Genomic DNA, 288,358 nt, shown 5'->3' with positions numbered 1-288,358 from the left:
GAAGGTGCTCTGGGGTCACTGGCCAGTTCTCTTGGCCTAACTCCTGCTCAGTGCAGCTAGTTACTACTCATTACTTAACTTTGTCTCTTTGTGGATGGTGTCAACATTCCCAACTCTCTAAGGTAAAAGGTGTCATTTCTACCAGACAGATCACTGACACTGTCCTCATCCCATTAGTTCATCCTCTTGTCCCTTTGCCTTGCTACATTATTTTAATGTACAAAGATGTTCTTGGGTAGAGGCTTTAGTCAAAACAGTAGAAATTAATCAAAGTATGGGGCAGCTAGATGGCGCAGTGGATAGAGCACCGGCCCTGGAATCAGGAGTACCTGAGTTCAAATCCGGCCTCAGACACTTAACACTTAACTAGCTGTGTGACCCTGGGCAAGTCACTTAACCCCAATTGCCTCACTAAAAAAAAAAAAAAGAAAAAAAAGAAATTAATCAAAGTAAATTAATATCACTGCACCCAGCATAAACACTCAGCAGCTTTCAATTCTCATGAAGTCCTCACACTAAGCCCCTAACAGCAGACTGACCAAAATCCTGAAAATTCACCTTTCTTCATTGCTCCAAATGAGCATTTACAGAAGCTTTCCACATAGTAGATTGGAGACTGATGTGACACAGGAACTCCAAACACTCTGTTCCTCCATCCCAAAGATGGCATGGCCTATGGGAACAGGATGGTATCTGGCAAGGATTTACTTTTGGGCAGCCATTCCCCAGTTCTTTGCTATCAGATATATAGATTTAATTGATGGCTCTGACCCTTTAGAACTAGGGAGGTATGTTTGCTTGCAATAAGACATACACTAATCAAGTCCCAGGGAGCCCACTTACTAGCTGTGTGACCCTGGGCAAGTCATTTAACCCTGTTTGCCTCAGTTTCCTCATCTATAAAAAGAGTTGGAGAAGGAAATGGCAAACCACTCCAATATCTTCGCCAAGAAACAACTGAAACAACAATTCCTACCAAGACAGGCAGAGAAAGAAAAGGCACTAGCTTTTGCAAACAGCCCTCTATTTTCTCATTATCACTTCTTATATTTCCATCCATTCCTTTTAAGTTCCCCTTCTTTCACCTTCCTCTGTCAATCAAATGGCCAGGCAAGTTCCCTGGTCATATTCACCCCTGAATCTTGAAGGAGAGAGCAGATAATATATCCTCCTCCAAGTGAACTATTTGCAAGCACTGCAAATTATGTCAGTACATTTTAACATCTGTGAGCATACATCATAGACCTCATAACTCAGTGTAAAATATAGTCACAGGTAATCATTCCAACCACACAGTATGATGACCATTCAAGTGTGTAATATGTAGTATTCATATTAGGATGGCATGCGGCTAGCATCAGTACATGTGGAAAACATAACATAGTACACCATCAAGAGTGCACATGAAAATAGTGAGTAGATTAGACCAAGGATGCAAAATTCTTATAACATTTATACATGGCATTACATACCATGTGTGACCAAATACATAGGTTGTGTGAAGAAGTAGGGTAGTAATTATAAAAATAGCAGACATTAACTAAGTATGTTAAGTCCTGCAAAGCATTTTTTTTTGGTGGGGCAATTGGGGTTAAGTGACTTGCCCAGGATCACACAGCTAGTAAGTGTTAAGTGTCTGAGGTCGGATTTGAACTCAGGTCCTCCTGAATCCAGGGCCAGTGCTCTATCCATTGCACCACCTAGCTGCCCCCTGCAAAGCATTTTATATCCATTATTTCATTTGGTGCATTAATCAATGAGTAAATATTAAGTGCCCATTAAGTGGCAGGCATTTTGCTAGGTGTTTAGGATTCAAAAACAAAAAAGAAGTCATGCTTGACCTTGAGACTTTCTATATCAGTAGAGATATGTATATATGTAAGTAGACACAAAATATGTAAAAAATTGTTGTTGTTATTACTCAGTTGTCTTTCAGTCATGTCTGACTCTTCATGAACCCATTTGGGGTTTTCTTGGCAAAGACCCTGCAGTGGTTTGCTATCTCCTTCTCCAGCTCATTTTACAGATGAGGAAACTGAGGTAAATGGAGTTAAGTGAATTGCCCAGAGTCACAAAGCTAGTAAGTGTCTGAGGCTAGATTTGAGCATAAAAAGATATGTCTTCCTAACTCCAGGCCTGATACTCTATTCACTGTGCCACCAAATATATAAATACAATTTAATTTGGGGGCAGGGAAGCATTAGCAGTTGAATGGAGGAGGATGGTAATCAAGAAAAACCTTGTGTAAAAGGTGATGCTTTGAAGGCAACTAGGGATTCCTTGCATGATGATGCATACCAGGATGGTGTCAAAAAAGGATAACAAGGAAAGTAGATTGCATAGTAATTGGTCATATATAGCATATTATAACACACATGGCAGTTACATACAAAGCATCTATTTATTACATGCATCCCACCAATGAGCATCATCTGACTACGTGGATATATCTATTTCTTCCAATTCTTCTCAAGTACTATAAGCTATTTTGGTCACTACTGTAACCTTCTGGGCCTATAGATGGCCCAAGATTACTCTTTCCAGGCTCTATAAATACCTTCTATTCCCTCAGTGTCTCCCCAGCTGAATTATTAGACAGAAAAGTAGCTTCTTCCGGGTTTAACTCTTCTTCTCTGTTTGAACACAAGCCCCTCTGGGGCTGAGATGAATTCCATTGATTTCTATGATCCTGTAGTTGATATCAATGCTCAATACCTTTCTCATCTGAATTACTGTCTCCTGAGCCATTATTTAGCATTGACAGTCTCTCTGCAACTGTTTTGTTTCTTCTCAGAGTCTATTTGACTGTCTCTCCATTGCTCCTTTCCCTCTGCTCACCAAGGGATCTAATTCCCCAAAAGGCAATAGTTTGCTGCAATGAATCATCTTGGTAGGACTCCCTGGGGCTATCTTACAGATGACAAGTTGCCCATTCTTTCAACTACTTAGTATGAGATGGCTTTCCAATAGTCTTCTATCTTTTGTGTTCTTTATACACCAAGGTTTTTTTTTAGCAGAACTATCTCCTTGCTGCAGATTTTGACAATGAACTCAAGCATCATACCATTGCTTGTTTGTATCAGAACATTTTGGAGTGGAAGCAATAGCTAAGCAATATGCCTTCTTCAGTTGATCTCTCAGATGAGAGACATACTGGTTCTGTCTCCATACATTTTCCCTCATTCATTTATTCATTCATTCACTGAATGAATTTATTAAGTGATTACTATATGATAAGCATTGGGGATACAGGGAAATGAAAAAACAGTCCCTGTCCTCAAGGAGCAAAGACTAGTGGAGGGGAAGTATAAATTATTATGCACATATAGGACACATAAAGAGTAGATGGAAGATAACCTTAGAGGAGAGTATTCTAGTAGCTGAGGATACTGGGAAAGGCCTCCTACAGAAGGTGGCATTTAAGCTGAGTCTTGAAGAAAGCCAGGGACCCTAAGAGGCAGAGATGAGGACAGAGCATTCCAGGTCTGGGGGACGTCTGGTGCAAAGGCATAGGGACAGGAGATGGAATGTCACTCGGGAGGCCAATCTGATTGGATCATAGAGTACACAGAGGAAAGTCTGACATGGCCGCCACCCAGGTGCAGGCTTGCATCTCCTCCCATCTGGGCTTCTGCAGGATATGCTGGTTGGTCTGGCTGCCACGAATCTCTCCCCTCCCCAGTTCATCCTCCACTCAGCCACCAAAGTGATTTTCTTAAAACAGAGGTCTCCCTCCTACTCCATAAATGCCAGAGGCTCCCAATCATTTCAGGATCAAAGATAAAATCCTCTGTTCGGCATTCAGAGCCCTTCATAATCTAGCCCCATACCCAAATCTTTTCAGTCGTCTTGTACCTTACACTCCATCCACCACTTTCATGTACACTTCAATCCCCTGACACTGACCTCCTTACTGTTCCCTGAACAAGACACTCCATCTATTAGCTCCTGGCATTTCATTTCTTTAAAAAAAAAAAAAAGCAATTAAAAAAAATTTCTCCCACCCAGTGGCCTTTTTTTTGGATGAGGCAATGAGGGTTAAGTGACTTGCCCAGGGTCACACAGCTAGTAAGTGTCAAGTGTCTGAGGCAGGATTTGAACTCAGGTCTTCCTGAATCCAGGGCCAGTGCTTTACCCACTGCACCACCTAGCTGCCCCAAAAGAGCAATTAATTAATTAATTAACTAAATAATTTATTATCTGTTTATTTTACTTTTTCTCAATTATACATAAAACCAATTTTTTAACATTAATTTTTTTAAACATTTTTTTTGGGCGGGGCAATGAGGGTTAAGTGACTTGCCCAGGGTCACACAGCTAGTAAGTGTCAAGTGTCTGAGGTCGGATTTGAACTCAGGTCCTCCTGAATCCAGGGCCAGTGCTTTATCCACTGCGCCACCTAGCTGCCCCTAACATTCATTTTTAAAATGGTGTGTTTTTTTTTTTTTTCCAAATTCTACCCCTGCTCCTTGAGAAGGCAGCTTCTGACATTTCTACTGGCTGTCTCTCATATCTGGAATGCTTTCCCTCCTCAACTCTGCCTCCTGGCTTTCTTTAAGTCCTAGCTAAAATCCCCTGTTACAGGAAGCCTTCCCCAATCCCTCTTAATTCCAGGGCTTTCTCACTGTCAATTGTTTCCTACTTATCCTGCATATATTCTGTTCATATATAGTCATTTATGTGTGGTCCTCCTGATTAGACTGTCAGCTCCTTGAGGTCTGGGACTGTCTGTTCGCCTTTCTTTTTATCCCTGGTGTTTTGTAGCTTGGAACATGGCAGACACTCGATAAATGTTTACTGACTGACTGAAGAAAGTGTAAGAAGCCTGGAAAGGAAGGAAAGGGCCAAGCTCTGAAGAGCTTCAAAGGCCAAACAAAGACCTGCAATTCCATCTTGGAGGTAGTAGGGGTTCACTGGAGAAGGGTATAAGGTCAGACCTCAGCTTTAGGAAAATCACCTCTGAGTGGGGGATGGGTTGGAGTGAGGAGAGACTTTAAATAGCAAAATCAATGCAAAGGCTTTTGTTATAATCTGGGTGAGGTGTGACTGTGTAAGGGGAGAGAAGGGGAAGTAGAGGAGAGAAGTAGTTAATGTCAAAATGACAAGATGTGGCAACTGACTGAATAAGCGGGTGAATAAGAGGGAGGCTCCAATGCATAAACCAAGAGGGAAACTTAGCACTCACCCAAACTTCACATGGGGCAAAAAGCTGGGACATCTTTCATGGTAGCATTATACACTGGAAATAACACCTGCTAATTTCACAGAGCCATTTGTTCAGACCTCAGGGTCCCCAACACATTCAGCAGTGTACAACTAAAATGTTCAGGCTGTGAATGAAGCTGCCTGAAGGTGGTGAGGTGTAGCTCAAGACTTCCGGACTCCTGCCAAAACCAACACTTGAGTAGTTTGCTTTTTATATCTTACTATAGCCTGGGTATCCTAGCAGGAAAAACTTACTGGACATAATAGATCTCCTTTAACACTTTTTTTTTTTTTTTTAGTGAGACAATTGGGGTTAAGTGACTTGCCCAGTGTCACACAGCTTAGTAAGTGTTAAGTGTCTGAGGCTGGATTTGAACTCAGGTACTCCTGACTCCAGGGCCAGTGCTCTATCCACTGTGCCACCTAGCTGCCCCTCCTTTAACACTTCTATGGATAGATAGTACCATAGCTTCAGACTCATGTGGTTTCCAAGGCAGAGCATCTGCATCCACATTCATCTTCCCTGGCTGATAGTGCTTGCTGAACTCATAGTTGGCTGGTGCCAATGCTCTTCTCTGATGGGCAGTGTCCAATTTAACACTGGTTGAAATGTATTGATGGATTGTTGTCTGTCCATACTTACTAGCTCTTTCAATTTCAAGAACTCTAATTTGTTTTCTTTTCATTTTAGCTGAGTTTTGTTTTTTAATTAACAACAATCTATTTTCTATCCCTCTAATCTCCCTCCTCTCATTGGAAAAAAGGAAAATCAACATCCTCATAACAAATATGTTTAGTCAAGCAAAACAAATTCTCACCTTGGTCACATCCAACCAAGAACTATATTTTGTGTAGGAGATGATAAATCTCTCCTTACAAGTCCTCTATTGGTGAATGAAATGGGTTTCTTATGTCTTCTCATCATAAGTTCCTTTCTTGGTACAAGACTGTTTCCAAGTCTTCTGAACTAGCATGAATGTGCAACACAAAAAGGCTTGCCAAGGTTTGCAAGATTCAACACTAGTGCACACATGAAGCAGTCCATCAAATCTTAAAAAGCCTATTCACATTTCATATCCCAACAATCTCCACACAGTTGTGAAGAGGTAGGGTTAAGTCAAGCCAAGTGGAGAAGTATTTACTAAGTGCTTACAGTGCCAGGTACTGTGCTAAGTACTGGGGTTACAAAGAAAGGCAAAATAGTCCCTGCCCTCAAGGAGCTCACAGTCTAAAGGAGGATATAACATGCAAACAACTTTGTGCAAACAAGATACAGATAGGATAAATTCCCTCAAGAGAGGGAAAGCACTAGCATTAAGGGGGATTGGAAAAAACTTGTAGACAGTAGGATTTTAGTTGAGACTTGAAGGAAGTCAGGAGGCAGCGATGGAAAGGGAGAGAATTTCAAGTATGGGAGAATGGTCAATGAAAATGTTTGTCCAGAGTCAGATTGATCTTTCTTGTACTTCTGTTTTCAGTTGTCAACCAAAATTCCAGAGAGACAGAGACACACACAGAGAGTCAGACAGAGAGTGACAGAGACAGAGACAGAGTTCATCATGCTTAGCTAGTTATAATTAGAAAAGGCTTTAGTTCTCAAAGCTTCTCTGAACCTGTTCAGCTGATAAGTGATTCTTCCTTCCCTGGGTTTGTAATCAAAGCTTGTTGAGATACTATGTGGCTCAAATACTTGACAGAAACTCTGCAACACTTTCAAATAACAACTTAAGAGCAACACCTTCCAGCTGATCTGACACTGTCATCAATGCTTTTCCATGCCTTTGCAATGTCTTCCCAAGGGCAATGAGGTCATATAAGTATATTAACACATCCAAGTTGTTTCTCTCTTCAATCACCTTCTTAAGTCTTTGAAAAATGGTGGATGGTACAAGGGAGTGCTTGGGGCATATGTTCAAACAGTTAAATCATAGTATTGGCCAAATGAGAGCTATTTTCTCATTGTCTTCCTGTGCTTTAGGAATTTGATGGTATTCACTCTGCAGGTCCAGTGAAAACCACTGGCTTGAATTCATGGCATATCATGCTGGTTCACCTCCATTCTTTTTATGTGAAGTTGTCTACACACATCAAGATCTCCCCATTCCTCCTCCTCCTTCTTCTACTTTGGATAATGCACATGCAGTTTAGGGCTCCATATGGATGCCTCTAGCAGATCTTTTGGATAGATTCTGATGCCTTCTATCTCTGAGACTACATTATTTAGACTTTGCCCTTAAAGAAGATGCAAATCATTAAGGTGTATTCTGTCCTTTGTTCTTTGAGCATACCTTACATCCCACTCATTCTGTGAGAATGCACCAGTCTTCATGGTGAACTTTCCCTTCAAATGGTCCTGTCATTCCTTAGGCACTGGAGAGTGATCAAAGTTAAACTCCTCTGGCTCTATTCCCCAAGAGGAGGAGTCAGTGGTCTTTTAATGATCTCTGTCATTTTTGGCTTCTGTATTTCTTTGGCCTCTCACACCAGAGGCTTGAATTATCAGGGTGTCCAAGTGTTAAGTTGCTGATCAGTGCCTGCAATATTCTACTAATATTTTGACGGGACTAGATTCAGTTCCAATCAATGCTGACACATCAGAGACACTAGGTCTGGACATGCCAGACCTATGGTGTTCACCTTCCACCTGACCCCCACAATTTACTTAGTGAATCCCAAGTTCATAGGAATATAGCCCAAATAGGGATGGTCCTCATGTCATCCACAGAAAAAAGGAAGGTCCTCTCTTCCTCTATTATCCCAGGCCTATTTTTATCCCTCTCTCAGTTCAATTCTTGGTGCCTGGTTTGGGGGTGAACTATGTGTGATCTTTACCCTTTGAGTAAAGAGGAAAGAGCATGCAGGAAAAAGAAAGACTGTCTCAATCTGACAGTTTTCAAAGATGCAGCCTGTTCCTTGAATGTACACTAGTAATTCACCATTTTTATCACTATCTATTGTTAGCCTCACATGCATCTCATGGCATCTGCAGACTGTACTTCTATTTTCAGGAAAGCCTTGAGTTTTCTTGTGTTTATCTCATCATCAGTAGGAAGAAGTTTAGTGACATTTCTATAAATCTCTTCAAATATGATTTTTCCAGGAATGCTAGAAAATACCACTGCTTTTGCCAATTGATAGCCTATCCACAAGATTTTGTTTGCATCCTTGTACCATTCTCAACATCCCTGCCCCAGTAAAAGGAGGTATTCTTACCATCAAAAATACCTTCATTTGGATTCAATTCTAGCACACATTGCTTCAGAGATTTAACAGATTTAACCACTGAGTTTTCAGAAATGCCTAAGTAAAAGTAATAAGCAAGACTATATCATTTTAGCATAAAATTAAAGGCAAAATGAAGCACAGGATTTCTGTTCAAAGGAGACACTCTGGCAGAAACAACAAAACCCATTTTTTTTTTTTTAGTGAGGCAATTGGGGTTAAGTGACTTGCCCAGGGTCACACAGCTAGTAAGTGTTAAGTGTCTGAGGCCAGATTTGAACTCAGGTACTCCTGAATCCAAGGCCGGTGCTCTATCCACTGCGCCACCTAGCTTCCCCCAATTTTTTTTGACTGATCAAAAACTTCCAGTCATAAGAAATACCTAAACTGCTTTAAATAGACTTTTAAAAAATCCACACTTAGAAAAAAATTATCCTATAGGAACTCTGACATATGCTGCCATGTTGGACATTGTGGTAATGTCTGATCCTATTCAGCAATTGACGATATTTTTTTAGCAGTCAATCAAGTTCTCAGCCCTACTTATGATGCAGGCACTACCCCTCCCCAAAAGAGGGTACCATGGTGATAGCTACAGAGTCAAATGAGCCTCAAATGTGTGGGGCTCCCAAAAGGAATGAAGCACTTCTGGCTGATTGGAATCTGCCCCTCAAAAACCAAGCGAACTAGCCTTAAGAACTAGTTGGTTAAGACCACAGGAGCTGGAATCCTTCCCCACTTTCTGTTCTATATCCAGACATTGAAGTTTTATGTGTTGGGTTCAGCACAGAGGAGGCTGCCTCTACCTGAAGGGAGCTCCTTTTTTCTTATACACATCAACTCTTTAATAAAGTCCCATACTAGAATTTCAGGGACAATTTTTTTTAAACCAGAGCCTGGTTTATTTTTTTTTTAATTAATAAAGTATTTTATTTTTTCTCCATTACATGTAAAGATAGTTCTCAACTTTTGTTTATACAGGCTTTCCAATTTCAGATTTTTCTCCCTCCCTCCCCTCCCCCCTCCCCTAGACAGCAGGTAATCTGATATAGATTATATATATAATATATATATATATACACACACACACACATAATAACATTAATCCTATTTCTGCATTAGTCATGTTATAAGAGAAGAATCAGAGCAATGATGAAAAACCTCAAAATAGAAAAAACAACAGCACCAAAAACAAAAGAAATAGTATGGTTCATTCAGCATCTATACTCCATAGTTCTTTTTTTTTCTTGGATTTGGAGATCCTCTCCTATCATGAGTTCCCTGGAACTCTTCTGTACCATTGCATTGGTGAGAAGAATATAGTCCATCACAGTAGATCAACACTCAATGTTGATGATACTCTGTACAATGTTCTTCTGGTTCTGCTCATCTCACTCATCATCAGCCCATGCAAGATCCTCCAGGTTTCTCTGAACTCCTCCTGCTCATCATTTCTTACAGAACAATAGTATTCCATTGTATTCATATACCACAACTTGTCCAGCCATTCCCCAATTGATGGGCATACCCTCAACTTCCAATTCCTTGCCACCACATAAAGAGCAGCTATAAATATTTTTGTACACGTGGGTCCCTTTCCCCTTTCCAGGGACAAATTTTACTTGTGGTTCACAAGTCTTGGGCCTTTCTCAAAAATGGAAGAAGTAAAAGAAGTACCCAATGTACAGTAGGCATCAGGTATGGGACAGGTAGTTTATTTCTGTATAGAAGATGAATGCTAAACATAGAGTCACAGTATGCATGAACAGAATTAACAGGATTAACAAATTGAGTAACTTAACTTATTACCACTTTTATGATCTGAAAGGTTACTATTTAAAACTCATAAAGCATAAAGAAGTTTTGCATTTCATTTACATTTCACCTTGACACCACACTGTCCAACCAGGCTATGTTTGTGCCGTGGCCCAGCTTAAGTCTACTAATAACCATCCTCTTCACTGTAGGGATTCTCCTCCAGTCAACACCCCACTCTACACCCTGGGAAGCCAATGAAATAACAGGCTTCCCAGGAGTCTCATTCATTAAATATGCATCTATTTGTACACCTATTATCTTTATTGGAATGTCAGATCCTTGAGGGCAGGGACTGTTTTTATTTTTATTTTTGTTTCTTTACTTTTTCTTTGTTTTCCCAGCATGGTCCTAGACACTTGGTAGGTGCTTAATAAATGCTTGTTAAGTGGTTGATTTAGTACTTCAAGGTTAATAAGGTTACTTCACAGTAACCCTGGGAGCTAGGTAGTAGTGCAAATATGATGATTATTCTCCATTTTACAGATGAAGAAATTGAGAACTATGGAGGTGTAGTTTTCCCCAAATTCGCATAGCCACCAAGGGTCCCAAATTCAATTCCAGCACTCTTTCCACTATACCACACTAGCTCAAGATCATTGAAATAGGACTCAGGAGACCCACGTTCTAGTGCTAACTCTTCCATTTACTTACTGTATAACTGTGGCTAGTTCATTTCCCTTTCTGGAAAGAATAGAATAGACTCTTAGGATCTGGAATAGGAGCAACCTTCGATGTTTCCTAATCCAACTTCCTTCTTTTATTAAGCTAAGTTATTTTATTTAGTAAAATAAAGAAGTTAAGTAAATTGGCCAAGGTTACACAACTCAACAGTGGCAGAATTTGGATTTGGATCCAATGCTCTTTCCAGTATATGAGACTATTCTGCCCTGCTCTGCCCCCTCCCTCCCAGCTCTCTCAATTTTACTTCTCTATCTAGTGATTCTCAAACTTTTTTTGCCTCAGGTCCCCTTTACACTATTAAAAATTAGTGAGGACCCTGCAAAGAGGTTTTATGTGGTTTATATAGAGAGATATTTACTATATTAGAAATTAAACATTGTAGTATTATTATTTTTTTTAAGTGAGGCAATTGGGGTTAAGTGACTTGCCCAGGGTCACAGAGCTAGTAAGTGTTAAGTGTCTGAGGCTGGATTTTAACTCAAGTACTCCTGACTCCAGGGCCGGTGCTCTATCCACTGCACCACCTAGCTGCCCTGTAGTATTATTATTAAAATAATTTTGACCACGTGGACTCCCTAAAAGGATCTTGGAGACCCCTGGAATCCCTGAACCACACTTTGAGAACCACAACTCCATACAATGAAACAGTTGTATGAAATGGTTTCTAAGGACCCTTTTAACTCTGACATACAGTGTGTATGGTAGTGGTGATCAATAGAAGCATTATCACTGAAAATAGAATTATCAATAATCCATATTTTGCTCTGGATCCTGAAAGAGTTGTTATTTTTCACACTATTTGTCAATATATTTCCATAACTGAAATATATGAGATATCTTCCCTATAGTAGAGACTAATGGTCACTGACTATAGGACCCTTCCACTTCTGAAAAGAAATTACAAATGGCCAGAATGGGCAGTAATGATTGTTCTGCGGTTTGTTGTGCTTGCTTCCTTTTATCTGAAGGAAAGGCTCACCACATTGATAAGATCGAGACTACAAAGCTGACCAGACCCATAGATAGCAGTGTGGTTGGGGAAGGTAGTGGTTGGTTCAGTCTTCCTCTCCTCCCCAACTTCTACTTTGTACTAGGGCTCTGCTACTAACCCAGCCTTGCATACTGGATGCTTTCCCATGTCCCTCAGCCTCCTCTCCCCTCTTATTGGAGGACTGGAGGATGGAACACTGAACTACTCCCAAAGCTTCCCTTTATAGAGAGCAGAAATTGGACTTAATACTCACTCCACCTTCCATCTTCAGCTCTGCTTGGTTTTAACTCTACAGATCCAGATGTTTCCAAGTCAGTAAGTATCCCATTGTTATCCTCTCCTTCCCCACTCCCTCCAAGTTTCTTTTTGTGTGTTACCTTCCTCCATCGGATTATAAACTCCTTGAGAGCAAATGTTATTTTTCTTTTTCATATATATCCCCAGAACTTGTATCGAGCACATACTAAACACTTAATTAACATTTATTGAATTGCATTGAATTCAACATATACATTTGATACTCTCAAATACTCTAGCCTCATAGTTATTCAACTTACTCATTTAATATGATCTACTTCTCAACCCTACCACAGATACATGCAAAGATGGTCATAGCCTTGATCTTGTCATCACCCATAAATTTACCACTTCTATGATCACAAACTATCATTCTATCTGTCCCTCTGCCTTGCAACCCCAAACTGTTCATTCTCCTTATCATGAACCTTTGACCCCTCAGTTCTTTCTCATGCCTTTACTGCTAAATTAGTTACACTTCTCCCTTCACCATCTTGACCCTTCATTGAACCAGGGCAACTCTATACTGTCCCCTTCTTTAGAATCCCTTGCCCCCTTATTGTATCAAAGACCTTGCTAGGTTAAATCTTAGCCTTCGATTACTCCTATTATTTGCTTTCTTTGCTTCTAGCCTTGCTCTGCTGAACAAAGTAGGAGAAAATCACAAAACTATGCAGACTGGGTTCACTACAGGTTTATGTTACACAATCTGAATTAGAACCTCATTCTGGCTAAGCAATCCTTTTATATCTCCTTAATTAACTCACTATCTCAGTCACAGCATTGGATTTTCTCAAACTTTTCACCTGTCCTCAAACCACCTTTTTCATGATCAAGGCAAACTTCTCTACATACAAAAGTGATCCCATTCCATCCCTTCTGCATATAGCCTCTATCATCCCCACCCTCTCATTTATCTTCTATATTTCTCTGTCTACTGACTGTACTTCATGTGCTAAACTGCTAATTCCCTTTCCAGTTCTTCAATAGTTCTCATTTCTTTTCTAGTTTTCCTCTAGCATTCTCATTGCATTGACAAAAACAGTTTTTATTTCGTCTTCTTTTTCTTTTTTCTTTTTAACTCTTCTTCATCTCTTCCAGGAATTCTAGTTGAATTTGTGCCCAAGACATGTTTTTCTTTGAGGCTTTTCTTGTAGACATTTTAGAGTCATTCTCTTCTGGGTTTATGTATTGAACATCCCAATCACCATAATAGATTTTTATGGTGGGATTAATTTGTTTGTTTGCTCATTCTTCCATCCTACTTCCTGACATCAGAACTGAAGTTAGGGCCAGGCTCTCTGCTCTTCTGTATAGTATGTCAGGACTGGTCCTTTTTTCTGGCTTCTTGAAGTATTGAGTATTGTTTCAGGAGCTCAGGTATAGCTCAGGCTCTTTCAGTATTCCCAAAGTGATTTAATCAAGGTCAAAATCTTATTGCTGCATTTCTGGTCTGAATTCTGAAATTTTCTAACCTGGGTTTGGGTGTGAACAACAATACTATTGCTGGACTCAGCCACTGTCAGCCAGCTGGGAGGCTTTGCTAATCAGAGATACTAAACTATAGGTTCCCTTTTGGTGGAGGATTCTGTAGACTTCAGACTTGGCTGGAGGCTGGCACTGATACACTACATTGCTTCTGGGACTTTGAGCCACACTGCTGCTGTTGCTCATTGTTTCTGAACTTGCTTCTTTGCAAGTATACTTACTATCTAGGACCTGAGACCAGATCTGTGACCCAGAACTGAACAGTGGGCAACAAAACATTTGATGACCACCTCTCCCTATGGTTCACAGACTCCCATGGTACTAGTGTGTTCCATGCACTATTTGCTTCCCAATAGGTCTTGTCCCCAGTGTCCACAGACTTCTCTATTTGTCTCCCTATGCCAATCTGGGCTAGAAAAATAACTCACTGTGACTTCTTGGATTTCCCCAACAGGATACAGTCTGGTGCATTTTCTAGATCTATTTGGTGGAGAGTTTTTTGTTTTAGTGGTGGTGTGGAAGTTCCTCACTATCCTGCAACCTGCTGTTTCACCTTCTTGGCCCCATCCTTCTTCCAGGAATTCTGATTAGACTTGTGCCCAAGATGCATTTTTCCTTGAAACTTTGATTATAGATGTTTTGGATTCATTCTATTCTTCTACATTTGTTTCTTGAGCATCCCCATTATCATAATTGCTCTTCTGTCCCTCCCACCAGTGAGAAGTAATCCCGGAACATTAACCATCCCCTTAGAGGCATCTAGATGGTACAGTAGATAGAGCGCTGGGCCTGGAGTAAGGAAGATCTGAGTTCAAACCTGGGCTCAGACTCTTTCTATCTATGTGATCCTGGGCAAGTCACTTAACCTCTGTCTGCCTCAGCTTCCTCAACAGTAATGGGGAAAATAGTATCACCTACATCCCAAGGTAGTTGTGAAGATTGACTAAGATAATAGTTGTAAAGCACTTAGCACAGTTCCTGTTACATAGTAAACATTTAATAGATGCTTGTCCTTTTCCTCTTCACTTCCTAAGGTGGCAACAGGTAGAACTTCCCAGGCAGAGCCTGGGTCAGTGAGATCAATGACTTCTGGGGCACAGTCTGTTATGGAATCCTAAAATCTCAGAGTTTGAAAGCATCTTCTGGAGCATCTTGTCCAAATTCTCATCCAATGTAGAAATCCCTTTGATAACACCTCCAATAGACAGACAGTCAGGCTCTGCTTAAGTACTTGTTAGCTCTATGACCTCAGCTTCCCAGGGTATCACTTCCTACATCTGTAAGATACGAGAATTGTACGAGATGGTCTCTAAGATCCATTCCAACCCTAATGTTATATGATTTTGATCACAGTGATGAGGAACTCACCATCTATTAGAGTAGCTCATTCCTGTTGGATAGCTTTGATGATTAGAAAGTCACTTGTACTCTCTCTTTCTCTCTCCTTTTTTGCCCATTGCCTTCATAGAGCTTCTCATTACAAAGCACATGAACTATTGTAAAAGCTTCGTAATTTGCCCACGTCCACTCTCTGCCTGCACCAATTCAACCTGCATCCTACTGCCAGAATAATTTTTCTCATGAATAAAGATTTTTCTTGTCATGCCTCCACTTAAAACTGTTTAATTGTTCTCTTTTGCCTACTGAATAAAGTTCAGATTCCCTTCCCTGGCATCCAAGGTTGGTGAAATCTCATAAAACCTTACCTTTCTGGCCTCATCTCATAATAGTTCCCCCTCTAAACATGAAACATTCCAGCCAGTTCTCTGAACATGCCTTTCCACCATTCACTGTTCTTTATTCATGGGATGTCTACAGCTCCCTCCATTTCACCTGTTGAATTCCTCCCTGAACTTTAAAACCCACCTCAAAGGCCACTTCCTTCACAAAGCCTGCACTTGTGCCTTCTGTTAGTAATGTACATTCCTCCCCCCATTTTTTTTCGGGGCAATGAGGGTTAAGTGACTTTCCCAGGGACACACAGTTAGTAAGTGTCAAGTGTCTAAAGCTGAATTTAAACTCACATTCTCCTGACTCCAGGACCAGTACTCTATCCACTGCACCACCTAGAAGACAGTTTTATAGTACTTTGGACATAGTTCCAAATTACTCTCCAGAATGGTTGGGTCAGTTCACAACTCCACCAACAATGCATTAGTATTCCAATTTTTCCACAGCTTCTCCAACATTTATTATTTCCCTTTTTTTGTCATATTAGTCAATGATGGGGGTGAGGTGGTACCTCAAAGTTGTTTTAATTTACATTTCTCTAATCAATAGTGATTTAGAGCATTTTTTTCATATGGCAATAGTTTTGATTTTTTTTATCTGAAAACTACTTTATGACTCTTTTTTTTTTGCAGGGCAATGGGGGTTAAGTGACTTGCCCAGGGTCACACAGCCAGTAAGTGTCAAGTGTCTGAGGCCTTTATGACTCTTAAAAATATTTTTCATTAAGTATTTCCCAGTTACATACAAAATGATTTTTAATAATAATTTTTCTCATTTTTTTTTTTGGTGAGGCAGTTTGTGGTTAAATGACTTTCCCAGGGTCACACAACTAGTAAGTGTCAAGTGTCTGAGGCCAGATTTGAACTCAGGTCCTCCTGACTCCAGGGCCGGTGCTTTATCCACTGTACCACCTAGTTATCCCTATTTTTCTAAAATTTGAGTTCCAAATTCTCTCCTTCCTTTCTGTTTCTTCCCCCTCCTTGAGAAAGTGAGCAATTTGATATTGATTATACATGTGAAGTCATGCAAAACATATTTTCTTATTAGCCATGTTGCAAAAGAAAACACAGACAAAAAACCCCAAGAAAAATAAAGTTTTTAAAAAAGGGATGTTTCAGCCTGCTTTCAAAGTTCATCAGTTCTCTCTCTGGAGGCTCTTTGGAATTGTCTTGGATCATTATCTTGATCAGAGTAGCCAAGTCTTTCACAGTTGATCATGCTTACAATATTGATGTTGCTGTGTATAATCTTCTTCTGATTCTGCTCACTTCACTTTGCATCAATTCGTGTAAGTCTTCCCAGGTTTTTCTGAAACCATCCTGCTTCATTTCTTACAGCACAATATTATTCCATCACAACCATATACTGCTTTGTGACTTCTTTGACTGACTCCTCCACAATGTCCCAGAGTTAGGTACTTCCTCCTCCTCCTCCTCCCTCCTCCTCCTCTTCCCTATTTCCTCCTTCTTTTATGTGCTACCTATTCTAAGTCCCTTGAGGACAGAAACCATCTTTCTTTTTTTTTTCATATTTGTAACACCAATGTTTAGCATAGTGTCTATCACATAATAGGTGCTTAATAAATGTTTATTGACTATTGACTATATTTGCTTTATTCCCCTATTAAACTAAATTCCATGAGGTAAAGGACCATGTCCTATCAGTTTTCATATCTCCTTCCATGCCCAGCATGCATCAAAAGTCAGAGGAAATAAAATATGCTCTATATTAGATTTAGACACAACAGAAACCTAATAAATGTTTGTTGAATTGAATTATATTGAACCAGAAGCTGCTTCCCGACAATTTCTACCTGTTGTTCTAAATTTTTTCTTAGGGGAACAGACACTTTCTTCTTAAGGTATTTGTTAGGTTATCCAATAGCCTCCTTTCTTCCCCACCCTCAGACAGAAGAGCCAAGGGATGGAAGAGGAGGAAAATACATATGAAAGCTTTGACATTCTAAATGAAATAATGGAATCATCTTTCATACTATTAAGAACTCACATTTTCATTACAGGTTTAGAAAATACTTTCCTCATAACAACTTTATGATGTAGGTAGTACAGGTATTATGGACCCCAACATACCAATGAGGAAAACTAGACACAGAGAGGTCTTCCTAAAGTCACACAGCCGGTAAATACCAGAGCTGCCATTCAAACTAGTTCCTCTGACTCCAAGTCCAGGGGATGGGGGTTTCCTGTCTATATCATACTATCTATCCATTTCAACTGACCTCCACCAAGCCCCCTGTGTGTCTACCTTTGTTCTGAGTTATACCATGTAGGATCAAGGAGGAAGAGAGGTTGTGATTGTTCCTTTGGAGTTCATAGATTCAAAGAAAGAAGATATATGTATTTGAAATAGCCAGAGAACAGTTAGAAGGGGGAAGAGAATAAACACTGTGCTAAGCACTTTACAAACATTATCTCATCTGATCCTCACAACAACCCCTTGAGGTAGGTGCTGTCATTACCATTTTACAGTTGAGGAAACTGAGGCAAATGGGTTAAGTGGCTTGCCAAAGGTCACACAGCTGGTAAGTGTCTAAGGCCACAGTTGAACTCAGGTTTTTCTGACTTCAGCCTCAGCACTGTATCTACTGTGCCACCTAGATGCCTGAGGACAGTATACAATCTAGTACTAAATAGCAACCCATGGGTAATTGCTAGAGGGATTCAGAGATGGGAGATATCTTTGTGTGGTACAATTAGTCATGAAAGACTGCTGGAGGGTGGTTGTTCTTGAGCTGGTCACTGAAGGATGGGTAGGGCATGGTTTGGCAGAGAAGATGAACTAAAAAGCTGACCATTTTTGAATGCATTGACCAATCAATTCATCAGTTAGCTGGATTTTTTCCTACTGATTTGATTAAATCAATTGACTATTTTGGCATCACAAAGACATACAACCTTAGTGAAAACTTATCTTGTTAATTGATTGCTATTCATTTGGTGCTTACATAAGAGCAGAAGAAAAACAACCTTCTAGGATATGAGAGTTCATAGATTACACACCCAATGTAAAGATCGTATCTTTTATAAAACCAAAGCTTGAACAGTTTTATTGGGAATATATTTCAATCACAAATGTGAATTTTTATCTGGGCTTAGTCCTGAACCATAGTCAGTAACATATAGGCTCTAAGCTGAATGCCAGCAGTGGGGGGCAGGGAGCATTAAGGCATTCCCACTCTCTTACTAAGGGTCTCTCAAGAACAACAGCATTTGCATAATGACTGGAGGGGTAAAAGCTTTGGGCTGGGTTTGGGGGACACCACTTGTGACTGGGATGGAAGTTGGTTTTTTTTTCCTTTGCTCAAATCACTGGCCATGCAGAAATCTAACTCATGACTTCATAATTACCACGACCTTAAAAAACTGGCAAAGAAATAAATTATTGTGTCCATTGTATTCTACCTTCTTCAGATCACATCTGGAGTATTTTGGGTACATTTTTTGGATAGCACATTTTAAGCTCAAGATAATCAACAAATTATCTTAAAGTATCCAAATGGTGAAGGGTCTTAAGATCATACTATCGATTGAAGGAAGGAGGGATATTTAGCTTAGAAAAGAGAAGGCTTAAGTGTGGGAAGGTGAGATAAGAGCTGCCTTCAAATACTTAAATGATCGGGGCAGCTGGGTGGAACAGTGGATAAAGCACCAGCCCTGGATTCAGGAGGACCTGAGTTCAAATCCAGCCTCAGACACTTGACACTTACTAGCTGTGTAACCCTGGACAAGTCACTTAACCCTCATTGCCCCACACACAAAAAAAAAAGAAAAAGAAAGAAAGAAAAAGTACTTAAAAGATGTATTGTATGGAAAAGGAATTTGACAAGTTCTGCTTAACCCTAGGGGATAGAACTAAGAGCAACGAGTGGAAGTTTCAAAGAGTCAATTTAGATATGATTTAAAGGAAAGTTTCCTAACAATTAAAGCTATACTAAAGTGTGATGGTCTGCCTGGTGAGGTAGTGGGTTTCTCCTCACTGAAGGTCTTCAAGCAAAAGCTATATCATGGGGGCAGCTAGGTGGCACAGTGGATAAAGCACTGGCCCTAGATTCAGGAGGACCTGAGTTCAAATCCGACCTCAGACTCTTGACACTTAATAGCTGTGTCACCCTGGGCAAGTCACTTAACCTTTATTGCCCCGCCCCCAAAAAATGCTATATGATCACTTAGAGAGGATCTCAATTAAGATGCAGGATGAAATAGGTCTTTGAGATCCTTTTAATAGCATATATAGAGGGTATGGCTCCCAATATGTCAGCTACACTGCCTTTTCTCTCTCTGGGCTAGCTCATTTATTCCAATTCAAAGTTACACATTTGGGGGTGTTTTTTAGAGGATAGATTTGCCATGGGCGACTATGATGCTATAATTCACTCTCTAGACTCAAGGGTGTGTGTGTGTGTGTGTGTGTGTGTGTGTGTATGTGTGTGTATAGGGGAAAGAGTCACACATCTACTCTAAAAACTGTATATCATGGTGTTCTTTTCATTTATGCAAATCAGTCACAATTACACCATCAACTATTTTTTTAAAAATTTATTATTATTATTTTTTAGTGAGGCAATTGGGGTTAAGTGACTTGCCAAGGGTCACACAGCTAGTAAGTGTTAAGTGTCTGAGGCCGGATTTGAACTCAGGTACTCCTGACTCCAGGGCTGGTGCTCTATCCACTGTGCCACCTAGCTGCCCCCATCAACTCTTAAATATGAAATATTAGCTAAACAAGAAAGAAAAACCAAGAATAATTGCAATATAACACATATTATGTGGAAGGTAAAAGTAGAAATACTCAAAACATATCAGTCTACCCCTAACCCTAGATTACACTCTTCCACCAGTTTGCACAGTTTCTTTGGGGACACCAATTTATAGAAACATAGCAGTGAGCTAAATGAGTAGGGAGATCCATGTGCCCAGGGTAACTCATCACTCTGGACTTCAGGCATGGGTGTCTCTAGTTTCTTTAGAACACTGTATATGCCATCCATCATCTGCTGGGTAAGACTAATCCTTTTTTGAACCTCTTCTCTCTCTTGCTGGATGAAGCTGCTTCTCTGCTATTCTCAGCTTTTAGCTAAAGGCAGCCTGAAGCCTGAGGTACACAGAGCTTCCACGATCTATTCTTTTAGTTAGGTACTGAGGCAGTTCCCTTTAATATTGGAATCTAAAAAAAAACACAAGCTTTGCCTTCCATAGACTTGGAAGAGTTTTCTCTTCTCAGACCAGAGACAGCAATAAAAAGCAATAATGAGAAACCTTTGGGGAGTTTCCCTTATTTTGAGATGTTGGTGGTTCTACAGAGCAAGGTAGTCTTTGCACATTCCTGCTCTACATCCATAGCAAGTCATTGTCCCTTCCTTGAATAAGCTCTTTCAAATAGCAGGGCTTTCCTCCAATCAGATCAGCTTGCCCCATCAACAGCAGAGCCTGTAATCAGGAATTCTCAGCTTCTGTCAATTCCTTAGTTCTAGGGAACCCCGAAGGGCTGTTTTCTGTCCTCCGTCTTGGCATCTGCAAGCATATTCTCTCATTGATTTCATTGACTTTTATCTCTCTCCTACACTTGCAACTTTTTCCTGATTTGGCTTTTAATGCCTAAAACAGGAATTCTTATGTGCAATAATCCATCTAACTTAGGTTGTGAAATCTCAAATCTAAATTTTTGTTATGTATGACAGAAATAGTTATTATAAATAGTCCTACAGACCCCAAATAATAACAGCCATTTATAGAGTGCTTTAAATTTTGCAAAGCACTTTACATATATCATTTTATCTGAGCCTCACAACAATTCTTTAAAGTAGATGCTATTATGAGACCGAGGGAGGTTAAGTTACTTCTCTAGGGCTGCACAGCTAGGAATTATCTAAGGCAGGATTTGCACTCATGTCTCCCTGACCGAATCCCCCCAGTCAAGCTCTCTATCCACTATGTCATATAGTTGCCAAAACAAGTCTTTGATTTTCTTAGCAATAACTGCCAAAATCCTGAAGACAGTCATATTTAACTAGGCTTCTGGGAAATAATACAGGGCAGCTCTCTCCAACATGAGTCAGAACTTTGGCCTGTGAGACTGTCTTCACAAATCCTTTCAGAACTTTCACCTGAAAGGCTGCTTTTCTCTGAGGTTCTGTCAGCACAGGCTGTATTTATCTCCATGCTGGTTTTGTCTGTATTTCAGTCTTTTCTTGCCTCTTTCAATAAGTAAAATGTCCACATAGGAGTACAAAAAATGTGGCTAATGGGGGAATTTGTTTTGCTTGACTATACATATTTATAACAGGAGTTTTATTGATCTTTCTCAATTGGGAAGGTGGGAGAGGAAGAATACTCTGTGTGTGTGTGTGTGTGTGTGTGTGTGTGTGTGTGTGTGTGTGATAGAGAGAGAAAGAGAGAATATTTTCTTTGATTGAAAACAATTTTTAAAATGTCCACACAAGAAAGGAGCAATACTTTACATTTCTGACATTTCTGATTCTGAGATTCTATATGGAAAGGGAGGGGGAGGGCTACCAAAGGGCAGAAAAGCCCAGCAACAGCCGAGACCAAGGTCACAGACCAAGAATGGCAGTTCATTGTACTCCATTCATAAGGCTTGATTCATTGCATGGGAAGGAGGCCTAGGACAAGGACCAAACAAGTGGGTGAGGGTGTTCTATCTCCCTCTCCCACAATCCAATCACCTGCCAAGTCCTATCACTTTCATATCCACAATATCTCTCATGTGCGGCTCCTCCTTTCTCCTCCCGCTGAAACCACACTAATTTAAACCCTCCTCTCTTTGGTTTTTGTCTTTGCAACTCAATTATTATCCTAAGTAGTCTCTTTGCCTCCAGTATAACCCTTGTCTAATCCCTCTTCCACAATACTTCCCAAATAATCTTCCTAATCTGCCCCTCTGTGTCAATCACTCTACACAAATTCCTGCAGTAGTTCTCCATTGCCCCTTAAGTAAAGTATAAACTCCTCACCCTCCACAATCTGACTCCAACATTGGTGGAACCTCATAAAATCCCACTCTCTGCCCTGTATTCCATGTTCCAGACAAACTGGACTATCCTCCATTTCTCTGTTCTTAAAAACATCATGGATTTTCCCAATTGGAATGGATGTCAAAGACCATCTTGCCCAACTAATATCTGAATGGGAATCAGCTCTATGAGACTCGAGATGAATAGTCATTCAGACTTTACTTGAAGATATGTTTTAAGGAGGAACTCACTAGGGCAGCTAGGTGGTGCAGAGGACTTGGAATCAGAGTTTGATCTAGCCTTCGACACTTACTAGCTCTCTAACCCTATGCAAGTCACTTAACCCTGTTTGCCTCCATCCCTCATCTATAAAATGGGCTGAAAAAGGAAATGGCAAATCATTCCAGCACACTTGTCAAAAAAATCCGAAACAGGGTCATAGGAAATAAGCATTTATTAAGTACCTACAATGTGCCAGTCACTTGTCTAAGGGCCTTATGAATATTATTTCATTTGATCCTCACATCAACCCTATGGGGATAGATACTATTATTATCACCCCCACTTTATAGAAGAGGAAACTGAGGTAGGTAGAGGTTAAGTGACTTGCCCAGGGTAACCCAGATAGTGTGTCCGGATTTGAATTTATGTCTTTCTGACTCCAGCACTGCACCACCTAGCGGCCTAGCTGGTCCAAAGCCAACCAGTACCCTGAATAGAAGGATTATAAGCCAGTGTGAGGTCTAGTAATCAACGTACTGAAATCAGATCCCAGCCATGGTTTATCAGAATAAGAGCAGAGGAAAGAACCAGACCCCATAAGTTACTACTGCACAGGGAAACTGGACCTACTTGATATCTCAAAAGAGAGCACCTCCACAACTACAAGCAGGGCCTTATAGAAAAAGAAAATGGAGGGCAGCTAGGTGGCTCAGTGGATAAAACACTGGCCCTGAATTCAGGAGGATCTGAGTTCAAATCCAGCCCCAGACACTTGATACTTATTAGCTGTGTGACCCTGGGCAAGTCACTTAACCCTTATTGCCACCCCCCCAAAAAAAAAACCCAAGAAAATGGATTGGCCACAAGGATTACAAGAATGGGTAGAAGAAATGAAGCAAGAATTTTAAAAATGAAATGAGTTTAGGGGAAAATAAATGGAAAGGAGAATAAATAATTTAGAATGCAAGGTGGAAAACTTACATAGAAGACTCTTAAAGAAGTAGGATAAAGCAAATTGAATTCAGTGACTATGAAACAAGAAATATTATAATGAAATAAATAGAAGAAAATTAGGAAAAAAAATCTCCTATCAAAAACTGACCTTGAAAACAGGTCCAGAAGAAATAATGACCATGACCAAGCAAAAAAAAAATGGTTGACCAATTTCCAGAAATCAAAAGAAGACTGCCCAGATATATTAGAACCAAATAACAAAGTGAAACTAGAAAAAAATATAGGGACAGCTAGGTGGCAAAGTGTATAGAGCACCGGCCCTGGAGTCAGGAGGACCTGAGTTCAGATCCGGCCTCAGACACTTGACACTGTGGAAGTCACTTAACCCCAATTGCCTCACCAAAAAAAAGAAAGAAAGAAAGAAAGAAAGAAAGAAAGAAAGAAAGATATAATATATATATTTGGAAGAAACTCCAAATTGAAAACACCCAGGAATGTGATAGCCAGAATGCAAAACTTCCAGTTCAAAGAAAAAATATAACAGCCCAAAAGAAAGAATTCAAGTACTAAAGAACCAGAGTCAGGCTCTTAAAAACAGTAGGAATTGCTGTGTAGGAAAGAAAATATTGAAATACAATATTTCAAAAGGTTACGGATTTTTTTTAAAAGCTTATAGTCAAGAGATACTTACCATCCAAAACTGAATGTAATCCTCTAAGGGAAAAAAAATGAAGCTTTTTAATAAAATAGAGGTCATTCAAGCATTCCTGATGAAAAGACCAAACTGAGGAGCAATCATGAAATGAAAACACAGGAGTCCAAAGAAATCTAAAAAGGTAAATACATTTAAGAGATTAGAAGGGGATAAATGAGCATGAAGTATTTACATTCTAGTAGAGGGAGAAGAGACAAATGTATTGTCAGAATCCTAATATTTTTCTAAGGTCACAGAGTTAGATAAAACAAACATAGGTTCTGGATGTGGTTTTATTCTGTTTTGTTTATTTAAAGAAAAACCAGAAAAGGGGGGTGGGAAGGAATATGTTAGGGAAGAAATGGGATAGAAGTGGAGGAATTACTTTTTCCCAAAAATGGGGTAGACGAGAATGGTATAAAAGCTTTGGGAAGCAGGCATCTGATAATCTCACTTTTATTTGAACTAGGTAAAGGAGAGTTGAATGTATGTATACGTACACACATACACCAAAGGGTTTGGGAGATATATATAGATATAGATAGATAGATAGATAGATAGATAGATAGATAGATAGATAGATAGATAGATAGATGTAAGAGGCAATAGTACCTTGACAATAGTACTACCAGCTTCAGTAGTTAAATTGACTGAGTCTTCCAAGTACCAGGTAGTTGGCAACCCTATTAGTGACCTTGGAATTGGGACAAAAGCTTTCTAAATTTTGTAGGATATGGGATTCTCAAAAATTAATTTTTAAATTAAAGATATTTGATATTGACATAGTAGTATTTGACAACAAACTCCCTGATTCCCAATCATTAGTTAGATATTTTATTTACAACTTTTTATTATCATAATGCTTCCTTGACCTTTTTTTTTTTTGACATATGGGAGTTTTCTCAATATCAATGACTTCCTTTGGGTAGAGCCCACTAGTAAAATCTTTGGGTCAAAAGATATGAATAATTTAGTAAATTTTTATAGATAGTTCCAAATCATTTTCCAGAACAGTCAGGTTAATTTTTTCTTTAATACGGTGCCAGTTAGTTTTTTTAATTACTGCATTGAAATATTTTGAATAGTTTGAAATCTCATAACACCAATAATTTCTGCCTTTTAAAAATGTCACTTTATATTCTTGACCTTTTATTCCCCCAAATGAATTATCTTATAATTTTGTCTAATTCTATAAAGCATTGCTTCACGTAAGCTCCTTGTGAGTAGAGATTATTGCATTCTTTGTCCTTGTATCCCCCAGACCCAGCACAGTGACTGACGCATAGTAGGTGCTTTATAAATGCTTGTTGATTGGATTGATATAGTGCTGAATACATAAAGTAGTTATGGTATTATAATCATTTTTACTATATTTTCAGGGTGGTTGTAAGGTTTCAAACAGGTTTGGGGTTTTTTTCCTTTGTTTTTTCCCCCAACCCTCTCAGATTTCTTGGTGTTTTTTTGGCTAGAGGGTGAGGACTGGGAAGAGAGGGAAAACAGAACCAATGCTCCAGGGACATACATACCACTGTTTCTAAACTGGCTGAACCAATTCCTCCAATGGAGGTACATCAATCACAGGATCTAAGGATTCTGTCTGTGTCTCTCTTTGAATCAAATAAGCCACTCAATTGTCTCAGTTGTTTCCTTTGTCAAGTTTAAACAATTTTTCCTGAAATTCATGGTTTTCCATAATCTGGCACCACTCTCTCTTTCCAAACTTGTTGCAAATATATACATAGAATAATATGCATACATAGATACCCACATACTTGTACATAATACATACACATGGAATCAAAAGAAATCAAACATGTGCGTACATGCATACATATCAATACACACACACACACACACACACACATATATATATACATACAGGAGCAGCTAGGTGGTCCAGTGAATACAGTGCCAGGCCTGGAGTCAGGAAGACTCATCTTCCTGAGTTCAAATTAGAACGGTGTGACCTCGGGCAAGTCTTTTAATACTGTTTGCCTTGATTTCCTTATCTGTAAAATGAACCAGAAAAGGAAGTGGCAAAGCACTCCAGCATCTTTGTTGAGAAAACCTCAAATAGGTCACAAAGAGTTGGCCATGACTGAAATGACTGAACAACACCAACAAATACACACACACGTTACACATATAGGAAAAGCATTATGCTATATTAATACATTCTGTGATAAAGTCAAACTGAGTTACTCTCTGAATCCTGAAGGCATCTTAAGCTCTCAAATTTCCCAGTATTTTCACAACCTCATTTCCCTTTTTTCTTTGTATGCCCGTGATGTAGCATAATGCCTTGCACATAGTAGGCTCATAATACATGTCTATGGAGCAGGACAAGAACCTGTAGATAATTTAGCGCAGCCTTCTCACTTACAGATGAAGAAACCAAATGGCAGAGAGGCTGTGACCTCCCCTAGATCATCGAGGTAGTATCAGAGTTAGGATTTGAACCCAGGTCATGTGGCAGCAAGTCCAGTTCTCTTCCCACTGTATTCTACTGCCTTCCCTAAGTCTCTTCTATGCACCTCTCTTTTCTTTCAAAGAACTACAGAGGTTCTGGGGAACAGTTTGAAACTCACCAACTTCCAACAAATATGCAGCATAATTTAACTTCAGGAGTAAAAACTGCCCCACTACTTCAAACTCTGAAGCCTGCCTGCCTGGTTCATCCCTCCCTTCTCTCCTCCACCCTGAAGCACTCTAGTTAATATCTTTCTCATAAAGAGTTTTAAATTATAAGCCTAAATGAGGCCTATAAATTAGACTTCATCAAATTCCATGCGCATCATTTTCGAGCAGAAAAGGCACCATAAGAAATATTTTCCATGCGACCCCCTCAGTTCCCCTCCCTTTGCAATATAACATTTATTCTAATATTAAAATGGCAGCTGTTCTATAAATCGTGAATCATTAGCACTCTTCATCGATTTTTCCCGCAGCCTCCAGCCCTGGGCAGAAACCATGTGTGAATATCAGTCTATTCGATTGAGATTCATATCCTATTTGGGGGTCAGAGATCGGGACCTCGTGAGCTTGAACTTCTATCAGCCCAAAACTGATCAATACTTGGAGATATATTTGGGCCTGGCTGCTCACACAGATTAAGTGGCCATAAATACAAGGGGAAAGAAACAGGAGACCACTCCAATAAGTGGCTGAAGCCGGGAGGAGGGAGACAGGCTATGAACTTGGTGACAAGAGGCGGAGACTGTGACTGCCTAGAGGGACCTGGAGATGCTGGATTTTCTTAACAGCTGACAAGGTTTGGGATTCTTGAAAGAGGATATTGAAAGAGTGATGATGACCCAAGGCTGCTATTTCGGCCTGGGTTGGGTCAAGGGGTGGGGAAGGAGAGGTCAGAGGAAGATTGGTGCTTATTGTCCACAGACTGGGAGCTCAGGGACGCTGAATTCTTTTAAAATTAAAATGTGGCTTGTGTTCCTTATTCGCTAATATTGGATTCTAGCTTACATTTCTATAGTGCTCCAAGTGCTAAAGGCTTGCTTTGGAATATCCCTGTAAGGTAGCAAGCTTTATTGTGCTTTTTAAAAAAATGAGGAAGGTCATAGGCATTTAGCTAGAGTGGGTTGGAACAGGGGCTTGAAACCAGGTTTGCATCCCAGACCTCAGTGCTGATTCTTCTGAGCCTTAAGAAGACCCAAGATGCCAAATTTGCTTTTGGCAAGGTCTTTGGGGAGAAGGCAGCAAAGGAACTCCCTAGAAAAATAGGTGAACAAATGCTTCCCTGAATCAAATGCTACTTTGGCATCTCTCCCACTTAACAAAAAGATATCACAAACTATGATATGAAAAACATTCTTCCTCTGATTATGAAAGTAGCACGAGCTATTATTGTGTCATCTAGCACCAAGCTTAGTCAGTGATAAGGAGAAGGCCCTTTGTCAGTTGTCTTGTTAAAGAAGGGTAATCCACATACCTTTGAGGAAAATTTAAAAATCAAATCATATGAAATCATCCAAAAGAGATGCCACTGTGTTGTCAACAATACGGAGGGAAGAGAAAGTTCCCTAGGAAATTATCTGCCCAGGTTTACCTCCACGCTCCCCATTTTAACCTTCCATGGAACCTTAAACTCTGTTTTACCCTGGATCTTTCGTGAATAGGCAAGCTGGTCCTTTTAAGTTAGTCCTTCCCCAGGTCTCCACGGGCAGTGGGGCAGGGGGATTCTGCACAGACCTCCTGCTGATAACCCTCCCCCCCCCACCCCTTAGCCAGTGTGGCGCTTCCCTCGGTCTGTCCTTGGGGTGCCCTTGCTGTGGCTGCATCATTACCATAAAGAATGTGTTCCTCCGTCTCTACACAAGTACCACTTATTATCATCTCATATATTTCCCCACACAGCCACAGGGTCTCTCTGGTTGTGTTGCAAGGTCACTGACACATAATATATTCAATCTATTAAGTTATTAGGGAGATAAATAATTTGGGTGCACATTGCACTCTAACCTTTTACCTTTTCCCCCGGTAGGTGGGACCTTCCTCCCCTCATACCCCAGACCCCCATCCCCCAAACTAATCTTGCCCGATCTTGAATAGTAATTCCATCAGGGGCACGGACTACAGCTGTACCAATGCAGGAATCTCAAACATAATTTCTTTATGGAGACGGGCAATGGGAATATGAAAATTTAAGCCAAAGCGGATGTAATTTAACTCTGCATTATTTATTATGGACACAAATCCTTTCTAATATTGGAAGATAAGGAACGGACAAAAGCAGCATCGCATAAACAATCCGTAAAAGGCAAACGTAGTTCTCCATCTAATGCAATTGCTTTTATACCTTCCCCAGCCTATAAAAATGTTTAGTTTAAATGGTCAGGATGCAGGTCTGTGAGCTTGGGTTTGGAGGTTCCCAAGTGCCTGTTCATACGAAATGAAGATAAAAAGGGAATGGGGAAAAATTGAGAAGTTACCAGACTTTGGAAAATTCAGCCCAGTGAAATTGCAGAATGATTCTCTCCCTCCCCCTCCCCTGCTTCCAGTGGTGATTCAGAAGTCATTGAATGGCCGGTACATGGACTAAGGGACAAAACGCGGACTTCAGAGTCAGGATGACCTGAATCCAGATCCCGCCTCAGGCTTTTACTAGCTGTGTGACCTTGGACAAGTTACTTAACCTCCCTGAAGTCATTTTTTTTTTTATCTGTAAGATGGAGATATTAAAAGCATCTGCCTTAGGTCAATGTTTTGTTTCCAACTGGAAGGAAGCAGATGTCTTTAGGGAGTGTGCTACATAGGAAAGAACGCTGACTCCGGAGATGGAGGACTAAGAGCTCAATACCCACCTCAAGTGCTCACAGCCAGAGCAACTTACCCTCAAGTAAAAGTACTTAATTTCTATACAATGAAAGGGTTGGACTCAGTGACCCCTGAGGGCCACTCTAAGGCTAGAGCTATGATCTAGCCTCTCCTGGTTGTTGTTAGGATCAGATGAAATAATTTATGTCGATTGCTTCACAAGCCTTAAAGTGCTGTAGAAATGTAGTTATTAGCCTTTTATTCCCAGTGAGGTAGCTGTACTAAGCCAGGAAAAGGAGACTTTGGTAAATAGCTTGATCACGTGGGGACGTGGAAACGAATAAGCATTTATAGAGCACCTACTGTACCAGGCGCTATGCCATGTTTTTGGTTTTATTTTGTTTTGGTTTGCAGGGCAATGAGGGTTAAGTGACTTGCCCAGGGTCACACAGCTAGTAAGTGTCAAGTGTCTGAGGCTAGAGTTGAACTGAGGTCCTCCTGAATCCAGGGCCAGTGCTTTATCCACTGTGCCACCTAGCTGCCCTGCCATGTACTTTTTCTTTCTTTTTTTTTTTTTGCCAGCATTACCTCATTTGATGGGGAAAAGGGATGGTGGGGCCTGCAAAACTTGAGTATCTGTGGAAATTACAATCTCTGTGGGCTGATTTTTCAAGAGCCCCCAGTGTTGGAAACCAGATCCAACTAATTCCGAGAAAAATGGAGCTGGTTGCAGGGGAATGATGGCCGATAATGACGATAGAGTCATTTATGTGCTTTGAGGCTTACAAAGTACTTTATATATGTTATCTCATTTGCTCGGTAGATGTGGAATTTAGTGCTAATAAAAATATTCAAAGACCGATAATGAAGTAGCAAGTATAGTAAACTCTATTATTCATATCGGCTTCTCTTTTGATCTTTTTGACTATTTCTGGGATAATTTCCTGCCAGTCCATCCTGTCCCTGGGATACCCAGGGATAACCTGCTGCTTTCATATTCTGTGTTTTTTCACTGGGAACCTTTTCTTTCCTTGGATGACACTCACTAGACCCACAACCTCCTTTCTGTGGCCACTGTTTTCTGGGTATCTTGGTGAGCAGAACAAAACAGAGGAAAAAGCTCCAATTATTTTCAGGAATTCTTGAAGGGATCCTGGAGACTTTGGAGGAATAGCTCTTGAGTATTCCCTATGAGTCTGGGGAAGGAAAGAGGCTAGGGCTTTCATAAGAAGCTGCTATGGGTCAGGGATCAGAGCAGCCCAGTGTTCTTAAGAAGGATGGGAGAGGGGGGAGGGGTTTGACAAATAGCACACCAGTGGCAACAGGAGGCCATTCCAGGAAAGCAAAGCAGGAGGCTGACCTGACTTGGACCCCTCGGGAACCTCCCCAAGCACTGCTGGGGTGGTGAGCCACAGCCCAGACAAAGGGCCAGATGGGAAGACAGACCCATGGCCAGATGCCCCCCTCTGAGGAGGGGAAAAAGGCACAGCCCTGGCTTTGGCACCCATACCCAGATTGTGGGGCAAGTTGTTGCATCTGGCCCTTGTATTGGGAACTAGATTATGAGGGCTAGATGAGGGAATAATACCATATATATACATTTAGGAGGAATAGCATTTTTCAATATTCTGAAGCTCAAATAAAAAGATCTCCACTCCAGGATCATGTGTTTTTTGTTTTCCATTTTGTTTTGTTTTGTTTTGTTTTTGGCAGAGGAAGACATAAGGAAAAGCCCTGTGACCTGGCAGCCCATACATAGTCCTAGCCCTAGTTTGTCTCAGCTTAACTTAATGAAAGAAGTGGAAATTAGAAGCTTCATAGAGTATCTAAGCCCCTTCATTTTGCGAGACTCTAAGAGGGAAAGGGACTTGCCCAAGATAACACATGTAGTAACAGAGACAAGCATCCAAATGCGGGTCCGCTGATTTCAAATCCTGTAAGGTCTCTTTCTACTATATCACACTGCCCTACTTGGTCCCACCTTTTGATTCTGTTTTCCCCTTTCCCTTCTCTTACCTCCAAATTGACTTTTTTTTTTTTTTTTTGGTGAGGCAATTGGGGTTAAGTGACTTGCCCAGGGTCACACAGCTAGTAGGTGTCAAGGGTCTGAGGCTGGATTTGAACTCAGGTCCTCCTGAATCCAGGGCCAGTACTCTATCCACTGCGCCATCTAGCTGCCCCTCTTATCTCCAAATTGAGAAGAGAGTCATTGAATTATTTATAAGGAGAAATAGTTGTAGCAGGGAAATAAAGAGAATCATTGAATGTCACAACTGGAAGTGACTCTAAGAAATCATCTTATTCAACCTCTTCATTTTACAGATGAGGAAAGTGAGGCCTAGTGATTGGAAGGGATTTGCTCATTATTCAACTGTTCGTGGCAAAGCCCAGACTAGAACTGAAGGGCTTGCAAGTGATGGGTGGAGGATGTTTTGGCAGGGGGCTAACCAGGGAAGCCTGATCAGTTATGGGGGGCAGAGTATAGAAATCAAGTCTTTAATTTGATTTTCACCCACTACCTGAAGCCATGTTTCAGAGTGGCAAAACTAAGTGCCCTCAACCTCCATTCACCTTTTTTTTTTTTTAAATATTTATTTATTTATTTTTAGTGAGGCAATTGGGGTTAAGTGACTTGCCCAGGGTCACACAGCTAGTAAGTGTTAAGTGTCTGAGGCCAGATTTGAACTCAGGTACTCCTGACTCCAGGGCCGGTGCTCTATCCACTGCGCCACCTAGCTGCCCCCCCATTCACCTTTGATTACAGAAATTGAGCTCTCTCTTTCTCTCTCTCTCTCTCTCTCTCTCTCTCTCTCTCTCTCTCTCTCTCGTCTATTTTAACATGGGACAAAAATAGTTTGGTGGGGAACCATAGCACAGAGGATTATCTGACCATGAGAAGAGTCACATCAGGGGATGAGAAGTTCCAACCTTCATGCCTATGTGGGGCAGGGGCAGAGGGGATAGTTGAAGGTGGGTCCAGAGGGGAACACCATAGCAATATGCTCCTGGTCATGAGTTATGCTGTTTGGTGGTTCCTGTAGAAGATTGCCTGGGAGCAGTGATCACGTCAGAGAGGAAATAAGCTTTTCGGAAAAGGAAGCACACCCTCCAGAGGGGAAAAAAAAAAGTATTCCCATCTTCTTCCCCTTCTGCCTGCCTCCCCTACCCCACCTTTGGCCCCTGCACCTAATAAAGGATAGCAGTGCCCTGAGTCAAAGTCTCCTTCTCCCTGGCCTAGTTATACCTCTGCCTATCCATTCCAAGAGCTCAGAACATCAAAGTCATATTCTCATTTTTGCTCATAGGTCTCTTTTCCTAGGAGTGATGAGACACCTATTGCCCTGGAGTTTGGAGTATTAAGCATGCTAAAGTATCAATCACGTGGTTGATGGTTTTAGTCATGAAGGTTGTATAACTTGCTGTTGATGACAACTTCCCATAAGATTTCCACCTCTGACATCTGATGTCAGATGGATGATTTGGAGGAGGCTCGTGTGAGGGAGACCTAAGGAATTAGCCAACTTTAGAACAAGCTGTTTCTAAGGGGAGGTTCCCAGTAAAGAGATGTGCCATAAAACTTCCTTCTAGGGTTATTAATTTCCTTATTGCAAATAGCCATATATTCAAATACCACCCCACCCCCTGCCTTATTTTAGCTAATAGGACACTCAATTTAATGAGCAGAGTTTGCATAAGAGGAGGCTGCTAATTAAATTTTAAGCCTTGTCACTTTAAGGATTTGTTCCTGGTGGGGTGGGTGACTCTGAACCCTGGCATCTGTCAGAGAGTAATGGCACAGCCTCATGGATGCACCTACCTTTCCTGTCTCAAAGGTCTCCTCTTCCTGGCTTTTGAGACATTCTATCATCCAGCCCCTTACTCATTCTGCCTCCCCTTCTGTCCTGGTCTTCAGGCTTCCCTCCAACACCCAATGCCCTTTTGTCTTCCTTCTTTCTCTTGCATCATTGCTCACTCTCTCCTTTCCAACCTGGAATGTCCTCCCCCACTTATCTTCCTACCTGGATTCTGCTCATCCCTCAAATCCCAGCTCATATTTCACCTTCTTGGGTGATATGTCTCCTGATGACTCTAGTCCATGTTGTCATTTCCTTCCACTGACTTGAATTGCCCTTACCATCTGCACACATGGCTTAGCACTGGATGATATCATGTTGTGCTCAGTTTAAGGTAGACTGACTTCATCTTTCCAATTAGACCATCTTTGAAGAGGGGAACTATGAATCTTCTTCCCTTTGAACCACTGAAAACATTGGGGAGAAGGAGAGAGAAGACATGCAGAGTATCAGGAGGATTTGTTCTATCTCTTTAAGAAGTAGCCAGGGAAGGCATTTCTTTCCCTTTTACACAAAGCATTTGTTAAACACTTACTATGTGCCAGGAAGCAAGTTAAATGCTGGGAATACAAATACAAGGAAAAATAAACAATTCCACAAAGTTAGAGAAACGTGGAAGGACTTATATGAACTGATGCTGACTGAGAGGAGCAGAACTAGGAGAACATTGTACACAGTAACAGCAACATTGTGTGATGAACAATGGGGATGGTCTTGGCTCTTTTTAGCAATACAATGGTCCAAAACAATTAATTTCAAAGAACTTCATAATAGAAAATGTTCTCAACATCCAGAAAAAAGAACTGTGATATATGAATGCAGATTGAACCATACTGTTTCTACTTTTGGATTGGGTTTTTTTCCTTCTTTTTTGAGGTTTTTCCCTTGTGCTCTGACTCTTCTTTCACAATATGACTAATTCAGAAATATGTTTAATGTGATTGCACACATATAATATATATTAGATTGCTTTCTGACTTGGGGAGGAGGGAGGGAATAGAGGGTGGGAAAAAATTTGGAACTAAAAATCCTATGAAAACAAATGTTGAAAACTATCCTTATATGTAACTAGAAAATAATAAAATACTAAACAAACAAAAAAAAGAGACAGTTCCTGCCTTCAAGGTATAATATGCTGTATGTATCAAGTTTAAATTTGTTCTATGTGAGTTATATTTTGAAGAGCTCTCACTGTTTAATTTGATTATTGACAATGCTATACTAAAGATTAGTGGAAATCCATCAGTTCAACAGCTAACGAAGTAAAAGTATCCAGAGACAACCAGAATCCGGAACAGAATCCAATCCCCTGATGGCATCTTAGCACTCAATAAAGACAAGATTTCAAGGACTTTAAATGAACATTTTTGTGGGTTTTTTTCTTTCTGTTACTATATGCATCATCTGTAATATATATTTTCTGCAGAGGCTTTCCCTCTGTAGACATTGTCAAAGCGTGAGTCCATGAGGGACTGCCCCTCTGGACAAAATTTTCCCTTTCTTACTTTCCTATATTGTTATTAGTATATTGTTTGTTAGCATAGGTTATGATATTCTGTTATTTTTTATTTTTTTGCTTATTATTTGTTTCATCAAGGAAACACCACAGGTTTTTTTTTTTTTACAAAACAAAGGGGAAAATATAAAGAATTAATTGTGATTTGAGGTTTCTATGACCCTATCTTTGGCTAAAATTGGAGGCCAGTGAGGCTACCTCCGTGCCAGCATGGTGCTCCACCTACTGGCTATAGCCATCACCATTCCTCTGCAGATCACGTCATCACCACGCACTGATGCCTGCATGGGCCTGGCCAAATTATAATGACTGGAAGCCCAGTGAGGGCAGTCATGTGGCTGTCAATCAGGGCTGCCAGCCAATTAGCTTGGGGCCGTGTGTGAACAGCCCAGGGTTTTCTGGGAAGGAGAAGGGAGGAGATTCTCCATTCTGGCATATGAGAGGGAGAGAGATGGGGTGCAGCCATTTCGCTCTTTGGAAACAGCTGAGTCCTGTTGGTGTGATTCAGGTCATATTATTTTCCTTCCCCCATTCCCTTTTTCCCTTGTCCCTAATTCTACTAATCTTACTTGTGTTTTAAATTTGTTCTTGTTATATATTAAACAAGAATAAAGACGTTTTTGTTGTATCATCAAAAAAAAATTTGTTCTTGTTAATAAACCCTGTTTTGTTTTGGAAAGAGGCTGTTAATCTCCTTCCTTACCCCAATATTATGGTGAACCACCTAACTAACACTCCCCAATTAAAATTTGGCCCTTACAAAGGAGTTTACATTCTTTTGGAGACTTTGTCGTCGTTGTCATCGTCTTCATTGTTTTTCAGTTGTTTCAGTTGTGGTCAACTCTTTGTGACCCCATTTGGGATTTTCTTGGCAAAGATACTGGAGTGGTTTGCCATTTTCTTCTCTGGCTCATTTTACAGATGAGGAAACTGAGGCAAATGGGGCTAAGCAACTTGCCCAGGGTCACACAGGTAATAAGCATTTGAGGCCAGATTTGAACTTGGGTCTTCATGACTCCAGGCCTGGCACTCTATCCACTAGGCTACCTTCCTGCTGTTCTGGGGATTCAACAATACATAAAAGGGAGTAAAAAAGATGGGGTAGGGAGGGCAAGGTGAAATCCTGAAAGTCAAGAATAGCTTGAAGAGGAGTGAAGAAGTCAGCATGGCTGGCTTAGGTATTTCTTCAAAGGGAGATTCCAGAGAGGAAGGAAGACCAGAAGGAAGAGAGAGTCAGAAGACGGGAGGAGTCTTCCAGGATGAGAAGTTTGCTGGGGCAGTGGCAAAGTCCAGAGAGTCAGGTTTGGAGCTAGGAGAAGGTGAAGCACACTGGAAGCCAGAGATTTAGACTCAGTAGTTTGAAGAAAATAATAAATGCACATTGCAAAGCTCAAACTCCACAGGAGCCAAGAAGCTATTCTATTTCAACATCATTTCTTCCAGGCTGCCACTTTTCTCTTCGCTTTTGCCTTTATGCTAGAAATCCAGAGCATCCCCTCTCAGACCCATGTATCAATATCTCGGGCAATAGAGATAGGTCACACTGAGCCATGCATGCTCCCTAATCAGGATAAGCAGGACTTTCCACCTTTCCTCTGAGCTTGCCATATCTCTGATACTCCAGGGAAGGTAATTAGGTCCCAGGCATTATTTAAATAGACGGGGAGGACACTATCTTAGGACTCTTTGTAAAATAAATTTTTGGAGTGTGTGAGGTTTGATTAGATGACTCTATGTTCCCTTTCACCGCCGAAGTTGAGCTTTCTAAGTGTTTCGGCTCAAAACGCCTTTGCTTCCAGCTCTTGCTAGCTAGGAGGCTGAATATTAGAATAAGAATAAATACAAAAGGAAAGTACCAAAAGGAATTAAAATCAAGATTTTCTAGGGATCACTCTCGCTGCGGACCAGTCACAGTCTGACCTGTACAATAATATATCTGCTGGCACTCACATTTCTTGTATCTAAATAAATTCCATAACAGATTATCTTAAGGAAGAACCATAACTATCATAGTTAATGGTATGTTTGTGCTTTGAAGATGTCACTCATACTGACTCCACGGGTCATCTGCTCAGACCAATATATCCAGCAATGGAGATGGATTGCACTGAACCATCCCCATTCCCTAATTAGGTCTAATTATTTGGGAGAGTATGCACTGTCTATGAGGCCAAAGTTATGAGTCCCACTTCAGTGATGATTAGTTACCTCTGAAGAGGGAAAAATGACCTTTTTTTTTTTCTCTAACCATGGCCCCAAGCTAATAACCCACTGACACAGGCAGTCAACTCACAAAGTAGACCAAAAGAGAGTGTGGATGGCTGTGTCACCCATCCCTACTACTGGAGACATAGGTCTGAGCAGATGGCCCAGGGGGTCAGTGTCAATGATGTCTTCAAAACATGAATATCTCACTTGCTGCAGCCTCTACTGCCCTCCCTCCCTGATCCTTCTTTGTCATTCCTCCCTCTGTTTCCAGCTCAACATCAGAGGACCATGGGGGGTGGGGGAAAGGAACACATGAGGGCACTTGTGAACATGACAAGCATCTCTTAGAGTCACAAATAAAACATCCCAGGCCTCGACCCCTTGACCTTTCTAAAGCCAGAACAAGGCAGGTGGTCTGGGAGGGGCGGAAGACTTTGTCCCTTTACAATGGCCAAGTAACAGATTATGTGGGAACCTCTCAATGAGGGACAGGATGGAGAGTCCCTTTATAAATGGACTGGAGGACAATCAGTCATTTGGACCGAAATCAGAGTTTTCCTAACACTGCAGGGTATCTCTTCATGCCGTGATTCAATTTCATGCCAGTTCCGTGCTCCAATTCCACCAAATTAACTCAGAATTATATTTGCCCCCTTGATTTTAAGCACCTGGCATAATTACTGCCCCGATCCAGGGAGATGTGTTTGGGGAACATGAAAATTGTCAATATGCATTTTTAGTCATTAGCATGCAGATGAATTTCACCATAACAAGTTGTAATCAGATGGTGTTCCTCCAGCTGGGATATTTAAGAGAAGTGTAATATATCCTCTTTCACAAATGGATTCTTCCCTTTAGCTTCTCATAACCTGGCAGAAATATGGTACCAAGACTTTCCCCACTAGGGCCATCTCATCCCTGGGAGAGAACCCAGATTTGTTATTGCAGGATTACTGCTCAGAAACACCAATAACGAAGTATTTCAGAAAAGAATTTAAGGGTTTGAGTTGAGAGTTGGTAAGTGAATTATGAAATCACTGCATGTGTGGTGGGGGGCAGGGAGGAGAAGGGTTCATCTCGACAGGAAATGAAGTTTTGACATGTAGACGTGGCATGTTGGGGGCAAAGGAGACGCTTCCTTCTCTTCCCATGCAATCCCCATTACCTAAACTTCAGATTTTCCATTTCTAAAAGGATGGGGAGGGGTTGCCTCACACAGTAAGGGAGCACTGGGGTACAATGGAAAGAGCCCAGACTCTGAGGTCAGAGGACCTGTGTTCAAATCCTGACCAATGCATTTTCCTATTCTTTTTAGGTTTTAGTTCCCTAATATGTAAAAGAAGGGGTTGGATTAGATGGTCTGAGTGTCCTTCCAAATTGAGATCTATGATAATTAAGGAATCTTCCAACTCTGACCTTCTATGAATCTTCCACATTCCAGGACAGATTTTCAAAAAAGATCACTTCCCAGTGTATGGCTATACAAAAATTCAATGGCATTTCTTTTAAGTTGCTAAGGACTTTAAATGCTTCTTTGGCAACCTAGTTTTTCACAAGTCTCAAATTTACGAAGTCCTAGCTGTCTCATTGAAACATCTACTGCTGTTCCACCACCATTTCCCTGCTCTAGACTTTGTGACTCCCTTCATGTCCAGGAAGACCTGCACTGCTCATCACACATGAAATCTGGACTCCTTCTCAGGGAGCAGCACATACAAAAGTACATCCTTCCTCCCCAGGGCCCTCAGTGCTAACGCAAGAGCTCTCACAGACGTCAAGATCTCTGCTGTATTCCTGCTGCCATCACTGTGGCATCGGTCCTCATGATCAACCTCCTTAACGACTGCAATCGCCTTTTCACTTCTCCCCTATATCCACTCCAAATCAACCTTCATGCCACTACCAGACTAATCTTTCTTATGCATAGAACGAATCAGGTTGCTCCTCTGCTCAAAAACCTTCAATAGCTCTCTAATACTCCCGAGTAAAGTTCAGATTTTTTTTTTTGGCCTGCCCTGTAAGACTCTCCATAGTCAGGCAATCCTCTCTCTGCCTTTCCAGCTTTACCTTATACTCTGTGTCTCAGCTAAAAGGGACTTTTCTCTGCCCACTGAAAACATGGTGGAATTTTCCACCCCCATTATTATGTTTGTGATGTTCTCTCTGAACAGAATGTCCAAGCTCCCGTTCTGTGCCTGAAGAATTCCTCTTCTTAATACTCAACCCAGGCATCACCTCTTTCACAAAGCTTTCCTTAATGATCCAAGCAGTGACAATTTACCCCTGGGGCCTCTCACTAAGAGGTACAAAATATAGTGTGCTAAATAAATTTGTTATGTAAAAATCACGTATGTTTTGCTGATCTGTGTTTGTGCTCTATTCTCCTCTTAGACTATAAGGTCCAAGAGGGCAGAGACCAGGTCTTATGGAAATTTCGTATCTCTCCAAAGTTTAGCTCAGTTCTCTTCATACAAGACTATGGCCACTTGATAAATGTTTGGTGAATGCATAAATTATTATTATTATTAATAGTCTGCAGACTGTTGCAAAATTGATTTGTTCCTTTAAATGTCACCATCTTCCAAGAAGCGAGATTCCTTTTTTTTGGCGGGGCTGTGAGGGTTAAATGATTTGCCCAGGTTCACACAGCTAGTAAGTGTCAAGTGTCTGAGGCTGGATTTGAACTCAGGTCCTCCTGAATCCAGGGCTGGTGCTTTATCCACTGCTCTGCCTAGTTGCCCCCCTGGTGAATAAGATTCTATTTTAAAGAGATGGGATTTATACAGCAACTTTCTGGAATGCAGCTGTTGTTTTAAGTGAGTTTTACCTGAGTTGACAAGACCCTACTTGGACCCAATTTCTTGAGGCAGGTAGAACTCCCTAGAAGACAGCTAGGCATTTTTTATTTGTCCAGTGAGGGAAGGCAGGTAGGTGGACAGAGTAGAGACTAGAGTCAGGAAATCTGAATTGAAATCCAACCTCAGACATTTTACTAGTTGTGTAAAGACCCCGGGCAAGTCACTTAACCTCTGTCTGACAGTTTCCTCAATTGTAAAATGGGGCTCAGAATAGCACCAACTTCACAGGTTTGCTATGAGTATCCCATGAGCTAATATTTGTCAAGTGCTTAGCATGGTGCCTGGCACACAGTAGGCACTTAATAAATACCTCTTCTTTTCTTGTTCCTTTCCCTTATCTCTTCCTTTTCCCTCCTCTCCAAGTCCTCCCCTCATTTCCAGTGACCCATAGTATGATCTGGAGCCAATGTGGAGTCAGAGGATCTGGATTTAAATCCCAGTTTTGCTCCTTGCCTCCTTCCTGTGTTACCTTGAACAAGTCACTCACTTACCTGTGCATGTCAAATGAGGGGTTGGCTGTTCTGAGGTCCCTTGCAGTACTCAATCTATGACCTCATGGTATCCTAGAAGATGAGGAGACCTGGACTCTGGTCTCCACTCTGTCACTGAGCCACCTTGTGAGCTTGGGGAAATTACTTTTTTCTGGGCCTTGGTTTCCCCTCATATAAATGGGGATATTTCCTGCTGGACCTGGCTCACAGAGAAGGTGGTGAGGCTCAAGGGGGATCCTCACAATGACTGCTTGTAAATGTGAGGAGTTCCTTTTCCAGGGACTAGCTGAAGCCTAAACCAAAAGATGTTACAGCTTCATGGCCTGTAAAGCAGTCACATCTCTTAGTCTTTTCAGTGTTACCTAAGGGACCTCTGTTATCATCATTAGGATAGTAATGATGATCTTCAAGTACTCCCCACCTGCCCGCTGAGAAGGGCCCCTCCCTCGGCCCAGTGCCTGCCACACTCCTGCCTTAAATCATCCCACCATCCACTGCCCTCAGAGGCTCTGACAGGCCAGAATTGACGACATCCTGGACGCCCCTGCCCCCAAGAGGCCAGAGCATCCATCCTGCCCTCCCCTCCCACCAGCTGCTGGCAGAAGGAACGTCCTGGCATATGGAGGGGGCCACCCTAATCCCTGCAAGGTCATTAACAAGCATGAGAGGTAGACAGAGAAACCCTGCACATACCAGCAGCTGGGATATCTTGCCTCCTCACTAGCTTCAGAGGCGACCCTGTACCCCAGGAAAGCTTTAAGGAAGAAAAGGTTAAGTACTTTATTGAGAGATCAGACCACTGGAAGTGATGGATATAAAGAATTCAGGGACACATGGGAAGATTTGTATGAAATAATGTTGAGGGAAATGTAAAGAATCAAAATAACAGACACAACAATCGTTCAGTCATTTTTCAATCGTGTCAGACTCTTTGTGACTGCATATGGGGTTTTCTTGGCAAAGATACTGGAGTGGTTTACCATTTCTTTCTTCAGTTCATTTTACAGATAAGGAAACCGAGGCAAACAGGGTTAAATGACTTGCCCAGGGTCACACAGCTAGTAAGTGTCTGAGGCCCTGTTTGAACTCAGGTCTTCCTGACTTGGGGCCTGGCACTCTATCTACTGTGCCACATAAAAATTACATCAATGTAAATCAAAAGATTTATGAGGAAGCAGAGCTATGGGTAACTGAAAAACCAATAATGCTCCTGGAGAACTGATAATGAAACATTTTCCTCATTATGACAAAGAGGTGGGGAACTACTAGGTAGGAAGGGTATATGCACTATTGAATTGTTTTGCTTAATTGTTTTTCTTTGTCAATCTGGATGGGGCTGGTAGGCTAAATAATTACAGTAGTGACTATAGTGTAAACAAAGGGCATCTACTTAAAAAACACAAAGGGCGAGAGGTACTATGGAGTATAGTTTTTGCATTGGCCTAATTTTCATTTTATTGCTGTCTGCAGGCAAGAGATAGGATGACCACTTATCAAGGGCGATATTACTTTTGTTTGTTTGTTTTTTTGTTTTTGCAGGGCAATGAAGGTTAAGTGACTTGCCCAGGGTCACACAGCTAGTAAGTGTCAAGTGTCTGAGACTGGATTTGAACTCAGGTACTCCTGAATCCAGGGCCAGTGCTTTATCCACCTAGCTGCCCCCTTGGGTTTTTGTTGTTGTTGTTTTTCTGTAAGGGTGATATTAAGAGGATTCCTATTCGAGTATGGTGAGTAGGAGCAGGATCCAGATGTGGGGGTGAAGGGCACCTGAGGGGTACATCACATAGGAGGATGGAAGCCCAGATGCAGAGCTGAAAGGGACCTTAGAAATCATGGAGTCCAACTCTTTTGTTTTGCAAATAAAGAAACTGAGGCTTAATGTCATGAAGTGCCCAGGGTCACCCAACTAGTGATGTCTGAAGTGGGATTGAAACCCAGTTTTTTCCTGACTCTGAGTCCAGGTTTCTAGTCATTTCTCCATCTGAGTTCTTCCAATGAGAGATTCTATGACTCTGACTCTGTGATCTGTGGGGAGATCCTAGGACCTTAGAGACCATATAGTCCACCGCCATAATTTTATAGATGAGGACAATGAGACTCAGAGTCCAAGGTGACACAGGTAGAACAGAGCTGTACCAGAACTCAGGGTTCCTGACTCCCCAGACTGGTACATATAAGCCTCTGCACCACACTGCTGCAGCACAGCGTTGGTCTGGGAATCCGGAAGATCTGAGTTTCAGCCCCAATTCCATGACCATATGTGTGACTTCCAGCAAGTGACCCCACCTCTCAGGGCCTCAATTTACTGATCTGCAAGAGAACATCATAAAGTCTGCCTCACCTCCCACCTAGAACTGCTGTGGGGACTGAGAAGATCTATGTGAAGGTACTTTGGCAAGGGAGATGTCTTACATAAACGTGAAACATCATGATGTGTACGTGTGCACATTTATGTGTGTGTAGGGGGGCATGTGTACACACACATCTTTTTTTACCTGCACCCACACACTCGCTGAGATGTTTATGTGACATATACAAACACACAGAAGGCCATGCAGTCTGACATTTTCATAGCCCATATTTTTCTCTCACCTTGTGATTTTTTTCTCTGGCTTTACCCTTGGCTAACACATGGAAAGAACCAAATGTGACAGCCTGCCCCCACATCCCCACCTGCTTTAAAATGCAAAGTAGGAGACTCAGATGGTCAGGATGGAATATTTTTATGATAAAAAATAACCCTACATTACATTAGCCCCTGGGAATGGGGGTGTGAGGGGGAGATGGTGTCACCCCGCAGATTACGGAGGCAAACTGATGAAAATTCCGTTTATGAAGTCGCTGCTCTATCATTAATTAGAGACCCCTCTGGTGGGGGGGGAGGTGGGGGGAGGAAAGAGGAATTGGAAAAGTGCTGCATTTCCTATCTCCTCTGCCACACCGTGAAAGCCTTGTCAACATTTTTCCACGGAAGAATGAAAATGTAAATAACTTTCAGATTCTTCAACGTCACTGCAGTATGGAAAAAGGTCATATTGCTGGAGACCATTTATCTCGTTGTGGATTTAAAGAGCTTTTTTCTATTAAATTTTTCCAAATTAATGTTTTATGTTGCCCAGAGTAATTTGAACAATTATGGGTTTAAAGGATTGATCATTACATCTGCTGGGATTTAGATAGCCAGACTGATTTCTTTGAAAACCCCTTGATTTATGGGTGTTCTACTGAGGTAAATGGTTTAAATGTCTGATCTGGAAGACCAACCAGCTTCAGAGCTGAGTGGGTACCATTACAGTCCCTAACATCATGATCAAGGAGCACCATGTGCAGGGCTGGGTACTGACTGGCTGGAGGGTCAAACCTCATGAACCTGATGGAGACTCAAAACAGAGCCACACAAATGACTTGAGGGGACAAAGCTACATAATAGGAAGATTGACCATAAGAAGACAGGAAAGCAAGGTGGCTTCAGTCTGGAGATATTCAAACTGGGAAAGTATGTGGTTACAAACCTACACTTTCTGGTAAGGGATAGAGGGTTGGCGGAGGTGGGGAGGTAGACAGACAGGAGGTATTTCCCCAAAACTGAGATACTAGAAACAAGGAAGCCCCATGGAGTTTTAAAGAGGCAGATTTAGGATCAGTCATAGGCTATACTACTTGGCACAGTAGAAAGTGGATTTGTAGGTAGAGAATTGGGGTTCAGATTCAATTTTTGCCACATGCAGACTATGTGACATTGGACAAGTCACTTCTTTCTGGGTCTTAGTTTCTTGATATATAAAATAAAGAAGTTGGGCCTAGTTTCTTAAACTATGAGCCGTGACCCCATGTGGGGTTGTGTAACTGAATGTGGGGGTCACAGAAAATTTGGCAACAGTAAAAGGTTATGTATTCCTATTTTATATATCTATATACCCCAGGACACGTGAAAATTTCTCAGGTGAGAAGGGGTCATGAGTGGAAAAAGTTTAAGAAGCCTTGGACTAGATAACTTCTACCATCCTTTCCAATTTTAAATCCTATGATGTTAAGGTCCCTGACTTTTAGGGGCTTATAGTTTACTATTTTATACATATATAATGCTTGCAATTAGAAGGACCTGAGTTCAAATCCCACCTCTGATACAAACTGTGATGATGGGCAAGTCATTTCATTTGTTTTTGGAGGCAGTTGGGGTTAAATGACTTGCCCAGGGTCACACAGCTGGTAAGTGTCCGAGGTCTCCATAATGCCAGGGCTGGTACTTTATCCACTGTGCCACCTAGCTTCCCCAAGTGATTTCATTCTGAGCCTCAATTCCTCATCTGTAAAATAGAGATTATAATACCTGAATTATCTACTTGGCAGAATTATTTTGAAATAGCAAGTGAAGTACTTTGCAAACTTTAAAGCATTGCATAAATTTCAGTTACTATTAATTCACTTTATCTAGTGGGGATTAAATATATAGAACTTATTCCACAAAAAGGCATAGGCTAGATAAAAATGTGTTTTGGAAGGTTTTTGATAAATTAGTAATCATGGGAAAAGTCACAACTTTTCTGAGCTTCAGTTTCCTCATCTGAAAATGGGGATTTTTAATAATGATCTTACCTCACAGGGCTATTAAAAGGAATAAATGAGATAATCAAGGTGAAGTATTTTTCAAACCTTAAAGCCCTATATAAATTTTGGTTACTATTAGTGATAAATATCACATGTTATTAAGAAAAGCTAGGGGTGTTTAGAGGCAACTGGTGGCTCAGTGGATAGAGCACTGGGCCTAGAGTCAGGAAGACTAAAGATCAAATCCAGCTTCACACATTTTCTGACTGTGTGACCTTGGGCAAGTCATTTAACCTTTAATCGAATGGATCCACTGGAAAAGAAATGGCAAACTACTCCAGTATCTTTGCCAAGAAAATCCCAGATTGGGTCACAAAGGGTTGGACATGACAAACAACATAAATGGTGTTTAGAGACATCCCTGACCTTTAAGATTATATCAGGGAGGATACTTATTCCCCTGAGTCATCTTTTGTGGTCTCATCAGAGACAGGATACTGGGCCAGAGGTATTGACTGTAGTACTGCCATCGAGCACCCTTTCTCACATAACTTATCCTAATGCTAATCAGTTTGAGTGGACTCTCTTTTGGGGGAAATGTTTGACCTATAATCACCTATCCCAGTATCAAGCTGATCAACAGAGGGGATGGAGCCACCTGGCAGTTTCCAGGGACCCTATGCCCATGAAGAGAATTGACAGTTGGCTCAGGAATGGCAAGCATTGAAATCCTTGGACCATGATCAACAACCTGCCTCTTCATCCAAGGCCAGATCAATTGGCTTGTGGTTCTGTTCCAGAAAAATACCTGGGGGACCAATTTGGAATTTCCAAACATGCCAGCAGAATGATAAGATTAGCACAAATTAAAACCATGGTCCAAAAGGCCCTTTGTGGTCTGTTCTCAGGCAGAGTCAAGTCTGGATATTCTGGGGGAATGACTTAAGAAGAGAGAGAGGCCAATCACAAGGGTTCTTGCTATCCCTCCTCCAAAAAGAAGCCTGTAAATTGGTGACTTTACAATAAATCTACATTCCGAAGCAACTTTAAAACTCAATGGCCAGCAAGCAAAGTGCAGTTGAACAACAATAGCCTATTTTTATAATACTTTTTCCCTGATACAAATGCTAGAAGGAAAGCAGTTTAAGTAATATGTTACCCATTTTACAAATAAGGAAATTAAGCTTCAGAAAGGTTAAATGGCTTAATGGGAACAGAACAAAGCAATCCCCACAAAATTACTCCTAAGCCACCTACTAGGGTCCTATGATCTCTGACAAAGAATATCCCAGAGAATGAGGAAGAATTCAGATAGTAAAGACTCAAGACAGAGTTATGATAGTCATCAATTCATTACAGCAAACATTAAGTGCCTACTCTAGGTGATTTCCCATGCTAAGGAAATAACCCCTGCCCTTAAGAAATTCACATTCTGGGAAGGAAGGAAGGAAACAAACACTTATTAAATGCTTCTATGTGTTGGGCACTGTGCTAAGTGCTTTACAAATACAAAATTAGTTTATACTCACAACAACCTGGGAGGTAGATGCTATTATTATCACCCTCATTTTACAGATGAGAAAACTGAGGCAGAGGTTAAGGGATTTGCCCGGGTCACACAGAGCTAGTTAAGTTTCTGAGGCCAGATTTGACTCAGGACTTCCTGACTTCTATTGACTACATCACCTAGCTGCCTCTGTAGGAAGAGAGTCTTATAATGTTCTTATCCATAAGCATAGTACAAATAAAATTGATTAGGGAGAAAGAATTGAGAGGAATCAAGAAATGCTGAATAGAGAAGGTAGCACCTGAGTGTTAAGGACAGGAGAGCTTAAATCTTCCCCATTAAAAAAAACACAAACTTTCCTTAGACCCTACAATCCCCTGTAAGTTATCTTCTTAGACCTCTCTTCCATTTCTCAAACTCCTTGAAAAAAAATCAAGTTAAGTGACTTGCCCAGAGTCACATAGCCAGAAAGTTTCCAAGTCTAGATTTGAACTCCAGTTTTCCTGACTCTAGGCCCACTGCTCTATCCACTGAGCCACCAGTTGCCTCTAAACTCCCCTTGTTTTTCTTAATAACATGAAATATTTATCACTAATAATAATAACCAAAATTTATGTGTAGGGATAAGTGACATGATATTTGTAGTCCTTGCAAACCTTAAAGTGCTGTGTAAATACTAACTATAATTATTATTCTGACATCATCACTGAATCCAATCTACTTTCTCCAAAGAGACCATTTTAAGGCCTTTTCTCAATCATCATCTTTTTTTGTTGTTGTTTGTTTGTTTTTTAGTGAGGCAATTGGGGTTAAGTGACTTGCCCAGGGTCACACAGCTAGTAAGTATTAAGTGTTAAGTGTCTGAGGCCAGATTTGAACTCAGGTCCTCCTGACTCCAGGGCCCATGCTCTATCCACTGCGCCACCTAGCTGCCCCATCCTCACCTTTTTTATCTCCCTACAACCTTTGACAGCACCTAGGTGGCACAGTGGATAGAGCACTGGGCCTGGAGGCAGGAAGACTCACCTTCCTGAGTCCAAATCTGGCCTCAGACACTGTGTGACCCTGAGAAAACCCAGTTTTCCTTAATTTCCTCATCTACAAAATGAACTGGAGAAGGAAATGGCAAACCACTCCAGTATCTTTGCCAAGAAAACTCCAAATGAGATCATGAAGAGTCGGACATGGCTAAAAAATGACTGACACTATGATTTGACACTATTGACCATCCTCTCTTTCTGTATATTATCTGTTCTATGGGTTTTTGTAACACTTTTCTTGTTTCTCTCCTTTTTAGTCTTTTCACCTCTAACCTGGTCTATTCTAATAGCGTCCTCTCTAAACTAGCCTTTATGCAGTTTCCAACTGATTTTCCTAAAGCACAAATCTGACCATATCATTCCCTATTCAGTAAATGCTGGTGGCTCTCTCTTATTGGTAATATCAGATATAAACCCCTCTGTTTGATATTTAAATCCTTCACAACCTAGCTTCACCCTACTTCATTCAGTCTTTTTTTTTTTTTGGTGAGGCAATTGGGGTTAAGTGACTTGCCCAGGGTCACACATCTAGTAAGTGTTAAGTGTCTGAAGCCGGATTTGAACTCAGATCCTCCTGACTCCAGGGCCGGTGCTCTATCCACTGCGCCACCTAGCTGCCCAGTCTTACTGCACATTATTCCCCTCCACACACAATCAGATTATCTGGACTTTTTACTTTCCTGATACATGGCACTTCACTTCCCACCGCTGAACTTTTTCACAAGAGACCCTCCATGCCTGAAGGGCTCTCCCTTTTGAGCTCCATCTTCCAGAATCCCTTGCTTCTTTTTTATTTATTTATTTATTTATTTTTTTAGTGAGGCAACTGGGATTAAGTGACTTGCCCAAGGTCACACAGCTAGTAAGTGTCAAGTGTCTGAGACCGGATTTGAACTCAGGTACTCCTGACTCCAGGGCCGGTGCTCTATCCACTGTGCCACCTAGCTGCCCCAATCCCTTGCTTCTTACAAGACTCAGTTTCAAGCACCAAATTCTATACAATCTCCTCATCATGTAAATCACCCAAATTACCTTGTATCTATTTTGTGAATCCCTGTCTCACTAAGAGATACTTATTGCTTCATGTTTTATTGTTACTAGCAATCCCTTTCTGCATCAAAGTGAACCTATCACCTAGGCTACCTCTCAGTCTATTTGGCAAACAGCCCTTTGTTGGCCCCTCATAGGAAAAATTCAGTAAAAATAGTGTCAAGGGCTCTGTCTTATTCTTTGGGTCCTCCCACATCTCCAGTATTTTCCACTTTATTGAAGGTCAAAGCCATAACCCTCTGAGATAGAGATCTGCATTCAGACTATATCAGTACTTTCCCTGGATGTGGATAGCATTTTCCATCACTAGTCCTTTGGAATTGTCTTGGATCATTGTATTGCTGAGGCAAGCTAAGTTATTCATAGTTGATCATTGTACAATGTTGCTGTTACTGTGTACAATGTTCTCCTGGTTCTGCCCACTTCATTTTGCATCAGTTCATATAGGTCTTTCCAGGTTTTTCTGAAATCTGCTGGCTTGTCATTTCATATAGCACAATGGTATTCCATTTACTTAATTGCCTTTTGCCTTGGTTACTTTATCTATAAAATGAGGCTGTTGGACTAGATATTAAGAATTAAGAGGTCATTATTAACCTTGGAAAGAGCAATGTCAGTTGAATAGTGGGACCAGAAGTCAGATCGAAAGGGATGGAAAACTGTCAGGTCTCACACAGTAGTTCATGTGTATGATTCTTTTTGTGTGATTGTTGATGAAAAGGATAAATTATTTGGGAGGCTGTGGCCTCAACTGATTTTTTTCTGGGTAATTTAATCATTTTATTAATAGGCCAGTAGGTTATTAATAAAAGGATGGGCTATTGGCCATCTCTTTCAGATCAAAGACCCCTAATGGAGGTGGGGGGGTCACAGTTTATATATCCTTCTAATTGTAGGAGGTCCATCACATAGCGATCCAATCTAATTGGTTGACATGATTTGGAGGTTTTATATTAAATTTTTTTTAAAGTCTTGGGATATGTGATCTAGGTCACTCAACCCTTGGTTAAGATGACATCAGAGGGGCAGCTAGGTGGTGCAGTGGACAAAGCACCGGCCCTGGATTCAGGAGGACCCAAGTTCAAATCCAGCCTCAGACACCTGCCACCCACTAGCTGTGTGACCCTGGGTAAGCCCTCAACTGATTTTAAGGACAGAATAGAATTAATCATGTTTGTAGGCAGCAGGAAAAGTGGCAGTAGAGAAGCAGACTGAAGATTATAATAATAGCTAACATTTACATAGTACATTAAGGTTTCCAAGTGATTTATAGTTGTTATCTCATTTGGTCCTCAATACAATCCTGTGAAATAGGTGTTATTTTTATTGCCATTTCAGAGATGAGGAAACTGAAGCTAAGAGAGATTGTGTCACCTAGGGTCACACAACTAGTAAGTGTCTAAGGTAAGATTCAAACCCAGACTTCTTACTCCCAATCCAAGGATATATACAATGGACCATAAAAGCTATACCATATAGTATGCCATATCAAGATGAGAGACAGAGACAGAGAAAGACATAGAGAAACTCCTCATGGCGGAGCTTTCCTCTAACAATCTTCATTGTCTCTGAAGGAGAATTGGGGAAAGTAGATAGTAAAGGTGGGGGACAAGATGGAGGATTGGCCAACAGTAAATGGAGATGAGAAAAATTTGGAGCAAAGGAGTTACAGCATAGGGCAGTGGAAGTTTGAACTGTTTGCCTATAGAGTGAAGACCTTGCAGAGATGAAGGTGTGGCCATATTGGGGAAGAAGACTGAGAACAGGAGGGATGTGATAATTAAAGGTTGTGATGACTTCAAAGAATAGGACAATGATGGGACATCTGGGAAAGCAGAATAGGATCCGAGGGGACTTTTTGAATTCAAAATGGTGACACAGATATGGCTGGTGGTGAGATCTAGGGTATAGACATCTCTTGGGGTAGCTAAAAAAGAGTGAAGCTCTTGGAACTTCACCGCCATAGCTCTTCACCTAAGAATCGAGTCACAGAAGTTGGAAAATGCTTATCATGTATATGTATACTACATGCTGTATATACATATAATACATACATGTGCATATATGTTATGTGTGACAAGCCTTTTTAATTGTTTGTTTTGTGAGGCAATTGGGGTTAAGTGACTTGCCCGGGGTCACACAGCTAGTAAGTGTGTAAAGTGTCTGAGGTCAGATTTGAACTCAGGTCCTCCTGAATCCAGGGCCAGTGCTCTATCCACTGTGCCACCTAGCTGCCCTGACAAGCCTTTTTTAAAGTAGATATAGACACACTTGGGTACCTTTAACCTGGGATAACTTTTCTGGGGCCCTAATGGCAAGACAAGGGTGTCCAGATACCACAATTATATTCAATTATAACTTATTTCTCTGTAACTTCTCATTTCTCTAAGTTCTGCCCATTGGGGCCAACCAGAATGTCTAATTCCTCTTCCATATGCTAGCACTATCACAAACTTCTCAGTCTTCTCTGGGATAAATTATCTCAGTCCCTTTAATAAATCCTCATGGCATGAATTTCAGTCCCTTTCTCATCTTGGTCACCTCCTCTGAACACACTCCAGCTTGTCAATGTGCTCCTTAGGATGTGAAGAAGGAACAAGCATTTATTAAGTGCCTACTATGTGTCAATCACTGTGCTAAGTGCTTTACAAATATTATTTCATTTGATCCTTTCACAACACTGTGAGGAACTCTCCCTGTTATCCCTGTGATATTATTATCCCTATTTTATAGTGAAAGAAACTGAGGCAGAAAGAGATCAAGTGACTTGCCCAAGATCACACAGCTAGTAAATGTCTGAGAGCAGATCTGAACTCAGGTCTTCCTGACTCCAGGTACAACACTTTCTCTATCACTCCACCTAGAACTGAATGTAGCCCTCCACATGTGGTCTGATCAGGGCTAACTATTAGCTTTTGTTCTCCCCAATTTCTTTCTCTCCTCTGAACTCCCATAGTTCTTATCTTTGCTTTTTTTGGGGGGTGCTGATCACATACTTGCTTTGTGAAATTCTGTGACTCCATGAACTGTTTTAGCAATTCCTCTTTCTGCCTTGACCATGAGCTATGGGAGGGGAGTAACTATGTCTCCTTTAATTTCTCCTCCCCGCCCCCGACAGTGACTAGTGCAGGTCTGGGCACACAGGAGGTATTGGTAAACACTAGTTGAATCAAATTTCCCTTGAAACTCAGTTAAGCCTGGTAGGATTCTGGGTGGCCCCACATAGGGGTACATTCCTGAGTTGATTTGATCATGATGGGATTGGCCGTCTCCAGGTGCCCCTTATTTACCTGCCAGACTTCCGGAAGGAAGAAGAGGTCAATCCACTTCAAGAGAGAATTAAACTATGCAACACTCATGAATTAGTTGGTAGTGATGGGGAGGAGGGGTGCAGAATAGGGGGCCTCTGCTGCCTGGGAAACTTAATTAGATTGAAAATCACCCTGTCTATAACTGCACACATGTTCTTATCGAAGGCTTGGCTCTGTCAGGAGAAAAGTAATCGCTGAAACCTTTGCATTTCTGAGTCATCAACTGCAACATGATGGCCTTGATATTGTGAGCTGAATTCAAACCCCCCAAAATAAATTGTTTCATTTTCCTAAATAAATCCTCTTTATTCTCCCTCATACAGAAAACTGAGAGATGATGGCTTCACCCTGCTATGAGGTGCTGGCTCAGCATTACTAGAACACTGCAGACATTCAGGGGGGTGGAGGGTGGAGAAGGATTTTCCCCAAGAATTCTCAATTCATTGTTCTGGTTCAGATGCCCATAGCTCTCAGGGAAAACTTGATGATGTCCCTTGATCCAGTCTGGTCTGCGTGACACTATCACTTAGATCTTCCCACAATGCTTCTGCCTGGCTCAGAATGTGGCCCCCAAAGCCCAACAGGTCAAGCCCAGACTTCATTCGAGGTCCCTTCCTGCTCTGCATGAACTCTCTTCAAACTAGACTGGTCTCATCACCATCCTCCAAACAAACCCTGCTTACATTCCCCACCTCTGCCCCACCCCCACCTAGAACACCCCCTCTCCAAACATCTTTATTTCTCCATCCTGCTTATATTTCAGATTGTCTCCATATTCTAATAAACATTTCCTAACTAATCCCAACCCACAGTGATCTCTCTTTTACTTTCCATTCCCATACCATTGAGGTGCACAGTTTCATTGTATTAACCTGTCCTTTTCATATGTTCTTGGGTAACAAGTTGCTCCTAACAATTTCGATGCTGGCGATTTAATAAAAGTTCACACTTTACAAAGCTCTTCTCTAATAATGACCATTACTAATATCCGTCCTGATGAACATTATTAACATCCCTATTTTTCAGATTGAAGAAACAGAGACTCATAGAAGTGAAATGATGTGCCCCGAGTCACATAGCTAGAAAGTGAAAGGTCCAGTGTTTTAAACCTGGTCTCCTAAATCCTAAATCCAGAGTTCTTTTCACTATTCCATGTAGCCCTTTCCACTTGTGTATGCCTTGCCTGTCACTTAGACCACAAATTCCCCTCGTATGAACTTTGTCTTTCTCTTCCTCAATAAATACCTGCTGAATGTCACTTCACTTCAAGTGCCACCTTCTGCTGGAAGCCTTTTCTGGTTTCCCCACTCCCCAGTTGCTGGTGCTGTCCTCTCTAAGTCCATCTTCAACATACTCTGTATATATCTTGTCAGCATCTATATTTCTTAGTACTGTCTCCTCCTCTCTTATTGTTCCATTTTTGTCTGCTTCTGTTTTTGTATTCCCAGCACCTTGCACCTAGTAGGAACTTGAATAACATTTGTTGATTGGAGGACAGCTAAAAAGATCTTAACTTTCTAAACAGTGAAGCATAGGTAGGGGGAAATGACCTCTTATTATCTCAAGCAGTTAATTGGGAATTTGGGACTCTCTCCAGCACAAACCCTCAGAATCACAGAATCCCTGAGGGAAAAGGTAGCAGTGTTCATCATATTGCTACCAGGGGCAATGGTCATCATAATTAGCATTTACATAGTGCTTTAAGGTTTGCAAAGTGCTTACAAATATCATCTCACTTTATCCTCACAACCACCTTGGGAGGTGGGTGCTATCATTAATGCCCCTGTTTTACAGATGAGAAAACTGAGGTGGAAGTTGTGACTTGCTGAGGATTACAAACTGGTTGTGACTTGCTGAAGCTCACAGGCTGGATTTGAACCCTGGTCTTCCTGACTCCAGATGCAGTGCTCTTTCCATCACAACACCACATATACCAGCTGCCTTACTCCAGACATCATTTCAACAGAAATCCTCTCTAGGACATACTCAATGAGTGGTCCAACCACCTTTAATCAAAAACCTCTGGAGAGGAGGAATCCATTGCTTCCAGATATAGCCCATCCTCCTTGTGCACAGCTCTCATTATTGGAGAGTTTTCATAATATCAAGTTGAAATCTGCCTCTTTGCAACCCCTCTTGACCACCTTGCCCACTGGGTCAAACAGATACAATCTCTCTTCAACTTGACAGCCCTTCAAATGCTTGAAGGAAACTCTTCTGTCTCCTAAATTCCTAAATCTTTTCTTCTCCACGCTAAACACAAATCAGTCAATAAACATTTATTAAGCACCTACTATGTGCCAGGCACTGTGCTGAATGTCCCCCAAGGTTCCTTGAACTAATCCTCCCAGTTCTTTGTTCTTCTGTGGCCTTCCTTGGAATGCTCTCTACTTCTTCAAGGGCCCTTCGAGCTCAAAATCTATGGTCTTTCCTAAAACATAATATTCAAAACTGCTCATAAGATCTGAGATGTGGTCTAGCCAGAGTCAATCCCAGCAGAACGGTACAGAACTGGTTAAGGCAATTCCCTAAGTCTTGCACCTAGCTCTCTCAACTGTTGTAGGACTTTGAGATTATGACAGCCTCTGTGTGCCTTACCCTTACTAGCTGTAAAATGAGTCTGTGATTGTCTTTGTCTATACCTCAGTAGCTGTTCCGTGTATCCCAGCTGCTGATCCATCCAGCCTTTCTGTGCTTTTCTCATTCTAATATGCATGAGGATATTCCCATAAACATACACTGCACAGAGTTTCTGCTACTTCTTTCTCTTAGATCTCTGTAGTGGAGGGGGAACGATGATGGAGTCTAATTTCTTGCTGGTTGGACTCCCAGAGGCAGGGAAAACAGAGCACCAACCTTGCATCCAAGAAAAAAAAAAAAACAGAATAGTGAATGTTGCCACACAAGGTATTGGAAAGGGTTCCAGAGTCAGAGGAACTAAGGTTCCAATTCTGACTCTGCCAATTACTTCCTGTGTGACCTGGGACAAATCAATGCCTTTCTCTGGGCCTAAATCTTATTTTTGCAATGGGTAGAGACTAGATGGCTTCTAAGGTTCCTTTGAGCTCTAACTAGTTGATTCTATGAACTTTTTTACCCTTGCAAAACTTGTGAACATAGATTGTATGTCAAGTCATGCTTCCTCAGGGGTGAAAATGGGTAGTTCCCAACTCCCCTACTCCCTGAAATTCTACTTTTAGAAAGCAATTTCTTTGGGTTCTTATGGCTTCCAGAGTCCTCTGGGATGATATAACATGTAGGTCATTATTTTGTGATCCCTAAACAGAGATCAAGGTAGCTAGGTGGTGCCGTAGATAGAGTGCTGAGCTTGGAGTCAGGAAGACCTGAGTTCAAATTTGGCCTCAGATACTTACTAGTTATATGACCCAGGGCAAGTCACTTCACCCCATTTGCCTCAATTTCCTTATCTGTAAAATGAGATGGAGAAGGAAGTAACAAACCACTTCAGAATCTTTGCCAAGAAAACCCCAAGTGGGGTCACAATGAGTCAGATACAACTGAACAACAGCAACAAGTGAAATTAAGTTGAAAGTCAATAGAGAATGAAGAGGCAGGAATTCAATCCAGGGAAAATGCCTAAAGCAATAGCCATTATTTACATATCCCTCTATATATGGTATGCAAACACCTTTCCATTTTACTGAAGAAGAAACTGAGAGGAAATGATTAGACCAAGGTCACATGGCTAGTAACCAGCGGATCTGGGATTCCAACCCAGACCTCCTGGGTGTTTACTGTTCTTTCCACTATGGAAAGTTGAAGCTATCTACCAGGAAAAGGGAGACAGATGCCAAATGGAGCCACAATTTTTCTAAGGATCACAATGCATAGGATGGTGTCAGTCCAAATGGCTATAGGGTGATCCACTCTCACATGGCTTCAGGAGCTGAAGCCATTATCTCTACCCAGTCTTTGGTGGCCCAATCTATTGTCTCGAATCCCCAGCCTTTCTACTGGGGAGAGGGGGAGGGGAAGCTGGAGGGAGTTGCTGAGGGACGGAGCTACAGAAGCAGTTCCTGAATTAATTTAGATTTCTGCTGCCAGCTGGGGAGAGCAAGCTTGATGTTATCTGTAAACAGTCTGAGGGTCCCACTGGGACAGTTAGCACTTTATAAACCTGTCCTGCCTTAAAGGGCCAGAACTGGTGTCTAAGCAAAGGAAATCCTCCGAGATAGGTTACTGGACTCATTGGCCTAGAGAAGACGAGGGCCCTGAGCCACAGGATGCTACAATTTTGTTTGAGAGTCTGTGGGTGGGGAGGAAAGAACAGCCGCACAATTTATTCATAAGCATTCGAGCCGCCCCAGGCTGAGCACTTTGCTAGCTAACAGATGGGGACACCCAGAAAGCAGAGGGCTTGGAGGGCCTGTCTCAGATGCACCAGCCTAGTGTATTCAGTCTGTGGACAAAGCCCCATTTCATCTCAGGCACCTTGCCCAGATCAGTTCTTGGTAGACTCTCTAAGGAGCCATTTCCAAACAGTATAGGTGGACCCTATTCTTCTACACATTTGGGTCTTCACATTAATCCTCAAAACTAGGTAATGTAGTCATTATTATACCTGTTTCACAGATAAGGACACTGAGCTTCAGAGAGCTGACATGAAGTGAGTTGTCCACGGTCACGTAGGAAACTGGTACCAGAGTCAGAACTCAAATTCAGGTCTTCGGACTCTTCTACTATACCACAGGGTTGATGTCCATAAGCCAGATGAAAAATAAGGCTTGTTCTTTTATAATTTTCCCAGATTCAATAAAATTCATTTTTGAGGCATTGTTAGAGGGGTCCCCTGATGTAAGGGAATGAATGAATGCATGAGCACCAATTCAGTTCTTACTAAGTGCCAAGCCCACTGCTAAGAACTGGAGATACAAATAAGGAACAGTGCCTGCTCTCAAGATGCTCTCACTCTAACTGAGGGACATAACACATATGGGAGGGAAAGGTCCAGAAGTCCTGAGGTCCAGCAGTAGGTCAGCTGGATGTGCCCAGAGGTCTGGATAGCATAGGGGCAAAATAGATGGCAAGGTCTGGTATCTTTCATTTTGTCCAGAGGGTTGTAGTTGGTGACTTGATGCACATCCAAGTTGTGTGAGCAATGATATCTGCTCCCCAAGGCTAGGGGCTGGGAGGGAATCACCCCTGATCCACTGGGAAAGAGGGAGTGTAACTGAAGATCTGAGTGGAGGGAAGATTCTGGATTCCTTTGAGGTGGAGGATAGGGATATCCACATGCATCCAGAATCGAGGGAAGGATTAGAAGGGATTGGCAGGACCACTGGAAGAAAAGAGCACACCTTGATACTTTCCCAGATGGGTTTTGGGTGGCCTGAAATGGGAAAAGGTGGAAAGCCAGGACTTCTGCATGGGTCCCACGTGCCAAATAGGCTGAGGAAGCACTGGCCTTGGAGTGATAAAAACTTAGACTCAGGTCCTGAGACAGATATTAGCTGTGTGACCACAGGCAAGTCACTTGGCTCTCAGTGCCTCAGAAAACTCTCTAAATTAAATCAATAAATTATGCTTGAATTACTGATCTGTAAATCTGGAATTTCTATTTAGGTAATATTACATATTACTGGACCAAAATATTGGAATTCACATCCAAAATCCCAGTCCAACCAATTTCATGTGTTCTTATCAGGAAAGTATTTTGTAACCTTCAAGTGCTGTATAAATTTGAGGTATTATTTTTCATTTGAACACTTATTCTCTGGAGGTCTTATTCTGTTGTGGAAATGACCCTGAATTCTTGATGCTATGTCAGTAGTGCAAACTCTGGCAGAAGCTATCAAGCTGGAAAGACTTTAAATCTGATAAACCATGTGTGTTTGTTGTCTAAGTACCAGTCCAAGTACAGAAAAGTTCAGCACCACATTTGATGAAATTTTTTCAGTCACTACAATTCATAAAGGCTGTCAAAGCGTGAAAGTATTGCATTCTCTGCCAGTGCAGGGAGTGCCCACACCCACCACATGGATATTAGAAATATTGATGTAAGTATACCCAAGGCCAATGGGGTGTAGCTGAAGGACTCCCTCAGAGAACGAGGGGTCAGAGATGTGGACGCACATCTATCCACACAATTGACCATAGAATTCACCTGGATGAGAATCCTGTTTCTTTTTGCTGTTTCCAACAAGTCATTCTGTTACTGGGCTCCCGATGATTCCCTTTCTTTAGGTCCCCTTTGGGGATTGGCAGGGCCCAGCCGGCAAAGTCAAGCCTGCCATGCAGCCTGTTCATTAGAAGCTAAATTGTTACATGAATTCTAACTGCTGTGTGGCACTGAAGCTGTCAGCTGTGATTAACTCCTCTCAGGCTGACTGGGGACTTGTACAAGATCCCTACACAAGAGCCAGGCCAAAGGGGAGGAAGGGGATAATAGTGAGAAGAGACATATCACTCCTATTAGCCTGTGAAGAGATCTGGAACAATAAGAAGCATTCCTGTGAGATGACTGTACCCCCAGTTACCCAGAGAAAAGTAGCTTACAGAGAGGAAGTTGGTTCTAAGGGGCATGCCCCAGGATCACAACTGGAGACTGCATGGTGTTAAGGATACTATTGGATGTTTTCACCTGTTCCATGTCAAATCCACTGTTGGGATCCAATTAGGTAGCCAGTCCACTCCTACATCATTATTGTCTCCCTTGACAATGCACTATATTACCACCTTCCCATAGATCTTTTTGTCTTTTCTTTCCTCTTCCTCCCTCCTCCTCCTCTCCTGCCTTTATTTTCCTCTGCTTATCCATTCTTTTTTTTTCTTCTGTCACTCTCCCCACCTACCTCTTCAGATGGCAAACAACTATATAACACTTCCTCTGTGTCCAACCAGTGGGTAAAAATCAACCAAGTCTTTTTTTTTTTATAGGGCAATGAGGGTTAAGTGACTTGCCAGGGTCACACAGCTAGTAAGTGTCAAGTGTCTGAGGCCGGTTTTGAACTCAGGTACTCCTGAATCCAGGGCTGGTGCTCTATCTACTGCGCCACCTAGCTGTCCCAACCAAGTCTTTTTAAAGCACCTATTGTATATGTGGAACTGGGTCCTTTTCTGTGAAGAACCCCAGCATTGGAAGGTTGGGGATCATCCAACTTTCCTATCCAAGAAGGATATTTATTATCATTCATCATCCAGACTCTATTTAGACCTATACAGTCCTCCCCAGTGATGGAAAGTTCATGAGACAGTCCATTCCTTTGGCAGAACTTTGAGAGAGGCCAACACCTGAGTCAACACTAGTGTCTCTTGCTTCTTAGCTGATCCTGGCCCAAGGATGCCAGAACTATCCTGAACCTCTCTGTGTCAACTCTGATTGTATTAAACAGAACTTATTCCCAGGGATGAGGTGATAGGAGCACTCCTGTCCTTCTTCCTCCTATTCTATCATTTCTACAATATTTTACTTTCCAGTGTCAAAGAGAGTATAAGACAAACACTTCAAAATCAGGACTTAAGCTTCAGCTTAGCTCATTGGTGCAGTAGATAGAGCACTGGAATCAAGAATCAGGAACTCATCTTCATGAATTCTAATACAGCTTCAGACACTTATTAGCTCTGTGAACCTGGGCAAGTCACTTTACTCTATTTGCCTCAGTTTCTTCATCTGAAAAATGAGCTGGAGAAAGAAACTACTCCAGGATATTTGCCAAGAAACCCCCAAATGGGATCGCTAGGAGTCAGGCACAACTAAAAAAATAACTGAACACACAAAAATAAACTCATTTACTAATCATAATCTCAGAGAAGTCACTTGATGTCTCTGGGCCTCAGTTCTCTTGTTCATAAAGTAGAGATAATCATGGAATCACAGTTGGAAGGAACCTCAGAAGACATCTTATCCAACTCCTACCTAAACACAACATCCCTTCTACAACATAACTATAGGGTCATCTATCTCTGCTCCTCATCTCTCTGGGTGGTTGTGAAAATCAGATGAGATAGTGTGTGTGAAAGTGCTCTGTAGGGGGCAGCTAGGTGGCGCAGTGGATAGAGCACCCGCCCTGGAGTCAGGAGTACCTGAGTTCAAATCCTGCCTCAGACACTTAACACTTACTAGCTGTGTGACCCTGGGCAAGTCACTTAACCCCAATTACCTCACTAAAAAAAAAAAAGTGCTCTGTAAATTCTGAAGCACCTTATGGGTAAGACAAGATTGTTAATATTAATCAATAAACAGCCCGTGTGCCCTGAATTCTTTACCAAGCTAACCACAGAGAGCATCAGTCCACCTGCTTGGGCATACTCATTTAGAATTGACGTGTATTAAATACTGACTAGCTTCATTTCCTTTTGTTGAAGTTTTCATTGGCTCTATGCATCTTGTGAATACAGTGATACTAATGCTGCCACTTCCCGCCCCCCCCCCCCCAGTATCCAGCAAGCCTCTTTAGCTGGAAAGATTGTACTGATGTGGATGGTTCTGGGAGAGAGTGTAATCTATTAAAACTACTCCTGAATATACTTTAAATGACCACTGTCCCTTTAAGTGGGACTGCTCAGGCTTTGTATACACTTTCCTGCCCAAAAGACTCAGTCTCTTATCTGACTAAAGTATCGGTTTGTAGTATCAGCAGATCCAGTAGAGCATCTCTACAGCTTTCCACTTAGACAATGGCTTTCTTGGACCAGAAAAAGACTCTGACCTTGACAAAACTAAACAGCTGGAATCTTGAGTTGGAGCAGGTTCACTGCACAGACACTATACAAAATAATGTACCAACCGAGCATGTAAGACCTAAGGGCACATGGCAGAGGAGGGATCAGACAGGTGGGGTCAACAAGACTTCCTAGAAGCAGGAAAGGAAGGTCACGGGTAAGCGGAGAGGTGAGTCACCAGCTGGCAATTGACCTTCCCTTCTCTAGAGAGCTGATTGCTATTGGCTTGAATAGCTGAGAGCTTGGTTTAATCTTGTGCTCCACGTCTCTAACCTCACCACCCTGTCTCCATTCCTACTGCCTTTAACTTTCTAGATCTGGAGATGGCAGCCATGCAGCTCCAAATGAGAAAACATAAAATGCTGAGTCTGGAAAGGCTCTTATAGATCACCCGGCTGTACCCCTCATCTTACACAGGAGGAAACTGAGACTCCAAGAAGTGAAGTGATTTACAACTTATTAGGATACATCACACAGCAAGTTAGTGGTTTACCAGGACTAAGATCCAGGTCTCTTGACTTCCCCTGCCTCTACCCTGTCTAAAAGTGCTTACCAATTTTTACATCAAGGACAAATCATGGGGAACTTTGTCTTTGGTCTCCATTCTTCATAGTCTTCCCCAAAGCATCTAGTTTCCTTCACATGATATTTTCCCCACCTCCAACCTCGTGCGTGATACTGTATCCAAGCAACATCACAGGATCTTATCTAAAAGCAAAATGATAATCCTTCACAAGGTTATTGTGAGGAATGAATCTTGTCAACTTCAAATAGCACTGAGAGGCATCAATGGCATGGTGGATAGAGGGTTGGCATTGGGGTGGCTTTGGTCTTGGGTCCCAGCTCTCCTTGGATTCAAGTTCTGATTCTGACATGTGCAAGTGTGTCCATGGGCAAGCGACTTTTTTCTCTCAGTGTCCTAGGCAATTCTATAAGTTACAAGTTTAGTCTTAGAAATGACAGACATAAGGGGCAGCTAGATGGCACAATGGATAGAGCACTGGCCCTGGAGTCAGGAGTACCTGAGTTCAAATCCGGCCTCAGACACTTAACACTTACTAGCTGTGTGACCCTGGGCAAGTCACTTAACCCCAATTGCCTCACTAAAAAAAAAAGAAAAAAAGAAATGACAGACATAATCAGACTCTAGTTACAGACAGGTTCTAGGATGATGAATTTCAGAGAGATGATTTACTGGTCTGCATTTGTAGAGAAGGGGTTTCCACACCAAAAAGCTCCATACATTGATGAAATTACAGGCCCAGGTCTCCCACAAATGTTCTGTGTAAATGAGAGTTCATACTACTACCCATGCTAAAATACCCTTTATTATATTAAATAAATAAAACTTTATCCATGCTAAAATTAAAATGTAAAAAAACCCCACTGTAACAAGCCCCATTTCTGCAACTAACTTGGATCAGTCACTTTCTTTTTAAACTCCAACTTCCTTATCTATACAATGAAGTGGTTGGCCAACATGATCATGAAGGTCCCTCCAAGCAATAAGATTCTTGGATCCTGTGACTCCTGAAAACTTTGTGATCAAGATGTCATCCACAAGAATAAGTTGCTTATAGACCCACAAGGTTTTCAGCTAAGAATAACTATAGTCATTTCTTGAAATCTAATCATACTGATGAGAAGAAATCAAAGAAGCCCCTGAAGCATTGCATTTAAGCCAACTATATGTAAGTCCAGTAGGTATCCCTAGATAACCATCATAGATTAGGGCTCTAAGACTGGCCAATGTAAACATCCCACTTGGGTCAAAGCCAGTGTCTCATTTCATGAAGCTTTCATTGTAAGTCCCCAATAACTTCCCAAATGGGCTTCCCACCTGGTCTTGCCTCTTATGCACTGTCAGGCTCCATGGGGCTTATGATCAGGCCTCCCTCTGAAACCTCCTCCTTGCACGCACACAGCCCTTCCCTGCCCCAACTTCTCCCTCCCATAGGGAGAGATATCAGAAGCATCCCCTGACTTCAAAGAGAGAAATGCCACACAAGTATTTCAAGCCAAATCCCAGCAGTGCATGGAACATGCCAAAAGACTTCAGAGAATTGCAAATGCTCAAACTACCTCTGCCATTAGTAGATTTAAAGATTTAAGTCTTCTAGTGCAGCCTCCTAAACTTATGAATGATTGAAGTAAGACTCTAAAAGGTAAAATGGTTTTGGTCAAGGTCACAAAGGTAGCCAACAATGGAATTAGGATTTGTACCCAGGTCCTTTGACACCAAATTATTTACACATAGTAAGTGTTTCATAAATGCTTTATTCATTCATTCAACTTCAGCACTCATTGCACTATACTATGCTGCCTCTCTGAATCCTCTTAGAGTTGCGCCCAATCTTCAAACTACCCAGACACTCAGAACTCTCTCCATAAATTCTCAGACATGGATGAACTCCCATACCCAAGCACATTGTTCATAATGAAAATACTTGTAGTTGTTTACTTAAAATGACCTACATGCTGTTCCTTACACACACTCCATCTCTCATCTCCACATCTTTGCACTGGCTGTCCATGATGACTGGAATGTAATCTCTCCTCATTCCTACCTCTTAGAATCCTTACCTCAGTTCAAAGCTAAGTCCAAACACTACCTCCAACACAAAGCTTTTCCTCATCACCACCTAATTTCTAGGGCCTCCCTGACTCTAAAATTACCTGGTATTTACTTTGTTTGTATTTCTTTTACTTTGTATGTATTTTGCATGTAACTATATCCATATACATGTGTTATTTCCCAGATAGAAACATAATCTTCTTGAGGGCAGAGATTTTTTTCTGCTTTGTTTTTGTATTCTCAGGGATTTCAACCATTCCTGGAATAGAGTATATGCTTAATAAATACTTGTTGATGAATTGACTAATCCCTAATCCATAGGGAGAAAGTACATACCACTTTGCCTTCTCCATCTATCCAACCTAAGACAGAATAAATGATTTGATTTCAAATTCCCTTTCCTATGGCACTAAATACATGAAAATTGATGGCATGTATACAATTTATTTAGAGCTAAAGAGACTTCAGAAGCCCGTTAGTCTAACCTGTACCTGAACAAAAATACCTCCTTCACTAAATCAGCATAGCTCTTCTCATATTCCAAATCCAAAGAAACATGGCCAAAATAAAAGCACAAATGGGAAAGAATATTCAAACAAAATGCAAATACTTCCATGCTGCTTACTTCTATGCCATGATGAATGTGCAGCTCTTTAAACAAAATGTTTCATTATTTTCAAAAAGGGGCTTTGGCTGTCCAGACTAGGCATCCTTTGTACAAAGCTAGTAAAAGACGTTTAAAAATAAATGGACTTTAACTGACAAATTTATTGAAGTCTTGAAATATTTGATCATCAGAGAATAAATAAAAGACACTGGACGCTCACATAATCTACAGTTAGTTCAATATTCAGCTTTACAGGTAACAACATACATGTGATTTTTGTCTTTTTGTTCTCATTTTTCACAATCAGCTCTCCCTGGGCCTGGAAGGATTTCCTGAAATACAGATGCCTCCTCTGGTGACAAGTGGTCAATGGCAAACAAAACTGAGTCATTGTGAGACAGACTCCCTGTCCTTGGGGAAGCTGTATCAAAGCCCAGATCCAAATACAACATAGGGACAAAAGCAAGGGAGTGTTGGCAACAGACATTAAGTGCAGCTCAAACCATTTGGGGTTTTGCCTGTCTTAGAAGAAAATAGCAAAAGGGGAACCCCATGTGTTTACAAACTTAAACCCATCTTGGCAGGGAAAACAATCCCTTGGAAAGGATTTGCTGGAACAGAGGAGGAGGAGCTGTCTGCCATATTCATTAGACAGTTTGATGTGGATGGAAGGAAGAAAATAACAGAGGCAGCCCCAACCAAATAGAGGTCTTTCTTAACCAAGAGGTTGGAGCTGGGGGTAGGGTGCAATAGGGAGATGTCAATGAGTAAGTGGTGATCTAGGGTGATCTCACTTATTCAAGACAAACAAGGATTTGTATATGTATGGAGTGGGGTTGGGGTGGTGGTTGGAGCAGAGAGGCTGCCTGAATTGGTGAAAGACCCACAAAGCAAAGGTTTTACACATTGTCATTATGAAGAAAGGTACTAAGGGACTCTTGTAAATGGAATTATGTTAGCCAGTGAAACACTGCACCAGATATCCAACCAGCCAGTGTTCTGGAAGCCTGTGAGAGCAGCACTGAAGGTTCAGGTCCTGATGCTGTCCATGCTGAGCTATTGACTCAATGAGAGTCAGTAATGCCATGTGGAAAGTAAAACATATTATGAATTAATGGGGCTCCAAATAAAGAAAGCTTTTTTTTACTAGTCACTGACATTTGATGTGTAAACAGTAAATGCAAATAATAATAATAACTAACAATCATAAAAATCCAAAATGTCAGCTGTGTTGGACCAAGGTTGGGAGGCGCAGCCAGAGAAGGATGATTGGAAAAGGGATTGGCTGTAAATGAAGCAACATTTCTCCTCTAGCAGTACAGACATGTTCTGTTAAGGAATGAAACAGAAGATTATTTTTTTAAAAAATAAAACAAATACCAGCCTTCTTAGCTGGAGACTGCTAATGAGGCCCAGTCCATGCTCATGTACAAGAATGAGCTGAGTCAGAAAGAAAAAAAGGGGTTCTTCAAACCTGAAAAGTCTCCATCTGGGGATTCAGTCTTGTCCTGAAAGAACCTGGGGGGGGGTCCCCTGACATTCTTTCCCTGCATCCAAAGTCTTCAAGGTGGCCCATGACCTGGTTGGATGTTCAGCATATGAAGAGGGTGGGAGGGCAGGGGCCCATTCTTCTGTCCCTTTACCCCTTCCTCCCCATAGATGTAGCCTGGAGTCCTGCTGTTCTCAGATACCCAGCCTGTGGCTTCAGGCTCCATTAGGGCTGGGGATGCATCCTGTATCAAAACTGGGCATGGTCAACCTCGTCCAACCAGGAGGCAGGGCTTGCTGGGAAGTCAGGGTAGCCCCCACTGCTCCCTGTTGACAGGTCAGAACTGGGTCCATTCCCCCCCATCACCCGCATGGGCTGGGGCACACCGGGTCCACCTGGAGCCACAATACCTAGGCCAGGGTCAGGGTAAACCAAGCTGGAGATTAATGGCTGGTGACCAGGCAAGGTCTGCAAGGAGGCTGGAGACTGGGGGATGCCATAGGGGCTACTAGATCGAAGATCATGATACTGGTCCTGAGCAGGAAGGCCACTGTGCTCCATCGGGAAGCTACCATTGGTGCCCACTGGCCTTCCCATTGCTGGTGAAGCCTCATTCAAATTGTTGTAAATCCCATTGGAGTGACTCATCTCTGACATGGCTGGTTCATCTAGAGTAGAAACAGAGAAAAAGTTCTATGAAAACCACTGGATGGCCTGATTTTTTTTGGGTCAATCCATTCATGGGGTTAAAACCCAGAATATTCGGGTAGCTCATCTAAAGAAATATATCCCAAGGCTACAGACTGAGCCCTAACCACAACCACCAATTGAGCACTAATTTGGATCAAAGACTAAGCCACTCAAGGTTGACTCCTGATCGAGTCTAACCCCAGTTACCTTGCTAACAGACTGAGTCCTAACCCTAGACAAAAGACAGAGCACAAGCCCAGTTCAGCCATCTCACAAATATGAATTAGTGGCTAAGGAACAAAGCATAAAAATTCAGATCAAACCTCCTAGGAAAAATTACTCAAAGAATATTCACTCCTGGTGGTCAACAGGTACATTACTTACACAAAAGGATATAGGGAAGGACAATGTAGACATAAAACTGAGGTTGATGGAGGGATTTTTTTGTTTTGGTTTTTTGGTTTTTTGGTGGGGCAAAGAGGGTTAAGTGACTTGCCCAGAGTCACATAGCTAGGAAGTGTCAAGTGGATGGAGGAATCTTTAAGACCTTAGTTTTGAGATTTCTCTTCCCTCATCTTTTTCACAATTGCTTCTTTGTGGTCTTCCAGTTAAAATCCGAAATATTGTTTTCCTGTGATTCTTCCTAATCCAGGAGAAGGTGAGGAGGTGAAGGGAAGGGAACAAGCATTTATTAAGTGCCAGGCACTGTGCTAAGTGCTTTAGAAATATTATCTCATTTGATTCTCACAACCTTGGGTAGGACATTATTATGACCTCCATTTTACTATTGAAGAAACTGAGGCAGACTGAAGCTGTGACTTGCCGGGGATCACACAGCAAGTAAATTTCTGAGGCTGGATTTGAACTCAGGTTTTCCTGACTCCAGGCCCAATACTCTATCCATTCTGATAAGGCAAAGGATGATGGTCCCTAACAAAAGATTTGTCTGATTTCCTAAATCAAATTTCTACATGATGGGCAAACAATGGAGAGAACTCTGCCCCTACTTATTCATCTCCTGCTTTTGTTAATTCAGGAGAGTATGAGAAGGCAAGGGTTATAGTTGTGTTCTGTCCACCTCATACACACATAAGAGGCTGGCAGATAATGAAGATTAATCATAATAATCACCCCACACATTTGTGGGGGACTTAAAACTCTACAAAATGCTTTAACTGACACCACCTGGCAATACAGGGAGGTTAACTGGAGATGTTATTGCCATCCAGATTTTACAGATAAGGAAACTGAGGTCCAGAGTTGTCCAGTGACTTGCCTAAGTATTCACAGCTAATTAGAGACAGAACAAAGATCAGGGCCCAACTCTGAATTAAAGTTCTTTCCATCCACTCTCGGAGAGAGGCCTTTTGTAATACAAATAACACCTAGATTACATATGGAGAGATGTACTATCCATAATTTCTGAGGTCGATTTTAACTCCAATAGGCCTGGGTTTGTGGAGTTTTTGTTTTTGTTTCGTTTTTTTGGTTTGGTTGGTTTTTGGGGTTTTTTTGGTGAGACAGTTGGGGTTAAGTGACTTGCCCAGGGTCACACAGCTAGTAAATGTTAAGTGTCTGAGGCTGGATTTGAACTCAGGTCCTCCTGAATCCAGGGCCGGTCCTCTATCCACTGTGCCACCTAGCTGACCCCATGTTTTTTTTTAACCATTAATAAAAAATTTCGCAGTGAATCCTACTACAACGCCCCTCCAAGAGTACTAAAATAGTCAAGCCCAGATTTCAATTAAAAGTTTGGTCAACAGAAGGGAAAGAGGCCAGGCAATTATCCAGTTCAGTTGATGAGTGTAGATAACCAATGCATTTAATCCAGCCACAAAGGTGGATTTTTAAAAAATCATCTGTCCATCTTCATTGTCTAAATTAACTAACAATTGCTGGTTGGGGGGTGGGGAGAAGGGTCCAATAGAAAATCTGGAGAAAGGGAGGGAAGCAGTATATAACTGCAAAGTCTATTTTGTTGTCATCCAAGAATAAAAGAAATCTTTCCCGCTTTCCCCCAGGCTCCCAGTAATATTCTTTCCTTCTCCCTAAGCCAAAGAGGGTATAGCTTCCCTGGCGAGTAGCAGTTTGCAAGTCTGGATCAGAGACTGGAGAAATGACCGGGAAAGGGGAGGAGAGGCATCCGCTTCCCCTGCCCCTGCTCACCTGTGAAGGAGACCTCAGCATCGCTGTCCGGCCCCTCCTCCTGGATGCTGTCCTTATCGGATTTAGAGTTGCCCCGAGAGCGCTTCATGTTGCGGAAGTACTGACCCCAGCGCTGCCTGCCCGCATCCTTCTTTAGTCGTTTCTCCTTTGCTCGTCGGTTCTGGAACCAAACCTGTTGGGGCAACGAAGGACGGGAGAAAGGGGAGGGGAAGAAAGGAGGGGAAGACATTGCCAGGTGAACTGACAAGGCCAAGCCTTGACTCCTGCTTTCGGTCGATTGAGGGCTTGGGGATCCGTCTTTACTTGCGTTTGTCTATCTTTAACTAGGGGGAAAGAATGAGGCAGGATATGAGTTAATGAGCTCGGACAAGAAAGCAGAACTTTGCCTGCCTTCAGTTAAGCACTTAGAGGTCGATTGTTTTTTTCTGTTTATCTAAGTCGGGAGTTTTTAATCTGGGGCCCATTAACTTTAAATATATCATTCATATTTATAGCGGTATTTCAATATAATTGGTTTCCTCTGCAATCTTGTTTTATTTTAGGAATTTAAACATTTTCCGAGAAGAGGTCCATCGAATTCCCCAGCCTGTCAAAAGGGTTCATGATACCAAAACCAAAACAAAACAAAACAAAAGGTTATGATCCCCTGGATTAGGTTGTGACTGGGAAGAGGTAGGGAGAATAAAAATGATTCCAGTTAACGCTGAGTCCCCACTCGGCCCTCTCTACTGACACCGAATCCTGCCCAGCAGGGTTGGGTTCGGCGGGTTTGAGTCTCCAGACAGGGCACTGGCCCTGGGGCCCGGGTAATTGAGGTTCTCCTAGGTGGGGCGGGGCAAGGGGCTGCGGCAGTCCCTGACCTGAACCACACGCATGTCGAGGCCAGTCTCAGAAGAAAGCTGCTCCCGGACGTGGCGCGCAGGCTTGGGAGAGTTGTTGTAGGCATTTTTCAGAGTCTCCAGTTGCTTCGCCGTAATTGTGGTTCGAGGACGCTTGGCTGTAGATTCCGCTTCTGCAACGAGAGGAGCGCTCCGCTGACACCTTTCCGCAGGGACACCCTGCCCTGGTCCCTGAAGCTCTGGAAATCCAGAAGAGCTAGGAACCATAAAATGAGGGGAGGGGTGCAGGGCCAGGCGATTTCGAAGTATTTTATGTTCTCCGGACTTTCCCGGCTCTTTTCCATTTTTTAAAAAATTATTCTCGGATCCCGGGGTTTGAAACTTCTCTAATTCTGTGGTTCTAAGTTCATAGGAATCTATGAGCTCGTGGTGAGAAGGCAGGCCCTTCTCTTAAAGGGGAGAAGATGATATAAATTGTTAGATCCATTATATGATTTAATAAGAATAACAAGAAAATAATTGGTTTTGGATTCATATATATGGCTTGTTATAATTTTCAAATTCTACTCCCTCCTATTTCCTTTCCTCTTAAATTAGTAGAGCCTCTTTCTTCACCTCATTCTCGTGTTGTTGGCTTAGTTCACGGCCAGAATTGAGGAATTTATTCAGAAAATTAACTCCACCCTTAACCTATGGCTGAATTATTCGGATAATTTTTCCTCTTAGCCAACGAAAAGCAACTGGGCAAATCTAACTTCCTTTTCCAGGGAGAGTAAGAACTAACGTGATTGTCATTTTTTTTTTGAGAGGGGTGTGCCTCCAGGAAGAACTACAGGATTTCCCCAGGAAGAGACAGGAGACCATTGTAAATTGCCTCTTATTCCCAATAACGCCCTCTCCACCCAGAGCTGCAGCGGCCTTACCCCGCTGCTTGGCAGTCTCATAGTCAGCTTTGCAGACCAGCCGGCTGTCCTCCATGAGATAGAACTCGTCGCCTGTAGCTAGCTGCCGCTTGCAAACCACACAGGAGAAACAGTGTAGGTGGTAGACGAAATCTTGAGCCCTCCGAACCACCTGAGTAGGCGGGATGCCCTGCTGGCACGCTGCGCATTTGGTCCCGAACCTCCTGCAACACCAAGGCCAAAGACTCAGAGCTTGGGAAGTGGTAAGGGGTAGAAGCAGAGCAGTAGAGGGGACACCGATGATAGATACTAATTAAAATCTTGCTGGTGCAGAAAGATCCCTGGTCATGGAGTCAACCGACCTGGGTTCTGGTCCAAGCTCTGCTACTTAGCTGTATGATCCTAAACATTCACATCACCTTCGGAGGCCCTCAGTTTTCTTATCTGTAAAATGGCTCCGATAATCCCTGTTTTGTCTCTCTCATGGGATTGCGAGAATCGAATGAGATCATAGATGAGAAAGAGATTTATCTATACAAATAGGACTATAATACAACCTAATCTTAATGCGTAATATCCAGTTAATTATGATAAATGTCTAGCCCATGTGCTTTAACTTTTCCAATAAACAATTCTTTGTAGAGTTCTATTCCGAGGGGGGATAACCTGAAGGCCTTCCCTCTAGTCAGAGAAACCTGGTTGTCCCTTCTGCATGATAAGATTATCTGGAAAGATTCGGCCAAAGCCATGGACAGAGAGCTTCAACACAGCGGTCTAGCCCACCAACGGGCTCTCCTCTCTCCCGGAGGGAGGGAAACTGCCCTGGCCGGGTTTCGTTATATGTAGCTCCTCTCTACACTGCAGATCACAGAGAAGTTGCCCCGAGCTCTCCGTGAGTCTCGTTCGATTAGAAAATAAACACAAGTTACCAACTAGTGCTCGATAGGGATAAGGATTTCCTGGGGAGTTTTTGTTTGTAAGAAACAGAAGATGCCAGCTTCTCTGACACCTCCACCCTATTCCAAAATCTTGCACCCCAGTTTGTCTTATATGGGCCGGATGCCCTTTAACTCCAGAGTGGAAACAGATAACGGTGCCTGCAGGTCTGCCTTTCGGAGGACTAATCTGAAGTCTTTAGCCCTGCCCCAGTGTCCCATTTTCCCCCGCCGCCCCACTCACTTGAAGAAGTCCTCCTTGCAATAGACACCGTCCCCACGGCTGAAACACTTCTCGGCCAGCGGTGTCTGACAGTCGCTGCACTTGAGACACTTACTGTGCCAGTGCCGGTCCAGTACCTTGAGGATGAACCTGTCCACGATGTGCTGGTTGCAGCCGGCGCACAAGGGAATCTCTGCGTGGAAGGGGAAAGGGGGAAGAGAGGCTCACTTGGACTGAGAGCTCAGCTCGTGCCCGCTTTTCCTGGGACCCATCTCCGGGTATCTCAGACAGAAGGAAGAAGAATCTCTTCCTACAATTCTCTGTCCTAATGCTTTGCCACAGAGCTAGGAGGATTCCTGTTGCCTATCCTGGTTTCCCACTCCGGCCCTAGGGATTCCATATTCCCTGAGATTGACACCAAAATCATCTGCGTCACTTCGGTACACATAGAACCCTTGTATGTCTATAATATGCAATGTGGATTGGTGGGTGTAGAGGGTCATTTCTCATAAAGAAACTCGGGGTTTGTGAGTCATCTACATATTTGTATGAGTATGTGATGGAAACGGGAAAATATTTAGACAGGCGGTACACAGGAGCAAACGCATAGATCTCCCTTAGATCTGTTGTATGCAGATTGTCCCCGAAGCAACTGCTTATCCAGATATATTATGTAGCATTTGTTTGAAAATTTTGTAGTTGGACTTGAATCAGATCACACAAAATATTGAATTGTTCGTTCACAAACACGCACATAGAAATATACTACTAGTCGGGCACACTGTGTATATATTTATCGGCTACACCGTGGATGTCTTCATTAGTATGCAACATTTGTGACTGCTTTCGAATTTATATTCCCACATTCACAGGCGCACACACATTTGGATGCACTCAGCGTCCATGAGGGCTGTTTGCACACACACGTGGACACTCTCCCTCTCCTTCCAAGTTTGTTCTCTGGGTCTGTTTGTTTTTCCCCTAATTGCTCACCACACCAGTGCAACTGATCCCAGGACCATTTCCCCCCTGTTCACCCAATTCGGCAAGAGTTGGTTAACAAGTCCACTCAGGCTGCAGCCAGTGGCGGAACCAAAATTGAACTCTCGGGAGCTTGGAGTTGGACAACAGATGCTGGAACTACTATTTCGCTGGAATGGAGGATAAGAGGTGGGGGTTTCCCCAGGATAAGAGGGTTTCCTTTTATCCCCAAAGGCACATGTGGAGTGAAGGATTACTCCCCCACTCCAAATGTACACAAAAGATAGAAATGATACCTATGTAGAAACAGGACCAGTATTAGTTAGTCATCCAGCCCCTATCCCTAGCTCCTTCAGGAGGAATGGGGAGGGGAGCAGATTCTGGGGAGGTAAGAATGGAGTACATTCTTCTGTATCTTTCCCCTGATCCCCTCACTAGTCAGTCAGTCCACCGTCATGACGGCAGAATTCAAAGCCATGGAAGGTCAGACCAAGAAGGGAAAAAGGAAATTATTTCTGTAGTCCCCAAACTCAGTTTCGGGATGTTCTGACAGTTCCGAAATGGAAAACCAAGGGTCCCACGCCCTCCTCTCCTCACTCAAGACAATGTCTCAGTGGCCCCGTAAGGCAGAGGTCACAGAATTCCTCACACTTGGGTCCTAGACTACACACAAGTAGGTTTCTCCCGGTTTGGGGGAAAGTATTCTGAGGAGTAGTGGAAGTCCAATCCTACCCATTCCGGTTCCAAGAAACTCACAATCCAGAGAAAGAGATTTCTTTTGATCAGTGTCCATGGAAGTACAGCTGAGACGGGGTCCCTGGGTTAACATCTAACAATACTATCTCCAAAATTCAGCCAACAAAACAGGGATCGCGCCCACACACAGCTCCCCTATCCGCTGAAGACGACAAGCTAGGTCCCGAAGAGGAATAAAGGACAGGGTGGCAATAGTCCACGGAAGTTGAGCGGACAAATAAACGACGCGGCAGCCTGAACTCTTTAGTAAAGGTTTGCTCAGATTTTCAGCACCCCAAACCACGGACAGCTCCTCAAACAGATGCAGAAGGTGGCTGAAGATTTCAGAAGCTAGATCCAGTGATCACTTCTGCGGCTCAAAGCCCCATAAAATTGAACTCGGGGTACTACTGTTGACAGCTGATCCCCTTACCAAAACCCCTTCCCTCCATTCCCTATTCCGCTCCCGAAAAATACCTCCTAACCTCCTACTCCATTCCCATCCATCCTCAAGGATATTTCTTACGTTGCATCGTGGCTTCAGACAGATCGCGCTCTGCTAGATAATGTTCTGGAGTGCTTAGAGACGTTTCCCCTTCTATTTACTCGCTAATTCGCTCTCTCCAGGAGCAGGTCTTGCTGGACGCTCTAACTCCCTTTCTTCCCACTCCACCCCTTTCCCCTCAGTCTCTTAGGCCAACCCCTTCCTTGGAACCTCCGTTAAAAAATAAATTAGCAAAGCAGGTTGAATCAAAACCCGAACCCTAGATCTGACCCTCCTCTCCTCCCCCACCCCTCAGGATTATTCCCTCTTTCTCACCGATGGGAATCACTTCAGTTCAGTTTCTCTGGGCTTGAATCAGGATACCTAAGTTCCAGTCTTGGGTCAGACACTTTGTGATAATGAGCAAATCATTTAACCTCAAACCTCAGTTTCCTTTTCTGCAAAATGGGGCTAACCATATGAGCATTACCTAACGCTTCAGCTTGTTACAAGGAAAATTATTTGCAAACCTTGGAGTAATATGCGTGTATGTATACACACATATGTATATATTTACATATGTAATTTGTAATATATGTGTGAGCTGTTATGACTGTGTGACCTGAAAAGACTAAGGTTTATCTGGGGATTAACTGGGAGGTAGTGTCCCATCAAAGCTTTCTATATGTATCTTCATGTGTTCACATACCTGGGGGTGGGTTCCAGGTGGAGAGAACAGACCACATCAGGTCTGGTCCTGATCTATATGTCAGGACATTTTGTCAGTATAGAACCGGCCTGAATAGGGTGTCAATTTCCTCACCAACAAAGTCAGGAGTTAACTCCAAGTTAAAAAGGTGCTGAGGCCTAAGAAGGCTCATATGGAGGGAAAACCCCATGGCCTGTGCCTTTAGCACTGTTCAGAGCCTCTTGCCTTGGGGGAAAAATTTTATGTAGGGTTCTGTGACCTACCGGGAAAATGCTTTAAAGTTTGGAGCCAAGAAGTATTGACCAGCAAGCAGGCTCTGGTCTGAGGAAACTATGAGGTGGATGTTTGAGGTCTGGGCCAAAAATTCCTCTGTAGTCAGATGTTACAGAGGTGGAGGGTCTTTGAGGGAAAGGAGAGTGGGGGCCTGCTTTGAGTAGGGAATAAAAATAATGTGTGTAGGAGCTATAGGATTAAAGAATCCCAGGAACTGAATCTCACAGATCCTTCTGAGAATGGGACCACCATTTCCAGGAAGAGTTTCTCTTGCTCTGAAGATCTGCACCCCGCTGAGGAGCCTCTTTTCTTTACTCAGCCCTGCACTGCCTCTTTGCTTTGAACTATGCCCTCTTTTTTTTCTCCTGCACTTTGGCATATATACGCCTAGCTTGGACAGGTCTCCCTCTTGTTGGCTCTATCAGGGGAGAAATCATCCTCAGGACACAGAAGCTGTTTCCCACACAGAAGGCCTGAGACTTAGAGCCTGAGTCCTAGGGAGTCATACTTCAGGGTGAAAGCTGAACACCCATATTAACCCAATAGATTCCAGAACAAACCTATAGGATACACATTAACTCAACACAACATAACATATTTTAACAGCACTGGGCAGAACATACCAACAAAACATCCTCACCCAATCCAACACACACTAAACTAACATCATAGACTAGATATACCCAAACATCATAGAGACAAATCCTAGAGAGAGATACAGGACATATGCATAAACCACACACATGACACAATTGCACAAATACACACTTCCATGTAAACAACACCAACGAATTTAACACAATGCTAACATTTAAAAACAGACACACAAATGCAACCAAGATTCAACTTCAAGGGAAAGAACTAGTTCCCTTAAAACACGTGGATTTACACGCATACCCACAAACCCCAAACACCTAAAATGAAATGTACATGTAGACTCAAAACACATGTTCACAACTCTACACAAATAGGAAACGAAGCTCTCCACATAGAGGCAGCGCCAACAAACACAACCCCCTACAGCAATTTATATACGATAAACGCCGGATTTTCAAAATATGGACAAAGCCTGCCCAGGGACTGTGGCTCAACCGGTCGGATCCCGTTTGGTGATGATACCGAGATTCTTCATTTGCTTAAACAAGATAGGATCCGTAGGTCTTGTCCTGAGCCCTGCAGGGCCTGCACTCACCCGCGTTCTCCAGGAAAGGAACCCGGGAAGTCACAGTAGCCAGGTTTGTCTCCTGCTCAGAGATAGGAAAGGGCGAGGAGACTGAGGCCTGACTGAGCCCATGGAGAAGTTGCCCCAGGCACAGAAAGCGCTCAGTTTTCTCTGGTCAGGGAGGGAGTGGAATAGCCCAATGATAGGTACACTCTCTTCCGCTGGTGTTTCTCTTTACCCCAGCACTGGCCTCTCGCCCCAAGTTCCGGGGATCCTCCTCAAGCGGGCTTTGGCGCCCCAGCTTTGCTCCCTGGGTCAGGGGGTTGACCCTGAACTCGAAGCAGCAGAGACGTGACCCAAGAAATCCCTACCCAAAGAATCTTTCCGAAACAGGGGGATGTGGGCAGGTACTCTAAGGTTTCCCTCCCCTCTTCTCTGCGCCTCTCTGGGCGTGAGAGATCCCAGCTTAGGCCTTTGTACCCCTACCTTTGCGCAGGTCCTCGTTCCGTGCTAGCAGCGCCAGCAGCATGTCTGTCCCGGCGGAGTCTTTTGCCGACCCCAGTTCTTTAAGAGCGTCCATCTTGCATTGCCCGCCGCCTACTCCCCTGGCTTCTGGAGCTGGGGGAATCCCCGGTGGACTCCTCGGGAAATAAACTTTAGGACTCTCGAAAACGCAGGGCCAGACCCAGCCCAGACAACCCTCTATCGGCTTCCCCGATCGCTGGATTCGCGCTCCGGACTAGGTTTGGATACCGAACCTCCCTTCCTTCCTCTTCTCCCCACGCCCCCTCTCGCTCCCACCTTCAGTGCCCCCGCCCCCCTTCGGGAGTGCTCGGTGAGCTCCTGGCGTATACAGGAGAGCTCAGAGGCCTCCTGCACTAGCAAACCAGGGGACATAGGAGTGGGGGAGCTGCAGCCCGGCAGACGCGCTGGAGCGCACAGGGGCGCAGAGTGACTGGTTCCTGCTGTACCCTGAGACAAGACTAATTAACAGCCACAGCACCCAGAGGCACGGGGCTCTGCTAGCCTCTCGGGGCCTGGGAGAGGCGGGGCAGTTGGAGAGTGAGATGTCGTGTTTATGGGTGGGGGATGGGGGGAGGACGCAGGGAACCGTTTTGGTTTGATCGCCACCGGCAGTGTGCTCGAAATTCCCGTAACGTTTTTGCCCCCATCCCGAGCTATGCGTCCCAAGGGAACACGACAAAGACAAGAAGGGTGCTTGGAGACCAGTCTGCATAATTCACGTGCAGAATGCACGTTTGAATTTGGGGAACATTCATAAGAAACTCAAGCCCAAGCCCTCGAGAAGACGACCCTCATCACTCCTCCCTCTCAATCCCGGGGGAAAAAAGCAAAACCAAAAACAACAACAACAAAAAAAAAACGCAGCCACAAAACTAAGCTTCTACGGATAGTTTCCGGGAGAAACTCCGCTTTGTCCGGGCTGCTAACTACTCTGACCGCGGGAGATCCCAGCCCCGGGAGTAAGAGTAGATGATTCCAGAGGTCCTGTTGGCGGAGCGCTTATTATGAATCCTGTCCCCCTCCTTCTAGGCTCGCCTCTGGAGAGCTATAGAAGGGCCACAGGTGTCCAGAGGTCCAGGGAACATCAGCCTTCTCTGCCCCGCCTCCAATTCCCAAGCTGAGACCGGGCTAAAACTGACAGTAAGCGTTCAGAAGGCTCCCGTCAGTGTGGGGAAATAGATTCTTTTTTTGGGAAAGGGATCGTATGGAAGCTGAATTCTTCCAAGACTGTAGCCCATAGGATAACTGGCCCCAAATAATCCTCTTCGAGTTGTGGGGAGCCAGACCTGTGCTGGGCTGTTTGAATACCCACCTCTCCAGGCCCCAATTCTTAGCGTCCCAGGGTTGGGGAGATCAAGAAAGGCCGGTAATTGTTCAGTGATTGAAAAGAGGGATCCAGGAGATGGTAGTTCCTTGTTAGGATCCCTCATTGTGTCTGGGATCCCTCAGTCCTGCTCTCGCGCACATTTCAGCCCTTGAGAAAGGAATTGTCTTTTCTGCAGCGCCTTAGGGAAATCAGTCGGAGTGCCGTTTACTGGGGTGGTCATAATAGAAATAAACTACTACAGCTTTTTTCTTCCAAGACCCAAAGCCCATTCGAGACGAAAGGCCGGGGGCCACGCTGCCTTAGAGAAGACTTGGGCTGGGGGAAGGAGGGCGTTTTAAAAGTTATTTGACAAATCCGGAGCCGCACCCAAGTCCCGAGAATTTTGATTTGGTGGATTCTCCTCCTCTTTCCTAATGATTTAGAATAGAATAGGGTTTGAGGAGCATAAGCGAACCAAGTGGACTGAAGCGATATTTGCCTTGGATCCTCCCACCCCTACTGAAAGCTATTTCCTGGGCCCTTGAGCTTCCTTTTCTTTTTTTAATCTCTCCTTGTTTTCCTCTTGTACAAAAGATTTTTTCCCCGTTGGGTTCGGCTCTTCTGCCTTGCTACCCATTTTTGCACTCCCCACCCTTCTGACCTGGGCAGGAGGTAGCTTAAAATTTGCTGGCGCCTTGTTTTTTGCCATAGGCTAAACTGGCCTCTTCCTCACACCTGTTCCCTAGAACCCCGCCTCTAGAGATTCAGGGCTGGCCTCTCTCCTCTCTCATCTCAGGGATCCTAGGAAGTGATATCTAGGATCTGGGTGGGAGGGAACAGGGGGAAAGTGGGGGAAGGCAAAACTCCAGTGACACACATACACAGTAACATACACTTTCCTTCAGTATGCAAGGCTAAATAATCTGGGGGTTATTCTGCTTGCTCTTCGTTCACCCTTCAGTTCCTGGACTCAGGATAGGCAAAGGAAGGTATACTTGAATCATCCACATCTGCAGCACTGGGGATGAGAGACATTGTGGAACCGAATCTCGAAGCCCTTCCCTCTCCAGTCCCCACCCCAGGGCAGGGAAGTAAACTAAACAATTGGATTCGAGGGTGTGAGTAGGGATGGATTCTACTACTTTTCACTGATGTTGGAGAGGCAGGGAGCTCAGATCATCGAGAGTAGGAGCCACTCAAAGAGAAAGACAGAAACAAAACTACAGATACGCTAATGGCAGACATACAGCCTGGTGGGGAAATGAGAGGGAATATAGGACAGCAGAGAAAGGGAAGAGAGGTGAGAGAAGCAGAACTAGGGCTAGCCTTAAGAAAGGGGGGCAGTTGTTGGTTTAGAATCCAGCAACCTCCTCGCACCTCCCCACTTTTGTTCTACATCATGTTTTAATTCTGTCGCTGTTTCTATCTTTCTATGGGATCTAGGAATGGAGGGAAAAGGGGAGGGGAGAGAGAGAGAGAGAGAGAGAGAGAGAGAGAGAGAGAGAGAGAGAGAGAGAGAGAGAGAGAGAGAGAATTGCAAATGCAAACAAGAGAACACCACTTTCTTCCAGGATTTTTCTGATTTTCCCAGCTTTTCTCTCCCCACCCCCACCCCATCCTATGCACACGCAAATACACAGATTGTGGTCAAGTTGGGCCAGAGAGGGTATGGAAAGGGGCACAGTCTGTCCCTAAGTATCACAGTGTGTGACGCTTCGTCCCAACCCGGGCAGTGCCGGAGGAGAGGGGGCGGACCGGCCTGTCCAGCTGAGTGATGGGTTGGGGGCGGGTCCCCCACGCGCTCGGCATCTGGCCAGGGTGGTACCAACAATCGCCCTCATTATTCAGCCAACGACCTGGAGAACTAACGCGGAGGTGGGGGACGGTGAAAAGTCTTGTGGAGAAAGCACCATAGGCCTGGAGACAACCCCCCCCCCCAACCCCTTCACGTGAGATTCCCTACCTAGACTCACAGAAAGGTCGTAGGAGTTATAGGTGTGTGTTGGGGGGGGGGTGTCTTCTAAAGAGCTGCGTTAAGAGAAGTCTCCTGAGGAATGCCCCCAGACAGCCCCACACATCTAGTGGATGTGGAGGGCCTCTCGGGAAGCCGAGGGCCCAGGAGCAGGGTTTATCATCCCATATACGCACATAGACAGGATCATACTTTTAGGGGTCACAGACACACTATACTACCAGTATTCACTTAGGCTCCCACATTTATTACCCTCATTCACTTAGACCCCCACACTTTACTACCCTCACTCACTCCCACATTTACTACCTTCACTCACTTACACTCTCACTTTATTACTCTCAAATGCACACATTTATCTGACTCCTACACACATTCACACACTCATACACTGTATATCCCGGGACTTACGGGAAGTAAATTAATTCAGGCCTTTTAGCGGGCTCAGAGCTTTTACCTTGGGTCTCCCCGAAGGCGCAGACAGCTGCGGCTGCAGGAACTCCAGGCCTCTCCCTGTCCCGCTCGGGGTCCGGCTCCAGCAGCATCTCTGATACCCTGTCGGGGTTCTGGTTTCCGGAGGCTGACTTGGAAGGACAAGAGGAGACTTCTCACCCAGCCCCGTTCTGTAGCTACCTAGAGGCTCAGCGTGCGCTCTGCCGGGGCGAGGGGCTAAACTGGGAGGGCGGGCAGTAGGACGGGGGCCAGTGCGCGGGGGTGGGAGTTGGGAGGGGAATAAGGGCAAGCGTCGGAGACGCCCCTCGTCCTCCCCAGGGGCCAACTCGGTTGATGCACTCAGCTTAACAAAACCGCAGGCCCAAAGGCTCTGGGAGGGGAGCTGTCCAGCGTGCTAGAGGGAGGCACCCACGCGGCCTTGCTCTCCGCCCCTAGCTCTGCCCCCGCCCAATGCTCCGCCCTGGTCCTGGCTCTCGGGGTGCCGAAGTACTGCCAGTCCCCAGCCCTCTCTTTTTAAGACTCAATCTAGCCATACAAAGCCTGCCACAGAGGCCCGGCAAGCCGAAGAACGGAGCGCCAGGTTTCTGACTTTATTCGAGTATGGAACCTTGTGTGAATGGCCCCAGATACTACGCATTCTTCAACATATGCGGATTCCCACCCCGTAGGACTGGGTCACGAACTTGTGGGATAAGGGCTTCCCAACTTTGCTTTGGGCCACTCCCCAGCCCCGCTCCTGTATCCTCCTGCTCTCTTTATTCTGGGGCACAAACTTCCTAAGAAGCAGGTAGCCTTATGGGGGATGGCGGGATTAACACAGGCGTAGCCTCCATTAGTTTCACCTCAGACACTTATTTGCTGTGTGAACCTGGGCAAGTCATTTAACCTCTTTCAATCTGTTTCCTCATCTGAAAAATGGCCGCGATCTCACGGGGTTATAATAGCACCGATAATAATAACACGTATCTTAAAGGATTGTTGTTTGTAAATTTTTACAAACCTTAAATCGCTGCATTTATGCTAGCTATTTATAATCATCATTATCATGTTGCCTAATCCTTTTATTTTAGATAATATGCTCGCTTTCACTGAGCGGCAGAACAAGCTCGGGCCGCCCCTGCTGTAGACGAAGAAATCATCCCCAAGCATCATAGGATGTTTTGAAGATAAAGAGACATCAAACTATATTCCGAGCTGGCTACGAGCGAAGTAGAGAGCCTCCCAGCTCACTTCCCCGAGCGCTGTAGGATCCAAGGCGTGGTCATTTTGTGCTAGGTTCAGTCTTTTTGATCAGTCGAAAAAGGAAACATCTCTCTTTTTCACCTCTGGACCTCGCACCCTCCCAAGAGTCTCTCCTCATTTGTCAGTTTAGCCTTCCAGTGGCTTAAAGAGCCGCCACTGCTATACTGAGAAGTGCGCTCCTAACCTCACTCCCCGACCAACTGGATGGAGACCTTCCCTGACTCTAGAGGCCCCAGCGCTAACAAAGATCACCACTCTCCATGGGTTTGGCAAACCCCCAGTACTTCCAATGGGACATAGAGAAGCCATCACCACCTCCAGGTCTGGAGCCTAAACTGTTTCACAATGCTGAATCCTTCCTTATAAAGTGTAAAGGTTAAGGAAGCCCTGACCGCTCCATTACTTTAATAGTTGCTTTTCCCTCTCCTTCGACGTGAACTAATGAAAATGTCTGGAATACACAGAGTGACCCACATATAATGCTGTTTCGGCGGACCTTGAGAGAGATTAAAAACCAGACTGCCGACAGGCTTAGATGGGGGTTAATAGATCCTTATTCAGAAAATTCCTCCTCCTCTTTCTTTTTTCTCTTTTTCCTCTCCCTTCTTTCTCTCTCTCCCTGTCTCCCTCTTTCATTTTCTCTCCCTCTCCGCTCTTACCCCCCTCACCGACTCTCCACCCCTCAACCTTCCAAGAGTTTTTCCTACTAAAACCTGCTGGGGCTGTGCAATCCAATGGAGGGGTTTTTTTTGGTTTGTTTTTTGTTTTTTTGCGGGGCAATGAGGGTTAAGTGACTTGCCCAGGGTCACACAACTAGTGTCAAGTATCTGAGGCCGAATTTGAACTCAGGTCCTCCTGAATCTAGGGCCGGTGCTTTATCCACTGCGCCATCTAGCTGCTCCCTCTAATGGAGTTTTATATGACGATTAAGTCATAGTCAAGTCCTGTGCTCAAGGAGCAGTAAAACAGCAACTCACATAACTATAAAAGAAAGTGAAAGCAAAGAACACTAGTGAGCAGATGTACATTTGCTGAAGGCACTGCAAACCTTTCTGAAATCCCTCCCTTCTCACTTGTAACTTCACAGTAACACATACAACTTTACACATCACCAGATAAATGCCTTGTTGTTTGTTGTTCAGTCGTGCCTGGCTCTTCGTGACCCCATTTGCACTTTTCTTGGCAAAGATACTCGAGTGATTTGCCATTTCCTTCTCCAGCTCATTTTACAGATGAGGAAATTTAGGCAAACAGGGTTAAGTGATTTGCCCAGGGTCACATAGCTAGTGTCTGAGGCCAGATTTGAACTCGTGTCTTTCTGACTCCAGGCCCTACATTCTATCAGCTGTTCTGCCTAACTGCCCAGATAAATGCTATGGGGCCAAAATAGTGGAATTTTCCAGTATGAAACATATATTTATATATTTTAAAAAACTAACAAGTTTAAAATGTCCCTAGAATGCTGGATATCATAATAATAGATTATATTCATATAAGTTTAAAGCACTTTCATCACAAACTCCATGAGGAAGGTAACAAAAACATCATCCTTATTTCATAGGTAATGAAATGATAGCACAGAAAGGGAAAAGGGAAAAGGTTCACAGATGGAGAGCTGAAAGGAATCTAAGAGGCATCTTGTTTAAAAACCTCATTTTGAGGATAAGGAAACAACTGCCACATAAAGTAACTTGTCCAGGGTCTCAAAGCTAGCACATTTGAGGAAGAATTTGAACCCAGGTCTCCCTGAATGTAACCTATCCACCAAGCCATGCTGCTTCCTGCAAAGTCAGTTGTCCATGACTGCAGAGCTACTTTGGTATCACAGACAGAATTTGAACTCAGGATTCTCAACTCATGCCTAACTCCAACTTTCCACTAAATTATATTTGGTCATCTACACCTAGTTGCAGCCCTTTCTGTAAGAAATCATAGGATTCATCCAAGACAACTCTGAAGGACTTATGAAAAATGCAGTCCATCTCCAGAGAAAGAACTGATGGTGTCTGAATACAGATAGATGAAAGCATAATTTGTTTTTAGTTCCTTTTTCTTAATTTTTTGTCTGTTTTCTTTCACAATCTGACTAATGTGGAAATGTTTTGCATGATTACACATGTATAACTTAGATTGAATTGCTTTCTTTCTTAAGGGGACATGGGGAGGGAGGGAGAAAGAATTTGGAACACAAAGTTTTAAAAAATTGACATTAAAAATTGTTTTTACATGTAATTTTGGAAAAATTCTAAATAAATGGAAAAAAAGAAAAAAGGAAAACAAGAGAAATCATAGGATCATAAATTTAGAGCTGAAAGTGATCTTTGAAAGAGTTGAATCCAGGGCAGCGGATAAAGCACTGGCCCTGGATCCAGGTCTTCCTAACTCCAAGCAATCCAAAGCAAAAGCAAAAACATACCTAATTAAAAAGAGATAATCATGGAAACTACATTTGACCAAAAGGTACCAATAAACAATGAAATAAAAAATTTTACATCGTTTCCCTGACAAAGGACTCATTTCTCAAATACATAGGGAACTGAGCCAAATTTATAAAAATAAGACACATTGCCCAATTGAGAAATGAACAAAGGATACGAACAGTCAGTTTTCAGAAGTAATAAAGCTATCTATAGTCATATGAAAAAATGCTCTAGTGATTTAATAGTGATTTACTATTGATTAGAGAAATGCAAATTAAAACAAATCTGAGGTACCACCTCATCCCTATCACATTGGCTAATATTACAGAAAGGGAAAATGTTAAATATTGGAGGGGATATGGGAAAATAGGTACACTAATGCACTGCTGGTGGGGTTGTGAACTGGTCCAACCATTCTGGAATTATAACAAGCAGGATGGTTTCAGAAAAAAAGAAACAAACAACAACAACCAGGAAGATTTATATAAACTAATGCAGAGTGAAGTGAGCAGAAACAAGAAATCACTGTACACAGTAACAGCAATGTTATAATGATGATCAGCTGTGAAAGACTTAGCTATTCTAACCAATAAAATGATCCAAGACAATTCTAAAGGATTCATGGTTGTTGTTGTTGTTGTTTTTAAAAATGCTATCCACTTCTAGAGAACAAATTGATGGAACTCTGAGTGCAATTGAACCACATGTATTTTTGTTTGTTTGTTTTTACTTTTTCTTGCTTTTTCCCCCAATATGGCTAATATCGAAATGTTTTGCATGATTTCACATGCATAATAGATATCAGATTGCCTGGCTTCCATTGGGCAGGGGTGGGACTGTAGGGAGAGAGAGAATTTAGAACTAAAAATTAAAGCGAGTTCTCAAACAAGGCTATCTCATATAGTTCAAGAAGTATTGAATGACTTTCATGTATGCACAGAAATTAACTTGTTGGGAGAGACTGTTTTGCTCTAATCATTTTTTTAAATAATCAACAAACAAAAAAATAGTTCAGGAAGGATTTACATAAATCTCACATCAGGTTACAATATCTGGGGAAATAAAGAATTCCTTTAACCTATAAGAGGGAACCATAACTATCTCAAATAGTCCATCCATTTTCTCCAAAGGCAGGATTCTGGAATGTATAATACTGGGAATTATTCACATGTGGTATTCATACCATGATAGTGGTTAGATTTCCCTGCCCTCAAAAACATACTACTGTCCTCCTTAGGGGTTAACAAAACACTTTACAATGCATTAATTCATCTGACCAGAACAAGCCAGTAAACTAAATATTACAAGCATTATTATTCCAGTTTTGTTATTGTTGTTCAGTCATGTTAGACTCTTTGAGACCCCATTCAAGGATTTCTTGGCAAAGATGCTGGGATGGTTTGCCATTTTCTTCTCCAGTCCATTTTACAGAAGAAGAAACTGAGGCAAACAGGGTTAGATGACCTGCTCCAGATCACATAACTAAGGACAAATCTGAACTCGGGTCTTCCTGACTCCAGGCCCAACACTATCCACGATGCCACCTAGCGACCCTATTCCAATTTTACCAATGTGAAAACCAGTTGCAAGGTACTGTTCATGGTCAAACATCAACTAAATGATGGAGGTGGAGCTTGAACCTAGGCCTCTTCTATGTCAATAGCTTTTTCCACTTACCATCTGCACATGTTTCCTCTTAGCTAGCACATTATTCTCCCACCCACAGACATTATTTCTCCTGTAGAAAGAAAGCTTTCTGTTATCTTTGCAAGAGTCCTGTGCTGCACAGGGCTCAGACTATCATCATTTTCAAGTTCAGAATCGTAATGTTCTGTTGTTAGCACTGAGAGGCAGCATAGTATAGTGGATGACTTTGGTTCTAGTCTCACTCCAAATACTGTGTGACACTGGGTAAGACACAACCCCATATCAACCCAGGAAGCTTTAAGCTGCATTGAAGGTGCCAATCTACACTGGTAGAGGAAACTGCTTGCCAAGTTTCCTGTACTGTCATAGGTCCAGTCTCTATTACGTTGGTACTCCCTGAAAGATGCCAACCTTACAATTTTTTTTGCGGGAATTTCCCTGTTCATCTTCTCTCACCCTCATTTCCACTTTCATTTTCCTTTGCCCCTTTAGATTTAGAACAGGAAAGGATTTTGGAGATATCTAAGGCCTTGGCTATTGTTATTTATTCAAGGTCTGGTAGGTAGTAAAAGTAGAAGAGTCAGGATTTGTACTCTGGTCATTTGACTGTAAAGCCAGTGCTTTTCCACTACACCATTATGCCTTTGTTAGTCAGGCTACAATTACCATAAATAGTTCACTGATGAAAAATATTGAATCCCTTCTAATATCATCATTCTTTCAGTCTGTTTCACCACTACTATTCCACACAAGGCAAATGTATTTTAATACTAGCTTCTTTAAACATGAGACAAAAAGTAACTCCATGGAGTAAAGTGATAGAACACATTCCAAAACCAAAATTTGGATTATTCAACCCTACATTAGCAAAAATTCCAACTTCATGTGCAATTTACAGAATATTTAAAGATTCAATTCAAACATTAATATGCAAGGCACCATACAAAGTGCAAATAATTTTTTTCCAAGTGACAGTGTCTGCCCTAAAGGAGCTTACATTCTATTATGTTATATCTAACAAGCAGAAGAGAAAATCTGCCTCTCTTGTACAGGCTTTGGACTTTATCCAAAACTTGTTGGATGGAATTGGATCTGCTTGGTCATTACTGTATTAGGGGTAGGGAAATCTGAGACTAGTCTTACATACAGAGTATGCCTCACTTTAGGAAAATCCAACACATTTTTAAAAATTCAAAAGTATTAATTTTTTTTTTGGTGAGGCAATTGGGGTTAAGTGACTTGCCCAGGGTCACACAGCTAATAAGTGTCAAGGGTCTGAGGCCTGATTTGAACTCAGGTCCTCCTGAATCCAGGGCCAGTGCTCTATCCACTTCACCACCTAGCTGCCCCAAAACTATTAATTTTTGTGAGATGTGGGTGCAAATTTTTCACATTAAAAAGGGATCAATCATAAGTTTCCTTTAAACAGCAAGTCTCTTAGTGCAATTAAAATAAAATTCAATTTAAAATAAACTTCTAAGAAAACAAATAGTGTATAAAATGAGGTACCATTGCATTGCATTGTTTTTATTTTTATTTTTTTGCAGGGCAATGAGGGTTAAGTCACTTGCCCAGGGACACACAGGTAGCAAGTGTCAAGTGTCTGAGGCCGGATTTGAATTTAGATCCTTCTGAAAAAAGCACCAGGGCTGGTGCTTTATCTACTGTGCCACTTAGCTGCCCCCAGGTAATATTGCATTGCATTGTAACTCAAAAGAGCTAAGTCTCAAGCAAATAAAATCCAGTTTTAATCTGATACCCAAAGAGTTTAAAAAAAAAAAAAGGCAGATCTTCAAATGACATACTTCCAGGAACATTCAGGATGAAGGAGAATGAATTTCAGAATTTAGGATGCCTGCTGGCCGAAAGGGTGTTTGGAAGGCAGGTTTAAAATAAGAATAACAATTATGTACTCATTATTAGAGCTTCACTTTGTAAAATATCAGTAACAACCCTCTAAAATGTCAGATTTCTTTATTTCAAAAATGTACACAGTAGAGTTAGCCGATTCAATACAAAAGGGGCCTTTTCTGTGTTATGAGACAAATGACAATACTTTATCAATTGGCTTTTCATCAGAATCCATCCATTAAAAATAAATAAGCATTTAAATTAATGAAATATATTTATTAGTTTTCAACAACTTTGTATGCTATCTCTAGACTTAGAAAATATACCTCAGAAATTCCTAAAAAAATACTAATATCAATTTCAACCATGAACATTATCTGGAGTATATACCATTTGTAGTTTAAAATGAATTGAGGAAATATTTTTGGTTCCCTTGGCACAGAAGTTCCTTCCATCACAGACATTAGAGAAGAGAAATAATTTGGCTCCCTGGTCCCTTCCCTGAATGTGAATTTCATATTTATTGTTCTGTGGTGAAACTTTTATCATTACTTCCCAGGAGGACACAAATCTATCCCCAAAACCACTGTAACTTTACAATATGATGTTATGAAATTTAAATGCCCGTCGAATCCTAAAGGCTTTTAGAGAAATAACAAAAAAATTATTGGGAGGCATATCATATTTAATTAATATCACTTAAAAGGAAGCTACTTTAAGGAAAGGGAATTCAAGCATGAACCAGAAAATATTTTTGCATTAAGAATATTTGACTTTGTACATTTTATGTTAATCCATTTCTTCCCTCTCCAAACTTAACACTTGACCCTTTCATGCTCCAATAATTTGGAATCTCCCATTATGGTACTGGGAGACATAACAATTGGAAGACCAAATCTGATATGCGACAGAAATAAATTAAGATCACTGAAAGCCACTAACAGTGGAATGGATGAAATTCTGATTATACCCTCTAATAAGAGAAGTGAAGGTCTTCGGGTTCTTGCTTTCTTTTTCAAATATGGTAAAAAAAAACCATAAAGCAAAAGTTGGTAATATTTATGCAAAGAAATAAACATCTTTGTTGAGGTTTTGTTTTGTTTTTTTCTAAAACGCTAACCACTCCCTTGAAGTTTTAACAATGAAATCAATAACAAAATGGTCTTGTAAACATTGAAAGACTCTCCTTTAGCCAGTTATCATATAAAAAAATAACAAAAGTGTGTGGGGGGGAACCCAAAATAATTTTTAAAATCCTATACATATGTCTCCAGATAAAGCTTTTGTGACAAATCAAAAGCTACAACGGTCTTCTAAAGCCACTCCTGAAACTTTCCTTTGGGTACCTGTTCCCCACTTTTGAGAAAACATTAGTTTTCCCCAAGAATGCCGCTCTGCTCCATTTTCAAAATCCTAACCCTTTATCCCTGTTGAAAATAAAACACCAAAAGTTAAAAATAGGCAGAATTTTGGCAAAGGTGGGCATAGGGGTATTATGAAATCAGGCATTTATTTAAATGGAGCTTAATTTATGATTTAGTTTAAGTTTAAATTCAAAAAAGATAAAAACTTCAAACTTTTAAATATACAAAGATTTGAATAATTATTATATGCCATAGTTTAAAGAATCTTAAAACTGAAAGAGACCATAGAGATCTTCTGGTCCACCCCCTTTCCACATTATTTTTCAGCACCCTATCTATGCCTTCTGAAAATATCATTCTTTTGAAATTTTTTTCCTCTGACTCAACACTAAAGAAAGGTAAGTGCTAACAGAAAAAATGTCTCTGTGAGGCCAGGGAATTACTTTAATCTCATAATCCCAAAGTCTCTGCCCCAATGGTTTTCTTCCTTCTTTCTGTCTTCCACTATCACCAGCCCAATCCTAAACTTTAAGGTCTAACTGATGGTCTTTTGCCACTAGCAAGCTTCCCTTCCCTTAATCCAAGTGAGAAAACAGTGACGTTAGAAATAATTACTACCAAATTAAAAGGCAATAACATTAAAAATAATATAAGACTTAATGTAGTCATGTTTCTAACGATTTAGAGATGGTCTTCTATTTTTTGTATCTAGAGTCTAATTTCTATTCCTTATCCATCTCTTTTGGAAGTCCGTAGCCTAGCATACTCCCTAAACATATATAAGGCTGTTTCTCTCCTTTGAAGTGAAACTCAGTGCATTTACTATGATCACCTCAGCCTAACATAGGCCCTAAGAGTCCACAGGCTCTAAATGGCTATACCATTAAAAAATCTTAGAGTCCAACCCTTAGCATAATTTTATCTCCAGCATTCAGAACAGACTGGCTTGTCTTTTTGAACTTCAGAATGAGGTTTCCCCTTGAATTCTCATCAAGTTCTGGCAACAAAGGGTGTCCTATAAGAATGATCTGCTCTCTCCTGGTCTATTTAAAGTGCAGCAAAGACTGGCAGCCAATAATATCCAATGAACATATCTCACCTTTCCAGACCTAACTACTAGTTCTATGTTCACTATATTCTCAAAGTAAAGAATAATATTAAAATTATTGCTTCTTGGCCTTTTGGCCAGGATCAATAATATTTAAATGAGTTCCCACTCCTCCCCACTAGAGAAGGCCCTTTCTAGAAGTCTATATACTGTGCTACAATATTCCAGCACTTTACAGACACAATGATAAAACAGGAAATTTCTACCCCAAATAAAAGAAAGGTCATTTCATCACAGTGCTTAATAAGATGTTAGACAGTAAGAGTAACATCTAATAAAAGCTAATTTAATAATTTAATGCTGGTATACACAAGTAGATTTTTAAATTTAATTATTAAAAGATAGATATGGCAACTTGCCTGTTTTCCATCTCCCTGGCAAAGATCTGGTCTTCTAACTTGTATTTTAAAGTACACTTCTGTCAAGTCACCTGGCTCTACCCTGATTCTGTAACAGAAACACCGCAATGGTCCAAATCACAGTGACACTGTAATAATAACTCTTTATTCCATTAACATTATTACTGAACATGAGCAGAATCCCGGCAAGACTCGAATCCACTCACACAAAGAGGACAATCACAGGATGGAGAGACCTTAAAAGCATTCACTTGCTCACATATTTCTTATGAACAGGTTAAAAAAAAACACCCTACCCAGAGTCATGCCTTTAAAGATCTATTTCTTCTGAACCCAAATAATTTAACCTCAAAGAATGAAGTAAGGAATGGCTTTGTTTTTTCACAAAACAAATTTGTTAGGCATGTATTTACTTGAAATTCATTACATAAAAAAATTGCCACCAACTCAGATGACTTAGAGAAAATTGCTACCTGCAACCATCAAAGCATGGAAATAACTGAGGACTTTTTCTTCTGCTTCCCCAGGAATCACTGGCTCTGAGGCATTATCACTATAATTCAAGCATGATCTTGTTTGTTTTTCAGATTTTATGCTCAATCCCTAATGAAAGTTCCTTCTACTTTATGTGGGAACAGCCCATAAGGTAAAAATCACAAAGTATAATTGGATTACTCAAAACTTCAAGAAAATATCATCTTAGAAGATGATTTTCAGGATCCAGAAAGATGAACATTTTACCCTGAAAGCCTTCTCCTTCTAAGATGCAGCCTGTACCATACAATGGACCAAAAGTGCTCAACTGTGATCCTTGAAAATATCAATATATGCTTCTCCAAATATAAAAACAAAGTCTTGGCAAACGAGCAGCAGACAAACATACTGTTTAGAAAATTTAGGATGTAAAAACCTTAGTGGGAAATATTTTTAACATGTGGGATAGCACTCAATTTTTTCTTTCTAAAACATGGAAGAGTGAATGAAGAATAATATTTCTTTATGCTATAGATCCATAAAAGATGCAAATAATGAATGCTATGAAATGTACAAGTGATGCCAGGGAAAGGCCCAATACTTTTTCTTTGCAAGACAGGACAATCATATAATGAGTGATTGAATATAGAATGAGGAAAATGTAGTTTGAAACCCAATTCTACTGTGGCATAAAATCCCTGATCATAAATATAAAAGCTGCATCTGGTCCTGACAACTTGCCATTTACAAAGAAACTCTGTCTCTGATTTATCAACAATAATAATAATTTTTAAAAATGTTTTATACCGGTGAACGATAATACTTTACTTTCCACCATTTGGACCTCATTCTGGAAAAAAAATACATTATCATTAAAAAGACGGATGATGCAACATATAGCAGAACACACAGGCTCATGTCAATGTTGGAAAAGCCAGTCCCTAAGAAAGACCCAGACTGTTTGGTTTCTATATGAATCTTAGATTCATATGGATGTTCAATTTTATCTCTGTCAGGTCTATTATTTAATTTATCTGAAATATGAGATTTGGGATCCAAAACATTTGGCAGATCCAGGTTCAGCTCTTCTTTTTCATTTGATTTCTCCGGGATAGCATCTCCTTTTAATTCCTGTTTGGCCTCTAATAAAATTTCATTAGTCTCATCTTCAGCATACTTATTTAAGATATTTTCGATGCCGTAATGATGCTTCAAGAATGTCAGCACTTGTACTTCATTCCAGCTGTCCAGGCCCTTAATTTCCTCATGGCAGCCTGGGCAGAGATCTGGTGTTGGCCACTGAACTTTTGGAAATTTGGGATCTTCACTTGGCTGGCCTACAAAGTAGGAACAAAAAGGGGAACAAAACAGACAGAAGACATCAAATCAAGTCTATCCTTTTGTTTTGTTTTGTTTTGTTTTTTTTAGTGAGGCAGTTGGGGTTAAGTGACTTGCCCAGGGTCACACAGCTAGTAAGTGTTAAGTGTCTGAGGCCGGATTTGAACTCAGGTACTCCTGACTCCAGGGCCGGTGCTCTATCCACTGCGCCATCTAGCTGCCCCTATCCTTTTCTTTTACAAAAAAGAAATCATGTAGCACTTTAAAAACATGTGCTAGACACAAGTCTACAAATGCTACAATGCTTTGCACATAAAAGGTGCTCAATAAACATCTATTAAAACATCGATCCATTATTTGCCGCTAAATTACAAAGTAGGTTTTCATTAGATATTGTTATTAGATCAGTTATTCTTTGCCCTTTTCTATTGCTATTTATTGCTGCTTATCTAATTTCATGGACATCCTGACATATCTTATCACAGTGCTGATGTACAGCGATTTACCTTTTTCTTTTTCTTTTTTTTTTGTGGGGCAATGGGTTTTAAGTGACTTGCCCAGGGTCACACAGCTAGTAAGTGTCAAGTGTCTGAAGCCGGATTTGAACTCCGATACTCCTGAATCCAGGGCCGGTGCTTTATCTACTGTGCCACCTAGCCACCCCCAGCGATTTACTTTTTTTTAGAAAGTGAGTTAAATTTATTTTTTCCTTGAGAACTTTTCGGTACTCCCTGAAATCAGTGAAGACAGTGAAGACAAGTATTGGAAAAACAGAGTCAGGAATAACTGTTAGAGTCACAGGGATAGCTTCTTCAAACTGCCACTAATAGTGAACAAAACTGTATTACATATGTAAATTGTAACTAATGCTATATACCCTGATCCAGGTATTAAGTGCAAACAGAAATCAATTTTCTTTAGTGCTTTACTTATGTTTTTGTAATACAATGGATTAAATAAAAGCCTGTATCTTAGTATTGTTTTCCATCCATCTTCTATGAAGATTTATTTGCCAGTGGAATTATTTTAAATCTAATTTTAATCAAGTATTGATTTAGAAGTAGTTTAAATGTTAACTTTAATAATATGCATCCTGTTCAATTAGTAATACTTTTTGAACACCACTGTTTTAGTGGGCTCTATGTATGAAAAAAGACTTTAATATGATCTTAATGAAAATTATTCGTACTCTGAATTAGCTTCATATTTGCTCAGAGATATATTTGGCTACCAGAGAAGACACTATCTACCAGAGGATCTATTCTTACTTACTTTTGGACAAAGTTAGTGACGCATCTCTGATGAATGCATTCCCAAGTTGTTTCTCCCTAAAGTTAGCATTGCTGCTGTTGTCTGAGAGCAATTCGGACATGGCACCAAACAGAGAACCAAGCTTCCATTTCTAAGAATAATGTCTGGTTTGGTCAGAAATTAAAAACCTCTCTTCTAGAAGCCCACACTGAAGACATCTTGTTCTGTGTCTTAGTATGAATAAAGTTTACTTTATTGTGCTATCCATCCTAGATGAGGAAGGATAGCAGAACCCCACTATCAATAGAATGTATATTTTAACCCAGGTTTCTATTAGTGGAGATGAACTACCTTGGGTTAACAATAATCTCCTGCATGGTCTCCCTTTGTGACCAGGGACTTCTATTTAGGAGAAGGCTTGATAGGATTAAAGGTGGCATCTAGGATTTCAGAACAGAAGCTTTCCTTCCATGGAGCCAAATAGCCCACATGGGTTCTGAAATTGCAAACCAAGTTTCATTAGCTTCATATTTTAACAAATGATCCTATGATTTCTAACTTTTTCACTAAATGACAAAGCTGAAGGGCTCTCAGTCAAATAAAAATCACTTCAAATAATTCTACTCTGGATACATTCAACTTGTGCATATTTAAAGAATCACAGAATTTCAGAGTTGAAATGGATCTTAGAGATCACCTGGAATTCAACCTCCTCATTTGGCAGATGAAGAAAGGAAGACCCAAAGACAAGTAACTCACCCACGTTTGCATAGTCAATTATCCTAGTGCAGCCAGCCAGGATAAAAACCCAGATCTCCTTACTTGAAGACTAGGCCTCTTTCATTTGCCCCAAAACAATTGATTTGAAAAGTTTAAGTCATCCTATTTTTTTCATTCTATTCCTATTATGCTTCTCAGTTTGTTTATGCCAACTTATTTCCTGGAAGCTGTACCAGTAAAATAATGTGGGACTGGGACCCAAGATGGCAGAGTAGCAGAGGAGGCTGTGAATCACAGCGAGAAGGGGTCCCAGACCCATATGGGGCAATCTCAGACCCATACCAGGGTCCCATGAGACAACAAGAGATATTAAAACAAAGTCAAATGGCTGAGAAAAATAGAAGAAAACATAATGCATCTCATAACAAACACAACTAACTGGAAAATTAAACAAGAAAAAAATTATAAGGATCATTGGACTACCTGAATGTCATGACCAAAACCTAGCCATCTTATTCCAAGAAATACTAAAAGGAAACCTCCAGATTTCTTAGAACCAGAAAGCAAAGTGGAAATAGAAGAAATCTATTAATTATCTCCTGAAAGAAACTTCAAAATGAAAAATCTCAGGAACATAATAGTCAAAATTCAGAGCTTCCAGGTCAAAGAAAAAAATCTGTTAGTAGTTAGAAAGAAAGAATTCAAATATTGGATAGTCACATTCAGGATCACACATGATTTACCAGTCATCATTAAAAAGGGGAGGAGAGCTTGGAATACCATATTCCAGAAGGCAAAGGATATAAGCTACACTTAAGGATTACCCAGCAAAAGTGAATATAATCCTACAGGTGGGAAAATGGACCTTTCATAAAACAGCTTATTTCCAAGCATTCTTGGTGAAAAGACTAGAGTTATGATGGGGACAGGGGTAAACTGGCAGGTTTGATGTACACTAACTTCTTCTGACTCATAGATATGAGGTATGCTAATAAGGGGACCTGTGCCCACTCCCATTAATGCCCCTAACCCCAGTAGTCCCAGGCCCTAAGTAGTGTGAGTAAAGAGAAATAAGTTCAGAAGAAAGCAATAGCAGTGTGACTCAGACCCCAGGAGCAAAGCAGGAGTATCAGTTCCAGATTTGGATCCAGTCTGAAGCCTGCAGAAGAATAACCAGGACAAGAATCCCTAACTAAAGAGGAGCCTGCAGTTCTGTCCCTCTAAACCAGTAGAGCTTCCCTGCTTCCTGGATTAGAGAGGTTGAGTCCAACTGCAGTCTACTGTTGCTCAGACCCAGACCCAGGTCAGGAGCTTGAAAAGCTCAGACTGGAGGAAGCAGCATTCAGACTTTGCTCTGGGTTAGACCACTAAGGATATGCAGAAATATTGACAACTCTTTTTGAGGTAGCAAAGTATGGGGATCTGAGGGGGTAGCAATAAAGAGGGGAAAGGCTGAACAAATGATGGTATGTAAATGTGATGGAATACTATTGTGCTGTAAGAAATGATGAAGGGGATGTTTCAGAGAAACCTGGGAAGATTTATATGAATGGACAGAGACTGAAGTGAACAGAAACAGGAGAGAACAATTTATACACTCTGGTGATATCTTTGAAAACAACTTTGAAATAATTAAGAACTCATTTCAGAGGACTAATAACAAAATATGCTATCACCTCTAGATAGGTGAAAAAAATGAAACTTTTTTGGGGCGTGGCCAATATGTTTTGGGTTTTTTTTGCTCGGGGCAATGGGGGTTAAGTGACTTGCCCAGGGTCACACAGCTAGTAAGTGTCAAGTGTCTGAGGCCAGATCTGAACCCAGGTACTCCTGAATCCAGGGCCGGTGCTCTATCCACTGCGCCACCTAGCTGCCCCTGCCAATCTGTTTTGCTTGACTATACATGTGTATAACAAGAATTTTGTTTTTTCCTTTGATCACAATGGTGGAAAGCAGGGAACAGGGCTGGAAGAGGGGAGAGGAAAAGGTGGATTTTTTTGCTAATTTAGGAATGTGTCCTTTGCTACCCCATGATGACATCTTTGGGGTAAAATTGAGGAGGGAGAGGAATATACTGGGGGAGGGGATAGGGAGTGGCAGAATGGGGTGAAATCTCACATGAAAGAAACAGGAAAGGGCATATGGAGTGGGGAGAGAGATGGGGGAAGTGTAGGGAAGTGAAGGAGCCTAATATACATCAGAATTAGCTCAAAAACCTTAATGTCATCAGAGTTGACTCAAGAAGGGAATAACATACACACCCAATTGGGTGGAGTAATCTATCTAACCCCGCAGGAAAGTAGGAGAGGAAGGGGATAAGGAGGGAAGGTACAGGGTAGAGTGGGGGAGGGGGCAGTCAGAAGCAAAACACTTTTGAGGAGGAATAGGGTAAAAGAAGATAGAAAATAGACTAAATATCATGGGAAGGGAATAGGATGGAGGGAAACAGTTATGATGATTGATTATAATGGCAAAACGTATGGTACTTATTTTGCTGGGCTATTGTGAAGAAAATTCTTTGTCAAGTTTAAGGTACTATATAAAAGTTATGACGAACAGGATGCTATCAGAAAAACCTGGAAAGACCTACATGAACTGAAGCAGAGTGAAATGTACTGTATAGAAAATAACAGCAATAGTGGGGGATGATCTGCTGGGAAGCATGTGGTTATTTTCAGCAATGCAATGATCCAATATAACTCTGAAGGACTTATGAAAATTGCAATTCATCTACAGAGAAAGAACTGATAGTATCTGAAAACAGATTAAAGCATAATTTTTTTGATATTTCCTTAATCTGAAATTTTGTTTTTCTCTGTTTTCTCTCACAACCTGGCTAATGTGGAGATATTTTGCATGACTATTCATGTATAACATATTAAATTGCTTGAGTTCTTGGGGATGGGGGAGAGGGAGGGGAAAAAGAGAAGTTGGAACACAAAGTTTTAAAAAATTGATGTCAAAATTTGTTTTTACATGTAATGTGGAAAATAAAATTCTAAACAGAAAAAAAAAAGAATGTGTCCTTTATTATTGGGTATTGTGAAGCACGCTGAGAGGAAGTTCTGTATGTGACAACGGTGGCACTAGATCATAGATCAAAGAATCAAAATTCCATCTAGTCACCAAGTCATTTACAAAGTTGGCTGTTACAGGGTGAGTAAAAGACACTCTTGTTTAACTTCTCGCCTCTGGCTACAGTAGGTGGGTAGCCCTGGTCTACAAAGGGTCAGAAGGTTTTTAGTAAGTGTCGCTTCTGTCATACCTGCCAGCCTGTTATTCACTACGTTGTGTGTCTTCCACAGCCAGAGGACTGCTTCATCCAGAGTTTTCACTGAGTCCATGGATTCTTTAGCCATTTCTTCAAAATGCTCAGCACATTCTCTACATCCAAAAAATGTCTCAAGGTACCGTCTCATAATCTGCAAAACAACTTGGGGATCATCTTCAAAACCTGCAAGAACAATACTGGCTTGACTACCTGCACAACACATAAGCCATCCTAAATAAATACTTGTTGGCTGGTTCATCCAGAAGGGCTAGTCATGCAGAAAACAACATTTTCAGTAAAACCAGCACACTTTGCTAGAATTTCAAAGCCAAATCACTCATTTTATTTTGTAGTATATATGTGATATGTAACTGATAAAACCTGTATGTCGGTAAAAACATATGTGCTTTTAAAATCTATTACACAAACTTTTTTTTGTTTTGGTGTGGGGCAATGAGGGTTAAGTGACTTGCCCAAGATCACACAGCTAGTAAGTGTCTAGTGTCTGAGGCCGGATTTGAACTTAGGTCCTTCTGAATCCAGGGCCAGTGCTTTATCCACTGTGCCACCTAGCTGCCCCTCCAAACATTTTTATAGAAACATGAAAATAGAATTTTCTGAGTGTCGAATGCCCTCTGGAAGGCCCCTTTATGCTTTTAGGATAGTAGAATACTATTAAGCATATTGCACAGAAAGGGGTAACACATTTCCTTAAAAGTCTGATTTTACCAGTCAATGCCTTGGGAACTAGGGAGAAGAGCCATGGCATTTAAATGTCATTGTCTGACTTGGTCCTTTTAAATTATAGTTTCTCACATTTTAATTAGAATTATGGTTTCATTTGTTCATAATGCTTATGCTTTAGTACTACCCTAGTTATTTATCACTGTTCATCAAATATTTACCTTGGTATAAGCATGTTATTCACCTCAAAGCTTATAAGGTTTCTCTGGAGGCCACCCAAACTAAACACGAATGACTTAGGTCTTCCTGATTCATGGTTTTCCCTTTTAAATTTGTGTGTGTGTGAGGCAATTGGGATTAAGTGACTTGCCTAAGGTCACTAAATTATTTTAAAATATAATGTGAATGGGTTTGGAATGGCACTCAAAGTCTTCAAAAACAACTTGAGTTTTATGGTCACTCTTCTTTTGATTGCTATTTATTATATGAATGATGAAAAAGCAATTTACATTTCTTTAGCTACCCACATATTTTCGTGGGGGAGAACACTTTTGTGCTAATGATTATCAAGCTGGCAAAAGGCATGAAACTATTTACAAAGCTATATATTTTTGACTCAGAAAAAAAATTCCAACTTCATATAAACAAAAAAGTATATTTGCCAAGGATTACATAAAAAAACAAATGGGTATGCAGTGATAGGTGATCTTTTGCATAATTACGCACAAAACTAGGCCTCCACATCATTTTCTGGTTACTACCAACTTCAGTTGTAGCTCCTCTTTATACATTATCTTTCTCTAATAAAACATAAGCTCTTTGAGGTTAAGGACTGCCGTGTTTGCTTGTATTTGTATTCCCAGTACTTAGCACAGTGTTAGGCATAAAAGAAGCACTTAATAAATGTCCTCTCCATCTTTTTCTCCTTCTTTCTAATGTAACAACCAAAAAGATATGCAGTTAAGCTCTAAGAAAACAAAGTCAAAAAGGAAATAATTAACATTATTCTGGAGTCAAAAACATAAAAAGCAAAAGAGAATCAATACTATATTGAACACAGAAATCTCCATTCAAACATCTAATATCAGAGATTGAACAAAAATGTACAAAGGACCCGTGAAATCAAAGCAGATTAAGTGTTAGTATTAAAAGAAATGCCACATACCCTTTGACCCAGCAATCCCACTTTTAGGTCTTTTGCCCAAAGAAATCATGGAAGGGGGAAAGGGACCCACATGTACAAAAATATTTATAGCTGCTCTTTACGTGGTAGCAAGGAATTGGAAGCTGAGGGGGTGCCCATCAATTGGGGAATGGCTGGACAAGTTGTGGTATATGAATACAATGGAATACTATTGTGCTGTAAGAAATGATGAGCAGGAAGAGTTCAGAGAAACCTGGAGGGTCTTACGTGAGCTGATGATGAGTGAGATGAGCAGAACCAGAAGAACATTGTACACAGTATCATCAACATTGAGTGTTGACCTACTGTGATGGACTATATTCTTCTCACCAATGCAATGGTACAGACGAGTTCCAGGGAACTCATGACAGAAGAGGATCTCCAAATCCAAGAAAAAAAAAGAAAGAAAGAACTGTGGAGTATAGATGCTGATTGAACCATATTATTTCTTTTGTTTTGGGTGCTGTTGGTTTTTTTTTTTCTTTCTATTTTGAGGTTTTGCATCACTGCTCTGATTCTTTCTCTTGTAACAGGATTAATGCAGAAATAGGATTAATGTTATTATGTGTATATATATGTGTGTGTGTATATATATATGTATATCTATATGTATATGTATAGAGATATATAGATATAACCTATATCAGATTACCTGCTGTCTAGGGGAGGGGGGAGGGAGGGGTGGGAGGGAGAAAAATCTGAAATTGTAAAGCATGTATAAACAAAAGTTGAGAACTAAAAAAAATAAATAAATAAAATAAAAAAAAAAGAAATGCCACACAATAATTTCAAAACAATTTTTCTTAATCCATGTCATGAATTTGAAGTTAATGAAATACACTAATAAGCAACATTTAAAGGGTTATCTATGTATGATGTTTATTTGTGGGGGTTGAGAAGAATTCTTAAAGTTTATAAATAATTTTACTACTTCTAAAGGGATGACAGGTTACATAAAGATGCTTGTTACTAATGTTCATATTTGTTACTTTACTTAATTTAAGACAAACAGGGGGCGGCTAGGTGGCGCAGTGGATAGAGCACCGGCCCTGGTTTCAGGAGGACCTGAGTTCAAATCTGACCTCAGACACTTAAATTAGCTGTGTGACCCTGGGCAAGTCACTTAACCCCAATTGCCTCATCAAAAAAATAAAATAAAATTAAAAAAAAGACAAGCAGGGGTGGGGTGGGGTGGAGAAATAAAGAGTATGTGGTAGACTTTTTGAGAAATTCTTCCAAATTTAGTGATTGAAATGGCAACATTTGTTAAGTTACAAACTCTTTCATTTCCATATGTACTCTATATATGTGTATATAAATACATGTTTTTAAGAGTATTTTATTTTTTCCAATTATATGCAGACAATTTTTAACATTCATTTTTTTAAAAATTTCGGGGAGTTCTAAATTATCTCCCTCGATCTCCTCACCACCCTCACCCTAAAATAGTTAGTAATTTGATGTAGGTTATGTGTGTGTGCAATCATATAAAGCATATTTCCATATTAGTCATGTTTGCACACATGTATTTTAAAAGGCATTGGAGGAAGAAATTTTTTTTTAATTCAATAACAAGCTTCCATTTTAATATGAAACTGCTCCAACCAAGAAAAATGTCCTTGGTGTTTTTTTTTTTCTTTCTATAAACACAAAATGGCTCATTTTTTTTCTCTTTTAGGCTGAGAGCTGGATCTTCTACTAACATCTGCCATGTATCACTGTGTAATCTCCTCTTTTCTCTCTCCCACGAACTAGTGCAAATTTAGGGTAACTCTAATCTTTAAAATGGACAAGAACCATAAAACCCTACCTGTGGTGGGGAGGATTAGAGAATGAATGCATCATGCTTTTTAGTAGATGGGATTTAAACATGCAATAAGGAGAGGAAAAACCTTCCAAGACATAATCCGGCTGTCTCAGACTGACCCAATTCTTTGGGTATAAGATACACTCATCACATATCTGCTCTAATTTTTTACTAAGTTAATGTACACTGAGGATTCTTTAGAATGTTACTTTAAAATTTTCTCTTTCTTCAATATTAGAAGTCTTGAGCAATTTTTGTAGTGATATAACACCAAATGAAAATAAGATGCCAAATGGTTTTAATTTTTAAAGTATTTTTTTATGGCATATGGAAGGAAATAAACCTTAATTAAGTAAATATTATGTGCCAGACGCTGTGCCACATTCTTTACAAACATTATTGCATTTGATCCTTACAACAACCCTGGGAGGTAGGTTCTATTAGTACCCTCATTTTACAGATGAAGAAATTGAGGCAGACTGAAGTTAAGTGGCTTGCCCAGATCACTCATCTCCTAAGTGTCTGAGGCTGGATTTAAATTCAGATCTTCCTGCCTTTAGGTCCAGTGCTCTATTCACTATGATTCAAGGGATATTTTTTTTTAAAGGAGGGGGTGGCTTATACTGTCAGTATAGTATCTTTCCATGAGACCCATGCCAATATAAACAACTGTACTGTTCTCTAGCCCCTGTTCTTGGTTCTCTTATCTCATACTATTTATTCTCATATTCTCTCTCTCTCTCTCTCTCTCTCTCTCTCTCTCACTCACTCACACACACACACACACACACACACACACACCCCTTCTAAAAAAAAACCTCTGGTGCCTACTCAGCAGAAGGTTATTTATCTCTGCTAGTTTTTTGGTTTTGCATGAGAAATGTTTTACTAGTTGAATTTCTATTATGATTAGCCATATTTCTAGCTAGGACAGCATAAATATTTTTGCTTCCAGGGAACTTTAGATCCAAAGTGAAGTGTTTATGTACAAACAGCCTTTTCATGGAAAGAACTTAATTGTAAAACAAACATGTGGCTTTGATTGAAATTGAGTTCCACTGTGGCTCTAGGAATAATACCCAGAGCTCCCTTGAAATGTGCCAGCCTAAATATTTTGTGGCATTTTGACTCAATCTCTCCTTTGCATTTATCATATTCATGCCTGCATCTGAATGATTAGTATATGTTTTGCCATCAAGGATGTGATCAAAGGATCACAGGGAAAGATAATCTAGTCCAATCTCTTTATTTAAAAAGTAAGAAAACAGAGGGACACCTGGTTGAAGCAGGGGTAGGGATGGGATGGAATGAGTAACAAGTTCACTCTGGTAAATAAATGGAAGTATCTAACTTTGGGCCATTCTTCCAACATTTATCATTTTCCTTTTTTTTTTTGTCATATTAGTCAATCTGATAGGTGTGAGATGATACCTTAGAGTTTTAAAATTTGCATTTCTCTAACCAATAGTGATTTAAACCATTTTTTCATGTAACTATAGGTAGCTTTAATTTCCTCATCTGAAAACTGCCTGTTCATATGCTTTGACCATGTTGGAGAAGATGTGGGAAAACTGGAACACTAATATATTATTGGTGGAGTTGTGAATTAATCCAACCATTCTGGAGAGCAATTTGGAAATATGCCCAAAGGGCTATAAAACTGTGCATATCATACCCTTTGACCCAGCAATACCACTACTAGGTCTATTTCCTAAAGACATCATCAAAAAGGGAAAAGGACCCACATGTATAAAAATATTTATACCAACTCTTTGTGGTAGCAAAGAATTGGAAATTGAGGGGATGCCCATCAATTGGGGAATGGCTGAACAAACTGTGGTGTATGAATGTAATGGAATACTACTGTGTTATAAGAAATGATAAGCAGACAGATTTCAGAAAAACCTAAAAAGATTTACATGAACTAATGTTGAGTGAAGTGAGCAGAACCAGGAGAATATTGTACACAGTAACAGCAACATTGTGAGATGATCAACTGTGATAGACTTAACTCTTCTCAGCAATACAATGATCCAAGACAAGTCCAAAAAGACTCATGATGGAAAATACCCTCCACATCCAGAAAAAGAACTATAGAGGGGGGCAGCTAGGTGGCACAGTGGATAAAGCACCAGCCTTGGATTCAGGAGGACCTGAGTTCAAATCCAGCCTCAGACACTTGACACTAGCTGTGTGACCCTGTGCAAGTCACTTAACCCTCATTGCCCTTGCAAAAAGACAAAAAAAAAAGAAAAAGAACTATAGAGTCTGAATGCAGATCAAAGCATACTTCTTTCACTTTTTGTTGCTGTTGGGGTTTTTTGTTTTTTCTTTCTTGTGGTTTTCCCCCTTTGTTCTGATTCTTCTTTCCCAACATGACTAATGTGGAAATATGTTTAACATGATGTACATATATATATATTTTTTTGTGAGGCAATGAGGGTTAAGTGACTTGCCCAGGGTCACACGGCTAGTAAGTGTCAAGTGTCTGAGGTCACATTTGAACTCAGGTCCTCCTGAATCCAGGGCTGGTGCTTTATCCACTGCACCACCTAGCTACCCCATGATGTACATATATAACCTGTATCAGATTGCTGGCTGTCTTGGAGAAGGAAACGAGGGAAGGAAAGAGAAAAATTTGGAACTCAAAAAATTACAAAAATAAATGTTAAAAACTATCTTTACATACAATTGGAAAAAATAAAATACTGTTTAAAAGAAGGACCTTTTTTGGAGGAAGTATGAACCCCACAGGGTCTCACCTGGAAGATTCAACTCTTTCTTCTACATGATTCTTCTTGAATCAAGTCTTATTAAAAAAATAAAAAACTCTGTCTTTATATGAGGCAGAATGTTTAGATTAATGGACCTGAGTCCTAGAGAGCTATGTCCAAGAAAGGAACTGTTCCTTTATCTGTCAAAAATTACTATAAACTGAGAAGTTTACAGAATAAAACCCCATATCCATGAAATCCAGAACTTTCTTCAATGAATGGATCAACATATAATCTATCAATAAATCATCTACAACAATTTATTAGACATCCTGGCATTTACGTTAAAGTGTATGCCCTCCAAGAGTTTATTATATTCTACTAGGGGAGGCAACATGTACACATATATACTATATAGATACTATATACTATGTACTATATAGTGTATAAATACTATATAGTATATATGTACTATATAGATAGGCACACACATAATACATACAAGGTGATGGGGGCAGGGAGGTTGGAATGGGATGGGAAACAAGGTGGCACCAGCAGCTAGCTGCTTCTTTTGGAAGGTAGTGCTTGAACTGAGTCTGGAAAGACATTAGGAATTAAAGAGGTGGAAGTGAGGTGGGAATACATTCCAGGCACTTGGGATAGTCAGTGCAAAGACATTTCAATGGGAAAAGGAGTGCTGTGTCTAAGGAACAGTCAGCCAGTTCCTTTAACTGGAATGTAGAAGAGATGAAGGAGAATAGCATGTAATAAGGCTAGAAAAGCAGCGTGTTTATACTGCACCCTCAATTTCATGGGAACTACTAGTGTTTATTGAGCAGGGTAGTATCATGGTCAGATCTGAACTTGAGCAACTTTAGGAAAATCATTTTGGCAGCTATTTGGAGGATGGACTGGACCAAAACTTGAGGTAGGAAGACCAATCAGGAGATATAAAATAGCAAGTCACTTTACTTCCCTGGGCCTCAGTTTCCTCAGCTATAAAATGGGAATAATAATATTTCTACTACTCACTTCATAAAGTTACTTGAAGCTCAACTGAGATAAAGCATACAAAGTGCTTTGCAAACTATGAATGTCAGTTGTTACTATGTAAGAATTGGTTGGCTCTTTCCTAAAAATATCATTGTTCAAACTGGCTTTGCGACTTTATATTTTTCCTAGTTTTAGTGACCCTTCAGAATATGTCACTTAAAAAGAGGCACAGACAAGTCACCCCAATTCTCTGTCATCCTTCTTTATAACTTCTGTCTCCCAGGCTTATCAAGTTCCCGCTGGCATTGGATGGAAGAAGAAATTCAATTCATTCCAGACTCCTAAGTCCTGAATTTTCATTTTGCCCAAAGAACCTATGAATTACTATTATCCATCGTAGCTAACCTTGGAACAAAAGAATTATGCCTAATTTTCTGATGTCCTTTTAGTCAAATGAATATAGGTCCATGTTCCCTATGCATATATAAGTTATTGCTATGCTGAATAATCGCTTAGTTTGTAAGTGTCACATACCTGTGTTGGCCAGAGCTCTTGGACGAATTACTGCCTGGACAGTTAAAGTGTGGAAAAGTTTCCAAAGAGAACAAGTATAACCCCTTAACTCTGGTCTGCTTCCTTGACATCCAACCCACTTTACATGATTGGTTAGAAATATTCCAGAAATCTGAAAGAGAATTGATCATTTTTACTTTGTTTTTAAATCAAACTGATACTAATCTGAATTGTGTTACTAATCTACACTGATGGTCTCAAAATACATAGAAATGACTTCTTCTCTATTAAGGCCTGAAGATGTATCACATATACCTATGTTTCTCACTAAAGGAGCAGTATTATTTCTGAAGGATATTACTACTGCCTCAAGAAATTATATTTACTCTTAGATTTCATGTAGCATGGAGGAAAAATAAAAATACAAAGCAGACAGAGTTATAATAAAACCCTCAGAAAGAGGTACTAAATTATGTCAAGCTTTCTGAAAAGCAAGCTGATAAGTAAACTTTATAACAGCCAGATAATAAAATTATAATAATTGAGAAGGCATGGCTATAAAAAGAGAATTGTTAAATGTCCTTTCCTTCAATTAAGAATATTAACTACTGCTAATAAATTATTTTAAGGGAAGTGTGAATATTTCATCAGTTATTTAAAGTTTAGTCTAATTATTTCACTATCATTAATTTCCTACTTTTATAAAATATGTATTAAATGGTACATATGTTTATATGCATAAAACCTCATGATATACTACATTATACTTCTGCTGAACATGTCAAATTAGTGTAATGGCAAACACTGCTCAGGACTTAAACTTGTAAGTTACTTTGCAGGTGCATTAAGACAGAAAATAGATTTTCATTTTTAACTCTAAACACTGATTAATGAAACTGACAAAACTTACTGGGTAAAATAACTGGGAATAGCACCTTATTAATAAGAGCTACTGGAAGAAAATGCTGATTAGAAAACTAATACATACCATGTAGACATTTGGGCAAATATGGTATTTTGTTTAATTCAAATTATTAAAATATTTGGTTAGCAATAAAGAAAGCATTTATCTAGAAGAGTAAGAATAAATGATGAAAAATTCCACATTAATACCAACTAAATGAGGAAACGTTTTAAGTCTCAATGAATATTCAATTCTAAATGCAATTTTCTGGTTTCTCTGAAACAATAATAGTTATTTAAATCATATTCTGCACAAGTGGAACAACTTCAAATGTTGATTTGTTATTATTGCTTTTAAATGGGCCTAGCATTGTGGTCAAATGCAGAGTTTTCAATTTACTTATTTAGTAAATAAAATGAATTTTCAACTTATATTAAGACATGAAATCAAGATATATCAGCTGAAAAGATATTTGCTGGTTTTCGGAAGACCTGGGTTTGTGCTATTGACTACTCGTATGATTTTAAGCAAATCATTTTCCTTCCTAGGCCTGCATTTCCTTATCTGTAAAACGAGGGCATTGGCCTATATAGCCTCTAAGGTCCCTTAAGCTTATTGAATCCTATGACAAAAAGGGTTCTACTACCTTTGTTTTCACTGAACTGTGCTGATGTTGATGATGATAAGATACTGACAATATCAAATCAGCTTGTGGGGGGGAAAAGATACAAAATCATCCTGAGAATATGAACAACATATAGGCTTTAACCCCCAGGACAAAGGAATAAATGCTTCATCTGGTGTTGGGGGGGGGGAGACACGAGGGGAAGGTAGGAAGAACATATAATTAAAGGAGAACATATCATTAAACCTACTACCATCAGTATATTTGGGACATTGAAATAGTGACTTTCTTGATCTTCCATTAAGATCAAAGCTTATAGAATCTAGGCCGCATTTTAATGAATTCTTACCAGACCCCTGTGAGTAAGGTTGGAGAGTTGCTCCACAGATGCCAGACCTGAACTAAGGATCAGAGCCATAAGGACAGTGCTCTGTCTCCCTGACTATAACGCATCGTCTTAGTTTAAAATAGGAAGTTAGAAGTTACCCGCATTTTGTTATTGACCAGGTCCAGGATTGCATTGTAAGGGATTTTGTCCAAAGGGAGGCTGACCAACCATTCCTGTAAAGTTTCCAATAACTTCACCACAGGCTGGCGGCCAGGAAATAGCTGAAAAAAGATGAATGCCCGTAACCACACGATGAACTCAAAAAAATTCCAGTGTCATACTCTCACAAAGAGAAGTTTTGATCAGTATTTTCCAAATGATTCTAATTGTTAGGGTTTCTGAACTCTGAATCTTTGAACAAATGAAATGAAGAATAAGCCTTGCTAAGCAATGGAATGGCTTTAGGTCATTCTTATATAACAGTCTCTCCAAGTCAACAGTTTTGTTGACAGAGAGGGAGAGGAAAATCTAAGCTATGATGGTATGGACCTGTTTATCTAGAACCTTTCCCCAGATTAAATTCACTGAGAAGTTAGAGTTCACACCAATTTCCTTCCAGTTTCCAATGGATACAAGATCATCCTTCCCTTTAGACTTTAAACAGCTGCCCAGCTCCATTAAAATAGCTGTCTCATTTTCACTCTGGGATAGCTACTTTACAATGACAGATGAAATGATCCCTGAATATGCTTTATTTATCAAGTTGTCAACTGCTTTGCAGACCTATCTGAAATAACAGCCCACTTATTTATGTGATGTTCTTTGTGATAAAACAGCTGCTAATTCCTCCTTTTCCACTCAGGGAGTCTGGTGCTCTTCTGCTCTTAGCAACTTTGCCATCACTATTTAAACTGTTGATCAGCAGGTATGGATGGCATTATCTATGTTTCTTTTTTTTTTTTTCATGCTGTCCTGAGTGTCAGTCACCTAAATTAAAGATATCAAACTAGCATTTTTATACAAAAATGTATTATGTCCCCCTAATAAGGAGACTGTATGCCCTCTACTTAGAATCTATATTGAATGAGAATCTTAGTAAATGTCTAAAATAAAGGTGTCTTTAAGGACTATTAAAACTAAAATTATAATCCTATATCAATTGTAATTTTGGAACAAAAAAATCAAAAAGCATCAACTTCTTATTTAATAACACTGGGGAATTTTTAGAATCAGGGTATGAAAATGTGTGTGTAGGTACTATTATCTATTTACTCGCTATTTTAAAAAGTATCTTTACATTCTAACAAGATATTTTCCAAGGTAAAACACAATTTTCACTGTGAATTAAGGAGCTATCCAGACTACATATGTGAGATCAACAGAGAAACATATGTTTCAAAATTAAGGGGGAAAAGTGAGAAAAATACCAAGAGAGAAAAAAAGCACATCCAATGAGACAAGAACAGTCATGATTCGCTAAAAGCTATGCAACAAAATGGAATCATCTGGCCAGGATCCATCAGGAAGAACCAAGGCTATTTGGGGGATAATATGATGAACAGATTAGTGCTACACTTTCTTAAAGGAAATGAGGGCAGCTAGAGATTTTTTTTTTAACAAGTGGCACTATGAGGAAAAACCTGATTATGACTGATTTTAACATACTAGATATTTGAACTATATTGCATAAAGCTCATTATTGTTTGAAACACAATCCATTTCTTTTGTTTTAAAAACTTATAACATAAAAATGAATTCTACTTCCCAAAATGCCTTAATAATGAAGAGTCTTTAAGGCATGTTTTTTCTTCTTCTTTTTCTGGCATCTATGTGGTAAAAACACTCAAAAAATCATAAAATTAAAAGAGACTTCAGATATCTTCTAGTCCTGTCTCCTGTACCATCCAGGAATCCCCTTTATGACATCTCTGACAATGACAGGAAACAACTATCTCACTAGGGAACCTAGTCCATTTTGGGGGAGTTCTATAAACTGTTATAAAGTTCTTTGTATTAAAGAACAGTTAAACTCTATCTCTGTGTAACTTTCACCCAATTGGTCTTAGTTATGCCCTCTGGAGTTACACTGATTAAGTTTAATGCTTGGATAATGGATGAAATAGAGGACTTTGAATGGTCTCTTTCAGCGCTGGTATCCTATAGTTCTAATACCTTTCAGATGGTAGCCCTTCAATTATCAGAAGACTGCTATCATATGCTCCTCTCATCTCTTTCCCAGTGTTTTTCATTTTTAACTTCAACATTTCCTCATGTGACATGCTCTCTTTACCCTTTCTTCTCCCAGTCACTCATCTCCTGATATGCTCCACCTTCTCAATGGACTTCAGATGTGGTACCCAAAACTAAATAAAAGTACTCCAGCTGCTTTCTGAACAGTGCAGAAAAGCGTAACTATTCTCTATCTGAATCTCTTTGACATGATTAAGTCCGATCTTCTTAACCTAGACTTGTTTAGTTGGTTTTCTGAACCTAACTGAAAGACTTCACACTTATCCTGTTAATTTTCATCTCCTTAATTTGGGCCCAACTTTCAGGATAGTTAAGATCTTTTTGTATCTCAGTGCTGTCATCACCCAAAGTATAAACTATGTCTCTTACCTAATGTGCTGCTGCTGTTTTTGCCTAGATTAGAATGGCAGATGCATAGCAGAATGGGTTTATTAAAAAGTTAACAGGAATGGAATGTTTAAAATCTCTTTCTGAATTACATTGTATTCTGAAGAGACACTATCAGTAAATCTAGTAAAAACAGTCTCAAAGTGAATAATTCTATTATTATCAGGAAACCATCTTCTATTAAGGGGGATTCAGAAATCATCTATCACCCATGTTTTATATACTGAAAATCAAGGTCCTAAAAGATAGTCCAGGGTTTTTATTGATTTGGGATGTCTTCTTCCCAATTCACAGTAATCCATCATAGCCAAAAGAATAATTCCTTACTTGGGAACTTAGTCCCTAGGATCCAAATTCATGAATTTTAACAATTTACCTCATATAGAGGTACCCCCTTTAGGGGATGAAATTCTTTATAAGACTTGCTTTAAGTATTGTGCAGAAAAAGCACATAAGGTCTTTTAGGTAAGACCATAACCCATCTGAAATGGTCATACTGATAACTTTTGGTGACTGAAGATCACCAAGAAATGAATTCTAATTTATTGTGGGGGGTGGGAAAAGGAAAGCAAAGTTTATATAAAATATCAAATGGTAGTATACCAATTTTTGGACTAGTACCTATACATTTTATGCCAGGTAACCTAATAGCAGCTTTAAGGAAAGATTTGGGGTTTTAAAAAAAATAAGTGAATTCAGAAACTGGGTAAATAGGTTTTATAAACAAGAAGCAGAAAATTACTAACAGAAATGGGGGGGGGAATCCAAATTCTCAGTTGGGCCCAGAAGCAGCAATAGCTTCACACTTCTAGCTTGGGCCTTGGTCTATGAACTGTCCTAAGCTGAGAGAGTCATGGAAGAATGGAAATAACAAGGAGTTTGGAGGTAAGAGGAAGTGGGTTGGGGGGCAGCTAGAAGGCACAGTGGATAGAGCATCAGCCCTGGAGTCAGGAGTACCTGAGTTCAAATCTGGCCTCAGACACTTAACACTTACTAGCTGTGTGACCCTGGGCAAGTCACTTAACCCCAACTGCCTCACTTTAAAAAAAAAAAAAGAGGAAGTGGGTTGGAAGTACACCCCTGATAATAGCTGGTGGTGTGATCTTGAACAAGTTATTTGACTTCTGTGACTTTCAGTTTTCTCATTTCTAAAAATGGAAATAATACCTGTAATGACCACTTCTCTGGAGTGTTATGAGGAAAACAGTTTGGAAATCCTAAAGCACTACATAATGAGAGTTATTCTATTATGAATACAAGTACAATTAGTTTTTCTTGCTTACTGACTCTAAAAGTAGCTGGAAAATGGCTCTTGAAGCATTAAAATCAGCAGTAAGTTTTCCCTCTGAAGAAAATGCTATGTAGTTTTATGCTCTTTCCATTGAGGCTTTATTTGAGAAATAAAAAGAATGACATAGGAGGCAAAAATGAGAGGAGGGAGCTATATGTTGTAGTGATGTCCTGTACTAGTTCATTAAGTACTACAGATCATAATAAGTAATGTCTTGCAAGTATCTGTGATACCCAACAGAAGCACCTCCTCGAGGTACCTGTGCCTCAGGACTTATCTAGAGGTTTTATACCTGAAATGATCATTTGACATCTAATCAAATACAAGCAGGCTTGTTGGCTTGTTAATACACAAAACATATACACAATCTATCCACATAGAAATTATTTCCAAAAGAAAATGCAAGTTTGGACAGTTGAAACAAAAGTAAATCATCATTCTTAGGAAGTACTCTCATCATCAAATGTGTTGACTATTTCATTCAACACAGATTAAATTTCTCATACAAATGTAATCAAAGACTGTACATGTATATGGTACCTTTGCAATGACTGTAATAAAATTCCTGAAGGTCTTCAGCTCAGCTCCCTCCAGCGTCTTATGAGCAGCAAGCTCCACTCGAAGGAGATAATGCAACCCTGACTCAAGATCAGCCATATAAAGTTTTGACCTAAGATATACATCATAAACTCTGTTTAAAAAAACTGCATCATCCTTAGAATGAATTCTCTGCTTTCCCTCCTCCCAGTGGATATACAGATGGGAAGCCACTTTTCTTCAATGTTTGTTTTTAAGTTTTAAACTTAACTTTAAATTTTTTTTTTTTTGCAGGGCAATGTGGGTTAAGTGACTTTCCCAAGGTCACATGGCTGGTGGGAAGCTACTTTTGAAGAGAGTGTGTGTTATGTGTGGTGCAGAGCTTGAACTGATAAACAAAAATCTTTCTCAAAACAACGTATCAGTTTATGGTGTCCTTCTATCAAAGTTCTTATTAAATTTAACTACCTAAATGGATAACCATTAAACTAAGGGCCAAAATAAATACTTACTTATCAAATTCTCTCCAGACCATGATCTCTGAATTGTCCTCTTTCTTTGATTTTACTGTAAATGGAAACTGTGAGAGAATTTTTTTTCTCACACCAGGTAATGACTTTAAATAGGAAGAGAAGAAAGAACGAAGAGGCTTCACACTGGAAGAGAGGAGAGAGCATGGGTGAGAATTCATAGGTAAAAGACATGATGGAAAAATGAGGTGTCTATGCACCTCAGAATAATCTTTCTTTCTTTCTTTTTTTTTTTTTAGTGAGGCAATTGGGGTTAAGTGACTTGCCCAGGGTCACACAGCTAGTAAGTGTTAAGTGTCTGAGGCCAGATTTGAACTCAGGTACTCCTGACTCCAGGGCCGGTGCTCTATCCACTGCGCCACCTAGCTGCCCCAGAATAATATTTCTAACAGTCTTGACAAGTTAATTTGTATTAAAATTCTGGCTAAGAAACCCTTCTCATTTAGATTAGGAATTTGTTATACACCCCTAGAGAGGCAGCCTAATGCAGTGAACTAAGTTCTAGACTTGTGAGACCTGGGTTTGATCCCCAAGTTCAGATACTTACTAGCTACGTAAGCATGGACAAGTCATTCAACCCCTCAAAGCCTCAGTTTTCTCACATGCAAAATGGAGATAATAATACCCATGGCACCTATTTCACAGAGTCGTCATAAGGACAATTAAGATAATGTGTAGAAAGTAATTTGCAAATGTCAAAGGTCTATATAAATGTCAGCTATTATAAATCAACACAATCTGTGGTCAAATTGTATAAGAAACCCAGTATTGGCCAAAGAAAACACTTATTGAATCAGACTTTTTCAGAGTTTTATTTCAGAGATACCATAAGATAGCATTTTAATACGACAACTTCCCACCTTAAGGTAACATATTCTAGTTACAAAGGGCTGTGGACTGGCAGTCTGAAGATGGCAGGGAGTCAGACACTGCCCCTAAACTTTCTATCTTTTAATTTCCTTATCTCTATGAAACTAGATTTCCTATAAGTGCTTTTCAGTGCAATCATAAGACACCTAAAACATATTCTGAGATCCTCTTAAGATTTCATAGAAATAAATGATTTTAAGTTACCAATAAAAATGGTCTATGCCTTCCTTCATCTCCAAGGAGAAAACAAAGCAATGTGAAGGAAAGAAGATAATTAAAATACTAATATCAGATTTAGGGATAAAGCTGCATAAATGGTATTATTACTGGCCACTAGAGAATTGGCCTACAAAGTAAACCTATATTCTAGTGGGTCTAGTCAGTTACCTTAATTCTGAAAGTTGTTCACTTCTTTTTCAGAGTCTGGTTACCCATTTCTGTTAGTTCAGCATCTCCTTCTAAGTTCTAACCTGTTTGGTCAGGTTCTAAAAGTCTAGCATAGGGGCAGCTAGATGGCGCAGTGGATAAAGCACCGGCCCTGGAGTCAGGAGTACCTGAGTTCAAATCCGGCCTCAGACACTTAATACTTACTAGCTGTGTGACCCTGGGCAAGTCACTTAACCCCAATTGCCTCACTTAAAAAAAAAAAAAGTCTAGCATATACCAACCAAATTCACTGGAGATTTGGTTTATGAACTTAAATTCCAATTTATGTAATGTATTTTCAGATAATCACCACCAGAAAGTTGGCTACTAGATGATATGTTTTTTGGCCATAGAAGCTCATTTAGCTATCTGCTAAGACAGGAGGAAGGAAGGAGGAGAGAGAGAGAAGTTATTTGCAGAGATGGAAGGAATGGCCACATGAATTGAAATACTGAATGAGAGCAGGGGAGAGAGGATTCTATCTGTGATTTGAGTGTGGAGGGAGCTCGAGGTGAGGAGCCTCCTCTACCAGTATAGGCTAGTATTTTTGTAGAGATTGACCTAGGGCACCCAAAAGTTAAGTGACTTGCTCAAGGTCACTCAGACAGTGTGTATCAGAGGCAGGTCTAGGTCATTCTGGCCCCAAGACCAGTTCTCTATTAACTACATCAAAATAAGGAGGGTCTACTAAGAAACCAAGTCAATTTATAGAAAGTTTCTTGGAAAACAAGAACCTAAGGAGACAATATCAGATGACTACAAAGGACTTGATACTGTTCATTGTGGGCTGAATCTGTTGACTTCTCCTTCTTTAAACAAAAGCTAATGCCTCTATTGTTCTATTCTTCACTATGTTTGCTCATCCAATTTCTTCCAAATTCTATTTACATGATTTATATCCTAAATGTCATTATCTTGAGTATATCTGGGTATCTTATTTACAGATTCAAACTACATCAAATTAGTTTCTATTAAGTTTGGCCAAAGGTGTCTCCTCTTGGATTTTTTCCTATTTGCCTCTCTTCTAGTACAAAATATAAGCTCCTCTGTTTAATGTTTAAAGACCTTCACAGTCTGACTCCTTTCTAATCTTTTGATACAGTACATTATTCTCCCTCCCATACTCTATGGTCCAGCTAAACTGGTCTTTTTGCTGTTCCTCATATGTAACACTCCATCTCCTATCTCCATAGCTTTTCATCAAATGGAATGCACTCCCATCTCACCTTTGCCCTGGAGGATCTCGTTTCTTTCAAAACTCTGCTTAATCTATACATTCTATATGAAGCATTTCCTGGTCTTCCAAGTTACTAGGAAGACCAAAAAATTACCTGGTCTTCATTTTGTATGTGCTATTTATTTACCTGATGGTTTCCCTGATGTAGGGCCTGGAGTGTGTCATGAGTGTCTTTGAATTTCTAGTGCTTAGGACAAAATAGACATTTGATAAATGCTTGGTAAATGACTGATGTCTCTCATTTCTAATTCCCTACATATTTGTTAGAGTCTGTAAGCATAAAAAAAAAGTATTGGAACCTCAACCAAATCTTGTATATACTACTACTTACATGCTAATTAATCCATGAGACCCATTTGGATAAATCAGGTAACATGAAGGGACTGAAGTAACACCAAGTTTCTTGAGAAATGCCTTATCAGAATTCAGTGCTCTTTTTACCACAATGTTTTTGTACTGAATCAAGTCTAATATCACCTAGATGATGAGAAAATAGAATGTAAAGGGTACTGCCCATGGTAAAGTCTTTCTCGGGGGAAAAATAGCAAGGTAAAACAATTTTGGAATCAACATAACAACCATAATTTTTAATAATAAATTATATATATTTATATATACATTTGTGGTGAAAAAACAGTTGTCATGAATTGATCTCTAGCATAAAAATAAAATGCTTAGTGAAACCAAAATAACTTATGATTTGCTACACTTACCACTTCTACAATCTAGTTCAAGATTTTCCATCTTTGTTTTCATGTAACAACACAATGTGAATAAGAAATCTACTTACATGCTGAAAATGCACGTACCATTTATTAGACTTATATACAAAAAGACAAAGTTTAGCAGTTTAAGATTTTTGTTTGTTTTTAAAGCCAGTCCACTCTCCAAAACAACCTAGCTTGTCCTAAAAAAACTCCAACCAGTGAAAGGTAGTTTTCTACCCTGGATAACCAGTAGCTAGTTACATATATATAGCTCATGTATGCTTTACAGAAGCCTAGAGTTTTCTTCTAAACACAGATGCTATTTGTGTTCTTATTCATTTTATAGGTTACGATCTGTATCAATGGTGGAAATACCATACAAATTAAATCATGGATCCATCAAAGCAACATCTACTCAAAAGGAATGTAACTTGTGAAAAACTTCAAAACCATCGATTTCCCTCCTAACAATATCAAGTATTTTTCACCACATATTCAGTCTTCTTCAGCCTATCATCCAGTGACCACAGATAAAAGTCGGCATCTTATTTCAGGTGTCTCACTGAGAAAAGTCATAAACAAAACAGTAAAATGCCAAAATGGCAGGTCAATATATGTTTCCACTATAATAATGATGTTATTTGTTTTCTCAATTTGGCTTAGAACTATGCAAACTTTTCTTTTAAAGCACAAACAAAAAAAACCCTAGCAGTTTCCTTAGCTGAGACAACTGCTTTTTAACTTTTTAACTGACATAAGACAGTTACCCAAATTAAAATGCACTATTTTATCTATTATTAAGCTAACTGAAGTTGGTCAAGTATTTATTCAACAACTCATGATGAATACACTATTTAGAAGACAAGAAAAATACTACTAATAAATCCTTTATGCTCCTATGTCACATCATCAAACAACATTGCTTCTCTGCAAGCAGAGTGAAGGCCAAGTATTGTCAGGATATAACCACTGATATTATAATATAATGTAATGTAATATAACATAACATAATATAGTATAATATAGCAGTGGAAAAAATACACCTAGAAAACAACTCTGAATGACTATGGAACTCTAATTAATGCTATGACCAACTGTGACTTCAGAAAACTGATAATGAAATGTGCCACTCACCTCTCAACAGAGAGGTGATGAGCTAAAAGTACAAAATGAGATAAAGATTTTCAGATATAGCCAGTATATTGATCTTTGTTCTAACTATGCTTTAAAAAAAAAACCAACAACAAGAATAGCTGGGGGGGGGGGCAGTATATGTGAATTAATGGGTAGTACTAGAGCTATAAAAAAAGAAAAGAACATCAATAAAGCATTTAAAAATAGAAGAAAGCACAAAGAAGTTTAGAAGGGGACACAAATAAATAGGGAAGTGACATTATTATTATATTATTCACTTTAAAATCCAAACTGTACGTAATACAGAGACAGGCGGACCTAGTTATAGGATGTCCATCAGACAAGTAGGGAGAATCCCCAGCTTTTTTATGAGAAATCACCTTGTGCTTGCACCACCAGGAGAAGGATGATAGCAAAATCCTTGTGGGGATTAGGTATGGGGATTGTCTCTGCTGAGCGCACTCTCCTCTCCACTGGGAATACTAGCAATAGGAGTGGTGGTAACCAGTTTAGAGGCAGCCAGGCAAAACTTTTGAGATCTATTTGTAGATCTTAATTGATCTGCTTGGGACATCTAATGTAAAATGTGTAGAATAGGGCTTCTTAAACTTTTTCCACTCGTGACCCCTGTTCACCAGAGAAATTTTTACACCACCCTGAGTATTATAGGTATATAAATCAGGTATACACAACCTCATGACCCTGACATTCAATTGCGTAACTCCATATGGAGAAGCAACCCACAGTTTAAGAAGCTTTGGTATAGAACATGGTCTCAATTACCTATAGGGAAAGGGAAAGGCTTAGCATGGCTACCTAAAATTCAGAGATAATAGAAATATATTTAGCCCAAGTATAGAATACTTTTCTACTATAATTCACAAATATAACTGCTATCTTCACAATAAGTTTTCAAGTGAAGAAATTCTTTTTTAAAAGATGCCAATAAGGAGCCGCTAGGATAAAGTGGATAAAGTACCAGCCCTGGATTCAGGAGGACCTGAGTTCAAATCCAGCCTCAAACACTTGACACTTACTAGCTGTGTGACCCTGGGCAAGTCACTTAACCTTCATTGCCCAGCCCACCCACCAAAAAAAGTGACTAAAAATATGCCAATAAATTTCTTCCATAGAATGTATAATACTTTAGCCAGAAAAAATAAAAGTCAGCTTTACAAAATTCAGTCATTCAATAATTCTTCCTTCTAAGAGAAAAGGTAAATTTTTCCTGTATTAACCTTCTCAACAAGAAAAAAAGGTGGGAAGGGAAGATCATTTCCAGATAAGATATATTCTAAAAGCTAAGCTATAACATGCTACTTCTTACATTATGCTAAAAGGTCTATTATAATTCTGCTCTGACTACAAAAGGAGTCAAGAATGACTTCAGTGAAGATTTTGGCTACCAAATATATAGCTACCAATATATGGCTACCAAATATATAGTTCATAGGGAGTATAATTTCCACTTTCTATGAGAACAGAGCTGATCACAAACTTCAAAATTGCCCATTATCCTGCATAACTCTTATCTAGCTCTTCACAGAGACCCATCACAGGGACTTCCCCCAATATACCAACATCAAGAAGATCACAAATCCACTGGAGCACAGGAATGAGACATAGCAAGGGGCTGGATAAACGAAGTCCAGAAATAGATAAAATCACATTTTTAAATAAATAGTTTTAGCTTCTCCTCAACCAAGCCTCTCTTCAAAGAGCTGAGGAGTTAAACTGATTTGCCCAAATCTTTAATCACCTCTCTCTTTTCCTCTGACCATCGTGTGGGCAGCTAGGTGGCTCAGTGGATAAAGCACCAGGCCTGGAGCCAAGAAGGCTTGAATTCAAATACAGTCTCAGACCCTTACTAGCTGTGTGACCCTGGTCAAGTCACTTAACCCTCTTTTCCTCCATTTCCTGAATGACCTGAAGAAGGAAATGGCAAGCTACTCCAGTATCTTTGCCAAGAAAACCCCATATGGGGTAATGGAGAGTTGGACATGGCTAAGCAACAACAATGACCATCATGTAGAAGAAAAACAAAGGACCAGGATAATCCACAAACTGCAACATTTGCCCCTACAAAGTTTTTCTTGGCTTTGCTAAGAAAAGGATTCTCAGAAAACATTAGTCACTTATCCTTACAACTGTGTTAAAGTTTAATTTGGACTATGACAAAATAGTAAACTTCTACAGCCTTCAAATGAGCCCAAAATATAGCAGGACACCACAAAAACAGCTTTGGGGGGAAGGTAACCAGGGTTAAGAGACATGCCCAGGGTCACACAGCTAGTCTGGGGAAAAATAGCTCATTTTTTATATAGAAAGTGGATAAAGTGTTTGGATATAAATAAGTTTTCTGAAATAGTCTTAATGACAATGAACCTAACACAAGGAAAGACATCTAAGAAAGAATTCAAATGGTTAGAAATATCCCAAATTACCTTTGAACTTTAAATAAGAAGTCCTTGGTCTTATACTTAAAACCTTTCTGGCTGGTTAAGCCTCATTTCAATTCAATTTAACAAAGACGAAATGTCTACTAACTGCAAGGTACTATCCTGAGAGATGGAGATACAAAGAAAAAGTCTTGGCCCCTAAGAAGTTTCCATTTGATGAGGAAGGATATAAGTAAGTACAAGACAGTTTGAGGAGAAAGAACTAATAACTGAGGGTGTCTGGGAAGACTTCATGAAAGAGGAGGTGCCTCAACTGAGACTTAAAAGAAGACAGAGATTCTGAGAAGGAAGATAAAAACAGAATGTATTCAAGCCAGAAGAAATTCAGGTCATCATCATATGTTGGCGTATATCACCCCCAAACTACCCTGTACTTCTGTGTATATATGTACATCTGTATATGCATGTATATGTGTGGGTACATACATATTTATAGGTACACACATACACAAGTATATTCCCATATGTTGTCTTTCCTTATTGGAAGTAAGCCCCTTAAGGGCAAGGACTATTCCATTTTCATATAAAGTTCAGTATAGTGCCTGGCAAATTGTATGCACTTAGGAAATGTTTACTGATATATGGATTAAGATGGAAGATGCAAAGTCAAATTTGGAAAATAGCTAGTAAGACAATTTAGCCAGAATGCAGCCAAATGACAAGAACTAAGACTGAAAAGAGGCTAAAATTATGAATCACCCAACTGTTTCTGCATACGAACCCTGACTCTACACAAATGAAACCAAACTACATGCTTTAATTTCTTAAGATGAGATAAAATGAAACAATTATACCATACCTCTCGTCCTACATAGGAGTTATTGCTTTCAAACAAAATAGCAATGTAATGACCACCACTGTTTTCCAAGAGAGGAGAAATGTCACTGGACCTTTTGGAAGGAAAAAAATAAAAGAATTTAATCTACAAAAGAACTTGGCCACCTTACCACCATCTTCAAGTGGTAACAGCGTCAAAGAATCTTTGAGTTAAAAGGGAACTTAGCAGTCTTTTAATATAACCACTAGCAGCCAAATTAACCCAAATTTAAGTTGGAATAGAAGCCTGAAACGTGGCTCTGGCAAACAAGTATATAAATAGAACCAACTTTAGTTTTAAATTTGGATTTCTTATATAATTTTTTTCTCCTGAAGACAAAAATGTCACTTTTAACAACCAATAAATATGCTTACATAACAGGGTCCAAGGATGGACAAGCAGGAGGTCTGTTTCCTTGGGTATGATTCTGGAGGAAATCAATCATTGTTTGCCTTACTGTTTGTGGCTCTCTATCAATTCCTGATGAAAAAAAAAATTAAAAATTAAACCACTACTACTTTTCTAAATGACAAACACCAAACACAAATGAGAAACACAAACCTTTATAAAATTCCTAATTTGTTCTCCAAAATAAACAACACATAGGTCACAGTATTGATGTATGTGTGTACACATACACACACACACACACACACACACACACACACAAACACAGCTTATATAATGCCCTAAGGTGAGTGCTATAGCCCAGAGATGTCAAACACACAGGCTGCAACAGTGCCGAGTGAGATCACAACCAGATTAAAATATAAGAGGGAAATATTTAACAAAATAAATAAAAACAGAATAGAACATAGATGTTAATATGTGGTCTTCTAAGTCAATATGCAACCTGCAGGGATCCTTATGTATAGTTTACTGCCACTACCCTCACCCCTCTCCTTCTCTATTTGAGTTTAATATCACTGTTGTAGCCTAAGGACCATTTAAATGTAAACAGATTACAAGATAACCCTAGTCTATTTCAAATATAATGATCATATTCATACCTTTGTAATTTTCTCCAGTTGTGAACTCCTTTGTAAATGCTTTAAAATACTAAGGAAAAAATAAAACAAATAAGAAAAATCTTACTAATAGATATTACAAATGGAATATATACAACCCAAAATGTGCACCTTTACAAACATATTTTTTTCTCCAAAAATGGCTCAATGAATTTAAGAATTTTTTCCATTGGCATTACCACCTTCAAAATTATAGTATATACCTTAAAATATGATATGGTTTAAAACAATATTCCTCTACAAATAAGCAACCAGGTTTTTAACTACCAAACCTTCAGAAATTATATTTTTCTGACCATTCCAGTGAGAAATGAGCCCATGTAATAAAATGGTCTAAAATATAAGTGGAAAAGTGGTTAAGAATAACTCATATTTATATAGTACTTTAAGGTTTAACAAAGTACTCTCACCACAACAACCCTCTCAAGGTGGGAAGTAGAAGTATCTTTACCCCCTTCTGCAGATGAATAAACTGAGGCTTAACAAGGCTAAATGAACTACGAACTTTGTACCCTTAATTATCAGAAATGGGACTTAAAGCCAGGCCTTCTAAGTCTGTTTCCAACAATCTTTCCACCATAGCATGGTGCCTATACATCCAAACAGATATATATTTTACAGTCTATTCAGTTGCAACAATATCTTCATATTGTTAATAGGATTAGGGAGTCTCAAATTTCAGTTAAGTATATACTTGAGATCCATAGTGTGTTAGAACTGGAAGAGGCCTTAGGGACAATTTTGTCTAATCTCTCTCTCAAAGAGGCTGTGACTTGTTAAGATGTAATAGCAAGTTAGTGGAATTATTTTAGAGTTGAAAAGGTCCTTTTAAAATCAATTATTTTTCTCATAAAAGCTGTTAAAAGGCATTTTACTTTTTGGAAATATCTATGTACATGGGACATGGGTATAAAACTGACTTGCCATATAGGAATTTCCAATTTAAAAACAAAACCAAAAACAAAACTAGAATGCTGGTTGATTCTGTTCCTTTTGTTTAGGTTGAAATTCAATTGCCAGGGAGCCATAAAGCTGGAAATTTAAACTGTGCCCTCTAGTGGGAAGAAAGAGCACAATTACGTCTTACTGTATTAAGAGATCGGCCACTGTAGTGTTGACTGTACATTAGATTCCTCTATACCCTTAGCAGAATCTGCTGGTATTTATGGGACCATACTGAGTTTCCTTGCCTCTAATTTTTAAAAAAGGATTGAAACAAATACCTGTTTTTTTGCACAGTCACTATATATTCTACAAACATTTTTTCTGTATTCCAGACAGACTTTCTTATAAGTTTAAAATAAGGAAATAATCTAACAAAAACAAAGCACATTCTGATGGAAGCTTAGGGTGGGGTGAAGCATTTGCAAAACACACATAAAAACGGGAACATAAATGTAATAAATTTTAACTGGGATGAAATTCATTACAAAAAATGTTCTGAAAAAAAAACGTTCTGACAGATGGTGAACCAGTACAAATTATATGGAAAGATATATTAGTTCAAGCATGAAGTACAAATAATAGGGTGTATAAGCAACTCACCCTAAAAGTTGGGTAAAAATGAATACCATAGTCCCTGCAGGTATCATAGTTCTCTTCTGCAGCACAATCCAAGACAGCGACTCTAATAGCAGAAGCCCAGTCTGAAATAGGAGAGTGGGAATTAAAAGGAAGCTCAGGGACAGCACGGAATCTGAAGGAGAGCTACTAATGGTTATTGTCCCTCAGAAGTCTATCCTGGGCCACCTTCTCTTTATACTCTCTTTCTTAGTGATCTTATGGGTTCAATAATCATCTCTACACAGATTATGCCCATATCTCTATGGGAGCCCTTATCTGTCTTGAGCTCCAAGTCTACATCCAGTCCCAAGTGCCTTCTGGACAGCTCAACCTAGGTATCCCATAGGCATTTCAAAATGAGCACTGCAAAAGAGAACTCATTAGCTTTCCCCCAAATCTACCCCTCTTTGGAACTACCCTATTTCTGCTGAGGACACCATTATCCTTCCAATCACTCAGATTCTCAACCTTGGAGTTATCCTCTGCTTTCTATTCTTTCCCTTCTAACAAACTCCATTGACTTGCCAAATCTTGATGTTTCCACCTCCAAATTTCTCTCTTTCAACTCATGGCCACTACTCTCCTTCAGGCCTTCATTATCTCTCTCTTGGACTATTACGATAGTCTTTTCACCTCTAGCATCTCTCCTCTCTAATGTATTCTCCACATAGTTGCCAAAATTTCATTCTTGAAGCATGTCTTACGTTGCCATTCTTTTACTCAAGAAGTTGCAGTGGGTCCCTATCACTTAATAGCATATAAAATAAACTCCCCTGTCATTTAAAGCCCTTTACAATCTGGCTCCTACTTATCTTTCAACCCCCCTAAAAACATCTTATATTCCTGATCCAACCAGCTGCTACCACATCTCCCAATATTACTTGTTAAATATTTTATTTACTTATATGTGTACATGTTGTTTAATCCCATAGAATGTTAGCTCCTTATGGGCAGGCATTCTCTTTTTTTTGGTTGGTTTGTTTGTTTTGTATCTGCATTGTTTAGCATAATACCTTGCAGATAACAGGTACTTAAGTGCTTGTTGATTGATCAAATTATTTTACTTGAAAGATGATGAGCAAAAAGTAGTTGGCTTCTTTGATTCTCATCTTCTTGCTTTTAGGAAACAAATACTGCTGGCTTTTTGGTTCATCATTTAAATACATTTAATATAATTTTGTCAAATGAGCAAGATGTAGCCCCTAACAGAATAGATGTCTTCTCTCATAGATGATAACATAGTAAACTGAAATTTGCTGAATTTGCAGATCACTCAATAGCTCACAATACTGCACAGTCTCCTAATTAAAGTCACAATGCCAATGATTTGATTGATGAAAGGTCTGTTAACAGAAACTGCTATCAAAGGACAATGTCTGTTACAGCTACAGATATACTAAACAAGTGTTTACAGATTGAGGGGTGTAGTTTAGAAAGCAGGTCTTTTAAGAATGGCTACAAATTTCTCATTCAAATAAGAGTAAATATAAAACTTGGCAAATGCAAGTAACAATTGAGCTACCAAATAAAATATATTTCTGGCATGTAAAATTTTTCTCAAAATCTCCTTACTCTCACACTTAGGAAGAGAAAATAAAAAGGAATTTTTCCTTTTTCTCTTTTAAGTAGACAGATTTTCTTCCCCTTTAACCAGGAAACTAAAATTATGTGGTAATAACCATTCGTAGACTTTAGTTCTGCTATTGGTTGAGTTTTCTTTGATGATTTCTAGATTCTTAAGAAAAATTACCTCTTTACTCTGACTTTAAAGTATAAGACATTAAGATCTTGATGGGAAGCCTCCATGAGTTTTGAGTCTTTGCAGTTTGGAATAAAATTTAAGACCTGATTTTGAGCTTTGTGGCAACAGAGCTTCGTGGCATTGAACAAGTCAGGTCATCTCACTGTGCCCTAATTTCATCATTCGTAAAACGGGGACAACAATATGCTACTTCCTCTATAGGATTGTTGTGAGAAAAACACATTGCAAACTTTAAAGGACTGTAATAACAATTATAAACATCATTGTAGTCACCATTATCATCATCTCACAAGGCCAATTTTCTTTGGGTATCTTTGTGATGTCTTTTCTAGTCCTATTGCCTCAAACTACAAAAAGTATGACAATGTAAGAGAACAGCAAGAACACATCAATTTTAAAATAAGTCACTAAAATTGTACAAATATTGAAGGCTCATGTGTATCAAGTGTTCAGTGATATTTTCTACCGAATTCAACAACTTTGTTTAAAGTATGAATAGTTATTTTTCCTTTGCAAACATTAGGTGAATTAAGTATATATGTATAATAATTAAGAAAATAAAATGAAGGCATTATCTCTATGATCAATAAGTAAATACTGTATATGCTACATGTTAGTTGAACAAGGTAAGAAAATTCATTCAATTTGGCTATGTTAAATGTATCAGAGGAAAAAAGAATAAGGCAATAGCTGCCCTGGATCACAGGTTACATCTTTCTGTATTCTCAAATTGCACAGAACTACAGAACAGCTAATACTCTCATCCAACTGACATGACAGATGGCAACAGAACGTTGAAAAGAAAATCATTTTTAAGTAGTTATAACCCACTGTCAAGACATCTTTCAGTCTGCATTGTTTATGTGTAATAAGCAACAATTTATGCATGATATTTTTTAAAGCACTTTCTCATCTGTCATCTTAACTCACCCAAGAAACCATAGAATGATACAATATCAAGAGTTGGAAGGAACTTCCTTAATAATTTTCCAGTTCAAAGCCCCTCATTTTACAAATAGAGAAGCTGAGACCCAGTGACTTGTCCAGGTCTCAGAGACAGTGATAAAGTCCTTTTCTTTTTAATCACACAACTGTTTACATATGCATTGTTTAAGCTTGGTTCAGCTGACTCTTCATCTTGTCATGTTTGCCCTCTACTAAGTTTCTACTCTGATGTCTCATTATGGCAAGGAGGTTACCTAGGGTTCTAAAAGAGATTCCAGACAAAGTCAACTTCAGCAGGTCCTATGAATTTAATTTAATTTAATTTAATTTAATTTAATTTAATTCAATTCAACAAGTATTTACTAAGTTCCTATCTAGAGACAGTTACTATGCTAGGAACTGGGGGAAACAGACCAAAAAAAAAAAAAAAAAAGAAACATTCTTGCCCTGAAGGAGCAAACTGTGAGAAAATAAAATGTGCACAGGTAAGAAAATTGGAAATAATACAAAAGATATTAAAAGCAATTTGGGGGAGGGGCAGCTAGGTGGCACAGTGGGTAAAGCACCAGCCCTGGATTCAGGAGGACCTGAGTTCAAATCTGGCCTCAGACACTTGACACTTACTAGCTGTGTGACCCTGGGCAAGTCACTTAACCCCCATTGCCCTGCAAAAAAACAAAAAAACAAACAAACAAAAAAAGCAATTTGGGGGAAGTAAAAATAATTTGTGGTGCTTTCTAACAACCAAAGGAATGAAGAATGGCCTCATGTAGAAGATGGCACTTCAAGTGAGTCTGGAAAGGGGACAGTTTAGAAATTCCAGAAGGTTGTTGCAAGAACTGACACCATTCCAGACAATGGGAGTCAGCCAATGCAAAGGCACAGAAATGAGATAGATTGTTATGTATAGAAATGAGCAAATATGCCAGCAGTTTGGCTGGAAGGTAGGCTGAAGGAGGGTGAGTTATGTGACTCCAGTCTGGAAAGATAGGTTGAAGCCAAATTGTGAAGGGATTTAAATACCAAACAGAGGAGTTTGTTTTTTACCTTTGAGGCAATAAAGGACCACTTAAGCTTCTTGAGAAGGGAAGGGAAAGAAGACCAGTGATTTAGGAATGTCACTTAGGCAGCTGAATGAAAGATGGATTGGAGACAGGAGAGGCTGGAGACAGGGAGACCAATTTGGAGATTACCAGCATAGTTCAAGAGAGAGGTAATAAGGTCCTGAACTATCATGGTAACCATGTAAAATGGAGAAAAATGGGACATGTGTAACTCAGTAGAGATGAATGGAAGAATTGAGGATGGCTCCAAGGCTGAAAAACTGGGTACCTGAAAGAACGGTGGTATCCTTGATAGAAATAGAAATTTGAAAGAAGTAAATTTGGGAGCAAAGGATGGATCTTCTTGTGGACACACCAAGTTTGAGATACCTAACATTGGACATCTAACTGGAGATGTCCAATAGGCAAAACTGGAGCTAGGGAGAGATGAGGGCTAGCTGTATAGATCAAAAGAATTTAGATATGTGATAAAATAAAGGGATTTGGCAGATGCCCAGGGGCCCCACATGAAGACTGATTTGGAATTGATTGAATTGGGTGAGACTGAGAAACTGACTGAGAACCTACTTAAGGATGATTAAATCGAGACCACACCTGGTTGGCCCTGAGTGGGGTGTTGTTCTCAGAGGCTATGGACTATGACATCAACAGGAGATCACCCTCAACCAATCAGCTTGAAGGACCTTCCCTTTTGGGGGGGGAGACAGGAAGTAGGAAGGTGAGGCTCTCTCACTGGATCAGTCCTTTTCATTAGGGAACCGGCTTGTGGTGGCAGAACTTCATGCGTTCTTTTTGGAAGTGTGGGCTGCTAGGTAAAGGCAAGGTTTTCTCTCTGACTATCCTACATAGATCTAAGCTAGGGTTTTCTATTCTATAAGAGATCTGTTCTCACCCTTTCTCTCTTCACTAACTTTTAATACACTTTAATAAATACTTAAAAGCCTAAACAGTTGCTGAATTTATCAGTTATCTAGTTTCCCTCCAAAAATGGGGGGGGCAGGTAAGGACCCACATTATATTTTAAACATCACAGATAGAAATGGAATCCATGGGAGTTGAAAAGAGAAATAGAGATAAAGAGAAAGAGAATAGATCGTTGATTTTTAGCAATTATGAGATTGTTGATAACTTTGGAGAGCAGTTTTAGTCTAGTGGTTCGGTCAGAAGCTAGAATATAAGAGGTTATAAAGTAAATGGGAAGAAATGATGTGGAGATGGTGAATACAGATAGTTTTTCCTAGGAGATTGGCTGCAAAAGGGAGAAGATATATAGGATAATAGCTTGAAAGGAAGTCAAAAGAGAATGAGGGCTTATGTTAAAGAGACAGGAAGTATAAGGAGCTCACAATGGGTGAGATTAAGGTGGACTCATTTTTTTTCAGTATGAGGCTAGGTGCTCTGCTGAGAAGTAGGGAAAAGACTAGTGTAGATGGCTTGAAGAAGGTCTAAAAACACACACACATACAAACCAACACTGTTGGAAACACAACAGAAAGTCAACCAGGGAAAAGTATAAAAAGATTGGCATGCAGCAGTGGTGGGTCTACTCAAGATAATGTAACATAGATTTATAGTGGACTCAGCAGCATAAGAGTTTGAGTTGAACCGCTTCTTCCATCCGTGTTCAGCCACACAAGAGAAGAGGAAAAGGTAGCTGAAGCAAGCAAACCAGAGTTAGGGTTTGAAAAGGGATGAGTGGCAATAGATTCCACCCCCCACCCCCAGGTCTGGGAAAAAGAGAAAGGGATTCACAGTAAAGAACAACAAAAAGTCTAACTGGTGAGTTATAATGTCAACATTTTGAAGGAAGAAAACTAAGTCTAGAGCAAAGGTGTTTGCCTGGGAAATCAAAGGAATAGAGTCATCTAATTCTCCTTGACCTTCTTGCAGTGTTGAACACTGAGGATCACATTTTTCTGGAAACTCTCCTGATGGTTCTTGTTTGTCTGACCACTCCTTCTCAGGCTCCTTTGCTAATTCTTTATCCATATTCTTACTCACTAATCATTAGTGTTATTTTTTCAATCTGTTTTCACTTGGTGATCTCATTAGCTCATTAGGTGATCTCATGGGTTCAATTATCAACTTTATGCATGTGATATCTCAATTTATATATTTCTCTCTGCTCAGCTATAGTCACAAATCTACAACTGCCTCTTAAACATTTTGAATTATATTCCGATAGGCATCTCAAAACCAACATGTCCAAAACAGAACTCATTATCTTTCTCCCCAAACCCCCTTTTTTGAACCATTTTCCCAGTCACCCAAGCTTATGATGTCCTCTCACTCTCACTTACAATACATATCCAATCCACTGCAAATATTGTCATTTCTACCTTTACAACATCTCTCATACATGTTTCCTCTCCACTCACAGAGCCAACACTTTGATTCAGACCCTCATCACCTCTCACCTAGACTATTACAATAGCCTTTTAACTGTGTGAGAAAATAATTATTAATAATAGATTTCTAGGAAAGATCCAGAAATCAGTCTGTCTGCTCTCTCCCCCTCAACCCAGAAAGTTTAGTTCAGTGCCTGGGAGGGGAATGCAGATTGGTTCTTTTGTTTAGCTAGGGGAAGAAGCACACTCTCTAGACCACCCTCAAGTCATGTCAATTAATGGAAGTGAATAATCCTATAACCAATTAGCTTAGATCAATGTATGATGACCCACCTCTACCAAAAGAGGATAAAAAGCCTTGACCATGAGAAGCTTGCTCTCTCTCTGCTTGCCCTCTTGGCTGGGAATGCTGTCTCTTAAGGATATGTAATTATTTAGGCCTGTAGGCCTGAGACTAGTGGGCAAGCTAGGTAGACACGTGGTCAATACTTTACTAATATGCAATATCAATTAATAATACTTACTGCCAAAATGGGTGCAATAGCCATTAATATATAAGTAGTATAATTTTAGAAAACAGTCTAGCACAATAATTTAAATAACACACCTTGTTTCCTTGCCTCAAGTCTCTCCCTGGAATTGGAATAAAAGTTATTTTTCTAAAGCATAGGTCTGACTGTATCTCTCTCTCTCTCTCTCTCTCTCTCTCTCTCTCACTCACACATTTTGCTCAATAAAATCCAGATGGCTATTACCTTCCAGGAGTGTGTGTGTGTGTGTGTGTGTGTGTGTGTGTGTGTGTGTGTGTGTGTGTGTGTGTGTGAGTGAGAGACTAGGTTTGGCATTTAAAGTTCTTCATAACTTGATCTTTTCCTACCTTTCTAGACTTCTGTAAAAGGTCCAGCTAAACTGGCCACAGATCCAGATAAAGAATTTTTTTTAAATTACAATGACATTTCAGTGTATGGAAATGTGCATCTAGACTGACAAGAAATTATTTAAAACCATGACTGATGACCTGATGACTTAGGTTGTTTACATAAATTGTCTGCCAGCTGTATTTGATATTAGTAATTTCTCTGATGCAGTATTGGACTGCAGTAGGCTTCATAAAATATAAAGTTGTTTCCCACCTTTGGCATTAATTCAGACCTTGTGTATTTCTCACTTGTATTGCTTTCTTTCTATCTCTACCATCAACAGCTTAGTTCAGACCTTATCATTTGTATCTAATGACTACAATAGCTTCCAAGATGGTCTCCCTTCTTTCAGTCTCCTCCTGATCCTATTCCTTCAGTATATGGTTTTTGTCCACTAATAAGAAACCTTCAAGGGTTCTCCACTGCCTACATAATAAAAAAAACCCATACTTCTTATCCTAGAACAGGGTTTCTTAAACTTTTTCCACTTGTGACCCCTTTTTGCCCCAGAAATTTTTATGTGACCCCGGGTATATACACATATATAAAATAGGTATACATAACCTGTTACTGTTGTCAAATCTTTCACAACCTCCACATTTGGTTACATGACCCCATATGGGGTTGCAACCCACAGTTTAAGAAGCTTTGATTTAGAATGTAATACCTCTCAAAACCTGGTCCCAAGCTTTCCAATACTGTAACTTAGCCAAACATGTCTGACTATTACCTAAACACACTGGGTACTTCTGCTTGCCCCTTCACTAATCTAGAATGTCTTTACATCCAACTTATTCCCTTTAATCCAAATTCTATCTATTCTTCCAGGAGCACTTCATATTCTACATCTTCTGCCAAGCCTTCCTTGGTCACTCAGCCTGCTCTGAACTATGGCAATTACTCTCTATAGAATTCATTTGACAATTGATCACATACAGGCTTCTGATAACTTCTGCTGTTGTCTTCAACTGTCTCCTTGGATCTTTGACTTTTCACGTCTTTATGACTTCTTTTCCCAACTATATTATTAAGTGCCTTGAGGGCAGGGACCTTGAAAACGTCTTTGTAATTCCCACAACAGTGCCTTCCATTTACAAGACCCTCATTTAAAAAAAAAATGTGGCTTCAAAAATTGTATTCTTCTCATTATATGTAACTACACATATAAATACACACACACATAAAATTTGGCATTTCCACAGCACTTGAAGGATGGTTGTCCAAAAAAAGGTTTTAAGTATTTAAATTCTTGGGGCAGTATAGTTTGGGAAGTCTCTGCATGAGCTGCCAGATTAACCATTTCAAATGAATCTCTACTAGTAAATCTAATTAAACAACTATAATTCTGCACGCTACTTTACCTAATTATTTCATTGAATTTACCAGGCATTTGACTAAGGGAGGGGGAGAAATGGTTATTTCACAGGCAAAGTAGAATAACATAAAGAATATTGTATTTGGAGCTTGTTGATCGGCATGCAAGTCCTAGTTATACCACTAACTAGCAAGCGGTGTGATCTCGGTCCAGAAGGGCTTTTTAACCTTTTTTGGTGTCATGGACTCTTTTTGGGGGGGCGGGCAATGAAGGTAGAGTGACTTGCCCAGGGTCACGCAGCTAGTAAGTGTCAGGTGTCTGAGGTCAGATTTGAACTCAGGTCCTCCTGAATACAGGGCCAGTGCTTTATCCACTGCGCCACCTAGCTGCCCTGTCCCTTATACAATCTTTTGAAACTTATGGATCCCTTTTTCAAGTGATATAATTGAAATGATACATAGTGAATCATATGCAAATGGTTTCAAATTGTTCCACTTACAGGTAATACTGTGAGGAGAACTGTCCATGTGCCTGAGGACAGATGGATGGAAAGAAGGAAAGAAACAAGCATTTATTAAGTACTTATGTGCCAGGCACTTGTACTAAAGCATTTTACAAATATTATTTCATTTGATCTTCACAACAAGCTTGGGAGGCAGGTGCTATTATTATCCCCATTTTATAAATGAAGAAACTGAGGCAGGAAGAGGCTAAATGATTTGTCCAGGATGACACAATTAATAAGTATTTGAGGTCAGATTTTAAATCAGGTCTTCTTGACTCCAGTATCTACTGTACCAACCTGGTACCTGAAACTTTAACAATCAATTAATTGAGAAACTAAAATCCCTATCATGTATTATTTGTTTTGGCTTTGAATAGAATTTTATTTTCCAAAATATATGTAAAAACAAATTTTAACATCAATTTTTTAAGACTTTCTGTTCCAACTGCTCTTTCTCCCTCCATTCCCACCCCCTATCCACAAGAAATCAAGCAATTCAAAATAAGTTATACATGAGTAGTCATGGAAAAATTCCCATATTAGCTAGTTGTGAGAGAAAAAAGTAAAAAAAAACCAAAACAACAAAAACCCAAACTTCAGATTAAGGAACTATTAAAGAGGAAAAGAAAAAAAATTTTTTTAATGTGTTTCCATCTGTTTTCAGATATTATCAGTTCTTTCTCTGCAGATGGGCTGCAATCTTCATAAGTCCTTCAGGGTTATATTGGATCATTGCCTTGCTGAAAATAACCACATGCTTCCCAGCAGATCATCCGCCACTATTGCTGTTATTTTGTATACAGTACATTTCACTCTGCTTCAGTTCATGTAGGTCTTTCCAGGTTTTCCTGATATTATCCTGTTCATCATAACCTTTATATAGTACCTTAAGCTTGACAGAGAATTTTCTTCATAAAAGCCCAGCAAAGTAGGTACCATACATTTTGCCATTATAATCAATCATCATAACTATTTCCCTCCATCCCACTCTCTTCCCATGACATTTACTCTATCTTCATTTTACCTATTCCTCCTTAAAAGTGTTTTACTTCTGACTATCCTCTCCCCTGCTCTGCACTCCCTTTTTTCACCCTTCCTTCCTTATCCTCCTCCCCTCCTACTTTCTTTCAGGGTTAAATAGATTACTCCTCCCAATTGGGTATGAATGCTATTCCCTCCATGAGCCCACCCCCATGAGATCAAGGTCCCTGAACTAATTCTGTGTTCTAAATTTTTCTTCCTCCCTCCCTCCTCAACCCTCCCTATGAGATCAAGCAATTCAATATGTCATACTTGTGCATCTTCCTAGAAAGTGTTTTGCTTTTTACTGCTCTCTCCCCCAATCTGCCCTTCCCTCCTTCCCTTCTTCCCTCCCCCCTTATCTCCCTCCCTTCCCTCAGGCAAAAATATATTACTATACATACCTACTCAAGTATGTATGTTAGTCCTTCTTTAAGCCAATTCTGATGATATTAAGGTTCACTCACTCCCCAACTCTTTCCCCTTCTTCTCCTCCCCTCCATAAGCTTTTTTCTTGTTTCCTTCATGTGAACTACCTCTCCCCAGACCATCTCTCCCCTTCTCCCTCCCCTAGTCTATTCCTCCTACACCTCAACCCTATTTTAATGATGTCATCATGGGTTAGTTAGGTGGCACAGTGGACAAAGCACCAGCCCTGGACCCAGGAGGCCCCAAGCCCAAATCTGGCCCCAGACATAAGACACCCCAACCCTATTATGTATTATTAAAAGGCAAAGCAACAGATGTAAAGATGCTCATTTGATTACTATATGTATTATGTTGAAGCTGATATTATAAAAGATTTGTGGTAATACCACATCAAGAAAAATTTTCAATATAATTGACAAAGTTTTCATGAAATGATACATTCTGGGAGAACTGAGTTAAATCAATTTAGCTCAGTTGATATCATGACAAAACATAGATACAACTTTAAAATGAGGCCCCTTGTGCAATCTGGATATGATGCATGCTGCATACTCACTTGAACTGAGAAATAGGAGGAGTTAAATATACAGTTTTTCAAATCATGACAAGAGCAATAAACTATAAAAATCAGTACATCATAGGGAAGGTTTTTTCAAAATTGTGTGATGACAGGTAGCAGAGCACATGGCACTTCTATATTACTGCAAAATACACTAGCTTTCTCAGGCCAAAGCACTTCAAAGAGTGTTGGAGTTTAAAAAATAGAAAGAACAAAAATCATCATTTTTCCTAGTGATAATATTAAATATGAGGGAAATTCATTATGTGACAAAAATTACCTCCTGAAACTTGAATATTTAGTAGATACTTCTGAAAAGTTGAGAATTTTAAATAAATCAATGCAAAACCCTCAACTGCATGCCTTGATTAAAATAAAGATTAAATGCCTACGTTTATTTATTGCTACTTTTATGAAAAAGTTCAACATAATATTTTTACATTTCCCAATTTTTAAAATGTCTACTTTGTACCTGAAATAGACGAAAGTCAAGTAATCATTTGATAGGTATATGGAAGCAATTATCATTAAATTATAAAGACCTAGATATTTCACAATACAAATGGACAAAGAACCAAGCTGAGAAGGACATATGATATTGTTAGTTTTGCTCCATCTGAACAAGAACAGTCAATAGACTTGCCTTGTGATAGTATACTAAAGTAACTGTTTGAGCCAGAAAATCTCATGTTTCAGTTATGACTAAATAATGAGTTCTCTGGCTTATCAGAGGTACACGATACATATTTTACTACTGTTCACATCTTATTTGTGCAATATGGGGGTTTCTGCTACAGCCAAAACAAAACAAAACAAAACACCAAGATGGCAATGCTTATCAAGGTTTTGAGGAACTGTGCCCCAAAAGCCTACGTATCACATGAGTAATGATACTATTATGATTATTTTATAAATTACAAATATTAAAATAAATTAATTTATGATACATGTATATTATTTTATTGTTTGAGATTTATGCATTATAAGGTTATACTAAATTCTACATTTTATCTGAAAGAACTATGAGCTAACAATTATTTTTATAGATGGTTTTATGAAAAGTCTGGGTGGAATGACCCTTTGGGTTTTAAAAAAGCAGGGAGTTTCACTACATAGAGTTTGGATATTATTTCCTTAAAATTCCATATAAATGTGACTTATTATCATTAAGAAGGTTTTAGTAAAATCTTTGTCTTCTAATATCATGTGAATAACAACACTGAGGGTTGTTGTTAGGACTATGTGAGAACAATGAATGTGGAAGCACTTTGTATCCACAAAGCACTAAATATGAACTCATTATTACTAATGCCAAAAAAGACAATAATAACATGGTTTTACACTCTCCATGGATACTCATGTATTACTAAAGAACATTAGAAAGGGGGACGTTTCTTCTAAATTACTTTCCTGTTTCATCTATTTATATATTAAAATCAAAACTTGTAAGCTAAACACAATCTAGCTTTCCAAAATGAAAACCCAAGAGTGGACAAAATATTTCCCTTTTGTTTTTTTAGGTTCTAGCAGAGTACCCTGATACATAGTACACGCTTTAAAATGCTTGTTGATTCAATCTTCATTCACACATATCCCATCTTATCAGCTATAGAACAAAAGAATTCCACTCTTCTTACTCGGAGAAAAAAAATCCAATAGGTAGAGAAAGCAGAAATGGAGTTGAGGCAGGAAGAGAATAAGCATTTATTAAGCACTTACTATGTGCCAGCCACTGTGCTAAGCGCTTTGCAAATATTATCTCATTTCATCTTCCCAACAATTCTGTGAGTCAGGTACTATTATTTCTCCCATTTTCCCAGATGAGAAAACAAGTTAAATGACTTACCCAAGGTCACACAGCTAATGAGTATATGATATTTGATTTGAATTCAGGTCTTCTAGTGATTCTATTTACTGAGCCACCTGGCTGTCCTTAACAGTATCAATATCAGACTCTCCTTAGGGCATATTCACAGTTGGGGAAAGGAGAAAGTGGACAACAACATTTACCAGCTCATGAGGATAATTAAGAATTGGCCATAACCTATTTTCATACTGTCAGGGCAGCCAACTGTCTATAGCAAGGGTTCTTAATTTGGGGTCCATGACCTCCCAGTGGGTCCCTGAATAGATTATAGGGCATCAATGAACTTGGATGAGAAAAAATCGCATCTTTATTTTTGCTATCTTTTAACTGAAATTTAATATTTCCTTCAATTATTCTGAGAAGAGGTCCAAAGAGTTCATTAAACTGCCAGTGGGATCCATGACACAAAAAAGTTAAGAACTTCTGATCTATGATAACTGAAGCTCCACTCTAATTTGTTTGGAAAATATTCTCTATGTGGATATAGCACTTAGTCTGATACCTGTGCTATATAAACACTAAATAATTAATAATATTAATAAATTTTAAAAAATATATTGCTAATAGCCAGTGTGTATTTAGTGCTTTAAAGTTTGCAAAGCTTTTTACATGTTATCTGATTCTTACAACAACACTGTTAAGTAGATGTTACTATTATCTCCATTTTATAGATGAAAAAACTAAGGATGAGGGGGCGGCTAGGTGACGCAGTGGATAAAGCACCAGCCCTGGATTCAGGAGTACCTGAGTTCAAATCCGGCCTCAGACACTTGACACTTACTAGCTGTGTGACCTGGGGCAAGTCACTTAACCCCCATTGCCCCGTTAAAAACAAAAAAACAACTAAGGATGAGAGAAGTTAAATGACTTATCCAGGATGACAAAGCTAATATGTGAGGCAGGATTCAATCTAGGGTCCACTGTATCATGTAGCAGTCTAGATTTTTACCACTTTTAGGAACTCACATTCCACTGTTATTTGTCTTCAGGAAGAATGCATAATTGGTTTGCTAATAAAAAGTAGCACTGTTGATCATATTTGGGACATAAACATAATTATTTATTTCAAGACTTCCAGGATCTGTGATCTCATCAAGGAAGGTGCTTCCACTCCTGACTCAAGTCACTACCCCTCACTATTTTAGTGGATTAGATTGTCTTAGAGGTGCACCAGGGCTGAAAAATTCATTGCTCTTCAGCCACACTGTTGGTGAACCTCTCTAAACTTAGCTAGATTGGTCTTTGGGATACATAGAGTGCTTCCACAGGCCCAAACTTGAAGTCTTTTCAACTTGGCATGATTTAACAGAGTTTGTGTCCTACAAGCTTAGCCTTCCAGAACACAGGGTCATTGACATGCCATAATAAGGCACAGAAATAAAAATTTAAAGAAATACGATCATGCCACTGAAAATAAATGGTAGTTTCTTCTACCATATAGAACCAGATTTCTTTATCTCACTACATAACAATAAACTATTTTCATTAGTTAATTTTTGCTTGAATACAAAGACTGATGCTTATACATTTTTTAAAAATTGACCTCATCTTGATATTTTTAATAATTTAGTTAAAAGAATGCTGGGAAATAAAGGCAATTTAAAGCAAAAAAAAAGGTCATTAAAAATCTATTAATTTTTTTTTTAAGTTAGCGAGCTATTTTTTCCCTCAGTTCACTAGGGAAATCCTACCAAGCTTAAAAATCAGCTTTAATACACATGAACTGAAACATAGAATTGAGAATGTTACTGCTTAGGAGTAGAATAGCCAGCATGATTTAATTTCTTATTTGCTATAAAATTGGTAAGGGGAAATCAAACTGCCCAGCATTTCAATGCACATAGCTTGAGCCTGGTGTCCCACATTTTTATAAAGATTACAGTAAATAAACTAGTATATTTCAGAAACTCCCAGAAGATGGAACACTTATTAAAACTACCTCTCCATTAGGGGCCAAGAAAATTTCAAGTTCAAACCCTGACAGGCAGTTTTTCTGAAGGAAGCTGACGAAATTTATCTGGGTCTTTGTTGTTGTTGTTGATGATGATGATGTTGTAGTAAAGAAATTCAGCAAATTTAAATGAGGAAGGATGGAGCAGCTGAAAGAGAATTTCAGTTACACTGACCATATCAACAACTGAAGAGGCGCCAGCAGTAACTGCAAGCATCCCACAGCAGATGGAAGGGTATTCACAGGGACACAAAAGATACAACAATCTATTTTATCAAATAAAATGCAAAAAAAAAAAAAAGGAAAGTTTGGCTTCAGGGTATCTTTCTCATTCAACTTAGACCACTCCCCCTCCTCCTGCCTATTCCACCTGTCCAGATACTGACCTACAATGAATTGAGAAACACTATAAAACTAAATGCAAATAGGCTACTTTTATAACAATACAAACCCATCCCCAGCTAAACACTTAGGTTAAAGAGCACCAGCTGGGATGCTATTATAGTGCAGTTCCCTCACCACAGCCTTTTTCCCCCCCTTCCCTTCCCCTCCTTTAAAAAAAAAAAAACAGAGCCTATAGCTTTTAATGAGAGCTGGAAACCATGGTTTTTTGTTTGTTTTTGTTTTTTTTTACTTCTGCACAGTTAAACTTATTTTATCAGACTGGTTGCTATTAGTATTAAATATTTTTTGAAATTATCACTTAAATAGGTTTCTATACATATAAGACAAAATGTACTTTGAAAGTTACTTCCAACCAAATCCAATTTTTAAAAAGATGGGAAAGAAGATGGAAGTGATAGCAGGTAATGGAAGATTAATGCTAAAGCTTAGTGGGATCCTGTAATATTTACTCATTCGTTTATGGGAAAGTTATAGTCAGAAATGCTAGAGTTTAGAATGAGCAGAGGTAGTGAGGAATGCTAAGGTAATGAGGATGTTGTTTTTTAACTATGTTGCAGAAAAGAAGAGTACCAAAGAAACAACAACAATAATAAAAGATGTACATAAGGATCAACTCTCATTTTGCTACTGTATTCTCTGCCAAGAAAAAGCATCTTTGAACTGGAAAGACCAGAACAAAAATTGCTATTAAACTGAAACCCTAGTTAAGTAGAGAGATAAGAAGAAAGATCCTTGAGTTCTTCGTAAGTTCAGTTCATCAGGCCCTGACAAATTAAATCTTATGATCCTGAAAGAACTGGAAAATATAATTATTGAATCAGTGATCTTTACAAGATCATGGGTGCTGCCATACTGGATAAGGGAAATTTTGAGGGGGTTTATTTTTTACCTATCTATCTATCTATCTATCTATCTATCTATCTATCTATCTATCTATTTATTTATTTTGCAGGGCAATGAGGGTTAAGTGACTTGCCCAGGGTCACACAGCTAGTAAATGTCAAGTGTCTGAGGCTGGATTTGAACTCAGGTCCTCCTGAATCCAGGGCCAGTGTTCCATCCACTGTGCCACCTAGCTGCCCCCTTGGGTTTTATTTTACTTTTACTTTTTTTTTTTTTAAAGCAGGGCAATGAGGGTTAAGTGACTTGCCCAGGGTCACACAGCTAGTATCAAGTGTCTGAGGCTGGATTTGAACTCAGGTCCTCCTGTATCCAGAGCCAGTGCTTTATCCACTGTGCCACCTAGCTGACCCTGGGTTTTATTTTAAAGAAGAGAGTTGAGTCTTCAAATTCTATGCTAGTGAGCTTAATGTCAATTCCTGGCAAAATTCTAGAGCACATTATTAAAGGAATGATTAATTAACATCTAACAAAGGGAACAAGTGATAACAAAGAGCCAACATAGCTTCATCAAGAACTACCTGTGCCATTCTAACCTGATTTTCTTTTTGACAGGATTATTAGACTGGCATATCAGAGGAATATTACAAATATAGGTTACCCAATTTTTAGCTAAACATTTAAAACAGGCTTCCATGCTATCATTATAGATAATAATAGTTAACATTTATATAGTGCTTTAAGGCTTAAAATGTTTTGCATAAATTATTTCATTATAATTCATAATTATTTTATTATGAGAATAACCCTGTAAGGTAGATGCTATTATTGTCATTTTACAGATAAGGAAATTAAAGCTCAGAGAAGGTAACTGATTTGCCAAAGGTTATGCTGCTAGTATAAAGATGGAGATATGTGGGCTATAGGGCAAATAACAATAATACTATTCATGCTAATAATAATAACTAGCATCTATATATCTCTTTAAAGATTACAAAAAGCTTTAAAAAGATATCATTTTATCTTCACAGCAACCCTGGGGAGTAGGGGCTTTTATTATCCTCATTTTAGGACAAGGAAATGAGGCAGGAAGAGGTTAGGTGATTTGTACAGTGTTACACAGATAGTAAATGTCTGAGGCTAGACTTCAACTCAGGTTTTCATGACTTCAAATCCAGTGCTCTATCCACTATGCCACTTAGCTACCTAAGTTTCAGAACTGGTTGAATAATCAGACCCAAAGAATAATCATTAATGATTCTATGTCAATTTGGAAGGAGGGTTCAGGGTGTCCCAGGACTTCTGTGATTGGACTTGTACTATAATGTTGGGGGGGTGGGGGTGGGGGTAGAGAGGGAGATGGGAAGACAAGAGAAAGGCTAATTGATTTTTAAAAAGACATCTCTCAGTGACAACTTGTGTCCTTATACTGCAGTTTTTTCAAACCCACCCCTAAGGGTACTATTTAACTTTTTTATTAATCATTGATTTAAAGACATGCTTATAAAAACTGTGAGATATAACAGTAGATAATAGAGCTAGGCTTCAAAAAAAATCTTCAAAGCTTAGTACTTCATATGAAGTAACTGTGTAATAAGGGTGTGATAATAACTTTAACAGGGGGAATTTTTTAAATCACCTTTACAAGCACAAGATAGGGGATGGCATAGCAAGATAGAAGTTTGTTTGAAAAATATCCTTTAGTGGACTATAAGCTTGAAGATTAAACTGTTAGATGGAAGCCAAAAAATCTTGATAAGTGACAAAAGAATGGATTTAGAGAAACCAGGAAAAACTTGTATGAGTTGATACACAGTGAGGTGACTAGAACTGGAGAACAATTTATACAATTACAATGATGCAAAGGAAAGGAACTTTGAGAGACTAAACAAATTAAGAATGATAAATGCAATGATCAATCATGAATCTAGAAAAGCAATAATGAAACGTTCTTCTCCCCTCATAGCAGAAAGACAGACTGATTAGAAGTACAAAATGAGACATAGTCTTTCAGACTCTTTATCCTAAAGGTGAGTATTTATTGAGGGAGGAAGTGGAGTTGTGGGGAGATTAAGTATATAGTGAGAGTGATGCAAAAAGAAAAAACCATCAATTTTAAAAAAACACAGAAGAAAGTAAAAGGAGGACAAAGAGCAGTGTTGCTACCAATGTGGTAATTTTAATGTACACTTTAATAAGCAAGTTGTACATATTAGATTCAAGGTATGTACTATCCTCTTTTCTACAAAAGTTGATGTTTAAGTTCAGAATAAGGAAAGAAAATTTATTATCTCTTATTAACTTTTAAAAGCTAAATAAATCTTAGGTTACCTAAAGAGAGATACAATGTCTAGGAGCAGGGAAGTGATAATCCTGCTTTACTCTAGTCTAGTCAGACCACCCAGAGACAACTAAGCTAGGTGCACAGTTTATAGAGTGCCAGGGCTAGGATCAGGAGGACTCCTCTTCCAGAGTTCAAATCCTGCCTCAAACACTTATTAGCTGTGTGACCCTGGACAAGTTACTTAAGCCCTGTTTGCGACAGTTTCTCATCTATAAAATGAGCTCAAGAAGGAAATGCAAACCACTCCAGTGTCTTTGCCAATGTAAAGAACTAATTGTTATTTAAGGTTTTAATGACCCCATCTTTTATTTTTTTATTTTTTAGTTTTTTTTTTTAGTGAGGCAATTGGGGTTAAGTGACTTGCCCAGGGTCACACAGCTAGTAAGTGTTAAGTGTCTGAGGCCGGATTTGAACTCAGGTACTCCTGACTCCAGGGCCGGTGTTCTATCCACTGTGCCACCTAGCTGCCCCCGACCCCATCTTTTAAATAGAATTTTTTAAAAACCTGGGTGCACGCACTAGCCTGGGGTTCTGCAAATCGCACGGTGCTCCATCCACTGGTTGTAGCCATCGCCATGGTGCTGGTACCTCACGTCTTCACCACTCACCGACGCTTACATGGGCCTGGCAAAATTATAATGATTGGAAGCCCAGTGAGGGCAGTCATGTGACTGTCACAGCAGCCAGCCAATTGGCTGGGGGCTGTGCGTGGTCAGCCTGGGGTCTGCTGGGAAGAAGGGAGGTTTTTTGCCATTCTAGCTTGAAGCTGGAAGGCAACAGGATGTTGCTGTGTGTTCTCAGCTGATTCCTGGGCGGTGGTGTTGTTCAGGTTGTATAATTTCCCTTTCCCCATTTTATTTCCTTTCCCTTAATCCTACTGATCCCGTTTGTGTTTTTTTAAGTTCGTTCTTGTTAAATAAATCCTGCTCTGTTTAGAGGGAGGCTGTCTGTTTCCTTCCTTGCCCCAATATTGTGGGGAGCCACTTAGCTAACACTCCCCAATTAAAAATTGGTCCCTACAGCAAGAAACCCCAAAATGGGATCACAAAGAGTCAGACAAGACTGAATAAGTCAGACCATATCTGGATTACTGTGTTCAAATGATCATAACATTGATTTAGAGCTCAAAGAGACTTTCGAAATGATCTAGTCTACCAAACCCCCTCATTTTATATATGAAGAAAACATTAAGTAATTTGCTCAGGGTCACACAAGTAGTAAGTGGCAGAACTAAAGATTCAAACCAGGACTCTGATTCAAAATCAAATGCTCTTTCATATTTTAGGAATAACCCTGATAGGCTGGGGGAAATTAATAACCCTGATTAACTGGGGGTAAACTGGAGTCAGGAAGACGAGTTCAAATCTAGTCTCAGACACTTACTAGCTGTCTGACCCTGGGTAAATCATTTGACCTCTACTTGCCTCAGTTTCTTCACCTGTAAAATAAAGAACATAATGCATACCACCTTCCACAATTTTTGTGAAGATCAAATGTAATAATATTTATAAATTGCTTAGCATAGTACCTGGCAGAGAGTGAGCTAAAAGTAGTAACAGTAGTAGCAGCAGTAGTAGTAGGTTCCTCTTCACTAGAAATGATGGATGAACATTTTGGGGGTATATTTTAGTACAGATTATTGTTCTGGGGAGGGGTGGACTAAATGGGCTCTGAAATTCCTTCCAACTCTAAGATTATATGAATTATGGTGTTAAGGGCTAAAATTCTAGCTAGTCTGTCTAAAATATCTAATGAGTGGTCACCAATAAATTATAAGCTTTAGCAAGAGTTAGACTTTTAAGCATTTATTAAGGAGAATAAGAATTTGGTAAAGAGAGAGAAAGGCCTAGATTTCTATCTATTAAAGGGAGAGAGCATTTCTAGCTCCACTCTCCACCAGCGTCCTCAGGAAAGAGACCGAGACTGAGCGCCAGTCTCTTCCTTCCTCCTCCCACTAGCCCGCGTCACTTCCTCATGCCAAAGAAAAGACTCCTGGTCTTGCCCTCAAAGACCTTCGCTTCATGGGTGGAACTCTTCTACAGTAAGTCTCCAGCAGGTGGTGTCATTCCAATCGTTACAATGGTTAGGCATTAATTAGCCCTAGAAAACTATTTACAGTGCTTAGTTAACTTCCTTGTTAGTATAAGGCTTTGGGAAGTATTTGTCCCATAACACCCTGTGAGGTAGGTAGTACAAGTTTTATTATGCCTATTTTAAAAATGAAGAAATTGAGGTTTAGTGAAGTGATTAGCACAAGGGTTAATGAAGATAGGATTAGAACCCAGGTCAGGTTTCTTCATTTTAAGTTCTATCCAATAAGCTATGTGCTTCTCTTTAATCTTTGAACGAAAAACACTCACAGATGTATAAAGAGCCAAAACGTTACAGTAAGATTTTCTCACATGGGATATCATAGAGCAACATTCTGGACTTCTAATCCTCTTGTCTAATCATCAGAAAACACTCTGTACTTAATATAGGATTACTTCATGCCTATCATTGGTCTTTACTTTTATAGGTCTGGCTGGTGAGATTATTGAGCTTAATAGCGATGTTATCTACAAGTTATTACTAGTATTAGTAGGTTATAGTAAAGAAAAGAATGCTATGAAAAGTTGATGAGTGGAATAGATTAGGTACATAAAACTTCGAAGAAATCAAACTTAAGAGCATAGTATTTGATAACTCAAGAACTCCAAATACTGAGTTAAGGATTTACTCTTCAACCAAAACTGCTGGGAAAACTGGAAATTAAGTTGAGACCAATATCTCCCACAATATACTACAATAAGCTCTGAATGATTACATGACAAATACAAAAGGTTATGTTACAAACAAAAGGACAGGGAAGGAGTTACATGTCACAACTATTGATAGGAGAATGTAAGGAATTAATTGTGATTTGGGGTTTCCATGACCACATCTTTGCTTCATTATGGTCAGACTGAAAAGATGTAATCTTGAAAAGCCTAAGAGAAGATGGGTGTGTACTTGAAGAGATTATAGAAAAGAACATTTATTGAGTCAAAGTATCAAACTAAGTATCTAAACCTCCCCTAGTAGTTCCCCTATGCCCACATGGGCCTCACCAAATTATAATGGGGACAGCCCAGGGGGTATGTTGAACCAATTGGAGACACAGCATGGCTAAGAACCTCCCTTTCCTGTGGAAGAGGTAAAAAGGGGGAGAGAAAGGAGCTGTGTGGTTGAGCTTTGGAAAAAACCAGGGAGAGACTGCACAGCTGACTCACTGAAACTACAGACTCCAGGTGGTGGTGAGTTTGTGTTGTGAAAGCAAGGCCAGCTCTTTGAGCTAGCTGAGTTGGAAAGAAGTTTGGGGTTTGAGTCAGTCTTTGCTAGAGACAGGAAGCTTATTTGTTTTCTCTTCCCCTATTCCCTTTCTCGTTGTCCCTGGCTTTATTAACTTCACCTTTGTGTAAATTTTGTTCCCATTAATAAAACTTCGTTTGTTTGTGGAAAAGAGGCTGTTAATCTCCTTTCTTATTAGTCTGGGAGAAATAACTTAAAAAGGCAGTTTGGAAGGGAGGAAACTTTGGACCTAGAGGTCTCTCATTATTTTCTGAACCCCAGTATTATGGCAAGCCACCCAATTAACTCTCCCCATATTAAATTTGGCCATTACAAGAAGAATTCTTGAACAAAGAAGATAACAGAAGATAAAATGGACAATTTAAATTACATAAAATTTAAAAGCTTTACATAATCAATGAAATTAGAATTGGAAGACAATCAACTGGGAAAAATCTTTTCAGCAAATGTAGTTGATAAAGTCTGATATTCAAAACATATAGTGAATTGATAAAAATATGTAAGAATAAGTATTACTCACTCAAAAGATAAATGGTAAGAGGATAAAAATGGGCTGTTCTCAAAAAAGGAGTGGAGATCAAACCATCAATAATTATATGAAAAAAAAATTCAAATCATTAATAATAAAAAATGCAACCCTTTGATCCAGCAATACCACTACTAGGACTGCATCCCAAAGAAAAAAATTTTAAATGAAAAGGACCTATTTGTACAAAAATATTCATAACAGCTCTTTTTGTGGTGGCTAAGAATTGCAAATTGAGGGGCATGCCCCTCTATTAGGGAATGGCTGAATTAGTTGCTATTTATGATTGTGATGGAATATTATTGTACTATAAGAAATGATGAGCAGGCAGATTTCAGAAATACCTAGAAAGACTGATAATGAACCGTGGAAATTTATTTTGATTTGGGGACCCTACCTTTAGGCTGAGATCAGAAAGCCTCAGGCCCTCAGGGTCTCTTCTGTGTGGGAGGTGCTGGTGCCCCTCCCCCTCTGCTTCAGCTGAGCCAAAAAGCCCCGTGGGCTGTACAAGATGCCAGGTCAGACAGCTGGGGGGGAAAAGCCCCCAGCTCCCTCCGACCTGAGCAGAGCTATCCGAAAGATCCCGGATAGCCTGTGCTGAGGCCCGTGAGGCTGGAGTGCACACCCCCCTGCCCCCTCCACCAGCCGCAGCCCTGGCTGGAGGATTAGCTTGGTCCGAGGGGCTGAAGGAAGCCCTGAGATTTGAGTGGAGAGAAGAAAAGGTATATATAGACCTGGCAGTTAAATAGCAAAAGGTTGGTCGGATGAAGGGGGGGGGGTGCGGGGGGACAAGACGAACAGTAACACAGGATTAGGAGCAAGGAGGAATGGATTCTGACAAGAAGAAGGAGGATGGACTAGACAGAGAGACTGGAGGCTGCTGATGAGATTAGAGAGGTTGGAGAAGACTAGAGACAAGGCTGCTGACGAGAAGGCAAAGGTTGGTCAGGAGAGAAGAGGGGACAAGATGAACAGTAACGCAGGACTAGGAGCAAGGAGGAAAGGCCAGCAGACAAGATTAAGGGAGGACGGACAAGAAGAGGTCAAGAGGCAGCTGAAGAGACAGCAAAGGTTGGAGAAGACAGATGGGGCTACAAGGATGCAGGAGAAGATGAGAAGGACTAGGAGCAGAGAAAAGAGAGGCCGAAGGGCAGACTGACGGAACAGACAGACAAGAAGGTCCGTCAGAGAGAAACACAGGGGTTCAGCAGTGGCAGTAAGGAGAGGAAAGTTAGAAGCAGGGGGATTTACAAAGTGAAAGGGGCTCAGAGTTAGAATAAAGGACCTGAATACCCTGAGGGGAGAGGTGGCTAAGGCCCTTATTGTATTAAAAAAAGTTCGAAGCTCAGCAGGTGGGAAAGACACAGTGGAAAGAGACCACGGGAAAACAGTCAGGTTGTACATTTTATTTCCCTGTAGTCTTAATTTTCAATAGTATCTCATAAATAAACTCTGCTTTGATTATTTGGTTAAGAGGCTTCTTAATATTTTGCTTATCAATTTGGGAGTAGAGCAGTGTGGTGGAACTTTATAAACGGCCCACATTAAATTAACAGCAGTCAGATAGCCAAAAATAGTCAACAAGTCCCAGATTAGTCCTCCATAGATCAGTCTCCCCCAAATTAGGCTCAGTAAAAATATTTTCACAGAACTGATGCAGAGCGAAGTAAGCAGAACCAAGAGAACATTGTACACAATAAAAGCAATATTATACAATGAACAAACTGTGAATGACAGCTATTCTCAGCAGTACAATAATCCGAGAAAATCTCAAAGGACTCATGATGAAAAATGCTACCTGCCTCCAGAGAAAGAACTGATGGTGTCTGAATACAGACTGAAGCATATGATCTCTCTCTCCTTCCTTCATTCTTTCCTTTTTTCTTTCTTTTTTTGTTCAAGTTTTCTTCCACAAAACAACTAATATGGAAATATGTTTTACATGATTTTACTTATACAATCTATATCACATTGTTTACTACCTCCAGGAGGGGGAAAGGGAGAGGAGGGTGGGATAGAATTTGGAACTCAAAACTTAAAAAAAATAAATGCTAAAAGTTGTTTTTACATGCAATTGGGGGAAAATAAAATATTATTTAAAATAGTGAGGAAGAGGGGGCAGCTAGGTGGCGCAGTGGATAAAGCACCAGCCCTGGATTCAGGAGTACCTGAGTTCAAATGTGACCTCAGACACTTGACACTTACTAGCTGTGTGACCCTAGGCAAGTCACTTAACCCCCATTGCCCTGCAAAAAAAGATAAAATAAAATAATGAGGAAGGCATATTAAAATTACTCTAAGGTTTTATCTCTAATCATCAGATTGGCAAAATGACAGAAAAGAATAGTGACAATTATTAGAGGGGCTGTAGGGTGACAGCAATACAATGCCTTATTGGTGAAACTCTGAAACAATCCAACCATTCTGGAAAGCAATTTGGTATTATACCCCCAAAGTCAGGAAACTGTGCATACCCTGACCCAGTAATCTCACTATTAAGCATATAACACAAAGAGATCAAAGAAATAAGGAAAGTACTTATATGCACAAAATATTTAGAGCAGCACTTTGTGCTGTATCAAAGAACTCAAAACAAAGTGGGTACCTATCAATTGGAGATTATGGTATTTGAATGTATTAAAATATTACTGTACCATGACAAACAATGAAAGGGATAGATCCAGAGGAACCTAAGAGAAATTCTATGAAATAATGGAGAAGGAAGCAAGTAGAATCAGGAGAACAATTTCTACAATGACCAAAGCATTGTAGAGGAAGGGAACTTTGAAGGACTTCCTGAAGGAATGAAAAAGCAATTAGTAAGCACATATTAAAAACAAAGCACTATGCTAAACACCAAGGACACAAACAGAAGAATACCTGTTGTCAAGTCGTATTCCAATGGAGAAGAGGAAGTTTCAGCTGCAACTCATCTGAAAAAGCCCCTTAGTCCTTAGGGTTCAGCAACAAAAGGAAATGGTAATTCATCTCACTTGATGTCATTTCCACTGACATAATCATATCTACTTCTGATGTTGAACCATTTGACAGTTACAAGGACTTTGGTGGCAAGAACTTTTTTTCCTTTCTTTTTTTTCTCCTCTTCTCTTCTCTTCTCTTCTCTTCTCTTCTCTTCTCTTCTCTTCTCTTCTCTTCTCTTCTCTTCTCTTCTCTTCTCTTCTCTTCTCTTCTCTTCTCTTCTCTTCTCTTCTCTCTCCCCCTCCCTCTCTTTCTGAGTCATCAGTATAAGTGGTTGCTCAAGAGGTAGAAATTCCAGTACTTCCCAGAAGGAGTTGCCAGGCTATGTTTCCACAGAGAATGATAGTTTCCCAGGATGACGGCTGCAAGAGCTAGGCTTGAAGCAAGACCAATTTCAGAGATGTGCCACTCCCAGGGCTCTCAGGCTTATCTACTTATTAGCTGTCAATGGTTGGTGTTTGTAGTGTTACGGTGAACCCCTTCTCCAGTGATTGGTCCTCTCCATGACAGCTGCAAAGCCCAGGCTTAGAGCAAAGTAGTTGGGGGTGGGAAAGTAGCAGAGATCACTATTCCCAAAACTCTTGGGTTTAGGGCCTATGCTATCTCAACATCAAAATCTGAGGGAATTGGGTGGATAAGGTTGTAGCTGAGGCTTGACTAGCCTGGCACATGCTGCCTCCTGTTTATCCCTCAGGATGACTTACTTGCTTCAACCAGACTGCCTGACTTGTGGGTGATAGTTGACAGCTGGTGGGGATAGCTAGGCCCTCCTTCACAAGAGTTACTTTTTCTGGATGATGGAGGAAGAATCTGCACTAGAAGCAGGGCCAGTGGGTCTGAGGTACACTGCTGTTCTAGGGGGCTCTTGGGCCTATCTGCTCATTGTTGGCAATTGGTTAGCAGTTAGTTTTACCTTCAGTACTTTACAATCAACCACTACCACTCTTAAGGGAACTCTGATCATTTCAATGACTAACCACAGTTCCAGAAAAATGATGATGAATCTTGCTTCTCACTTCATGGAAGAAAGATTATGGATTAGAGGTGGAGAAAGAGACATACAGTTTTGGATTTTACTAGTGTTTGTATTGTTTTGCTTCATTATACTTATTTATATGCGGAGAAATTTTTATTTTGGGAGGGAGCAAATAGAAGAAATTATCAATAAAACATTTTTTAAAATAACAGAAAAGAGCAGAAGAAAGTGCAGAAAGGGACACAGGGCAGTGTTGGAACTACAGCTAGGTGGTGAAGTGGATAAAGTAGCGGCCCTGAATTCAAATCAGGCCTCAGACGCTTGATACTTAGTAGCTGTGTGACCCTGGGCAAGTCACTTAACTCTCATCGTCCTGCAAAAAAAGATTTGCAGCGTCACATACAATACTCTTTCTGTTGCTCTTTGAACAAGGAAATGTTCATATTTGTTGATTTTTATCAAGTCCATAATAACAACAAAAAAGTTTTTAATAAAGGAAGTAGTACAGCACTTTAGGCAGAAGTGATTTAATTATCAAACTGCTGCTAAAATGGACATTCCAGGCACCTGTTAAGTTACTAAGCACATATACTGTGGAAATTACTGAGCACTTTTCAGCAATTTTCAAAATGCATTTATGAAAACTAGAAAAATAAAGAAATATCCAAAGGATATAGATAACTATGAGATAAAGATTAACCATTAGGTAGTTATCAGGGAATTACTTTCAAGATCTGGGCTATTGTTTGAATGCCAATTGTTCTCCATATCACTATAGGTTCAAAGCACCATTTTTTCCTTCTTTGCTTATTGAAGGGATAAAGGAATTTCAAATATGAAACCTGGATCCAAGACTAATAGTTCTAACACAGAATTTTTAAAACAGCAATTTTAAAAGGCATCCTTATTTTGTATTGTACCACGTTTTAGTGTAAGCCTGGTTAGCTCAAAAAGTTGGCACAGTACTAAATGAGGACAAAATCACAGGCTCAAACCCTATGTGAAGCAGCTATAATGATAATTTCCAATTATGTACCATTTGAGTATGTACTATGTGATAAGCACTGTGCTATTTAATGGGGATACAAACTTAATGTAAGTAGATACAAAATATATGCAAAGTAACATCAGAGGGGCAGGGAGGGCTCTAATAACTAGAGAGATCAGGAAAAGCCTTACGGAGGAGGCTATCCTTGAATTTACTCTTGGAGGAAGCTAGAGCTACAAAACTGCAGAAGTGAGGTAGGAGTAGATTAGAGACAAGAGATGGAATGTCATATATGAGAAACAGGAAGGTACTTTGGCTGTACAGTAAAGGGGAGAAATGTGTAAATAAACCTGAAAAGACAGGTTGAAGTCTGATTGCAAAGGGCATTAAATGAGAGTTTGATCTTAGAGGTAACAAGAAGCCCCTGGAGCTCACTGAACAGGTAAGTGAAATGATAAAACCTGTGCTTAAGGAATGTCATCTTTAGCAACTGTGTGGTGCATAAAGCTCTTTCCACATACATTTTACCTTCTGGATATCCCTGTGAGGGAGGTACCAATGGGGGGAACATAGCAACGTTTATCGTTTCATGACACAGGTTTCAGCATGATATTTGATGATGTTTCCCATGCAATTATTAGGCATAGAGACAAGGGCTTGATTATGATACAGCTGGATGGATTTACAACTGGCTGAATGACTGAACCCAAAATTAATCATTACTGGGCTAATGTCAAGTTTGAGGGAAGTCTCTAGTGGGATACCTCAGGCATCTCAACTTGGTGCTGTGCTGTTCAACTTTTTTAAAAGTGACTCTTATGAACGCTTTCATGGCATACTGATGACATGCAATGGGGACAAAAGGGCTAACATTCTAGATGGTGGTCAGGATACAAAAAGGTGCCAACAAGTTAGACGAAAATTATGGACTGAATCTATGAGGTAAAATTTAATGTAGTAAATGTAGTGTCATAATTTGACTTCAAACAAACAACAATACAGATACAAAATTGGGTAAGTAATGCTAATCAGCATTTCATATGAAAAAGATGCATGGGGGGTAATGAATTTCAAGTTTAATATGAGTCAATAGTGAGTTATGGCAGCCAAGAACGCTAATACCTTCTTAGGCTGCACTAAAAGAAGCAGAGTATTCAGAATGATACATTATATTCTGCCTTGATCTGACCATATTTGATATATTGTGTTAAATTCTGGGTGCTACATTTTAGAAAAGATATTGATAAGCTGGAGTAAGGCAACTAAGAGGTATAGTAGTGTTGACCTTTGAGTTGGGAAGACCCAAGTATGAATCCTGCCTCAGATACTTCCTACCTGTGTGACTCTGAGTATGTCACTTCTTTTTTTTTAACCTCTCAGCTTCAGTTTTCTCATCTGTAAAATGGGGACAATATCACCTACCTCACAGGGTTGCTATGAGATAAAATGAGATACTTGTCAACATTTAGAATGCTATATAAATGCTAGCTATTAGTGTTATTATTATTGCCATTATTATTTATTTTGTAGATGAGAAAACCAAAACACAAACAGATCAAGTACTTTGCCCAATATCACAAAGTGTTTAAGTCAAGGAACAAAACACTCCAGGCCTATTAGTTTTGCCATTATACCATGCTGTCTGTCTCCTGGGGCCTCAGTACCTCTGGAGTTCTTTCCAGGTCAATATCTATGATCTGTTTCCCATCTATTGTAAAGGGCAACTCATGAAATGGAAGAAAAATAAATGTTTTATTAATGTAATATATTTAGTATAATACTCAGAGACACTTAATTTTTAACAATGCACTTAACTTTTAACCATCATAATAACAGTGATAATAGCTTTATAATTAAAAGGCTTAGATGAATGAAAACATGATTAAAGCCAATTTCCAGAATCTGTCAATTATTCAACTTTTCTTCCTGGGCAAAATAGGATTAAATAGATGTGTTCTGCAACCTGTATCCCACAAAATTTTGTTGTCATTCAGTTATGTCCAACTCTTTGTGACTCCATTTTTCTTGGCAAAGATACTGCAGTTGTTTGCTATTTCCTTTTCTAGTTCATTCTACAGATGAGGAAATGGAAGAAACCAGGTTAAGTGACTTGCCCAGGGTCACACAGCTAGTAACAGTCTGAGATCAAATTTGAATTCAAGTGGGGCAGCTAGGTGGCACAGTGGATAGAGCACCGGCCCTGGAGTCAGGAGTACCTGAGTTCAAATCCAGCCTCAGACACTTAACACTTACTAGCTGTGTGACCCTGGGCAAGTCACTTAACCCCAATTGCCTCACAAAAAAACAAAACAAAAAAACAAACAAACAAAAAAAAAATTTGAATTCAAGTCTCCTGACTCCAGGCCCAGCACTCCATCTACTATAACCACACCTAGCTGCCTTTTCCACAAAATTGACATAATTCTAAAATACATGTCTTCAGATTTGTTTCATGGTGGGGTTTTCAAAGTCAAACAGAAGTATATACTATGCCTAAGTGAACTTCTTAAAAACAACAGTGCTTCTGTAGTTAGCCTGTCAAGGTCCAAAGGAGAGAATGGAAATTGTGTGATTCTGGTTCCAGGCCCTTTACCATTGTACTTTAATTGATATTAGTTTTACCAATAGAAGGTAAGGCATGAACTGTTGTTTACTTTTGTCTTTATATCCCTACTTCCTAGCACAATACTTAGTACATATTAAGTGCTTAATAAATACTTAAGTTGATTATAAAAACAAGTTTTCAGAATCTTAAAAAAAATCACCTGTTTAAACCCAAATTTAAATTTATCGGATGATAAAATGAAGGCAATCAGAATCCCTTTAATTATTAAAAAAAACATGTTATGATACTACAACTAACTAAATACATCTGTACCCAAACATCACAGGAACTGCTCTCCTCAAGGTATAAAATGCCTCTAGAAACAGACCTTTTCCTTTAAAATAAACTGTGAAAACAAAGACAAATTCACAAAGTTTGGTCAATGTTTTCAGTATTTCTTGTGACCTGAAGCAGAAAAAGACAACATTAGAGGGACTTCAGGGTCATGTGAGAAAAAGATGGCAGACTAGATATTTCCTCTGATCCCTACAACCTCTCAAACATCTCCAAAACAGAAATTAGGTGCCAAAGCTAAAGCAACTCTAGTTGTCTCCATGGTCCAGGGCACCCAGGAACTGATGCTTAATGACCCTTAGCTCACTCTGTACTCCTCTTCTACCTCCCACACTACAAGGACACAACACAGAATTATATTGAAACCCATTCCTACAGCCTGATGCTCCCTCCCTGTTTTCAGCACTATGGAGATCCCAGCTCCTGGCTGCTGAATTTTGTTCAGGCCTCAACAGCCAGTTTAGCTGCAGTCCTTGAGAGACAAAAACTTGACAGGGGATGCAAAGTAATGAACTACGAGTGCTGGAAAAAACAGGATCTAGGCCGCAGAAATGAGGAAGAGTGGGAGTGGGACAGGTCACCAAGACAGGACATCAGGCATGTGAGGGACTGTGAAACACTCTACCAAACGGAAAGAGAATAGCACTAAGCTGGGGCTAGTTCTAGCCATCTAGAATATCAGTTGGGGCAGAGACTTAGGCTGGTGAATGGGAACTGCCCTGTGTAGGACGGGCTGAGATACTTTGAGATCCAGTCTCTAAAGAAACTACAATCAGAAGAAGAGGAGTCAGAAAGTGAGAGAAAAGCAATATAAGTGATAAAAAGGAGACTGAAGGTATTGAAAGACCAAAAGATTTCAGAAAGAAGAAATCTCAAAGACCTGGAACATAAACATATAAATCAACAGGAAAAACTGTAACAGAAGGCAACATGGCCTCCAGATGAAGTGTGAGGGCAACCCATCCTGCAAATCCTTAACCATATAGGACAAAAAATGGACATTCAATATTAAATAAGAGTTTGAAATGTTTTTAGAAAGAAAAACAGAACTGTGGAGATTATTTGCTTCTCAAACACCCCAAAACAACAAAAATCCAGGAGGAGTGAATAAAATCAACAGGTAAGACCAGCAACAACAACCGAGTGACAGGGGCAGCTAGGTGGTGCAGTGGATAAAGCACCGGCCCTGTAGTCAGGAGGACCTGAGTTCAAATCCGGCCTCAGACACTTAACACTTACTAGCTGTGTGACCCTGGGCAAGTCACTTAACCCCAATTGCCTCACTAAAAATAAATAAATAAATAAAACAGTGACAGTAGAAAGATTAGTAAGAGATTCCTTTCTAAATGTACACAAGGAGACAGGGGTGAAGGTGTAAACCTGGTAGAGGTAACAGTGATGAGGCAGACAGGGGGCATTATGGACAAAAACCTGGCAACACTGCCTACAGGTGAATACTTCTTTTATGGGAGAGTTTATAGGGGAGTGTCTGAGTAAGAGGGGGAAAGATTGAAAAGGAGAAGAAAGAAGGAGGTCTTACTCTGGTGGTGGGAGGGGTTCCACTGATGAGGAGTGAAGGGAAATGAGAACCTTACATTGGATGAGACCTGAGGGATTTGCTTGAAAAGTTTACTACCCCCTGCGGGGGTAGGGATGGAGTTAGAGCCACTGGGGGTAACTGCACCAAGAAGAGTGGGAGATCATGGACACAGGAATGAGATTTCAAGGCAAATATAGAAAAAATGGTAAATAAGAGAGTCTATAGATCAGTGGTAGGGGAGAGGCAAAGTGTCTTCTCTGACACCTTCAAAAATTGGCTTGGTACTGTGAGTGAGGTACAATGGAAAAGGGGAAATCCAACAAGGCAGTGACAGAAAGTGCCTAGGCAGGGATAGCCTATAATGGATTCCTTGGCAGCTTTGACTATATGAAAAATAAAGAAAAGAGAGAGAGAGAGGAGATTATAGAGGTCTTGAATAATAGAATTAGGATCTAGAGTAAACAGAAAGGAAAATAGATAATGAAGAGAGTAAGAGAAATCCTTTTTGGAGAGATGAAAATAAATCAATGTTAAAAAAAAAAACTAAAAAAAGAACTAGCTGAAGGAGAAGAGAGAATGGGGAATCCATTTGACAGAAGAAAAAAGAGGGGATTTCCACATTTCCACATGTATTTCCACTGTGTGTATGTGTGTGTGTATGTATGTATGTATGTGTGTGTGTGTGTATATAACCAGATAAAAGCAGGAGAGAGGAACCAATAAACAAAACCCTAAAGGAATAACAAAGGAGAGGAAGAAATCTAGGATGAGGGGAAGATATCCATGGGCCCTCTTAAAAAAGACTAAAGTAACTGAAGGAAGATAATGCTGTGTTCACCACAAAAGAGGGGAAAAAATCATTAACTTGAAAAAAATTTTAGAGATTAATGGAGGAAAATATATACTTAACACATAGCTTTAAATGTAAATAGATTAAACAATCAAACAAAAACAAAAAAGAGAAACAGATTTGATAAGAAAACAAAAGCCCACAATCTGTTGCTTCCAAGAAACAGATTTAAAAAACAAAGACATATACAAAATAAAACTGAGGGGATGGGAAAAAAATTTACTATGCATCAAGTAAATTCAAAAAGCAAGAGCTGCCATCCAGCTATCAGAAAAAGCAAAAAACAAATATAAAAAAACCCAAAAAATTGTATTATGCTGAAAGGAATTATAGAAAACAAACCAATACCTGGGTTGTTTTCAACATTCATTTTCACAAGATTTAGAGTTCCAAATTTTTCTCCCTCCCTTTCCTTTCCCCTCCACAAGACAGCAACCAGGTTATATATGTACAATCCACAAGTGTTCTTTTTATCAGTTCTTTCTATGGGGGTAGATAGTAAGTCATTAGCCCCTTGGGATTGTCTTGGATCATTGCATTGCTGAGAGTAGTTAAGTCATTCACAATTGCTCACTGAATAATACTGCTGTCACTATGAACAATGTCCTCCCAGCTCTGCTCACTTCACTATACATCAGTTTCATGAGTCTTTCCAGGTTTTTCTGCCATCATCCTATTTGTCATTTCCTATAGCACAATACCATTCCACCACAATCATATACCACAGCTTCTTCGTCATTCCTCAGTTGATGGACATTCCCTTGACTCTCAATTCTTAGCCACCATAAAGAGTTGCTATAAATATTTTTGTACAATTTTCCCCCTTTTCTCTTTTTCATGATTACTATTGTTAACTGTTTCCCTTCCATCCTATTCCCTTCCCCATGATATTTATTCTATTATCCATCTTCTTTCATACTATCCCTCTTCAAAAGAGATTTGCTTCTGTCTGTCCCCTCCCCCACAAACCATTATCTGTAATAAACTTATATACTCTAAATTCATAAAAGAAGTATTATCTGAGCTTCAAGAAGACATAGAGGGTAACACAATTGGTGACAGGAGATTTCAATATCCTTCTAATCAGTTATGTATATTATCTAACAGAAAAATAAAAGGGCAAATACAGAACTACACAAATTTCTGGAGAAAATAGCATTAAAAGACTTGTGGCATCTTCTAAATGGGACAACAAAAGGATACATACATACACACATATGTCTCTGTACCACATGAAACTTTTACAAAAACTGACCACATTATAGGGCACAGAAATATTGCAAACAATTGTTGTTCTGAGACCACAAACAAAAGATACAGATCCAAATGAAGGTTTCACAATGAAATCTTAAATAATGAGTGGGTCAAAGAACAAATCATAGAAATAACAACTATGTAAAAGAAAACCATAATGATGAAACCATAAACAAAATTTTCTGGGATGCAGATATAGTTCTCCAGGAAAAAAATATCCTTATAATTATATTAACAAAATAGAAAAAGAGAATTAATGAATATCTTTTTTTAAAAATTAGAAAATCAACCAGTAAACCTATAATAAGTACTAAAGAGGAGATATTAGAAATTAGAGAGGAAATAAATGAATTGGAAAAAATAAAAATAGTAAAACTAAAATCTGGTTCTTTGAAAAGACTAATACAATTTATAAACCCTTACCTAATCTGATTAAAAAGAGCAGAAAGTCGAATTAATAAAATACCAAATGAGCAAAGTGAAATCGCAGCAAAACCAAAAGAAATAAAAATAATCAGAACATACTATGCACAGTTACATGCTAATAAAACTGAGAACACAAAAGAAATAGAAGAATATCTTCAAAAATAGAAGCTACCCAAACTATCAGAAGACCTGACAGAGCTCTTAAATAACCTGATCCCAGAAAAGGAACTAGATCTAGCTGTAAAGGAACTACAAAGAAAAAAACTCCTGGTCCTAACTGATTCACAGGAGAATTCCATCAAACTTTTAAATAACAGTACCAATACTTCACAAATAATAAATTGAGAAAGAACTCTACTAGAATCCTTTTATGAAACAAAAATAGTCCTAAAACCTAAACCAAGCAAAGAGGAAACACTGAAAGAAAACAGCCAATTACAGTAATGAACACCTATACAAGAAATCATTCTTCATCATTATGTGGGATTTATAAAAAATAATCAACATTATTAATTATATTAAAAAACTACATGATATGGGGCAGCTAGGTGTAAGGGCCTAAAATTCTAGCTATGATGTCTAAAATCTAATGAGTGGTCACCTTAAATTAGAAGCTTTAGCACCAGTATTTGGGCAGTAAGCATTTATTAAAGCATACTAGGTATTAGAAGAAAAAAGAACACATGGAGTTAAGAAAACGTCTATCTAGCCCAGAGTTCCAGCCTGGTCTGATTCTTCCTCAAGTCCTCTGCCACAAGCCTGCTTCAACCATGAACTGCCCTCAAACTGAGTGTGGAAGCTTTTTATAGGTCTGGAGGAGAGGTGGTCCTTACACACTGCTTCAAGCTGATTGGTTAGCATCATCCAAATCCATTGGTTCTGCGATGAAATAATGGGATTTCACAGATACTCAAAGATCCATCTGGAGATTAATCTAGACTGATTGAATCAAGTGAGAGTGATTGACTGCTGATTAGCCTACTTCAGGTTAATTGGATTGTAATCACAGCTGGCTATCCCTTAAGAGGGATAGAAGCTAGACTGTGAACTCAACTTGAGAACACCTTCAAAACCAATGGATTTGGATGACGCCAACCAATCAGCTTGAAGCAGTGTGTAAGGACTGCCTCTGTTCCAGACCTATAAAAAGCTTCCACAATCAGCTTGCTGGAGAGTTCCTGATTAAAGCAGGCTCCTGGAGGAGGACTTGAGGAAGAACCCCACCAGGCTGGAACTCTATGTGAGATAGGCCTTTTCTTAACTTTCTGAACTCCATTTTAATACCTGTATGCTTTAATAAATGTTTAATGCCCAAAGACTGGTGCTAAAGCTTCTAATTTAAGGCAATCACACAATATAGATTTTAAATATCACAGTTCACTGGACTTGAAGGTGGTCTCTAGTTGAGTTCAAAGTCCTTAGCTTCTAAAAACAATACCGACTTAAGGGCCAGTCAGGTGTGGTTACAATCTCATTAACTTGAAGTAAGCTAATCAGCAAAGTCAATCACTCTCACTTAATTCAATCAGTTTAGATTAATCTCCAAGTGAGTCTTTGAATATCTGCCAAATCCCAATATTTTCTCACATTTTCCCCACCCCCCCACCCCCCTTAAGAAACATTATTTCCTTAATGAAGCAATAACAATACAGATCCTTATGACTAATAATGTAAAGGGAATGAAAAGAGAGAAAAGAAATTTGAACACATTGACAAAGGCTAAAGGGGGTGGACATGACAAAAAGAAAAAACTAGAGTGGACACTCCTCTTTAGTAAGTGGACATTATAAACAGTGTATACAATGTGGAAAAAGAAAACAGGAAAATGTCCATTTAAGTCTTTGGAAGTCTTTTCTCAGATGATTCTTGAGAGGTCCTCTGGGTATAGTCATGGAATGGAAGTCTTTTCAGGTGTTTCAAATGTGTAAATGCTGATGGTCAACCAGGAAAACTTCCTACAAAATTGAGCTTAACACAACTTTAAATAGCTTTGCCAATAATCAAATGAAATAATTAGAGTTCTCAAAAACATGTCTAAGGAAATTCAGAATCTTTTAGAGATTTTACAATTATTTTCCAGTTGTTACACATGAAACATATACTATAAACAAAAATTGAAATATTCTCTAAAAATTAATATTACTACATAGGTGGTGAAGTAGATAAAGCGCCAGCCCTGGATAGAGGAGGACCTGAGTTCAAATCCAACTTCAGACACTTGACACTTACTCGCTGGGTGACCCTGGGCAAGTCACTTAACCCTCATTGTCCCACCAAAACCAAAACAAAACATTACATGATTATCTCAATGAAGAAAAGGTCTTTGACAAAGTACAACATTCGGCTAAAAACATTACAAAGTATAGGCATAGGCAAAGTATAATCCTTTTAAATTTCATAAAAAGCATCTAAAACCAAAAGCAAGTATAATATATAATTGGAATACATTAGAACTTTGTATAATAAAGGTATAAGTGTAGTAAGGATGCCTATTCTTCCCACTATTATTTGATATAGTTCTGGAAATGCTAGCAATAACAATAAGTCAAGAGAAAGGAATTAAAGGAATTAAGATAGGTAAAGAGAAACTAAAATTATCCCTGTTTGCTAATGATATATAATGCTTTACTTGGAATCTCCAGGGATCAGTAAAGATGCTGATTGAGACAATAGCCCCAGCAAAGCAACAGGCTACAAAATAAAATCTCAAAAATGAACAGCATTTCTATATAATGTTGTTGTTTGTCCTTCATTCTCAGAGGACCATGAGAATGGCAGGTGATGTCATGTCTTGCAGTGAATTGGATTTAAGTGAGGCAGGGCTATGCAAAGTTACCAACTTCACTCTCTCCTCTGGGTCCAGTGGCAAGATATAGATAAGGATGACTGGAGATGGTCCCAGAAACAGGATGTCAAAGGTGCACTATTAATTAGTCCCACATAAAAACTAAAGTGACTGAGGTTTTCCAAGTAAGTAAAGAGTATGATTGCAATCTAACAAGGCCCACAGCAAGAAGAGTCCCATTGATGACTGCACATGTTGGCTATTTCTGCAAAGTTCTGTGGAGCCCTGGACAAGTCACTGCCGCAATTCATAAATACAGCACATGTTTTCTGAAGGGCATTCATGTACTTTCACTAAGGAAAGCCAAGCCAGCTGGGGAGGCACTGTGGCAGAAACTGGGATTAGACAGTATATGGGGACTGTGAAGACACACATAGGTTAGTTTCCCGATACCTGTTATGTGCTTCTCTTTGACCTTCCTGACAGTACCAGGGAACAAACCTTTGTCAGTCTCCTCTTACCTGGGTCATAAAACAAGAATAACAAAACAAAAGAAGCAATAACAGGAATATCTCATTCCAAATAACAACAAATGCATAAAATATCTGCAGATAGCATTAGAGATACTTGGGGACATATCTTAAGTAAACCCTAGTGAGTTGGGCACTTAAGCATTAGGTAAATAGTACACCCTTCCAAAAAAAAGAGCATTATCTCAACATATTTTAAAGTTCACAGGTGAAGAAGTTATAGCATATATACTATACCACTTGGAATAAATATTGGTGAAGTTGAATTCACTGAATCTTAGGGTTAGAACAGCCTTTCTTAATAGCAGGCTACTTAGTCAAGGACCTAGGGTACTTGAGTTTGTTTTTAAAAATATTTGATAACTATATTTTGATATGACTGGTTTCCTTTGTAATCCTATGTAGTTTATTTTAGGTGTTTTTAAAAAATCATTCTCTGGGTGCAAATCGAACCATACTATTTCTATTGTTTTTGTTGTTGTTGTTTTTCTTTTTTGAGGTTTTTCCTTTTTGCTCTGATTCTTCTCTCATTACATGACTAATGCAGAAATATGTTTAATGTGATTGTACATATATAACCTATACAAGATTACTTGCTGTCTTGGGGAGGTGGGAGGGAAGGGAGGGATGGAGAAAAATTTGAAACTAGAAATCTTATAAAAACAAATGTTGAAAATTATCTCTAAATGTAACTGGGAAGTAATAAAATATTTATATGAAAAAAATCATTCTAAAGAGAGGTCCACAGACTTTACCAGACTGCCAAAGTGTCCATGACACACAAAAAGTTAAGAACCTCTGATAAACTCCAATCTATATCCAAACAGGAATCAGCTCCATAATATCCCTGTCAATTGGTTGTTCATGCTTGGCTTGAGGATTTCCAGTGAGTGGGTTCTCCATTTCCCTCCCACTCCTGATTTGAACAGTTCTAAGTGTTAAGTTTTCTTTAGATAAAAATTACTTATTACTAACTGCAACTTCTACCCACTATACCTAATTCTGCCCTCTGGGGCCAACTCTAATTCAATGACCTTCAATAACGGCTGTTAGGAACATCAGAAAAAAACAACACAGATTTAGAGATGGAAGGAAACTTAAGAGGTCATCTAGTACAACCTTCTCATTTTTACAGGTCAGGGCATCAAGGTCCAGAGAAGTTCAGTGACTCATAAGGTCACACAGGTAGCATGTAACAGAGGAAAGATTTGAATCCAGATCATGAATTCAGATCCAGTATTCTTTCCACTTTACTATGCTGTCTCTCCAAACCTGGATAATTCTCATGGGGAAATAGGTGGTGGGGGTCCTTAGGTATTCCTTGCTAAAGAATTACACCCTCACACACAATCCAGTTAGAATTAAAATGGTCTTTTATTTGATCACTAGAGAAAGCGAGGAAGACTTCACCTCAAGGGAAGAAGATTCCTTAGAGACATCTTTCTCCTGGAAGAGAAGAAAGGCCAAAGCTTTTATAGAGGATAGATGACAATGGAAAGTTCCTTTTAGGGTAGGGTGGGGAAAGATTACTGAGAGTCAGGGGATTTTTTTTTTTGGAAGGATAGTCCTGACCTTTGGAGTTATCCCAGTCACCCAGTTCAGGTAGTAGCCACACCTAACTGCTATAGAATTGTTATCTCCCCTTACTTCTTGGGCGTGTCCAGCCTGCAATCTAGTTGGCTAGTTCAAACTTGATATCGTCTGTCCAGTCCTAAGCCCCATGTCAATAACTAACAATAAGATCAACAAGCTTTGGACCCTCTTGTAATGCAGAGGCTACTTCTCCCAAATTTCATGTTCATAGTAAGGATTGAGCCTCCTCTCTGGCTGAGATTCTTGGCTGATCTCTGTTTTTACCTTCTTCCCAAAAAGCTGTGAGCCCCATTAAATAACAAGCCCTCAATATCTTCAGATATTGAACAGGTAGGAAGCATCCTGATAGAATAAAAACAGGTCTGGAGTGATAGTCAAGTCAACCAGGTTTTAGTACCCACTTGACTGCTTTGAAAAAATCATTTCTCCTCTCTAGGTCCATGATCTCTTTGATAAAATGGTAAGGGGGGGGGGGCAGCTAGGTGGTGCAGTGGATAGAGCAGCAGCCCTGGAGTCAGGAGGACCTGAGTTCAAACCTGGCCTCCGACACTTGACACTAGCTGTGTGACCCTGGGCAAGTCACTTAACCCCCATAGTACCACAAAAACAACAACAACAACAAAAACAAAAAATGGTATGGACTAATTGACCTTTAAGTTTCTGATCAGCTCTAGGGTTCTGTTCCAGAGTATTTTCAATAGGTTAAGAGAACACCAATTGTAGAAGTAGCAGCAGCTGACACTTATATAGCGCTTTAAGGTTTGCAAAACACTTTACTTGTATTATCTTATTTGACTGTCATAACAACCCTGTGAGGGAGGTACTTTTATTATCTCCATTTTACAGATGAGGAAACTGAAGCTAAGAGAAGTTAGGTGCCTTGTCCAAGGTCACACAACTGGCGGCAGGATTTAAACTCCATCTTCCTAACTTCAAGTCAAGCACTCTTAACAACTACATCACCACAATATATGTATATTTTGTGAAGCTTTAGAAGGTACTGATAACATTCCATAAATATCCTTTGCTAACTAATAATAAAGCAATACTTTATAGAAGATAAGCCAATTGGGCTCCTGTGACTACTGACTCTTGGGCCACTTCACTTTCTGCATTTCTAACTCCCTAAATAGCTATTATTTCAAGGATTTTCAATATTCCTTAAATCTTTTTCTCTGTCTCTCCTACTCAGAAGCCAAGCAGGGAATATGTCTATATGAACTAAATAAAAGGATTAACTTGGTTCATATATACATTTTGTTTTATTAAACGTTCATAGGGACGTGAAGCAGCATCCAAGTAGCAGTGAAAAGTGTGATAGGGCTAACTTAGCATCTGCTTATAATGTCCATAACATCAATCATCTTCATTGCCCTTTTTTTCTTTGCTCCCCATTCCTTGCATTTATCTTTTTCTTAGTAGGCTCCTTTTTCCTCCTTCATTCATTTAATTATTTGCCCAGTACTATGTAGATACTGTATAAAATACAAAAAAATAAATACATACTTCCTACCATTTGGAGCTCACAATGTAGTTGGTAAATAATTCAACAAATTCATGTAATATTTTTATAGAATAAGACAGTTTTTAAAAAGTTTTAAAAGTTAAACAATTAAATACAATTCAAGATATGCCACACTGTAGGGTGATTGAATATTAAATCAATCAACCAACTGTAACGATTGGAATAACGCCACCTGCTGGATACTTACTTAGAAGAGTTCTGCCCATGAAGCGAAGGTCTTTGAGGGCAAGACCAAGAGCCTTTTCTTTGGCGGGAGGAAGTGACGCGGACTAGTGGGAGGAGGAAGGAAGAGACTGGCGCTGACTCTGGGGCTCTTTCCTCTGGACTCTGGTGGAGAAGGGAGCTAAAAATGTGCTCTCCCTTTAATAGATAGAAATCTAGGCCTTTCTCTCTCTCTTTACCAAATTCTTATTCTCCTTAATAAATGCTTAAAAGTCTAACTCTTGCTAAAGCTTATAATTTATTGGCGACCACTCATTAGATATTTTAGACAGTTTAGCTAGAATTTTACCCCTTAACACAGCCAACAAGCAAATATCAAGTTACCACTATGTGGCAGGCATAGTGTTAGCAGGAGGGATATAAAAACAAATAGAACAGTTCCTTCCCCACCCCCGGAGCTCGAATTCTATTGGGGGGGGGGAATAAAAATAAGTACACATCTAAGTAAGTAAATATAAAATACACTGAAGGGCCTAATGTAGGAGATGGAATGCAAAATGAACATTGAAGGGATGATAGACAATCAAAGAGGCAGAGATGAGAAAGGAGTGCATTCTAAGCCTGGGGCACTTTGCACAAAGTAGGAACAGCAAGTATGCCAGCTTGGCTGGAACAGAAGGTGTATGAGGAGGAATAGGGTGTACCAGCCTGGAAAGACAGGTTAGACCTATATTGTGAAGGGCTTTAAATGCCAGAGGAGTTTGTGCTTGATCTAGAGATAATAGGGAGCCCCTGGAGCTTCCTGAGGAAGACAGTAAGACTCACTTAGGCATCTGAGTGGACTGGACCATGGATTGGGGAGAAAAGAGACTGTTGACTGACAAACCAATTAGAAGGCTATTGCTATAGTATAGGAAAGAGGCAAAAAGGGCCTAAATTGACTCTGTGAGTCAAGAGGAAAAAAGCCAATACAAGAGATGTAGAATCAACAACACATTTGACAATGATTACATCTGGACTATAAGAAAAGAATCAAGAATCAAGAATGACTTCAAAGAACACTGGACACAGTAACAATAATCAACTGTGAAAGAGTTATATATAAATATAATGATCCATCCACAACAATTCAAAGGATCATCATGAAAAATGCTATCCACACCTCCAGAAAAAGAATGCTGAACTATTTAAGTGCTAATTTAAACATATTTTTTCACTTTATTTTTCTTGCTCCCCCCAACATAGCTAATATGGAAATATGCTTTGCATGACTTCATATGTAGAACAGTTATGGTATTTCTTGTCTTCTCAATGGGTGGGAGAGGGGGTGAAGAAAGAGAATTTGGAACTGAAAAAAAATTTTTTAATCACTTCAAGGTTGTGAATGTGCGTGAGTTTCAAAAGGATAATGGTGCTCTCAAGAGAAGTAGGGAAGGTGAGAAGCAAGGATAAAGACAATGAGTTCTGTTTTAGATACGTTGATTTTGAGATTTCTAAGGACCATCTAGGTAAAAATGTCAGGAATGCAGTTGGAGAACAGAACTGGGGCTCAGGACAAAATTGAGGGCTAAATATATGGATCTGGAAGGGATCTGCATACAGATTATCATAGTTGAACACACAGAAGGTGATGAGATCACTGAGAGAGGGTGGCTAGTAACAGAGTTTTAGGTTAAAGCTACTTAGGAGGTGGGACATGGATAATGTCCTAGAGTGAGACAAAAGAGACTGAGAAGCAGCATCCAGAAAGGTAAGAGAACTAAGGGATAGAGAAGTGACATGAAAACACAGAGACAAAAGAATGATTAACAAATATCAAATTGCTGGAAAGAGGCCAAGAAGGATGAAAAATGAGAAAAGGGTTGGGCATTTAAGAGATCATTGGTAACCTTGGGGAAATCACAGAATCTGAAAGTAGGAAGGAATCTCAGAGGCCATCTACTTCAAATCATACCAGAAAGAAATCTCTACGATAAAATGACAAGATACCATCCAGCCTCCACTTAAAGTCCTCCAGTGAGGGGAAAACCACAACTTCTTGCAGGATTCTACTTTTGGAGAATTCTAATTGTTCGACTTTTTTTCCAGAATTTTTTTTTTTTGCATCTTCTACTCTGGATCTATCTACCTTCTGAGGCCAAATAAAACAAGTATAGCTCCTCTTCCATATTTTAGCCCTTTAAATACTTGAAGACAGCTATTATGTTCTGAGTCTTCCCCAAGATAAATATTTCCAGTTCCTTCAACCAATCTTCATTTGATATGAACTCAAGGCCCTTCAGCATCCTAGCTGCCTTCACCTGGACATTTTCCAGCTTATCAACATCCTTCTGAACCTGTGACACCGAGAACTGAACACAATACTCCAGATGTAGAATGGTTAGTGCAGAATAAGATGAACTACCACTTCTTTATTCTTAACCATTAATTATTATTTTTTTTTTTGGTGAGGCAATTGGGGTTAAGTGACTTGCCCAGGGTCACACAGCTAGTAAGTGTCAAGTGTCTGAGGCCGGATCCTAACTCAGGTCCTCCTGACTCCAGGGCTGGTGCTCTATCCACTTCGACACCCAGCTGCCCCACCATTAATTTTTTTGTTGCCACAATACGCTGCTAAGTAATATTGGCTTTATAGTTTGTTGTCTAACCATGCCTCTTCCAACATCCCATTCTTATGAAACTGATTTTCAAATATAAGTGTAAGGCTACATTTAACCCTATAGAATTTTATCTAATTAGATTTAGCTCAAAGCTCTGCCTGATGTTGACCATTGTTCAAATATGTTAGCTATCCTTCCCAGCTTTGGGCCATTTACAAATCTGATGAGCATACCATCTATGCCTTTATATAAATCAATGATAAGAATATTAAATAGGACAGGGTTGAGAACAGATCTCTGGGGACCTCCTGCCACACTGACCATTAACCACTATTATTTGAGTCCAGGAATTCATAGTTCTGAATCAATCTAACTTTATCATCTTCTAGCCCACTACATCTTCCAATCTTCTTCATTTTCAGATAAGTGATAAGTATGAACACCAGACTGCCAGGGTTTTAAACGTTAGTGAGGGGAAAGTAAGCAAAGATTAAGTAAATCTCTGTTTCTCTACTCCTACTTCCCTTTCTCGTACATACTTATTCCTCTCTCCCACCTCATCTCATTCATCTCCCTCTCTTTCCTGCATTTTTTCCCAGTTTCCTCTTCTCCTTCCCCATTAATTTTTCTCCCTTGATCCTCCCACCCAGAATTCAAGTCACACCAATCCTGCTACTGCCTCCTTCAAACCTTCTGCTTACCAGAGGCAAAAAAAAAAAAAAGAGAGAGAGAGAGAAGCAAGGAGGAAAAAGAAGAGTATCACATAAGAATGACAAGAGTGAGATTCTGATATGGCTACAATGATAATGTGGAATCCTTGTCATTTTCACAAAAACAATTCAATTTCACAAATATTTATTAAGCACCAACTATGTGGGAGACCCTATGCTAGGCCATGGGAACAAAAGACAAAAACAGTTCCTGCTTTAAGAAACTTATATTCTATATGGGGGAGAGGGAGAAGTGACATAATAGATTAACTAAAGGTAATTTAAGGAATGAGAAAGCACTAATAACGGGAAAAAGAAGGAGAGAATCTTAAGGATTAAGATTAATTAATTAATTAAGAATTAATCTTAAGAGGTGGTGATACCAAAGTTAAGTGAGATAAAGGAAGAGTCTGAGATTTGAGATAAGTTTAAAAAAAAAAAAGCATTCCAAGAATGGGGGAAGGTTTATGGGAATGCACTGCAGTTGGTGGGCAAGGGCCGAAAGAGATCTAGGAATATCTACCTGTCTGTTCTGGCTGGAATGTAAAGATTGTGAAAGGCATTAATGTGAAGTAAAGTTGGGAAAGGCAGGTTGAAACCAGATGATGGAGGAATTTAAAAACCAGACACTGGCATTTGTTTTTGGTTTTTTGGTTTTTGGGGGTTTTTTGTGAGGCAGTTGGGGTTAAGTGACTTGCCCAAGGTCACACAGCTAGTAAGTGTTAAGTGTCTGAGGCCGGATTTGAACTCAGGTACTCCTGACTCCAGGGCCAGTGCTCTATCCACTGCACCACCTAGCTGCCCCCGGCATTTGTTTTTTATCCTAAAGTCAGTACCAAGCCACTGAAAGTTTTTAAGCAAAATAACATAATTAGACTTGTATCTTAGGAAACTTATTTTGAAAGCTTTGCAGAGGATGGTTTCACTGAAATACTCAACTTATTGAAACTCTCTCTGGAAATTTTATTTTCAATCTGCCAGACAAGTAACAGTAAGTACTATCTATTTAATATGATATTCATTTTTCCCCCTTCCTCTTCCACAGCATTTGGATACACATTACAAATGAAGCATGCATTGCAAATTGAGTTAGCCACTACTGCTCCAGGCCAAATGTTCTACAGAGAATAGAGCATGTTTTGTTTTCCAAAGTACTCAAAGGTGACAGGAATAAACCCAATCAAAATAAATATTGGAAAAACCCTTGGCTATAGTACACAGCAGACCTTTTGTTAGCTTAGTCTACCTTCATCTTAAAAAGTACTATTGGGCAGCTAGGTGGTGCAGTGGATAAAGCACTGGCCTTGGATTCAGGAGGACCTGAGTTCAAATTCCACCTCAGACACTTGACACCTATTAACTGTGTGACCCTAGGCAAGTCACTTAACCCTTATCACCCTGCAAAAAAAAAAAAAGGAAAGAAAGAAAAAAGTACTATTTCCACTAAACTAGAAAAGCAATGAAAAGCCAAAAAAAAAATCAGAATAGAGCTCTAGAAAAACCATTAAGTGTTCCAATAAATCATCCATAAAAGAGTAAAATGGAAAGAGCATTGGCTTTGGAGTCAGAAGACCTGTATTCAAATCCTGCCTCTGTCATTTACCACCATGGTTATCTTTGGGCAAATTACTTAAACTTCTCTCAGGGTCTCAATTTGCTCATTTGTAAACTGAGAGGGTTGGACTAAAAGGTAATCTTAAGGTCCCTCCTGACAATAAATCTCTCAGTCTATGAGTCATGATTGGAAAAAAGTATCTTTGCACTGTCTATACTCAGTTCCAAATTTTTCTAAGTCACAGTTCTTTCTGGATAAGCTCTTATTTTACTGAGCATATAAAATTATGTAAACAAAAGTAAAAATGCAAAGAAAAAGGACAAAGTGTTCAATCCACATGAGTTCTCAAACAACCTGAAATCTATTCAATTTCATGCTCTGAATTTCGTATATTAACGAGAAAATTCAAAAGAAATACAAATCAAACATGATAGGTACTCTGTCATGATCATCCTCTCTCTCTCTCCAGAAAAGTGAGATTCTGTAAAACACAGCTTATAAACGTAGAAACTAGCATATTGTTTTTGTTTTGTTTTTGCAGGGCAATGAGGGCTAAGTGACTTGCCCAGGGTCACACAGCTAGTAAGTGTCAAGTGTCTCAGGTCAAATTTGAACTCAGGTCCTCCTGAATCCAAGATCTGTGCTTTATCCACTTCGCCACCTAGCTGCTCCCTAGCATATTGTTTTTAACAATGAAGAACCAGGGCATAATGGGAAAAGTGCTTCACTTGGAACATGGCAAAGGGGATAATTTGCTATTCTTGAAGTCAGTAAGATCTGATTCAAATCCCACCTCAAGATACATATTTGTTTCCTGAGTCTGGTTAAATCATTTAACCTCTTTTGGCCTTGGTTCTTCATCTATAAAATGAGATCCTGTCCAGCTCAAAGTCTATGATCCAATGATCCCTGAGGTTGAATTCTGGCTCTGCTCCTTATTAACAAGGCCTGATACTTTCTCTTTCTGGGCCTCAGTTTCCTCATCTGTAACATGAGGGGTTTGAATCAATTATCTTTAAGGTGCCCCTCCAGCTCCAGCAATTCAAGTGCCAAATAAAACAGCAGAGCCAACCCCTACCAGAAAGGCCATTAAAGGCTTGCTAGGACAAGCCTATTATGCAACATTTTAACTTATTTATTTATACTTTTGTATCAGCTACAAAATCCAATTCCCTATATTATTATTATTAGACCTTTTCCACCCTCAGGGTGTTAACTAAACAAAAGAAAAAGATCTCTGTCTACAACATTCTCATCTTCATCACAATAAATTATGTACTATAAAGACCCAATAAATTATGCACTATAAAGACCCTCGAGGGGACAAAACATATATAATGATCATTTGCAAGAAAAAACTACAAAAGTTCTTTTTTTGATTAAAAAACACAGTACTTGCTTAGCAGACAATAAAGGGAAAAGGAAAAAAGAAAGCACCAATTTGTTAAGTCTCTTGACTATAGAGGTATATAATTAGAGGTAAGTTCAACACTCACAAAACAACACTGGCCAAACCTCACTTAAGTTGAAGAAAGAGTTCCTTCTTCAGATGAATTTAAATACAGTTTTAAAACAACAGTGACTTTTACTGAAGCTTTTGCAACATGCTTCCCCTTGTTTAAACAACAACAACAACATAATCTGTCAGTTTGAGCTAGTTTTGAAAGCCAGATTTGTAAAATGGTAAAGGAAAAGAGCAGAAAGTAAAGGGGAGTACAACATAGAGATGCAAAAGGCCTTCAAAATGTTAAAATGCAAACCTGTGAAATAATCAACACAAAAGATCTGTGGAAAGGCATGAATACTTTCACAAGAGATAGCTGGACCCTCCCAAAGAAAGGTTTTAAAGCTCTCTCATCATCTTTTTAGTATATATAAATCAACTCCCTGTCATACTTCCCCCAACACCCAAATCTGGGTATTTGGGTTTACAAACTGAGGTCTGTGGATTTTATTTCGTGTCAAGAAATCTATCAAATGGCTATATTTTCAATATAGAGCTCTGGAGTGGTTGAGAAGAGAAGGAATTTCAGAGCAGAGAGATAAGCAGTTGTTGACAAGGGTCATGGACCCACAAGTAAAGACCGTGGTAAGAAGTACCAGGTTGGAAGGTGCTAAAAAAACTTCCAATGAAGTGGCTGGGAATGCTATGGTACAAAAAGTCTGGAAATGTCTGTGATAAGGGAAGGATCCTGAATACGGCAGATCACCTGGAATGGGAAATAAGGATTTGGCAACCTGTGGCTCAATGAAAAGACTCAAGTACTTGGGGGGGGGGGGGGTCGGGGGTCCCAGATGCCACAAGCTAGAGATATTAGGTTGGGAGAGAGGACAGAGTAATTGCTATGATGAGTGTATGCAAGAGGACCTCTCAAAATGATCTTAGATTCTAGTGGTACAATGCAGAGTTTAGGACCAACTCAGACCGCACAGATCACAGCCAGAAGGGTCCTAGTAGTCAAATTGAGGCATTGTAGAAGATAGGGGGCGGGGAGCGGGAAGGAGTGACGTGAAAGATCTCTGTGGAAGGTTGAAGCTTCATCCAAGGACGTTTTCTAGGTTTCTCTCCAGACAGTCCCAATACAATGACGAAGAAGGGGAGTTTGGGGCAGGGAAGGATGAGGGGAACCACCTGGGGCTTGGTTAGGCTTCTTGAACCTGGCAGGTATTTGGAGGTGTCTTCAGGGTCCCTAGGTGATGTCTGGGGATGGGGTGATGGGGTGTCCGTATGTGAGGTTTTTATGCTGGGAGGGGGACGGTGGGGTGGGAAGGTCGGAGTCTGCGATGCCTGGCTCGCATCTGGGAAGCTTTGCCTCGGTCTCAAGCGAGGTTCCGACTCGGGGTCGTGCATGTGACGTAGGGGGTGGGGGTGGGGGTCGGTCTGAGAGGGGAAAGGGGGAGGGAGAGAGCAGAGGGAGTGCTGCGTCCGGCCCCGCCGCGCCTGCGCGCCCCGCTCACCTCGAACGTCGCGCGCCAGGGCCCGCCAGACGGGCGCGTAGTGGATGCAGTGGCCGCACCACGAAGAGTAAAACTGCACCAGCCACGCGGCCGAGCTGTTGCCCGTGGCCGCGCGCACGCTCCCGGCGTCCAGCGCCCACACGGCGTCCGTGCCATCGACGCTGTACAGCCGGGCCCCGGCAGCTCTGACCCCGGACCCCACCGAGGCGAGTAGCAGCATCCAGATTAGCGGCGGTCGCGACCACCTGCGGGGCCCTCCGCCCGAGCCCCAGCTCCAGCGCCCCGCCGCCGCCGCCATCTTGGACGCGCCCGTGGGGGGGGCATTGACCTTTCACCCTGGCAACCGCCGTCACGTGTGCCGCCGGCCGCCTTGGCTACGGAACTCTCTTAGCAACGCCTGGACCCTCGCCTCTCCAGTCCTGGGCACAATCGCTGTCTTTCCCGGCTCGGTCCTGGAGTGAGCCCCGCTTGTGTCGCGATACCGCCAAGTCCAGACCGGGGCGGGGGGAAGGAAAAGGAGGAGGAGAAGGAGGAGATTGTACCTTCGCGACTAGGGGCCCAGTTTTGTTTTCTGTTTTTCCTCATTCCCCACCCTGTCCCCCTTCTCTCTCCTCCTGTCCGAAACACTTTCCAAAACTGGGGCACCGCAACATGTTGCGATAGGTCTCCAGTCCTTTCTATGATATTGGGGGGGGGGAGCGCTGTCAGATGACCCTATAGTAGTCGTTAATTGCTTTCATTATCCCATGGTCTCTTCCCTCGAAAGCTGGTGAACTCAGAGCTCAGTCCAGATTAACAGGCATTTTAGGGAAGTCATTTCCCTTTTCTACGCCTCAGTTTCCCCATTTGTCACTTAAGAGATTGGGACCAGAGGATTTCTAAGGTCTCTTCGCGTCTTATAACCTATGTTCTGCTCCCTGCCTAGAGTGACCCTTGGATGCCTCAGGACATACTGGCCACGAGGCAAAATGGTTGAACTGGACTCATTTGAGTGTGACTCCAGCCTACCTCGTGGTCCCCTTTTTGTTGTCTAGTGTAATTTAGGCGAAAGCCCTGTGGACCCAAGAGGGCAGGAGATTTGGTTTTTAGCCCAATGGGCCCTGGTTTTTGTGATTAAGCTTTGCGGCCTTGAAACATAGCACTTTACCTATCTGGAGTTCCATTGTCCCCATCTTTATGATGAGGGTGTTGGACTGGATGACTTCTTTGGTCCCTTCCAGCATTGGTGTACTCTGGTGTACTCATGCTGTTACATTGTGACATTCTTTGGAGCTGTGGAGTTCTTTCACAAACACTGAATAGTCCCAGGTAGCTTTTTAGTTTTTCTCTCTTCCCTCTGAAATCAGTTGCTATTGTATCCTCTTGGTTTTAAATTTATTAAGTTAAAGTTATCTGAGGATTGCTCTACTTCTAGAGGTCTTTGAGCAGGTGGGCGGACTATGTGACACCAGTTGCTGAGGAAGGCATTTTGTCCTGGGTTGACTGTTTTGGTGGCTAAGAGTTGCCAGATCTCTATATAAATGGAGCAACTACAGTATTTTTATTTTTTATTTTTGGTGAGGCAATTAGGGTTAAGTGACTTGCCCAAGGGCCACACAGCTAGTAAGTGTTAAGTTTCTAAGGCCAGATTTGAACTCAGGTACTCCTGAATCCAGTTGCGCCATCTAGCTGCCCTGCACTAAAGTATTTTTAAAACATTGGTTCAGTTGTCAGCCTTATTCCTAGGAGTAAAGGAGTAGCTTTGACTCCTAGGAGTTTGAAGACCCATGTTCAATTCCCATCTCTGCCTCAGTTTATTATGCAACCTTGCTCAAATAGTCACCCTCCATGGGCCTTTTTCTCATCTATACAATAAATAGAACTAGCCAATCTAGAATGACCCATTTTCACATTCTAGGAGTATGCATTATCTTGAGAGTATGGACTGTGCTTTCTCTTGCCCTACTTTACAGTACCTAGAACAGACCTCAACAGGAAAAAAAAAAAAAACCCAAACAAACAAAAAAACTGATAAGGAGAATGGTATAGATTTAAAAATCACCCTGCCTTTTTAGGGAAGGCCTCTCTGTTTGTTTTTTGTAACGCTAACATATATCAATGTTTGTAAAGAAAAAGGGAAACCTAAGTCCAACCAGAGTCACTGCTCAAGGGTACAAGTAACTCAGCTTCTAAAGATCATGCTCTATTTCTTATTCCGTGGGAATTTCATAAGAACCAAATATGATTAGGTTTTCCGAGCTATAAATCTCTGCTGTATATATACACCCACTTACCCCAGGATTTGAAACAAAGATGTGAAAAAAACCTGGCCATCTACATGTGTTCAGTATTCCTGCCTGCCCAACATAATCACTGAGCCTTAAACTGGGGAAGAAGGTTGTCTGACATCTTTTGTGTGGGAGAGAAAACTCCAGTTTAATGAATGCTTTTGTGATTCAAATTAATTTTAAGCCAGGCCCTTCCTAACTAGCATTGGTGGCCTTCATTTATATTTTATGAGCCTGCCTATTCTAGCTGCTGGAGCTAAAGGAATCAAAAGAAACCGTAAAGTTAGTTTGATGCTTTGGGATTTAAAGCCTCCGGTGGGGAAGGCATTTTCATGGGCATTTTATGCAGGAGAGGCACTGCTAAATGTGCAATGCTGAAAGAGACAGATTACAGGAAAATTAAATGTAGGCTTTAACTGAGAAATAATCATTTTCTATGAAAGATAATGACTTCTCTTGAGGCCAGTATCAAGATTTATTGGCCCAAGAGGTTAATATTGATCAAAGCCAAGGCAAGCAAAATATTAGACCTTGAAGTAGAGTAATCTTGATATTGAAGTCTTGCCACTGACTGAACAGGTCAATATATCTGGATGCCAAAGCCCAAAGCTTTGTACACATAATGCTGGATGAGATTAAATATGTCTAACACCTTCCTGGGATATACTTTCTCTTCTCTGGCCCAAGTCATTTTCTGGCTGTCCTTCCTCTACATATGAGAGGGTTTCGGCATGGGTTTTTATTATTTGAAAAGTGGTAGTTCCTTCCCCATGACAGAGTCATTCAAGGGCAATACTGGAAAGACATCAAATCCTCCATATAGATGCCCCTGAGCAGCTTGGTCACATAGGTAAATAATGTTTATGAGAAGCACCTCACTCCAGTTGTATATCTGCACTATCAATCCTTATCATTCAATGCCAAACCAATAGCCATAAGACTGGAAACTATTGAACTTGAGAGGGATCTGTGGAGTTTCAATATTGGAGATTTATTGCTGTGCCAAACTTGTATGTGCAAAATACATAATTCTGCCCACATGGACTCATAAATCCAAAGGAGTCAGCAATAAATAGAAAAATAAAAAATTACAGACTAATTTGTTCAGAAAACTAGAAACAAATCAATATGAAAGCTATAGCTCAAAGTACCTATATTTTCAAATTTTACAGATAGATGAACACATTTTTCAGTAAATTTAAAATTTGAGCTTTAAATTTTATTTTAAATATGCATAAAATTCACATTCATTATTTTATCTGGTACTACTTAAATAAAATTTCCTGAACCATTAATACATTAATTTTATAAAGAGTCTCAATCACGTGCCATACTTACATAATATGAAATTGCCATTGTATGACCTTTTACAAGTCACTTTGAAACCCTGGGCCTCCACTTATCCCCAGCTGTAAAAATGAGGGGATTGGAGAAGATGAACTCTTAAGTATCTAACAGTTCTGACATTCTATGATTATAAGGCTTCTTGAGTCTATCATTCCCCCAAATTTTAAATTTCTAATTGAATTAGAAAAACCACCATAATGAAACTTAATATCCCAAAATGCCATAATCTTACTACAAATTAATATAAGCACACCAAAATCAGACTTCGAGAAGTTAAATTAAGAGAAAAGTTACCATTCACATTACAAAATGATTCTTCACTTTACAAGGAAATAACAACTAGCTCTTATGGCATATGATATATAAATATTAGATTCACACACCACTTTTCAGAGACATATCCTTTATCAGTCAGAGCAAAGTATACCAGGCTTGTGTGTTCATTACTGTCTAAATGAGCTCCTATAATTTTTTTAAACCCACTGAGTCATAAGCATACACTATCAATAAGTCATTTCCCCATGTTTCAGACCACAAATACTAAGATTTGTAAAGAGACAAGCAGCCATGTGAATTTTAGATGGAATTTTTTTCATTTGTTTGTTTTGACCTCTGGCATTAGTATCCACTTCTTAAAGATACATGTTCTTGATTCAGTCTTTTGTACCTTTAACTAGCTCATCCTATAACTTCCCACCATAACCAAGTAGTCATCTTCAAAAATTGAGAATAGCACTTTAGATTATATTGCTGTTTCTCATTTCCATATCTGACAACTGATGATATGTGTCTAGGTGTGGCTAAGAGAGCAATATATGACTACTACTTCCTGTTCCCACTGTGACTGCCCATAGTAGAGCTGCTCCAGAGAGCTTATATTTGAAACTATACATACATAGATACAATCTGAAGGCCATGTTTATGTGTCTGTCTCTGAGAACCTGCCACCCAAGCCTTCATTCCCCCTCACTCTTTTCTACACATTACATCTCTGGGCAATATTGGAAAACACTTCTACTACCACACATTCTTTGAGTATTTCTTTTGTCCTTCTTGTTTATGATCGCCCCCAAACAAGAAGTAACTAACTCCCTGAAACAATGTTCTGGGTCTAGTGTTACTTAGTTCTCATAGTTAATCACCTCATGGATCTTTCTTCAGGAAATCCTCTTTATTATTGAATAAACAGCCATTTCCTAGCATCTCTGCCTAAATATTTATACCAAGGAAAGAAATAATTGTTGCAAAGAGGGGGAAAAAATCCCAAGGACATTTTATATGTACAAATATAGGTCTTTGCATAAATAGCGGTTGCTGTAAGAAATACCTATAATAAATCTCTCACAGTCTTTTTTTTTTTTAATTTCTTTGTCAATTCACTAGAAGGCTAATAATATTCCACAACCCGGAAATGGTATTGTTATTTTTAAGAAGAGAGACTGAGTCACATAAGAGAGGCAAGGCCATGAAGAAAAAATCAAGATAAAACCCATTCTTATCAGCAAACTGAGAACTCTTTCATGAATCATCCACCTGGTGGGTAACCTGTCTCTGTAGACTGGCCTGGGAATTCCTATTTCTGCCAACCAGGAGATCTTAGAATGGTCTAATATGTGATAAAACTTTGGTATTCATGAGGAAAAAATGCCTATAGCCCTCAACACCATTGGAAAATTCTGATTCAGTGCTCATCCTGAATTTACCCACAATATTAATATGTGAACTGGGATTTCATCTTACAAGTTCTAGTCTGAACTACCTGTCAAATTCAGACAAGGATCCGTTTCATATCATGTAAACTATGTTAATAAAGCCTAGAAATATGATCTTGCTTCTCATTAAAGCATTCCACCTTTTAGAACCATTTTAGATCTCCAACCCTTGTCATCAAAAGCATAACACTAATACTTTTAAATTAACTATCAGGCCTACAGAGAAATGTCTTTTTCTATGACTATTTCCAGATTAGTATTTGACTTATTCAGTAGCTCCCCTCCCCAACACACACACACTCAAAAAAAAAAAAAAAACCCAGGAGGATTTCTTTTTTCTTTTAGTGCTATTATTGTTCTTTGGATTTTACTCTGATTTGCTCATAAAATACTATGGGGGAAAATAGCATTTTGTATTACCAGTTCTTATTGGTGATTAGTCTGTGAAACTTAGGAATATGGCATGATTCCTATAAGCAAGTAACTAGAAATGAATGAAGAAAATAGGAATACAAAGGAAATTGATTGAATTCAACCAAAATCTTGTTAAAGCTACAGTAATATATGATCCTTAATATCACACAAGTAGCTAGGGGTCTCCATCTTTCAGCTGTGGGTTTGCCTATTCAACCTCTGTGGTTACTTTTGTTTCATTCTGAATTTCAAAGGACTACAAAGTTATATTTTTCTTCTTTCCTAGTTATATTTCTTTCTTCCCCACCATAATTAATTCCTAGTTACCTTGTTCACTATAGAACAGGTTTTTAACCTGGGATCCTCCAACCCCCAAGGGGTCCATGCATAGATTTCAAGGGAACACTGTGAACTTGAATGGAAAAAAATTACATCTTTATTTTCACTACTAACTGAAATTTAGCATTTCCTTCAATAATTTAAAAACATTCTGAAAAGGGGGTCCATGAGCTTCACTAGACTTCCAAAAGGGTCCATGACACACACAAGAAGGCTAAGAACCCCTGTTCTGAAAGCTATACCTTTATTCAAACTACTTAGAAATTGCCTTAAATTGACACGTGTCATTCCTCAATATAATCATGTAGTTTTTCTCTGGCTTTTATATATCTTATTAAAAAATCAAATTCCTGATATCTGCCTAATCTTTGGACCAGAATGTTATCTGTGGCCCTCAAACATATTTGCATATTTCCATTCTTCTTAGCACTCCTCACCAATTTAGTTATATTATTTTTCTGTCCTGTCAGAATCTTGAAACTTAAACTTGTGATAAAAAGTTACAAGTAGAATTTTTTAAAAAATCATTATGACCTCTTAAAGGAATTCACACCATGATTCTTCCCCTACCCACCTCCACCAAACACCCATTTGGTTCTTCCTCCATTGTCAAAATTCCATTTTTCCCTTTTCTATGTCACTGGCATATATGTGGTCTGTAGAAGCAGTGTCTTCTGTTATTGGAGAGGGCATTGTCTGCAATTTCATTTTCATAATGAGCTTCCCTTATCAGTAGGAGTTACACAGCGGCTCATAGACAGGGAGACATTCTGCTGTCTGGCAAGCTCTGCAAACACAGCTAAAGCATCCCACAGGATTTTTTTGGTCAGTTCAGTGGATACAGAATCTACAATTCCATATGTTTTTTGCTTGGGATCAAGTTGGGAGTCCATAACACTATTTTTTAAGTTGATTTCTTTCTCTTCCATTGGATGTACATCTTTAAGTAACTTCTCAGTCTCCTTTATAGGTGCCATATGCAACTGTTGGGGATTTAAGCACCCTGAGAAATCTTTATTAAAAAGTCTTTCAGAATCAGACTGAGCATGGATAAAGCAGGACTCCATTTCTGTAGGTTGAGACATCAGGGTTTCAGGATGGGTGGCTACTGGTGTCATTGAGCTATCTCTTTTGTTAAACTTGGCTTCTGGCTTTCTCTCTAAAAACCGATATTCGACCCTGAGCTCATCATTGTATTTGCCACTCCTTAAGGATGAATGAACTGAATCTTGGTCATTATGGTCACTTGACTTTTCTCTACAGTCTGCCAAAAGGCATGCTGTTTGATCTGCTCTAAATAACTCATCATAATCCATGTCATACTCTGAATATTTTACTCTTTCCAAGTCCTCTTTGTAATCATCCTTTGCTTTATTATGTGCCATACCAGTCCAGTCCTTTCCTTCAGAATGGCTTGTCTCTTTGAATTTCAGAGTTTCTGGTTGTGTGTGTGTCACCTGTTCTTTGTTCCCTGTATCATCTAATGCCAGCGTATTCTTCCCATCTTCTTTGGATTGTTTTAAGACTGATGCTGGACTTTTACTGGCACTTCTGGACAAAGTTGGACTGGACCAGCAGTTCACTTTTTGTTTCCCTTTGACATCCTGCTGTGGTTCAAGACTCAACAGTTCTTCTTTCCTTTCCAAACTGCTTTCTCTCTTTTCATCCCATCCCAGTGAGTATTCATCCAGAACTGAGTAGGAATTCCCTAAATCCAGAGGTATTGGAGAAAATTCCTCTGGCAAAATCTCATCAGATAAAGAAGATAACTCACCAGTTTGAATAGATGAATCTTCATCTTGTGCATTTTTTGAACCTTCTGGAAATACCACATCTTCTGGCAGAGAAGGGAAATCCTCTGAACTGAAGTCAATATCATTACCATTTGCCCAAAGCACAAGATCAGGAGGAGGAGAAGGGAAATCTTCACTGGGAAAAGAGGAACCCTTCTGTGTTGGGGATGGGAGGCCAGCACTTCCATAGGAAAGCACTTCATCAACAGGGGATAGTATTTCAGACAAGATGCCACCATGGAGAGTAGGAAGACTGTCTCCTTTGGTCTGTATGGAGCCATCAAACCTCACAGCTAGATAGTACTCAGCCTTGGGAGCCATCCTATTGGGTGACCCAGAAGGATATGTCACCAACTTGTGGCCCCCTGAGGTCTTCTGATGCATATCAGATTCATCTGCCTTGTGCTCATACCCTGATTGAACAATTTTCCCATCATGAAAGATACTGGGGCCAGGCACATTATTGAAGTCAGCTGACAATTGCTGAAGGGCAAATTTACTATCTTTGTCAGAAATAGACCATTCTTCTGGATTTTGTTCACATGCAGGTTTAGCTTTTTGGACTGACAAGTTTTGTTTTCCCTGAGACATTTCAAAAGGCAGTGAAAGTGGTTGGCAATTTGCTTTCAAGTTTGGGGATGAAAATGGCATGAAGTAGATTTCTGGGAGAGAAAATTCAGTTTCTTTTTTGCTTGTCTCATCAAACAAAACATCTTTGACTCCAAAGTCTTTCTGATCTTTTCCTTTGCCAAAGGAAAATACACGACTTTGCTGTTTCAAATTTTCATCTGTCTCTGAAATGTCATCCAAGGATGAAGAACAACAGAACATGGGTTCAACACAAACTTCATGCTCTGAACAAGTCTTTTCTTTATCTTCTTTTGGTGCCACATAGGTATCCACTGAAAGCATATCACTCAATTTTAGAGAGGGTGTGTCTTGAGACAGTGGTAACTCAGTCCATGAAATACTTAGCTTTTGTTTCCTGCTGCCAGCCAAACTCGCAATAATTTCAGAAGGCAAGACATTAGTTGAAATATTGTTATTCCCTTGTGTCTTCTGTAAGTCTTGGCAGTTTTCAAAAGGGAAACCATTATCAGGCTGTCTCTCATCACTATTAACTGCCAAAATCAATCCATCTCCTTTACTTGGGGTTACTGATGGATTAGGCAAAGGACTAGAAAGCTGATCCAATGGTTGTTGGTCAGTGAACTCCTGCCATTCATTGACATCTGTGTTTTGTGCATCCTCAATTTCTGAGTCACTTCCCGAAATCAAACTGTCTGAAACATTAACTAGAAAGGCAGTCACTTTCTGAAATTCAGAAGAGGATAGATATGACTGATGACTCTTTAAGTCTGGAGGTGAGTTGCATGGTGATATTATTTTGTCTGAAGAGAGAGATTCTGAACAAGGACTGAGAACAGATCCTGATTCTAAGGAGTCAAAAGGATTGGTATCACATTTGAGTAAGTGGTTTTCATCATATTGAGTATATTTGGATTTCTTCTCTTCGTCTTTTTTGCATTCTGGAATATAAATAAAAATGGAATCGATTTCAAGAGTTAGGTTTAGGAAGCATTTTAAGAAATAGGATGATTCATATATAATCTTAGAGTACAAATAGTGCTCAGAAGTTTCTAGTCCAACCTCCTACTCCAGTATAAAAATCCTGTCTACAATATCCTTGATGGCTTGGGGTGGGGAAGAGGGAGACACAAAGGAGCCAAAGGGAGTTCTAGTGCCTAAGTCTATGGAAGTGATACTAAAATAAAAGGTTCAAAAATGGAAAACTTAGTTGACCAATGAGTCTGAGTGATTTCTTCCTTGAAATAATTTTTTAAGTGAATAAATATTTAGATGTTCTTTATAAACACAACTGTAGGTTATGAGGTCTGGAAAGGATCTTAGAGATCATTTATCCAGCTCCCTCATTTTATAGAACCGCAAGTGATATCCAAGTGTATGAAGTGATTTGCCTAAGGTCACAAAGTAAATGAATGGCAGAGCAAAGACTGAAAACTAGGACATGGTATCTAAATAAAATATTAGAAAATTTGATTTTAGAATTAAGTGAATGGTGGTATTTATTTTAAGGGTAGAGGTAATCCAAAATTGAAAGCTATTTTAATCTATCTTGTAATACACTGTGATTTAGGATAGAGGGGAGCAAAAAGTTTTAGATTAAAATTAAAATTAGGGGCAGCTAGGTGGCGCAGTGGATAGAGCACCAGCCCTGGCACCAGGAGTACCTGAGTTCAAATGTGGCGTCAGACACTTAACACTTACTAGCTGTGTGACCCTGGACAAGTCACTTAACCCTCATTGCCCGACAAAAACAAGCAAGAGAGGAGAAATAAGCTTGCTTAGCTCTTGGGAAAGATGGACCTGAAACGTTTTCCATGTATGTGAGTATTAATACAACATAGGAAATCAGGGTTTTTCTAACTGACATGGGACTAAAGCCAAACTCTGCTGATTTGGCTAGGTGGTACTGTAAATAGAATGCTGGGCCTAGAGTTAGGAAGATCTGAGTTCAAATGTAGCTTCAAACACTAGTTGTGTGACTCTGGACAAGTCACTTAACCCCAATTGTCTCACTTAAAAAAGTTTTTTTACGGCCTCAGACACTTAACACTTACTAGCTGTGTGACCCTGGGCAAGTCACTTAACCCCAACTGCCTCACTAAAAAAAAAATTTTTTTTAATTAAAATTAGGGGCGGCTAGGTGGCACAGTGGATAAAGCACCGGCCCTGGATTCAGGAGTTCCTGAGTTCAAATTCGGCCTCAGACACTTGAAACTTACTAGCTGTGTGACCCTGGGCAAGTCACTTAACCCCATTGCCCCGTTAAAAAAAAATTAAAATTAGTCTGCATTTCCTGAACCCATATTCACTGGGCAGTGGAGGAAGGTAGCAGAACAACTATGTTAGATGGGAAAATGGAACAATTTGCCTCATGAGGTAGTGAGCTCCCTGTCACTTCAGTTTAAATATTGATCAAGATAACTTGTTGGCATTCTCATAGAGGGAATTCACATATTCTACAGATGATGGGACTAGATGATCTCTAACATTTGCTCTGGCTCTAGGATGAAGGCTCAGGATATGAATTATATAATTAGCATAAATCTAAGGTTTGTGTGCATGTAATACAACTGTCTGCTACAAAAATAGAACCTGCCTTACCTTGAATGGAAGAGCTGTGGCATATCTGGACAGTGTCCAATGGAACTTCTCTAGACTTATCCTTTGTCCTATGAAGACATGTACAGATAATTCACAGAGCTGGTCAAAGTGCTCAGAAAAAATTAGGTACCAAAAGCAGCATAGTGTACTGGCAAGAGGATTACTTTTAGAGTCAGAGCATCTGGTTTTGAATCATAGTTCTGCTATATATGCTCCCTGGATGACCCAAGACAAGTAACAACCTACCTCGCTGAGCCTCAGTTTACTCATCTATAAAATGAAAAGGGTTGTATTAAACAATTTCTAACGTTTCTTTTAGTTCTAAAGCTATGATCCTTATGTCCCAAGAAGGTCTGCTTTTTTCAGGGAAATGAAAAACATTCCAAAAAAATATTGTAATCGCCCTTAAGTCTCTGTTATCCATAAGTCTCCACATAGATATTTCTTCATAGAATGGGCCAAACAACTTCACAAAGCTTCATATATTCGCTTGCATAAGGCCATTTTCAGCAGGATAGATACTTTGGGTTGTTTATACTAGATGCCTAGAGCTACATTTGTGATTGGGTCAGAGGTCAGTCCACAATAAGTTTTTCCCCTCTGTTAGGGCTTCAGAACAGGCAGCTGCTTCAATGGTGTGTTTGGAGAGGCAATGAAAACTGTCCATGAACTGAAATTCTCACCATTAAAGTCATTAGTGAATCAGACAACAGAGTTATGAGCATTGTATATAGAAAATCCTGGTGAAAATGCATATGCATTACCTGAGAATAGCCCTCTCCCACTGGCACATTCATAGACCTCTGTGGACCAGATACCTTTCTTTGTATCCCCAGTGATTAACACAGTTCCTGGCACATAGTAAGTACTTTAAAATGTTTGTTGACTAAGTGAACTAACTTCTGTATTTTCTCCCCACAAGTAATGAGATATAGTGTTGGTCAAATTCAGTATTGCATTACCTGTATGGAATAAGGCTCAGGTTACCAGAAGGCCAAAGAGTCAAGGACATCTGGAAGAGGCAGGGGAGGGAGCTGATAATAAATTCCACAAATTTTCCTGGAGCTCAACTTGTGTGTCAGGATCAAACCCATTCCATGGGACCTTACTGAGGCCATCATCTAACTACTGTACTGAAGTTCCTGTCATACACAATAGTTTTATGTAAAGAAGAGACAAGTACCTTTGTTGCCTTCTTTTCTCTTTTTGTGGTTCAACTATTGGACACTTAATGACATCTGAGTCTAGTCTTGAGCACTCCTGATTTTTTCTATTGTAAATAACCTGCCAAAAACATGTTTAAGAAATAATGAGTCAGTCCATTTTGATGATTTGGGACAAAATTTTTTGGGGAAAAAAAAGGAAGCTACAAACAGGTCCAGGACCATCCTTGCAAATGGCTGCTGTGAGAATCTTTTTTTGGATGCTCCTTTTGGGCATTTAGTACCATTATTAATCCCACTTGGTTTGCAACTGGCAGAGCAAATTAGTCCAGCATTGCATGTCCTTACACACAAAAGGCCAACTTGTGTTCCCACCCTAAGTAATGAGTGATGAGATAACTCAGTAACCCCTGGTGTGCAGAACCCCTCAAACTGTTCACTTACATTGTCCTCCTGCTGAGAGGACTGGCCTTCTTCCTGGCCAGTCAAACTTCTTTCCAATTTTGAACAATTTAGTTCATTTTTTTGTGCCTGTACATATGTCTTGTCTCTTGCTAATGAGGCTTTTGTAGCTTCACCTGTGAGACAAAAAATATTAGCCCCAAACAGCAGCATCAAGTATGATCTTCTGTTTGGGAATGAATGTCTGACACTTCTTAAATGAAGGATGTTCTAAATGACATTCTGGGTCAGCTTACTTTGAGGTCTTTTTTCCACCACATTAGGCTTGAATTCAGTCTTTGAATTACATTCCTCTGTCCTTGTAGTTGGCTTCTACAAATTATAAAAGGTTGAAATAAGTACGGAGAGGACAAGAGGAAAGAAATAATAAGAAGCACATGAAACAAAAAAAATACTAATATTTGCAAACTAAACAGATTATTATAAGCAAATAACTGGCTTCCAGAAGGTTTGTCATACAGCAAAGACCTGATACGGATCTTGTTTGATTTCCAAAGAGCTTTCTTGCTGTTGACGTTGCCAAATAGTACAGTATTGTTCAGCAGGCTCTGAAAGACAGAGTTTCCTAGTGTTAGCAAGTTGTGTAACATAGCAAGGGGCAGGACCTGGTCTCAACAGAACTGAAGTTGGAAAAGGTTGTTTTCTCTATTATACACACACACACACACACACACCTTCGATCTTCATATTTCTACATTTAGCACTCCCTCTTTCCAAGCACTCAGACTTCAGGTCCACAACCTAGAACCTATTATTTCCCCCTCCATAGCTTTTAAAACTGACTAGTTTTAAATCCCTACTCCTTTCTCTGATAGGATAAGAGGTCAAAGAGCTAGAAGAGACCTTGAAGGCCATGTAGTTCAACCTTCTCATTTTACACATGAGAAACTGAGGCCCAAGAAAGGTAAGTTACTCACCCAAGGTGATTCAGGTAGCAAGGATCAGAAGCAGAATTTGAATCCATGACCTCTGACTCCAGATCCAATGTTGTTTTTTTCCTACTCCTTTAAAACCCTTCTCTCTGCTAGCTAATCTAATAAATTAATTTATACTTAGATGTCAATGGCCAATAATGGTATAATTCCTTCCCCTTCTCGCTTGATAGATTTGTATTTAAACAGAGATGTCTAGTGCCTTAACTTATGATTGGTGTGATTAATAATGGGAATTCAGGTACCGTGATAGATTGGTTTTGTTGGAGGCCTTTCATCCCTCCAACGTTTTCTTCCCCCTCGCCCCGCCCATACAGACATACATATATACACACATACACACAATATACTATAGAGAGAGATGGTTCTTCTTCCTATGCAGCTATCCAGAAAATTCAGCATATCTCTAAAAGTTTATTTGTATAAGAATATAACTAAGAAACTTAGGCTGGGAGCAAGGGTATCATTGTCAACAGTTTCCCTATCAGTTGAATAAGTATTTGGTGCCTATTTTTAAAATACTACTACCATAACAGGACCACCAAACTACTAACTTTTGAAAAACAGGAACTGGGAGAATCAATTACAATTCAAGCCTGAGTTAGTACATTTCCATCTCAGCAGCCTAGGTATTTTGATATCCAATACCAAGGATGTATAAGAAACCAATTCATAAAACCTAGGATGTAACATCTTAACATGTATCAGGAAATAGTATGGCACCTGAATGACAAGAAGGTAGATCCGGCAATAAGCAAGTGAAATGTTTATTACTGCATATGAGGTGAGGGGAGAGAACCAATTTCTCTTCTTATTACCTTCTATCTGACTTTTTAAGCATTCATGAAAAGAATAGTGTCAGAAAAGGACTAAATTTTGAAGGTGATTAGTTATTCTTGAATTAATCTTATACCCCAAGGATCTATTTGATGATGTAAAGATTTTGCATGGCACCCAGTATATCTCAACCATAATAGGTATTGATACAATTATACCAATGTTCACATTCTTGATAAATGCAAACGTATTTGTTGGTACCAGGGAGAGAGGGTGAAAGATTGTGGATGACTCATTGTAGCCAATTTCCCACTGTTGATGCATGCGATCCACAGAATCATCTTCAGATAGTATCATTTGTGGTTTGCTTTTAAAAGATCATTTGAATTGCTACTGTAAAAGGATAATGTTTTGGACTTAATACCTGTTAAGCAAAATGTATTTTTCCTTAATGATACTGACATTACTGCATGCCTTTCCTTTTCGCTCGTAGAAGCATCATCAGCTGCAAAATCAACAATACCTTTATTTTCCTGGTCGTCATTCTCCACGAACTGGCCCAGAGTTTGCTCCCTGTGGTCAGGCATGTTACTGACCATTGATCTGTCCTTTCCCCCCTTCAGCCACTGTGGCTGTAGGCATGAGTCCTCATCAGGTAGCCCCCGGAGCTCCCTCTCAGCAAGAAGGCTGCAAGGCAGTTCAAAAGAGCAGTTAATGTTTTCTGACCCAGATCATGCTCCTCTCATGGGAACCACCATCCTGATAGGACTCTGTGTCCCCAGGGCTCTGCTGCATTGTCATTCTGTAGGAGGGGAGGGGGATTCTTCTTGCTCTTAGGTTATATAGTCATCATTCCTGCATGGACTGGGCAAGTCTGAATTATGTCTCACTCACAGATTGCATCCTTAATCAAAGCTGTGTGCTTTTTGTTACAATGAATGAGTGGGGATAGATGATTCAGTGGTGCCTATCCACAAGTGCTTGAGACAACATAGTCAGTGACCCACTCACAATGATCACTGGAGCATCACTGTCTTGCTTTCAATAAATGCCTGAAATAGATTTCCTAACCTCCACCCCCAAATGATTGCAAATTCCACCCATTCAGACTCTGCCTTTCTAGTCAGTCAGATGGGGTGGGGGGAGTTAGAACACCTCCAGGTTTCCTGTTAGGCTGGTTTCTGGAGCATGTATTTCCAAGCCAACATGTTATTACAAAGCCTGAGATTTAACTTGAAAGTGTCCTCACATTTCTCTATGTACCTTCTCAATAATTTTTTTTCAATCTCCCCCCCCCCAAATTGGAAGTCACTACAAATAAACCCCATTATGACTTCTGGGGTCTTATCCAAGTGTGACATTAGACTCTTTACACACAAGTTCAGTTCTATAATCCAATGTCATCAAAATGCCTGTCTTTAACTGGCTCTGGTATTCTCAGCAACCTGGGAAGATGCTTTTACAAAAAGCAGAAGAGTCAACTTCAAATTGTAAAAGAAATATTGAGCGTCATGAATGCATATAAGGGACAGCCAAGATAAGAATAGAGAGGCAACTACAAAGCATGACATTTAAGGAATATTTGAAGAAATGGAAAAGTTAAACCTGGAGAAATAAAGACTCATTGAGAGCATAATTCTCTTTACATAGCTGAAGGCCTGTCATTTGGAAGAGCTACTAAATTTGTTCTATATAGCTCCAAAGTAAAGAGCTAGTCAGGCCCCAAGAATGAAAGTTACAAAGAAGGAGTTTAGTTCAGCATAAGAAGTTCTTATCTATGAGAACTGTCCAACAATTGAATGGACTACCTTATGAATTATTACTCAATGGAGGTCTTCAAATGGACTAGACTAACCACTTACTGGGAATGCTAAAGAACAGATTTCAGCACTATGTGAAACGCTGTATTGGATAATTTCTAAAGTCCCCTACAATTCTAAGATCTGATTGTCTTCTTTTAGGCCAAGTGTTCTTAACCAGAGGTCTCAACTTTTTTAAAAAATTGGTTTCCTGGGCGGCTAGGTGGCGCAGTGGATAAAGCACCGGCCCTGGATTCAGGAGTTCCTGAGTTCAAATCCAGCCTCAGACACTTGACACTTACTGGCTGTGTGACCCTGGACAAGTCACTTAACCCCCATTGCTCCGCAAAAAAAAAAAAATTGGTTTCCTTTACAATCTTATTTTATTTTATGCATCTAAAGCCATTATCCCGAGAAGTAGTCCATAGGCTTCACCAGACTACATAAAGTAGTCTGACACAAAATTGGTTAACAGCTGCAGTTTAAGGCCCTTTCACTTTCCCAGATGTTGGTGGGTCTTTCTGCTGCATCTATCAAAGTACAAAATTGCTATAGGAGGTATACTTTATGACTTGAACTGCTTTCACCTATGAGCTAGGGAAGAGACACACATGGCCAAATCTTTCCAATAGCCACCTCTCCCAGACCACTAGGAAGAGAGTTAGTTTTGCTACTTTCAAAGTAAGGTACAACAAAATCTTAAAGCTTTAGTTAAAATATTTTTACAAAGGGTTCAGGATTTTTAGTTGGTAAGCCTATATCAACTCCAATCCTAGAGTATTTGCCTGTGTAGGGATAGGGAAAGAGGTAGCTGCTAAACTTCTTCATTTTCCACCCCAACATCCTATCATCACCTGTCCAGGTGCTTTGCTTCCAAGCATCCTGGGAGAAAAAAATGCTTGTTAATTATTTGGGAGAGTCCTAATCAATTAAGCCTAGTTCCTATAGGCATTATCATTGTCATCAATGTAAAATATTTATTGTTATAATGCAAAGAACAGTATAAATTTTCCCATATTGATCAGGAAAAAAAGAATGACAGCTTTCAGCCATACTTTTCCTTTCTCCATATAGGAAACCCATGGCTCTTCTTCAGTAATAACAACACCTTATATCCAGATAGTAAGTACTTCTGACACCCTGAGGGCTTTTGTTTAAATTATTTCACTTTACTTAACCAGTAAATAATTATTGAGTGCTTACTATGTGCATGGAACTTAATTCTCATAATAGTCTTGTGAGATAGGATAGGTATATTATAATCACATTACAGATCAAAGGATAAGCAAAGTGAAACGAGATATCTTAAAGTAGGTTGGCCAATTAGTGGCAGAACTGGGAGCAGAATACCAGTTTCAGGAAATTAAGGTCTCTTCTATATACAGGACACTGTACTACACTGAACTATACCTTCACCTACATACTACACTGATACACTATACACCATGTACTATACTGATCTTAGCCCTCACCCTTACCTTTGCACTCACTCTGGATCTGTACAGGGTATAGGTAAATATAGAGAGTTTAATGGCCACTGGTTTAATATTTCTTTATCTCATATTTTGTGCTTCCCAAAGACAGCATGGACTCTCTCTACTTAATTCTTTATGCACTGTGTTGAAATTAGTGCTGCAGATAATGCCACATGGAATAAAGCTTTGGATAAAGGTTTTTGATATCAAGAGTTGTAGTATGTGGGCTTAGGGTGGATTGGGCATGACCATATAACTGGACCAATCAACTAAAATGACCCAGATTTATCTGTTTCCCCTGAGAGGGAAGTTGAAGGCTCTTTTCTTTCCTTTTCCAGTCCATGGGGCTACATTAGGAGAAATAGGTTGAAAAATAAGGGGGAAAGTCTCTGTTGATTTATTTAATGCTGATCTGGATACAGTTTTCTTTTAAGATATACTCAAACCCTCCCCCCCCTTCTCACTTCATGAACCCTCTCCACTTTTCCCCAAAGCTGACATTCAGCTCCCAAGACTCAAGAAGCACTCTCCATCCTGGAAAGATTCTGCTAACTACTTGGGCTAATGGTCACTGTGTCACCATAAGCAACCTTCTCAGTAATGAGCAGGAAAAGTGCAGCCAAGAAACCTTTTTAAAGATGCCCGTGACTTGTAATCAATAGGAACATGAATTATAGATCAGTTTCAAGCTGAGATTTATTTGAAAACTGCACCCACAGGGAAGCAAAGTACAGTACTGACGCATTGGCTGTTGGAATAGGGAATTACTTCCTTTTACTCAGAGAGATTTTTTAAATAGTCCCTGACCTTTCCCTAAAATAAATAGTACTTCAAATATTCCAAAACCTGTAAGTGGCTACTGTGTATCACTGAATCTGTTTTGGCAGACCACTACTCGGTGTGAGGCTCCCTTTTTCAAAATATCTTTCCTTCAAATGTCACATCTCCATCATCATTCACATTATCTACTGCATTGATTGAGCATTAATATTTGAAGGGTAGGGAAATAGGTCATGATTTATTGGTGCAACAATGTTTATAGATTATAAAGTCATTTTAGGTAGCCAGCCACTGAAAGGAAGTTTTCTAAATGGAGATGTATTTTCCTAGAGGTCAGTGATCCACTTTAATTAAACCAATTTTCATTTCAAAGGGAAAATTAGGATTTACACAGTGTTTTTCAAGAAATTCCTTGATGAATAGTGAGGCCAATACCTTTCTGTGTCAAATAGCTCACTCTCAATTAACAGTCATTCAGTGGGGTCACCTGGACTGATTCAGCACAAATTTCAAGTATTTCTTTCCTATAGGGATCTCAAGGAATGTATAATGTTACACAATGCTGTGTGCCTATCCTCTTTTTATATTCAAGGAAATAAATAATAAAATTATTGGGACTTCACAGAAATATAATTCTGGCTCAAGTATTTGTCTGCTCATTCAGCCAAACCATACTGCAGCTTCCTAAATCTTAATGGCAAGACAGTTGGGGTGGGGAAAAGGGGTGTAGTGTCAGAGTTAAGATTTCAAAAGGGGCAGCTAGGTGGTGCAGTGCATAGAGCACCAGCCCTGGAGTCAGGAGTACCTGAGTTCAAATCTAACCTCAGACACTTAACATTTACTAGCTGTGTGACCCTCGGCAAGTCACTTAACCCCAATTGCCTCACTAAAAAAAAAAAAAAAAAAGATTTCAAAAGCCCATGTATGGCCTCATAAAGAAGATGGAAACTAATGGGACTTCACATTCATATATAAGAAGTCCAATTTGTTCTTCCAGATCATACTGAAATTGCATCCCTAAGTCAAGTTGTTAAGTCCCCAGAAGAGAGGAAGCCCAATGGACAAGTCATCCCTATAGAGCACAGCACAGCACCACATGCAGACAGGTGCATCAAAAATGATTTTTAATGTTAAGGTTCAGGTTACCTAACCACCCCCCCCAAAAAAACCAAATCACACTCACTGTGTGTTCTCACAGCATTTCAGATTTTCCCCAGGGTCAGGCAAGATTGAAGCTGATCTTCCTATGTGAGATGATCTTGAAGACAACAAACCCTCTGGACTCCTGGCCAGCCTCTCGGGTCTGAAGGCTCTCTCAGCTTCGGACTTCTGGCCTTCTTTAGCTTCTGACCAGGGACTGGAAAACTACAAAAAACAGTCCAGATTACAACCTTTCAAACCTTGCCAGTGAAAAGAGGCAGAATTCACTATTAGGAGTTTTTTGTTTGTTTGTTTGGTTTTTTTGTGAGGCAATTGGGGTTAAGTGACTTGCCCAGGGTCACACAGCTAGTAAGTGTTAAGTGTCTAAGGCCGAATTTGAACTCAGGTCCTCCTGACTTCAGGGCCGGTGCTCTATCCACTGTGCCACCTAGCTGCCCCGGGTTTTTTTTTTTTAATGTACATAATTGGCAAAGAGGTTATATGCTTGCCCAGAGGAAAGGGTAAAAGAACTGAAGGACAGTTGGGAAGTCAACAGCAAAGAAAGTACATTTATGTCTATGTAAATGGGTTTTGCTGGAGCAGATTAGGCTCACAATGCTAAATTAGCATGGATTATTTCCTAGAGCAACATGTAAATTCCCTCTCGTAGGAGAGGATGTTTTCTTGTGAAGTCAAGAATACCTTCCACTATAAGAATACCTCTGGGGGCAGCTAGGTGGCGCAGTGGATAAAGCACTGGCCCCAGATTCAGGAGGACCTGAGTTCAAATCCAGCCTTGACATTTACTAACTGTGTGACCATGGGCAAGTCACCTAACCCCCATTGCCCCGCAAAAAAAAAAAAAAAGAATACCTCTGGCCTTAACTTTACCAACTTCATTTCCTTCAGTTCCCCACAGAAATGTTGATTCAGAATCTTAGAATCATAAAATATTCCTCAGGTGAAAGACAGAATGTCTTGTATATTCCAAAACATTCATCACAGCATTTTTTCTGACTAGAAACAGTCAGTGCCTAATGAGTGGGGAATGACTAAACAAACTGTGGAACACAAATTTAATGAACTACTTACTGCACCCCATATGATGAATATGAAGAAATCAGAGAAATATGGAAAAACTTATGTGAACTAAAGGAAAACACAGTAAGCACCACCAGGAAAACAATATACACAATTACTGCAACAATGTAAACAGAAAGTGTAAAATAAAATGAACACTTGCTGAAGGGTAGCTTCAGAGAAGAAAAATGTACCTCTCACTATTCATTGCAAAGCTGGGGAATTAGGCTATTGAATATCGCATAAATTGTGAGATGCCACTGACTTGTTGGCCAGTTTTGTCAATTTTCCCCCTCCTTTCTCCTTTTTAGACCCTTTTACAAGTGATAGCTCTCTTGTTAGTAGAAGGGGAAGGAATATATTTAGAAACAAATTAAAATAGAAATCATCAATTTAAAAAGAAAAAGATTTGAAGGGGCAGCTAGATGGCATAGTGGATAGAGCACCGGCCTTGGAGTCAGGAGTACCTGAGTTCAAATCCAGCCTCAGACACTTAATACTTAACTAGCTGTGTGACCCTGGGCAAGTCACTTAACCCCAATTGCCTCACTAAAAAAAAAGAAAAAAGAAAAATTTGAACAATCCCAAAGCATTAGAACCAGAGGATTAAAAGTCATTGCAGGGGCAGCTAGATGGCGCAGTGGATAGAGCACCGGCCTAGAAGTCAGGAGTACCTGAGTTCAAATCCGGCCTCAGACACTTAACACTTACTAGCTGTGTGACCCTGGGCAAGTCACTTAACTCCGATTGCCTCACCAAAAAAAAAAAAAAAAGTCATTGCAACCACAATTTCAGAGAACCTATAATGAAGCATGCTACCTACTTTCCAACAGAGAATTGACAGACTCAAGAGGACCAGTTAATACATATTTTTTGGACATAGCCAAATGCAAGAATTTGTTTTGCTTGACTATGCATGTTTGTTACAAGGCTTTTCTTTTTCTTTTTCTTAATGGGTATGTAGAAGGGAGAGTAAATAGATTTTTGCTAAAATTTCAACTTTTAAAAATAAATGAATATGATATAAAAAAAACAAATGGCATCAATAAAACAATGAAAAAAGATTAGAAGTCATCTAATTGGTCCAACCCACTCATTTTATGGAAGAGGAAAATGAGGCCCAGGGAAGAGAAGTAACATTTCTAATGTCACTCAGATAGCCAGTGACAGAGGTAGGACTAAATCCCAGGTCTCTTGACTTTTCATGCAATGCTCTCTCCCACATTATACTCTATACATGTGTTATCCTTTGCAGACTAAAATGATGCTACTAATCCACCAAGAGTAAGTACTATGTTGTTATTTGTCTTTATATTCCTAGTGCCTAGAATAGTACTTTCTAGCTAATTGTTTTAGGTGCTTAATAAATTTCTGTCGAAAAATCTTGAGTAGAGGGCCATAAGAAGCTTGAGAGGTCTGTCTCTTTAAAGGCAAGCTTCATTTACCCACTCACATTTTCTAACCTAGTTCCCTTCCCACCTTGTGTCCAGAAGCAAGTATTGGGAAGCCAGGGTTAGGGATCCTGACCATGACTGTGAGATAGAATCAAGCTGATACACTCAGAGATGGACCATAGGATCCACTTTCCTTAATGGACATTTGATCATCCAACCACAAACATAATTCAATGTACATAAAACAATATGGCACAGGGCAGCTAGGTGGCACAGTGGATAAGGTACCGGCCCTGGATTCAGGAGTACCTGAGTTCAAATCCGGCCTCAGACACTTGACACTTAACTAGCTGTGTGACCCTGGGCAAGTCACTTAACCCCCATTGCCCTGCAAAAAAACCCAAAAAACAAAACAAAAACAAACAAAACAATATGGCACTCTAGAACATAGATTTGGAAAATACTACATCCAGGCTTGGAGGCTAAGTATCTCAGATAAAAGCAGTGATTCAATATCATATTCTCCATTTCTCTATCTGTGGTAACATTTCTGCACTAAAGAAAAATTATTTCCTAGAAGGTATAGAATGGTAAAAAAAAAAAAAACCCAGAATGATGGCATTTAACATTTTCCACTGTTTCAACAAGTTTTATGTGGGGTTTTTTTGGTTACATTTACCTTTATGAATAGGAGCTAGTACTAAAGTCCTGCTCTAATATCTCATTGTGTCATAGAAGTGGCCCAGAGTTTACAAAGGCTATGCTAGTGAGGTGTAAGCTTCAGCAAGTCCTGTCAAGCCAGAAAGACTTTGAGTAAAGGTCTAATGAGCACAATGTGTCTGTCATCTGAGGACCAAGTTTGGAGAGGCTTAGCACAAGAAGGGTACCCACTAGGTTATTATTATTAGGCCACAACAGTTCATGAAGTCCATCTCAAATAAGGCATTGAGGAAGGCAGCTCCATTAGTGGCAGTAATGGAGTGCCCCAAACTGATCCATAGGGGCTGATCTTTTGAAATACCAGAGTACAAATAGGGAATTCAGGCCTTTTTCATTTCCATATAGAGATATCAGGACAAAAAACATAGTCAACAGCTCACTGTGGTTATTTTTAGAGATAATCAGTTTACCTGGTGTCTGCTAGCTAGGCCATGAAATTCCTGTTGAAGATGACCTGTTGACTGATGTATTGTTAGGATGTCCTTTTGTTGTGTCAATAGAAGTTTTCTCTCCTGATGAGCCACTTCATAAATCTTTTGTAGGTGTTTAAGTTCCACCTGAATATGATAAAGAAGGATAAAACAGGCATTAATAAAAGAGCCAAGATGAGAAGCATTTGTGCATCTTGGAAAGGTGTGAAAATCATATATATTGACATCTGGAAATTGTGCCCCTTATATTACTGTCTATCAAAGGCTTATAATAGTTGATAAGAGACTGAACCTGTGATTTCATTTATATAGGCAGCTCCCTATACAGGTCAGTATTGTCTCTTTCAATTCAGGTTAGCACTGTCTCTGACTTATCTTCTTATAGAGTCGTCTGAGACACTGAAAGCTAAAATGATTTGTTTAGCGCCACAAAGGCAGTGTGCAGCAGATAGGACTTGAACCAAGTCTTCCTGGCTTTGGGGCCAGTTCTCTATCCATTAATTGCCCTATGCTACTTCCATGTTACACATGACCTTCACAAAATAACTAGTAGAGAGTGGGAATTTTCTGTAATTAACATGTACATTTTTTTTAAAAGACCAAGTTCAAAAATGTTTCTCTCATTGCACTTCTGTCCATGTGTTATGCCCAAGGCAACGTTCAATCTTCCCTACCATTATTAGTCCTAGCTCTGGTAATACCAAAATAGCATTAAATGCAGGTTTTAAGCGGGGGAGAGAAGGGCCATAGGGTGGAGAGTGGGAAGAGGAATACCCTAACATATAATACAATAAATACTATGAAAGATAACCTCAGGGTCTGTCTCTGATGGAAGCTCTAAGGGGGCAAAATTGGGGAAGGTTAGATTTGTCTGGTTAGAATGAGTTCTCTAATGTTAGTTTATGCTAAAGTAGGAATACATTTTATTCTCAATTTACCCACTAAGTCCCCGCCTTCTCCAAGATTCTTGGATTTGGTTGCAAGTCTGTGTTCACACCATGACATTAAAGATTTGATCCTATTTCTTTTTCTGCCAATAAACTCTGTGAAAGCAGTGACCATATCTTAATTATTCTGGTATTTCTCCAAGTCCCTAACACACATGGTAGGTGTTTACTGAATTGTTATTGAATAAATAATGAATTCATACACCTCTCCAGATTGTAGAATACTAATCATTTTCATTTTTCCCTAACCCAGAACTCCCTCTACTGATAAAATCACAGGTCCTATCAAAAAACTAGACCAAAAAAATCTTATATTTTAAGCTTCCCTCATACCTATGATCATTTTAGTTATTCTTTGAAACATCTCCATCTCTATACAGCAGGGGCATGAACCACATTTGCAATGTTATCCCAGTAGTGCTATGCCATAAGTTGGTGGAAAACTATGATTTTACTTTCCTTCTACCAATAGTATTTATATATCATTTTTTTGAGAATGTAATACTCATATTTTTCACCTTACTTTGTGATCTGGGGAACAGATCCAAACACAGAATACCAAACAAATAAATTACTTCTCTGCAAGCAAGGAAGAGGACCCATCATAAAGTTTAATTAATGTTTGCAGAACATTTAGACTCCCTAGGTAAAAGTCCATGAACAAGTATCAGTTATTATCAGCAAGACCGGTCCTGCCCAGGGGAAGGAACACATTCTTTTTTTCAAGTCACTAAGATGCCATAGCGCAAAAATCCCTCACCAGACATTAAAAAAGGACCCTAGTGACCTAATAACCACCTTGTCCAAAGAAAGCTTCCAATTGTCTTCTCCCACCCAATCCCACCAGTCCTATATATCTCCTCCTATATTCCCATATTGAAATAAGTATCATAGGGAAAATGGCCATATTTAGCACTTTGAGCCACCTCTTCACTTTGATGAGATAGACGTGGTGCTAGACAAAAGAGCTAAAAGCCCCACCATTCTTCCATGCAGTTATCTCTGTCTGCACCTGAAATTCCCACTATTAGAGTCATAATAGAGTAGATAACATCGACAAGGCTGTCATTTCCAGTAGGCTCCAGCAATTCAATTGACTGTCTTCAGAGTGACATTGGTGCAAATTAGTAGATCAGATTAGCTAGTTGTCACCTGGGCCCCAAGAAATACAAGAAGAACATGGCAAGGAACAGATCTGAGGCTAGGAACCAGAGAAAAGGGCAATCTGAGGTTGCTGAGCCAAGAAAGTAGGGAGAGATCCTTAGCTTAGCAGGTATACAGGGTGGGCACCAAAGAGACAGGAACCGACTTCTGAAAGAAGAGAAGGCAAGCAATTTAAACAGAAGACTTTTGGCCAATTCTTTAATGATTTATGCAATTAAGATTCTTAAGAGAATTCTTATAAAGGTTGTGGCAGTGGGAGTATAACCAAAGCTGTCTGCAAATGGCAGACATTATTTTACAACTGATATGGGCTTCAACTCTAACATCCATAGAATTTAGTTTACCTTTTCTGTAGCTTGCCAATGATCACAGAATCTGAAATAAGAATTTGCAGTCATCCAACTGGATAATACCATTGTCTTAAATTTTCATAAGACCATAGATTCAGAACTAGAAGGGACCTTGAGTGTGATTTAGTCCAACCCTTTCAATTCTGCAAATGAGGAAACTGAAATTCAAAGAGGTTAAATGACTTACCCAAAGTCATACAGTTATATAAGTGGCAGATTCCAGATCCACATTTATGCCCTAACTTCAAATTTAATACTCTTTCCACTGAACTATGTTGCATACTTTATTTTTTGTCTTTAAATGCTACCTGTTGCCATATTCTACCATGCTGACATGTAAGAGGCTTAATGCAAACAAAAAGGTTTAGATGTTCCAGCTTTGCACTGAAACCTTACAGCCAACCCCTGATGTCCTCTGAGGAAGCAGTATTATCATCTTGCCAATGGCCTACCTGTTCTTGCTTCAGATCCATTAGGATTCGGTGCTGTTCCTCTGTCATTAAGCTGTGATCTCTTTTGTTCCCCAAATATCTGTAAATAGTGAGAATAGCAAAAATTATCACAGCATTCTAAAACTGTCATTCTAAAAAGCACTAGTGGGTCAAATCTCAATTATTTGTGTTAATAGCAAGAGGACACAGATAATCCAAAAATTGTTGATATTTGCCTTTAGAATTCATCATCTCTTTTTTTCCCAGTGGTTTTGCACATTCCTAATTCAGTGGGACAGTACCCACATGACAGACTCAGGGAAGCAGTCAAAAAATTTTCTGGGAATAATTTGGAAAGGACAACTTGAAAATGACCAACCACAGTTATTTTAGTTAACTCTAGTCTAGTTGCCTTAGATTAGACCACACATATAAAGATAATAAACTGACTGGGTTCTATCTTTGTTTAGGCTAGTTACCTTCACAAAGAGAAAAAACTCTGTTCCCTAGCCCAAAACTGAGCTCTAACCCTGAATTTACCACTAGGTTGAGTCAGGGGAAAGCTTAATAGTTCAATCACATCCTTCCCTCAAATGACTTGATAATCCAGCCATTGATAATATATCTGGAATAATTCCTCAAACATCACATTCCTCAGGATACTCCCCCAACCCTAATTCCAAATGTCCCACTCCATACCTGCCCATCCCTTTCACTGTACTCTTTGGGAGGCCTATACCATAGAGTTAACAAACTTGCTTTCATTTTAAATCTTTCCTTTTTCTCATTCCTTTCATCTTCTGGCTCCCACTGAGACTTGGCTACCTCCCTATGACATGGAATCCTTGACCACTCAGGAACAGTTGAACTTTTACTCATACCTCTTGATTCCTTGGTTGTGGTTGGGGGATTCATAATTCTTGCTCCCCGTTGTCACTTCCAGACCCTCTTCTTTGAAGTTCATTCAATCAAAATTTACTATCTACCAATTAAGATTCTGGTTACTATTATCTACCAAACACCAGGATCCTCTCCCTACCATCCTGAATAAGCTCAGTGCCTGGCTATCATAGTCTCTCAGGCACCTCCCTCTCTCTTCCTCTTCTTCTTCTTCTTCTTCTTCTTCTTCTTCTTCTTCTTCTTCTTCTTCTTCTTCTTCTTCTTCTTCTTCTTCTTCTTCTCCTTCTCCTCCTCCTCCTCCTCCTCCTCCTCCTCCTCCTCCTCCTTCTCCTCTCTCTCTCTCTCTCTCTCTCTCTCTCTCTCTCTCTCTCTCTCTCTCTCTCCTTCACCCCAATTCCTGATGCCAGGGTGTTCAACATATTCTTTCTTCAAAACCCTTCAAACACCCTAAACTGTCTAGTTCCTCAATCTACTCATTTCCCATGACCTACTCCTCCACTCTACCTCCCCTTCCATACAGAGATCATCACACCCTTGATCTTGCCATATTTTATCATTCTAACCTTTTCCTCTGCTTTACAACCCCTAGATCTATTTTTCATCTTCACCAAGGCCTCCAATCCTTCCACCCCTTAGTTCTTTCCTAGGCCATCACTCTTGCAGTGGCTACACTCTCTTCTCTTCCCTATTGAACCCTTGAAGAACTAGTTCAACTCTATCCTATCCTCCTCTACATTGAGTCCCCCTTACCCTTCTGTTACTTATTGTGACTTGCCAAGCTCTGGCCTTGGAATGCTCATGCCATCCACTAACATTGCTCCTATTCATGTGCCACTGAACAGAGCTGGAAAAAAGTATGACTCTGGGCTGACTACATCTGATACAAATTCATGGTACATTATTTCATCTGAACCTTCATGGCAGCAAGGCAATCTTTTTATACCTCCATAATCAATGTATTATCCCCGCTCACCACAGTAACTGTTCCAAACCTTTTTAACCCTCTGCAGGTCTTCCATGCACTTTTCCCCCATCCCTCAACAAAGTAGCTTCCCTCATATGGCACTGAAAAAATTGGAGTTATTCAATTGAGTTCCTTCTTCTCCCTTCCTCTTTTTCTCATCTTGCATCATTCAGATGTCTCTTCCCACTATCTCCTCCTTCACCCCTGTTTCAAACAAAAGGTGGTCCTGTTCTCTTTTCTTTGGCAAGGTAAATTCCTCTACATGTCCCCTAGATCCAATTCCATCTTCTCTTCTCTGGCAGAGTACCCCCTCTATAATATTATAGTCTCTCACTAATTTTTAATTCAATTTTATTTTATTTTCAGCTCTGCAGTCATTCCTTCCTACTTCTCCTCCCCATCTTTGAGAAAGCAAGAAAACCAAAAATCATTACAAACACATAGCCAAACAAAACAAATTCCTGCATTGGCCATATAAAAATATGTATGCTTCAATCTGCATTCTGAGTGCATCAGCATCACCTCTCTGTCTGGCAGTGGATAGCATGCTTTAAATCAAGAGTCCTCTTGAATTGCAGTTGGGTCACTCAATAATCTTCAATTTATTCCCTGTCTGCCAGCTACCTTCCTTCATACCTAAAAACATGTCCTACCTTAAAAACAAACAAAAACCCTTCACTTTGCCTGGAAAGACTTATATGAACTGATGTATAGTGAAGTGAGCAGAACCAAGAGAACACTGTACACAGTGACAGCAATATTGTTTGATGAAGAACTGTGGATGACATAACTATTCTCAACAATATAATGATCCAAGACAATCCCAATTGATGAAACATACCATCTATTTCCAAAGAAAGAATTGAAATTGAACACAGACTGAAGCATGATATTTTTCACTTTATTTCTTTCATTTTTTTTTCTTTTATTAGTTTTCTTTTACAAAATTACTAATATGGTAATGTTTTACATAATTACACATGTATAACCTATACCTGATTGCTTACTGCCTCAGAAAGGGGAGAGGGGAGGGAGGAAAGGAGGGATAGAATTTGGAACTCAAAATTTTAAATAAAATGTTTATTATTTTTTTAAAAGTTCACTTGATCCAACTACCCCCACTAGCTATTTATCCTGTTTCTCCCCTCCTTTTCTTGGCTAAAGTCCTTTAGAAAGCAAAGCCATCTACAAGTAAGACCTCCACTTACTCTCTTCTTACTCTTCTAATCCCTATGTAGCCTAGCTTCCACCATCAACATTCAAATGAAATTACTCTTTCTAAAGTTACTAATGATCACTTCTCAACTCTAATTCTCATTCCTTATACTATTTTAATTCCTTATACCTTCATGACTTCTCTTTTGACACTTTTGTGTCAAACCTTTGACACTGTTGATCACCCTCTTCTCTTGGATACACTCTGCCCCTCCAGGTTTTCATAACAATGATCTTTCCTGGTTCTCCTCCTACCCATATGACCACTACTTCCCAGTCTCCTTTGCTGGATCTTCATTAAGATTACACCCTAGGGGCAGCTAGATGGCGCAGTGGATAAAGCGCTGGCCCTGGATTCAGGAGTACCTGAGTTCAAATCTGGCTTCAGACACTTGACACTAGCTGTGTGACCCTGAGCAAGTCACTTAACCCCCATTGCCCCGCAAAAACACCAACAACAGAAAAAAAAAAGATTACACCCTAACTGTGTCCCCCAATGTCTGTCCTTAGCTCTCTCCTCTTTTTCCTCTATATTATCTCCCTTGAGCTGCCATAGATTCAGTCATAAACTCCAAGCAGATGATCCTCAGTTCAATTTCTCCAGCCCTAATTTCTCTCCTGACTTCTAGTCTACCATCACCAACTGCCTGTTAGACATCCCAAACTGGATTTCTCATAGATATCGTAAACTCAACATATTCAAGACTAAATTAAGTATCTTTCTGCCAAAACCCTCCCCTCTTCCAAACTTTGCTATCGTTGTTGATGGCATCACCATCTTCCCAGTCACCTAGGCTTGAAACCAGGTATCATCCTCAACTCTTAATTTTCATTGACACTACATATGCAATTTGCTGCCAAGGCCTGTCAAGTTTACCTTTGTAACATCTCTCATATATGTCTCCTTCTCTCTATTCACATAGTTCCTCCCCCCAATAACTTCCCCCATTCCATCAATTCCAGTGGCATCCTACTACCTCCAGAATATAATACAAAATACTCAGTTTGTCTTTTAAAGGCCTTCCCTTCCTACCTTTCCAGTCTCCTTACACTTCACTTCCTTCTACATACTCTATGATCCAGTGACACTGGCCTTCTAGGTGTTCCTCAGACACAACACTCCAGCTCCACATTTTTTCCTGCACTCACTATCTCCCCAACTTGAAATGCTCTCCCCCACCCCTTATCTCTGCCTCTTGGCATCTTTTAAGATGCAGCTCAAATAACTTTCTATAAGAAGCCTTTCCTGGTTTCTCTCATCCCTCACTCTTAGTGCCTTTCTTCTGAAATTATCTCCCATTTATACTGTATATATCTTACACATAGATAATTCTATATTATCTCCCCCACAATAAAGTGAACTACTTGAGGGTAGGGCTTTCTTTGTATTACCAGCACTTAACCTTAAGCCTGGCACATAGTAAGGACTTCATAAATGTTTGTTGATTGAGTGACTGACCAACGCCCTTTCCTTCCACAGGATTAACTCCCCGGAACTCTGGTCACTGATTAGGCTAAATACACACACACACACATAATCTCCACCCAGCCATCTCACAAATACTCTGGGTCATGAGGCATACTAGGCAAGAAGCAATAAATGAGTTCAGCTCAATACAGATGGAAAGACAATGAAGCATGTTCTCAGATTTAAGTAAAAATTTGCTCACGCTTTCTGTTGTTCTAGCCATGACAATTCAGCTGTAACTTTCTCCTCCAGGGCTTTCTCCCGGAGCTTAAGGAGGGCTATCTGGTACTGAGCTCTTAGTTCTTCTTCCCTTAAGTACTGATCAGTCATCCTCAGGCTCAAGCGGTCAAAGAGGCTAGACTGATTAATTTCGTTCCTCTAGAAGCAATGGAAGAAGAGATTTATGTTATTTTCCAAGTGACCTAAAGAAGTGTCTCAGAGCTACCCTCAGAAATAAGTCTCCTCCCACTTTGAGATGTGAAATCTGCTTCTAGAAGGTCCAACAAAGTCCCAAGTATTTCCTCTACTCTCTGTCCTGAAGTTATCCCATCATCAGAATTACTAATGTAATAATTGCAAATTGCTACACCACCAAGGTAGAGTCATGATTTCCAGAAAACCTCTATCAAAATGTCCATGTTATCTGAGAGTAGAAAACCCATCCCTCTGCCCCTAGACAAGTTAGTTTACTTTCTCCTTGAAAGACACAGGAGGCTTCATTCCTGAAATGAGAGAATCAGATAGAGGATAGACAATAAGCCTTGGAAGCCTTAGGTAGGATACCATAAGGGTTAATTCAGGGTTTGGGGAATCCTAAGGGTAGCCCCTGAGAAGAGGTTCAAGTAGAACACACAGAGGACTGGAACAATGGATGTGAAGTAATACCTACAAGAGAAATACAATCATTGGAATCTGGTCCTGAGGCTACCCTCATACCTGGCTGCTATCCATGAGGTCTTCTCTAGAAAACACCTTGCCACTTGGGTAATCAGCAGCTGATGGGGACCATGTAGTGGAGTAGGGTAATGAGGTACTGTCTTGCTTCCCTCTTCCCCTTTCAGTGTCTAAGGACATAAAACATTCAATCAAACCAGTATCAATAAGTATTCTACCAGAAATTGGAGGGGGCGGGCAGGGGAAGCTTCGTTTCATTTGGAACTTTTATAGAATAGAAGGCATAAAAGTTAAGATTAAATTTGGGCAATTTAGCTTGGTGCTTCTCTCTCACATAGAGCATTAGTGTTCCCCCAAGACAGCCAATGTTTCCATCATGCCAAAAAGTCTAGAGAAATGGAATAATGCCACTAGAAATTCAGATTACATAAAAACTTCACTTTTGGTACTGTGAATACAAGAAGATTTGTATTTTTGTGAAATATTTCTGACACTAGGATTAGTCTAATTATAGTGGACCTCAGGAAATGTTTGCCAAAGTGACATGAAAGAGGAAAGGTTGGGGAATAGGAGCAAATCTGAATAAGTATGAGGATTGAACTGATTACAGATTTAAATGGCTACTACACTAATGATCTCTATCCTTTGATCCCATCTTCACTTGAGACTCAACAGACAATGGCCATTACAGCACGAGAGTTGGGCTAAACACAAAGAAATAATTATCAATTATGATCACATCTCTATTCTTGGAGTCATTAAAAATAGGATAAACTAAATGTCTTTAAGGCTTTAAGTGTTAACCTCTTTAGACATAGGGTTCTAGCCTACATGAACTTTTTTTTTTTTTTTTGGTAAGGCAATTGGGGTTAAGTGAGTTGCCCAAGGTCACACAGCTAGTAAGTGTCAAGTGTCTGAGACCGGATTTGAACTCAGGTCCTCCTGAATCCAGGGCCAGTGCTTTATCCACTGCGCCACCTAGCTGCCCCCTACATGAACTTTTACAATGTTTAGGTTCTTATTTAAAACAGATGAAAGAAGCCGATTCTGTACATTTGCTGTAAGGTAGCTATTCCTAATGTTTATTTCCCCCTCCCTTCCCATGTTATAATACAAAATAGTTTCTTCCAGTCTGGTTATATATTCTGTGAAAATGGAGATCAACTTAGTAGCTCTCCTTTCAATGCCTACAATTGGCACAGTAAGCAATGGACACAAAGATCAACATGGTAGTCTCAAAAGATCTTACCTGTGCCACCCAATAAATTTCTCCTTGGCTCATTTTCCCAGGTGGGAACTGTTGGACTATTGGCTCTGCTGGAATATGCTCTAGGGACACAGAAATAGTAACAAAAAGCACACAAGTAATTTCATGAAATCCTGTCACAGCACACATGTGATGTGCACATACCATTTATGCTTTGGAGAGTGACATCCTCTGCTTAAGTAGTCAGGAATAGGCTCATGCCCTAGAAGAGGGACTGCTTCAGCTGTGAGTCTCCTGCTGAAGGGCCAGCTTAGCTGAATCTCACATAGTACAGGCTATGGCCAGTCCTACATGCAGGCAGAATAAGGTGGAGGCCAACACAATGCTATGAGATATTTCATTGCTTCAGTCAAATCACTTTGACTTTGGCTTTGGAAGTGGTGAGTTAATCCTCTGTGCATGCATCATACCTGCCCATAGGTGACGGCCTAATTAGATAGGCTATGGATTCTGGAGCTCCATGAATCTTCGGCATCTTCCATTTTTCTGCTTTATTGTCCAGTTCAATTCTAAGGATGTGGCTGTCATGCAAAGCCTGCTGAAATAATAATAACAACAAAACAGCAATAATGATACACTTTAAAATTTATGAGTTATTTTCCCAGCACAAATGTTTGACAAAGGAAATGAAAATGTTATTATTATTCCCCTTTTACAGTTGAGAACAATAAGAGCTCAGAAGGGTTAAGCCAGTTGTCCAGGGTCACAGAGCTAAGTGTCAGAGGCAGGGTTTAGATTTAGGCCTTTCTAAATTCATTACTCTTTCCAAATATAGGCATTTACAACAGTCAGGAAAAGGATATTTTATGAGTTGCTTCATGTAGCTGGTCCCAGGCCTTTGACAGCACTTATGGAAATAATGTGTCTGGAGGGAGTGAGATTGAGACTACAACTAAGGTGATCCCAGTTTATTCAACTTAATCATTTTTTTCTTTCTAATTTTTCCCCAAAACTATTATTTCCATTGCTATTTTCCCAATAAAATTCTCATAGAACTCTCTCTTATCAATAAAGGTCCTGATAAGCATGACAAGCCAATATATCGACCATGTATCTGGCTATATATGCCTCATTATGGGTCCATAGTCCACCAAATCTCTACTCATCATCAGTCTTCTGAAGTCAAGATTGGTCATTGGATTGATTTAAACTTTTATTTGAGTCATGGCCTTCCATCAAATATATATCCAAAGGAGGTTTCATTTGTTTGCTGTCTACAACAAACAACAATTAGTAAATTTGTTATATTTTAGTTAAAGTTATCTATTTTCCAGAGATTTATTTCAAATAGATATATAAATATACATACAAATATATAATGAACTAGAAAATTATTAGGAAGCATAAACATTTCTATATACAATGGACAGAAGGAAATGATTACATGTGATACCACAAATCTATTATGTAAAACTGTTTACACACACACACACACACACACACACACACTATATTGAGTTGGAGGCAAGATGGCAGAGTGAGAAGAAGCCTACTTTGCAACTATAGCTTCTCCACAATGATCTAGAAAACATAGTAGTCTGGATTATGATTGAGAAAGTCAAGAAAAAAATCACAATGAGTTACTTTCCAGCCCAAAATAACTTAGGGAGACAGAGATCTGCAGACACTGGGGATGGGAAGTAGCCTGGGGCATACATAGCATAGAGCATTCCAGTGCCCAGAGACAGAAAGAGGGTTGATGCAGAGCATCAAGGCAAAAAATATCAGGGTAGAAAGGGATCCTAGGACACCCCTGAACTAGCACTGGGTGCAGGAACGGGTGCTATCTGGCAGCTTTGTTGCTTACTACCAGTTCCAGGTAACAGACCCAGAGCAGAGGTCAGGAACATGGGCTCTAGCTAGGTAGTGAACAAGAAACAAATTCTGAAAAGGTAGCCATGTGGTTCTGATCACAAGAGCAGAGTGGTGCCTCATTTCTACCTTTTAGCCTAGTGCGCAAGCCTGCAATGGACTAATCAGAGCAGAAGTCTCAGACAAAAAGGGAACTAGCGATTCATTCACTATGAACCTGCAGAGCCTCTCCAAGTGTTAACAATGACTGAGTCCAGCAGCAGTCTATTGAAATTCTCAACCACATACAAGCCAACAGATCCAAACCTGGGTCAGGGACTTGCAGATCTCAGTCCAGGAGGGCAGTAAACAGACCTCTTCCTGGATCATACCACTTTGGGAACACTAAAAGCTCACAGGCCCCCACACCAAGCTGTGAAAGTAGCAAAAGGATCTAAAATGACAGAAACTCAGTTCAATCCTCCCCACCCTGAAATATGCAGAGCCCAGCACTAACAATGTCCAAAGACAAGAAGAAGGCTGGAAGAATGAGCAAACAAAAAAAGAATCCCAATGTAAAGAACTACTGTGGTTGACAAGGAAGCTTAAGATACAAACACTTCCGTGAGAATGACTCAAAAGTATCTACAAGCAAAGACTCAAAGAAAAGTGCAGCTTGGAAATCTCTCCTGCCTCACAGATAGTTTTAGGTAAAGAAATCAAGCAAGGACTTTAGTGCACATGAGGCCCAACAGAAAAACAAAAACAAAAAAGCCTTCTGGACAAAGGCTAGAAAGTCAGAAAAGCAAGACAACCTTGACAGTTATATGTTGAATTTATTATATTCCTGAAGGGCAAGCTAGATGTAATAGAGATTAGAGGTTTTATGTACATTTATATTTCTGTTCTACTTTGCATATGGACATGTTTGTTTTATCTAGTATTTATTAAGGTTTTTTTTTTAAGTAAATAGAAGAAAGAAATAGTCTTCTGGGAGCAAGAAGCAAAATATAAGAAATAAAGGTAATTACAAAAACAAACAAGAAAATGAGGAGCAGAGAAGGCAGCACAGAGGGGAGATATTTGGGATTAAACTAAAAAATCGCTGAAACTATTATCTCAGGTTCACAACATTGGTGTGGTACTCAGCTCCTCACTTGCACTCACCCCACATAGCCAACCTGTTGTCAAGTCCTGTCATTTCCACCTTCATGACATCTCCTGAACATCCCCCCTTCTCTCCATTCACACAATGGCCATCCTGGTGAAGGACCTTATCACCTCATGGGAGCCTGGGCTATTACAATAGTTAGCTGGTTCTGGTTGTTGTTCTTCCTGCCTCAGGTGTCTCACTTCAGTCCTTCCTGGTGGCATCTGGCACTTGTGCCAAAGTAATCTTCCTAAAATTCACCATCCCCCTACTCCATCAACTCCAATGGTTCCCCATTACCTCTAGGACCAAAGAGGGAATCCTGTTTGGCTGTTAAAGCCCTTCATAACCTGGCCCCTTCCTATTTTTCCAATCTTCTTACACTTTCCCTATCTCCATGTTCTCCACCATCCACAGCAGCATTGGCCTTCTTGATATCTATCATATCCAACACTCTCTTCTAACCACATATCATTTCACTGGGTATCCTGAATACATGGCAAGCTATCCTCCCTTTTCTCTGCCTCTTGGCATTGCTGGCTTTCTTGAAGACTCAAGTGAAATCCTACCTTCTCCAAGAGGTCTTTCCCAGTTTCTTACCTATACCTCCTCAAGGCTAGTGCCTTCCCTCTGAGATTATTTCCTATTTACCCATTTGACCCATTTCCCATATGTCTTTTGTGTACATAATAATTTGCATGTTGTCTCCTCTATTAGAATATGAGCTTCTTGGGAGCAGGGACCATCTATTCCCCAAACAACCCTGGGAGAGCTAAGGAATTATTACGACCCCCTTATTACAGTTGGTGAAATGGAGCTAAACAGAGGTTGTAAATGTCTGAGGCTACATTTGAACTCAGGTCTTCCTAACTCTAGGCCCAGCACTCTGTCTACCGTACCAGGTGGCTGCCTCTAATTTTGGGGTTGGAAATATGAAGGACAGACCAAAATACATACTGAAGGGGCATAAGAAGCAAAACAGGGAAGAGAGAAAAGGAAGAACTAGTACACGCACACATATTTAAATACTCTCATATTAGTAGGTTCTGAAATGTTCTGTTTACCAATGAATCAGATCTGATTAAAAGGAGGTAAAAAACCAAATAGTCATTAGACTAAAGAGGCAGAGATGAAAAATTTGGTTTTTAAACATGATTGCTTGTTGCATCAAATGCCAACAATTCCTTTCTGAAGATATGGAAACTGTATAGCTTTTGATCAAGTTGTGGGCAACTTGATTAGTATGATTGTTTCTGTTCTGCTGTCTTTATGGCTGATCTTTGGAGATACCCTGAAGGCTGACTTCCATTAGGAGTTCCCACAGGAAAAGGGCCAATTCTTTGTGCTTCTCTAATCTAGTGTGTCATGCCCAATTCGATGCTGAATAAGTGCTTAATGGTATTTGCATGTAGTGCTCCTGAACATATGTTTCTTTGAATTACCTGTATCAGATCTTAGATTATCCAACTTAATCTACAGTTTCCCATCAAGAACATATCTCTTAAATTGTACACAGAGATGACAATGTTGTATGAAGAACTGTGAATGACTTGACATTGTTCTCAACAATACAATGATCCAAGACAATCCCAAAGGACTATTGGTGAAATATACTATCTACCTCCAAAGAAAGAACTAACATTGATGGAACAGACTGAAGCTTGCTATTTTTTTGTTTGTTTTTTTTTGTTTGTTTTTGTAGGGCAATGAGGGTTAAGTGACTTGCCCAGGGTCACACAGCTAGTTAAGTGTCAAGTGTCTGAGGCTGGATTTGAACTCAGGTCCCCCTGAATCCAAGGCCAGTGCTTTATCCACTGCGCCACCTAGCTGCCCTGAAGCATGCTATTTTTCACTTTCTTTCATTTTTTTCTTTTAATCAAGTTTGCTTGTACAAAATGACAAACATGTTAATGTCTTACATAATCATACATATATAACCTATATCTGATTGTTTCCCATCTCAGGGAGGGGGGAGAGGAGGAAGAGAAAGAGGAATAAAAATTGGAACCCCAAACTATAAATAAGTTTATTATTTTTTTAAAAAGAACATATATCGGGGCAGCTAGGTGGCGCAGTGGATAGAGCACCGGCCCTGGATTCAGGAGGACCTGAATTCAAATCCAGCCTCAGACACTTGACACTTAACTAGTTGTGTGACCCTGGGCAAGTCACTTAACCCCAATTGCCTCAAAAATAAAATAAAAACATAAAAAAAATAAAAATTAAAAAAAGAACACATATCTCGTATTCATAGTATGGATGAATTCAACATATTTATGGCAACTCTTTTTGTGGTGGTGAAAAACTGGAAACTGAGGGAATTCCAATCAATTAGAGAATGGATGAACAAGTCATGGTATACAAATGTGATGAAATGCTATTGTGCTCTATGAAATGATAAGGGGAATAGTTTCAGAGAAACCTGATAAAACTTTTATGAACTGATGATATAGAGTGAAGTGAACAAAATCAGGAGAACAATTTCTATAATAACAATATTATAAAGATATCTTTGAAAGACCTGGGAACTCTGATCAATACAATGACCAACTGTCTTTCCAGAGGAATCATGATGAAGTGTGCCCATGTCCCAGTAGAAAGATGATGAACTCAAGAGTAAAGACTGAAACATTATTTTGAACATGGCCAATGCTAGAATTTGTTTTGTTTGATTATGCATATTTGGGACAGGGACTTTTTTCCCTCCTTGCCTTCTCAATGGGGGCAAGGGGAGAAGTGGGAGTGACAAAAGGCAGAGCTTTGTTTGAAAACAAAAAAATCTAATTTAAAAAAAGAAGAGAAAAAAAAGAACACGTCTATTTTAGGTCTCACTTATCTGATGTCCACAGTATAAGAGAATAATGAGAATGCCTATTGTCTAGACTATGACATTCATTTGGATGGACAAACCATGCAGGGACAGAAGGTTACAAATAGACAAACATAAATGGACAACAAGCTGGCCCTAGAATTTAAAAGGAAGGGGAATACAAGTTATATTGATTTTGGGGAAAATGATATGGTGCTTTTAATGATGCCAGCCTTTTCTATGAACCAAAGGCCTATCTTTTAAACAACAGTATTATTTTGGTTGTTGCTCAACCACTGTGAGTCATGAAATACCACAATCTCTGAAGAATTAAAGTTGGGGAATTTAGAAACAAAAAATAAAAACAAAATGAATGCCTATATATGGGGAAATGGCTGGATCAACTGGAGCATATGAATATAGCAGAACAGCACTGCACTATAAGAAATGGCAAATATAAGGAATTCAGAGAAATGGGAAAACGTTAGTATGAACCGATGCAAAGCAAAGAAAGAAGAGCCATGGTGTGTGTATATATATTACATATATATAGTATACATAATATATAAATATACACACACACATAGTGTGCATATATAGTATATAGAATAGTACATATAATGAATACAACAACATGAATGAAAACACCAAAGTCAGGGAACTCAGATGGAATGTGGTGACTCAAGTTGCTCCCAGAGAACAGATCGTGATGCATACTTCCCTCCTTTCAGTAGAGAGATGAAGAACCCTCCTCCCCCCCCTCTCTCTCACACACACATATGCATGTATATGTAGATATGAAAAACTATGTTACATTTTTTTTAAAAGAGAAATAAAATTGAGGATCCCTCAAGGAACAACGGAAGGGTGGATGGAAGGTGTGAGTAGGCTACATGTTACCAATGAAGACTTGCACAGGAAAAGTGGCCTTGACAGATGTTATCAGAAAGGTGTATTGCTGGAAAGATATTGTGCTAAAGAGTGAGGATTGTTTCATGTAGAAAGAGTGAGGCATACCAATGGATAAGCTGCATGTTCCTTTGCATCCATGCAACCTCAAGAGAGCTCTGAGAATTGCTGCAGAATTTTGAGTGGGTAGACACCTGTGAAGGACTTATGGAAGGACAGATAAGAGTTATATCAGATGAGAAGACACAGGTGGGTTACTATATCCATTATTGGAGAGAATACCTACTTTGATGAGATCAAAGATCCACTGAAGCATTTATTTTTATTTCCAAAGCTTTATTTTAAAGCAAGAACTTACCTGCAGTCACTAATAAATGAAAGCACATTTGCATATTTTCAGTATGTTTGAATCTCATAAGTCTTGAATATCATGAAAGCAGGCTTATAAAATATTTCACAGACATATTGAAAAAGGTGATTTAAAGCAAAACTAACCTGGAGAGTAGACATGCAAACAGAAGCAAGAGTTTTGTCTCTTTCCACAAAGGATTGTATGGAACAGGAATGCTTTGCCCACTCTAGGGCTTACCTTTAAATGATTCCTAAAGACCAATTCATCCAAAGATTTCTGAGTTTCTTCAGCTTCCAGTTCTGCTTTCTGCTTCAGAATTTCTAACTCCCTCTCCTGTTTTATCTGATGCAACTATATAAGGAAGAAGAGCACAACAGTCCTGAGACATCTCTCTTAATGAAACATTACTGAACTCTAACCCAATAGACCATGGGGATTCTGGGATGCAGATGTCAATTGCTTTAACTTCCCAGTCTTGCAGATTTTCAGATCTGGAATTGAGGGATACTTTTCAGAGGGGAAAATAGCCTTCCAGCTCAAGTTTTCTTTCATTGGTCCAGAAGGAACCTATATACCCAGTATCCAAGCACAATACCCAACATATAGGAGTCACTTAATAAATGCTTGTTCATTGATTGACTGAAATAAAACAATTGTTCCTCTGCCCAGAAAGGCATTTCATCTACCACCCTGGCCCTTGAAGATAACTACATCCTGTTTAAATAAAAGTATAGCTTCTTACATTCCATCTCTTCCCTTTTGAAAAACTACCTTTACATTTCCCAACCTTTCCCAGCAATATCTACGCCTAAATAATGCAATTTCCAAATTTTCTCAGTGATATTTTTACCCTATTAAACTGGAATGTATGATGAATAAAATAATTATGAGAGACAAAATTCTGGATAAATTATAATCAATTTTATCAATCACAATTGGTAAAAGATGGACAAAAATGGCTCCTTAACCTCTGGTAGTTCAGAGACTACATGGCTACTTCTTCAAGTTTTTATGCCTTTTGGACAAGAGGTGGTCTATTAAATAGCAATTAAATCTAAATGGTTAACATAATTGAAGGTGCATTACATTAAGATGAAGGACGGGGAATCCATCGGCTTTGAAAAATGTCTTTATATAAGGTAATCAAAATTTTTAAATGTACGCTCCACCCAAGCTGAGCAGGAGTACACTAGCTTCCACCTGGGTGAGGTCTGGCGCAGGACAGTAAGTCCAAATCTGTTCAGTAACAAAGGTGAAGACTAAACACAGCATTAGTTAAAAAAAAAAGTGGTGGGGGGAGAGCTGAATCTCCCCATGATATTGGTTATTGATCATTATTTCTCACAAATGTATCCAGAGGGGCAGCTAGGTGGTGTAGTGGATAGAGCACCAGCCCTGAATTCAGGAGGACCTGAGACACTTACACTTACTAGCATGTGACCCTGGGCAAGTCACTTAACCCCAATTGCCCTGCAAAACAAAAACAAATGTATCCAGAGAGGGGAACTGAATGGGAGACTGCAGACCAGGAGAACATGAGATTTGGCCGGAACAGGATAGCTGTTTTCAAGTCTTTGAAAAAATACTTAGGGAAGGGGAATTTATCTTGTTCTAATCAGGCCCAGAAGGCAAAATAGGACCATCAGTAGAAGTAGCAGAGAGAGATAAGAAAACTTCCTTGTAGTTGTCCCAAAGTCCAGTGGGTTGTCTACAGGTTTCCAAGCAGAGGAGATTTCTGTTCAGATATGTGTTAGACTAGTATCATAGATTTTAGAGATGGAAGGAACCTCAGAAGTCATCTAGTACAGCTCCTTCCTTTTACAAGTGAAGAAACTGAGTCTCAGAGGTTGACTTGTCAGAGCAAGGATTTAAACCCAGACCTCCTGATTTCCAGCCCAACATCTTTCTATTATATCACCTGAGATTCTGTGATGTATTAAATAATGCTTTCCAGTGTTTCCAAGTTTTTTGTTTGTTTTCAAGTTTCTTCCATTTCACATGAAACATGAGAAAAACAGCTTCCTACTTACCTCACAAGGTCAAAATGGTCAAAAGGTATTTTAATTTCCTCATAACTTAAGGCTTTAATGTTTTGGAACGTTAAAGGCCAAGGACAGAGATAATAAGGGAGAAGCTTTAGAAAGAGGCAAGAAACCAGAAACACAATTTTAATTTATAAAAATGATTTTTACCTTAAAAATAACATTTACAGCCTCACATTAGCATATAGCTAACTAAGGAAATGTGGAAAAATTCCTAGGAAACTAAATCATACCTTCAATTTCTGAAGAAAGCTCAGAGATTTCTGTTGCACAGTGCTTAGATAGCCAATGCAGATGTCTTTGAAATAGTTGTTGCCATTTTCATATCCCTCTGAAAAATAATGGAAACCAGAGAGATGAACAAGTAGTACCTATAAAAATCAACTAATGGGGGCAGCTAGGTGGCACAATGGATAAAGCACCGGCTCTGGATTCAGGAGGACCTGAATTCAAATCTGGCCTCAGACACTTGACACTTAGGAGCTGTGTGACCCTGGGCAAGTCACTTAACCCTCATTGCCCTGCAAAAAAATAAAAATAAAAACAAAAAACAACTAATAAACACTGCCCTCATTTATAGGGGGACTTTTATACATTTTGATCCAATCAATCAACCATCCTTTCTAATTACTCATGTGACAGACACCATGCTGGATGTTGAGGAGACAAAGACAAGAATTCCAACAGTCCTTTCCCTTGAGAAAACTTACATTCTATTCAAGGGAGACAATATTTTTATATATAGATAACACCCCAGATACAAAATAGATACGAGATGATTTTGGAGGTGAGAACACTAGCATCTGAGGAGATTTATAAAGACTTCATCATATAGAAGGTGGTATTTGAGCTGAGTCTTGAAATATGCTGTTTACATTCCTACATGGGAAGATACTTCTAACTTATAAGAACTTTCTCAGTACTAAGGCAACTGAATGCAATATATTTAGACAGAGGGCACAGGTGTGAATTGAATATGAAGGGATGATATCTGTAAAGCAAAAAAAAAAAAAAAAAAGAAATATACTATGGATTCCAAGAGGTGGATGTGAGGAGGGAATGCATTTGAAGCACTTGGAGCAACCAGGACAAAGGCTTGGATGTATAAGGTAGACTGCCACATGTAAAGAACAGAAAAAAGGCAATTTGGCCACACTGCAGTGTGGGAAGCAGAGAAATGTATAATAGGCTAGAAAAGTAGGCTGGTGACCAGATGGTGAAGGACTTTATATAACAGAGGAATTTATATTTCATACTAGAAAAAATTGGGAGCTGCTGGGGTATATTAAGTTAGAGAATAATATGGTCACACCTATGCTTTAGGAAAATCACTCTGGAAGATGAAGTGACAAGAAACTTAAAGTAGAGAGACAAATTAGAAGCCTAGTGCAATAGTTCAAGTGAGAGGTGATGAGGGTTTAATCTTGGGTTGGCAGCTATATGGATGAAGAGAAGAATATGGATAAAAGAGAAGAATATGGATGCAAGAGATATGAGAAAGGTATAAACAACAGTTCTTTTGCAGCTGTGATTTTTTTGGGGGAGGCAATGAGAGGCTTAAGTGACTTGCCCAGGGTCACACAGCTAGTAAGTGTCAAGTGTTTGAGGCTGGATTTGAAAGCAGGTCCTCCTGAATCCAGGGCCAGTGCTTTATCCACTGTGCCACCTAGCTGCCCCCACCTTCAGTCACTTTTAAGGGAAAAGGTCAACCTTAGTTTACTTCACCAATTCTTAACTCCTTTCTATTGAATGCTGCTTACATAAAAGACTATCACATATAGTAAAAAGCAAGTAAACCCATTTAACTAAGCAAAACAGCAAACAGAAATTGGAGATGTTCTACAGATTAGAATATACCAGAAAATACATAAAAATGAATGAGCTCTTCAGCTGGGAGTAAGATAACATCTCAGTTCAAGCCAAGAGGGAGGACCCATTCTTACCCAAATTGGTTCATTCTAATAATGTCTGAGGAGGCAAGCTAGAAACCAGGGGCATGTTGAGCTAGTTTCTGCTGCTTGCATGCTGCTTCTCTAGACTTGTCTCTTCCCAAGAATGTTAGGGACCAGTTCAGTGTGTTCCTTATAACAAGTACATAGTGTCATGTTCAACATCCTCTTCATCACATCTCCCTTTATATACAGCATGGAACACAGGGCTCTCCCACCCTACTTGGGTGGGAATCAGGTTACATGCCATTAGGTTGCTATATGGATAATCTGCCTGCAAATAATTGAGAGTTGACTATAAAAGTTGTTACTATATCAGGGACTCTATGACTACTCTCTTTGTCATTATTGTTGTCAGCAGGTGTTGAGATCTCAGAATCAAAAGCAGCCCTTGTTGGGGCTGATGGTAGGTAGATCTGAAAAGGCAAGAATGGGTTTTTCCAAAAATATGAGTACAAATGAAATCTTCATTTGATTTAGGAGCCACATAACCAAATACAATGGAGTGCCCTGCCACATTCCCTATGTGAATCACAAGTCTCTATGTGAACCCCTGCAGATGAAAAAAATATTGCCATTTTGACAAGAAAGATATCCAATTGAGATTTTTCCTTCTGAGGGGAGGGAAGAAATTAATATATTTGCATCATCATTTTCACCCTTTTATTTTTCTTGAAAATAAGGTTAATGGAAGGTCAAATTAATCCTTGTTACTCTATGTTTATACATATATACATGTATTAAAGTTATATATGTATTTGGATCCACGTCTGTGTGTGTGTGTGTATATGTGTGTGTATATATATATATGTATATATATATATATGTATACATGCTTGTGCATATATGCTATGACCCTCCCATCTACTAAGCAGCAGCATGGTACATTGGAGAGTGGAAAGAGCTATAGCAGGAGAGGACCTGGATTTAAATCCTGTATCTGATACATCTGACCTGTGTGACCATAAGCAATTTGTTCACTCCCCAGAGCTTCATTTTATTTTTTTTAATTAATAGATTAAATTTTTTATTGATATATTCTGTTTTAATATCAAGTACATCTTCCTCTCTCCTTTCCATCCTAGGTAGCCATCCATTATAACAAAGAATTTAAAACAAAGGGGACAAAAAAACCACAATTCAGTAAAACTAACCAATAGATATTGAGTCTAACATAATAAGTGGTATTCCACATACTGTAAATAGTATTGATGGGGAATGGTATTCCCCATCACTGTACATTTGGGGGTGGAGAGAGCTTCAGTTTCTTTGAGCTATAAAATAAGGTGGTTAGGGAATCTATAATCTATAATCTATAATCCCAAAATGCCTTCCCTTCACATCAGTGCCGAAGAGCTATGGCCAGCAGTTTAATCTTGAGAAAATTGTAGCTTACATACAGCCTTTGCTAGAACAGAAGAGCATGCAGACAGCTGAAAGGTGGCCTGGGGCACCTAGGATTCAGCCCTGGATTCAGCAGGACCTGAGTTCAAATCCGGCCTCAGAAACTTGACACTTACTAGCTGTGTGACCCTGGGCAAGTCACTTAACCTTCATTTCCCCCACCCCCCCCCCAAAAAAAACAACAACTAAAAAAAGGGATAATAGAAAGGTGGACTGGGAGACACCTCATGAATCATGTGACTCAGAGGCAGAAGAGCTTATTGCTGTTTAATGTAAAGAAGGCTTTGCTTTATTTCCTGGCCTGACCAGTCACTTCTCCAACTCTCAGTTTTATACTTGTCACCCTGGGGGCACAGCCTCTGGAGAGAAACTAGAGCACCAGAGAATCCTCTGGCCCTAATCCTGGCTGAACTCACAGTCAAGCCTTAGACTCTATACTTCCCCAAAGGTACCCAAAGACTTGGAACAGCCTCTCTTTGTATCAAGGGTTTCAGCCAGTTAGTGCTCCAAGCAGACATTTTTAACTTCCTCACCTCCCCAAAGGCCTCAGATTCTCAATTAATCAGATGGCCTAATGGACTAATGACCTTTCTTTTAAAAAGATAATGTTGCCCACCTCATAAAAGAAGATCTGAATTTCCTCATTCCAAGACCCCAGAGCCAGCTGGAAGTTACCTCTCCCTGATCAAATTTCTTATAATGCTTTGGGCCCTCTTCCTTTATACTGCTCACATTTCACCTTATTATTGTAATTATTTGCAAATATGTTTTATCCCTCTATTATATTGTAAACTCCCAGAGCTCAGGTTTCATATCTTATTTTATTGTTGCATGTAGTAACTACATAAAGAAAGTATGAAAGTCTGTTGTTCAAATGAAAAAGGCTTCTTTTTCAGTCATCTAAGAATAATCTGTTGTTCTTCCTTTATAAAGATAATATACCCTCATCCACACAGAATTGTCAAGGGGGTCTCAGCTATATCTACTGCCCAGTGGAGATAAATTGCACTAACTCATGCATGTATTTACTCTCTTATAAAACTCTAATTGGGCTATCTATGTGACCTATCATAATATGCAAATTAGGAGAAGGGGAGGAAGGAGAGGAGTGAATAAGACCAGTATGATCTGCTTCATTCATTTATGTATTTTGCTTAATGTACTCCATAGGCATTGCCTGATAGACACCCCTAAGGACAGCCTGAATGGATGAAAAGATTTCTTTCGTTTCATTCTCTTTTTATTCAGGTATCAAGTATTTAGTCTGGAAGACCTCTCTCAAGTTGCAAAGGGAATATATGGAGCAAGGAGGAAGGAAAGGAGTGGGAAAGGAAGAGGAAAGAACCTAGCTAAGAGCCTCTGCACACTGGGCTCAAAGACAGGCCCAGGTCTCCTGGGGATAAGCTTGCCTGACCTGGGACTCTGGGTTTAATTGGTCATTTCATAATGACATCATTGAAAAGAAAAGAAGTAGTTAACTCACAAGGGTTTTTCAAATGATGACTGCAGGATGATATTATTTACTTAAAAAGAAAAGCAAGTTGTACATAATAGACCTGCAGTATCATGTACAATCATCTTTTCCTGTTCTATATTTAGGCAAATGATCATTCTAATTGGTGTTTGTTATCTTCAGAATAAAAATAAGAATTATTTTTAAATGATTAAAAAAACAAATGGTATGGGAGCTATCATCTTTTAAATATCTATCAGGAAAAATAACAATCAACAGTTTTAATTCATTGATTTTAGAGTAGCAGTGCTTAATGGATTTTCAATTGAGAGAGCAGCCCCCTCTGCTGATAGGAATCTTCCTATGTTCTTTTCACCAGAAAGCTAGCTCCCTGATCCCAAACTGAAAGGAGTTTCTGCACTGGTTTTAGTTGTTTGTTTCATCAAGCTGAAGCATCACAATGACTTGGGACACTTTATAAAAACTCTTAGATCTACCTTATAAATTGGAGTCATTCACTAAGGAGTACTTAGCCCAGAGCTTCACATTCTTGAGTTGGCAATTGAGAAACAATGTGATAAAATGAAAAAGGAAAGAAAAAATACTGGACATAAAAGTCCAAAGATTTTGGTTTACCAACTAAATGCCAACTAGTTGTGTGATCTTGGACAAGTTACAGTCTCTGTGCCTCATGTTCTTTAATCATATTCTAACTGACCAATGGAATTGTGATCTGGGTATATTCTCCCAAAATATAGATCCCCAAATATACATGACTCTCTCAGCTGTCTGACTTCCCACCTTGCTGCCCCCTTTCCTATTTCTTTGCTATGTACTAAGGAAGTTGAAGTGAGTCACACAAGACTGAGGAACATTTTTAGTTTGTTTTTTGTTTCACAAGTTGCTATTACCAAAGAATTCATCATTACCAAAAAGTGGGTTGACCTACTTAGTGATAGGCTCACCCCTGTGTGCTCACTCTCTCTCTCTCTCTCTCTCTCTCTCTCTCTCTCTCTCTCTCTCTCTCTCTCTCTTTCAACTTAGCTAGGTGGTCCTCAGGAAGCAAACTATATATCCTGGACCACACAATGAAATGAAGCTAATAGTACTTGTACTGGGTTGTCTCACAAACATGTTTTATTATGTAAGATATGAATGTAAAGTACTTTTTTTCAGTTTACCAAGTTTTATTGCAATGCTGTGAGTGATCACAGGAAGAGAACCAGAAAACTTGAAAGGTATCTCTCTTGTAAAGTACTTTTAAAACTACAAGGTGCAATCTACATTAATTCAGTACTGATAAACAGTGCTTGATCAATTGAAAAGATGGGTTAGGCACAAAACCAGAGATGGATAGTTGGTGGATATATTGCCTGAATATACAGGATGCCAAGAGAACTCAAGAAAGATCCCCAATAGATTGGGTAAACTACCTGTCATAAACCTACAGAAGGATATGGACAGGTTGGACAGGATAGGTAGGTTGCTGATCCAACCATTCTGGAGAACAATTTGGAACCATGCCCAAAGAGATAATAAAAATGGAAAATGACCCACATGTATAAAAATATTTATAGCTGTTCTTTTTGTAAGGGCAAAGGATTGGAAATTGAGGGGATGCCCATCGGGTTGGGGAATGGCTGAACAGGTTGTGGTATGTGAATGTAATGGAATACTATTGTGCTGTAAGAAATGATGAGCAGGCAGATTTCAGAAAAACCTGGACTTATGGGAGTAAAATGAGCAGAACCAAGAAAACATGGTACACAGCAACAGCACTGTGTGATGACCAACTGTGATAGACCTAGCTCTTCTCAGCAATACAATGATCCAAGACAATTCCAAAAGACTCATGATGGAAAATGCTCTCCACATCCAGAAAAAGAACTATGGAGTCTGAATGCAGATTGAAGCATACTATTTTTCACTTGTTGTTGTTGTTTTGTTTCCTCTTTCTTGTGTTTTTTTTCCTTTTGTACTGATTCTTCTCTTACAACATGACTAATGTGAAAATATGTTTAACATGATTGTAATGTATAATGCATATCACATTGCTTGTTGGCTTTAGGAGAGGAGAGGGAAGGGACGGAGGGAGGGAGAAAAATTTGGATCTCCAAATCTTACAAAAATGAATGTTGGGGGCAGCTAGGTGGCGCAGTGGATAAAGCACCGGCCCTGGAGTCAGGAGCACCTGAGTTCAAATCTGGCCTCAGACACTTGACACTTACTAGCTGTGTGACCCTGGACAAGTCACTTAACCCCCATTGCCCCAACCCCCCAAAAAAGAATGTTGAAAACTATCTTTACATGTAATTGGAAAAAGATAAAAAATAAAATACCATTATTTTTTAAAAGATAGGTAGGTTGCCATCTATATTATTGGAGGGAATACCCAAATAACTGAGATCAGAGCTGTGTTGTAGTGCAGTTATCCCTTCCACATCAAGGGGGGAATCCACAGAAAAAAATTTTGGCCCTCCATTCATACCAATGAAGTCACAATTTTTTCTTTTTCTTTTATGTGGTGTTTACAGTACCTTTTGTAAAAATCTAGGTTGTTATACAATACTACACATGTGTTTTATACATTTCTGAGTTTCTAAACTTTTTCTGTGATGGCTGCTGGCCTTTGTGTGTCATCTGCAGTTTTCACAAAACTCCCCCCAAATTCTCCTTTAATTTCTTTTTTTTTAATTTTTAATTTTTTTAATTCCCCTTTAATTTCTTATGCTGACAATGGGGAAAGTTAAGGTGTGGAAGGGATAACTGTATTAGCTCTTTGGGGTTGTTTTTTTTTGGTGGGTGTATTAGATCTTTTTTTTAAATAAAAGTATTTTATTATTTTCCAGAGATAGTTTTCTGCATTTGTTTACATAAGATTTCAAATTTCAAATTTTTCTCCCTCCCTCCCCTCTCTCCTCCCCTCACAGCAGGCAATCTGATATAGGTTTATATATATATACATATACATAACAACATTAAACATATTTCTGTATCAGTCATGCTATAAGAGAAGAATCAGAGCAATAAGGAAAAACCTCAAAATAGAAAAACAACAGGGAGCAGCTAGGTGGCACAGTGGATAAAGCATCGGCCCTGGATTCAGGAGGACCTGAGTTCAAATCTGGCCTCAGTCACTTAACACTTACTAGCTATGTGACCCTGGGCAAGTCATTTAACCCCCACTGCCCAGCAAAAAACCAAACAAACAAAAAAGAAAAACAACAGCACCAAAAATAAAGGAAATAGTATGGTTCAATCAGCATCCATATTCCAGTTCTTTTTTTTTTTTCTGGATTTGGAGAGCCTTTTCCATCATGAGTCCCCTGGAACTTTCTTGTACCATTGTATTGGTGAGAAGAATCCAGTCTATCACAGTTGATCAACACATCATGTTGATGATACTGTGTATAATGTTCTTCTGGTTCTGCTCATCTCACTTAGCATCAGTTCATGCAAGTCCTTCCAGGTTTCTCTGAACTCCTCCTGCTCATCTCTTGATAAAGGAAAGAACAATTGCCAGAGTTTACCAACAGATGTGGTTCTTTCTTGCATTTGAATATATTTAAACACACTCAATGAATGGGTGGCATCTTAGCCAGAAAGTTAGACCAGAGGGTCAACTATTCAAGGGCTCCTCTTTCCTCTTTAGGCCTCCATCTGAGGGCTTTCTCCCAACGGTGACTAACTAAAGTTGGCCATGGAACAATGTGTGGCAAAATTAACTGGAAGAAAGAAGGAATCTAACCCTAAAGCTAATTGGTTCCAATAGGGAATGTAATATAAAATGTTTCCTTCAGGTCCAGGACACCAACAGCAAGAAACTGTATATTATAGTGACTTCCAACAACACAAAATACAGAGTGAACAGTGAGAACATCACTTGTCAAAAGAGCACAATACCTCTGGGCCCCTCACACCCTTGTACTCTTCTCCGGTTGTGCCAACCGCTCACACACCTGGCCCAGTTGACAGTACAAACTCATTTTCTTCTCAGAGAAGTAACTGAAGAAACCCTAGTTAAGAGCAAGAGCTTTTCCCCCTCTAAGTATCTATTGAGGTACAGGTTGCCTGAGCTTGTTCTTTTGTCTCCCTAAAGCTCCTAAAACAATGTACCATCTGCTATGATTTGGTCAAAGGAAAATAAGGTCTCCCAGGAGTGAAACTGCCTCTACTCATCCTGTTCTTGCTTAACCCTTTCAAGCCACCAACCTGCTCTCTTCTTATTCTTGTGATAACAAGACTTGAATTTTTCAAACCATTTTTAGGTCCAATGTCTCTTTTTATTTTCACAAATAAGTAGCTAGGCATTAAAGTATCACTAACAACATGAAGAAGTTACTGTGTATCTGTTTTAAAGCTTTCCTTCATTGTATTTAGATGTATCACAGTCTTTATGAGGCCCAGAAAGGTTAAGTAATTTACCCAATAATAATTGATAATAATATAACCAATTATATGATTAATAATTAATATTAATACTAAATAATTTTTAAAATTCACATTATACAGGGTGTCTTGTATATTGTTTTATAGTTTATAAAGTGTTTTATATACTTGAACCTCCAAAGAACTGCATGAAATAGGCAGGGGATTTCTCAAGCCCATTTTTACAACTGAGGACACTGAGGTACTAAATGGTTAAATGACTTTCCCAAGGTCACATAGCCAGTAAATATCTAAAAAAGGATTTGAACTCAGCTCTGCTAACTCCATTTCCAGGCTCTTCCTATTCTACTGAGTTGGTTTCTTTATGTGTTCATTTCAAAAACAAAAACTACTCAGTATGGCCAAATATCCCTTAAGATTTCCTAGACCTGGCCACTATAAATTCTGGCTCATGGTTGCTTTTGGAATCCTGTCTTTCATAGCCTCTGATTCCACCAGTGTGGGAAAGACTTGGTGCAAAAACTCCTTCTACCAGTGCAGATCTTCAATTGCTCTGTAACTTGTGTGAACGCTCAAGCTCCACAGATGAGGACAGGTAACTTTTCTATCCCTCATATTCTTGAGTGCTGCCTGGGGACACTGGGAGTAGAAATGAGTTGCCCATGGTCATATAGCTAGTATGTATGAGGTGCTTATTTGAACCACTATGTTCCCCACCCTCACTCCCATGCTGGTTCAATCCATTCTACCACTCTGTCTCCTTCAGTGGTCAACTTCTTTTAGCAGTGAGGTATCATTTAGAGAAGTAGGATGAGGTGTATTTATTATGAATGGCACACCTGATGGCCACTAACCAATTTTCTGATCTCTAACAGTGCCAATATCAGTTTCCTACAGATTCAGTAAGTCTCCTCCTAGGTCACTATCTAACAGCCAGAAGTGATCAATGAATTTGCTGACCAGGAGAAGAGGGTCCCACAGTCTGTAATGATAGTGCAGGGCATTCTCTACAGCAATGGGCTCCAAATTATTTTTAGATTTTCCAACTCTATTTGTAAAAGAATTTTTTAAGCTGTACCTTCAATATATCCATAATTTATTTACTGATGAATTATTTTGACCATACTAATTATGTACATTATAAAACACTAAAAATACATATTTAAAAGTATGAGATAAAGATGAAATTGTATTTTGCTCTAGGGCCAATGGGAAACCACTGAAGTTTATTGAGCAAAGGAGTGACAGGGTTTGATGGAAAGCAGTCAGGCAGATGTGTGAGAGATGGTAAAAGAGAGAGACTTAAGGCAGAAAAAAACAATTAGGAAGCTATTATAATAGTCCAGGCAAATTGCTATGAGTAGCCTGGTTTATAGTGGTGGCTGTGTGAGAGAAAAGGGGAAAAATATTGTGGAGGTCAAAAAATTGGCAACTGATTGAATATATTGGCCAAATGAGAGTGAGGAATTAAAAACTACACTGAAATTGTAAACCTGAGTGAGTAATCAGAAGGATGATGGAGACCCTCAACAAATACAGGGAAGTTTAGAAGGGAAGGATAATGTAATGTGATCTGAGGGGCAGATCACAACCCATTCTTATGGACCTACTCATTCTGTGAGACTCATTCTGTTCCACCTTACAAAGAGTGGCCACCAGGTCATCTAAAGTGGCAGAGGGGGAAGGGAATGGACTTTCCTAACTGCACCTGCTACAGCTGCTGTTTGGGTACTTGGACGTATGGTTAGGGTATCAATTACCAGGAGGGACCAATGCCTGACTCAGAAAGAAGTGGGAGTTTGCTCAGTGGAGAGATGGGGCTGAAGTGGAGAATACTGGTGGATAAGTGTAGGTATGGCTGTGTTGGAAGCAAGCCCTCAAAACTGTCATTGGGTGAGATGTCATCCATCTTTCTATCCTTTATTAGCCAATCACATCCCTTGTGGTCAGGCCGCAACTCCTTTCATGTCAAGCCAGGGTTCCCACTGTATAGACCACTGCTCCACAGCCCTGTTGAAATATGTTGGGAGGGGGCAGTTAGGTGGGGCAGTGGATAAAACACCAGCCCTGGATTCAGGAGGACCTGAGTTCAAATCCGGCCTCAGACACTTGACACTTATTAGCTGTGTTACCTTGGACAAGTCACTTAATCCTCTTTGCCCCCGCCAAAAAAATACATGTCCAGGGCTAGTTATTTCAATGAATTGAGCACAATGACTCATGAGGGGGCAGTAAGTTTTATCCTTGTATAGTCAGTTTATTTCATAGAACAACTCCCTTTCTGTAACCCATGCAGAGATGGTTCACCAGCAGAAGGCATGGATTTGTCCATAGGTAAATGAAAGCTGTCCAGGGCATGAAAATTTGGCAAAGTTAACAGGGCCAAAGAGGAAATATGCTTTTTAACTCTTAAGCTAAATGGTTCAAATAGGCAATGTCAAGGTAAATGTATTCATCTATGTTTATTTACATTAGTGTAATGCTTCTTGCAAGTCTACTGTAGAAAAAGAAATTAACCAGGGCATATTCCCCCCTAGCTATTGACTGGCTCTAAAATTACCAATAATAGCATTCCTTATTATCCTCTAGTACTGCTAACTAATCACTACATAAATCTTTTCCTAGACCTAGATACTGTATCTTACAATTAGATAGCACTTTTCCTCTAAAGAAAGGAAAATAAAGGCAAATTGATTGTCTGATTCATTCTCAGAGTCTCAGCATCCAACATCAATTTCTCTCAAACATCAATTCATTCATTCCTTTTTATTATTAGGATGATTAGGGCTATTTTAGAAATGTAGAAATTGAGATAAAGACTAGTTAAATGGCTTTTCCCAGGTCACATGGTAGGGCCACAACAGATCTCTCAATCCAAGAAGTTATATTAAGTACTCTTACCTATATGTTTGCTTGAGGGGCTTAAAAACTCAGTTCTTCTGGTGGGAAGATCTTGTGTCTTGATCTCGTTATAGGACTCAGGCATTCCAAGAGAAAATTCGGTCAACTCTTCCATCTGAATCCCAGAAGGATCAATGAAGCTATCTTGCTTTTCAGATTCTTTCTGTGGACTGTTGAGACATACAAACATGTACACCCACAGAACTTTTCTTAGATTGCAAGGTTTTTGAACAAATTAAACAGTCTACAGAATCCAGCAGAGAGCATAGTGAATATGGACTTATATACAAACTAGGCTAGGGATGGGGGAGGGGAGAAAAGAGGGGGTTTTTTTGTTTGTTTGTTTTTTAAGGGATTGTGATGCCTGAGTATGCCCTGATAGCAAGATTTAAATAAGAGAGTGTGCAGGCTAGGCTATAAGTGATAAAGGTCAATGCTTGGTGAAAATGGCTTGTAGGGTACTACTGATGGCTCAGGAGGAAATAGAGAAGGCTAGAGGGAAATGTCAATACATTTATGTGGGAAGTAATCACTATGTTTCTAAAATATCTTTTTGCTTATGGGTTTGGTTTTTGGGGGGCGGGGCTATGGGGATTAAGTAACTTGCCCAGGGTCACACAGCTAGTAAGTGTCAAGTGTCTGAAGCAGAATTTGAACTCAGGTAACTCCTGAATCCAGGGCCAGTGTTTTATCCACTGCACCACCTAGCTGCCCCCTGCTTATGTTTTAAAATATGTTTTTGCTTATGAAACCAAGGCAGTTGGCTTTGGTCAGTTGACTAGACTTTTAACTATGAGACAGGATAGCAGAGAAAGGCAAGGTCCTCTGTCATTGGAGGGAATCAAATCTTTTGCAAGAAACAAAAGTGTACCTGGGAATATTTAACAGCCACCAAAGGAAACCCATATTTGATAATGGCTCCAAGACAACATTAAAAATTTTATTTTTGTAGTTACAACGTGTCTCTGTGTTAAGTGGTTAGTAAACCTAACAAACCATCATGACTCATTTTCCATGAGCAGTACTGACAGATGTGTTAGTGAAAACATCACAAACTTCCTACTGTTATCTCATTCAATTTTATTTTATGCCTTAAAAATATCCTCATGCAAAAATTCATCATCATCATTCTTTGAACACAAACTTTCCCAATGAGATCTTTGTTCTCCAGACATGCTCTTATTTGCTTTTTAAAATTTTTTTTAATTTTTAAAAAATCTTATTTGCTTTTAGGAACAGGGACTGGACCATCGATTACATTAATAAAGGAAACTCCCTCCACTAATGTAGGTTTGGTACCTTCTTGGCAGCTTAAGAACTTGAAGAGAGTGGCCCAGAGAATTGAGAGGTTTAGTATTAGCCAATATGTGCCAGATGTGACACTTGAACCCAGGTCCTTCCTGAGTCCGAGACTGGCTCTCTATCCACACACTACACCATATTGCCTCTATAGACTGCTAGCCTTTTCAGACTGTTCTTATTAATAAAACACATGGCTTGTCTTCATGTTATTCCTGTGAAAGAGGCACTGACTGCCAGATGGAAAGTAATAGTTTGTATCTACTGAAAACAATGTACAATACAATGGTATATAAAATATTAGTATATAAACATAAATACACACACACACACACAAGAAGTCAGGGAGAAAGAGGAGCCTGATTAATTCAACCAATATTTATTACTATATAGGAAATAAAGAGGGAAATTAAGAATTTAGTTCTTCCATAAGCCCTACGATACTTAAACATAAGCCCAAGGCATGACCTGTGTTCTAGATATCTAAATAGAATTTATTTCACTAGGCATTCATTTGACACTTCCTGTGTACCCATCTTTCTGTTAGATGGTATGCCTTCCTGTGTACCCACGCTATGCTATGGGAGATTTGGACAAAGGAAGTAGATGATGATCTCTGCTCTTGAGGAGCTCATAATTTATTTGGAAATACAAGACTAGAGAAGCCAAGTGCTTCTCTATGGACAAAGGAAGAGCTTACACACAAAAAATCAGATCATAGATTTAAAGGTGGAAGGAACCTCCATCAAGTCCAACCTCCTCACTTTAAAGATGAGATGACTGGGATACAAAGACTTGCCCAAGTTCAAACAGCTAGAAAGTGTCTAAGGTTGGATCTTCCTAATTCCTTCCAAGTCTACTATTCTATCCACAATGCCATGGAGAATCAGGGTGGTCCTAAAAAGAAAAAAAAGGCTGATAGATGGAAGCAAATCAGAATGGTGGTCATAAAAATATGATGGACATGGATAAGAAGAGAACAGCAAAGGAGAAAGGATATTCCTGGCAAGGGGGTAACCTGAGCAAATCAGTGTTCTCTTATTGATATCTAAGAATGACTTTACCCAACCCCAGTAGGATAGGAACTTTTAGTTATTTTTCTAAAAATAAAAATAAGATGTTTTTTTCTCTTTCACCCATATTTCTCTGTGACCCATGGTAAAAATTAATCTTAATTTTTTTCAACAAATGAAAATAGATTTTCTCTGTCTTCCACCTACCCCTCACCATTGGGGAGAAAAAAAGGAAAGAAAAAGAAAATCATTGCAACAAATGAATAATCAAGCAAAATGAATTTCTGCATTTTCCATGTCTAAAAAAAAAATGTGATATCTCTTTCTGCTTATGGTAGAAATTTGTGAGTAAGCTAGTTATAGTAAGAGTGAGTTAAAAACCTATACTCTAAAAACCAAGTTCTCTTTTACAAAGTTAATATAGTCCTCAAACACAGGGATTGGTCTTGTGACATTGGCCTTATGAGCAAATGCTACAGACACTAAACTAATAGTTCAGCTAACATTCTATTTTCCAAACCTGAGGTTGGATCCATCAATACCAGAGAAACATCTTAAGAAGGCAACCAATAAAAAGAATGACTTGGTTATTGACACTCCAGTCCAAGAAGGAAAAAGAGTTAGTTCTACCTATAACCTCACCCTTGTTGTTTCAGCTCCATAATGTCAGGGCCACATCAATGAAGAACTCTGGAGTCAAAGCTAAGAGTAGTTTGTTGCTAGTTCATGACTTGGTCTGAAGTTCTGCATAAATAAAAAGTAAGCTTGGCACAGTACTTAAGATTTTTAAAAAGATTAGGAGGAAAGTGAGAGACTTCTTGAGCTAGCAGCAAGTCCAAAAGAGACAGACCAAAGGCTGGTCATGGTAAACAGAAGCAGCAGCTGTTTATACTGTGGGCTTTTTTTAAGCACCGAAAAATTAGTGTGGAAACGAGCCGTTTTTTTTTTTTTTTATCAGCAATCAGCTTAGCTAAATCTCATTTCATATTTCTCATTAATAAGCTTTTCTGTTATTCCTGGCACAGAGTGACCCAGAAACAGCTAGATTGATTAAAAATAGCTTCCAGTAACTGGGGCTTCACATGCTGCCTGCAGACAGTGGGGACTAGGAAGAGACTAGAAGAGACCACTATCCCACATGAACTAGACATAAAAGAAGAGAACAATCCCATCCCTTCCAGGATTGGCCGGGAGGTTGCAGCGAATCGCTCAAGGTCTAAGTGATCCCCAAAATGTCCCACCCACATTGTAGATTCCAGAACGATAGCTAGGCGCAAGGTACTCTGGCTGATAGCAGGTCACATAGGCTTCCAAAAACACTAGCAGAGTCAGTAAGCCTATCTCCAAACTCCCAGGTACCTGGGTCAGTGAGTTGGAAAGAGAAGTTATTTGAGGAGTAAAACAATCCCTCTCCCCTTTAAGTCCTACCCTATAGCCTAGACAAGGCTAAGAAGAAGCTGACTATTCCTCATTACTCAGCTGCCAAGATTCTTTGTAATCCTCAGATTCCAAGAAAATGTCAAAATGTGGTTTTCTTCCCCATTTCTACTTCAATATCAGTACATATCTAGACCTTTGCAATAGGACCACTGATGTAAGAGAACACAGAATACTGTAATGTTACAGATGGAAGAAGTCCTAGAACATAGAATATTAGAACACAGAATGTTAAAACACAGAATGTAGGAGTTCAAAGGGGCCACTGGGATTGTTGAGTCCAGACTCCTCATTTTATGGCTAAAGAAAGGGAGAACCAAAGAGGTCCTTTTTCCAAAATGTTCTTCCTCATTTGAATGAGTTATATAAGAATAAAGTGAGTTCCCTATTACTTTATGTAATCAAGCAGAAATTAGATAACCATTTGGCAGGGGGAGTATAAAGGGTTTGCCTTCAGGGGTAGATGGCTGGAATAAATGACCTCTAAAGTCTCTTTCTAGATCTGGGATTGTTAGTCTATGAACTTAAGATGTAGAAGCAAAGCAAACAGCGAGTCCTTCTCATCATAGAGAAGAAATTGTTCCCTTTTTTCTGTAGCTTGAGATAGCTCCTTACAAAGACTTTTTCTGATCTAAGCAATGACAGTGACCATTTTAGGACAGTAGCAGATTCCTGGAACTGAGACCTTAATTATAATCCTAGTTAAGACACTTACTGGCTATATATCCTTGGGCAAGTCATTTAATCTCTTTGGACCCTCAGTTTCCTCATCGTAAAGAGAATACTAATAGTTGTCCTACTAACCTGTAGTAATGTTATATGCAAAAAATGAGATGATGGGTGCGAAAGCACATTGAAAATTCTACAGGGTTTAGAAACATTGTGAGGTCATAGTTCCAACAACATTGTGAAAACAACCTGGAAAGCTTTAAGAAAAATGGTCAGTACCAAAGCTATCTATTCCCATATGAAAAAATGCTCTAAATCTCTAATGATTAGAGAGATGCAAATTAAAACAACTCTGAGATACCACCTGACACCTATCAGATTGGCTAAAATTACAAAAAATGAAAATAATAAATGTTGGAGAAGCTGTGGAAAAATTGGAACACTAATGCATTGTTGGTGGAGCTGTGAATTGATCCAACCATTCTGGAGAGCAATTTGGAATTATGACCAAAGGGCAATAAAGCTGTGCATACCTTTTGACCCAACAATACCACTTTTGGGTCTTTTTCCCAAAGAAATCATGGAAAGGGGAGAGGGACCCACATGTACAAAAATATTTATAGCTGCTCTGTACGTGGTGGCAAGGAATTGGAAGTTGAGGGGATGCCCATCAATTGGGGAATGGCTGGACAAGTTGTTATATATGAATACAATGGAATACTATTGTGCTGTAAGAAACGATGAGCAGGAGGAGTTCAGAGAAACCTGGAGGGTCTTACGTGAGCTGATGATGAGTGAGATGAGCAGAACCAGAAGAACATTGTACAGAGTATCATCAACATTGAGTGTTGATCTACTGTGATGGACTATATTCTTCTCACCAATGCAATGGTACAGAAGAGTTCCAGGGAACTCATGATAGAAGAGGATCTCCAAATCCAAGAAAAAAAAAAAAAAGAACTGTGGAGTATAGATGCTGAATGAACCATACTATTTCTTTTGGTTTTGGTGCTGATGTTTTTCTATTTTGAGGTTTTTCATCATTGCTCTGATTTTCTCTTATAACATGACTAATGCAGAAATATGTTTAATGTTATATATATATATAACCTATGTCAGATTACCTGCTGTCTAGGGGAGAGGGGAGGGAGGGGAGGAAGGGAGAAAAATCTGAAATTGGAAAGCTTGTATAAACAAAAGTTGAGAACTATCTTTACCTGTAATGGGAAAAAAATAAAATACTTTATTAATTTTAAAAAACATAAAATAAATGTACCAACCATTTGGTAACAAAAAAAGAAAAAAGAAAAATGGTCAGTGCAATGACCCACCACAATTCCAGAAGACCAGTCTGGAAGAATGCTACTCACCTCAAAATACAGAATGAGACAATGTGACATAAGGCACACCCGGGGAGAGATAATATGTAGCATGTGCTGGCCAGGTCAGCTACCACAACTCTCACCACCCTCTCCCCTCAGAACTTATTGTAGGTATGTTGAACAGGATCTAGGACCCAAGAACCTTGGGGATAGCAATCCTTCCAGCCTACCCACAGCCATCAACTTGAGAAGCAACCCCTAAGGAAATAGAGACTAGCAAATGCTCCTACTGGTGCTGTAGCCAAGTCTATTCAAGACCCAGAAAAGAAAGTTCTTGTCATCAAAGTCTTTGGCACTGTCACATGGTCTTATATCAGAAAATGATGTCATTTTATCAGTGCAAATGAAGTTTAAGAAGAGGCCTTGCCATCTGCTTTCCTATTGCATTCTGAGTACCATGGGACCTTTCCATCTGATTTGCAACTGATATGCAACATCTCTTCCATTAGAATGTGAGCTCCTTGAGTGCAAGGACTGTCTTACTTTTCTATTTGCATCACCAGCACTTTGCAAATAATAAGCATTTAATACATGCTTTATTCATTCTTTCAAATGGAAAAATATTTTCAGTATATTTTTCTTGACAAAAAAAAAAGGAGAAAAGGTTTTTTTCTCCTCTGTTATATTAATAGCAGAAATGAGGCATAGACCAAACATCCCACACCTTATACCAAGAGAAGATCAAAATGGATAAATTATTTAGACATAAAGGGTGATAGCATATGCAAATTAAGGGAGCATGGAAAAATTACTTGTCAGATTTATGAGACCAAACAAGAGATAGAATCACAGAAAGTAAAATGGACAATTTTGATTACATGAGATTAAAAAGGTTTTGTACAAACAAAACCAATGTACCCAAAATTAGAAGAAAAGTAGGAAATGGGGGGTTGGGGTGGAATTTTAGAGTAAGTTTCTCAAATAAAGGTCTCATTTCTTAGATATGTAGAGAACTAAGCCAAATTTACCCCCAAAAGGAGCCATTCCCTAATTGATCACTAGTGAAAGATATGAGCAGATAGCTTTCAGAATAAATCAAAGCCATCAAATAGTTTAAATTTAAAAAATGCTCTAAATCACTAATAGAGAAATGCAAATTAGAATAACTGAGTTACCACCTCATACCCATCAGACTGGCTAAGATGATAGAAAAGAAAAGTAACAGTACTCTCTCCATATATGCTGCACCCCTAGCTATGGAAATCCCTGATTTAAAAAAATAGATCCTTTTAGTTCTGATCTAGAGAAGGAAAAACTGGCACCCAAAGAAGGGTGGTTTAAGGTTTAAGTCCAAGATAAAGATCTGATATCTCTGCTGAGGAGTTGGAGATTCTTTGGTTTCTTGGAGTTGGTAGGATTAGGAATAAATTGTACTGTAAAAGGACATTGAGAAGATTACCCAGTGTTGCAGAAAGAACATTGAATGGGGATCAGAAAACCTGGGTTCTAATCCCAGCTCCATTATTGACTTACTTTGTGTCCTTAGGGAATAGATTTCCACTTGTTCAGTGGGAATACCACAAGAGGAAGCCAGGCCAGAGAAATCTCACCTCAGGTCTGGGAATGTCCAGGGCACCCTGATATTACTGCTGATACCAAATGTCCTTTGTGACAGACGTGACATGAGTCCCTCGTCCCAGGCAGGGAATGTCATGCTGAATGAAGAAGATAACCCGTCTTTCAGAGAATTCAGTACCTCCCCAAACAGTACTATCACAGCTGGCAGTCCCCTCAATCTCAAAAAGAAATATGGGAGAGGGGGGGCACAGACAAGCAGAAGGCATGGTGAAGGGCAATAGGCACAAGGAGCTGAGCAAAAGAACATAGAACTATCCAATATTGAGGTGTGAGGATAACAAACTAGATCATCAGGGAGGAATGTTGGTGGCACTGCTGAGGAAAACCCTACTCTCTCTGCCATAGGAAGAATTCTGGTTACTGTTATCCTAGACCCTCAATGGACTTTAGTAGCTTGTGCCTACATAACCACCATATGCAGACCCCTTGGCTGCTAATTCTTAGCCTCTGCCTGGAAATAAAGCCATGGGTTATAAGAGATAAGCCATTTCTTTGTAAGAAAATGCAAGACTCCTTCCTATAAATAGCCAAAATGAGACAAGATGAATTTTCTCTAGTTAGTGGGAGGTGACAGAGTGCTTGTGATTCTCATCTCCTTCCATTATGGCAGGGGCCTGGGCTACAAAGGTAAAGAGCTGTGACCCTTCACCAGAGGAAGGGGAAGGGCACACACCAGGGCATTGGCCCCTCACCCCACCAAGTCCCTGCTATGAGTGGGACTGGAACCCCTATGAACACTGGGATCATGGAGGCCCGCCCCCAGCAGTCAGTTACTAGGGTGCTACTGCTCTGCTGGCCCCTCTAATGCTGAGCAATCACATTTAGGTCCCGAGCTTCCTATTCTCCTGAAGAAAAAGGTCCAAGAAATGGTTCCCCAGCGAGATTGGCAGAGAAGTCTGACACTGGGGAAAGGATGACAACCCCATACTTTCCTCCCACCCCTGGAGCCAGGTACCTGATTCTTCTGCAGAGTTTGCAAGATTAGGGGTTAGGGGGCACCAAATGCTCTCATGTTTTCCCCTCCATCTTTGGGAAGGCAGTGTGGCACAGTGGAAAGAGTGCTGGATTTGTAGTCTTGGTATCTGAGTTCAAATCCTAGTGACCTTGGGCAAGTCACCTAACCTCCCTGGGACTCAGTTTCCTCCTCTATAAAATGAGGGAGCTGAACTAGATTGCCTTGAAGGTCTATTCTGTCTCTAAACCTATGATCCCATAAATATAAGTCCCATGGGTGAATACAACTCAATGATTATTCATTTCCCTTTGTATTACTTTATTGTGTGCTTGTTATAAAAATTTAATGAATGCTTAATTTTATTTTAAAAACACACTAAAAATTATTTGCATAGATTTTTTGTGAAAAGACGAGCACACTTTTTATATAAAAAGTGGGGGGGATACATAAAGTTTGGAAACCACAGAATTAGGGAATAGATAGAAAGTTCTATCTAGTAGAAGGAAAAACAGGCATCTGAGAAGGGCTTCAAGTTAACTAGTAATGGATACAGGTCATCTAATTCCTAGTCCAATATTCTTTCTAGTGCACCAAGCTATATCCACAATGGCTTGGGTCATACCCTCAATACCAATGATCCCTCTGGATGCCAGTCAGCTTGGCATTCTCATGGTGAGAGGTTATGCCTATCTCACCCTCAATTCCAAGCTGTATCTGGCCCATCCCTTTAAAGCCTCCCCTCATTCTTACAAAGAATTAACAGCCCCACCCAGACTGAAATGTTCAGAGAATGAAGGTGTAAAACAGGAAAATGTCAGTTTTCTATATATTTTGACTCCAGCTGCCACAAGAAAAAAATTATTTTGTTTCTTTCTCAGAAGTTCTAACAGCAATGAAGTCTAAGCTTCAAAATTCTCTTAACTAGGATTCTTCTAGACTCTTAGGGCTGGACTGGATGACCACCAAAGTCCCTTCCATCTTTATTCTTCCTGGTACTAAACTGCTTTAGGTAACTACTGCCCCCTTGTGTCTGGTGGTTAAACTAATCCTCACTATCTAGTAAGAGACACCTTCCTCACTGTTGTGAGAGGGCAAAACTTTTCTCAAAATCACAGATCTTAGGACATCAGAGTTGGAAGGGATCTTATGCTCCATATGGTCCAACCCAATCATTTTGTATATAGAGAAACTGAGCCTCAAAGAATTTGGGACTTGCCTAGGGTCACATAGCAGGCTAGAGAAGTAGGATTTGAATTCAGGTCCCAATTCCAAATCCAGTGCTCTCTGTGACACCACACTTACCTAAACTAGTCATGTCTCTGATCTAGTTTAGGGTAGGCCAATTCAAACATCCTAATCCAGTGAAATGAGGGGTTGTTTGTTTTTGTTTGTTTTTTTCTCATCCCAGGAAAGATGCTTTCCAGAAAGTTTCTACAGCCTAGGCACAGAGAGTGGCAAATGCACAGATATAGCAAGGCCATGCACTGAAAAGCAACTACAGGAGGCTAGAACGCTTATAACCATCAGCCAACACGCTGCTACCCTAACCATAAGTCTGTGTTTAATTAGGTTAGTAGTTGGAACAGCAGAACTACCAAGGACAAGGGCATGGATTCAATTCCTGTGTGTGCCAATTTACTTTGATCTGTTCCATGGAAAGAGACTGTACCTTTAAGCTTGCCTACTAATACCCAGTGACACAATTGAGTTAAAGAGATCGGATGGTTCAATACAATACATTGCTGATGCTCAAAACACAACTCATCATATACCTTTTCTCTCTCTCTCTCTCCCTCCCCGCCCCTCTCTCTCTCCTTCTCTCTCTCAATCTCTCCCCATACCCTTTCTAATGAAAGATAAATTCCCAGTAGTGACATTTTTTGTATCTAAGAGGCAATTGCCACAAAGTTTTCCAGTGAGCAAGATCAGCACAATCCAGGGCTCTGTTCCTCTTCCTGTTCCAAAACTATTCCCAAACACCCAGGTTCTCTTAAAGATCAATGAGTCTAAGCAAGACCTCCAGAACTGATTGCAGAATTTGATCCTGCATGACAACCCATATAAGGGTGCCTTTGAGTTTTAGACCAAGCTTGGGATGACATACCTTTTTGTGAAGAAATCAGGAGAACTGGTGAACTTTTTATCTTTTGGTACCCTCTTTTCTACTTCTGAATCCTCAGTCAGAGTAAGATCTTTGGAAAGAGAGACAAGGGGAAAATATGATTACACCTTGTTCCAAAGTTAATAGGATTAAGGAGTAAAAATAAAGGGAATCCTATATGTAGGTAGAGAAGACAGAAAATGCTTTTCCCCAAAACTCTAAGTTTATTGCAAAATTACTTTTGCATAAGTTAAAAATTCATATAGATATGGACTCCCCCCCTTGATTAGCTTTTCAGTTTCTTATATCCATAGCCAGAAGAAAGTACATTAAAATAGTTAGGAGATGAGGTATTAGAGAATTTGGATTTTAGGCTCCATCTCTTCCCCAACCCAGAAGCTGAAAATCTTTCTCTGTTTCTCTGTACAAAGGGGGAAGTAAAGGAATGAAATAAGAGCAGCAGGGAGACACAGAGTTAGGTAAATAGATGGATTTCTATGCCTTTATATTTACTTTTCCAGAGACAATTATTTAAGAGGTTCAGTCTTTATTATGAACCATTCATTTGTGACCATTTGGAAGCGAAAAACCTTTTTATAAGTAGGTGTGGGGGCAGCTAGGTGACACAGTAGATAAAGCACCAGCCCTGGATTCAGGAGGACCTAAGTTCAAATCCAGTCTCAGACACTTGACACTTACTAGCTGTGTGACCCTGGGCAAGTCACTTAACACTCATTGCCCCACCTCCCCCCCCAAAAAAGTAGGTGTGAATTTCATCCATTGAAACAAAACAGGAAGAGACTTGTCTCCTTCTTAGTTCCAAAGATTATATGTTATTTTAGTTTTTGTGGAGCCAGAAAGAGACAATCCGACTAAATAAATGTGCTGTGGAGACAGTTTGACCTCATTTTATGCCATCAACATGTTTATTTGGTTTGTCAGATCAACTTGTCTATGGATTTCCATCATAAATATTTGATGAATATTATGTACCTACCTGTGTAATGAGCAAAAGGAAGTATGTAAGTGAAATACATGAGGGAAAAGAATTTAAAATTTATATTATATATTTAAAGACCAGATTCCATGGAATCTAGTCATAAGACATAAACACATAGAACTATAAATTTCAGATGGGTCCCAATATGAGACGTGCTCTCAGGTTTTGTGGGCTTTTCCTGGCTTTTTAAAAAGAAAAATAAAAGCCAACAGTAGCTTATCTATCCCTTAGAAAAAAATATTTGTGGGTATTAATAGTTTTTAAATAGGACTCAGATCTGTAGCTTCTTTAAATTTTTGTTTTCACTCAAAAAGACTCACAATTTCATATACATGAAGTATCTAGATATAAGTTGAATTACTATTCCCATCTTTTTAACTGGTAAAAGTCAGTTTTCTATTGATCTGTGGTCAGCATAGACCTACCTTTGGGCCTAGGTTTCAGCGCCACCTCAGGGCAAGGACTCTGTGGCTTATTCAAACCTGGGCTGCTGCAGAATAATGGTTCACCTGGTGCAGCAGGGCTGAGAAGGAAAGCTGGGATCTTTGTTTCCATTTCCACTCCATCTTTTCCAATTTCCTGAATCATCCCTTTTTCTCTGCCACTGGAGGGCTTGGTCACTTCTGGTCCAGAATCTCCAGGGGTTCCCAAGGCAGTTAGGCTGGAAGACTGGCCAAGTACAATAGCACAAGATGATTGTGCTGCCGCTGGGAGGCACTCCTGAACTGGTGAGATATCCATGCACTTCTCAGACTTGTTACTGGGGGCTCCAGACACTCCTGGGAGATTTAGCTTCTCAGTCAAGAATTCAATCCTCTCCTTCAACACCTGAGCAGTGGCCTCAAGAATCCGGATCCTGGCCTGATTGTGTTGGAAGGGCATAGGGTTTGGCTCTTTTCTGGGTGCCACAGAAACCGGAGTCTTCTCTAAGTTTTCAACTTGACATGACTGAAGAGCCAGAGTGGGAGGTAAAGGGCTAGGGTCCAAGTCTTGCTGTTTCAAGAGCCATGGGGATGTACTTGTAGAGAGTGGAAAAAGGGGGTTAACCCCACTTTCAGAAGCCCTAGTTGTAACTGGAGTTTTAGTATCATGGGAAGTTCTGTTCAAATACAAGGGAGAAATAATTGAAAAGAATAGCATCCAAATGACAACCATTAACTGTAACAAAGCATTCAAACTTATGTAGTACTTAAAAGTTTTCCAAAGTGCTTTCCTAAGCTCTGTCTGCCTCAGTTTCCTCAACTATAAAATGGGGATAAGAATAGCACCCACCATGGGCATCTAGGTGGCACAGTGGATAAAGCACTAGCCCTAGATTCAGGAGGACCTGAGTTCAAATCCAACCTCAGACACTTACTAGCTGTGTGACCCTAGGCAAGTAACTTAACCCTCATTGCCCCACAAAAAAAAAAGAAAGAAGAAAAAAAAGAATAGCACCTACCTCCCAAAATTGTTGTGAGGACCAAATGAGATACAGTATTTGTGAAGCACATTGCACAGTGCCTGGGACATAGTAGATGCTATTAAAATACTATTATTATGTTTCACATTATTGAACATATATAACCTATAGCAGATTGCTTCCTGTCTTAGCAAGGAGGAAGGGAAGGGAGGGAGAAAAATTTGGAATTCAAAATCTTACAAAAATGAATATTGAAAACTATCTTTAGACTAATGAAGCATATCCTCCCCTTCCAAAGAACTGATATTGATTAAACACAGACTGAAGCATGCTATTTTTCACTTTCCTTCATTTTTCCTTTTATTAAAGTTTTCTTATACAAACTGACTAATATGGACATGTTTTACATAATTGAACATGTATAACCCATATCTGATTGCTTACCTCCTCAGGGAAGGGAGAGGGGAGGGAGGGAAGGAGGGATAAAAATTTGGAACTCAAAACTTTAAATGAAAACATTTATTACTTAAAAAAGAAAACTATCTTCCTTCCTTCCTCCCTCCCTCCCTCCCTCCCTCCCTTCCTTCCTCCTTTCCCTCTTTCCTTCCTTCCTTCCTTCCTACCTTCTTCTCTTTCTTTCAAAAGACTGAGTCTGTGATTTTATTACCAAAGTGAACTGATGAGGAAACTCCCTCTGCCAAGGCAGATAGATCAACCACAGCTGCTTGGTGCCTGGAGGTACCAAGAAATAACTTTTTCAGGGATCCAGAGCCAATATTGTGCCAGAAGTATGACTTGAACCCAGGTCTTGACTCTAAGGCCAGTTTCCTAACCATTATGCAACATGGCCTCTCTCTCCAATGTTCTTTCCACTATCCCATGCTTTTAATTAAAGGTTTTTTCCCCTTTCCTCAGTAGGTTGGGGGTTGGGACTATGGATTTGGAATACTGTATATGATGTCAGACATTAACTGTTCTTTGTTATAAGAAAAATATCACAGCACCTGTACACAAGAGACAGGGCTGTAATATACCTGAAAATGACTGCTGTAAAATGGCATTAATCAAACTTTTTTTATTAAAGGGAGCTTGTTTAAGTTAATACTTGAAAACAAAAAGGTTTCATGAACATGCAAGAGAAACTCTGGCTTTGAGACTGTCAGAAATTAGTAAGTTAATAAGCATTTATCAGACACCTACTATTAGCCAGGCACTGTGCTAAGCACTAGGGATACAAGAAAGGGAAAAACAATAGTCCCTGCCCTCAAGGAGCTTATAGTCTAATGGAGGAAACAACATGAACACTTGAAAATCCAAAAGAAAGGAAAGCTGAGAGAAATTCCCTATTGCTAGAGATCCTTCCCCATGCTACCTCCACACCCCAAAAAATGCTCCTAGGGAAGTCATGTCAGTCAAACCTTAGCTTCAGGAAAAGTCACAGTGGAGCCTCTGCAGAGCAAAGGAGGCCATTTATAATTTTCCTGAGAAATGAGAAAGACAAATTTTAAGTCCCACATACAACAATCTAGATCACTGAGGAAGACCGAAGAGACAGACCATGAAAGGCAAAGACACAGAGCAAAGAACAGAGAGGCAGCTCTTGTCTATGATGCTGTTTCCTCTTCAGATCCAGAGACAGCAGACATCTCGATTTTTGTGTCCAATCTTCTGCTCTACAAGCTTAGTCCTACCTGGGCTGTGGTGGGGACCTGTTCATTCAGGCTATAGAGTTTTCTTGAAACAAAAGGGGTTGAAGAAAAGAAAGCATCCCTGTTCTTAGTTAGAGCTGGGTTTGGATAATAAATCTGATCTCAGGGCATTCTCTATTCATTTGAATTCCTCCTCCCCAGCAAGAGTATAATCTGAACTTGACTTAAAGAGGAAGAAGATGTTTTTTGGTCTATTCTCTTCATTCTATCTCATTCCTTTCTTTCTATTTCCCATTTAAAAATTGATATGACAGTTTTCAGACCCTATATTTTCATAATAGAAACAAAGTTCCAGATGTCTCCTCATTCTGGCACATTGAGAAGCCAAGTAACACAGTTAGCAAAGGTGTATGTGCCATAGACAGAGTTTGAAAACTGAGACATCTGAGCAGTTATATGTTTAAATTCTCCCAAGCCAACTCTTTTTTTTCAGTGAAAATTCTCTTTTATTGAACTTAGTATAAAGTCAAGCCAATAAGACTAAAATATTATTGTGCAAAAAGTAAAAAGATACTGATTAATAGTTTTATGCTAAATCTAATTTATTTATTTTTAATTTTTCTCAATTACATGTAAAGATATTTTTTGAATTCCAAGCCAACTCTTGACAAGGTTTCCCCTCTAATCCATGCCCCTGAAATGCCTTCACTATGCCCCATGAGACAGAGGAAGAGTTCCTTCTGCAGCTTTCCTAACCCTGAAGGAGTCACTTATGTGACTTTTTGAGTCTTCTCTCTGGGCTTTGCATATCTAATCCCTTACCAATTCCCATTAATTCCAAGTTGGTTTTCTTTCTCATAACCACTCCCTCTTTCCATTCTCCCTGCTACTGCCTTACCATATTTCCACTTATTTATTCTTTGCAACAGTGTCCTACAGGGCTTCCCACCTATCTACTTCCTCTCTGCTCCAACTTGTCTTTTGCACCATTGTCAGAATAATCTTTCTTCTGTGCTATTTGGTCATGTTTTTCCTCTGCTCAGAGATCTATTGTCCAAGTTCCTTTGTCTGGCATTCAAAGACCTCCACAATATGGCCCCACCCTTACTTTGCAGCCTTCTCCTATGACTCCCCATCCTCCTCAAGCCCTCTATGCTTCAGACAAAATTGACCTCTCTCTTCCCCAAACATGCCACACACCTTTCCCTCTACTTCCATTCTCTCTCTTCATCCCCTTTACCTGCTTAAGCCCTTCCCATTCTTTAAAGCCCAATTCATATCCCCTACCTCCTCCATGGGGCTGTTGCCAGTCCTCTAGGTTATACTCTACCTTGGACCTCAGCTACACTTGGTTTTGTACCTCACTGAGGCACCTATTATATACAGTGTTGTACATCATAGTTATCTGTTATTTGTGTCATCCCCTTGCTAAAACCAACAACTTCATGAGGACAGCCATGACATCCTATCTAATCTTTTGTTTGTCCTGCAGTACTCTGAACACAACAGGCACTCAATAAATGTTCACTTTATACCTACCTGTCTTGAAGCTTTTTGTTACCCAACACAGTGCCCAGTGCCTGCTTTTCATGCTTAAGAGCTGCCTCCCTTTGGCTTTCCTTGGTTTCCTGGGCCTAGGTAGGAGGAATAAACAATAGTTCAACACTTGTCTAGTATCAGCTGTATTTCGAACACCAGCACTAAAGAAAAGGAAAGGCACCATAGCTTCTGCTTGGGGGGGGGGGGGAAGCAGAAGAGACACATGAGAGTCCTTTTTCAACATGGAAGTTTGGCTTGTTTCCTGGTTGAAGGGATACAAGAGGGTAAAAAAGTTCTTTCCAACATCCACAACATCTTCTAAGTATTCAAGACAAGGTACCAACCAAGGTGAAGAAGTTCAATAAACCACGCTTTCAATACTTCCTACTCTATCCCCACATACACACATACTTCCAGTGGCTAAACCCCATTGACTCAAGCTCCAACCTCTAATTTAGCTAACCCATGTGAAACTTATTAAGGCTTTCAATTATTCATCAACAGTAACAGAACAGATGTTGCTGGCCTATTGCCTGCTTCAACAAATGCCTTACCTGGGACAACTATAGATATGTTAGTGAGAACCAGAGTACCACATACAACATGAGTTATTGCTGGTTTCCAAGAGAAAGAAGCAGGTGGCCAACATCTTCCCTATTCCATGTAGCCACACTATATCCTATAAGCAACCAGTATGAGACTTTCTATTGTTCTCCCTGAACCAAGGTCCATTTTTCAATGGGTTGGGCTATCAGGTATGGAAGGAACTTCAAGAGGTCATCCTTAATTCAGACCCCTTTGCTTTAAAGACCAACAAAGCCTAAATCACTGAGATATACTTGTCCTTATTTTTGAAGCTCAGGGACCAGATAATAGCTCTACTCCATTAAAAGAGGCAAGGGATCATATATCAAAAGAACTAGAGGAAGGTCTCTAGCTTCATGTCCCATGATGGACAAGAATCACATGGGATAAGAAGACTTGGAAGAATTAGTATCTCTACTAGTAGGGGGGACCAATCGCTATTAGCAAGATCTCATAGATCCATTTAAGAGGCTAAGGGATTACTTACATTCATACAGTGCTCTTTATTTTACAAAGTTCCTTGTCATTTTAACAGCCCTGTACTTGATAGTGCATCATTATCTCCTTTTTGGAGATGAGGAAACTGACAGTCGGGAAAAGCAAAGTGACATGTATTAATCATAAGTCAAATATCAGGGCCAGGGTTTAAATACAGGTTGTCCAATTCCAGATCCAATACTCTTTCTACCATGACATGTTGTCTTGGAGAGGTAGATTCTATGGCCTTGTTAACACCTCTTCCAATCAATAAATCCTTTGGATCTAACAGCTATTTCCTGCTTAAAAAAAAAAAACAACAACAAAACACTTTGCCTTTAGCCCCTCCCTCTTTTGTGTAAATTAAGGGTTCTTAACCTGAGGCACATGAACTTTTAAAACATACATATTTTGATAATTGTATTTCAATATCATTAGTTTCCTTAGTAACCATGGGCATTTTGTTTTATGCATTTAAAAACATATTTCTTGTTTAATGTGATTGTGTATATATATATATATATATATATATATATATATAACCTATATCAGATTGTTAGCTGTCTTGGAGAGGAGGGAGTGAAGGGAGAGAGGGAGAAAAATTTGGAACTAGAAATCTTATAAAGACAAATGTTGAAAACTATTTCTACATGTAACTGGAAAATAATAAAATACTTTTATGATTTAAAAAAGATGAAAAAATTTTAAGAAAAAGCAAAAGAATAAAAATAAAAACATATTTCTGAGATTGCCAGAGATGTCCATGATACACACAAAATGGTTAAGAACCCTTGGTGTAAATCATGATGATAATTTTTTAAAATCCTTTACATGCTAAGATGATAATTTTGACCTCTTCAGAATATATGAAAACTCTAAGCTGTCCCTCTAGCAGTGAGGACTACCTGCACTGAATATCACCATGCCCTCTCCAGATCCTTCCTATGACCCCTTCCTATGATCCATCAGATGACCCAGTGATATGCAAATTGCAAGATGATTGCTAGGGATGCAACCTGTGGCCATGGAAAAGATTGGCTAACTGGTCTAGTTGGAGACTGACTCTTGTATTCATTCCCCATGGGCCCTGTGTGCTCCAATATAACCCACTAGGCAAACACAATCCTAGACCTCCAGAAGATAAAAGACCAGGGTCCAGAACCATTTGGCCAACAAATCTTCCCACCAAATACTTACTTTGGAAAGGCGGGATTGTTGTGCAGAGGCAATAGTCTTGAATGACATTTGTGAGACTCTGGCATTGGGCTTCTTGGAGGAAGCTTCTCTCTGTTTCTTATACACCTCCTGCAACTTCTTCTGTCTCTGCTCCAAGGCTTTCTTTACAGATATTTTGGCTTCAAGGCACCTTCTCTTTCTTTCATTTGCTTTTTGAGTCATGAATTTCTGGATTTCCGCAGTGGTGTACGGCCTAAGGGCACTCCCATTTGTTTTTCTGTGGGTCCCTTGGCAGGCATTTTCTTTTCCAGATACTTTCCATGCCCCAGAACTACTTGTCCTTGAAGAGAGGTTCTTTCCTTCTGAGGATAATTGGAGATTCCTTCTTCTTACAGCTGTATTTTGAGATTTTGAAAGCCGTTCCGATTCACCTGCTTTCTTGGTAGATTGGAACCATGTTCTTTTGTTATCTCCCTTGTCTTGAATATGTGATTGGAGATTTTTCAAAAGATTCAAGATAGCTTGGAATGGTTCAGAACTACCACAACCCACTGGCACTGAACTTTCTGGAGAGATCTGGGAGTTTCCTTGGGGAGGAGCTGTTCCTTTCTGGTTGGTTATCTCTGGGACTGGGGGTGATATGTGCTCAGATTTTTGAGTCTTCTCTATTGATCCTGCAAACACAGTCACAGAAATATTAAGAAAGCTGGGGATAAGGAAGCACTGGGGGACAGATCAAAACTGGCCACCAAAGGGATTAAATTCAAGGGGTACTAGGAAGGGACTTTGCCCAAATATATTCCCCATAACCTTTATCCAGAAGCCTATTACACAGTCACTACTGAATTTGAAACATTTCCCCTACATCCCCAGGTGGCCAGGGCCCACAGACTTCCCTATCTCACATGTCAAGGAGAGAACTACCTGATAAACTTATTCCCACTAACATATGAATAGAAAAAGACTTATAGGAAGAAAAACTTATAGGAAGTGAAGCACTATAGAATGAAGAAAGCAGAATCTGAACAATAATATTACATACACTGACATTATTTTTACATAGCCACAAATAACACCTGCAATGATATTTTTTAAAAATACACAGAATATCCAAGAGGACAAGGAAGCAAAAAGCATAGTCTTGTAATATTTGCCCATTTATACTTTTTTAGAAACCCAAATTCTTAGTGATTTACAATTTATATGTGTATGATCTTTTAAAAATTCTGGTTTATTTGAATGTTTTTTATTGATGATTACTGTTAGAATTTGAGAAATCTACCCCCCCCCCCAAAACCCACTTTTCTATAAAGTTTTATATTTGAAAACAGATACCTGGACAGGGCAATGTTTACTCCCAAATGAATGATATACTTAAAGAGCTCTAATTTCAGGTATCACTGATAGGTCAGTGTAGGAGATATTCTAGGGAAGGGCCCCAGAGAGGAGGCCAACTCCCTCTGTTCTGTTTTTATCTCTCAAAACAGACTCAGGAATGTTTATCTTATAGTTTCTCATCCAGTTCTTCCCCCACCTCCCCACACAGCACATACACCACATAATCAGAACTAAAGTAGAAACTTAGGAGAGATTTCCAATTCCAGAGCAGCACCAAATACCTGACTCCTTTGTGGTGGCTAGGCCTCCTGAGAGGGCCCGATTCTGGAGCTGGAGAAACGTGGGAGGGGGCCCAAGGAGAAGCCTCACAAGCCTCTGTCCCTTTCTCCATGCAGAAACACCAGCCAGCTTGGCATCTTAAAGAAAAAACATACACCCCCTGGATGCACCAGAGCCCCTTTGGAGTGCTGGGGACAGGGACAGAGGGGGAGGCTCGGGTTAGGAGCTAACTAACAGTGCAAGTCCAGGAAGACTGGAGATGGAATCCCAATTCTACCACATCAATTAGCGCTATATCTGAGTAAGTCATACTTCCCTTCCTTCATTTGGAAAAAGGCAAGAATATTTACATTGCTTATCCTGAAGGGTTGTCACAAGGAAAGGACATCATGCTTCATCATCTAAATGTGATCTATGAGCTCCCTATGTACAATACACTATGATGGAGGAAGGAACACAGCTCTAGACATCAAGAAGTCTGGGTCCTAACTCTGCTTTTACCATGCCTTCATGGAGAAGGCAGATTACTTACCTCTCTCTCTTGGCCTTGTTTTCCTCAGGTGTTACAGGGAGGTTCACCACCTTCCCTACTTACCACACAGAGCTGCTTAATAAGGATCAAATGAGAAAACGGATGTGAACGTACCTTGGAAATGATAGAAGCCCATACCAAGACAAGAAACAAGTATGAGGAAGGCTTTTCTCCACACGCCCTCTCTTGTCATCTTTACCTTTGCCCAGCATGCTCTTTATCAACAAATAAGGGAGCCAAGGCCTGGGGACTGACCAAAATGAACTAGCTTCCTGGCCTCTTTTGGCCTTCCCAGCACAGCAACTCGTAGACCAGAGGTGAGGCCTATCCTGTAAACCAAAGCCGCCTCCTCAGCCTAGAGAAGAGCGTCGTCACTAACGTAACTCAAGCTCAATGGACTGCACGGTGAGCCAGAGTGAGGGTTAATGGAAATATCATTTTATTTTTGATGATTTGCACCTCATGAGAGTAAACTAATTTGATTTTAAACTGGTGCAAGTCAGCAGGAACAGAGAAAAAGAATCAATGAAAGCTCCTAGCCCAGGCAGAATGAGAGGCCCTGTAGAATGCAAAAATAAACGATCTACCACATCACAAACACAAATGAGTTTTCTTTAATAAATGTTGTCACATAATAAACACCATTTATCAAGGTTTTACTTCATAATTTCAGATTACATTCACCAGATGCCGATACCAACACCAAGATCATTACAAATACATAGACAATCTCTACCAACGGACACTTGAGATGTTCTTCCCTCTCCCTCTCCCTCTTTCCCTCCTTTCCTCCCTCCCTCCAATAAGGTTTTGTTGACCAGCTCAGATTGCAGGATGGGCTATAAAAAATGCAAATCATTTACAGGATCCTTGGTTTTTCCTCTCTCCAAATCCATTGATAAGACTGGAATCAAGTTGATAAAGTCAGGTTTCTGCTACGTTCAGCCAGTGCTGGCCTTTGTAATAAGTTATTAGCCTTCACTAGCATGAGACTGCCACAGTACTCCTATTTTCTTACTCACTGGGATCTCCCCTGGAAGTTCTGGAATAGGGATAGGTAATCAACACAAGCAAAATCAGTGTCCATTTTGCCAAGACTCTTGGGGAAGTGTTGTCCTAAGTATAGATTACAGATGAGGGTGTTAACTTTTATCTATCAGACCACTAACACACACTTGGAGTTGTGCCTCTAATAATGGAGATGGTTTTCCCATCTCTCCTAGTACCTCCCTGTTATTAGTTCAATTTAAAGAATTTAAAGGCACCTATTATGTTGGGTTTTTTGTTTGTTTGTTTTGTTTTTAAGTGAGGCAATTGGGGTTAAGTGACTTGCCCAGGGTCACACAGCTAGTAAGTGTTAAGTGTCTGAGGTCGGATTTGAACTCAGGTCCTCCTGACTCCAGGGTCGGTGCTCTATCCACTGCGCCACCTAGCTGCCCCTAAAGGTACCTATTATGTGCAAGGAAATAGGGATGTAAAAATGACATGTAAGTGCTGGTGTGAATGGGGAAGTTATTGTGTAGCTGGGACTAGGGGATGGAGCTAGCCTGTGGCCAGGACCAAGGAATAGTCAGTCTTTGGTGGAAGTTAACGATATGATCACCCTGAACCAGAGCTCATCCTCAATTTGTGCTTGGGATACATATTGACTCATGCAAAGACTGTTATTATTATCATCACTGGTATCATCATCTCCTGATACAATTGTCTTTTCAATCAAGCTAACCAAACTCAGTTTTACAAGCATCCTAATTATCTGAATGGAACCTAAGAGAAGAATCACAGAATGTCAGAATTGGAAGGGATGTTAAAAGTCATTTAGATAACTTGTTATTGTTGTTCAATCTTTTCAGTTGTATCTAACTCTTCGTGACCCAATTTAGGTGTGGTTGGTTTGGGGGGGAGGGGTTGGGGGGGGGCAATGAGGGTTAAGTGACTTGCTCAGGGTCACACAGCTCATTAGTGTCAAGTGTCTGAGGTCGGATTTGAACTCAGGTCCTCCTGAATCTAGAGCCGGTGCTTTATCCACTGCATCATCTAGCTGCCCCCTCCCCAATTTAAGTGTTCTTGACAAAGATACTGGAGTGGTTTGCGATTTCCTTCTCCAGCTCATTTTACAGATGAGAAAATGGAGGCAAACAGGATTAAGTGACTGGCTTATGGTCACACAGCTACTAAGTGTCTGAGGCCAGATTTGAACTCAGGAAGATTTATCTTCCTGACTCCAGGCCTCGAACTCTATCCACTGTACCTCCCTGTCCCATTTAGCTCATACTCCATTTTATCAATGAAGAAACAAAAGCACCAAAAAGTAAAAATGATTTGCCCAACATCACACAGGTACCAAGTGGCAGAGCTGGAACTAGAACCTGGGTTTCTATTTCCAGGTCCATTGCTTTTTCCATTACATAGGAATGCTTTCCTTGCTTTTTTTGAGATGTAAATTATCCTGAATATAAGGTTTCCATTAATCCTCCCATCCCTCTCACTTCATTTGGATCCATTAGGTCCAAGCTCCAACAGCCCAACCTCTGACCTAATCTTTAATTCCCAGGGATCATTAAGATCACTCATGGAACCCATCTGGCCAGGAATTCTAGAAGCTGCTTAACATCATCTGAGGTTTCCAGTTGGCATTAGGCCCAGTTTCCAAGATGCCCACCTCCCATCCACCCTCATGGTGAGCACCCCAACTCAAATTTTAACTCATCCAGATGTTTAGCTTGACAGTAAGATTGCCTTGGGAGTAGCAAGCAAATTAATGAGCCCTTCTGGACACATCCCTCACCCCAAGTCCCCCCTCCCTAGCAGTCTAATCTTAATTAGTTTTTAAGAAAGAATTTTTAGTCTGTGAAAACGAATTAAATCCCAAAGTATGGGATCAAAGTGTTGGCACCAACTTAATCTCTGATAGAAAATGCAAAGCAAGGTTCTATCATCTGAAATTAAACATTCGGCCCCATTTTCCTGCTGCCTGGACAGATGAATATTTTATAACTATTGTGATTTAATTTTTTGTTAACTACAGCAAATTTATAATTCATCCAATTCCCAGGTCCTGTGACTCTGACCCCTGACCCCCAATTCATCTCTTTTGAGCCCTGCTTTGACTTCGTCACTGACAGGAACTAATGGTCAACACAGACTCGGTGACATTGGCGGCTACAATGATGAATGTGCCACATGGCATGGTCTTGTGACCCAGTCTCAGGGAGAGAGCAGGTCATTTTTCAAGCGATCCATTAAAACAAAAAGGGGGAGGGCATGATGAAGGAAGAAAATTATTTTATATTTTAAGCATTTTAAATAACCTTTTTTGTACCTAGCACATTATACTTATAGCATCCCTAACTTCACATTCAAAGTACTGAATAAGCTCTGTAGGATTTCTCCCCCACTCCTATTCAGCATTCCTTTGGTGATTCATAAACATGTCTATTCTAATAACAAACTGACACTCTCCCCTATCCCCCCCACCATGTAAGCTTTTCCTTCTCACCTAGAAACACCTAGTGCTGGTCATAGGAACATATAGTAAAACATTATTTTCTCATTTTACACCAAACTGATGTTGCTCTTTCCTATGAACAAGAACAGATGTTACAGATAGGGTAACTAACTAGTTAACAATTCTGTGAATAAATAGTAACTTTTGGGGCTACTCATCAAGAGAATTTAACAGAAGACATTTTTAATGGCGGCTACTTGTGAGACAATTTAGGGTTGTAATTCCCATTTGCATGTGGAGAAATGAAGGCCCAGAGACAGAAAACTCTCTTAAAATTAATTAGCAAAACTGAAATCTGTACCTAGAGTTCTCATGTATCAATCAGTTTCATTTATTCCTGAATGAAATTCACTATAAGGTGAGATCAGCCCTTAACCCATCCAAAGGGGATTAGTTAGCAAAGAGTCACCCTGCCTAGGCTTCTCAAAGATGATATCCTAGCAGAGCTCTGGAGCATTATTAATACTGCCAGAGTGTTTACTGACTCCTAATTGAATAAGCTCATCTATCCTACTTGGCCCAGGTCAGGGACTTTCTAAAGGTTACAAAGAGAATCCATAGAGCTGCATTCAACTCTAACTGCACCCCCTCCACACACACACACACACACACACACACACACACACACACACACACACACACACATTTCCTCATTATTCCAATAAAACCTTTTTCTATAGACCACTAACCTAAGTGGGTTTGTTTGTTTTTCTTTAAAGCTTTTATTTGGCTCCAAAATATCTTTTTCCGCTACCCCTACCCCCACCATGCCCCAGCCCCTTAAAAACAAAACAAAAACAGTATCAACAACAACAAAAATAATTTACCTTGGTCTTTCAAAAGTCTTCTAGGGGAAGGTGATGAAACAGATTCCTGGCAGCTTTGGGCCACTTTAATTTTGTCCCCTTGACCTTGATGGTGTTTGGGATAGGGGAGGAGAGAGACATACAGAGACAGAGACAGAGAAAGACAGAGAGGAAGGGAAGATGGGAGGATGGGAAGGGAAAGAGGACAGGAAGAGAGAAAAAAGGAGGGAAGGAGGGAGGAGGAAAGAGAGAGTTGTATTAGAGAAAGCAATAATTGACTAAAAGAACAACTAAGGTACCTGTTTCACTCGCAAGCCTAAAGTTAAACAAGCACCACCATAAAATTAGTTATTGAATCAAGGGAGCTCAGGAATGGGATCACATGATGTAATAACAGAAAAAGTTCCTTTATTTTGGAGTCAGGACCTCTAGGTATGATCCCTTGCCCTTAACTCAGTAGTTGTATGATCTTGAATAAGTCATTTACTCATAGGTAGTTTTTCATCTATAAAATGGGTATTTGTATCCTATGCTCCATATCTCACAGGTTGTTGTAAGAAAAGACCTTTTTCGAACCTAAACTGCTATGAAAAAGTGAGCTACTACTATCATTAATAAATCATAGAAGATTCAGCCTAGAAGAGAGAGATCATAAGCAGTAACCACTCCTAAACCCTAAAAACAAAAAACTAACCTCCATTATCTACGTATGTTTATCTAAGGCAGGGGGAGTTCATCTTTGTGCCTGTGTCATGGACCCTCCCAGTGAAGCCTAGGAACTCCTCAGAATATTTTTAAATGCATAAGATTACAAAAGAAACCAATTATATTGAAACATGGTAAATCAACTATTTAAAAAAAAACAATTTTGTGGACCCCAAGGTAAAACACCCTGAATTCTAGGGCAAAATGTTCATTCCTGTGCAAGCATCCCTCTGTCTTCTGGCATGTTTATCTAGGCTGCCTTCTTTCAGAAAAGCCAAAACTCATTTTCACATTAACTTAAGGTCAATATAACTGAAAGCCAAATTTTATTGCCTAATCAGACTGTACACTCCAAGTTAAATACATAAATGATTTGCACTACTGCTTTTTTCCACATATGCATATAACTAACAGCTGGCTATGTATATATTCAAATTTGGAAATTGTTGTTTTTGTTATTCAATCATTTCAGTCATGTTGGACCCTTCGTAACTCCATTTAGGGTTTTCTTGGCAAAGATACTGGACTGGTTTGCCATTTCCTTCTCCAGCTCATTTTACAGATGAGGAAACTGAGGCAAACAGGGTAAAGTGACTTGCCCAGGATCACACAGCTAAGTGTCTGAGGCTAGATTTGAACTCAAGAAGATGAATCTTTCTGACTCCAGGCCTGCTCTACCTACTGCATCACTCAACTGCTCTTTTTGGAAATTAGCAGAATGGCAACTCAGAAATGGCCAGACACCAGAAAGTTAGATACCAAAACGCTAGAGGCCAAGATACCCCTTCTATTGGATGCTCTCTCATCTATTGACTCAAGCAGGTAGCACAATAGATAAAGCACTGGCCTGGATTAGGAAGGCCTGAGTTCAAATCCTGCCTCAGGAACTTACTAGCTTTGTGACCCTGGGCAAGTTATTTAACCCTGCTTGCCTCGGTTTCCTCATCTGTAAAATGAGGGTCATAATGGCACTTACTTCTTAGGGTTATTGTGAAGACTAATGAGATAATATTTGTAAAATGTTTAGCACAGTGAAAGAAGTATAGAGTAGGTACCTAATAAATGCTTATTCCCTCCCCTTGCACTCCCTTCCCCATCTATATAGACAACACCATCAGCTCAGTAGGACAGGGTTTCAGAGTCAATATTTCCACTGGCAGGGTTAGAATGTGCTGAGCCAGCCACATCCTTAAGCACAGTTCCATCTCTCATATCTGGGGCTTTACTGTGATCAAGCCCCATGCTTAGAATGCTCTCCTCACCTGGTCTGTCACCTGGAATCCTCATATTACTTCAAAACTCAACTCAAACACAACCTTTGCTGGTTTTTCCAATTGCTAGTGCTATCCCTCCAAGGTTACCTTGTACTTGATTTTTGTATATCTTGTATGTATACACATACACACACACACACACACACACACACACACACAAGTTCTTTGAGGGCAGAGTCTATACCACTTTGAATTCCTATCCCCATTGCCTAGCACAGTACCTGACACATAGTAGGCATTTAATAAATGCTTGTTGATTGATTGAGACCAACAGCTCAATAGCTTACCAGGGCTAATAGAAGAGTCTATAGTCAGGACTAGAATCAAAGATGATTGTTAAAGAAAAATCCTAAGAGATCACCTAATGTAATCAATACCCTTATTTATACTAGGGAAGAAATACACCCAGAGATCATCAGTGACTTGCCCAAGGTCAACACATTCATTAGTGAAAAGGCCAGCCCTAACATCAATTTCTTGGTGTAGTGTCTTTCCACTACATAGGACTATCTCTTTAGGGGATCAGCCTGTAGCCAGAGTCTATGGCTGCCTAATACAAAACCAGAAGACCTCCTTTTCCCCATGCTTGAAACTCTCTTTTAAATTCCAGGGTCAGTAACCTAAAAAAAGTATCTTACTACATGATTGCTTAATTTCCACAAAATACTATAAAAGTCTGCTCTTCCTTAGATAGGAGTACCCTTCGACTCTCCCTGACCAAAACAAAAAGACTTTACAAACTCCTTAAAAGGACTTCTCCTTCCTTTCTGAACCAAGCCAGACAAAGCACTTCACTCCCAGAGCCAGGATAAGTAGGGAGATTAAAATGCAGACACTTTAGAAAATATAAATGACACCAGCCTGTAAATGATGGGACTTATAGATTGAGATCACAGAATGAACAATAATTGCTGGCAGTGTTACGCTAATGGATATTCAGCAATCCCTACAGGTAGGGGGAAAAATGGCTTATAAATTGGTCAGATGTCACTGGAATCTTCAACAGAGCCATTAGCAATGGCCAACAGCATTTAATACTGAGCCAACTGCCAGAGTCAGGATGGGGGGTTGAGGGGAGTACACTAGAGCCATTTCAGAGTGCTGCTAATGACCACAGGGACATTAAATTAGAGGTGGCTGCAAACGGGAAAAGCTCCAGCCATCATCTTTATCAATCAGACAAGAGTCAGCCCTGACAGATCAGCTTAAGGTTGACCTATCTACTTTCACACTGGATCCAATGGCAGGGAGAAAATACAGAGATGTTTTTGTCAGTCTTGCGCCCCTCAAAGAGTCACCCACAAACCAAGCAATTTTTATTAATTACTATTTGCAAGACATTATTTAAATTAATGGTATTCTTCCACCAAGGGGTCTAACTTCTGGTGACATAAACACAGACACACCACTCAATACATGCAGCCCTATGGGAAAATGAATTGTGTGGATTAGGCCTACTAAAAAAAAAAGATAAGGTGGAAAAAAATGTTGGCTTTGGAATCAGAAGAACCAGGCCAAGATCAGTTAGAGAAAGCACCAGTGATAAAGAGGGAAAGACAGAGGAAGGGAGGGCAGGGCCAAAGGCCAAAAGAGATTTGTGCTCTTGATTTTATAAAGCAATATTTTCAATGTGACTCAATCAGCAAATATCCATTGAGTGCCCACTATATGCCAGGGGAAAAGGATTTTTGCTTAAGGGATACATACATATACACATACATATACATATATATACACATACATAAACATATAATTATACATATCATCTATAATATTAGCATACAATTAATAATTGAATACTAATGTGAGATGAATTCAGGCTTTTTGGGGGATACAGCCTAAAAGCACATTCAGGGATGGATAAAAAAGGACAAATAATTGAGAGTTTATTGTACCCTACTGCAAGTAATACTTATTCTTTGAGAAATTCTGTATAAAAGAATCAGAATTAGATGAGGCATCATGAGAAATATATTAGGTACTAATTGAGATGTGTCTGTTGGTAAGGTAGGGCAGCTAGGTGGTACAGTGGATAGAACACTAGACTTAGAAGCAGGAAGACTCATCTCCCTGACCTCAGGTGCTTACTAGCTGTATGACCCTGGGCAAGTCACTTAACCCTGTTTGCCTCAGTTTCTCATCTATAAAATGATTGGGAGAAGGAAATGGCAAACCATTCCAGTATCTTTGCCAAGAAAACCCCAAAGACATAACTGAAATGACACAACAAGGATGGTTAGCATTCATTTAGTTATTCAATAAACATTCCTTCAGTACCTGCTAGGTGCAGGATACCGTACCAAGCATCGTCAGGAATTTTTTTGGACAAGATCTGTGATTTCATTGGTGTAAGGAACTGTGGAAGTAAACATAGGCCTTAGAAAGACTAGAACAGGCATGACAAAAAGACTACTTCATAGAAAGGCTAGGGCAGCTAGGTGAAACAGTGGATAAGGCCTAGAGTCAGGAACACCTAAGTTCAAATCCAGCTTCAGACAAGTATGTGACTCTGGGACAAGTCACCTAGTCCTGTTTGTATCAGTGTCCTCATCTGTAGAATCAGCTGAAGAAGGGAATGGAAAACATTTCAATATCTTTGCCAAGAAAACCCCAAATGACTGAACAACACAGAAAGACTACCCTATGTGGAAACTATAACTCCTCTGAAGTATTCAATGCAAAAAGATCGGCCAGAAAAGTCCAAATGAGGCAGGCACCGTAGGGTAGACTCCTCACTGTGCTCACTCTTTGTGAAATGCTGACATCTTACACTACTTATCATGACCCAACCCTGCCTCCAGTCATGGTATTCCCCCCTCCCCTATGTTTTTCCTTCTGGTTCCATTTGGTCAACTTGTTTGTATAGAGCAACCACACCAAAGCAGTCACCAACCATCAAATTTTGTCTGGCACCTTCCTTACTAGGGGAATCATCATTAGGAAAAAGCTGGGGATGGTAGGAGATTTGAGAAACTCCTCCTGTGCCCAAATCTACTATTCATGCTGCTCCCTCTTTCTGGCCTTTCTTCTGAAATGCTCTCCTGATCTCAATCCTTAAAAACAAAATAACAGGGGCAGCTGGGTGGTGCAGTGGATAAAGCACCCTGGATTCAGGAGGACCCGAGTTCAAATCTGGCCTCAGACACTTGACACTTACTAGCTGTGTGACCTTGGGCAAGTCACTTAACCCTCATTTCCCCACTAAAAAAACTAAATAACAACAAAATTTTGACCTCTGTCCTACCCCTTCCCCCCACAAAAAGGATTCTTTTCTGGGCAAGGAATCCAAATGAGAAACCACGAGAGGTTCATTTCAGGTCACCACCAAGATGCCCATGTGTCCCTCCCCAGGACCCAACTACCACCTTTCCAATTCCTACTTTACCAATGCAGCCTTCCACACCAAGTCCTTTCTTCTCTCTGAACTCCCAGGCACTTGATGACTATGCCACTCATTTGGTATACCTTCTGGAATTGCCACTTACCTTTGCATGCAACTTAGTCAGAATCATCTGATCCTGGGATTCACTCTCTAAGTTCCCTGAGAACAATGATCTGTCTTTGTATTCTTCTGGGAGCCAAGCCCTCATAAAGACTTTTCAAGTGATGACAAAATGTTGACATTATCTCTGAAGGACTCTCTACCAGACTGCCTTCCGCTCCCTTCCTCATCAGGAACATAAATCTAATGCTGAAAGAGATCTCAGAGGCCATTTAGACCAATATCTTTATTTTACATGTGAAAAAAAGCAGGACTTTAACGTGACATGCCCCAAAGTTGCACAGATAGCATCTGAGGTAGAATTTGAACCCAGATCCTCTGAATGCAGAAGAAGTGTTCTCTCTACTCTACCACATGATCCCATTCTTCACTTTAAGCTCTCCCAGGTAACCCTGCCCTTCCATCACCAGCTCTTTTTCATAGTCTGTCTACCATCGTTCCTTACTTACAGCAAATAGCATTACTTACTTGGGTCTGCTGGAGTTGACAGTGCGAATCTTACTCTGTAGCCTTTTTTCTTTGGTGTAAATTTATTGGCAACTGCATGGTGAGTATCATGGGGATCTGGGCTGGAAGCTGAGACTTGGTCTGAGTGTGCTGGGTTTGAAGCACCTAACTTCAGTTTGTAGATATTTCTCTTTGGCATGTTCTTCTGGGGCAGAGTTTGAGGGCTACCAGAGTGAGCTTGGAAGGAGGCAGGAAAAATATTAGGATGTCGGTGCTTCTGTGCCTGTATTCTCTCCCTCAGCCGCTCCAGCCGAGAGTCAGGGAAAGATCTCTTTACTCCTGCCAATGGCCATCTCTGACGACCAGCAGGAGAGTCAAGAGGCTGAGGTGACCTTTCCCTCCAGGGACTACTACTCAAAGGGCTCAAGAATTGATGATAGTCTCCTGAGGGAACAGGAATAAAGACTGGCAATCTGGAAGGCCAATCATTTGCTGCACACTTTCTTTCTGGTTCAAACTGGTTGTTGAAGTCTTTCTCTTTCCTCCCTGGGCCAAAGGTCGCAGGATCCAGCTGAGTTACCTGTCCACCATAAGTCCCTACATTGCCATCTGGTTCTTCTCTGAGGGTAATTGACTCCTGAAAGACCCGGGGTGATGTCGATGTAGCTGCCATGTTGTGGTCCTCAGGAAAATGAGGCCCTCTCAGTTTGGCATGGACAGGACTAGAACTGTTCTGGTTTTCCCTTAAGAGGGAAAAGAAAACAAACACAACACACACACAAATATCAAACCAATCAGTCAAGTTAAGAAGAATCCAAACTTACTGAAGAATAACATCTATAACCAAAACTCCAAGACCTAAGGCAGGGGACTTTGACCTGATGGTCTCTTAAGACCCCTTCTATGTCTATGAATCTCTGAATTCAAGATGCCTGTGGTTTAAGACAGACTCAATGGGTTATATTCAAGATGGCACTATCTGACGAGCGATGATGACATCACATTGAACACCTTGTTTCCAGGGTACACAGGTTCAGTAGGGAAAATGGTCAGTATGTTATGCTCCTTAGGAGGAACATCATCATCATATGGGCTAAAATTTATTACAGATATTTTCTCCAAACACCACTTCAAAGTGCCTCACTCTGAGAATGATGAGAAGGACCAATTTTATTCCAATTTCACAGGTGGAGAGCATAAAGATGTTAAGTGACTCCAGCCCAATATCACATGGCAATAGTTACAATTTTAATTTTAATTTACTGACTTATAATACAAGCATTTCTATCAAGGAACTATTTCTTCATAGGAAGTAAACTGTATAGTCATGCCTCTTCTTAACCTACTCCTTCCCCTCCCTCCACATTCAGGAAAGAGAAACATAAAGTATCAAGTCAATAACTACCTTGTAAGCAGGATTTGGGGAGTCCTGACAAGTGGTTGGGGAAGCTGGGTGGTAGAGTGGATGGAATACCATACTTGGAGTCAGGAAGACTCATCTTCCTGAATCCAAATCTGGCCTCAAAGACTTACTAGCTGTGTGACCCTGGGCAAGTCACTTCACCCTATTTGCTTCAGTTTCCTCATCTGTAAAATGAGCCAGAGAAGGAAATGGCAAACCAATCTAGTATCTTTGCCAAGAAAACCCCAAATAGGGTCATGGAGAGTTGGACATGACTGAAACGACTGAACAACAAGAAGTAGTTGGGGGAAATACCCATGATGAAAGCTATTGGGCCAAGCGTCCAGGTTGAATCTGAAGTCAAACTCCCTATAATAGAGGGTGTAAAAGCACTCCAGAGGGACCATTATGTGTATGTTTATAATCCAGCATTTGGCTACTGATCCAAACACAAGCCGTGTCTCCATCCCTTAAAGCAAGTCAGTATGACACCCTGAAACCACATAGGCAGATTGGGCCTGCCAAGCCTGAGGCTGTCAAAAAGCTTTAAGTCATAACCATCTGCTCCAAGAGGGAGAATTCTAAGAGAACATTATGACAACATAACCATAATATATGGGAATGCTCCTGACCCACCATCATCATAGGAATTGGGCTCCAATAGCGGGGATGGGCCTCTCTGAGTCATCCCTTTCCCTTCTCTCTTGCCCAGATCCCCTGTGACTAAGGACCTTTTGGAAACAGATGATCAGAATGAGAGGGACAAGTCTGTGAGCATGGGATAGAGAAAAGCTCTATCAAGGTTTCAGTCAAGATCTCACTTTAATACTTGAGTTCATAAGTCTCGGAGCTTTAGGAAAAGTCAGGTCTATAGGGTCCTTTCTTAAGCAATACCAACTTCTAAAGGCCAAAGAGCACACAGATCAACAGAATAGCTAGTTTCTATATTATCCACAATTTAGATCATTCCTAGTGACAAGAAAGCTTCAGACAGGAGAAAGGTAAAGAGGTTGAATTATCCCTCTGGCTCTGTAACTGGATATACCAGACAAGTCTATTAGACTCTTTCAGAGTTCAGCTGAAGAGTTGGGGCAGGTCCTAACTGTTTGTCAGAGGTTTTCAAACTCTGGCCTAGCATTATTTCCTTTTTTTTCAGGGCAATGAGGGTTAAGTGACTTGCCCAGGGTCACACAGCTAGTAAGTGTCAAGTGTCTGAGGCTGGATTTGAACCCAGGTACTCCTGAATCCAGGGCCGGTGTTTTATTCACTGCGCTACCTAGCTGCCCCCTAGCATTATTTCCAAAGGCACTTAGGAGTCAAGAGCTGTCAGTTCTAACCTCAACTTGTGTTACTAACCCAATGATCTTAAACAAGTTATATTCTCTCTCTCTGGGTCTGTTTCCTTATCTGCAAAATGAGAGTTGGACATCACCTAGAATCAGTCTGTGATCTTATTGTATTTTTCCTCCTCCCCTTGTCCTAGTTTCTAAAACTTTATTCTTCTCTATTTACACAACAAAGTAAGTGGCAGAGCCCAAAATCAGGTCTTTTGACACCCCTCTCCCAAGTTCAATAGTTTTCTCACCATTCCAGGCTGTTATTCAATGACTAATAGTCCCAGCTTCAAAGAAAAAGCAAGGGGTCTCAGTAAGATGGCATACTGCCTCCAAGAATGCTCTGCTCCCCATCAGGTTAGATGCTTACTATTGGTGAGTGTCACATACCTCCCATGCTCAAGCTGTTTCCTAATATGCAGATTATCTCTAGGATTTACCAGCAGGTTCCAAAATAGATACATAACCTCTACGGGAAAGACTCCAGCCTCAATGCTGAGGTCCAGCTCTGCCACATCCTAAGCACCCCATGGTCTCTTGGGTACCACAAAGAGAATGATACTTTGATCTCTTGAATGGCCTGGGATGTTACTAAATGAGGTTTAAATGTATCACGGACTTCTCCTTGGGAATTTTGTTTTTAAATGACATAAACTAAAACTTCAGAGATGGTTTGGGCAGTGGGCAGAGGTTGAAGCCTGAAAAAGGCTTTTAGGGCCACAAACCATTCACTAGGGGATAAATTTCTTAAAATCATTCCCCCAGGAGATGGGAAACAGTCTAAAAGTATAAACAGACTCCAAAAGGTTGGGAAAAATCCCTGAAAGTCACTAAGTCACTAAGAAAAACCCATGTATGGTTGGGAATGTCCCTAATCTAAAAGGTAACATGAGGGAGTTAGCATAGCTTTCCTCAAGCTGGTCCTCAGAGTCCCTGGGTTGGAGAGACAGTGAGACTAACTCATATTCTCAGCCTCCCCCACATTCTTATCAGATAAATCTTAAATTCATATAAACAAAATCCAAACACTCAGAATCTAAAAACCAACCTCAGAGAACCCCAACCATGCTTTCTCTCTGTCGTTATTCCCACCATTCACCCTGTATGCCCAAGGGAAGCTTCCAACATGCAAACATGCACTTTTGGGGCAGCTAGGTGGCGCAGTGGAAAGAGCACCGGCCCTGGAGTCAGGAGTACCTGAGTTCAAATACGGCCTCAGACACTTAACACTTACTAGCTGTGTGACCCTGGGCAAGTCACTTAACCCCAATTGCCTCACTAAAAAAAACAAAAAAAAAACAAAAACATGCACTTTGACAGCTAAAACCTTTTTGGTGGAGGGATATATCCTAAGGCTTTATCCCTCCCCCAAACCTCAAAACTAGGACTAAGTTTTTACCACATTTTCACTGCAAGTCTGATCTCATAAAGGAAGGGTATATGTGTGTATGTGTGTATATCTGTGTGTGTGTGTGTGTGTGTGTGTGTGTGTGTGTGTGTATGGGGTAGGGGGAGGAGTGTCTGTATACACAGGAATGAGAGAAGTCCAGCATCAATTCCCTTGTAATAGATGGCAGCTATAGTGCTCTTTTTTTTCCATTAACAGAAAAACAGCCCAGATATTAAGCTGTCTCCACCAGACAGCTGCAGATTACGGCCTCTCCAGGAAGAAACGGCATCAATAAATACAACAGAGCAGTCACTTTAAACACTTTACTGCCAATAAAAGCAAAATTATGAAAACAAATACATAGTGAATGTGAAAATAAAACCAAATAAACAGCATCGTTGTCGTGTGAGTTATATCAAAGTGGGAGAACTTCCTAACCACCTCCTCTCCACTCTTCTCCCAAGCAGCTCCAAGGTGCAAACTACTGTGTCTGCAGATTTGCATTAACCCTGTGATGGTTTGCTGGCCTAGAGGGTTGGCTAGTAGCCAACCTAGCCAAAGAAACAAAAAACAAAAACAAAATGAACAAAAAATCCATGGCTCCTGTCCTCTCATTTGCAGCAAGGATTCAGCAAAAGCCTTTACTTTAGAACAAGACAGCTGGGCCTTTGTCGGAACAACAGCTCTAAAAGTTAGGCATTGTCCCCTTTGTTAAAATCATGCTTAGCTACAAATGTCTTTTCTTTGCCAAAGAAATGATTGAGATTTCCAAGGCAACTTACTAGAAAGAATACTAGACTGAGAATCAGGAGACCTGAGTTCTATCCCTTGTTCACCATGAAATCTCCAGCAAATGATTTTCCCCCTTTCTGTCTTCCCAGTTTCTATATCTTTCAAATGAGGAAATTAGACTAGATAAGGGGTTCTTAATCTGGTATCCATGGACCATGGATAGATTTCAGAGGCTACCATGAACTTGGATGAGAAAAAAAAATTACATTTTTATTTTCACTGATTGCTAACTGGAATTTAGTATAGCCTTCCATTATTAAGGTAACACCATTCTATGAAGAAGTCTGCCAAAGAAAGTTTTCGTCCCTGTATTCTCTCTAAGGAGATTTCCAGATCTAACATTCTATAACAACATGTTATCAAAACATCCCTGACCCACCATGTGAATGAATCTCTAGTGTAAAAATGTATGTTGGAAAGTCATCCTTCAAGCCTCGCCTAATCTCAATTATAGTATGTCCAGTTAGAGGGGATAAAGCCAACACGGATGAAAATCATATGTGCTGAGGCTATGGAACAGTTTCCACGTGGGAAGCCTATTTTTCCTTATGGAGAATCAAAACTTGACTTCATTAGTCCTGTTTCAAAAATTGAATCCAGGCAATGTGTTAACTGGCCTAGCCTTGTGAGATGCAGTGGGATATAGAAGAAAGCATTGAATTGGGAGATAATGGACATAGTTTGAATCCTAGTTATTGGGCTACTCAGGGAAATCACTACCCCTCCAGGCTTCACTTTCCCCATCTGTAAAATTCAGAGGTTGGATAAGAGGATCTCCAAAATCTCTCCCAGCTCCAAATTCTATCCATCATGATTTTGAAAGGCCAGCTGTAGATTTAACTTTGGACCAGCCAGGGCTGGAGTTAATTGAGCATCAGTTAATCACAGACCTTTGGGGTTGGCTGGTGAGATGGAGAGTGAACAATAGAAAAAAAAATATTTCTCACACCAAGCTTTGCAATTTGGTACCTCAGCATTTGAGGGGTAAGAATGCTAGCTAATTTGCTAGGTTTGGAATTAGATGGAAAACTTGTTTCCTTAGTCAGCATAAAGGGTTTAGGAGACATTGTAGGGACTTGGTTTCTTAGCTGGGATGAGTAGGTGTTATAATAAAAACTGAAACAGTTCCATGTCTTTCCCTACTGTAGAGGCAGCTAAGGTGGCACAGTGTGTTAAAACATTAGACTTGAAATCAGGAAGCTTTGAGTTCAAATCCTGTTATAAAGCCTGTTGGCTCTGTTCATCTTTGGCCTCAGTTTCCTCATCTGTAAAATGGGAATGATAATAGCATCTACCTCACTATTATAATTGCAATATAATAGTAAGGATCAAATGAGAAAATATAGTGCTTTGCAGACCTCAAAGTTCTATATAAATGCTAGCTATTATTATTACTATCTTCCCCACCAAAATCGGTTCCATAGGATCCTGAAATACCAGTCCTTCCATCTTGATGGTCCTCACCAAGACCAGCTCTCAAAGCCCTAAATATTATAAAGTGATCCTTAAGGCCAGTGACATTGAATTCCCTCTTACTTCTCTAAACATAGCCCATGGCCCAGCCCTTGCCCATCTCCACTCACCAAGAAACCAGCTTCTCTTGCCCAGCATCAAGCGATTTGTAACTCTGCCTGCTGACCCTGTGCCAGTTGGGTGTGTCCATTTCATTCTCCATCCGCTGTAGCTGTTAAAAAGCACATTTACTTTCTGGAAGGACATATGCCCCCTTTTACCAGCTGCTTCCATGGCAGGGTTGAGTAGGTGGTGGTTGCTTGTTTTTCTAAACTAGCACACAGCCTGGCTCTAATTAATGCTACTATTTATTTCTCACCGCCTCTCAGAGGAGAAAGGCAAACAGTTTGCAAGCTGAGACATGCCCACTGTCTTGGAAAGTATTCAGCAGGCTGTGAAGATAAGACAGACCCCACTGCTTTCCCATTATTTGTATTCACCCACGTGCTTGGTAATTGCCTACAAAGGACTTATCACTAAGCAGCTGAAGCTTATAATAGAGAGCTCGAAGGTCACTATAGCATCTAGCAACCACCTCCCCAGCCACCTCCCCAAGGGATGCTGCCTCAAAGCCCCTGGCCAATCAACATCCCCCAATCTGGGAAAGATCCAAATTGGCCTGATCCTCTGATTAGCTACTTCAGTGCAAACCAGCCAAGCAAAGCTCCTAAGCCTCCGTGCCAGAGAAAGACCCCAGGAGAGAGATCTAATTGCAAAATGGATCAAATAGAACAACTTACCACGTGCCTGGCTCTTTGAAGGCTGGCCCAAGCCAAGGCCACATCTGGGGAAATGACATGTAGATGCTGAGAATTCCAGAGCACATCTAATGCCCATGTACCTCAAAGCCAAGTCTCCCCTTGGGCACACTGAGTTGTGTTTTTGGAATGAATTGTGTAGCTTCTGAGGAATTCCTGGGCTGCTAAATAGCTCTTGTGGAGTTGTTGTTGTTTTTAACCTTTTAAAAACACAAATCAGTGCCTCCTTTCTTTGACCCTTCTTTTTAGCTGGATCTGATTTTTTTTCAATGTGAGACTTTTTTCAACAAGTGTATGTATCAAATGTTTCGATGGCTCAACAACTGACACAAAGATGCTGATCAAAATTCAAAGAAACTCAAGTGGAGCAAAGCAGAAGGCAGTTGCAAATGTTAGAATAATATTACTCAATAACCAAGTAATTTGGGAAGATATTTTAAAGGAAGAGGTTAGAGGGGGAAAAACAGATGGCTGCACTTAAAGGGGGTGATATAATGACTCTGTTCTCCTAGAGTAAAGAGTCACTGTAAACATAACGATTACTACTAAATGAGACACTCCAAATATTTAGCAAATGAAGTCATAAGCTACTTTGGCCATATCCAACCACTGTGCCCTCACTCTTTTTAAAAAATCTCTCTATAAATCATCCAAGAACCCTAATGTCCTGATAAGATGCTTGAATGCTTTCTGTGAGTCTGGTATTCTAAGCAAGATACTAGATAGCAAGTCCTCCTCGTTAACATTTCCAGGTCTTTCCAAGGAGTGCTTCCTTTTACTTCGACCTGAGCCCCCCCCCCCTCCCTCGAAGCATGTTAATGAAGTAGTGTCAAAACATATTCTAGTGCCAAGGAACAGAACCTGCCTCTGAACTCCAAACTCAAAGAATAGAAGTTGGAGTGATTGATATATTTTCTTCATTCCCGCCCCCCCCCCCATGCCTGGAATAATTTCTTCTGACCAGATAGATGTCCCTTATTTTCAGACCTACCACAAAGACAACCTCATCCATGATGAATCCTGTCTGTTCTGCTGAATAGGACACGGGGTAGGACACCTACCCAACTGATGGACCAACTAATCAACAAGAATAATCCTCTTAAGAAGATTCAGGATAAAGCACTGGCCCTGGATTGAGGAGGACCTCAGTTCAAATCCAGCCTCAGACATTTGAGACTTCCTAGCTGTGTGACCCTAGGCAAGTCACTTAACCCCCATTGCCCCACCAAAAGCAAAACAAAACAAAAAAAGTTCAAAGTAGGTTAGATGTTCCAGAAGAGGCATCTAACTTTTCTGTAGTGGAAGCAAAACGAAATTAGTTTCTAAGGTACATTTCAATTCTAAGGTCCTAGGATCTGAATTTTTTGTTTTGTTTTGTTTTGTTTTGTTTTGCGGGGCAGTGAGGGTCACACAGCTAGTACCTGTCAAGTGTGAGGCCAGATTTTAACTCAGGTCCTCCTGAATCCAGGGCTGGTGCTTTATCCACTGTGCCACCTAGCTGCCCCCTAGGATCTGAATTTTAAAGTTAGAAAACTACAAAATGGCCTCTCTTAACTTTCTGTAGGTACTGTATCAAAATAAAGTGCTAGCTATCCCCATAAATATGATCAAATGAATTTTTAACTCTGCCTAAAAAATCTAAAGACTCTTTCTAAGGACTCAGACACACTGTCCAGCACGCGGCACATTGTTAGAATGTAAAAACTTGAAATGTCCAATATCTAATATAAATTCGATAAGTATTTCTTTCTGCAGATTTGTTCATTTTCTCCCTTGAAAAACAACACAAGACCCCATACCTGGATGGAATTAACTGTAAGACTTGGAACTGGAAGGGGTCTTTAGAGATTGTTTAGCTCAAGGCTCTCATTTGACAGATGAAATAATTGAATCCTACTGCAGATAAATTATTTGCCCAAGGTCACAGAGCAGGTAGCCTTGGGTCTGTGGGGGCAAAGTGTTACCTGCCTGACAAGCTGCATTTATAGAGAATTCTTCCTAGCGTCTGGGAGTCTTTGTTGACTTTTCAGTGGCAAACTTCTCCTGCCTGATCAAGGAGTCTGAAGAAGCTCCATCTAATCATGGCAAGATTGGGCTGTCACACAAGGCTTGAACCCAGGATACAATAGAGTAAAGGATAAGAAACACATAAATACCACTCCTTGCCCTCAGGAATCTTTCATTTGGGTGGGTAGCATAGGGTTGAAGTATCGGCAGGAATATGCTGGTCAATGTTTAACAACTAACTGGGTTCTCCCTACCCCCCCCAAAAAATGACACAGTTTTAAGTTTAATCTGAATTATTGTTGTTTTCTCCATCTAGACTTCCTTAAGTCTAAAAAATAAACAAAACAAAAATGAAGCCCTGATTTGAAGTGTTTGCCAATTTCCAAGGTGTAAATGCTCCCACTGAAAATGGAACAACCAAGGCTGCAGCATGCCTCTGATGGAGGACTTCAAAAACTCCTTCATTTCCAACAGGACTGGGAAAATCTAGTCTTCCTTTAGCAACTTCCTTCTGTCAGGCCCTTAAGAAAAAAAGAAATTCCCATAGGCTGTTCCTGGTGCCTGGGACCCCTCCTCTTCGTGTATCTCTACCTACTGAGTCCTCCCCTCCAGGCTTAGCTCAAATGCCACCTCCTCCAGGAAGCTTTCCTCAAATGGAAGTGGGGAACCCTTGCTAACTGAAAATGAGCCCTCCTTCCTCAAATTTTCCAAGAGCATTTTGTCTGAACCTCTGCTTTGTATCCACATATATTTGGGTGCATGTTGTATGTTCCCCAGAAAAGTGTAAGCTGCTTGTCACCTGAATCTCCAGCAAGGATTGTAATGTTTGTTTGTTGAATAGAAACACTGATAGGGTGTGGGAGTGAGAAGGATCTCCCTTTGATTTGTGAGAAAGAGGGCTTCATTTCCAGAACCCCCCCCCACATAATTCCCTCTCCCCATTCCCAAAGAACTGGCACTTCTCCTCTCCCCACCCCCCACCAAAAAAAAAAAACCCTTCGCCCCCCTTCACTTTGTTCTTTGGCTTCCTGGGTCTGCAGTTCAAGTGTTGGTTACTATGAAAGGGAGGAAACATTGCTCATGGTAGAAGACTCTTCAAACAGGCAAGGCGGTGACTTGCGGGGAGGCCCTGTGTAGTGGCGTGGAGGGGGAGAAGAGAAGCACTGCTTAAGCTTTTGCAGCTTTTGGAAAGATCCTGACATGACCTGATCACCTGTGTTCAGGGAAAGTCCTCTTCCTAGTCCTGCTCTGCCCCATCCACCGCCAAGCGCCTAGGTCCAAATAACTCACCAGTCAAAAGAGCTGATGTGGGAGAAGCAGCCGACGAAGCCATCTGGGGGTTCCCCTTAGAGTCTGAGAGAGCAGTCTGAAAATACAAAGCAGCCACCGCCAACCCAGCGTCCTTCCTGGCCTGACTGTTAGTTGGGCTAGGGCTGTTGCCGGAGGAACCCAGGCATCCCCGCCCAGCTCCGCCCCCAAAGCAGCCTAAAAGGGGGGGGGTAATGGGGCGCGGTTCTCTCCATCCGGGTCCCTTTGTCTGGCTCACCTGCTTCACCTGGTGGGCGCTGCCCCAGCAGCCCCGCCCCACTCTGGAGCCTTTGTAAAAGAAAGAAAGCATCCCTTTCCACCCCCAATCCTCCTCCTTCCCCATCCCCCCTCAAAAAAAGGGGAGAGAGAGTACACTGAGACTCTTACCTGATGCCTCAGGTAGGCAGAGTTTTTCTGCCCTGATTGGATCTGGCCAGATGGATGGGAGGAGCTCAAAGAACTGGGAGGAACCTTGGAGGTCATGTTGTCAAATACCATGGCTGATGTTCGATGTATCTAAGCTCTATCCAGCAAACTGGTGCATAGAATCATAGGATTTAGACATTAAAAGGACGTGAGAGCTCGCCCAGTTTAAAACTCTCCATTTTACAGATGAGGAAACTGAGGCACAGAGATGGTGGTTGACTTTCTTGAAGTCAGCCAAGTAGTTAAGTAGCAGATCAGAATCCAATGCCAAGTTTCCCCTTCCAAATCCAGGTCTCTTCCCACTACACCATGAGTCACCCGCCTCTGATACATTAAAATCTGTCAAGGCATTAAGCAACAGGTATCTGCTCTTAAAGAAAGCTAAAGAAAAGTTCCATGCTACATTTGGAGTTGTCTTTTCTGGGCTGGCTGGTGTTCTGCTTATAATGTCCCCTTTGTAATAAGAAGGTGCTTCTGTACTCCTCAGTGGATCTTCCACACAAGAGAAACACAATCATCACCCTGAACGTGAAGGAGAATGGGGAGGCAGGATCCCAAGTCATCCTCCGTTTCCTAGCTGAGCTATCAGGTAATATCGGCAACATCTCACAGCCAAACTACCGTGACAAAAGACTGATTGATAGCCAACTCAGTGTAGCCGGGAGTTACTTATATTTCACTGCTGCAGACCATACAAGGAAAAAATCTTTTTCCATAGCAGGGATGGACTGAGAGAACAGGAAGAGGCTAAAGGACTAGTGGTTATGGTGAGAGAAGTTTCACTGAGAATGAATTGGAGGAAAGGTAAAACTCTGACTAGGGAATTTACTGGGTGAAGGTTTTCATTGAGATAAATTGTTTCTAATCTTACATTTAAGATTTTTTTATCCCCTGAACACTTCCTTCTCAGGGTTGGAACTCCTTTTGTGAAAGTGCTTGACTAGGAAAATTTCTGCCATTCCTCATCCAGAATGACATTCGAAAGAGAAATTATAACCTTCCTGCTCTCTGTGTAAAAGATGTCAGTCCAGTACAATGGAAAATATGTCGGATTTGGAGGCAGATCTGGGTTTGAATCCTAAATGTCATTTGCTATCTATATGACCCTAAGAAAGTCATTGAGCACTCTGAGCCTCAGTTTCCTTATCTATACAATGTTGGTCAACAAGCATTTATTAACAATTGTGTCAGGCAGTGTGCTTAGAACTGATGATAGAAAGAAGTGTCTTTCTAATGGGAGAGACAATATACATATAGCATAGGTGAAAGGTCATCTGAGAGTGGAAGGCATTATTACCTTTTGGAAGGTAGGAGTTTATTTGAGTCCTGAAGGAAACCAAAAGACAGAAGTGAGGAAAGGGAGCATCCTAGGTATGAGGGGTAGCCAATGAAAAGGCACAGACACAGGAGATGAAGTGTCATATTTGAGGAACAGCAAGTCCATCGGCATAGCTGGATTGCAGAATGTGTAGGAAGAGTAGTCAGAAGACCAGAAAGGTAGGAAGAGGCCAGCTGTAAAGATTTGAACTAAAAGTCATCAGATTCATTGAGGCTTCCCAAGAATCCACAGGACGAACATCATTCTAAGTGAGATCCAAGTGTGAAGGATGTGGCACAGTGGATAAAGCACTGGCCCTGGATTCAGGAGTACCTGAGTTCAAATCCCATCTCAGACACTTGGCACTTACCAGCTGTGTGACCCTGGGCAAGTCACTTAACCCCCATTGCCCCGCAAAAAATAAGCCTGGACAAGGCTTAACACAGTTGGTAAAGGATAATGGCTTGGGTAATGACTCAGACAAAGCCAACGTCCAAAAAGTCAGGCCCCTCAAAAATTTCCAGGCTGTTAGTACTATCATTTTCCATCTCTTCCTCTCTCCATTTCTCCTACTTTTCCCTTCACTCCTCCCTCACCTTGTTCTTGGGAATATAAAAACAAACAGAACATTGAAGAATTAAGCCAGTAGGGCTGACTCTAAATGCATTCATTCATGGTCTGTCTCTGACCAAAAGGTTCTGTCCCTGGTCCTGAATGACTCTACTCTGGGTCTGGGATGCTGACCATAAAAAGGAAGCAGTTAAGTGCCTTTAGGATCAATCTATTCTCCTGAGAAGCTGTGAAGGATCTGGTTGAAGAAGGAGTCTCTGGTTAATAGTAACTGCTTTATTTCTGCTTAGAACATCCCTGAATGTGATGGGTTATTTGCCTTTATCTGACTTGAATCACTTAGGATACAACTTCTATGCTAGTTTTAGCGAGGACAAAGTAATATTCCCCATCCCTCAAGGAGCAGGGCTTCCTTTCTGAAAGTAGGTACTATCTCTGTGAGATATTTCCTTATTCGAACTGTACAATCCCAGGGTTTTGATTTGTTCCTTATCAGTCCTGGATTCTTGCTCTCTGCATCTTCCCCTTCAAAGTTGAGAAGTATCCCTGACTTTGTTCTGTTGAATGGGGGTTAGAAACAGGGATCCAGAAAACACTTGAACATGAGTGACTGTAGTATGTTAGGAATGGGGGGGGGGTATATGCTGGCTGTGGCCACAGATGAATATGGGGGGAAGTAATGATCAGAAACTCACACATTTAGAGCCAAAAGGGACCCTGATCTTATCTAATCTGACCCCTTTTTTATAGAAGAGGAAACTGAGGCCCAAAGATATTAAGTGACTTGCTCAAAGCCATGTGACAAACAAATGTGGGGAAGGAGAAGGAGGAAAAGGTGCCTTCAGCAGTCTTAGCCACAGATGAGTGGGATAGAAGGAGGAAGAAGTTGAAGAGGCTTGGCCAGATAAAGGAGGAAGATAGAGGAGATGAAGAAGAGGCCATGGCCAGAGATGAATGTGGGTGGGAGAAGAAGAGAAAGAGACCTGGGCTACAGATGAATATGGGCAGATTAGGAGTATGATGAAGTGGGGTATAGAGGTTGGATAGAAGGAGAAAGAATTGGTGAATGAGGCCTCCCTGGCTACAGGTTGATGTTTGTACCAAGATTGTAGAAAATCTAGCTATGACAGACATTTTAGGCTATGTCCCTCAATTGAGCCAGAATCCTTTTCCATACACCTGTGTCCCCTGGGCAGCAACTGGACAATTGCAACCTGTAGGTGGGTGGTCAACATTTATAAAACCAAAGCTATCCCCTAATTGGGACTAGAACCAAGGAAAGAGAAGAGAAGAGGGCCTTATAAGGCTTTTGCTACAAAGTTTTGCATAAAATTGACTTGAAATATATATATACACACACATACACATATATGTATATACACACATACATATATACATAAACACATAAATATGCATAGATTTATCTATATGAACATACAAATATACATATATGTATATATAAAATACCCCAAAGGGTTTTAAAAAGGGGAGAAAAGACCCATATATGCAAAAATATTTATAGCAGAATTTTTGTTATAGTAAAGAACTGGAATAAAACAGTATCTATCAAGTGGGGACTGGCTGAACACACTTTGGCACATGAATATAATAGAATGTTATCATGACATTAGATATTATAAAAAAGATGGTTTGGGAGGAACCTGGGAAGATTTTTATAAACTGATGCAGAACAAAGTAAGTGGAGCCATAACAATTTATAAAGGCATAATATTATAAAGAAAAACAATTTAGAAACACCTAAGAGTGAATGCAATGGAATGTTACTGTGCTATAAGAAATTATAAATATGATGAGTAGAGGGAAAAATGCAAAGTCTTATATTTACTAATACAAAGTAATGTAAACAGAACCAAGAAAACAATACACAAAATTAAAGACTTAAGAACACTGATCAAGGCAATAACCAACCATGACTCCAAAGGACTAATGAAGAATCCTCCTAATAGAGAGGTGATGGACTTGAGGCATACATTGAAACATACATCTTTGCACATAGCAAATGTGTAGATTTGTTATTTGACTCTGCTTATTTGTTTAAAAGATTGTTGTTGGGGGCAGCTAAGTGGCGCAGTGGATAGAGCACGGGCCCTGGATTCAGGAGGACTTGAGTTCAAATCCAGCCTCAGCCACTTGACACTTACTAGCTGTGTGCCCCTGGGCAAGTCACTTAACTCCAATTGCCTCACCAAAAAAAAAAAAAAAAGATTGTGGTTTTCTTTTTGTATGGGGAGGCATGAGTGATTGGGTAACCAAAAGAAAGAAAGAGTCATTGAAGCAATTTCATTTAGTTCACAGAAGTAAACCGAAGCAAGTTCAGAAGGCAACAAGAAAGTATGACAGCTTTGAAAGTAATATGTTGGGGGCAGCTAGGTGGCACAGTGGATAGAGCACTGGCCCTGGAGTCAGGAGTACCTGAGTTCAAATCCAGCCTCAGACACTTGACACTTACTAGCTGTGTGGCCCTGGGCAAGTCACTTAGTCCCAATTGCCTCACTAAAAAAAAAAAATAATAATGTGTTGCATTATTACACACTTGTTTGTTCTGTTCTTTAGAGATGAACATATTCTTTTTATGGTGTTCATTAAATCTAGAAGTTTTGTTGGTGGTTTGTTTGTTTGTTTGTTTGTTTGTTTGTTTTTGGTGAGGCAATGAGGGTTGAGTGATTTGCCCAGGGTAACATAGCTAGTAAAGTGTCAAGTGTCTGAGGCCAGATTTGAACTCAGGTCCTCCTGAATCCAGGGTTAGTGCTTTATCCACTGTGCCACCTAGCTGCCCCCTAAATCTAGAATTTTTAAAAAGCTTAAATACATATTTTAGCAGAATGGGTTTGGTGGAAACACAAATGGTTAGAGGAGTGTTTTTTCTAAGAAAGGAAAAAACCCTGGCAATTTCCTTGTTAGCCATGTATTTGTCAAGAACCAGGGTCATGAAGCATTTAGCATTGCTCGTTTTTCTAACATAATGTGAAATGGTTGAGGGGAATATATGTGAATGACCCTGTCCAGAGACAATTTCACCAGGGAGGCGTGGAGTAGGGAGAAGGTAGCAGTAGACTTCTGAGTAATGCCATAATAAACCATGATTCCAGAGGAATGAGGATGTAGCATTTAACCCACCTCCTGCTAGAGGTGATTGACTCAAGATATAAAACAAGACATACATTTTTAGACATGGCGAATGCGGGACTTCATTTTGCTTGTCTATGATAGTCTATCTTCTATGCTTATTTCAAAGCTGTTGTTTTTCTTGTCTTTTTTCAAACTGTGTGTGGGGGAGATGAAAGATGGGAGAGAAAGAAAGTAGATTTTTGTTAAGTAAAAAAAACATTAAAAAGAGAAAAAAAGTAGTGGATTTCCAAAGAAACAAGAATGTTAGGAAGGAAATCATGCCCCAGGAAAGGGTCTGGGCCCTTGTAATTGTACAGAGGACCACTATAGGGAAAAGGGGTTCTGCCCCAATGCTGGTGGCCTGATCAAAATCCTTATTGTTTCACCCTTGGTGTGATTTTTGTTAAATATTCTCTTATTTCCCTACTTATCTTAGATTTCAACTCCCTATTAGCCATTTTAATTCTGTCCTTTCCAGTTCAGAGGTCATTCTCCTTTGTAAGGAAAACAGAAACAAAATAGGAATTGAACAACTTGGTCTTCTCTAAAGCATACATTATCATCCTCCCATGGCCACCCCAAGCAGTGATCCTATACCTTCTCTGATTTTCTTTTCCCTATTACATCTTATTCTAAAAATAAGCAAACCTTTTCTGTTGTCCATAGAATAACTGGAAGCTAGTGAGAAAAGTCTAGCTTTAGTAGTCCTGACATTATCCTTGTACAACCAGGTCACTTTAATTTTGTCACTGGCCCTTGTTTTAATTTTCTATGTTTATATACTACTAAAGATTCATGTTTTCACATCTTTTTAAAAAACCAGAGTTGGTCAATGAGCTCCCTAGCGTCCACATCACTCTCTTAGATTCTCTTTCCCTCTTCACCAGACTTGTTTCCCTATGTCTTCAGAATTTCATTCTTGAGAGCTCCCTATACCCCGATGGATTTCTTTTGTTGAATTGTAGGTCACAGGATCCTACCTCTCCTTTCTTCTACCACCTTGATACCTGGCTAGAGAAGCAGCATATTGGTGTGACTAGGGTGCTGGACTTAGAGTCAGGAAGATCTGTGTTTGGGCCCTGCCTCTCCCACATGCTATCTGTGTAGTTCTGGACAACGGTCTCTGAGCCTCGATTTCCTCATCTGGAAAATGGGGAACTTGGTCTCTATGGTATCCAAGGTCCCTCCCAGCTCTAAATCTGTGCTCTCCCCAAACCTAGAGTGTCTGTCAAAGTATGAGCAGATTTCCTCTCCTTTGTTACAAATTCCAATATGGAATGGTCACTCCATGTTAGTAAATGTTTAGTATATGTTTAGTAAATATTTGAATGACTGGCTTTTCTTGTGATGCTGCTTATATTGGCCTGCTGCCTTTCCAGCAGTGGTCTCATCAGAGTTGGAAGGCAGGGGTGGGGTGAGTGTGGACAAGTGAAAGTAAGTCTCATAACATGGAGTGGTGTGTGTGTGTGTGTGTGTGTGTGTGTGTGTGTGTGTGTGTGTGTGTGTGTGTTGGAGGGGTTGCTTGGGGACTATGATCAATCTCAGAAAACAAACCAGGCTGGAAACATGGGGCAGTGAGTGCCAGCAGGAGATTTTTCCTCTCTCTCCAGATAATTACTCATAGTCCAGGAATGAAACAGGAATCTAGGGCCCACAGTCCTATAATGAGAGCCAAACTCACAACCTTGTAGAATTTTAGAGAAAGAGGCCAGATGATCCTATATGCCTTACCTGCACCTTGCTTCCAGTCGGTTCGAGGGAGATCATTTCCCAGGGACAAGAGGTCCAGAAATAGAAGGAAAGGAGACTATAAAAGAAAGATTGGGCATAGATTTGGCAAGACACTAGCTTTACACTATAATTCTAGGACATGATAGCTAGTAGACTATTCTATATTACCTCTGTCTTTAAGGTACCAAAGCAGAACCATAACTAACCTGGAGCCATGGGGGCACTATGCCACTATACAGTATGGGGAGGGAGGGACTTCTCCCTAAATGTGTGCCTTTCCAAATGTCAGCACCCTGAGGGAAGATGTGTGTGTGTTTCCCTTCCTTACAAAGCTATTAGTCACCTACCTATCCTGAAGGTTCATTTACCATCATGCTTTGCTTCCTGGCCAAGTGCCACAACAGACTAGCTAAAATCTTAGGACCTCAGGTTTTCCTTCTTGGTCAGAATTCAAGGGGAGAATGGCAAGAGAAAACGAGGGCTTGTTAACAGTAGTAGTAACGGAGATAAGGTAAGTGAGCAAGGCAAGGGAGGCTCGATCATGAGTTCAAGGGTTAAGACCAGGTAGTGTCCATAGTTTGTTTTGGGGGGGGAGGGCGGGGCAATGAGGGTTAAGTGACTTGCCCAGGGTCACACAACTAGTATGTGTCAAGTGTCTAAGGCTGGATTTGAACTCAGGTCCTCCTGAATCCAGGGCCTGTGCTTTATCCACTGCACCACCTAGCTGTCCCCATGGCCATAGTTCTTGATATGATTTACCTTGATCCCTAATTGAGGTCAGAAATGGAAATTAATTTGGATAATGTCTCCAGCTAAGCACCACAGTTAAGGGTGGAGGTAAGGGCAGTAAGAAACCATACTAGTGCCAGCACTGACAAGCTTAGTGGTGGGTAAGTCAGAAAGAAAGAAGGAACTGGAACAAAAAACTTTTCTCTTGGTTCTAAGTTACCAGTTTGAGAGAAATGCACGGGAATATGGTGGCAAAGTGTATAGAGTCAGAAACATGGCTGGCCTGGGCCTGTCACCAAAATAGAAGTCCCAGAGGGAACTCATCGATGAGAACCATCTCTTCTGTGCCTCAAGGGAGAAGTTAATCTTCGCTTCTCCCATATCCTTTCTCAATCTCCTTACTCAGTAAAGGCCCTGTAGCTCCTACCTAAGTGTTTCTCTGCTGGAAGAATTTGCATAGGAGCCACTAGGTGGCGCAGTGGATAAAGCACCAGCCCTGGATTCAGAAGGACCTGAATTCAAATCCGACCTCAGACACTTGACACTAGCTGTGTGACCCTGGGCAAGTCACTTAACCCTCATTGCCCCACAAATTTAAAAAATTTTTAAAAAAAGAATTTGCATCTAAAACCACAGGTCCTGAGAGTGAGGATGAACTAAGTCTGGGTCATGAGACATTTACCCTGTGATGTTCCCTTTGTCTTCTGCTTCCTTTTTCAGAAGGGATAGAATTGCGAGTCATGGAAAGACTAGACCAGGAGATTTCAGGCAAAATAATCTTCCTAGAATCAAAGAAGGCCTGGAGTCCAGATATTAGATCCCAGAGTCATCATAGACCCAATGAGATGGCTCAGGCTAAATTTCTGCATTTTTGGATTTGTTTCCTGGGGAAGTGAATGGGGAAACCTGGTCAGAGATATTAGTATCATATGCAATTACAGATTCCTGGTCAGGAATAGAGTACATCTAACAAGGATTAATAAAAATGTATTTGTCTAGAGTTTCTTAAATCTAATTAAAGGATTCTAAAACTGAAAAGGAAGGGATGGGGAGAAAAGTACCTACATAGATGCACAAAACTAGGTATCATGGAAAGTAACTACAATGAAGAAAGAAGATGGAAATAGAGAAACCCAGAAATTTATAGGAGACAAAATCCAAGGAAGGAGCCAGCGATATGATCCATGGCCTCAGATGTCTATGTGTAAATGTATTATGAGCAACAAGAAAGATGAACTAGATACCCTAAAGCAAGGAAGCATTGATGGAATGATACCCATAACTAGAATATAGGTTTAGATAGATATACTTTATTCAAATGGAGTATGATAGATAGATAGATGGATGGATGATAGATGTGGGATTTAAGTAGAGGAAGTAGCCTTGTATTTTAAGGGGATAGGGTGGGGCAGCTAGGTGGTGGAGTGGATAAAGCACCGGCCCTGGATTCAGGAGGACCTGAGTTCAAATACAACCTCAGACACTTGACACTTACTAGCTGTGTGACCATGGGCAAGTCACTTAACCCTCATTGCCCTGCACAAAAGAAAAAAAAGAGGATAAGGTGGGGTAGAGACAAGATGACAGATTATTAGGAAGCAGTGAGGTGATCTCCTTTCCACAAACTCCTCCAAACAGATATGGAAAATGCACCAGACCACAGATTGGTGAGAGTAGTAAGAGTCCTTGGGTAGGGAGGGCTTGGGTTATGTATGGGGAAGGGAGAGAAGACAGGACCAGAAGTGGTATGACTGAGACCCCAGGCTAGGCCCAGAGCAGGGTCCCACTTCCAGCATCTAGCACAGGCTGCAGAGAATAACCAGTGAAGGAATCCTTGAACAAAGGGGAATAGTCTACACTTCTGCCATTTTGAACCAACAGAGTTTACCAGCTAGGTGACAGTGGCTGAGTCCAGTAACATACCACTCTTACTGAAACCCAAACCTTGGTCAGAAACTTGCAGAGCTTAGACCAAGGAAGCATCAATCAGACTTTCCCTGGATCAGGTAAGTCGGGAAATACTGAAAGCTTGAAGATCCCCAGCTGGTCCTGGAGAGCCTGAAATAAAACAACCATCAATACTCCAAGAAAATGGCAATAAGACCATTCCAGACCTTCCCTCCAGAGGTGTGGCAGAGCCCAGTCCTAATATCAAGTCCAAAGTCAGGATTTGAAAGCTGGGAGAATGAGCAAACAAAAAAAGAACCCCACCATAATGAGCTACTATGGTAGCAGGAACACTTGAGGCATAAATACAGAAGAAAAAGACTCTAAAACATCTAGAAACAATATCTCAGAGAAAAACACTGGCCTCAAATGCAACTAGAATTTCTAGAAGAGATGAAACAAGAGTTGTTTTTTAAAAGTTGAAAAGTGTTTTTATCAATGGGATGAAAGCACCTGAGAAAAAAATGCAAAAGAAATGAGAACTAGAGGAAAACTTAGAAAGTGAACTAACTGTTTAGCACAAGAGGTACAAAGCCTTGCCTAAGCAATAAACTCCATGAAAATTGAAACAGGCCAAACAGAAACCAATGACTTCATGAAGCAACAAGAAATATTAAAATAAAGTCAAAAGGCTGAAAAAAGATAAAAAAGTTAAATACCTCATAACAAAAATAACTGACCTGGAAAACAGATTAAGGAGAAAAAAAAATAAGAATTATTAGTCTATCTGAACATGATGACCAAAAAAAAAGAGCCTAGCCATCCTATTTCAAGAAATATTAAAAGAAAATTGCCGGGGGCAGCTAGGTGGTGCAGTGGATAAAGACCAGCCCTTAATTCAGGAGGACCTGAGTTCAAATCCAGTCACAGACACTTAATACTTACTAGCTGTGTGACCCTGGGCAAGTCACTTAACCCTCATTGGCCTGCAAAAAAACCCAAGTGTCCCAATACAAATATATTGGGGCAGCTAGGTGGTGCAGTGGATAGAGCACCGGCCCTGGAGTCAGGAGTACCTGAGTTCAAATCCGGCCTCAGACACTTAACACTTACTAGCTGTGTGTTACTTAACCCCAATTGCCTCACTTAAAAAAAGAAAAAAGAAAATTGCCTAGATCTCTTAGAACCAGAAGGCAGAGTAGAAATAGAAAGAATCCACTGGTAGCCTCCTGAAAAAAACCCCCAAATAAACCCAGAGCTTTTAAGTCAAAGAAAAAATATTGCAAACAGCCAGAAAGAAAGAATTTTTGTATCAAGGAGCCACAATCAGGACCACCCATGATGTAGCAGAGAACCTGAAACAGGATATTCCAGAAGGCAGGGCTTACCACCAAAAATAACTTAACCCCCCAAACCAAGTATAATACTACAGGGAGGAAAATGGATCTATAGTGCGATTGATGACTTCTAAGCATTCCTAATGAAAATTTAGAGCTGCAGAGAAACTTTGAAGTTCAAATACAGGAGTGGAGAGAAAAAAATAAAAAGCAAACATGAATCAACAAAGATAAACTACTTACATTCAAATATGGGGAGATGATACATGTGTCTCTTCTGAACTCTATTATAATCAGGCTTCATAGAGGAAGGTCCAATTAGATAAGCTCTGGGAGAGCTTCTGTTATGTCTTGATGATCTGAAGAGAAGAATTGAAAGAGAAAAGATGAACACACTGGGGAGTGCAAGGTAAGGAGGGAAGGGAGAGGAAGCTTGGGGGAAATTAGTTCACATAATCAGTGTGCGCAAGTAGATATCTAAACATACAAAAAGGAGGAGGTGTGGGGGGAAGCAGCTTACATTTGAATCTCACTCTTATCTAAACTGGTCAAAAAAGGAAGAATATATACACACAGTTGGGTACAGAAAAACATTTCATTCAACTTGAAAATAGGAGGAAAAGGGAAGAAGGGGGAAGAGGGAATTAGAGGGAAAGGAGATTAAGGGAGAAATGAATCTGTCTCCCATGCCTGCAATGCTATCCCTCCTCATCTCTGCCTCCCAGCTTCTTTCAAGTCCCAGCTAAAATTCTACTTTCTACACAAAGCCTTTCCCAATCCCTTTTAATTCCAGTGCTTTCCCTCTGCTGATTGACTCCTATTTGTCCCATATATAACTTTTTTGTATATTGTTTCTCCCATTCGTTTGTGAGCTCCTTGAGGTCAGGGACTGTCTTTTGCCTTTCTTTGTACCCTCCCACTGCTTAGCACAGTGCATGGCACATTTTGTTGTTCAGTCACTTCACTCATGTCCAACTCTCCATGTCTCTGTTTTGGGATTTTCTTGGCAAAGATACTGTAATGGTTTGCCATTTCTTTCTCCAGTTCATTTTACAGATGAGGAAACTGAAACAAACAGAGTTAAATGACTTGCCCAAGAACACACAGCTAGTAAGTGTATGAGGCCAGATTTGAACTCATGAAGATGAGTCTTCCTGATTATAAGTCCAATTGGCTTTATGCACTGTACCACTTAACTGCCCCATCAGGCACATAGTAGCTGCTTAATAAATGTTTACTGGCTGCTCTTTCTAAGTCAAAAAAAGAACTACAGATGACTTGTCTAAGTGATCATTTCATTCTTCAAAAAGTAGACAAACTGATGAAGGAAATTTTTATTGTGGACTTCATTATTACTACCAACAATGGAGAACCAGTTACTGGGGTAGAAATGGTGGGAAGTGTTTGGAGGTGGGAGGGGAGGTAATGATCATTTCATCTTGGTATTTATAATAGTGAGGTAGGGGAAAGCCAAAGAGAGTCTGACATAAACTTGAATGAAAAAACTGAGGCAGACAGAAGTTAAGTGACTTGACCAGGTTTCACGTAACTAGCAAGTATTGGATCAAGATTTGAACTCAGGTCTTCCTGACTCAAGTCCAGAGCTCTATCAACTGTATCACCCAGCTGCCTCAGACACACACACGTGTGTATATATACATATATGTATACATATGTATATTAGAGAGGGAAATGACAGACCTCTCTAGTACCTTTGCCAAGAAAACCCCAAATGGGGTCACAAAGAGTTGGGCATGACTGAAATGACTCACAACAACAATAAACTATATGTGTGTATACATACACAAATGCAAATAAATAATATATATTTACATAAACATTTAAATATATGTGTGAATGTATATATAGTATCTCTATCAAGAAATAAATTAAATTAAACTGGAATTCTGTTGAGAGTTTACTAAGGTTTTAGCAAGCCATTTGGAAGAGTGTCCCATTCTATTCTTGTTGAAAAAATGGAGAGATGTGGGCTAGAAAAGAGTAGCACAGTTAAATGGATTCAGGATCCAAAGCCTAGTCAGTAATGGCTCAGTGTCACCTTGGAGCGAGGTCTCTAGTGGAGTGCCACAAGGATTTATGTTCATTTCTATACAGTTCTAATATTTATCAATGCCTTAAATGAAGACAAATGGCATGCCAGGCAAACTTACAGATGACGTGAAGCTAAGAGAGATAAATATAGACTGAATGCCAGAATCAGGATCCAAAAACATTAACAAACTGGAATGTTGGGATGAATCTAATAGTCTAATAAGATGAAATGTAATAAGAATAAATGACATCTTACACTAAGGTTCAAAATATCCTCACAAGGACAAGATAGAAGCATATGCAGAGAGTAGTTTATATATATATATATATATATATATATATATATATATATAAAATAGGGGCAGCTAGGTGGCACAGTGGATATAGCACCGACCCTGAATTCAGGAGAACCTGAGTTCAGACCTGGCCTCAGACACTTGACACTTACTAGCTGTGTGATCCTGGGCAAATCACTTAACCTTCATTGCCCCGAAGGAAATAGATAGATAGATAGATAGATAGATAGATAGATAGATAGATAGATAGATAGATAGATAGATAGAGATAAAGATAGAGATAAAGATAGAGATATATAGATACACACACACACACACATACGTGAGGGGTTGTTAATGTACTGCAAACTTAATATGTGTATGGGATGTGGCAACCAAAACAGCTAATTGATGTTAGTCTGCATTAAGAGAAGGGTAGGGTCCCAGAATGGGGAAATGCTAGTCTGGCCTGATGAGACCACACTGGCAGTGTGATCTGGACATCACATCTTAGAAAGAACAGGAATAAGCCAGAGAGTGAGGTATGGTGGTGACCAGTATAGTGAAAGGACTCTAGGTCATGCAATATAAGAATCCATTGAAGAAATTAATGTTATTTAGTTTGGGGAAGAAAATAATTAAGGATTGGGACTGGGAAGAGGGTGGAGGGAGAAGATGACAGCTGTCTTCAAGTGTCCAAAGGGCTATCACATGGAAGAGAGATTAATTAGGCTCATTCTGCTTGATCCCAGGGAGCACAACCAGGAGTAGGTCACGTGTAAAGAAAAACTTAGTAACAGAAGAATAGAGTTAGTGCAGATGGAGATTTGCTGCCCCTAAACAGTATTTTATTCTCCAGGATAGGACAGAACTCGGGGTTAGGTTGGTGAGAACAGAACCAGAGAAAGAAGGAACTCAAAGGCAGAAGCTTTGGGGCTCTGTGGTAGGGGTTATTTCCAGGCTTGCAAGATAACTTCTTCAGGGGTACCAGCACTATTTCCCTAAGTTAGAATAAAATGAGGTTGATCCCAGTGGTCTTGAACTCAGATACCCAATGACTGCATCCTACTTCAGAAGAAAAGTAGTAACAGCTTCAAGGAAAAGTAGATGTGGATACTTGAGTATGCCAGAAAACCAGGAAGACGTGAAGGATAAGTAAGGTAGCAGATAGCAGCATGCAAAATTGGAAATGGTTGATATGGAATTCTGGCTCTGACTGTCTTATGATGACAGGACCCAGACCCTAATTTTGTAGCTTTTACTCCTCATGAGCCTCCAACACTTGATTTGTTTGATGAAAAGTCAGGGAAGACTGAGTGTCAGATTTATGATCCAAACCCCTCTGGAATTATCTTGCTAAATAAGTGGTGCCCAAGACTGAATGGGAAAACCAGCAGAAATCTTGAGGTAGGTAGGGAGGAAAAAAGGAAAGGAGGGTAAAAGGATTTTCCCATTATGAAGGTCTTTCCCACTGACAGACTGACCAATATGCTAAGCATTTAATAAATTCTTTTGTATTCATATATTCATTCATTCATTCAGCATGGAGATTTAAGACTCATACTGAATGCCAATAGACCAACCAATGAGAACCAATGGAATCTAATAGGAACCAATAAGGATCTTTGTAAGAATATAGGAAATTAAATGAAGGTGATGTGAAAACAAAAGATACCAAGAAAAATATTTTTTTTAAAGAATAGAAGGAAGCTAGGCCAATGAGACCAACTGCTGGAATGTCAAATTACTGACAATGGATCATAGAGTTAGAGTTGGACAAGAACATAAAGATCACTGAGTCCAACTACTTCATTTTATAGATGAAGTAAATAGTCCCCAGTAAGTGACTTGGCCAAGGTCATATAGACAGTAAGCACCTGCGGACTTGAACCCAAGTTTTCTTTCTTTCTTTCTTTCTTTCTTTCTTTCTTTCTTTCTTTCTTTCTTTCTTTCTTTCTTTCTTTCTTTTTTTTTTTGGTGAGGCAATTGGGGTTAAGTGGTTTGCCCAGGGTCACACAGCTAGTAAGTGTCAAGGGTCTGAGGTCGGATTTGAACTCAGGTCCTCCTGAATCCAGGGCCAGTGCTCCATCCACTGCGCCACCTAGCTGCCCCCAGAACCCAAGTTTTCTGACTCCAAATCCTCAGCCCTTTCTGCTATGCCACTCTGTCTCGCTAGAGAAAAATGAAAACATTTTATGATTTCATGTAAGGGAGGTAATATTTTAAAAATGAGATGCCCCTTGGTACTAGCCACATACCTGTTCTCAGGATCTCTTAGTAGGGGCTCTAGTAAGAGCCAGGGCCATTGATCGGGTGATCGTTGTAAGGTTTACCCAACCCTAAGATCTCCAGTGCTCCTAAGATTCCTTTAAAGGAAGGTGGATCTTTTGGCGACTTACCCTGGTAGTGACATAAGAAAGAAGAGCCTGTAATTTGCCATTCACTGCTTTTTAGACCAAACGTTATGGTGGTACTCTTACTCCCCAGGTAGAATAATACTTTTCCCCAGGGATTTTAGAACTGGTTACATTAGAACTGGTCTTTTCAAAAGGACATTTACATGAACCCATTCTGTTTGGCAAAACCCCCAGTACAACTAATCAGAGCTCCTGCTGAATACCCCCAATCATTTGTGTTATATTTTCCCAAGAATTCATGCCTGCATCAACCAGGTTATATATTATCTAAGGGCAAGAACTAAATTATATGCTTCAATACATAAACAGAGATGTTAAAAGTCAGTAGGGACCCTCCAGTATGGGCCCTTACCCCTGGACACAGCCACCCATGCCAGAAGGGCTCTTTTAGAAAGTGTTGTAACTTGTCAAAAGCCAGTGTAGCCACCTTGGAGGACCAAAGAAAGCAGGAAATCAAAGGAAAAGAGTGTATGTGCCCAGAATCCCAAAAAGACTCAGGGGAAGGTACTCCTTGAACAGGAGGCCGAGGTAGGAGGAGGTAAAAGGGATGGACTCACCATGAGCTGACCCTGAGTTGAAAATAGACTTGTGAGCCAAGGGAAAGGCCCTCTCCACAGTCACCCAAAGAAACTGATTGTATGGAGGGTGGTGCTATGGGACCCTGGTGTCAAACAACAGAAGGCATAACTAGCCCTGTGGCATTCTGGAATCTTGAAAGGCCTCAATATTGTCAGCCAGGATTCCAGTGTCCTGCCTGAGAGCTGGCCACATCTTATGGGGAGGGGGATCCAAGCAGCAGGAAGAGGAATGGATAACTATAGTAGTTGAGCAGTAGACCACTGATGGGAGAGAGGACATCAAAAGACCAAACAAGGCACAGAATTCAGTCATTTCTTAAATGATTACTATGGGCCAGACCCTGAGCATATGAAGAAAATTTTTAAAAACATGGTCCTGCTCACAAAGAGCTCACATTCTAATGGTGAAAAAAACATGTTCATGATGTGCATGCAAGATATATACAGAGTAAATGGAGAGTAATTCTATAGAGGGTGGAACAGGAGAGGGGAGAGAAAGGGTTCAGGAAAGGCCTCCTATAGAAAGTGTGACTGAAGCTGAGCCTCCAAAGGAACTCCTAGAAGCCTGGAGATGAGGAGATATTTAACATCCTGGGCATACAGCGATGGCCAGTGCAAAAGAAGAGTACAGAGGCAGAGTGTCATGTGGGAGGAACTTTGAATAAGCAAGTGTAGCTGGATAGTAGAGTTCATAGATGACTGGAAAGGTAGGAAGGGAGCCCGTCCTGATTTAAAGGTTAACAGAGGGTTTTATATTTGAGCCTGAAGATAACAGGGAGACAACAGTGTTCTTTAAGTAGAAGACTGACATGATCAGAACTGCATTTAAGGAGCATCATGTTGACAACTGAGTGGAGAGGGAGAGACTTGAGGCAAGGAGACCAATTAGAAAGCTATTGGGGGGGGGGCGGGGGCAGCTAGGTGGTGCAGTTGATAAAGCACCGGCCCTGGATTCAGGAGGACCTGAGTTCAAATCCTACCTCAGACACTTGACACTTACTAGCTGTGCGACCCTGGGCAAGTCACTTAACCCTCACTGCCCTGCACACAAAAAATAAATTAATTAATTTTTAAAAAAAGAAAGAAAGAAAGAAAGCTATGGTGGGGCGCAACTAGGTTGCGCAGTGGGTAAAGCACGGGTCCTGGTGCAGGAGGACCTAAGTTCAAATTTTACTTCAGACACTTGACACTTACTTGACCCTGGTCAAGTCACTTAACCCTCATTGCCCCACAAAAAACAAAAACAAAATAAAATAAAATAATAAATAAAAAAGAAATCTATTGTAATAGTCCAGATGAGAGATGATGAGAGCCTATGTAAGGGGAGTGATCATGTGAATAGAAAGAAGGGGACATATGGGAGAGATACCATAAAAGTAAAAACTGACCAAATTTAATAGCAGATTGACTAGGTGGGATGAGTACAAGTGAGAAGTCAAGGATAACACTGAGATTGGGAACTTGGGTGACAGGGAGGATGATGAGCTATAACAGAAAAGCTGAGGAGAGTGAAGGCTTTGGGGAAAAGATGAATTCTCTTTGGGATATATTTAGTTTGAGATACCTATGAGACCTACTATTTAAGCTATACAAGGCACTTGGTGATACCTGGAAACCAAGGAGTGCTTTGGCTTCATGTCCTGCCTAGTGCAATAAATATACAGTTATCATTTAACTTATATCACTCATTTTCCACCCAAATATACTCATTTTGGACTTCTCAATTTCACTAGAACAGGAAGGGATGTTAGAGCTCATCCAGTCCAACCTGCTCATTTGATAGGTGAGAGGAAGTGATTTCATCCAAGGTCCTATGCAGTAGCAAAGCTGGGATTCAAATCTGGATCCTCTACCTCCAAATCCAGTAATCTTTCCAGACCATACTGTGAGATTTAAAATTGGATATAAGAGCATTAAACTCCCTTTTAACCTTTTCCTTATTTATCTCCCAGACCAGTAAGTGGAAGAAGCCTCTGATCTCTAGTTAGAGCTTTTATTGTTTGGGAATTACAAGGTGATGTTGATTAGAGAGATAGGAAAGTAGAAGTACAAACAAATAGTCTTAGATCTAAGCTTAGTCTATATTCTGCATAGAACTCACCAAAAACCCAAGGCCACCTCTGAGGCTGAGAGCCGCATCAAGCACATGCCCTGGGCCGAGTCGAACCTGAGTCAACGTCTGTGTGTGCAGAGCCAGCCAGCGGATGAGGAGAGCAGGGAAAAAAAAACATGACTTTCGGTCTCTCCTTGCCTTTTAAGCTCGCACCCTGGAAGTAGAGTGCTTAGCAGACGCACTGGCGGTTCGTCACAGTCTCCTCCCTGAAAGGGTGGTCCTTCAAAAAACTGGCGTTATTGCTAACCAACTGTTAAAAAAAACTTTCACTTTTTTACCACAATACCAAAGAGTCTAGATTTTGCACTAAGTCACTGCTACCCTCAGGAAGCTTACAAGTCTGTCTTACCTCATCAGTAAATAATAAAAAATGGGCTGAAACTTATCCCATGATACATCCTTAGAGTTTCCCTTCTCTGAAAAAAAAAAAAAAACCTTTCTCCAATTTGTGCCTAATGTCCAAGTTCCTTTGCTAAAAGAATGGGCAATGGATAAACTGTCCCCCACATACACATACCTTAGATACCCAGAGTCTAGGGAAACTCCTCCCTGGGAATAACCATTCAGATCCAGAGAATAGAAACTTAGGGACCAGGTGAAATAAGGATGTTTCTATATAGTAGCTGCCTGTTTCCCAGCTTTACAAAGACATAATCATACAAAAGGGAACTCCCAGATTCATAACTAGGGCAAGATCACAAGGATTTTCATCTGCAAGACACTGAGATTTAGAGGTTGCAAAAAATCTAGCACATGAAAACTTTCAGCAATATACAAGCCACTATAGGAACTCATTAATACTCCTCCTTTCTCAATAGGTTTTAATTACTTCTTTGTCATTTTCACATTATGAATTCCAAAGTTGGGAGGGGGTAATCATGTGTGATACATGTTTCTTTTAAAAAATATTTATTTATTTATTTGTAATTCTTTTAAGAATATTTTGAGTTTCAAATTGTCTCTCTCCCTCCTGCCCTTCTCCCACCCACTGAGAAAGCAAGTAATATATCAATTATACATGTGAAATCATGCAAAACATATTTCATTATTAGCCATATTGTACCAAAAAAAGGCAGGAAAAATAAAGCAAGAAAACTTATTTCAATATGCTCTCAAAATTAATCAGTTTTTTCTCTAGAGGTGGATAGCATTTTTCATAATAAGTCCTTTGGAATTGTCTTGGATATTGATCAGAGTAGCTAAGTCTTTCAAAGTTGACCAATCTTTACAATATTGATGTTACTGTGTACAATGATCTTCTGGTTCTGCTCATTTCACTCTGTATCAGTTCATATAGGTATTCCCTTGTTTTTCCAAAATCATCCCTTTTGTCATTTCCTATAGCACATTAGTACTATATCACAACTATATGCCACAACTCTTTCAGCCATTTCTCAATTAATGAGCATCCCCATAACGTACAATTCTTTGCCACCACAAAAAGAATTGCTATAAATAATTTTGTACATATAGGTCCTTTTACTGTTTCTTTGATCTCTTTGGGGTATAGACCTAGTAGTAGTATTGCTAGGTCAAAAGATATGATAGCCCTTTAGGCATAGTTCCAAACTGTTCTCTAGAATAGTTGGATCATTTCATAACTCCACTAACAGTTCATTAGTGTAACTATTTTCTTTCATCCCTTCTAGCATTTGTCATTTTTAATATGTGTGAAGTAGTACCACAAGGTTGTTTAAATTTATATTTCTCCTATAATTAGCGATTTAGAGCATTTTATATGATTATAGATAGCTTTGATGTCTTCCAGAAACTGCCTGTTCATATCCCTTTATAATTTATTAATTGGGAAATGGCTCTCATTTTTATAAATTTGACTCACATTCCTACATATTTGAGGGAAATGGCCTTAAAATTTTTGATACTACTTCATTATCTATAGTAACTTTTATCAAAATATTGTTTTCTGATTATCTCTTTTAATTAGGTGTATTTTTCTTTTGCTTTGTCTGAGATCATGATTGCTACCGCTACTTTTTTTTTAACTTCAGCTGAAACAGAATAGATTCTGCTCCATTTTCTTATATTAACTCTGTATGTATGTATCTGTCTAAAGTAAACAACAAACTCTTGCAAACAACATTTTGTTAAATTCTGGTTTCTAATCCCTTCTGCTATCTGCTTCCATTTTATGGATGAGCTCATCTCATTCACATTCACAGTTATGATTATCGTGTGTTTCGTCTCATTCTATTTTCTTCTGTTTCTTCTTCTCTCTCTCTTTTTATCCTGTCCCTCCTTAAAAGTCTGTTTTGCTTCTTACCACTGCCTCCCTTAATCTGCACTCCCTTTTTTATAACCCCCTCCCTTTTCTCTTGTCCCCTTCCCCTCCTGTTTCCCTATTGGTAAGATAGATTCCTATACCTAATTGAGTGTGTGTGTGTGTGTGTGTGTGTCTATGTTTGTATTCTTCCCTCTTTGAACCAATTCCAATGAGGGTGAGGTTCAAGCACTATCCACTACCTCCCCATTTTCTCCTCCACTGTAAAAGCTCTTCTTTGCACACCTCTTTTATGTGAGCTATTTTTTCCCCATTCTACCTCTCCTCCCTGCTTCTCACAGTGTATCTTTGTTTCTCATGACTTGATTTTTTTTAGATTATCTTAACACAATTAACTCACATTCATGTCTTATATCTATGTAGACAGTTTCTAACTGCCCTAATAATGATAAAGTTCTTAGGAATTGCATGTATTATCTTCCCATACAGGAATGTAAACAGTTTAACTTAATTGAGTTTCTTATTATTTCTCTTTCATGTTTACCTTTTTATGTTTCTAGAGGCTTGTGTTTGAATGGCAAATTTTCTATTCAGTTCTGATCTTTTCATCAAGAATAAATGCTTGAGGGAGCAGCTAGGTGGTGTAGTGGATAAAGCACTGGCCATGGATTCAGGAGGACCTGAGTTCAAATCCCACCTCAGACTCTTGACACTTTACACTTACTAACCGTGTGACCCTGGGCAAGTCACTTAACCCTCATTGTCCAGCCTCCCCCCTGAAAAAAAAGAATAAATGCTTGACTTGTCTTTTCTTTCATTAAATATCAATTTTCCCTTGAAGGAATATATTGAATTTTTCTGAGCAGGTTATTCTTGGTTATAATCCTAGCTTCTTTGCTTTCCTGAATATTATATTCCAAGTCTTCCACTCCTTAATATGAAAACTGCTAAATCTTGTGCGATCCTGACTGTGGTTTCACGATGCTTGAATTGTTTCTTTCTGGTTGTTTGCAATATTTTCTCCTTGACATGGGAGCTCTGGAAGTTGGCTATAATATTACTGGGAGTTTTAATTTTGAAATCTCTTTTATGAGGTGATCAGTGAATTCTTTTGATGTCTCTTTTATCCCCTGGATCTAAGATGTCAGGTCAGTTTCCCTCAATAATTTCTTGGATTATGATGTCTGGCTTCTTTTTTGATTGTGGCTTTCAGGTAATTTAATAATTCTCAAATTAGTTCTCCTTGATATATTTTCCTGGTCAGTTTTTCCAATAAGATATTTTACATTTTCTTCAATTGTTCTCATTCTTTTAATTTTGTTTTATTGTTTCTCCATGTCTCATGGGGTTATTAGCTTCCAGTTGCCCAATTCTAATTGTTAAGGAATTATTTTCTTCAGTGAGCATTTGTACCTCCTTTTCCATTTGGGCAAGTCTACTTTTTATGGAGTTCTTTTCTTCAGTATTTTTTGTGACCTTATACCAAGATATTAATTCTCTTTTCATAATTTTCTTGCATCACTTTTATTTTCCCCCAATTTTTTCTAACATTCTTGTCTCTTGCTTTTACTACTCTTCCAAGAGTAAATACTCTTCCAATTCTTGTTGGGCTTGGGTCCAAATAGCATTTTTTTTCTTTAAGGCTTTGGTTGTAGCTGTTTTCACATTGTTTTCTTTTGAGTTTTTGTCTTGCTCTTCCCTTCCTATGGTAGCTTTTTATGTACAAGTTCTTTTTTTGTTGCTTGCTCATGTTTCCAGCCTATATATTGACTCTGATCTTTATGTTAATGTTGGTCTTTGCTCACCTGGGTGTGGGAAGGCACTGTTTCAAATATCGGGCTTTTTCATCCTGTTGTTTTTAGAGCTTGTTCGGGGGGGGGGGTCTAAAAGTTTTGGGGACTTTTAAGGTGGTGTGATGCTGGGAGAGCTATGGTCAGTACTCTGATCTTTACCCAGGAAAGGCCCCTGTCCCCCTGCAGTCACAAGCACTAGCACTTCTCTTAGCCATGGAACTGTGACCAGAACCCCTGTTTTCCCTCACTGCAAATGCTAGTGCTCCTTTCCTGTTTTGGAACCAAGGCTAGGGCCCTGTCACCTTGTGACTGATCACAAGTGTTCCTCTCTGCCCTGGAACTCATCCTGTACTTTGAAGCTTATTTTTTTAACTCAAGAATAAGACTTTACATTAATTATTGAATTTCATCTTACTAGGTTCAGGTCAGTTCTCTAACCTATCAACATCTTTTTGGATCCTGACTATTGTCTGCTGGGCTAACTATGCTTCCCAGCT

At 39.9% G+C, this 288,358-nt stretch overlaps 3 protein-coding genes across 4 annotated transcripts; all 3 read right to left on the bottom strand.

Moving 5' to 3' along the window:
* Nucleotides 1-65,550: 65,550 nt before the first annotated feature.
* LHX3 (LIM homeobox 3) lies at nucleotides 65,551-79,748 on the bottom strand. Of its 2 annotated transcripts, none has more exons than XM_043989755.1 (6): nucleotides 79,661-79,748; nucleotides 71,078-71,249; nucleotides 69,920-70,122; nucleotides 69,018-69,169; nucleotides 68,158-68,329; nucleotides 65,551-65,969 (listed from the first exon to the last, which is right to left on the bottom strand). In XM_043989755.1, the coding sequence occupies exons 1-6, from the start codon at nucleotides 79,746-79,748 to the stop codon at nucleotides 65,551-65,553; spliced, it is 1,206 nt and encodes a 401-aa protein (XP_043845690.1). The 2 variants fall into 2 exon arrangements, with proteins under 2 accessions (XP_043845690.1, XP_043845689.1); XM_043989754.1 differs by lacking the exon at nucleotides 79,661-79,748 and adding an exon at nucleotides 75,887-75,980.
* Nucleotides 79,749-86,922: 7,174 nt separating this feature from the next.
* QSOX2 (quiescin sulfhydryl oxidase 2) lies at nucleotides 86,923-170,581 on the bottom strand. The gene is made up of 12 exons (XM_043986339.1): nucleotides 170,149-170,581; nucleotides 121,671-121,771; nucleotides 120,108-120,156; nucleotides 119,472-119,577; nucleotides 119,080-119,170; nucleotides 114,312-114,457; nucleotides 111,430-111,573; nucleotides 110,921-111,050; nucleotides 106,611-106,733; nucleotides 104,617-104,767; nucleotides 96,696-96,884; nucleotides 86,923-91,458 (listed from the first exon to the last, which is right to left on the bottom strand). The coding sequence occupies exons 1-12, from the start codon at nucleotides 170,444-170,446 to the stop codon at nucleotides 90,923-90,925; spliced, it is 2,064 nt and encodes a 687-aa protein (XP_043842274.1). The 5' UTR covers nucleotides 170,447-170,581; the 3' UTR covers nucleotides 86,923-90,922.
* Nucleotides 170,582-173,571: 2,990 nt separating this feature from the next.
* CCDC187 (coiled-coil domain containing 187) lies at nucleotides 173,572-265,373 on the bottom strand. The gene is made up of 27 exons (XM_043989576.1): nucleotides 265,250-265,373; nucleotides 261,935-261,978; nucleotides 261,266-261,366; nucleotides 254,786-255,507; nucleotides 248,858-248,941; nucleotides 243,993-244,127; nucleotides 242,395-243,047; nucleotides 240,136-240,230; nucleotides 235,971-236,644; nucleotides 234,549-234,636; nucleotides 224,112-224,281; nucleotides 212,249-212,346; nucleotides 210,211-210,324; nucleotides 203,373-203,500; nucleotides 202,945-203,024; nucleotides 201,738-201,865; nucleotides 201,004-201,179; nucleotides 196,276-196,354; nucleotides 193,342-193,488; nucleotides 189,781-189,962; nucleotides 185,067-185,230; nucleotides 183,294-183,382; nucleotides 183,071-183,146; nucleotides 182,817-182,950; nucleotides 182,393-182,493; nucleotides 181,210-181,277; nucleotides 173,572-179,549 (listed from the first exon to the last, which is right to left on the bottom strand). Exons 1-27 carry the CDS (start codon nucleotides 265,290-265,292, stop codon nucleotides 176,938-176,940), a joined length of 7,185 nt encoding a protein of 2,394 aa, XP_043845511.1. The 5' UTR covers nucleotides 265,293-265,373; the 3' UTR covers nucleotides 173,572-176,937.
* Nucleotides 265,374-288,358: the final 22,985 nt, after the last annotated feature.

This window comes from Dromiciops gliroides, chromosome 2, assembly GCF_019393635.1.
Source record: "Dromiciops gliroides isolate mDroGli1 chromosome 2, mDroGli1.pri, whole genome shotgun sequence".
In the NCBI taxonomy this organism is placed as follows: domain Eukaryota; kingdom Metazoa; phylum Chordata; class Mammalia; order Microbiotheria; family Microbiotheriidae; genus Dromiciops; species Dromiciops gliroides.
This window is presented reverse-complemented; position numbering and strand designations above follow the sequence as displayed.

Excerpts from the sequence above, each read along its gene's own strand:
- LHX3 (XM_043989754.1), bottom strand. The coding sequence starts at position 75,980 with ATGGACGCTCTTAAAGAACTGGGGTCGGCAAAAGACTCCGCCGGGACA. Across the intron at positions 71,250-75,886 it reads GAACGAGGACCTGCGCAAAG|AGATTCCCTTGTGCGCCGGC; the intron begins GTAGGGGTACAA and ends CCTTCCACGCAG. Across the intron at positions 69,170-69,919 it reads TGAGACTGCCAAGCAGCGGG|AAGCGGAATCTACAGCCAAG; the intron begins GTAAGGCCGCTG and ends CTCTCGTTGCAG.
- QSOX2 (XM_043986339.1), bottom strand. The coding sequence starts at position 170,446 with ATGGCGGCGGCGGCGGGGCGCTGGAGCTGGGGCTCGGGCGGAGGGCCC. Across the intron at positions 121,772-170,148 it reads CCTGGCGCGCGACGTTCGAG|ACTGGGCTTCTGCTATTAGA; the intron begins GTGAGCGGGGCG and ends CTCCTATTTCAG. Across the intron at positions 119,578-120,107 it reads AACTGGAGAAAATTACAAAG|GAATTGATAGAGAGCCACAA; the intron begins GTATGAATATGA and ends TTTTTTCATCAG.
- CCDC187 (XM_043989576.1), bottom strand. The coding sequence starts at position 265,292 with ATGGCTTCGTCGGCTGCTTCTCCCACATCAGCTCTTTTGACTG. Across the intron at positions 261,979-265,249 it reads CACATCAGCTCTTTTGACTG|ATGTGGCCTTGGCTTGGGCC; the intron begins GTGAGTTATTTG and ends TCATTTCCCCAG. Across the intron at positions 236,645-240,135 it reads AACAAAAAGCTTCAAGACAG|AACTTCCCATGATACTAAAA; the intron begins GTAGGTATAAAG and ends GTATTTGAACAG.